Source organism: Tamandua tetradactyla, chromosome 3 (assembly GCF_023851605.1).
Source record: "Tamandua tetradactyla isolate mTamTet1 chromosome 3, mTamTet1.pri, whole genome shotgun sequence".
NCBI classification, from domain to species: Eukaryota; Metazoa; Chordata; class Mammalia; order Pilosa; family Myrmecophagidae; genus Tamandua; species Tamandua tetradactyla.
In genome coordinates this window covers 27,110,471-27,398,828 of record NC_135329.1, presented here as the reverse complement: position 1 = coordinate 27,398,828, position 288,358 = coordinate 27,110,471, and the positions used below count along the sequence as shown (strand labels likewise).

The window sequence follows — 288,358 nt, the reverse complement described above, 5'->3', positions numbered from 1 at the left end:
CTTAAGTGAGTCTCTTGTAAGATAGTATAAAGATAGATCCTGGTTTTTTATCCATTCTGCCAATATATGTCTTTTTATTGGGGAGTTTAAATAACATTTAATGTTATTACTGTAAAGGCAGAATTTTCTTTGACCGTTTTTTTTTGGATTGTACATGTCATATCTTATTTTTTCCTCTCTTTTTATCCAATTAGGTACCTTTACTGATAATTTTCATTTCTACACTCTTCTCCAAACCTCTCGCATATCTTTTCCTATCTGCCTGTAACACTCCCTTTGGTATTTCTTTAGTGCAGGTCTCTTGTTCAGGCACTCTCTCAGTGTCTGTCTATCTGTAAATATTTAAAAGTTTCCCTCCCAGGCAGGCACCAGGAATCGAACCCAGGTCTCCAGCATGGCAGGTGAGAACTTTACCTGATGAGGCACCATAGACCACCCAACTTTCCCTCATTTTTGAAGGGCAGTTTTGCTATATGTAGAATTCTTGGTTGGCAGTTTTTCTCTTTCAGTATCTTAAATATATCATATCATTGCCTTCTTGCCTCCATGATTTCTGCTGAGAAATCCAAACTAGTCTTATGGAGCTTCCCTTGTATGTGATGGATCACTTTTCCCTTTCTGCTTTTAGAATTCTCTCTTTGTCTTTGACATTTGACAATCTAATTAGTAAGTGTGTTAGAGTAGGTCTATTTAGATTTATTCTGTTTGTTGTATGCTGCACTTCTAGGACCTGTAATTTTATGTCTTTCATAACAGATGGGACATTTTCAATGATTATTTCCTCTATTATTCTTTCTGCCCCCTTTCTCATCTCCTTCTGGGACACCCATAACATGTATATTTGTGTGCTTCATATTGTCATTCAGTTCCCTGACACCCTGCTCATATTTTTCCATTCTTCTCCCTATCAGTTCTTTTGTGTGTAAGATTTCAGATGCCCTTTCTTTTAGTTCACTGATCCTTTCTTCTGGCTCTTAAAATCGGCTGCTATCTCTCTCCATTGTTTTTTCATCCCTTCTTTGTGTTTTTCATTTCTATAAGTTCTGCTATTTGTTTTATCAAGCTTTTGAGTTCTTCTGTATGGACACCCTGTGTCTTCTTTATATACTTCATCTCTTTTGCCACATTTTCTTTCAACTCATTGATTTGATTTAGAAGACTTGTTTGAACATCTCTTCATTGTCTTAACTGCTGTATCTCATTTGAGGTGTTAATTTGTTCCTTTGACTGGGCCATGGTACGAGCTGTGACTTTTTTGCTGGTGTCTAGGCATCTGATTTTCTTGATTAATTCGTTCTGGAGGTCATTTTCTCTTTTTTGACTAAGGTTTTCTTGTTGGCTGGCTTTGTTCACTAGATAGTGAACCATATCTCTTGCCAGCCAATTGTCAGATTGGCTCTGTGAAAAACTGAGCACCTGCATTTCCTAATTTAACTTATATGAACAGTTTAATTGAACACCATAAGTACATGAAACCTGGAATAGAGCATGAGATTTTGTTGGTTTGTTCAGATTAGTGTGATGTCCTGATAAATCCCAAAGTGATTTCAACAATGAACAAAGAAGTATTTGCAAAGTCCCCTTGAGGGAATGAAGAGAAAGAGAGAAAAGCTCAGTTTGCCCATTTGGAGAATTCTTGCTATCCTTGCAAGCAGTGAGAACAACCAAATCAAAAGGCCAAGCCCTTGATCTTGGGGTTTGTTCATATGAAATTTATTCCTGCAAAGTATAAGCTAAGCTTACTTGAAATTAGGCCTAAGAGTCATCCTCAGAGATCCTCTTTTCATGCTCAGCTGTGACATCTCTCTTTAAGCCGACACAGCAAGTGAACTCACTGCCTTCCCCCCCTCTACATGGGACATGACTCCTGGGGGTGTAAACCTCCTTGGCAATGTGGAACAGAAATCCTAGGATGAGCTGGGACTCGGCATCAAGGAATTGAGAAATCCTTCCTGACCAAAAAGGAGAAGAGAGAAATGAGTAAACTAAAATGTCAGTGGCTGGGAGATTTCAAACAGAGTTGAGAGGTTATCCTGGAGGTTATTCTTATGTATTATATTAATATCGCCTTTTCAGTTTATGGTGTATTAAAGCAGCTAGAGGGAAGTACCTGAAAATGTAGAGCTGTGTTCCAGTAGCCATGTTTCTTAAAGATGATTATATAATGATAGAGCTTTTACAATGTGACTGTGTGATTGTGAAAACCTTGTGTCTGATGCTCCTTTTATCTACAGTATGGACAGATGAGTAAAAAATATGGAAAAGAAATAAACAAATATTAGGGGGAACAAAAGTTGAGATAAATTGACTAGACTGAAATACTAGTGGTCAATGTATGGCATGTATGAGTTTTTCCTTTTTTTAATTTCTTTTGTTGGAGAGATGTATATGTTCAAAAAAATGATCATGGTGATGAATACACAACTATGTGATGATATTGGGAGCCATCGACGGTAACCATGTTCATGAATATTTGTATGGTTGTTTGTTGTTTACAATAAAAATACAAATAATAAAAATAAATTAAGAATAACCTAAGCACCCTCCTCAGCTGCCCCTTGGAAGTCAGGGTAGTGGTTCCACTGGAGGCTAGGGGTGGGGTTACCATATGATCCTGAAATCCCGTTGCTCAGTATGTACCTGGAGGAACTGAGTGTGGGGACAGGAATGGACATTTGTACACTGGTGTCTGTGGAAGCAGTGTCCGCAACCTACAATGAATGGAGGCGGTCTAAGGGTACAACGACTGAAGAATGGGAGGGGAAACTGTAGTGTATATATACAATGGACCACTGAACTGCTGCAGGAAGGAATGAAGTTAGGCATGCAACTAGGTGAATGAACCTTAAGGACTATCTGTTGAATGAAATGTCAGAAACAAAAAGACAAAACAAAAAGCCTCACTCATATGGAGTAACTATAATACAAAAACTTGTTGAACGAGAGCATGGCTTAACAGGTTGGGGCCTATTGTAACGGGTCCTAGATTATAAGCTCTTACAGCACTCACATATATTCAGGAGTTGTAACTGTTATTTCTAAATTCTAAGATACTGAGCTGTTTGTATATAACATAGTCGTGCCCAGAAAGTTCGGGTATTTATGTGACATCTGAGACTCAAATTAGAGCTCTGAAGCCATGAGAGTCTATAGTACCCCATATAGGAACTGTTGAAAAAGGAATCTGACTTCAAGTAGAGATATGAATGAAGCTGATCTGGATAGGACTAAGGTAAATCAGAATACAGGGTAAAGATGATATGGTTCATACTTTAAAACTTTAACTTCTGTGTGATACCAAAGGGAGAGATGTTGATTGGGTGCAAAATTTAAATGTTGGGTAGTGCATTTCCTAATTTAACTTGTATGGTTAATTTAGTTGAACACCATAAGTACATGGAATCTTGAATAAGGCATGAGACTTTGTTGGTTTGTCCAGGTTAGTATGATGCCCCGATAAATCCCAAAGTAATTTGGGTATAAAGAAGTATTTGCAAGGTCCCCTTGGGAGACTGGGGGAAAAGGCAGAAATATTAAACTTCCCCATTTGGAGAATTTCTGATATTCTCACAAGCAGTGGAGACAATCAGATCAACAGGCCAAGCCTTTGATCTTGGGGTTTATCCCTATGAAACTTATTCCTGCAAAGGATAGGCTAAGCCTACTTAAAATGAGGCCTACGAATCACCCCAGAGAACCTCTTTTGTTGCTCAGATGTGGCTTCTCTCTCTAAGCCGAAATGGCAAGTGAACTCACTGCCTCCCCCCCATGTGGGATACGACTCCCAGGGGAATAAACCTCCCTGGCAACATGGGACAAAAATCCCAGGATGAGCCAGGACCCAGCACTAAGGGATTGAGAAAACCTTCTTGACCAAAAGGGGGAAGAGAGAAATGAGACAAAATAAAGTGTCAGTGGCTGAGAGATTCCAAACAGAGTTGATATGTTATCCTGGAGGTTATTCTTATGCATCATAGAAATATCCCTTCTCAGTGTATGGTGTATTAGAGTGACTAGAGGGAAGTACCTGAAACTGTAGAGCTGGCTCCAGTTCCTTTGTTTCTTGAAGATGATTGTATAATGATATAGCTTTTACAATTTGATTGTGTGATTGAGAAAACCCTGTGTCTGATGCTCCTTTTATCTTCGGCATGGACAAATGAGTTAAAAATATGGATAAAAAATAAACAAATAATAGAGGGGGGAACAAAGGTCAAGATAAATTGGGTAGATTAAAATTCTAGTGGTCAATGAGAGGGAGGGGCAAGGGGTATGGTATGTATGAGTTTTTTCTTTTTTCTTTCTTTATCTGGAGTGATGCAAATGTTCTAAAAAATGATCATGGTGATGAATATACAACTATGGATGATATTGTGAGCCATTGATTGTACACCATGTATGGAATGTTTGTGAGTTAAGAATGTTTGTATGTTTGTATGTTTAGATTTATCAATAAAAATATATTTTTAAAAAATCTAAGCACCCGCAGTGACCTGCCTCAGGGATTGAGGGCAGACACTGGACACGCAGCAAGGTCTCTCTCTGTGTGTAAAACAATTCTGCCGACTACCAGTGGTGTTCTGTGTTTTGCCAGCCAGCAAGACCTGGATTTGTTTTAGTGCACTGCTTTAACAGTTAGGTCGTCCATATTTCCCAGCCAAAACAGGCCCTGGTTTCCAAGCAGGGGGTGTAAACCAGCTCCAGTGGGCCTGAGATGCTTACGGTGTGAAGAGTCTCTGAAAAGCCCTTCAATTCCCTTGCACTTTCTGGTCTGTCCAGCAGATGGCACTATTTGGTGACTTACTCATCCCCAGAAGCTGTTTGCCCCAAGCCCAGGCTGCATCTGACTGGACAGGGTTGAAACTACAGCGCTCCTGTGCCCTCACTTTGCCAGCCAAAATCTGGCTCAATTTCAGATTGTGTCTCCCATTTACCTGTAGCAGAGGACTCCTCCAGCTGTCCCAGTTTCCAGCTATCCCTCAGGCAAGGATCAGGCTGCCTGCTGCTATTTCCCTCGGGCGTAAGGGGAAGGTCTTTTGGACCAGGGCTGGAAATACAGTCTGTGTCCATGCCTTCTCAGACTCTTTGTCCCTTACTGATCTGGGCTTTGAAATGTCCTCCCCTGTCTCCGGGGTCTCCAAGTGGGGGTCTGTCTCAACTGCTGTGGGAGTATTTGTATTCTGTGTCCCCAGTAGGAGGGATCCCACCTGCTGTTTCTGTGCCCTTCCTACACTGTGTGTGCTGAGTAAGGGGGAAGGGAGGGGACCAGCCAGTCCCAGATGGAAGTTTCCTACCTGATATTCTTCTCTCTCTTTGTCATTTGTAGGTCCTTCTCCAGTCTATATCTTGCTCCACAGTTCCCAACAATTCAGAATTGTTCTTTTTTTTTTTTTCATTGGATCTCTGGAGAGGTTTTCGATGACTGTTTACTTTGCCATGTTGATGACGTCACTTCCATTTGTATGTATTTGTGTGCATGAGAAATATAACGTATAAGAAAAGCAATAAGTTTCAAAGTACATTATAACAATCAATTATAGGTTTCAGAGTTTGGTATGGGTTACAGTTCCACAATTTTAGTGTTTTCTTTCTAGCTGCCCTAAGACACTGGAGACTAAAAGAAATGTCAATATAACGATTCAGCAGTCACACTCATTTGTTAAGTCCTGTCTTCTCTGTTGTAATTGCCCCTTCTCCTTTGATCTTTCTCCCATCCTGTAGGGGAATTTGAACTATGCCCATTCAAACTTTTTCATATTGGAAAGGGCTGTCAATAATATGGGATAGGGGGATGGACCTCGCTGATGTTCTAGAGAGGCTAGCCCTCCAGGTTTCGGGACTTATCTGACCTAGGAACCCATCTTGAGGTCATAGGTTCCTGGAAAGCAATCTTAGTGCAATGGAACTTTTGTAGAATCTCGGATAGAGCCCTGGGTCTTCTTTAGGCTTGGAGAAATGGTTTTAGGTGGGATTCGACACACCATTATGAATAGCAATATCTAGCGGAAGCTTGCATAAGAGTAGCCTCCAGGATGGCCTCTCAACTCTATTTAAACTCTTCCAGCCACTGACACCTTATTTTGTTACGACTCTTTTTCCCCATTTGGTCAGGAAGGCACTGTTGTGTATATTTTTGATTAATATGTCATAGAGATTCTCTGTCATTTATCTATAGCACTCTTTTAAATCCTATATAATATTTCATACTATAAATAGACCATAATTTTAGTTATGATAAATATTTAGGTTTTTCCTAATTTTCTCTTATTTCAAACAGTGCTTCAGTGAACTCCTGATATAAGCTCATATGAAAGCATTGCTTTAGAATAGCTAGAAGTGCAACTTCCCCATTTGGAGAATTTCTGATATTCTTGTAAGCAGTGGAGACAACCAAATCAATAGGCCAAGCTCTCAATCTTGGGGTTTGTCCCTGTGAAACTTATTCCTGCCAAGGATGAGCTAAGCCTACTGAGAATTAGGCCTAAAAGTCACCCTCAGAGAACCTCTCTTGTTGCTCAGATGTGGACTCTCTCTAAACCAACTGAGCAGGTGAACTCACTGCCCTCCCCAACACTTGGGACATAACTCCTAAGGGTGTAAATCTCCCTGACAATGTGGGACAGAAATCTCAGGATGAGCCGGGACCCAGCATCAAAAGATTGAGAAAGCCTTCTGGACCAAAAGAGGGGAGAGAGAAATGAGACAAAATAAAGTTTCAGTGGCTGAGAGATTTCAAAGAGTCAAGAGGTTATTCTAGAAGTTATTTTTATTCATTATATAGATATCCCTTTTTAGTTTATGGTGTATTGGAGTGGCTGGAGGGAAGTACCTGAAACTGCTGAACTGTGTTCCAGCAACCTTGATTCTTGAAGACAATTGTATAAAAGATAAAACATTTACAGTGTGATTGTGTGATTGTGAAAACCTTGTATCTGATGCTCCTTTTATCTAGTGTATGGACAGATGAATAAAAAAGTATGGATTAATAAATAAATAGGGGGTGTGTGCTGGTTTGAAAGGATGTATGGACCCTAGAAAAGCCATGTTTTAATCAAAACCCCATTTCGTAAAGGCAGAATAATCACTATTCAATACTGTATGTTTGAAACTGTAATCAGAGCATCTCCCTGGAGATGTGATTTAATCAAGAGTGGTTGTTAAGCTGGATTAGGTGACGACATGTCTCCACCCATTTGGATGGGTCTTGATAAGTTTCTGGAGTCCTATAAAAGAGGAAACATTTTGGAGAAAGAGGAGATTTGGAGAGGGCAGAGAATGCTACAGCACCACGAAGCAGAGAGTCCATCAGCCAGCGCTTTGGAGATGAAGAAGGAAAACGCCTCCCAGAAAGCTTCATGAAACAGGAAGCCAGGAGAGAAAGCTAGCAGATGACGCTATGCTTGCCATGTGCCCTTCCAGCTGAGGGGGAAACCATGACTGTGTTCACCATGTGCCTTCTCAGATGAGAGAGAAACCCTGAACTTCATCGGCCTTCTTGAACCAAGGTATCTTTCCCTGGACGCCTTTGACTGGACATTTCTATAGACTTGTTTTAATGGGGACATTTTCTTGCCTTAGAACTGTAAACTAGCAACTTATAAATTCCTCTTTTTAAAAGCCATCCGTTTCTGGTATATTGCATTCCAGCAGCTAGCAAACTAGAACAGGGGGGCAAAGAGTAAAATAAATTGGGTAGATGGAAATTCTAGTGGTCAATGAGAGGGAGGGGTAAGGTATATGCTATGTATGAGAGTTTTCTTTTTATTTATTTTTTCTGGAGTGATGCACATGTTCTAAAAAATTATCATGGTGATGAATATGCAACTATGGGATGATATTGTGAGCCACTGACTGCACACCGTGTATGGAATGTATGTGTATGAAGATTTCTGAATAAAAATATTTTTAAAAAATTGAAAGGCAGGGTGGGCAACAGTGGCTTCATGGCAGAGTTCTCGCCTGTCATGCCGGAGACCTGGGTTCGATTCCCAGTGCCTGCGCATGCAAAAGAAAAAAAAAATTGAAAGGCAGAAAAAAGACTCAGAACTGTGTAGAGGGAATGATAAAGTCAAAGGTCTGGCTGTGCAGGTGCGGACAGGTGAGGGAGATCCGAGTGTCGTGACAACACGGTGAGTCAGACCTTGCAGCCCCCGGAACATGTAGATGGCATCTCAGTGGCCTGGGTCACATCTGCCTTAGACAGCAGAGGCTCTGTCCAAGGCCTCACGGGGTCCACACCACCCCCTGGATGGGAGGCGTGCAGAAGCACACCTCCGTGACGGAGACCTCGGCAAACTTGTTCTGGCAGAATTTCAGTGTCACTTTGTTCTTGTCTGTGGTGCACTGGGGCTCGTGGCTGAGGGGTATCTCGAAGGTGGGCTGGTCACCAATGGAAAAGGAAAGCAGCTGCGCACCACACGTCACCGTCCCCCAGTTCCAGCTTTTCACACATAGGTCCTTCTCTGTTAGTTCAAGGCAAGAGTGAGTTTGGAAGAAATCAGAGTTTCTCAAACTCCGATTCTTGGAAGTCATCGTACTAGTAGACCTGGTCATTTTTTGTGAGCAGTTTAAGCCTGTGGTGTGGAGAGCCGCCTCCCGGGTCTGGCCTAGTGGACACGCTGCGGCCTGCTCTAGAGTTCCCCCCGCCCATCGAGTGAGTCAAGATGGCGCCCGCATCCTGTTTCCGCGTATGACGCACGCGCCCACCAACCCTGTCTTCCAATCACCTCTGTATACGTGGCACTAACCTATTGGGTTTGGGCACAGTATATAAGAGGTTACCCGGACAGGGTGGGTGGAGACGACCCACAGGGAGCCGTACCTGACGGCCGCATAGAGGTTGTTCCCCCGCGGGGTATCTTGTCCCGCGTGGAACCTGTAACAGAGAATGCAAGCTTAACTCCAGTAAAGGTCTGTGCTCACAACCGTTGCGTGCCTCGAACCCGTGTTTATCACTCGAGTCGGTTTGCCTGCGTCCGTCTCTTTCTCCCCTCCTGTTCCCTTCGCCGGCCGGGGACCAGAAGCTGAGTGAGACGGCGCCGGACAAGTGGTGGCCCGTACGGGGAACCTTCTCTCTCGACACCTCTTCTGCAAGGAGAGCCGTACTGTCTCTTCTTGAACTGAGAAGGACGTGCATCCTGAGCTCGCAGCGGACTTCCCGCGCCTGATCACCGCGAGAAGGTGAGTACTTCTTATTACGTGAGAGTTAAGGCCCGCGGGCTTTCAGGTAGCCCCGGGGACTCGGAAGAGCTCTCCGAGTGATTAAAGTACAGTGCCGACTGCAAGCATGGGGCAGTCAGGAAGTTCACCTTTATTACCCCCTTTAAAAACCCTTTTGAAGCAGCGGGGCATCTCGGTTAGGAAGAGTTCCCTCCTGCGGTTCTTAGACGATGTTGCTGCTTTTGCACCTTGGTTCGCCCACTCCGGGAGCCTTAGTCTGCCTTCTTGGTTAAAACTTGGTAATGACATAGAACGGGCGCGCCAGACGGGCCTTTGTATGGACCCGATCCTGGTCCCTATATGGGAGACCGTTCGTGCTTGTCTTGAGGCGGAGAATGCTACAGGCCTAAGTCCGTCTTCCGCCCTGCTGCAGGCACGGCACGCGCTCCAAGAAACTCAGTCAGTTTCGTCTGCGGACGGCTCCCGTAAAGGCAAGCCGCCAGAGTCAAGCGATAGTTCAGACAGCTCTGACTCAGAGTCAGATGGCGATGAAGACGAGGGGGCGGAAGCGCCTCCGCTAATCGATTGGGAGGGGCTTCCTACCTCACCCACGCGGCCTTCCGCCCCGCCAGCGCCTGCTGCAGGGGCGCGGCGGCTTCCGGTGAATGGTTTTGGTGATCTCGCCAAAAACCCTCACCACGGGCTCCCTCTGGTGGCCGAATCAGGTAATTACAGTGGCCCTCCTTTGCGAGACCCGGAACCCCCTACAGGCTGGTCTAGGGAGGGGCAGTTACAGCTGTGCCCCCCGCCTGCGTACGCAGGCCCTCAGGGCCCCACAGAACCCTTCGTGGATTTTGTAGCCAAAATGCAAACTGCGGCTGAGAGAATTTTCTCAGATCCAGGAGTGGCAGAGACTGTAGTTAAACAAATGATATTTGAGCAGTGCAACAAGGAATGTAAAGTTATCCTAGCACAAAACAGAGGAAAAAACCTGACGGAATGGGTTCGGCTCTGCAGAGATGCTGGTAGCCCGTTAACTAATGCAGGTCTAGCTGCCATGCTAGCCAGCTCCTTACAAGTAGCTGCAAAGAAATCCAAAGACCTAGGAACAAAGCCAAGAGGATGTTATCATTGTGGCCAGTTGGGACACATTAAGAGAAACTGTCCCAATAAAGGCCAACCACCTGCCACTCAACAGTTTGGTAGACCATATGCGGCAACCAGGCTATGTGGCCGTTGCCACAAGGGACCCCATTGCGCAGAAGACTGTAGGTCAGCCTTCAATGCGCAGGGTGTGCGCCTTTCTGGCCGTCCTGAACAGGACCCAAAAAACGGGCAGAGGGGGTCCGCCCTTTCGGTGGACCCCCCTGCATGCCATCCGGCGACACAACACCCGTCCAAATTCGCGCATCCCCTGGATCAGCAGGACTGGACCTCTGTGCCACCTCCAGACTCGTACTGACCCCCTCCATGGGTGTCCAGTTGATAGGGACCTCCTTTAAAGGGCCCTTACCAACGAAGACTGTTGGGCTCATAATAGGGAGGGCATCCACAGCCCTGAAAGGACTAACAGTCATACCAGGCGTTGTAGATTCAGATTTCACAGGTTACGCCCAAGTTATGGTACAATCTCAGCAAGGTACTCTGGTCATTGCAGAGGGTGATAAGCTGGCACAGCTCTTGCTCTTACCCAGCTTACATACATTCTTTCCGAGTAAAGCCAGACAAAGAGGAGATAAGGGATTTGGGTCTACTGGAGAAGTTTTTGAGGGCCTCCATATGTCTCTGGAGTCTCGACCCATGCTAACTATTAAGGTACAAGGCAGATCCTTCCTGGGCCTGCTAGATACCGGGGCCGATCGATCAATTATAAGACAACAAGACTGGCCCTCCACCTGGCCGACGTGCAAGGCGGAGGACACCATTAGAGGAATAGGCCAGGTCTCAGCACCCGTGCTGAGTGCCACTGCCCTCCACTGGGCAGATGAGGAAGGACATCAAGGTAGTTTTCAGCCTTATGTATTAGCCCTGCCCGTTTCCCTGTGGGGAAGAGACATTCTAACCCAGATGGACGTTACCTTGACCAGTGGCTGCTCTCCAACTTCTAAGCGCTTGTTAAAAGGAATGGGATATGTCCCCGGCAAAGGCTTAGGAGCCTCATTGCAGGGGCGCGCAAGGCCTATACAAGCTGTCTCCAATTCTGACAGACGAGGCCTGGGTTTTTCCTAGGGGCCACTGAGGAGAGATTCCCACCCACACCTATAAAACTAAGGTGGAAAACTAAGACTCCAGTCTGGGTGCCTCAGTGGCCATTATCACAGGAAAAACTCTCAGCATTACACACTCTAGTGTCAGATCAGTTAAAAAAGGGCCACATCATTCCCTCCACATAGAGGTCTAGTCCGATGGAAGGATGTCCTGTCAGGACAATGGCAAGGCCCTGACCCAGTGCTCAGCTGGGCCAGAGGCTCTGTTTGTGTTTTTCCCCAGGAGCCAGGACGCCAGCCAGTGTGGGTTCCAGAAAGACTGGTGAGAACCGTGACATCGCCCGAGGAGGCCAAGGAGCTGTTGCCCAAAAAACCAACAAGCCTTCAACCTGAACCATCAGATCAGGCCTCCAACTCTGCTGATGACGGCGGCGACTGACGAGATGGCAACGAAAACGCCGGTCACCCTTCGATTGTTTAGAAGGGGGACCAGTTTTAATACCCCCCGCTCTCCCAACAGGTGGAATCAGACCTTAAAGTGCTTGGGAAGATCAAGTTAACCCCCGTTGCCTTCGACCTTTCCAAACTGGGCGAGACTGTACAAAGTCTGTGGAACCGAGTCACCTCTTGGTTCTCTTGGCCCAATTTGACTACTTGGATTCTCGTAGCGGTGGGACTATTAGTGGGATTAGTCACTGTTAAATGCTTGTTAGAACGCTTGTTCCAGACACAGCAGCAATTACGTGTCACTACCATGTTGGCTATGTCACTCGCCCCTGATGCTCCTGGCAACGACCGTCCCGCTACCCAGTCCTTCCCCTCACCGTATGACCCGTCCCGGCCACTCAGGGCGGGGCGCTCGAAAACAGGATCTGCTGCAAAGCCCATGGCCGTGTCCCGGGTATAAAAGGCGGCGCCAGGAGTCATAATTTTGGTCTTAGGATGATCTCTAAGGCAGAGTCACGGTCCTGGCCAGACTAGACTCCGGCCATTGCACAGAGACGCCTAGTGACACTTTCGACCCTGGTTGCCGCTCTCCTGCCCCCCTCCTAACCCAGTTGCGAGGCGAAGCACTGCAGGGAGAGTCACGTGGTTTCCAGCTCACGGGCTCTCCGGTCTCTATATGAGGTGGCATTCTGGTTGGTGCCTAGCAAGCCTAGTCCAGACTCCCCAAAGCACCAAAACATGTAGTGGGCCACTCAGGCCCACGGGAGCACACTCATCAATGGAGACACTGGGTCAAAATAAAAAAGGGGGAGATGTGGAGAGCCGCCTCCCGGGTCTGGCCTAGTGGACACGCTGCGGCCTGCTCTAGAGTTCCCCCCGCCCATCGAGTGAGTCAAGATGGCGCCCGCATCCTGTTTCCGCGTATGACGCACGCGCCCACCAACCCTGTCTTCCAATCACCTCTGTATACGTGGCACTAACCTATTGGGTTTGGGCACAGTATATAAGAGGTTACCCGGACAGGGTGGGTGGAGACGACCCACAGGGAGCCGTACCTGACGGCCGCATAGAGGTTGTTCCCCCGCGGGGTATCTTGTCCCGCGTGGAACCTGTAACAGAGAATGCAAGCTTAACTCCAGTAAAGGTCTGTGCTCACAACCGTTGCGTGCCTCGAACCCGTGTTTATCACTCGAGTCGGTTTGCCTGCGTCCGTCTCTTTCTCCCCTCCTGTTCCCTTCGCCGGCCGGGGATCAGAAGCCGAACGAGACGGCTGCGGACACTGTGGCCCAGAGCTATCTGGTGCCAGATGCCTTCCATCAACTCCCCAGCCTGGATTTTGTCCACTTTGCCCATCTTCCTGTTCTTAAAGCTGATACCTTGGCAGCTCAACCTCAGTTGGCCATCGTTCATAAAGCCTTTCACCTCCTGATGGATGTTGGATTCCATTGTCTCTGCCATGCTGACCTGGTCCATCGCCCTGGGCACAGAGCCTTAGGCTGCACGAGGAGAAACTGAAAACGGAGCTGGGCCCCAACTCCCTGGTGGGCGGGCAGATGGCCAGCAGGTTGGGAATCTCATCAAGCTGCAGCCTCACAAGGGCCCAGGCATGGGCAGTCAGGGGCAAAGGGGAAGGGGGAGCAGGGATGGGAACCCTGGAGGCTGGAGAGAGGATGCAGGGGAAGCTTTCCCGCATGGGATTCCTTTTTAAATTACCACATGAATTGTGCCATTTTTTTCATTTTGCAATCATTTTTTGTTGTCAATTTCTAGTTTTCTGATATTGTGGACATCTGCATTTTTAGAATTGAGATTTTCTTTGTGACCTGGAGTCCAACTTTTATTAATGTACCTTAACCTTAAGTATTTAAAATAGGCTGATCTCTCTTTGTTGGGCGTAAAATTCTCTATGTAGCTATTTGTAAAACATGTTAATTTACTCAAACTCTCTGTAGCCTCACTTAATTTTTGTTTGCTTTATTTGTCCGTATCTGAGGTGAGTTTTTTAAATCTCCCACTATGATTATGGACTTGTTTGTTTAGTACTTTTGTTTATGCGCTATATTTTTTATTTTAGTTTCTTTTCTTATTGGAGAAGTTGTAGTCCTATTAAAAAAAAAACCACACAGAAAATAGAGTTCCCATATACGCATCTTCCCCACCCCCACACACACATTACAGTTTTCCATGTTTTTAACACTCTGCATTAGTGTGGTATCTTTGCTATAATTTATGAAACAATATCATTATAATTATACTATTACCTGTACTCCATAGTTTACATGATATGTTTTGAAGCTGTGCATGAAGATTCGTGACTAAGATAACTCCTGGGTGAATTGTAATTTTATAAATTAAAAAAAAAACTCTTACAATAATTTTCACTTCAAATTCTATTTTTGTCTGATATGGATACGTCCCTACATTCTTTTTATTGATATTGGCATAAAATATATTTTTTCGCTTTTTGTTTTTCAGCTCTCCTATCACTTTTAATTTCAGGAGGATCTCCTATAAACTGCATATTCCTGGATTTGAGGTTTTGTAACCCAATCTGAGAGTCTTCCAATGAAAGATTTGAACCTAATTTAATTTATTGTGACTACTTATATACTTAGATTTATTCCTGCATTTTTGTGTGTGTGAAATATAACATATATACAAAAAAAGCAACAAATTTCAAAGTACATTGTAACAAGTAGTTACAGAATAGATTTCAGAGTTTGGTATTGGTTACTGTTCCTTCTAGCTGCTCCAAGGCACTGGAGACTGAAAGGAATATCAATATGATTCAGCAGTCACACTCATTTGTTAAATCCCATTTTCTCTGTTGTGACTCCTGTTTCTCCTTTGAGCCTTCTCCCAATCTTTAGGGATATTTGGGATATGCCCATTCTAACTTTTTCATGTTGGAAAGGTGTTCTAGTTTGCTAGCTACTGGAATGCAACACACCAGAAATGGAGTGGCTTTCAATAAAAAGGGTATTTATTTAGTTAAGTATAGTACTTCAGAGGAAAGGCAGCTAACTTTCAATTGAGGTTCCTTCTTATACAGGAAAACACTGGGAGATCTCTGTTGACCTCCTCTCCAGGCCTCTGGGTTCCAACAACTTTCCCTGGGGTGATTCCTTTCTGCATCTCCAAAGGCCTGTGCTAAGCTGCAAGTGCTGAGATGAGGTATGCTGAGCTGAGTGGGCTTTACTACGTTGAGTCTCTATTTAAGCACCAGCCAATTAAATCAAACATCATTCATTGCAGCAAGCATGCCTCCTAGCCAATGGCAGATGTAATGAGCAACAGATGAGATTCACGTACCATTGGCTCATGTCCACAGGAATAGAACCAGGCACCTTCTATCTGGCCAAGTTGATATCTGAATCTACCTACCACAAAAGGGTGTTGATAATATGGGATGGGGGACGGAACTGGTTGATGTTCTTGGAGAGACTGGCCTTTCTGGGTTTCAGGACTTTTCTGGCCTAGGAACTATCTGGAGGTTGTAGTTTTCTGGAAAGTTATCTTAGTGCATGAAACTTTTGTAGAATCTCAGATAGTGTTTTAGGTGTTCTTTAAGGTTAACAGGAGTGGTTTTGATTGGAGTTTGACATACCATGGTGAATAGCAATATCTAGCTGAAGCTTGCGTAAGAGTAGCCTCCAGAATAGCCTCTCAACTCCATTTGAACTCTCTTAGCTATTGATAACTTATTTTGTTACATTTCTTTTCCCATTTTTGGTCTATTCCTGCATATCTTCTATGTCTTCTACTGGCATACATTCTTCATTTCTTTTCTGATTTTTATTGAATTTTCTCTTAATGATTTCAAAATTCTACGGTATGATTCTACTTTTCTATTCGTGTACTTTAACTTTAAATGCATTTTTTTCTAGTAAAATCTATTTTTAATCAGAATATACCTCATTTCCCTGAATACTTTCAGTATGGGGGAGACTAATGACTTTGAACTTGAAGTCATTAGCCTGTTTGAAGACATATTATCTGTCATTTTTATGGATTAAAAATAAACAATAGGGGAAAAAATATTAAAATAAATTGGGTAGAGGGAAATACTAGTGCTCAATGAGAGGGAGGGGTAAGGGGTATGATATGTATGAGTTATTTCTTTTTTCTTTTTATTTCTTTTTCTGGAGTGATGCAAATGTTCTTAGAAATGATCAGGGTGATAAATATACAACTATGTGATGATACTGTGAGCCACTGATTGCACACCAAGTATGGAATGTTCTTTCTTATGTTAAGAATGTTCATGTTTGTATGTTGCTTGGTTTTACAAAAAACAAGACATCGTATCTGTCATTTCATAGGATTTGGGATGAGAGTAGAAATAGATAAATACACTTGGCAAGCCATTTTGATTAATTTATATTCTTTTATCATAAGGGGGAAAGCAACTGAGAAAGATTATTTTAAAACAAAAAGAAGGGAAGAAAGAAGGGGGTGATGTTCAAGAAAAAAGGATGATTTGGTGATGGGAAAATCTGAGGCATCAAAGTACAATTTGGAGGTTTAAGCCTCTCTAGAGCAACTCAAATGATATTGTAAAGGTTAACTTCTGTCCAAAATATATGTTCTGGCTCCTTGTTGTGTCTGACTTAACACTTGGTAGGAGAGAAATAGCCTGAAGGCTCAAATGACAGGGCTGTGAAGAAGCATCTGAGTCTCATTCTGAAAGTCATCAGGAATTCCCAATATTTGAGCAGAAGAGAGACCAAAAGTCTTAGCTCAAAAGTGAGGATCAGAAATCAAGAACAGAGTTAAGATGCTGGCAAATGGGAAGGTAAGAATTTTTTTGTTTTGTAGAGATCTACCGGTTCTCCAAAGAGGATGTTTGGGACACTTTCAAAAGGCTGCCTGCCCACCATGGGTTAACTATAGTCTTCTAGTGTTTTAAAGTCTACACCTGCCATTGGTCAAAAATAGAAATTTGTGTTCCCACTTGGAAGGCCTTGCCTCTCAGTTTCCCTATGGCTCACAACACCAAAATAAGGACAAATGACTGTACAAAGGATTTCTTAAATTAGTAAATTTACATGAAAAAAGACATAAAACAAGTCACATTTAACTGTTACATTTAGCAAATCACCTCTATTCCAAAGAAGAAAATAATGATAATCTAAACTATTCCAGGAAAAGCCAGACCTAAGTCAACCTGCTCCTTTGTCTGCCTGTATGTCTGGTTTCTAGCAGGCAGTGAGTGAATCCGGCCCCCACTGCCAGTGAGCTTCCCAGGAAGAGGCTGGCGAGGAGGGAAGCTGCCAGCTTACAGACCCACGTACACACACAAGATGGCAATGTGCAAACCCACCAAGGTGAAACTACTTAATGAACCTGCCATGTTCCCTGGAATCTCCAACTCGGCCACATCCCGCTGAGACATGAAACAGAGAGCCCCTCAGTGACTGGAAGCCCAGCCAGCCCAGAGCCAATTAAGTCTCCTCTAATTGAAAACTTTTTGGCCAGCAGTACTAGAGGCAACAAGGAAAGTCCACTGAGATGGCTGAGGTAATTCCTCATTCCCTTCCTCTGCAGCCTTGGCAGTGGCATTTGCTCCAACACATAGAAATGCTGAGGAAGCAGGGTAGCTATGACCCAAAGTGTACAGTTCACAGAGGCCAGAGGGAAAAAAAGAGCTTTGTCAATTCTTCAGTTCTGGAGAGAGGCAGTAATGCCAGTGGCTCTGGATTCTCACCCATTTTTATCATGATCATTTATAATGTAGTATTGCCCACTACAAGCAATACACTGGGCTGGGACCATGCACAGACTAAAGCCCAGGCTCTGTCCTTTGAGGGCTTGAAGACTGTGATGGTTAATTTCAGGTGTCAACTTGGCTGAGTTATGGTGTCCGGTTGTTCAGTCACACAAGCACTGGCCTGATTATTACTGTGAGGCTATTTTGTCAATGGATTTGCTTCTATAATCGGTTGATTGAATGCATCTACAGCTGATTGCATTTACAATCAACAAAAGAGATTGTCTGCTACATTGTGGAAAGTCTCCACATCTAATCAGTTGGAGGTTTTAGAAGTCAGAAATGAGGATTTCAGTGGTCAGCAAGCAGAATTTTTGCCCCAGCTTCAATCAGGCACCTTTCTTTTGGGAATACAGACTTACCAGACTTCAGAATCACTTCTATTAGAGTTTCTAGCTAGGCCTGCCCTACAGAATTTTGGACTTGCCAGCCCCTACAGCTCCATGAGCCAATTCCTCATAATAAATATATAGAGATATATCTTCTGTTGGTTCTGTTTCTCTGGAGAACCCTGGCTAATAAAAAGACCAGAAAGGGGTAAGGAAAGCACACAGATCTGACAAGTGGAAAGGAGAGTCAGAAAAGGTCTCATGGAAGAACAAGTTGTCCAGCAAAGCCCACTGCTGGTCAGAAGGTGCTGGGAGTATAAACAAAATGCATAGTCTCTTCCCTCAAGGAATTCAGTCCAGTGGGGTGGGCAAAGGAAAATATGTAAACAAATACTTCCAAGCCAGTATTGTCTGTATAGTAACAGGAGTATGCATTAACTATGGAAACAGCTTAGGGGAGCATTTTAAAGCATAGGAAGAATTTCAACAGAGCAGGATAATGGAAGGGGAAAGCAAGAAGCTGGTGCTTCAGCCAGACTGCGTGCAAAGACAGAGAGGCAGTCATGTTCTGGACATGTTCAGGCAAGGTTAACAGTCGCCTATAGCTAAAAGGAGGATATATAGGGACCAACGGGCAGTCTTAGGTCAAAGAGACCAGGTGTGGGAAGGGTTTAAAAACCAGGCTGAAGACTCCAGATGTGGTTGCGTCATCTGTCTGTCATTTTTGAGTAGGAGTGTGATGAACTCTGAGATCTCTCTTGCAACAGTGATGAGACGGTGTGGTAGTTAGATTCAGATGTCAGCTTAGCAAGGTGAAGGCACCTAGTTCTGTTGCTGTGGCCATGACCCAATGGTACGTGAACCTCATCTGTTGCTGATTTACATCTGCAGTCATCTAGGAAGCCTGCCTGCTGCAATGAATGATGTGTGACTTAATTGGCTGGTGCTTAAATGAGAGAGCTCAACAGAGCACAGCCCAAGCAGCTCAGCATACCTCATCTCAGCACTTGCAGCTCAGCCAAGGCCTTTGGAGATGCAGAAAGAAATCACCCCAGGAAAAGTTGTTGGAACCCAGAGGCCTGGAGAGAAGGCCAACAGAGATCACCCTGTGCCTTCCCATATAAGAAAGAACCTCAGTTGAAAGTTAGCTGTCTTTCCTCTGAAGAACTAATGAAATAGATCCCCTTTTATTAAAAGCCAATCTATCTCTGGTGTGTTGCATTCTGGCAGCTAGCAAACTAGAAACAGATGGGGAGGAAAAGTCAGGAGGCAAGAGATGGCCCAACGCTTTGGCAAGGGTTAGATAGGGTGTAGGGAGTCCTGGCCATAGTGGTGGGGGCCCCAAAAGGAAAGACGTGCCCAGACTTAGGGAAGGAAAGGGGAGGCCAGGAAGAGGGGACAGCTAGAGATGACTCAAGTTTCGAGCACAAGAGTTGGTGAATACAGTGATGCAATGAGAAAAATAGGAAGTCAGGAAGGAGGGTTGCTTGTTGGGAGGTGATAATTTGCCACAGGCACCAGTAGGTGGAAGGCTAGCTGGAAAGGCAGGGCTGGAGCCCCAAAGAGAGATTAGGGCTAAGGGCAATGATGATATTCACTTGTAGAGCAGTTTTATTTACAGGATCCCACTGGATGCTCTTAAATGAACACCTGGTCAATTTCCACCAGCTGAGAGATGAGGAAAAAGAAAATGCAAATGACAGGCCAAGGTCACACACCGCATGTTAGAATCAAAGCCTAGGTGAGCTCCTACATTTGATTCTATTCCAAGGGCCTCTTCTTTCCCTAACTGAGATAAGGAGGTGAGTCTAGGACCATAGGGTAGGTCAGTCGGTGGAAGACACATTCATTCACTCAAAAATATGTTTTGAGTGCCAGGCAGTGTTCTAGGTGCTGGGGATAAACTAGTTAATAAAATAAGCCATGGCGCCTACCTTCTTGTAGGTGGTAGAACAGAGTGAATGGCCTTTTGGCAGTTGGTTGTCTCTAAAAGCCCAGATAATTTCCCTAGAGAAATTACCAAAGGCCAATTTTTGCCTCGCAGATGGAAGCTGTCCTGCTGCACCTGTCATACCAACTGGATTTGGAAGCAAGTGGAGTCTTAGAGCGCATATTCTGTCCAAGAGCAAGGGAGGGCCTTGCCTAGAATAAGTCCTTAAAGCATTCAGGCACAAATGGCACCTCTGGTTGACTTTTAAGGGGAAATTTCATTACTCCCTCTGTTCTCCTTTTATTCAAGTCTCATCAGCAAGTTCATCTTCTTCACCAATTACCAGCAATCGACTCTACAAAGCATGTTTCAGGCTATCAGTAGGAACGATAGCTCTTTCCTCTTTCCCTGCCTGGTCCTCTTTAATAAGAGGGGCTGGACTAGAAACTTCTGGGTCTGCAGTCTCATGTTTCCATGGTAACCACAATAAGCAGATGCCTGAAGGGCAGGATTTCATCATCAAATCAACAGGGTTCACCCTACTGGTCTCCCTCGCATCTACCATTCTCTCTGCTACCACACAGACATCGAAAAAGCAGTGTCTGGTTGTTGAATTTATTAATAAAACAAATCTTGCACCTCTCCCCTTGGCTCTTGCCTTGACCGAGCGACCGAACCTCAGTTCCTCAAGCATGCCATGCTCTGTTTTGTTTCCAGCCAGTCACAGCTGTTCTTCTCTCCACTCTAGAACACCTTCTCCCTCCTCTCGTGCCTCACCCCCTTGCTCCTTTCCTAGCTCTTCCTCCTCCTTTGCATTTTTCTGGGCTTGGTTGAAATGCCCCTTCCTCCAGTAAGCCTTTCTTTCCTGATTGCCTAGATGAAGTTATCATCCTCTGTTAAAGCTCTCACGGCACCTTGCAGCCTCTCAAAGGAAGACAGTGCTGGAACAAACCACTATGAAGATGAGAAATTTCAGGCAGTGGGAGAGGTTCTTCCCTGATGCCTTTTATTGAAATCTGAGACACTCGGAGCATGGCCTTTAGACTCAGCACCAAACCGGCTAGAAAAAACCCTAGCTCATCTGCTCACTAGCTGTATGACTACAAGGAATTTACTTAACTACTCCATGTCCCTGCCTCCCTTTCTATAAAGCTGGGATAAAATTTCTTTACTCTCTAGTTGGTTGTAAAGACAAAGCAAAGTGGCATAGGAAAGGACCATATACAGACAGCTCTTGACTTAGGCCTTTTCCCTGTACTTCCCCCCGAGTTACTGTCTTCACCTCTTCTTACCTAGATGCCTAGAGTCCTGCCTGCACTCTTCTTCCTCTCCAGTTCAACTGACTTGCAAACTGTGATGAGCATGTGATAACTCCCCGTTTTCCTTTAGTCATTCTCCATTGACTTTAGGAGAAAACCCACAGTTATAACCTGTTCCCCCCGCCTCTCTGGCCTCGTGTCTCTTTACTGCCCTCCTGTGCCCTAAATTCCAGCCCTACTGAGTTCCAATCCTAAGCTTTCCCTGCCTTCGTCCTTATTTCTTCCTAACTATGAAAACCAACCCCATCCCATCCTATTTTACCTTTTTTTTAAAATTTTACTGTAGTCACATATATAACAAAAAATTTGGGATTTTAGCCTTTTTTAAGTATACAATTCAGTGGTGTTAATTACATCCACAAGGTTGTGCAACTGTCACCTCCATCCATCACCAAAACGTTCTCATCACGTAAAACAGAAACTCTGAACTCATTAAGCAGCAACTCCTCATTCTGTTCTCTCCCCTGCCTTAGTAACCTCTGATTTCCTGTCTCCATGAATTTGCTTTTTCTAGATGTTTCGTATATGTGCATGCCTATAAAATATGTCTTTTTGTGTCCGGCTGATTTCACATAGCATAATGTTTTCAAGGTCCATCAATACCGTAGTATCAGGACTTCATCCCTTTTGACGGCTGAATAATACTCTACTGGGTGTCTAATATGCCACATTTTGTCTTTCCATTCATCAGTCGATGGACGCTTGGGTTGCTTCCACCTTTGAATATTGTGTAGAACTCTGCCATCTATGAGTGTGGTTGTGCAGATATCTGAGTCTCTGTTTTCAATTCTTTGGTATATATACCTAGAAGCGGAATTGCTGGGTCATAAGGTAATCCTATGTTCAACTTTTTGAGGAAACACCAAACTGTTGTTCACAGCAGCTGCACCACTTGACATTCCCACCAGTAGAGTATGAGGGTTCTGTTTCTTCACATCCTCACCAACTCTTGCTATTTTCCATTTTTTTACTAATAGCCATCCTAGTGGGTGTGGCCTGGGATCTCATTGTGGGCCATCTCTCTTGGCCTGGACACTTACTTGTCCTCAAGACAACTCAGGTCCCTTCCTCTGCGAAGTCCACCTAATGGCCACTGCCACCACCACCACCACCAGGCTGGGTTCTGGGCCCTACTCTGTGCCTGCATAGAACCCGTCTTCCCAACCCTTATTTACTGCTTTTTTCCATTGTTTTTTATTAGAGCAGTTATCGTTTTACAGAAAAATCATATAGACAGTACAGAGTTTCCATACCTGCCCCCACACACATAATTTTCCCTAATATTGACATTTTGCTTTAGTTTGGTATCTTTGTTACAATTGATGCAACAATATTATTATAATTATAACTATAACTACAGCCCATAATCTGCATTAGGGTTACTCATTGTGCTAATACCATTTAATGGTTGTAGCTCATTGTCTATGACAGTGTATGACAGGCATGTAACAACCAAATGAATGAATGAATGAGCAACTCCTAAATTGAATAACAACTCAGAGCTAGAGCTCTATCTTTTGTCCTTTGGATGCCAGTCAAGGTCTCCTGATGGCAGGCTGCTGAGTCAGTTAAGAAATTAATCTCTTTGGATCCTATCCAAGGAATGAGGAAAACACTACCCCCCTGCCTTGGTCTGTCACCCTGGCTGCAGCCTGTTGCCCATGGGAAGCCCAGCTGCCTCTGGGTGAGTCAGAAGATACTAACCCATGGGGAAGCATAGCTGAGGCCACTCAGAGAACAAGGAATTCCTTCCTCTGAGACATCGGAGGAACCACTTACTGCATTCCAGACCTTCCCATAAAATAATTACATTAATAGTTAACATTCCTGTGTGTTCACTCTGTGCCAGGCACCATGCCAGGTGCTTACAAGCAGTATTTCATTTAATTGTTAAATAGCCCTTGCGTTAGGCAGGATATTTAACATTAGACAGAATATTAAATTTGTCCCATTTGACAGAATACAAAATAAAGGCACAGAGACTGTAATGAACATTACCCAGATGGTAAGTGGCAGAGTCAGGTTCGATCCAGGCACTCTGACTCTAGAACCTACTAGAACAGGAGAAGTAAGTACAACCAACTGCTCAGGCCGACAGCAGTTTTCAATGAGTTAGATTGACATTCACCAGGGTCTTTTTTTTTACACCATTTTTTTTTCTAAGTTTGAATAATAAATATTCATGGAGTAAGTTTCGGAAAATGCATAAACATTTCTTAAAAATCACATAATCCCACAAAAAGAGACAGGCGGGCACTGTTAAGATATCAGAGTGTTTCCTTCTGACATCTTTCCAGTCTCTTCTACGTGCTTACCCCTATCAGCTTGGTCAGTGTAAACATGAGTGACTTCATTCTGAGAAAGCGGCGTCGGCCCTCCTATCCTGGTACCTTTTGCTTTTCTCACCCGCCCCTCCTGCACCACTTCTCTAGGTCTCCAGTATGTTCCAATATAAATGGCAGTGTTAGTTTATAATAATAATGAGGACGGTTGGCATTTGAGCGCCCACCATGTGCCCGAAACTGCGCTGTGGACGCTGGTCACATGCATTACCTGGCTTCCTTCTCATGGCAGCTGTATTAGGTGGGAACCGTGGTCACGCTCATTCCCCTGATGAGAACCTGAGACGTGAGATTTCCCGTCGCCTTGCCCTTGCTGCACAGCCCAGTCTGAGAGCCGTGCGGTGAGGCCAAGCACGACCGCGGTCCCCACGGGGCAGGGGGTAAGGGATCGAGCATGGGATGTGGGAGGCCAGGCAGGGTGAAGGCGATGCATGTGTGGGAGGGTAGAAGGGGTGCTCAGTTCAGGGGTGCCCCAGTGTGGGGTGTCAGGATGAGGAAGACACACGGTGGTGTGTGGGGTGTCAGAAGCCAAGCAGAGTGGGGCAGTAAGGGGTATCAGGCCCTGACGGGGCAAGGGGGGTGACGCTATATAGGCGCCCAAGCGCAGTGAGGACGGCATCCGTTTGGGAGAGGGGTGACGGTGACAATGGGAGACGGCTCCCACCCAGAGGGACTGATCAGATAACTGGAAGTATTATTGGAATTGGATGTATTATTGTGAACACGTTGTTTTCAGTAGCACAGAGGTATTGAAGTAAATATATTTGTTTGTATGTTTGTTTGTCAAGATTTACAACAATAGAAGTAAATATATTTGAATAAATGTAAAAATATGAACCTATCTTCATCTTTCCACTGAGACGGCCTGGGAGCAACAACATCCCAACTGTAATAAGTACATCTACAACTCAGATTGTGGTTTCTAAATCTATTCTCTGCTAAAAGGAACCAGTACTCCTAGGACAAATGGCTGGAGCAGGAAAAGAACAAGATGAGCCTCTAATAAGTAAGAAAATGCTCATGATGGGGACATTTCAAAAGGACCCAGAAACCAGTTTAAAGTGGCTCCTGCCGGCCAAATCAAGGACAATTTGAGTATAACAATAAATAATAGTAGTAATGGATTATTATCTATTGAATAAAATAGGAATCCATGATTTCACACTGATAAAAATAAATAAATGAGTAAATTGAAAGTATGACAAGGAATGGGATGTACATTTCAAAAAGCCTCCCCACAGAAAACTTAATTACAAAGGAAAAAGAGTAACTTCACAGTGGAGAAGCCAGACAGACACCAACTGTGGTAGATCGAATTAAGCACCAAATGCTGTTCTTAATCTTAATCTGCCTAATCTGCATGCCCGTGGGTGTGAACCTATTGTATGCAGGAACTCTTGGAGACGTTATTTCTAGTTATGGTGTGGCCAACTGAAGCAGTGTGGGCCTTGATCCAGACTCCTGGGGGCCTTACAAAGAAAAGACACCTGAAGCCACAGGAAGAAGCAGGGACTAGCAGGAACCTGGAAGAGAAAGAAGAGGACATTGTCATGTGACAGGAGAGCCAAGGAACTCCAAGGACTGCCAGCAAGCCCCCAGCCCCAGCACGCCACAGTCTTTAGGGGAAAAGCAAGCCTTGCTGACAGCTATACTTCTGGACTTCTAGCTCCTGAGCCTGTGAGCCAACAAATTCCCATTGTTTAAGACAACCCATTGTGTGGCACTTGTGAGAGCAGCCTGGCACACTAACACACCACCTTAATCGAAAGATGAATGTGAATGTCTTCATAATGGAACAGACTGAAATCATGAGCTGCAGGATAGAATACAATGAAAACGACATGGCATCGCCTCTGTGATGTTCCTGCCAAAGATGCACAACCTGGATGTAATCGTGCAAGAACAGCAAACAGACTTAAACTAAGGGACATGCTACAAAGCAGCTGAACTGTAATTCTCAAGTGTCAAGGTTATGAGAGTCAACAGAGAACTGTTCCAACTGGAAGGAAGTATGAGAACTAAAAGCAGCAAGCGATCCTGGATTGGATCTTTTGCTGGAAAGGAGGTTATTGGGACAACTGATAAGTATTGAAGAGGGCCTGAAGATTAGGTGGTTGTAGGGTGTCAGTTAAGTTCTTGATTTTCATGGTTGCGTTGTACGTACAGAGGAAATATCCTTGTTTGTGGAAAATACATGCTGAAGTATTGGAGCATGACAGGGCATTGGGTCAGCAACTCACTCTCAGATGGTTCGGGGTGGGGGTGGGGGGAGCTATTTTTATTGTCCTTGCATCTCTCCTGTAAGTTTAAAAACATTTTTTAAGAAAGAAAGAAAAAGAACGAAGTAGACTTGACGCTATTAATTCACTCTTCTCTAAGACAATTCACCCAGGCATCGGAGGAAGGTGGGGGGTTGCTGGCGCATCTCAAAACACTGTAACAACAATAATAAACGTAAACCCTAGATATGACATACCATGTTCCAATTCAGCAGTGCCTCAGTTTAGTAGTCTCTGGGGTTAGTGCTAAGCCTGGCTATCTCATTTGCCTTTGTCGTTTGTCAGCCCTGACCTCAATACTGTTCAGGGTGAGCACATATTGTAGTGTCCATGTGGTGGCATGTGGGTAGCATGTAAAATATATGAGGCATGTGCATTATGGAGAGTCCTCAGGGCCAGCTGGTACTCTGTGGTGGCCCGTGGAAAATTGCTTCATCATGGTTTCTGGGGGCCATGCGAGCGGACAGCGGGTCCCACTGCAAAGTGGCAGGAGGACCCACGACCACAACATATGGAGCCTGTTAGCCATGAACAGGAGCCAACTGGCAAATTTGGCTGCCCTGCAGCTTCCCAGGAACGAGAGCAGAAGGAAAAAGTGCTGGCCCTTTCCCATGCCGGTTGGCCGGGCACTGGTTGTTCCTCAGCAAAGGCATGGGGCCCTGCAGACCGTAGGTGGTCAGTACCTGTCGATTCGTGTTTTCACCTTGTGAGTCCCCTGCATTCACATGCCACCTTCAAGTGCCGAAACAGAAATATTGTGCCCTTTGATTCCTGAGTTAGAGAAAAAGTTCTAGCATTCTGTAGTACTACAGCTTCCTGAGCTTCTGCAGAGACAGTTGAGCTTAGTTTGGTGCATTTCGCCCCTGAGATTTCCCTTCCCAGAAGGGGGGCTAAGGACAGAGGGGGCCAGGGCTCATATGGCTGCAGAGCCAAGAGAAGGGCTGAGAATATTGATGGGGTCCCTGAAGGCAGAGATAGGCTGGGAGACTGGATTGGACCCCCCCTCACAGGGGCCCTTCCCACTACAGCTGAGGGGCTTGGAATCTATACACACCAGCGGTGGAAAGCGGCTCCATCTTAATTTAACTTTCTGGTTCTAAGGTGGTCATTATTGTTACTGTTACTGTTATTCTGAGGAAGAGAGCTATTGCTGTTTTTCACTCCTTAAGAGTCTCTGATACCAGGTGGGCCATGGTGGCTCAGTGGCAGAGTTCTCGCCTGCTGTGCCGGAGACCTGGGTTCGATTCTTGGTACCTGCCCATACCAAAAAAAAAGAGTCTCTGGTATCATTTAAATACAGATCTTGTGACAAAAGATTTTCACCTAGGGTGAAATTCTCTTTTTCTGAAAATGGTCTGAGTTATATATATAACATTACTCAGAATCTGCTGTTGTAACCACTTTTGAGTGTACAGTTCAGTGCATTAATCACATTCACAGTATTGTGCAACCATCACTACCATCCTTTACCAAATTTTTTCATCACCCCAAACAGAAACTTGGTACCCATTAAGCAATAACTCCCCATTTCCTCCTCCTCAAACCCTGCTAATCTTTACTCTACTTTCTGTCTTGATGAATGTACCTATTCCAGATATTTCACGTAAGTGGAATCATACAAAATTCGTCCCTACATGTTTGGTTTATTTCCTGCAGCATAATGCTTTCAAAGTCCATCCATGTTGTAGCATGTATTAGACCTGTAGTTCCTTTCATGACTGTGTATATACCCTATTTTGTCTCTCCATTCATCTATGGATGGACTCTTGGGTTGTTTCCATCATTTGGCTATTGTGAATAATACTGCTATGAACACTGATGTACAAATAACTGTTTGAATTCTCTGCTTTCAACTTGGGGGTATATATCTAGCACTAGAATTGCTAAGTCATATAGTAATTATATGTTTGAGTTTTTTGAGGCATCGGAGTGAAATTCTTAACATCTATCAAGGCTTGTTTAATGTGGCAGATGTGCCCCTAATGGATGGAAAGGCAAGACTCTCTTTTCAGAAAGAAAATCACCCTATCCTAATACAGAGACCAGAAATGATACCAAACAGATTTTTACTTTTCCTTTGAAATCACCTACCAGCCCACACCAAACCACTCGATCGGGTGTCAGTTCATCTCACCTCTTCCTCTCCTCCATTCTTCCTCTTGCTCTCCCATGGACGCTTCATCTCTCCACACCTTTGCCTTCAGCACAGAAGCTACCCAGCATCCTGAGCCCCTGACTCAGGTGGTCCATCAGTTCCACCTGCTTTTCAAGCTATGGAGCTGACAGAGATGCAGGTTTGGCAAGTCAGGGGGCAACCGGTTTTATGTAAAGGAAAAATGGACCTTCTTGGGCAATTTCAGAGTGAAATTTCAAAGAGACAAACCAACTTTTCTCTAGATAAAGTAGACAGGTTCCCCAACAGCCACAATCCCTACCTTCTCACACACGTTTTTGCAATGTGACTTTTAGCACTCCTCTCATAAGAGAGGGGCCGTGTCCTTCCATCTCCTGAATCTTGGCTGGCCCTGGGACTTGCTTTACTCAACAAACAGAATGCAGTAGAAGTGACATTATATAACTTCTACTCTTTGGCAATAAAAGGCCTTGCAGCTTCTGTTTTTTGCCCTGTCGGAATCCACATGCTGTGCTGTTAAGAAGCTGTCTAGCCCTCCCAACATGAAAAAGTTAGAATAGCCATAGGCCAAACACCCCTAACGAGAAGACTAGAAAGATCTAAGGTGATGTAGAGTTATACAGAGAAGTTAGGATTTAACAAATGAGTGTGATTGCTGAATCATTAAATTGATATCTTTTTTAGTCTCCAGTATCTTAGAACGGCTAGAAGTAAAAACCTAAAATTGTGGAACTGTAACCCATATCAAACTCTGAAATATGTTCTACAACTAATTGTGGTGTTGTGCTTTGAAATTTATTGCTTTTTTCTATATATGCTGTTTTTCACATAAAAAAAGGAAAAAAGTTGATTATGGTGATAACAAAATATTTAAGCTTTCTAGCCTCCTATATTCTGGAGCAGCTAGAAGGAAAAATCTGAGAGGATCGTATAGTAGCCCATGACAAACTCTGGGATCTGTCCTATAACTACTTGTTGAGGAGTGCTTTGAAAACTATTGCTTTTTTATTTCTTTGCTTTGAACTTATGTTGTACTATACAATAAAAAAAGTAATTTAAAAAAGGCTATTTAGGCTACAAAAAGGATGAGAGGCTCCAGTGAGGAGCCAGCAGCCAGCTCCCACTGCCACTTGTGAGTGAGACCGTCTTTGTGCTTCCAAACCAGCTGAGATGCCATCTGACTTTAACCTCACAGGTGAGCCCAGGAAAGAACAAGCAGAAAAACTGTCAACCGGTGCCCAACACAGATTGCAGATTCATGAGCAAATAAGTTGCTAAACTTCGCAGGGAGGGGTATTGTTAAACACCTGCTATAGCTGACTCCTTTTTATAGCATGACTCCAGTGTGTAAGTATACTAATTCTCTCTGTATCTTTTCTCCATCTTAACAAGAATCTGTCTTATTATCCTAACTTGGTATGAGCCAGGGCCCCAGTAAGGGGTTGAGACAAATGTCCTATCTGAGGAAGAGTGTGAGGGGACAAGAAAATGAATACAACCTTCCATCCCTTATACCCTTCATTATTTGGTGAAGGCCTGAAATATACTCAGCATTGCCCTGGGTGCTGTAGCATCTGGTAGCATGTCGGCCATCAGGAAACTCACATTCCGGTTGAGTTAAGATTCATAAACAAAACAGTATCAGGAAACTCATGATCACATATAAGCATATGAAAAGACGCTGGATGTTATAGATTTCATAGAACAAGGCTGGAGTGTCAGGGAAAGACTTAAAATAGGGAAGTGGGAGTGAGAAGGATTTATTGAGGTGAAACAGAGTACTTCTAGGTGTACATATGGTTGGGGGTGGGAGGTTAGTGTATCCTGACTTTGTGTTATAAATAGAAATATAAAAATAGAGACATATAAATCTCTATATTTAGAGATACAAGTGAGCTTATTGGGGAGGGAGGGATTGGTAGTCCTGAGAAAGGACAGCAAAAACAACAGCCTCGCGTGGAACTGCATAGCTTGGAGCTATGTAACCCAGAAAAACTTGTTTGGTGTTCTGAACCCACTGTTTTGAAAATACTATTTTTACTTAAGGTGTAGCCAACTGAATCAGAATGGGTCTTAATCCAATATGGCTGAGTCCTTATAAGCAAAGGAAATTGGACATGGACAGAAAGCCATGAGGAGAAAACATGGGGAGCAGCAGAGGTTGGAAGAGAAAAGAGAAGAAGCCGCCATGTGTATCACCATGTGACAAAAAAAGTCAAGAAACTCCAAAGGTCTCTGGCCAGCCAGAAGTTACCAACTCCAGGAGAAAGCTAGCTTACTAGCCTCTGAAATGATGAGCCAATACATTCCTGTTGTTTAGCCAACCCATTGTATAGTATTTATTTTAGCAGCTAGGAAACTAAGACAGTTGTTGGTAATGGAAAGTGGGGTGCTATGACAAATACCTAAAAATGTGGAAATGGCTTTGGAATTGGTAATGGGCAGAGGCCGGAAGTACTGTTAGGTGCTTGATAAAAAAGCCTAGATTGCTTTGAAGAGACAACTGGTAGAAATATGGATGTTTAAGGTATTTTGATACGACTCAGAAGGAAATGATGAATGTGTTATTAAAAACTGGAAGAAAAGCTATCTTTGTTTAAAATGGCAGAGAACTTGGAGATACTGTGTTCGGTTGTTGGATAAAAGGCAGGACTTGAAAATGATGAATTTGGTTACTGAGGAGATTTCCAAGCTAAGTGTAGACGGTACAGTCTGGTTTCTCCTTGCAGCTTACAGTAAAATGTGAAAGGAAAGAGACAAACTGAGAATTAAAGCTTAAGCACAAAAGAACCAGAAATTGATGATTTTGAAAATGCTGAGCCTCTCCAGATAGTGTACGCTGAGACTGGGGCCAGAAGTGGCTCTATCAGGGACCACCCTGAGCCTTCAGGAAGGGAATCCCCAGAGGAGAGGGCTCCGTGTCAGGTATTAACAGAACACCTCTTGGCTGAAAAGGGTATGGCTGAGCATAGATCCAATCAGCCATTTCAGAGGAAGTCAGACTTGGAAGTGCGGTTATCCAGGACGGATCTATACAATGTTCTTTTTTCTAATGGTTTGGCCCCCCCCCCTTGAACTGCACACAAGGCCAATACGTTTTTTACAAAATTTGTATGAACAGAATCACTGCCCGAAAGGACAGAATTGAAGGAAGAATGACTCCAAGGGCAGGAAGAATTATGGAAGCCGAGGCCTAGACCAAAGAGATCTCTGAGGGCCCGGGGAGTGTGTCCACCCATGTGTATGGAGGGGCAGGCCATCTGCCTTGGGCCAGGAGGGGGCAGGTCCTGTGCCCCATTGTTCAGGGAGAGTACCACCCACCCAGATGCTCAGAGATGGCCTATCATTCACGTAGAGCCTGGCCACCATTCCAGCACTTGGAGAAGGGGGGTCCTGTACCCCACTGTTCAGGGAAAGCATGACTGCTGCACGAGTGCTTGGGAGGGGTGGGGCTGCTGCTCCATCAGGCCAGACAACAAAACCTTGGTCCACAGATGACCCTCAGAACTTGAAATCTAATGGAGTTTGCCTTGCTTGGTTTTGGACTTGTTTGAAACCCATGACTCCTATTGTCCTTCCAAATTCTCCCTTCTGGAATGGGAATATCTACCCTACACCTGCCCCACCACTGAATACTGGAAACAGATGACTTGCTTTTTAAGTTTCATAAGTCCATCAGACAGAGACGAATTATGCCCCAGGAGTGACTCACATCATAACTGATTTTGATGAGAGCACTGTTCTAAAATGGCTTAAGGCTTTTGGGATGTTATGATGGGATGAATGTATTTTGCGTGTCCTTTGGGAGTCCAGAGGGCAGACTGGAAAAACAAATTCTCAATTTTAATCCATTCCTGCGTGTGTGAACCCAAGAAGGTGCAACCATGTACTGCCATGTGATCGAAAGGCCAGACCAGTGATTGCTGGCAGCCAGTCTCAGAACACCAGTCCTCTGAAAGAACATATTGCTTTGCTGATGCCTGGATTTCAGGCTTCTCCTAGCCCCCAAATCATGAGTCAATACATTCCTGTTACACCAACCCATTGTATGGGTTTAGCAGCCAGGAAACTAAAACAGCTGACTAGAGTGAAGAGGTGGTCTCACAAGTCATTTTGTGCATTCACTGCTGCCTCTAGAGTTCACTGAGATATTTCAACATAAGAATCAACATCAACAGAGCCTGCCCAGGATAGGCTTATGTGAAGCTCTATGAAGACAGTACCTCCAAGGATGTACTTGGAGGGACCCACCTGATACAGAAGGCCAGGGCCAGGTTCAAGAGGGCTTGGCTCACTGTGGCCTGTAGGAGGAAGGAAGGTGTGCACTTGGCATTTAAGGTCACACTCTGTGGCTCAGCCCCAACCATTTCATGAATCAAGCTACTTCCTAAATCATGGTCTCACATTTAGCACAAAGAAGGGTTACCTGCCCTGACTAGTATCTGCGGCATTCAAAGACCCATGCTCTGTTCCCAGAAAACCTCAGTGCCATCATGTCTCTCGCCACACCTTCTCCAGCCTTCTACCTCCCTCAGCAGCTCAGAGGCTGCTGCCCTCCCCGCAGGCTGCCTTTTGGCTCCCTGTTGCTTCAACTGTGCCAGGGCAGTGATCTCACTGGGAGGCTGCACCCACTTCATCCCACAAAAATGGCAGTCTCACCCACAAGCTGCCTCAACTTGGGAGGAGCTACTTAAGACAGCATCTACAGGACCAGAAGTTCTCAGGCAGAATCCTTGCTCCCTATTTGCATAAGAAGAAATTGAGCCCTGGAAATGACTTACCAAGGCATTCTCAACAGCTCAGTGACTCAGGGGGTGTCAAACCCTCACCCAGCACAGTACACCGTGACTTCACGCACGTCTTTCTGGTCTGCGCTGAATCAGTGACTCGGGAACTGGCTGGTGCTGGAGGTTTTGCCTAGGGCTCTGCTATGGCAGGTTGAATTGGGCCTTTTAGACCCTGTTCTGTTTCAGCCATTAAAGCTGGTATCCTGTCAAAGGTGATGGTGGAATTATACATAGAAGATAGGATTTAACAAATGAATGTGAGTGCTGAATCATTCAAGTGATATCTCTTTTAGTCTCCTGTATTTGAGAGCAGCTAGAAGTAAAAACCTAAAATCGTGGAATTATACCCCATGTCAAAGTCTGAAATATGTTCTACAACTAATTGTGGTGCAGTGCTTTGAAATTTATAGCTTTTCTGTATATATGTTATTGCTCACAAAAAAAAATAGAAGGAAACAAAGTTAATTGTGATGATAAAGTATTTAAGCCTACTAGCAGCCTATATTCTGGAGCAGCTAGAAGGAAAAATCTGAGAGGATTGCGTGGTAACCCATGACAAACTCTGGGACCTGTTCTGTAACCACTTGTTGAAGAGTGCTTTGACAACTGTTTCTTTTTTATTTCTTTGCCTTGTATATATGTTATACCATACAATAAAAAACGTTTTTTAAAAAAAAAACCTGGTATCCTGAACCCAACACAGACTTGCAAATCAGGGAATTCTGATTGAGGAAAATCTGAATGTTTATATTCACCTATCAGAGAGACACAAGCATCAAATGGGTACCTCCACGTGTCTGTCCATTCTGATAAAATCAACACTAGTAAATGCCCTCTATTTTGACAGTATGAATCCCTAACAAAGGAAAGACAAGTTGAGTCCTTAATGCTGACCCAATCTGCAAGGAGGTGGGCATCCCAAAGTCAGATGGCCTGCTAGGTTGGGCACTTAGTCTATTTTCCTCTCAGGCTCTTAGCACCATTTGTAAAGAGCCCAGCAAATGCTAAGCCTCATAAATTAACTCCCTTTCCCTTCCAGGAAGCAAAAGGACTAAACTTGTTAAGCAGTGTCATGCCGGGAACGTGCCACAGTTTCACACACAAGTCTCCAGGAGAGTGAAATACAGGTGACAACACGGGAGTTAAGAGAGGTTTCCTTGGTCTAGAGCCAGGGCCGGTGAGGGTAAGGGCCCCCCTCCTTGCGCCCGCAGCCCATGCTGTCCCGCACGCCTGACCGACCAACTCTGACCTCTAAGGACCTTTCCGGCCTCCCTCCCTCCTGCTTCTCCAGTCCTTGATCCCAGCAAACCATGCCCCCCCCCCCCCCCCCGCACGTCTCCATGACCTTATTTCCTGTGCCGGGGCACCCATATCTTCACCAGGCCGGATTCGCCCCATCTTGCAAGGCCCGCGCTTCCCCGGCCCTGCCGCTCCCAAACTTTGTGGACCCCCTACGAGCACCACTACGGTTGCCTCTTCAGTTCGCCTTGTATTCCAGCGTCACCTCCACTCCCCAGGTACAGTTCAGCGCATACAACTTTAGGTCCTAGGCATGGGTTACTGAGTGCTCCGGGGAGACCCGAGATGCGCAGAAGGCGGCGGTGACCCGCCTCCGCGAGGCCACTGCAGGAGGAAAAGCTCTGGGGGCGGCAGTGAAGAGGGTGTTTGTGTGTGAGCTCGCCCTGCACAAACACGCACCCGCGTGCGCCCACACTCGCGTTCGCCCGCACGCCCGCTCGGCCGCAGCCTTTTCCGGGAACCCTGCCACCCCCCCCCCCCGCCCCCCACCCCAGTGGCGCGGGCTCCGTCCTTTCTCCTAATTCACCAGTCAGGGCTCACCCGGGACCCTATGCGCGGGGGGAGGGGGCCGCGGCCGCCCCACGCCAGCACCAAGCCTCCGCCCAGGCGGCACCGGGAGGCGCCCACCCCACCCCACCCCTCCGGCTCGCCCTTCTCCTCCACTACTCCGCCCCTCTCCCCTTCCCCCGCCCCCACCCCTCCTCTCTCTCCCCGTCCACCCCAGCTCTTTCCCTCCGCTCCCTCTCGCCCCCTCCCCTCTTCCGTCCTGCTCAGCGTCCCCGAGCCCTCCACCTCTCCCCTGCCGCCCCGCTCCCACCCCCCACGCGACTCCTCTCCGCTCCTCCACCCGCCCCGCCCGCTGCACCCCGCGCGCCCGGCGGCGTGGACTCGCGCGCGCTCCACGTCACCGCTCAGCCCACCTTGTTCCCAGCCAATCAGCCCTTCCCCGCCTTCGCCCCCTGGGGAAACCTGTGGCCGGAGACGCGTCCCTGAGGACTGGGTGTGTAGTTACGGTGTAGGCTGGCAAGTCCCGGTGCAGAGGAAACCAAAAGACGGAGCAGGGAAGGAGCGGGGGCCAGACTCCGTCATTCAGCTGAAATCAGCGAGTTGTGCCGAACACATAAAATCGCGTGTATTTGGCACTTTATGATTTACAAAATGCTTTCCTATAAATGATCTCATTTAGGCCTCAAAACTAGCCGGTGTGGTACGGTGTTATTATCTATTTTTTTCTTTACACATGAGGCAATTCAAGCTTAGAGAGATGCAGTAACTTGCCCAAGGTCTCCTGGCAGAATGGCAGAGCCAGGGGCAGTCAGTCAAATCCCGGCTTGACTCCGCTGTGCTTCTCAAAGGCTGAGGCACAAGCCCTGTTCTCCATCACCGGAGTTGGATCCACTTGCAGGGACTACCTTTTTAAGAGTTTTGATGGTGCAGGAAAGGAAAAATGGAACACAGCCTGAATGAGAGGTGGAGCTCAGGGAACGAAATTTAAGTTGAAGGCGCCAGGCAAAGGAGTAAATCCAAAGGGTCACCTGGGGTCTTCTGCTAGAAGCCTGGCTGATAGAAGGGGGAACTAGCCAGAAGTAAAAGAAATAAAAAGAAAGCCTTGGGTAGATTGCAATACTAGCGGTCAGTGAGAGGGAGGGATGAAGGGTATGGGATGTATGGGGTTTTCCTGGAATGATGCAAATGTTCTAAAAATGATCATGGTGATGAATACACAACTATGTGATGATATGGTGAGCCACTGATTGCATACTTTGAATGGATTATATGGTGTGTGAAGATATCTCAATTAAAAAAAAAAAACTATCCCAGTTTTAGGAATAAACTACCCAGTTAAAAAAAAGGACAGAAACCCTAGGCTGAGGATGCTTTACTTGTACATACCCCTAAGAAGCCCCAAACGTGGTGCTCCCAGCTTTTTGGGGTCTTGCTATCTTGCACTGCCACTCAAATTGCAGCACTCACTAACTGTGCTGCAAGGACACACCCAAAACAAAAGGTCTAAAATAAAGAGAAGAGTAAAAATGAGTCTGATTCATCAGCTACAACAGTCGCATCCCCTTTCTTAGCTCTCTGTGCTCCTGTCTACCCGGTCCCCTGGCTATGGCTGGAGCTGACAGCTATTGCCTCTGTGCTGGGCCCCAGGGCCTTTGCATTTGCTGCTTTTTCAGTCTGCAGGTATTAGCATAGCTCATACCCTCTTCTGATCTCTACTCTTGGTGAGACTTCCATTGAGTACTCCATTTAAAATAGCAGCCTCCCTCACCTCCCCAGTTCAACACCTCCCTCTGCCACTTCACTGCCTAATTTTTCCTGTGGGATTTCTCAAACTTAAATGTGTATGTGAATCACCTGGGCTCCTTGCTACAAAGCAGATGCTGATTCAGCTAGTCGGAGGTGGGGTTCCAAGTTTCTAGTCAGTTCCCAGGTTCTGCTGAAACTGCATGCCTGTCCATGGATCTGCGGAGGCCACTTTAAGTAGAAAGGATCTAATACATGCAATATTTTTCATATTTGTCTTGTTTTGTTTTCTTTCTTCCTGCATTAGAACGTAGGCTTCACAATGGGTAGAACGGGATCTGTTTCATTTCCTTCTATATCCTCTGCACCTGGAAGGGTACCTGGCCCATAGTAGGTTACTTATTGAATAAATGAAGTAAATTAAATACAAACCAAAAACAGAAAACAGAGGCTATAAATTATACAAAGTGGCATTCAAGGTAAAAACTGCAAATGAAACAAAGGTTTATTTTATTGTATTTTTTTTAAGGCTAAAATACCAGCCACAAACCTTTAGGTCCTGAGTACTATGATACTAAATTACTTAAATAAAAAATATTCAAAGTATAAAGAAAGTTCACAAACGTCACTTTGATTTTAGAAACTTCACCTCCTCCCTCTTGGCTACACTTCATAGCCAAAGAGTGGCATAGGAAGCTTGAACGTTTTAAAAAGGTAAAAATTTTATTTAAGAGCTCTGTATTTACTTTTATAGAGGCTATATATTCTTTTCAAATGTTCATAAAACCTTTCCCTACAAATCTCGATACAGTTCAAAAGGTAGAACTCACACAGGCCACAATATTAAATGTATTAAAACTAGGAATGACAAAAGTTTAACCACTTGGAAATTTTTAAACACTCTAACTCTGGGGTCAAAGAGAAACTCAAAGCTGAAGTGATAGATTATTTAGAAAACAATGAGAACATTTATATATTGACAACAAACTTAAGATAAAACATTTTTATTTCTTTTCTGGAGTAATGAAAGTCTCCTAAAAACTGATCATGGGGTTGTATGCACAACTATGTGATGACACTGTGAGCCAGTGATTGTACACTTCAGATGACTTGTATGAATGTGTCTCAATAAAACTTTATTTAAAAAAAAAACCTGAACAAGAAAAATGAATAAATAAACTTAAGGAAATCAGGAGGAAGCAACTAATGAGGATACGGCAAAAATTAAATATTTGGAAAATTAAAAAATTGTGGCAAACAAAAAAATAAAGCTTCTTTTTTTAATTAAGAAAAATGGACATAAGCGATGGCTAAGAGTTGGGGTAGAGGTACAAATCATGTAAAGAAGAGAAAAAAAGAACCAGAGCAATTTTCAACTGTTTCCATGCTGCTTCCCACCTCCCGAGGCTGCCCGGCTCGGGTTCAAATCAGAGTGTACAAATCTGACAGTCCTATCACCTACTAGGTTTGTGAAGATAGACAGATTACGCAACCTCACTCTGAACTTCAGTATGTTTGTCTACAAGGCAGGGTTAGCACTTACTTTTTGGGTCTGTTGGGAGGAGTAAATGAGCTACTGGTGAGAAAAAAACAAATATAGGACCTGGCACATAGTAAGCACTCAATAAGGGATAACTATTAGATTTTATTGATGATGATGATGATGTTAATGAAAAAATTAATAATATTCTTCACCCCATGAGAGTTTCCAAATGAGAATGTGGGTAGGAGGCCCAGCGCCAACCTGCCCTGCTTCAATCAGGAGCACCCTAAAGCCCCAATACGGTGGTGGGTTCAGGCTTGGGGTGTGACCCCCAGAGGTCAAATGGAGGACAGTCCTGGCACAGGGGTTGTTATGGACTTCAGATTTTTTTTCCCCAAGAGGGCATGGGTTGTAGCATATCCTTGCTACCATAAAGAAGATCCTTCCTGATGAAGAAGCAATGAAGAGGACAGTAAAGTCACTTTCTTGCACATCAACACAAGTCAGTGAGCTCCCTTTTTCCCTCTTAAACTAGAGGGTTTCAGACATGTTTAACTAGAACACCTTAATACTTCTAACAGTGGTGTTGAGTGTGGCAACCTTTCCTACAGGTCTTTATCATGTGGTTTCAGGGCTGCACCGTATTTTACCTGGAGATGAAGTTTTGGCAGCTGTCTTCATCAGCAACCTGGCATCTTGACCCTCCAACCTGACTCCTTCCCAGCAACCATGCTAAAAGAAATCTTAGTATAGACCCTCACCATATTTTGCCTGGGTTGCTATACATGGTCTGTCTTCTTTTTATCGTTTGATCCATTCTCCAATCTGCTATTTGCTCAAACAAATCCGATTTTGTCGTTCTTCAGGTTAAAAATCTCCATTGGTTTCCAAGGGCCTACAGAAAAGTTCCAAACTCTTTAGCTGAGCCAACTGGAACTGCTGTAGCCAACCTGTGACCATGCGTAGAAGGACACAAGAATTCTGGGAACATCAGCCCTGGCAGTGTTAAGCTAATGTAACTGCCTTGACTTTCATATAAATATGTGAGAAACTTATAAATGTGAGAGAAAATAATCTCATATTTCATTAAACATTGTTAGTGAAGCATGTTACTTGCAGCTAAACACATTTCTAAGCGATACACTAGTAAACTGTTCATCCATCTAGATCTTTCAAGTTAGATTAGTTAGATTGTTGCTTCCTATGAGAAATATTCCCAAACTTCCTGGTCAGATTAGGATTTCCTCCTGTAATCATCCATGACACTGTGTACTTACTGTGGTGGTAGGACACATAAAATTACATTAGTTGCTTACTTCCTGCAGTAGGATCTGAGTTTCATCTTATTCTTCCATTTATCTGCTCAAGCACCTACTTGAGAAATTTACACATAAGTATGGGCTCAAAAAATGCATTGCAAATAGAGAATTCCACTCCCAGGAGGAAGTCATACTATATTATAACCCCTGGGTAGGTTTCTCACCCTTTTATATCTAGAGGCCAATGGCTGGCTTACTCACGACCATTTCTATAAGCAGAATGTACTCTGCACGGCGATTCGTCCACCAGATATACCGTGCCCTCTCATACAAGATGTTGTTTTATGCTCTGGGTAGGATAAAAAAAAACTGTACCTTGTATCTTAAGTGAATACATTAAATATGAAAGATAGTATTTTATTTTTGTATTACTTAGAATGACAAAATAGTCAAAGGGATGGAAGGAATCTGCATTTGTTTAGAATAGTGATTCTCAGCCCCCAGCTATACATTAGAATTATCTGGGGAGCTTTTTGAAAATACTGATGTCCAGGCCATATCCCTGGCAAGTCTGCTTAAATTGGTCGGATGTTGTCCTTCCCTGCCCCATCTTTTAAATTTTTCAAAGTTTCTTGGATGATTCTATTATGCAGCCAAGGGTGAGAATTGCTGATTTAAAAGAAGTGTGGCCTAGAGGACATGAACTATGGGCTCAGCCTTAAAGTATAGGGAAACTTAGAGAGACATGGGGAAGTGGGAAAAGTGAGGGCAGTGGCAGTCATGTCTGGCTGACAATCTGTCTAGCTGGAGAAGGTTCTCATAGGTTAATACAAGGAGATGTAGAAGAAGTATAGGCTGAGCCGGTCTGCAAAGGCCCTTGAATGCCAGGCTAGTGAGTTCAGACCATCCTGAAGGCAAGAGTGAATCACTGGCAATTTTTAAGAAAGTAGCATGATCAAAGAGAAATTTAAGAAGAGAGCTCTGTAATCAGTGTGCAGGGATGAATATAGACTATAATATCTGAATATTAAACAATTCATTCTTTAAAGATATTTACACTCATGCAAAAACAGCCACTAATGAGGGTGCCTGTGCACCTGCATACATCTTCCTTCCCACACCCTCAACTTACAGCTCTTGCCCAGCTCGGACATGTTCAGACATAAATGATATTTCTAACAGAACCCCTGTTTCCTCTGAGTTCCTTGATATGAACAGTCATGACTCTTTCATTCTTTTATCCCTAATGCATAGTATCTGGCACCTTTCAGATACGCATGAAAGGTTTAGAAAAAGAAGGAAGGAAGGAAGAACATGACAGCAAAGTAAGGTCAATTCCAAAGTAAAGTAGGCTCAGCTGCAAGGCAGGCTGGGACCTCAGAAACATATCATGGCTGTCAGGCTGACCTCAGGTGTAGATGAAAGGCTATACAATATATAACAACCCAAGGGGTATGGTGAATTATCTGGAACTGATTTAGGCAAGTAACAAAGAAGGCCCAAATACACGCAGCAGGAGGTTCCAGGTGATAGATGTGCTGAAATGCAGGTAGAACCGCATTCTGGCCTATTAGTTGAATAAGGGATCCCAGGAGACATAGACCAGGAGAGGAAGTTGGCAAGAGCTCAGGAGGGATCAGCACCCAACCAGAACTCAAGTGCCAAACAGAGCACTGGGCCAGAAATCCAGTGGGATGGGTGGACAATCACAGGAGACATTAGGGCCAGCTTTTGGCTCTGAGGGCAGATGCGGGAGTAGGCTTGAATCCCACCAAGTGGTGGGTCTTGGGCAGCTAGTAGAACCAGTGCCCTATGCAGGATTGACTCAGGTGTTGCAAGGGCATCACACCTACCATGACTCCAGCTGACTGACAGTGGGAGTGGGTCCAGGTAGCATCTGCTGAAAGATGTCCCATGTTTGAGCTATGAGAAAAAACAGGGGTTATAGGCTCATTTTTAAAACTTAGCATAGATTCCAAATAAATGCAATGGAAATGCAATTTTCTGGCTTTATCTTTTCTCTCTGAAAGAGCCTACATGTCAGCTTTAAGTTGTGACCAATATTCAGTTCCTTTCCTTCACCACTGCAGGATCACCAGTCATCTTACCTTTCCCTTGTTCATCCCAACCTCTTGAGGCCACACTAATGTGCTCTCTCTAGGAGCTCAGCAAAACTAAGGTCCAAGAGGCAGGAGACTATATCAGGAGGCAGCCAATTGTTAGGAAAGAGCCTTGGCTTGGAGTCAGAAGGCTGAGCTCTAGCCCTGATTTCCTCACTAATTCACCATGCACCTTCTGCATGGCACCAACAGCCTCCAGCAGATTCAGTGTTTTCCAAGGTCCCTTCCAGTCCCCATTCTGATTTTTCACATTTGTGTGTCAAACACCAGGTCAGGCATACAAGGAGTTATTATGACAAAAGCACAACAGCCACTTGGAGTGTTTTCTAATGACTGTCTCCTCTCCCGCCCTGCCTGCCCCTTCACCTCCCTGCGGCTTCTACACGTGCAGATTTGGTAAATGCATCCGGTTACACAGAGGGGGTGGAAGAGGAAGGAAGTTGTTGCGAAACACGTGAGTGCCACCAGGAGTTGATGTTGCCTTGTACTATGTAAATGCCGTGCAGCCCTGCCCAGGACCCCTGTCCCAGCCCCTGCGGGTTCTCGGGTTCTCACCTGGAGACTTTCCCTTCCTTGAAGGCTGTGCGGACCGACTGAGTCCGGGCCTCAGCTCCCAGGGTGGTTTAAGGTCCAAAACCTTCCCCTGAGGAGATGAAGCCAAGGCTAAACGGTGCTTGAAGCCACATGCTTGCCCAGCTCCCGCTTTTCTCCATCTGTTTCCCGTTTTCCTCCCTCCCTTACAGGTTTTTCCTAAAAAGCACACTTTTCATAAATCACTTTCACAAGAGTCTCTGTCTCAGACCCTTGCTTCAGGAGTCTGCGATTGATCTGAGTCTGTGCGCTTTCAATAATACAAGTAAAATGCCATTAAGAGGCAAAAATACATGGGAAGCCACCATAAAACAGTAACAGGAGTATACTCCCAGATTAGTTTTTTAAAAAGAAAAAGAAAAAGAAAAGCTGCAAAAGTCAACTTGTGGGGGAGGAAAGCAGCCAAAGACCGGCTTCCTGTTTGTCCCTGGAGAGTAGTAAACCCAGTGCTGGGACCGCATTTTGCCTGATTCATTTCCTAAGCATCACGGGGCAGCTGAGCGCCTGCAAAAATAGGGATGGGCCCCATTTTCCTGAATAGCTTCAGTCAATTAATTCCCTGTCCTGACTAATTCAAGTAGGTAAATCCTCTTTGTAATGTGCCTCTCTTAAAAGCCACATGAAAAGGGGCAGGAGCCTCGGGAAGGCTGAAACTCCAGTTAGTGAATGCGGTCTTTTCATTTTAGGACCAGACTGACCTGATCACGGTCCAATTCAAAGAAGGCTACAGGGGACCAACCTAGCTGACCTCACCTGCCCCTAGAGAGTCAACTGAAATGACCTGGTGAAAGTTATACTCTACAGAGAGTTCTCACGGGCCCCGGGGCTGCTCTTGGATACATCAGTCAGCTTTGCTAGTGTAGTGGTAACAGCCCAGGCTCTGGAACCACCAGCCCCAAGACTGGTTCCATAGTGTCCTGTTGGTCACCCAGGTGGCCCGTGTTTAGTAAACGCATCAATACGTGGATGAGCTTAGAATAAGTCTGGCACATAGAGAAGGCCAAGACATGTTAGCCTTTCATTCTCATAAGTAGTAAGTGCTCATTCACTTGAGTCCACTTGGGTCTTTACCCACTATGGAGTTATGTGAATCTGGGCAAAACACTTAAAGCACTTCAAGCACTTAAATACAAGATTTGGGAGGATGCTCTCTGACGTCCTTTCTGGGTATAAGATTGAATGAGTGAATGGCCTATGAATGTCAACTTTGAACTCAGCACTGTGCCAAGTTCTGAACTGTAATGGTAAACAGGATATTTTTTTCATTTATGTCTATAAGATTATGCATGCCTATTAAAATGGAACAGGGAGTTGATTGAATAAACAATCAAACGAAAAAGTCACGGGTATGATTCATTTAAAAACGACAACCAACAAACAAAAGGAGAAGGAAAAAGGCAGTAGGGAGCAAACTTTGAATAGCTCAAGACATATTGGTGAGATAGCTTTATGGTCTATCTCTCCTTCTGGGGTTTATGTTCTCCCCATGGATGAATTCTCGCCACTTATCTAGTACCCCGGCAGCCAAGCATTCACCAGTGAACTCACCTTTGTTTCAGAAAGGTGAAATGCTCCTGGAGACAGAAGCAACCAGACAGCCCATGGCTGAGCCAGCCTGCCCTCCCTTCAAATCTTAGTTCCATTCCTTGCTGCCTACATGACCTGGGCCACACTACTCAACTTAAGTGAATCCCACTTTCTTCCTGCAAAACAGGATCACAATATCTACTTTTCAGGGATGCTATGAGGTTTAAATGGGAGAATGAATGGGTATTTATTTCCTGTTGCTGCTTGAGCAAATTGCTGCAAACTTATCACAAACACAAGATTTTTACCTTTAAGAAGGTCAAAAGCCTAAAATGCGTTGGCTGGCTCTGCCCTTTTTGGAAGTGCAAGGGGAGAACCCGTTTTCTTGCCTTTCCCAGTGTCTAAGCGCTGCCTGCCTTTCTCGGCTGTGGCCCCACATCACACTGACCTCTGCTTCCATGGTCACATCTCCTCCTCCTCCTGCTTTCTGCATTCCTTTGCAGGGACACTTGTGATTATACTGGGTCCTCTCAGATATTCCTCGACAATCTCCCATCTCAATAATACTTCATTTAATCACAGCTGCCAAGTTCCTTTCACCAGGGCAAGTAACATATTCCACAGGATTAGGGCGTAGAGATCTTCAAGGGGCCATTATTCTGCCTGCCACAGCATGGAAAATACCTGGGACCGTACCTGACACGGAGTAGGTGCTTCATAAACAGCATTTACCTGACAGGGAAAAGGGGAAGGTAATGGTACTATAGCGATTATGAATGTGATAACAAGCAATGGCCAGATGCTGAAATAAGCCAGGGGATTTAGCAATGAGTGGTTCATTGTCTAGGGATGACATGGATACTAGCAACAACACATGGTAAATATCACCCCTGGGATATTTACAAGAGGATCTGAAAGCAACTGACCCAGCACCTGCTGCTGCTGGCACCAACAGTGCAGCTCACGGACACCATCCCAGACTCTCGCCCAAGCACCACTTCCCTCTCAAGGCTCGCTGGGCATCTTAGAATTTGCGTCCTGATAGGAGTTCTGGTTTACCCAACTATCCTCAGAACATAGAATAAATAAGTGACTAAGGTACTTCCAAGTATCATCAGCTGAGTCCTGGCTCGAATTTTATCAACAAGACTGAGTCATTCATAATTGAGGTTAAAAGCTGCTAAAATCAAGTTAACAATCCTGCCCATTTTCCTTTTCTCTAACTGCACCTAAGACTGAGGAGAATGAGAAACATGTCAGAAGTCAATACAGTGGCTACTGGAGGGCCAAATGGCGGTGGTGGGAAAGGAGGGGGGCTCATGTGATCCAGGCTGGAAGCTCTTAGTGACCAGAAAATAAACATGCATATTAAGGTGGATATGTTCAATATAGGAAAAATATTAATTTATTGAGCCCTTGCCACCGCTCTATACTCTTTACAGGTACTCAGTTAATCCTCACAATACACTTATGAAGTAGGTACTATCAGTATCCCTTTTTAAAGAAGAAATCAGGTCACAGAGGTATTATACCACCTAAGGCAATGCAGCCAATTAAGTGTCAGGATCAGAATTTTCCCCAAGCTCCCAAGCTCTTGACCACAGCGCTACCTGGTTCCTCTTCTGTACCTACTATATTCTAACATAACCAACTTGGAAGCGCTACAAAACATGACTGTGCTGGTCAGAGTACGGCATGCCTGGGGTCCCCCTGTGTACCCCCATATTCTCTGACTCCATAGCTTGGCAGCGCCTCTCATGTCATAGGCTTGTAGAGACCTCGAAGTGACGTGAAGTCTCCAGAGCCTGACCCGTCCGTGTTTCCTCTCTATCCATATCCAAAGGTAAGTTAAACTATTTGCTTAGACTTATACTTGAGTGAGACCATTTATTGGGGTCAGCCCATCCAAGGGACTGAAGTATGTTGATGGCAGTGGCCAACCTCCACAGCCAGCTCCCTTGGCTATTTTACAAAGTGTTGAGACATGCAAGAGGCCCAGTCCTAGGCTATCTTCTCTTCTCCACAGTTTCTCCTTAGGTCACCTACCCAGTCCCATAGCTTTACACACAGCTCTAGCCTTGACCTCTGCTCTGACTCCCAAACTTGCATTTCTACCTCCTACTGGGTTGTCTAATAAGTATTCCGAATTTCAAATCGTCAAAAAGAACTTCTGCCTTCCCCTCGCCTGTTTTTGGCACAGGCTTTCTCCCTCAGTAAAGGATGACATTCACTCAGCTGAAAGCCTAGGAGGGATCTTTGATTTCTCCTCTTTCACGTCCTCATTAAATCCATCAGAAAATTCTGTAAATGTTGCCTTATAAGGAAAAAGGTATTTGCAGATGTGATTAAGGATTGGGAGATAAGATTATCTTGGATTACCCACATGAGCCATAAATGCTGCAAGTGTCTTTGTAGGAGAAAGGCTGGGGGAGGTAAGACACCCAAAGAGGAGGGAAGGAAAGGGAAGGGAATATAAAGACGGAGGCAGAGATGGGAGGTCTGCAGCCATAAGCTAAGGAATGCCAGCAGACACCAGCAGCTGGACGAGACAAGGAAGGATTTGCCACCAGTGCTTCTGAAGGAAGTAAAGCCCCACCAGAAACTTGATTTCAGACTTCTGGCTCCAGAACTGTGAGACAATAAATTTCTGTTGTTTAAGCCACCCAGATTGTGTTGATCTTTATATATAGTAGCCACAGGAAACTAAGATACAAGTCAAACTCACTGCTGCCTCAGAAATTTCGACCTGCGTCCTTGATTGGTCTCTGACCTCTACATGTTCCTAGATAAACTTGATTCTGAGGGAAAGCCTTTCTTGAAGGTTTTATAGGCTCTGCAGAGTGTAATACTGTATCCTCAGGGGCTTCCCGAATTCAGCCTCCTCCCTAACCAATACCGTAACCACTTATATACAAATTGGGGGTGGGGGCGTAGCGGAAGGGGACTATCTTAAAAGAAGAGGCAATTTTTCTCTTTGTCATATGTGCCGAAAAACCTTTTCCCAGTTCATCATTTATCTTTAGACTTCGTTTATGTTATTCTTCATTCACATGTTTACATTTTTCTAAGTAATCAAATTTAAGAAATCAAATCATTTCTTTAGGATTTTTGAGGTTAAGCATGGGGCTTCAAATGTTCGATGAAGTCCATTTTTGTCTTCAGGTTCAGCACAAGTTTAGGTTTTTCCTCTTCAGAGAAACCTTCTTTATTCCCCAATCTCTCCTCACACACCTTTATCACTCTATCACATACTCTATTTCATACTATCACTTATCACTATTATTATCATACTTATTTTTTTCACAGCACTTATCATTATCTCCTGTATCTTTATAAAATATATCCTATCTCTTATTTATAATATTTTTATTATGTATTATATATTCACATGCCATGTAATCATCCAAAGTGTACAATCAATGGTTCACAATATCATCATATAGCCACACATTTATCATTACAACAGAATTTTTATTTTTTTGTGAACAATAACACATATACAAAAAAAGCAATACATTTCAAAGCATATCACAACAAATTAGTTGTAGAACAGATTTCAGACTTTGGTATGGGTTACAATTCCACATTTTTAGGGTTATACTACTAGCTGCTCCAAGACACTGGAGAGTAAAAGAAATGTCAATATAATGATTCAGCAATCATACTCATTTGTTAAACCCTATCTTCTCTGTATAACTCCACCATCACCTTAGATCCTTCTCCCAGTCTTTAGAGGTATTGGGCTCCAGTGATTTTTTTTTTTTATTCAGTATTATGTTTGCACTAGAGATATTGTTGAGAATGCAAATCTAGGACACTGGGCCATATTTTAAACACCTCTTGGGGGAAAAAATCTTTCAGGCATCACTGATCAGAAAAGTTATGAAATGCCTTGTTTCTATTTTTTGGCCTGTGAATGATGCATGTGTTCATATTTCCCCCTTTGTTTTGGATGTTGGGATGTGTAGATCCATTTTATTTTTCACCCTTCCTTTAACAAAAAGTTTATCTTCATAAAGCATGTGTCTGATGGATGTAAATTAATGTTATGGCCACTTTAATCAGAATTTTCCTGATTGCTGATAAATTTTATCAATTTTCATTTATTTTCATTTTTATCAATGTTATGCATTCACAAAGTTCAGCAAACACTCATAGGGACTTCTGAGTGAAGAGGGCATATGAAATACATCTACTTTGGGCTCCCTCCAGAAATTCTATTAAAATGATAGTAAAGATGTGTTTCATCCTTAAGCTGGCTTGTGGAATTCATTCTATTATTCTGAATATCTTTTAGTATGTCTATAATATTTTCTTTTAAAGTCTGGGGAGATGAAGGGTGAAGGGAATACAAAAAAAAAAAGAGTGGAGTTATCAGGAGTGCAGAGCTGGTGCTGAGGAGGCTTCATCCTGCCAAGGGAGGGGCTTCAGAACATCCCTTCTCAACCCTGGGCTGGCCTGCAAGAAGAGGCCATGTGCAGACCACTCCACAGTTGGAGTCTGCTGGGTCAGCCACGGCAGACTGCAGAGTGGAAAAGGGAGGAAGTTTCAGGAGGCTCATTTATTTGTCCACTGGAGTTTGGGGAAGCAAATACAGTACAAAAACTGAACATCACCCCAAGTGGTCACCAACAGTGATATGTGCTATGAAAAATAATAAAGCAGGGGATAAGAAATGCAGAGAAGAGCATTCACTATTTTAGGTGGCCCTCTGTGACCACACTCTCTGATAAGAAGATGTTTAGAACAGACTGAAATAATGAAGGAAGGAAGATCATCTGTGAGCCAAGTGATCCAGGGAACTGCAAATGAGAAGGTCCTGAGGTGGGAGCCAGTTTAGCACAATGAACATCAAAAAGATCAGTGTGGCTGGACTGCAGTGAGCAGCTAAGAGGACAGAGTCATGGCAAGATTATTTGGGCCTCCTATGCCATGATAAAAACTTTTAAATTATATCTACCAGGGAATCAGAAGGCATTGACAGATTTGAAGCAGAGCTATGACTGGCTGGAGTGTTGAAGTAGGACGATAGTGGTGAAGATAATGACTGTGGTTAGAGTTGGGATACATTTTGAAGGTAGAGTCTAAGATTTGCTGAGGAATTGGATATAGGGTGTGGCACACACACACACAGAGGATTCAAAATCCATGGATGAACGAAGTTACCATTCAGTAATATGAAAGAAAATGCAGGAGTGAGCAGCTTATGTGCATGTTGGGGGCTGGGGGAAGGGTATATATAGGGAGGGGAAGAGAAGGGTTTTATGGACGTAAGTTTGAAATGCTTATTAGATGTTCAAATGGAGGTGTGAAGTAGACAGATACGTGATTCTGGAGTTCAAGGGACAGGTCTCAGCTGGAGATATAAATTAGGGACTTTCTGTAAATGGAAGCCATTAGATGATAGGAGTTCACTTACAGGGTGTTAGTTCTGGGGACTCGCTAGTATTTAGTGCCTGCAGAGAAGAGGAGGGTCCTCCAAAGAAGCCCAAGAATTAGCAAAAAAAACAGGAGTGTAATATCCTGGAAGTCAAATGAAGACAGTGTTTTAAGAAGAGTGAAATCTAATGTCAGGCTGATGAGAGGTTACAGAGGACAAGAATTGAGAAGGAGCTATTGGATTTGGCAACATGGAGGTCGGTTATCAGTGACCTTGACAAAAGTTCTTGTTGGGGTATGTCACGGTCAGGTTCATGTGTCAACTTGATCGAGTGGTGGTACCTGTTTGGTTGGACAAGTGTTGGCCTGTCTGTTGAGATGAGGACATTTCATAGAGTTAAATCATGATCACATCAGCTACATCCACAGCTGATTCCATTGTAATCAGCCAAGGGGAGTGTCTTCTGCAATGAGTGATGCTTAATCGAATCACTGGAAGCCAGATTCAGAAGAGACAGGCTCTCTTCCTGCTTCGGCTGGTGAGCCTCTCCTGTGAAGTTCATCCAGACCCTCCATTGGAATCGTCAGCTTCACAGCCTGCCCTGTGGATTTTGGACTCTGTGTTCCCATGGTTACGTAACACATTTTTATAAACTTTATATTTGCGAGTGTTTCCTGTTGATTCTGTTTCTCTGGAGAACCCTAACTAATTCAGGGTAATAGAGAAACCTTACTGCAATAAGTTCATGACAGAATGAAAGGAGAGTAAATGGGGGAACTGTTAAACTTTTCCAAGGAGCTTTTCCATAAACCAAAATAATTGAAAAGGGATGTGAAGCTTTTTTTCTTTAAATAGATATCTGAGCATTAAAAAAAGTTCTCTAAGTCTTTTTACTGCATTGTGGTACATACTATAGTAGTATCTTCCAATGTACTAATTCTAGTTTATAGTTTATCCTGTCTTTTTTGTCTTTTAGTGACCATGTAATTCATTTCCAAGTGGTCTGATTTTTTGTTTTTGTTTTTTCCATATCCATTTGATCTTTCATTTCTACATGTTTTGTTTAATAATTCATTTTTAAATGAGTATTATTCCTTCATTTATCTCTTTGGTGATCCTAAATATATGTAATTCAAGGCATAATAATGTGCTGGTTTGAATCTGCTGTGTACCCCAGAAAAGTCAAGTTCTTAAATCCTCATCCAGTATTGCTGGGTGGGAGCTTTATGATTATTTCCATGAAGATGTGACCCACCTAATTGCGGGTGGTAACATTTGATTAAGTGGTTTCCATGGAGATGTGTCTCCACCCATTCAAGGTGGGGTTGCTTACTGGGGCCCTTCAAGAGGGAACCATTTTGGAAAAAGCTTTAGAGCCACCAGAACCAACAGAGCCAACTTAGCCAGAGACCTTTGAAGATGAAGAAGGAAAACGCTCCTGCGGGAGCTCCATGAAACAAGAAGCCAGGAGAGAAAGCTGGCAGACATCGCCATGTGCCTTTCCAGCTGACATAAGTGTTCTGGACCCATAGGTTTCTCTCCCCGGATGGGACATGATGTTGGGACATCTTCACAGCCTTAGAATTGTAAACTTGCAACTTAATAAATTCTTTTTAAAACCCATTCCATTTCTGCTATATTGCATTCAGGCAGCTTACAGACTAAAACAAATAATAGATATTTATATGGCTCCTATGTGCCAAGCACTGTTCTAACCCTTTATGGATATATACAATCTCAGTACTAGTATCTATGGTAGCTACTTAGTGAAGGAACTAACTAAGGTACAGGAAAAGAAGTTAAGTGAACTGACCAAGGACCCACAACTAATATTGTATCAAACCTAAGAGTCTGGCTCCAGAGTCAATAGTTTTTTTAATCACTATTCTATGTTGCTTCTTAAAAAAAAAAAAACTATTATTTTAATTTCATCTGGAAGCAATCATCTTCTGATGGCTAATGGTGGTTGTTTTATTTTTTTGTGGTTGCTTTATTTTAGCATTAAAGAACGTCGTGTTTTACAGGCTTGGTCAGAAGCTCATCTTATGAAGATCTTGGGATGTGTGTGCTCGTGCAAGGCTCTTCCCCTCTCCTTATGGTTTGTGGTGGGGGTCTCCCAGGGCCAGCCCAGAACCAGGCCTTGTAGTGGCACGTGGCTCAGTTGGTTCTTGATGGTGAGGCTGCTGTTCTCCCTAGGCCAGCAGCTTCCCACACTCCAGGACCCTGTGTGGTGGCCAGCAGAAGCTGCTTTCAGTGTGCCCTCCCAAGCAGGAGAACCCCATGCAGACCCCAGGATTCCAATGTTGACACTGGCTCTGGTGCTCCATTCTCATGCGGGATAATTTCAGTCTTCTTAACCTGCAGGATCTGAATTTTCAGCTCCATTGCCTGCTTTTTGAACTAGAGTCCAGAAGACCTTCAGTTTTAATCTCTGTTCACATTTTTATGTTTTTGCTGTTTCTGCTCTTTGGCGTGGTTTATCATGTTTTGCATGTGGCTGTGGCTTTCCCCTCTTAAATTTTTTTTAGTCTATCATTGTTTTGCTTAGAACAGGTTGGAGAGCACTTATTTAACTACCAAATAAAATGACAAATACTGCTTGCAAAGTGATTCTTAAAGGCATATTTGCCACTACATCCAACACTTGCAATTATGACACCACACCCCAGTGTGGTGTGTGCTAAGTTTCTTTACCTGCCCTCTTTCTTTCTTTTTCTTCCTCCTTCCCTCCCTCCCTCCCTCCCTTCCTTCCATGATTTTGTCAGGTGACTGCTATAAGCACTGAAAACTACCATCAGTATGCTCTTTAAAAAACTCCAATCAGTATGTTGCTCTTTAAAATAAAGAAGACAGGAATTTTGGGTGATGAAACTGTTCTATATCTTGAGTGTCATGGTGGTTATACAACTGTATGTATTTGTCAAAACTTGCAGAACTGTACACTAAAAAAAGTAAATTTTATAATATGTAAATTAAACCTGAATATTTAAAAATTGGGGAAAAAATAAGTTATTTGGTAAAAATAGCTTTCTTTTTTTTTTTTTTTTTTTATCAACAGTCCATTCCAACGTGAAAATGTTAGAATGGACATAACCCAAATAACCCTAAAGATTGGGAGAAAGATAAGAGAAGAAGGTGGAGTTATACAGAGAGGGTAGGGCTTACAAATGAGTATGATTGCTGAATCATTATACTGATATTTCTTCTAGTTTCCAGTTTCTTGGAGCAGCTAGAAGTAAAAAACTAAAATTGTGGAATTGTAATCCATACCAAACTCTGAAGTCTATCTTACAACTAATTGTTGTGTTGTCCTTTGAAATGTATTGCTTTTTTGTATACATGTCAAAAAATAGCTTTCTTATACGCTGTCACTGAGTTACAGTTTCGATCCAGTTGTGAAATCCAGTGCCTCTTTGATGGCCCCCCAAATAATCCATTCAGTCTCTGCAATTAACAAGGCAGATATCACTAGAGATTTTCAAAGAGGAGAGATTTGCATTCCAAAGTCCTTCTCAGATACAGAATATTAATTACTTCTTGCCCCAGGAAACTTCCTGGGTCCTTTACTGTCCCCTAGGAACCTGATCTCTAAACTCAATCTTAAATTCCTCTCCCTTGATTAGTCAGCTCCCGTTTGCCTTATATTCTCAAACCTACATAATACTTCACCATGCTCAGAGAGCCGACACCATTTATTTGTCTCCTGGAGCATTCAGTTGCTCACACAAGTTCTTTTCCACCTTAAGAGCATATGGTATTCCTTCTGTTTAAAGTTTTCTTTCCCACCTTTTCCCCTAACAACTAACTGCTCCTCAGCTTCCAGAGGTTGGTGTAAAGGCCACCTCCTCTGATCCCTCACTTTCAAGTTCCCGCGTTAAGGGCTCTTTTCCTTACATCTTTAACACTTATTGTAACAATAATTTGTGTACTTGTGTATCTAATTACTTTCCCCTAGACTGAGAGTTCCATGTCTGCTATGTTCACAAGCATAGATGACACTTGTCTTTCCTCTATGCTAGAGGAATCAACCCCTTCATGAATCCTGATAGAGGAGAAGGAAGGCAAAGCCCACCCTCAACTTCATTCCCTTTCCCAGCCTCTCTTGCAGCGAGGACATAAACGAGCCCTCAATCAGGCACATCCAAAGGGGATTTTGGCTCAAAAACTGATGAGGAGGAAAGGGTTTGGAAACACTCCTCTCCCTTGTGCGGCAGCAGTGGTGGTAGTGGATCCAAGGGTGAATTGCTATAGTAGCTTTGGTGTTGGCAATGCAATGGCCAACGAGTGAGGTCCTGAGGGTAGGAACGGCAGTGAAATGTATGGCAGTGGGGGTTCAGCACTTTCAATCAGCTTTTTGTGGAGTGGTTCTCTAGTCCTCCCAATTATTCTGTTGGCTTTTAATAAACTTGTTAATAAAGCCTTATATGCCTTAGGGTCAGACTATAACAGAACCTATTAGACAGAGTCGAAAGTCTGGGGTCCCAGTAGTGTACCTGGTATGCATGCAATTAATTTTCGCTGGTTAAAGGAATGAATGAAACAAGGGGGTCAAATATGCCTTTGTGGACTGAAGAAGATCTCTTATTCTTACATGGAATAATTTTCAAACACAGACTCGCTTTACATTTAAATGGCAAAAACTGTGAATGTTATAACAAAGTTTGGAAAATACTGTATGAATTGATATCAGAAATTCCTTAAGATTGTACTCATTGCATTAATAAATGATTTCTTTTCCCAGTAGAAAAAAAAATTGCCCCCCATAAAAGTTGGCCCACCAATAATGACTGTGATTAACTATACAAATCTAAGAATGTTCTTTCATGAATTAGAACAAATGTATGGTACTATTACAAGGAGTTAGTAATAGAGGGGTATGGGATGTGTGGTTTTTTTTCCTTTTTTTTCTTTTTCTGGAGTAAGAAACTTCTAAACTTGATCATGGTGATGAATGCACAACCATGTGATGATACTGTGGGCCACTTTGGTTAGACTGTATGGTATGTGAATATATATCAATAAAATTGTATTAAAAAAAAAAAGAAAGTTGGCCCATCAGTCAAGGGTCATGCACTCTGTGAAGGGGATGGAGTACCTAACTAAAGACAAAACAAAGACACTCAAAAGCTGTTCTCTGGAAGAGAATATGGGGTACAGAACTGGTTCATTTATTGAACTGAAAATATCTCTTCTGTGAAACATAATTAGCAACTACCTCAAATAAGTGGTTGTAAGCCTTAAATTAGCTAAAGAATTTGAGCGGTCAAAGTTCAGTGTCTAGCCCACAGTAAGTGCTCCATCAATATTTCCATATTTCTTTCCTCCCTCCCTTCCTTCTGACACCCCACCCCAAAAAGTGATTTATTAAGTCATATGGCTAACATAGCAACGGTTAAGAAACCATTAACACTTACAGATTTTATCATGCTATTCTCACCGTGACTTACACACCCCAAAATATGGACTCTTTGACAGGAACATTACAGCACATATAAAAGCACAGATGATATGAAAATTAACTTCCAGAACAGTTTAAATAGCATGGATTTTCTTTTTCAGATCTATTCATAATGCTGGAACCTACAGATGCCCAAATGGATAGCTTGAAGCTCAAAATCCATCTCCAGGGTGGTGCGATGCTGATTTAGTGGCAGAATTCTCACCTGCCATGCCAGAGACCCAGGTTCGGTTCCTGGTGCCTGCCCATGTCAAAAAAAAAAAAAAAATCTATCTTTGTATAAGGATTATTAATGTTGCCAAATATACAGGGAACAAAATATGCCACACTGACAATACAGCTGAGTGTTTGATTTGTTTCTGTTATTTCCAAGATCCACCATTAGAAGTTTTGACAAGTACTTTTAAGATTTATTAAGTATTGCAGAAGTATAATGCTTTGCTTAAAAGTTATGTTTTTCAGGATATAAATTGAAACTTCAAAATTATTTCAGAAAAATTAAGAAACCACAGGTGCTTGATTTAAAAAAGAGAGACACTGGTGCCCTGCAAGGTATTTTTACTTTGAACCATCATCCCAACTCTATAATTTATTGTGTGTGATGTGGTGAAGTATTTAACACCTCTGAACCCTGGTTCCACATCTATAAAATTACCCATTAGGATAATATTCTAGTTTGCTAGCTGCCAGAATGCAACATACCAGAAACAGAATAGCTTTTAAAAAGGGGAATTTAATAAGTTCCTAGTTTACAGTTCTAAGGCTGAGAAAATGCCCCAATTAAAACAAGTCTATAGAAATGACCAATCAAAGGCATCCAGGGAAAGATACCTTGGTTCAAGAAGGCTGATGAAGTTCAGGGTTTCTCTCTCAAGTGAGAAAGCACATGGTGAACACAGTCAGTTTCTCTCTCATCTGGAAAGGCACATGGTGAACACAGTGTCATCTGCTAGCTTTCTTTCTTGGCTTCCTATTTCATGAAGCTCCCTGGGAGGCATTTTCCTTCTTCATCTCCAAAGGTCGCTGGCTGGTGGACTCTCTGCTTCGTGGTGCTGCAGTATTCTCTGCTCTCTCTGAATCTCCTGTTCTCCAAAATGTTTCCTATTTTATAGGATTCCAGAAACTTACCAAGACCCACCTAAATGAGTGGAGACATGTCATCACCTAATCCAGTTTAACAGTCACTCTTGATTAAAACACATCTCCAGGAAGATGATCTGATTACAGTTTCTGTTCTAGTTTGCTAGCTGATGGAATGTAATATACCAGAAACACAGTGGCTTTTAAAAAGGGGAATTTAACAAGTTGCTAGTTTACAGTTCTAAGGCTGAGAAAATGTCCCAATTAAAATAAGTCTATAGAAATGTCCAATCTAAGGCATTCAGGGAAAGAAACCTTGGTTCAAGAAGGCCAATGAAGTTCAGGGTTTCTCTCTCAAGTGAGAAGGCACATGGCAAACACAGTCAGGGCTTCTCTCTCAGCTGGAAGGGCACATGGCAAACACGGCATCATCTGTTAGCTTTCTCTCCTGGCTTCCGGTTTCATGAAGCTCCCCAGGAGGCATTTTTCTTCTTCATCTCCAAAGGTAGCTGGTCTGCCGACTCTCTGCTTCATGGTGCGGCAGCATTCTCTGCTCTCTCCGAATCTCTTTCATTCTCCAAAATGTTTCCTTTTTTATAGGACTCCAGAAACTAATCAAGATGCACCCAAATGGGTGGAGACATGTTGTCACCTAATCCAGTTTAACAACCACTCTTGATTAAATCACAACCACTCTTGATCAAATCACATCTCCAGGGAGATGATCTGATTACAGTTTCAAATACGCAGTATTGAATAGGGATTATTCTACCTTTATGAAATGGGATTTTGATTAAAACATGGCTTTTCTAGGGTACATACATCCTTTCGGACCAGCACAGATAGCTATTAACTAACAGCCATTACAATGTTTGGCAGAAAGCCTTAAACAAATGCAGTTTTCCTATATATACAGTGGAGTTAACTACTTGTTGGAAACACTGATAAACAAAAAGTCTCAGAGTCCCCAGATCTTTCTCTGTATACTATAATTTTAGTCTAAACACTTATGATGTTGAGCTATCTGATTTTAAGCCATCTAATCCAATCCTAGCTCATAAACAATGTTATTAGCTAAAAATAATTAATTCCATCTTTAATCCCACCCAAAACAAGCCTATAGTCCTCTAATCCCATTATTAAAACAAAATACCCTCTCCCCAAATACCCATATAGTACTGCTCTGCATGTTACAATTATAATACCAAATTTAGTCACAGATGAGACAACTATTTGTAAATTAGGCACTTAGCAAGGTTAGGAAGAGATTTAAATAGAATTTTAAACAATCATTTTGATCCGTATTACTTCAAGAGTGGGGTGGAGGTAAAATTCATTGCTGTCAAGCAGATAAAGGGTTGGGCTTTAGTTTGGTTTTTAGAAACCATTTAAAAGAATGGCAAAAGTGACAGAGGAGAGATATAAGGGGTAACCAAGTAATTTCTGATATGATTTGTAGTTCCTTTTCCCTCCCTGCAAATTTCTAAGCCCAATTCACTGAGGTAAATTTCAAATTTGCATTTCAAAGTCCGAAAAACAGATTAGCAGCTTAACCATCCTATAGCACTTTTCAAAATCCTTTGAAATACAGCTCAGATGTTCTTTTTCATTATTTATAGGACCTGCTATTGTCCATTAAGTTCTGATGGAACTAATGTCCATTAAGTTACTGTTTTCTCATGTGGGGGAAATGAGACTTTTGGCTAAAATGTTGTTTTTCTTGATTCTAATTTATAAACAAATTAAACTAATTTCATGATCTTTATTTTTGTATTTTTTTCCATTGTAAATAAGAAGCAACAGTAAAGGAAGTAAAGGACATAATTTATCGTACAAAGTCTTCTCTCCCATCTACCCCCAAATAAAGATTTCACTAAATCCTATCATTTCTTTACTAAAGTGGTAATACTTTGAACTTCAAGGGCTAAAACACATAAACATTAAAATGTCAAGAATGGAGCCTCCTGATATATTAAAAGTTAAGCATTTGTGACTTCGAATCCAATTCACCTAACCCAGAATTTATTTTTTTTTTAAAGTACATTCTGTTCCATCATCTTGGTAAATTTACAAAGAAGCATAAAAGCAGGCATTTAAACATATTCTTGTTCCACTACTAAATGTAAATATAGAAAATATACATGTGTATATTCCTACTTCAGCCATTCACAATCTTGCTTTTGGGCTGAACCATAACTTAGTAACATAAATTATGGAATTAAAAGGTCCTAAGAAATCTTCTCATCCAATCCTTTGGCTTTGAGACAGTTAAAGCTCTAAAAAAGTCCTGGCTCTTTCAGGCTGGTCAAGTTGACTGATGATTTTGTTTGCCCTGGGGAATGATAGCAAGAGCAATTTACAATGCTTAAAGTTCATCTTTCATTGAGGTTTCCTTTTAGATCAAGAGATATTAATAGAAAATAGCCTCATCCTCCTCAGGTATCTACTATTCTAATCTTAAAAGACCTAGTCTTCATGGAGAATACAGAGCCCATCAGATGTGGATTTCCTCAACTTCCATTCCTTCCCTAGCAGATCTCTTTATCCTCTCTCACCTACTTCTTCATTGCCTATCATAAATGTTCAGGTTTTGCGACTTTTAATGGCTCCAATAATCCCTCTTCTCCCTTTTCAAGGTTTGTTTTCTATCTGTAACTGACAAATTAGGATTTAAGGGATGCTTACAATTGCACTGAATGATTACATTGATATTCTTCCTTTTTGCTTTAGTATATTGGAGTAGACAGAGGGAAATACCTCTGAACTATAATTAAGTTGCCCTGATCTCTGAAATGATTATTAATGCCCTTACTTTGTGCCTTTGTGATTTTAAGAACTGTTACTCCCTTTATCCAGTCATTTCCTTAAAGTAATTTGTAGGGCAAAGACCCTAAAGCTAATGAAGAAGTTGAATCAGCCATTAAATAGTTTCAGCCCTTCACATTTGTAGATTGTCTTGGCTAGACTCCACTATTGAAGTAGTTCTGCCTCCTTCTTGCTTAGACTTGATTATTTGAAATTGTAATAACTTCATCTCCTCTTGCTAGGATCCATAAAAACCTTGAACCCCCTAAACTCAGGGAGACAGATTTGGGGGGCAATAGGCTATCTGCTCTCCTGCTTTGTGCCTAGTAATAAGCTTTTCTCTCTTTGAAACACTGGAGTCTCAGGGATTGGTCATTTGAATAAACCTGCAAAAGAATCCACCACTTTGTCCCATATCATGTCTAAGCTCCTTAATACATCCTACCCACCCCCCACTCCTTTTGGGATCTTAATCCATTTATCTGCTTCCTCGTGTCTTTCTCTTTGCTCTCTCTCTTTAACCTGCAAAGATATTTCTCTTTCTATAGTCCAACCCCAGTGTGGTAGTTAGATTCAGGTGTCAACTTGGCTAGGTGAAGGTGCCTAGTTCTATTGCTGTGGACATGAGCCAATGGCATGTGAACCTCATCTGTTGCTGATTACATCTGCGGTTGGCTAGGAGGTGTGCCTGCTGCAATGAATGATGTTTGACTTAATTGGCTGGTGCTTAAAACGAGAGAGGCTCAACGTAGCACAGCCCAAGCAGCTCAGCATACCTCATCTCAGCACTAGCAGCTCAGCCCAGGCCTTTGGAGGTGCAGAAAGGAATCACCCTGGGGAAAGTTATTGGAACCCAGACGCCTGGAGAGAAGGCCAGCAGAGATTGCCCTGTGCCTTCCTATGTAAGAAAGAACCTCAGTTGAAAGTTAGCTGCCTTTCCTCTGAAGAACTATACATTAACTAAATAAATCTTTTATTGAAAGCCAATTCATCTCTGGTGTGTTGCATTCCAACAGCTAGCAAACTAGAACACCCAGTAAACAATTCTACTATCCTTCCATCAGCAGGATCTTCTCATTTCCTTTTTCACCAAATTTGAGAAAACCCTACATTTTCTTTCTATTCATTCATTGACCCAATGCAGTCTTATCCAGGACCCCTTGTTAACCTTGCAGACAATGTTCTTACAAAGACTGGTAGTGATCCAATTGCCAAATTCAAGCAAAAACCTAAAATTGTGAAACTGTAACCCATGTCAAAGTCTGAATTATGTTCTACAACTAATTGTGGCACTGTGCTTGGAAATTTATAGCTTTTTTGTATATATGATATTGTTCACAAAAAAAAGAAGGAAAAAAGTCAACTGTGATGATAAAAAAGCATTTAAGCCCATAGCCTCCAATATTCTGGAGGAACTAGAAGGAAAAATATTAGAGGATCATATGGTAGCCCATGACAAGCTCTGGGATCTATCCTGTAACCATTTTTTGAATAGCGCATTGAAAACTATTACTTTTTTATTTCTTTGCTTTGTATATATGTTATACATTAAAAAAGTTAAAATAAATTTCAATGTGGTTCAACGCTAACCTACACTTTGTTTCCTCTATCCATACTGGTTTTCTGTCACCCTGAATTTCATGTTATTTCTGGACATCTTTACAGATGTGAGTTCATACCATTTCATTTACCAGGCATGACCTTGAATCCCTTTGCACTTGCTCAATATTTACTAATCTCCTGATGCTATCTGGCAGAATAAATCCTCTGAATCTTATGACCCTATAATATTTTATACATACCTCTACATAGCACTTATAAATTGTATCATGTGGTGACTGAGAGTAGGATACTCATGAGGGTAAGGACGATCACTCACTCTTAATAGTACTTGGTGTATTTTTAGGCACAAGTGTTTGTGGAACTCACCAATGGACAATTTTTTTGTGAACAGGAGAGCCCTCATCACCTCTAAATTCCCGGTAGCACAAATGACATAAAAAGACATACTGACAGAAAAAGTTTTGTGAGAGCTTTAATGGCACAAAATGTTTATAGCTACAAGTTATACATGTATTGTAAACTGTATATAATGATACAAAGTGCCAACTAAATAGATGAAGAATGCATAATCACTTTGGCTCAGTTAATCCCAATAATTTCAACAACTGGTCCATTTAAAAAATCATCTGACTGGCTGAGTCAATTTTCATTTTTTAGATTAGTAAATTATTTTACTGGAATCAAGGTAACATTGCATTTTTAATGTGCAAGTCTGTGCATGTTTGCTCTTGATCTTGATACTTTTTACAAATATTTTAAGCCAGTTTTCTTCAAACATAAATACAAAGCCTGCTTTTTGGACCCAAACTGTAAACAGGTATAAAGCTTTTAAAACATTAATTAAAAAAAAAAATTCAACTGTTAATTATTGACTTCTCCTTTCCAATCATACAATCTGTTTCTGTTCAATGCAAATCTGGGTAGGAACTATAAACATTCAACCCATATATGTTAGAGCTATCAATAAATACTGCATTTCATCTTATAAGTTCTACTGTGATCATGTATTCACGTTTTAAGCAATATTCCATAATATCTCAGATACTTTAGGATAAAGGGCAGAACTAAATTAATTTTTAATATTGAAAAAATAATAGTAAATATACTCAAGCTCTGATCACACTACAGATAGACTCGTTATTGAATTTGGAAAGAGGGCAATGTGATGCCTGTAAAAAGTTGCTATTCCTGCAAGTATAATTTTGTTTTTCCCTCCCATGATGCCAATTGTAATACAGAGTAAGGCATAGTTATGTAGTTCTCTTAACTTTACCAGCTTTTTCAATTTTATCAGGCTTTCAAAATCAGAGGGCATCAGATTTAATTTCTTTCAAAAGAAATTCAAACACAAACACTTGAAATAAATAGGTTATAGAAAGTAAATCAAGTGTTACCAGGCTTAAGATTAAGATAGAAACAAAGTATAATAATAATATGTCTAAAATTATTTAGACATCAAATGTTAAAAAAGAAAAAATAAAAGACAATTTGGAAAATAATTTTGGATATGTCATCTTTCTTAAAGATATCCAGCTACAGTCTTGAAAAGAGAATCAGAAATTAATTTTAGTTTAATCTATATGTTATTTTCTGCTATAACATCAATTTTATAAAATTTGATGTGCGAGAGAATATAGTTTCTGCAAATTGGCAAATCTGACTGTCAATGTTTTTATTCAAGTCAACTTTGACGCACTTTACTTAATGAATAGACTGCTAGTTTTAAAATTAACAATGGTTCTCTATATATTCAATAGTAATGTCTATATCATAAACAGTAATCATTTATATATAAAACATATAGAAGTATCCTTCAGAGTCATGCTATGTATTCTGAAATCCAACAAAATCTACTCGAAATAACTGGTGATCCTGATACTTTCTAACAATTTGGTCCTAATGCTTCACATTTTAGAAGAAAAAAAATATGTCAGTGAAGGAAGAAATGTTGAGTGTTTTGGAACTTCAACAGCATAACATAACTGAAAAGTTGGAAAATCAACAGTGGCTACAGAATCATAGGAATTACTGCAGTAAGACTGTACAGTAAACATTATTAAGTAAGAGATCAAAAGAAAACAAATGGCATCTTTTGAGAACTGTGTCAACCCAAATCTGTTTTTCAAAGTTGGCAAGTCCTTGGAATAACCCTGAAACAATTACTGCAGTTTAAAAAGCTTCAGAGTATAAATGATGCTTCCTTAAACAAAAAGCCCATATTTATACCACAAATTTGAACTCATTCCAAAGCCTATTAGAGAAAAAAAAAAAGAAGAAATAAAATAAATTTAAAGAACATTATGACAAATTCACATGCAGCTAAAAAACATAAAAATCCCCAAAGCAACTTCATACAGTTCTAGGCCTGAGACATTCCTTACCAGAAATAAAGATTTTGCACCATAGAAAAAGACAGCATTACAACGTACTAGTATTAAAATCTGCTGATGATTTTAGTTCTTATTCTATTTTATGTCTATCATTTGTACAGCCTGCCTCCTACAAATTAAAAGGTGCTACTAGGAGGCTCAGATAGAATGTAGCTCCAAAGCTGGTTTAAAATAGTATTTTATTGCCCAGGACATTTTTTTCCTTGTGTTTTGTTTGTTTGTTTGTTTTTCTTGTGTTCTTTTTAAATAACTATTACATTCAAGCTTAGGGAAGCTTATTTTTGTCTTAACAAAAAACAAAAACAAAGCTTTTGAATAATTTGCTAACCTCATCTCATTTTAAGGGAGGGATGGTAGTCTCTTGCAAGAGTAAAATTTTATACCATGAATGATGCAGGTCTAGGTCTGGTGGTACTAAATGGAGACAAAAGCATTGTTGCCAAAATTATAATTTGCTGGTGGCATTGGGGAAAAGAAGCCCTTGCAAATTTCTGAACAACCTAAACTCTGTTAGGAAATTCTAAAGTGTCTTACAGGCCAAAAAGGGAATGAGGTTAGTAAAATGCCTCAATAGAGTCTGAATAAAATACTGAATTTCGAGAGTTACTGGACCTTGGCTATGTAAAAATAGGGCAGTAGATTGGGTCATGCTTACAATGGTCTCAAGTTCAAATAAACTAATTTGACAATAACACCACTTCACAGGTCACGCGCATTTCCAGGGGCTTTCCTTCAGTAGGTGCTGGCGGAAGGTGTGCTCAGTCGTTTTCCAATATAGATGCTGAAAAGAAACAGAGTGCATCATATTTCATCTGTTTCAACAGTTACATACTAGCTTGTTCACATGCTGAACTCGAAAACTAAAAGTTTCAGTCCTTTAAGAGGCTCCAAAGGTGTATATGAACAGTTCCCCATCAACCTAAAATTATTGCTGAAGTACTTAAAACCAGTCACCAGCCAGCCAAACTGGTTTTATATGATTATGTTTACTCATTAGGGCAACTGGAGAGCACAGGGGCAGTGATTAGATGAAGTAAAAAGAGAGAGCAGATCCTTCTCCAAAGAATGCAGCGCAACCTCCCTTGAGATGTTCATTTTTGGTGGACAAAAATGTTCTAATGATATCTCAGATACAAAATATAGTAACATGCCAAATTATTTTAATTTCTGTGTAGGAAAAAAAATTTTAAGTTGCCAGTGCTTTAAAGACGGCTCTGACTAACAGGACTCTTAAGGATTAGGGACTAATATCACTTTTCCATGTTTAATGACAAGTATTTTATCTCTTAACTTAAGCAGAAGGGAAGTAAAAAAAACAGGCAACTTGGCATGTCCACCAGTCCAATAAAAGCAAACAATATTTATTAGCCCTCTTTTCTGTATTCATCTATAGCAACAGTTACACTTACTCCACCAAGTGAAACAGTCTAAAGGTTCATGAAAGGGAGAGAAACTGCAAGGTACAAAAACCAACACCTCCCGGGTGCCAATAAACAAGGATGCAGTCCATAGTGTAGAGGAATTTAAACTCCGATCCCATCTCCACATCAACCCCCACACAACACTCCTTCATAAATGCCCCTTCCTTCACAGAAGGTGATAAAATTTTTCATGAAATACAAAATTTTGTATTTCGTATTTCATGAAAATACAAAATGAAACACCTTTCATTTCAGTTTGTCATTACTATCCCTGCTCTCACAAAAGCAGATCAAGTATCTAATAAAATAAAAGGAGTGTGCAGAAAAAATTGCACATACAGTTTTCATGTTCATGACTGTAAACTTCTCTCTGATATGCTGAGCTCCGTGAAGGGAAGGGATGATGTATCTTTTGCATATTGTATACAGAAAAAGATCCATTGAGCATGTTTAAAGAGTATAACAGATATGTCTTGAAAAAAAATTAAGTTAAACAGACTCCTACAATCTTTCAAAAATGTGCAATTTTTAAAAAAAAGAATAAATTTAAAAGACACATCTGAAAAATTGATGAATTACAGGTAAATACGGGGTCAATTTTAGAAATATAAATGAAAACACTACAAAGTTAAGAGAGTAAAAAATAAAAAACATCCGCAATCAGACTACCAGTTTTACTCAAGAACTATTCAAAGTAATGGTATATTTTCCCATCTACAGAAAAAAAAATGCCCATATCAACCCCTAAATTTACACATTAATGACTTAAAATTTAGCTAATCTTGAGTAACGTATAAATTAGAATGAAACCAAAAACCTAAAAAGAAAACCAATAAAGCATTCACTGAAAAATCAGCATAAGGGACTAATACAAACATCTTATTTTCAAATGAGGGGAAAAGACCTACTATTAAAAATGCTTATTGGTAGATAAATAGAGGATCAACTTTAATGCTTCTTTTAAATTCTCTTCATCTGTACAAAACATTAAAAAGCAAAGTAATAAAAACTATTTTCAAACATATTTTTTGCATCTGGAAATAAAATGTGAGGATAAGATGAATGGAATAAATTTTAGGTATTTACCAGTACTTACCCTAGTCCCAAAGCCAAGACATGAGAAATGAAGAGAGATGGAATGAACACCTTAAGAAATTCTGCAGAGAAAATACCCCCTTTCTTCATGGCTCCACTTTTTCTCATGCTTAAGGAAGCAGAACGTTTAGGGTGCCTGAAGTGGAACTCCCTGGAGAAAGAAATCCAGAGGTAATTGTTAGAAATGCATTTGCTGAAAATTTGGGAATTACCAGTTATCACCTTTAAAAAGTGTGTGAAATAGATCAGCCATGCCCACTAAAAGCATGTAAGAATATAAGAACTTACTTAGGTGGAATATTTTCAGGTCTACTGGACCAGTCGGATACCCAGTCTACACTTTTCTTCAAGCCCTCAACTTCTTTCTCTCCTTCTCCAACTTCTTCTTCCGACTGTCAAGAAGAAGTCAAATTTAAAAAAAAAGAAAAAAAGAAGACCAATTCCTCCTAATACAAAGACAAATCTAGACAGAAACTATACTAAAATCATAAGCTTTGCTAAGTAATTTTTACATAACAAATAATGTCATTTTTCTGAAAAAGGCTTACAAAATGATCTAAGATCAGAGTATTCAATATTTTTAAAATAATTCAAATAAGCTTCACTGTCATTACATCTAAGCACAGTAAATGAAAATTTTGTATTTCATGAAAAATTTTAAGGTGTGGCAAAATCTTAATTTTTCAATCGAGTTATGATTATATGGAGGTCCAATGTACTGCTCTCTTTACTTCTGTATGTATTTGAAATATTCATAAATAAAAATAAAGGGAATATAAGAAAAAAAGCAGTGAAAAATAAAAACAGAAATGTGATGAGAAAATATAAACAGTATTTATTGAGCATTTATTAAGAGACATGCATCTCAATAAATCTTGACTGTATTAACTTTTTACCTTGCAACAAAACTGCAAAAACAGGAACTATTAATATCCTATTCTACAAATGAGGAAACTGATGCATAGGTTAAGTAACTTGCCTAAGGCTATACAATTGGTAAGTAGTAGGACAAGTATTCAAACTTAAATTGTTTTCGTAGCCCCTACTCTTAAGTACTAGGCCTTCCTCTCTGGAAGGAGAAAATACTGTTAGGATAAATTACTGTCCAAACATTTCCTAAGACTTATTCAAAGGACTTAAGCCAAAAGTTTTTTGGAGTAATTTATTTAAAAATGACCAGAATTTGACATCCATTGTATTAAATAAACGAACAGGAAATCCCTTTTCTTTCTAATGATAATTTAAAGATTCACACCAAGAACAATCAAAATACCCAATAGCTTCTTTCTCAATAGAAAAGGAGAAATTCCTAAAAATGACAGTAAAATTATTCATTCATTTTTAAGGAATGTCACACTGACTGCAATGCAAACCAATGAGTCTCAAAGCCAAGAACTCGTATCATTTTTATTTTGTTTGAATAAGGATTCAATCTTTGACCAAAGTTTGATTGTTTACAGTTGGTGTAAAGAAATGCAGACCCTGTTATTTCCAAATGTTTCTTTTTGGACAGGACTGGTTTTCTGTGAAGTAGCTGTTCTGGGAAGGAAGCTTCACAGTCCCTAAAAGATACAAAATCTTTTACTATCAAAAACAAAATATAATCCCTGTGTACTGTTGCTATTCTGGTGGTATCTGTCTAGCTCTGCTGAACTTGGCAAATTCCATTGAATAACACAATGTAGTATTCAGGATTAAGCTTTTTCCACTGGGGATGAGATTACCCAGAATTATGAGCTGGCTCTTTGGAGTAACACTGAAAACATCTTAAATCAAAGGTAACAATTTACTTATGTAATTAAAATCTGACTATATTCAGTACATTGCAGGTCACTTCTGTTTACAGCTTCTAACTTTGCTCTTACATGTCTCCCCCTCTCTGAAAGTGCTCATAGATTAAGGTTTAAATTTTTTAAAAAATTAATATTTAACACTTTCCAACAGAATAAAAATGTAATAAATAAGATTTTATGCTCTATTTTTCCAAGATCATATAATATTCTCTCAGCTGAATGAAGCAAAGTTATCTTTGGACTAGTATTATTAAAAACAAAATTCCCCAGATAAATTTAGGATGTTTGCCTTAAAGCGTAAGTATCGTAAACTCTTCTCATTTATTGCCCTGCATGTCCTTTTATTAATCCTAAATCTGCCAATTTCCAGTTTGAGGTTATCTTCCAACTCTTGGCATTTCAGAATATGGAATAAACTTAATCTAAGCATATAAGAGTTCTGCTTTTAACCAAATAAACAACCCTTTCTCTAAGTTTACCTGAAAAGGAAGGACATTTTCAGTCTGGATTTCAAAACTCCTTCCAATGATACCCAACATCCTGCTGGCCTTTTGTGTGTGAAGACACAAAAATGTCTTCAGAGACAATCTACAGTTCATTTTCTGCTACAAAACTGAGACTCTAGAGGACGATCATCCTAAAGTACAGTTCAATTATCTTTCCTAAATGTATAACTTTAGGCTTTCCCACACCACAGCTCACCAGACACATTTAGTTCCTTCTCATGACCTTGCAAGCTCTCCTCAAAATCATCTCACAGATTTATTTTAGAAGGAGCAGGAGTCATACACCTAGCCACACTTGGTTTCAATCCTTGCTCTCTCACTTGCTTTGTTTTCTAGGGTAACAAAATTAGAATAAACGCTCAGTGTTTCCATTTGTCCATGGGGATATTATCACCATTTTCAATGGACTGAGATCATTAAGGCTGTAAAAAAATAAATATATATAAATTCAGTATCTAGAACATATCCAATAAATTTTAATGCCTTTCCCTTCCTCCTAGAAAAGCTTGAAATGAGTTTTCTTAAAGAGCACATATGAAAATATTGAGAACAAGTACCACCATAATAGCCCTCTGTTACGTGCTTTTGACTATTTCCTATAAGCTTTCTTCTTATTCATGAAAAAAGTCCATCCTCCTAAATCCCAAATTAATTTTTAAATTGTTTTTTCAATTTAAAAAACTAATGTAAAAGCTCACTGAAAGACTAAATAAATTATATCTGCTGATTTCTCCCTTTAAGCCTTACTCTAACAGGAGTTCGACTGCTTTTCCAAAAAACTTAAACCTCATTTAAATTGACTGGTCTGACTGGTAATGGAGCTTAATTCCTGTTTGATGATATTTGAGGTACTTCTTTATGAAGAGGGATCACACTAGCAAGCCTACCACCATCTGTCACATAGACCGGAAGTCTTACACTTTCTCTCCTGAGTTTCTTTGGAATTCTAAGGTGGTTTAAAATTCCACTTAAATTCAAATAGAAATTAAATCTAATTTTACAACTGCCATTTCATGAATCCTTAGGACAGCTAAGTTTCCCACTAGGTTACTAGGTAGATTATTAAGGGGGAACAAATGGGAGGCATTCTAAGGTCAAATGAACTTGGGAAATGCTTCATATAATTACACAGATTTCTTTACTGAAAGAATTCTCAGAACCTTTTGATACACTGTTATGCACTGTGAATCCTGGGGTGGGAGGGTGATCAAGGCCAGGGACTGCATTATTTTTCACTTATTTCTGAGTTCCACTTCAGAACTCATTTATGGAACGTCTCATTTAGCAAATGTTCCTGAGAACAAATTTTGGAAAATGCTAATCTAGACTTTCAACTTGTCTATACACCAGATAATATGGATTGAGGACATTTTCCTCAGGAGAGACTACAGCAAATAATTAATTTCACTTCTCTGTCTTGGATTCCTTAGAACATTTTTTGCCAAGAAGACTTTATATACCTTCTTTTTCATTAGTTATATCTTGATGTATGTGGCAAAAATGATATTACATTAGCCATCAGTTTCAAGAAGACTACTCAGAACATCATAGCACTGGAAGCCTTGCTATGGTAAGCTTCTCTACAGCATAAAACTCCTCAGACTGTAAATTTGCATTCAATCTACAGATACTCTAAGTTTTGGAAAACAGCACAAATACAGCAGAGAGTATGGAGAAATTGTGCAGCCTTTAGAAATATAAAGAATACTGGGCGAATCTATGATAACATGCAAAATACTTCTAGTACAAAGGGATCCAGGACACTATACAGCCAGAACCCTAGACTTTATTACTAGAGTGTTTTTTTGCTAGACTTTATTACTATATGCATACATTCTCAACAATGTAAATGTCAAGTGAACTATATATCTTTTTTAACTTAAGGAACCCTGCATAATTTAGATGAATTTTGCCTACAGCTGCTAAATCAAAAGTTACTGCTTTGATTTCAAAAAGTTTTCATACTTGGGTCTAGAAATAATAACACATTCTGTTTCTAAGCCACTTTCACTGTTATTTATTTTGTGACCCAAATAAGATATGTCTCAGTTTTCCTATTTGTAAACTGAAAATACCAAACTGCAATACTGGAATAATATATTATGTCCAAAAATTTTTCAATTTTTTTAAGGTGATAGGGCCCAAAGTTTTTAGTAGAGAATGAGTACAAACAAGAACTGTATCATCCTAAATAAATTCCAAAATCGGAATTGAAAAACCTAAAATAACTTTAAACTAGTAAAAAAACTTTATTTTAAAATATATTTACCAAATAAATACTTATTTTTCTTAATAGATTTTTCATTTTTCCTACTTATTTATTGTAAATCAGAAAAATAAGTGTGCATATACACACACATTACAAACACTCACCTGAGAGCTATGGTCCCTACTGGTGTGCATTTCCACATCAAACATAATCTGTCCATCTTCTTGTGGAGAAGGGCTAGAAAAGAAAGACTTTAGACATTAGTTTTCATTCTCATTTTGTCAAATTAGCCTTCTACTGGAAATTAGAAAATTAACAAGTCTCAAAACTAAGGCAAATCAGAAAGAGCTGGACATCAAAATCCCATACAAGAGAATTCTATGTGATATTAAGTGGCTAAATGAAACTTACTTCCCAATATGTTTTGAAATTATTCAGTGGTGATAACTTCTTTCATAATGATAAACCTGCAAAGGGAATATTTAGCTGAAGACTACAAACACTCATATTTTATTTTTTCCAATAAAGGTAAAAGGTTCCAATGCTGAAAGTTAATCTGGGGTTCTTTTTCTCAAAGTTCTTTCTCATTAACTCAACACTAGCAGTTCTCAAAGTGTGAAAAGTCATTCTCAAAACAGTTCTCAAAGACTTTAATAGAGTCTTCAAGGTCAAAATTGTTTGCATATTAATACTATTAGGACGTTACTTGCCTTTTTCATTCTCATTCTCTCAGGAGTGTATTAGTGAAGTTTTCCAGAGGCTATATCACAAGAGAATGGATGCAAAAGCAGATGAAAATCTAGGTGTTTTCTATTAAACCAGACATTAAAGAGGTTTTTTAAAAAAGTCAACAACGTTTACTATTTTTGTTTTGGGAAATCATTTTCATTGAAAAAAAGTTAAAATTTAATGGGTTATTATTATTTTTAAATGAATAAATACATATTCAAAAATTTATCAATTTGGGCGGGCAACAGTGGCTCAGTGGCAGAGTTCTTGCCTGCCATGCCGGAGACCTGGGTTCGATACCCAGGTGCCTGTCCATGTAAAAAAAAAAAAAAAAGGATTAGTTTATCATGGTAAATATCTATAACCTATATTAACAAGAGCTCTTTGGCATCTGAGACCAAAAAAGTTTGAGGATCACTATTCTACTCAGTTCAGAAATATTTGATTTGAGATATTTCAGAGTAAATTATGTAAGCTTATATATGAACACATAATATTTAATGAAAAATACAAAATATATTTCCAAAACTATATTTATTTACAGATAAATTTTTACACAAAAACACATGATTGTGATTAAAACTATTAGAGAAGGAGCCAAAATGGCAGATTAGCGAGGTGTGGGATCTAGTTGATCCTCCAGAGCAGTTAGTAAATAGCCAGGAACAGTTACAGAACAACTGCTGGGGCCACATCAGTGATCGGACACGTAGTGTACACCAGACTGGACAAGTTGGACAGCTGCGATCCCACCCAGAACTGTGAGTCCCCCAAGCTGCGCAGACTGGCGCTCCTCCCCCACAGGCTGCTTCCCAGAGGGGATAGGAAAGAGACTTTACTAGCAGCAAGGAGCTGAGCCCAACCAACCAATTTGTGGAATTAAAAATTCTGACTACTAAAAATAGGCCCCCAGCTCAGCTGAAGTAAAAGCTGAGGTTGCTGTTTTTTGCCCCAGCACAGAGGGAGCAGGGCTGATGGAAAAAGAAAGAAAGAAAGAAAAAAAAATCAGAAGGTTTTTTGGATCGGACAGCACAAAATACTTGAAAGGGTCTGGGCCCTGAAGGACAGGAGGGGGTACACAGGACCTGGAGATACACACAGCAACCTACCAACTTCAGCTCTTGTTTGGCAAACCCGAGGAACAGGTGTCCTGCTCTGAAAAGGATTTTTTTATTTCTTTTCTTTTTTGTGGCTGTGTTTCTATGGCTTGACCGCTCTTTGGATACAACTGCAAGGGTTCTCAGGCTCCACTGCCCCAGGCAAGGGTGGAATTAAACTTGTCTGAGAGCTTGTCCACCGGAGGCTGTGCCTTTCCCAGGAGAGGGGTGGTCCTCCCTCAAGGAATTCAAACCCCAAGATTCCGAAAACTGAAGCAATTAAAGTCAGCCTACAACCTCTCTTCTGTCTCAACCCCACCCCCAGCAGGGAGAGTCTGCTGAAGTTAAAGGTACTGACTGTATCACCTTATGCTGGTGGTATCAGCAGGCAGACAAGTGCCACATACTGGACAGGATAAGAAAAACAGAGTCCAGAGACTTCACAGGAAAGTCTTTCAACCTGCTGGGTCTCACTTTCAGGGAAAACTGACGCAGGTGACTCTTTTCATCCTGAGAGGGGGCCAGTTTGGTTTGGGAAAATCTGCCTGAGGTCTATAATACATAAGTAGACCCTCCCAAGGGATAAAAAGGCACCATACAGGCAGGGCAAGAAACAAGAAAATAAGATCTTAAAAATTTTGATCTGTTAAACAAAACCTAAGCTATAGGTCCAGAATAAGCTGAACTGAATATGAAAAAACAGATAGACAACAAAGTTATTCAGCACAAAAATCCTAGGTAAAAAAATGAAAACAATCTCAAGAATAAACTAATTAAGGAAATTAAATACCGAGATGCCAGCAAAAAATAACAAATCATACTAGGAAAAATGAAGATATGGACCAGTCAAAGGAACAAACCAACACTTCAATTGAGATACAGGAGTTAAAACAATTAATTCAGAATGTTCGAACAGACATGGAAAATCTCATCAAAAATCATATCAGTGAATTGAGGGAGGGTATAAAGAAGGCAAGGGACGAACAAAAAGAAGAAATCGAGAGTCTAAAAAAACAAATCACGGAATTTATGGGAATGAAAGGCACAGTAGAATAGATGAAAAAAACAATGGAAACCTACAATGTTAGATTTCAAGAGATTGAAGATAGGATTAGTGAACTGGAGGCTGGGACATCTGAAATCTGACAAACAAAAGAAAATAAAGGGAAAAGAATGGAAAAATAGGAGCAGGGACTCAGGGAATTGAATGACAACATGAGGCACACAAATATATGTGCTGTAGGTGTCCCAGAAGGAGAAGAGAAGGGAAAAGGAGGAGAAAAACTAATGGAGGAAATTATCACTAAAAATTTCCAATTCTTATACAAGACTTAAAATTACAGATCCAAGAAGTGCAGCACACCTCAAACAGAATAGATCCAAATAGATGTACTCCAAGACACTTACTGATCAGAACACCAGATGTCAAAGAGAAAGAGAGAATTTTGAAAGCAACAAGAGAAAAGCAACCCATCACATACAAGGGAAGCCCAATAAGTCTATGCGTAGATTTCTCAGCAGAAACCATGAAGGTGAGAAGACAGTGGTGTGATATATTTAAGGGTACTAAAAGAGAAAAACTGCCAATGAAGAATTCTATATCCAGCAAAACCGCTCTTCAAAAATGAGGGGGAAATTAAAACATTTTCAGACAAAAAAATCACCGAATTTGTGACCAGGAGACCAGCTTGGCAAGAAATACTAAAGGGAGCACTAGAGACAGGAAAAGGCAGGAGAGAGAGGTGTGGAGAAGAGTATAGAAATGAAGACTATCAGTAAAGGGAAAAAGAAGAAAAATTAGATATGACATATAAAATCCAAAAGGCAAAATGATAGAAGAAAGTACTGTCCTTACAGTAATAACACTAAATATTAATAGATTAAACTACCCAATCAAAATAGACTGGCAGAATGGATTAAAAAACAGGACCCATCTATATGCTGTCTACAGAAGATACATTTTAGACCCAAGGATAAATACAGGTTGAAAGTGAAAGGTTGGGAAAAAGATATTTAATGCAAAAAAACAATCAGAAAAGAGCAGAAGTAGCTATACTAATATCCAACAAATTAGACTTCAAATGTAAAACAATTAAAAGAGACAAAGAAGGACACTATGTATTAATAAAAGGAACAATCAACGAGAAGACATAACAATCATAAATATTCATGCACCGAGCCACAGTGTTCTAAAATACACGAGGTAAACATTGAAAGCACTTAAAAGAGAAATAGATACATCTATTATAATAGTTTGAGACTTCAATTACCTGCTCTAATCAAAGGACAGAACACCTAGACACAGGATTAATAAAGAAATAGAGAATTTGAATAATGCAATAAATGAACTAGACAACATTTATAGAACATACACCCTACAACAGCAGGATACACCTTTTTCTCAGGTGCTCATAAATCATTCTCAAGGACAGACCATAGGCTGGGTCATAAAGCAAGTCTCAAATTTAAGAAGATTGAAATCATACAAAACACTTTCTCAGATCATAAAGGAATGAAGTTGGAAAGCAATAACAGGCAGAGGGTCAGTAAATTCACAAATACATGGAGGCTCAACAACACACTCTTAAACAACCAGTGGGTAAAGGAAGAAATTACAAGAGAAATCAGTAAATATCTAAGGCAAATGAAAATGAAAACACAACATATCAAAATTTATGGGATGTAGCAAAGGCAGTGGTAAGAGGGAAATTTATTGCCCTAAATGCCTATATCAAAAAAGAAGAAAGAGCAAAAATCAAGGAATTAACTATTCACTTGGAAGAACTAGAGAAAGAACAGCAAACTAATTCCAAAGCAAGCAAAAGGAAAGAAATAATGAAGATTAGAGTAGAGATCAATGAAATTGAGAACATAAAAACAGTCGAGAAAATCAACAAAACCACAAGTTGATTCTATGAGAAAATCAGTAAGATTGATGGACTTTAGTGAGGCTGACAAAAAGAAGAGAGAGGATGCAAATAAATCAGAAATGGAAGAGGAGACATAACTACTGACCCCACAGAAATAAAAGAGGTAATGAGGATACCATGAACAACTTTGTGATAATAAACTAGATAATGTAGATGAAATGGACAACTTCCTAAAAAGACATGAACAATCAACACTGACTTGAGAAGAAACAGATGACCTCAACAAACCAATCACAAGTAAAGAAACTGAATTAGTCATTAAGAAGCTCCAAAAAAAGAAAAGTCCAGGACCAGATGGCTTCAAATTCTACCAAACATTCAAGAAAGAATTTGTACCAATCCTGCTCAAACTCTTCAAAAAAACTGAAGAGGAGGGAAGACTACCTAACTCATTCTATGAAGCCAACATCACCCTCATACCAAAGCCAGACAAAGATACTACAAGAAAAGAAAATTAAAGACCAATCTCTCTAATGAATATAGATACAAAAATCCTCAACAAAATCCTTGCAAATCAAATCCAGCAGCACATTAAAAGGATTATACACCATGACCAAGCAGGGTTCATCCCAGGTATGTGAGGCTGGTTCAACATAAGAAAATCCATTAATGTAATACACCGTAACAACAAATCAAAGCAGAAAAACCACATGATCATCTCGATTGATGCAGAAAAGGCATTTGACAAAATTTAACATCCTTTCTTGTTGAAAACACTTCAAAGGACAGCAATAGAAGGGAACTTCCTCAACGTGATAGAGGGAATATATGAAAAACCCACAGCTAACATCATCCTCAATGGAGAAGAACTGATAACTTTCCCTCTAAGATCAGGAACAAGACAAGGATGTCCACTATCACAACTGTTATTCAACATTGTGTTGGAAGTTTTAGCCAGAGCAATTACACAAGAAAAAGAAATACAAGGCATCAAAATTGGAAAGGAAGAAGTAAAACTCTTACTGTTTGCAGACGATACACTATATGTCGAAAACCCTGAAAAAATCCACAGCAAAACAACTAGAGCTAGTAAATGAGTATAGCAAAGTGGCAGACTATAAGATCAACACTCAAAAATCTGTAGTGTTTCTATACACTAGTAATGAACAATCTGAGGGGGAATCTAGAAAAAATTCCATTTACAATTGCTACCAAAAGAATAAAATATTTAGGAATAAATTTAACTAAGGACACAAAAGAACTATATAAAGAAAACTACAAGAAATTGCTAAAAGGAATCACAGAAGACCTAAATAAATGGAAGGGCATACCATGTTCATGGATTGAAAGATTAAATATAGTTAAGATGTCAATTCCACCTAAATTGATTTACAGATTCAATGCAGTACCAATTAAAATCCCCAAAATTTACTTTTTAGAAACAAAAAAACCAATAACCAAATTTATCTGAAAGGGCAGGGTGCCCTGAATAGCTAAAAATATCTTGAGAAAGAAAAATGAAGTCAGAGGTCTCACGCTACCTGACTTTAAGGTGTATTCTGAAGCTACAGTGGTCAAAACAGCATGGTACTGGCATAAAGATAGATATATTGACCAATAGAATTGAATAGAGTGTTCGGATATAGACCGTCTCATCTATGGACAACTGATCTTTGACAAGGCAGTTAAACTAACTCACCTGGGACAGAACAGTCTCTTAAATAAATGATGCCTAGAGAACTGGATATCCACATGCAAAAGAACGAAAGAGAATCCATTTTCACACCCTATATAAAAATTAACTCAAAATGGATCAAAGACCTAAACATTAGATCTAAGACCATAAAACTTTTAGAAGAAAATGTAGGGAAATATCTTATAAATCTTTTAATAGGAGGCAGTTTCCTAGATCTTACACCAAAACACAAGCATTGAAGAAAGAAAGAAAGAAATGGGAACTCCTCAAAATTAAACACTTTTGTCCATCAAAGAACTTTGTCAAGAAAGTAAAAAGACAGTCTACACAATGGGAGACAATATTTGGAAATGATATATCAGATAAGGGTCTAGTATACAGAATATATAAAGAGACTGTTCAACTCAACAACAAAAAGACAAACAACCCAATCAAAAAATGAGCAAAAGACATGAACACACACTTCTCAGTAGAGGAAATACAAATGGCCAAAAGTCACATGAAAAGATGCTCAACCTCCCTGGCTATTAGGGAAATGCAAATCAAAACCACAATGAGATATCATCTCACACCCACCAGAATGGCCATTATAAATAAAACAAAACGACAAGTGCTGGAGAGGATGTGGAGAAACAGGCACATTTATCCACTGTTGGTGGGAATATAAAATGGTATAACCACTGCAGAAGGCAGTTTGGTGGTTCCTCGGGTACCTAAGTATAGAACTGCCATAAGATCTGGCAATATCATTGCTTGGTATCTGCTCAGGACATGAGGACAAAGACACAAATGGACATTTGCACGCCAATGTTTATAGCAGCATTATATACAATTGCCAAGAGATGTAAACAGCCCATATGTTCATCAACAGACAAGTGGCTAAACAAGCTGTGGTATATACATACGATGGAATATTATGCAACTGTAAGACAGAATAAAGTTATGAAGTATGTAACAACATGTATGGACCTTGAGGACATTATGCTGAGTGAGATTAGCCAGAAACAAAGGACAAATACTGTTAAGGTCTCACTGATATGAACTAATATTAATGAATGAACTTGAAGAATTTCCGTTAAGAACAGAGACCATCAGGAGATAGAAATAGGGTAGATATTGGGTAATTGGTGCTGAAGGGTTATAGGTTGTGCAACAGTATTGATCGTAAAAATTCAGAAATGGATAGTACAATACTACCTAACTAATACAATAATGTTAGTACACTGAATGAAGCTGAATGTGTGAATGATAGAGGGAGGAGGGATGGGGGCAAAATGAAATCAGAAAGAAAGATAGATAATAAAGACTGAGATGGTATAATCTAGGAATGCCTAGAGTATACAATGATAATGACTAAATATACACATTAAAACATGTTTTTGCATGAGGAAGAACAAAGGAATGTCAGTATTTCAGGGTGTTAAAAATAGATGGTAATTCATATTTTAAAACTTTTAACTTATATGTGAGACTAAAGCAAAAAATGCTTACTTGGTACAAAATCTATATTTTGACTAGTGCATCTCCTAATATAACTTATATGGACAGTTTAATTGAACACCATAAGTACATGGAACCTTGAGTAGGGCATGAGATTTTGTAGGTTTGTCCAGAGTGATGCCCTGATAAATCCCAGAGTGATCTGAACAGTGAATAGAAAAGTATTTGCAAAGTCCCCTTGGGGGAATGGTGAGAAAGGGAAAATTCAACTTTTCCACTTGGGGAAGGCCTGATATTCTCACTGCAAGCAGTGAAGACAAGAAAATCAATAAGTGGAACTCTCAATCTTGGCGTTTGTTCATATGAAACATATCCCTGCAAAGGACAGGCTAAGCCTACTTAAAATTAGGCCTATGAGTCACCCCCAGAGAACCTCTTTTGTTGCTCAGATGTGGCCTATCTCTCAGCCAACACAGCAAGCAAACTCATTGCCCTCCCCTTCTCTACGTGGGATATGACTCCTGGGGGTGTAAACCTCCTTGGCAACATGGGACAGAAATCCTAGAATGATCTGGAACTCAGTATCAAGGGACTGAGAAAACCTTGACTGAAAGGGGGAAGAGAGAAATGAGACAAAATAAAGAGTCAGTGGCTGAGAGATTTCAAATAGAGTCAAGAGGTTATTCTTACGCATTATATAGATAACCCATTTTTAGTTTAAGGTGTATTAGAGAGGCTAGTGGGACGTGCCTGAACCTGTAGAGCTGAGTTCTGGTAGCCATGTTTTTAAGATGATTGTATAATGATAAAGCTTTCGCAAATTGACTGTGTGATTGTGAAAAACTTGTTCTGATGCTCCTTTTATCTACAGTATGGACAGATGAGTAAAAAATATGGATTAAAAATAAATAAATAATAGGGGAAACAAGTGTTAAAATAAATCGTGTAGAGGGAAATACCAGCGGTCAATGAGACATGGGGTAAAGGGTATGGTATGTATGAGTTTTACTGTTTTCTTTTTATTTCTTTCTGGAGTGAAATAAATGTTCTGAGAAATGATCATAATGATGAATATACAACTATTTAATGATATTGTGAGCCACTGATTGTACACCAAGTATGGAATGTTCATATGTTAAGCACGTTTGTGTTATAAGTTGATTGGTTTTATTAATAAAAATTAAAAAAGTTAAAAACACATGATTGCAAACCTTACTTGGTACAACAGATGAATACAACGTGTTAAATTCTATCCTTAGGTTTAGATTCCTTGTAAATCATAAGCAAGTCACTACAAACGTTACCCACTTTGCCCTTCCCACCCCACCATCAAACAGGGATGAAAATTCATGGGGCTCAACTTGCTCAAAGGAACAGCCTATTAACCTTTAAAATTACTAAGAGCATGTGTACAATGTTAATGTGTAGAGATGTTGGTAAAAGATTACAGGTTCCAAAACAAGATCATCACATATTCACCACGTTGATTAGGCCTCGGACTCTTAAGACTATTAAAATCAATACAAACAATTCTTAAGCAGGTACAGGAAAATAAGTTCTATATCAAATACACTGTATGTGTTTAGAAAATTTCTACCTTCACTAGAGAGATCAAGCTAAAGAACAGAATCAACCAGAACGAAGCACTCTTGCTGTCCTCAGTTTACAGTTTTATGCTCAGAATACTGTTCAGTTCGTAGCCAGGGATCAAATTAAGCCTTATATAGCCATGACCAGGTCAAGGTAGTTTGAATGGCAAAGTTCAAGAATCCTACAAAACACTGCTCTAGTTCTAAATTATTTCTTTACTACTGGCACCAATCTGACAAAAACACTAAATTTTTTAACTGGTAAATTGTTACTGTTCTTAGCAATTCAGAATACATACTTCAGAGTGTCAACCCTGGCACATTTAGGATCACTTGGGGTGCTTTTTAAAATATTCTGATGTCTATACCCCACCCGTGACAAGTGAATGAGAAATCCAGGAAGTGGTCTTATGTATCAATATTTTGAAAAGCTCCTTGAGTGAATCTAGTGTGCAGCCAAGGTTAAGCATCCCTATGACAGGATACACCACAGAACAAGACACATAAAGGCTATCTTCTAACAAATAAGTGCAATGTCAAAAATGTATCTATGAAAAAAATGTATCTATGGAATAATTTTTAAATTGAAAAAGATATATAAATCAACTCTAGGACTAATACTCAACAATCTTAAAACTTTTCTTCTCAATAACTTCAAATATAGAGATTCATGGCAATTCAAGTAACATGAATTTTGAAGACACTTTTCAATGCTTAAATTTATACTATATATTATTATATCTTAGGACAGAATTGTTAAGCTAAAATTATATACCTCTTCTGAAAAGTTACCAACAATCCAGAACCTGAAAATTGGTAAGCTGGGGAAAGCGTTTAAAACATTTGTCATATCTCTCTTCACATGTTTAGAAACATAAACTTTAACATGATCATGAGAAAATAAATTCATATTTGATCACATGAGTAGCTGCAGCCATAAATGAAATAAAATGGACAAAAATACAAACAGAGACTTTTTCTCTGCTCAGTGACAGCACCATGTGAACAACTGGCCCAATGGACACACAGGTATCTATGACTGAGGGTGACGTCCTGGAATGTGCAGTAAAAGCCTTATCAGAGACCCATTACAAACAGAAAACTCCAGAAACCAGCATATCAGCAAGTACCATAATATAAATTTTCATTCTGAAAAACAAGCAAATGCTGTAGCTACAGAAATCAATGGCAAGCTGCTCAGAAAACACCCAGCTGCTTTGATTCTGCTTATGATAATAGCTATCCCAGGCTCTAAGAAGCACAGAGAAAAGTCAGAGGGGAGACAAGGTGGAGGAGGTGTGCAGTATACCAGAGAGCCAACAAACCAGTCCTGTGGCTGCCTCAGTAACATTAGTGGATCATAAGCCAAGCAGAAACTTCAAGCATGATTTAACTCCTGTTTTTCCTTAATACTTTTTCTGAGTTTATATGTAATAATAACTGCTATGTACAAAATTTTACAAAGTAAAAAAATATTCAGAAGCAGAAAAATATCCATAATTTCATCCTCCCAGAGACAAATACTGTTATCACTTAAAAATGTTTCTTTAATCTTCTTCCTATGCATTTGTGTTTTCTAAATGGTTAATATCAGTTAACTTTTAATCAACCAGAGGACCATTCAGTACCCAATAATGCTGAGTCTGCCAAACAGTATGGCTATTTACTGTACTATGTTTAAATATATTACAATGCCATTTAAGACCTGATCCCTCTGAAAAAAAGAAAAGATTTACTGAAAAAGATATAAATAACATGTTTTCATTCTACTCATATTCACATATCTCAGTACTCTTATTCTTTGAACATAAGCAGTACTTAATAAGTGAAATTAGTTTCCCAGAATCAAATATAGGAAAATGAGGTCTGAAATAAAATATGTCCTCTAAGGAAACCAAATGGCTTTCAAAATTAACTACCTTTACAGAGCTTACTTGGCATGTCTGTTGTGAAAGTATTACTATAACTTGAATTAACTTGCGTTTACAGGACTGAAACATTTACTGAGTGTCTGCTACATACCAGAACCATTCCTATGAAGGATATGAAAAAGATGAAAATAAGAACCCTGCCTTTTGGAGTCTCACAAGCTAGAAGGGAAGACTGATATAGAGAAGTAATTAATTATTTCATGGCAGACTGTGATCTGCGTAATAAATAGGGGTACAAAGTACAAAGGAAAAAGGGGGAAAGTTAGATTCATTCTACAAGTAAACATTAACGTTAAGGAATTTTAAACTGACAATGTCTAAAAAATTCAATCTGAATAAGAAAACTGATTTACTTTGGGGGAAAACAGTGGGTACTCAAAATACTTCTCAATTAGCTATCTGATAAAATAAGCATGCTGCAAAGAATAAGGACTCATATTTAACAAAAGTAAAATTGAAGTGAACAAATCTTATTCGAATTAAATAAGATTACATTTAAACTAAATTAATTGTTATTGGAAATCTACCTTGTGAAATCAAAACTCATTTGGCTAACCCATTTGTTTTTCCGAATTATACCATAACATGGATCTCACTTACCTGTCACAGTGAGAACTGCCCCTTGAACTACTCTGTCCTGATTCATGTTGTGCATCCAAAAGAATCTTCTCCATGTCTCCATTGTGGATAGAGGATGATGAGGGTACATGTTCAAGCCCCCCATTTTTCCCATTGCCATTATCATTACCATTGCTGCTGTTCATTGGAAGCTCCACCCAGGAACCTGTTGGGCAGGTCAGATAACTTCAGTTAACCGGGCAGAATTGAAACCTGTCATGTGTGCGCAGATGTGAACATGGTGAATAAAGATAAGTACTCTGACTCATCTCAAACCAAACGCAAAAGCATTATGGAGAAAATAAACAAGAAGCAACAGAAATCTAAAATCTATATAGTAGTGTTCCTGATACAGCTCATATAACATTTAATTTAGAAGAAACTGGAACTCTCTAAGAGTAACCTTAGAAAATGCATCTTTCAGATTTTGCTTCTCTGGTTAGAGTTTGGTTTATATACAATGAACACTTTACTGAAAAATTCTTTGAGGCTGCCTTTAAAAAAATAAATAAGTGCTTTATTATAAGACAAGCTACTTGCTTATAATATTTCAGGTTGCTTTATACAAATAAAATCAATAGTCTACCTCAACTATTTAATTGTACCATCCACAAATGAAATAAACATATAGCTTAGAAATATCTCATAAAGGTCATTTCTTAATTAGCAAAGCAACTGAGAAGCACCAAGAGAGGGAACTTAAATCCAATCATAAAAATTTCAATTTCTGCACAAATTTGGAGCATAAAATAAATTCAGCTGGCTCTTAAATAAACCAAGCGATAATGTTAAAAATTACGAAAAAGGCTTTAATTCTATTCCAATCAGTTTCTTCATTTCCTTTACAACTCATTTTTCTGCATACTAAACATACCTTATGAACTTGTCTTTTCTCTCTTCTCTCCCACAAGCTCCTATTTTCTGGGGTTTTCATTAATGCTTGTTTGTTTAGGGGGAGAAACAACTGTGCGTCTGTTACTGGCAGACACTAATGTTTTCTTAGGCAAACAGATGAAGGGGGTGGAGCCACAGAAAAAAAAGGAAGTGGCACTGGTAAATTGGTTAGGTCTTGAAAATATTTATTAGCCCAGTAAGTTTGTGGAACATACTAAAGTGCATTAATTTTAATAAGAATTGATAGCTAACAGTAGTTGAACCCACCATAAAGGGAATAGAGAAGGTAGTAGAGATCCCACATAAACTGCAGAAAAATGAAGATCTGACACTGGATTATGAAGAGTGGAAAAGGAAAATTTTGGAAAATGCAGCTAAAACACAAAAAGCTGTAGCAGAGTGATTTCAGTTTCCAGGCTGGCATATGCTGCAAACCAACACTACATTGGCCACCTCCAGGAAGACTCAAGGACTTGGAAATTTTATTTGGACTTTTATAAAAAGATCCTAAGAAATTGCCTTAACAACAAAGAAGCCGCACTAGGGCTGAGTTCCTGGGCAGCATTCTGACATCTGACATGGGCATCAAATTCATTTGCTTAACCACTTGCCTTGGCTCACAATAGGTCCATACTCTCCTACAAAACGGAAGAGGAACAGTTTTGTTTTTATATCATGGGTTTTGTGTTTTGTGGATTTTGTCTCATATCCTATCCAGAATATAAAACTTGGGCTGTATGAACTCATACGGATTTTATGTAAGTTATTGTATAATTTTCTTGGTTTGACTGAATCAATATACGGTACAGTCTAAGTTAATAAATGTTGTTTTTAAATGCAAAAAAAAAAAAAAAAAGAATTGATAACAATAGCTAATAACCCAACTTTTCAAAAGGAGATATAGGTGCATTTTTTCATGACTATCTTTCTCTACAAAATTTTCTTTTAGAAAATGTGTCATAACCAAGCTGGTTGGCAGAGCTATTCTCTATAACTCCCAGCAGATGAATATTTTAACTAGCCAGAAAGAGAGAGGGACAGGGAGGGAAAGAGAGGAAGAGAAGGAAGGAGGGAGAGTGGGGAAAAGAAAAGAATGGTATAGGATAAACTTTTTTCTACTCCCACTGCTTTGAGGATTTCAAACTCATTTTTAAACCAAGGAACCAGTTCTGGTACAGTAGCACAATATGCAAAATACACAAAACAAAAAACAGAGCTACTCTGGCAGAAGCATATCTAAGGAACCAAGAATTCCAAATGGGTCACTGTGTGTGCTGGTTTGAAAGGATGTATGTTTCCTAGAAAAGAAATGTTTCAATCTAAATCCCATTTCGTAAAGGCAGAAGAATCCTTATTCAATACTGCATGTTTGAATCTGTAATTAGATAACCTCCCTGGAGATGTGATTTAATCAAGAGTGGTTGTTAAACTGGATTAGGTACAGGAATGTCTCCACCCATTTGGGTGGGTCTTGATTAGTTTCTGAAGTCCTATAAAAGAGGAAACATTTTGGAGAATGGGAGATTCAGAGAGAGCAGAGAATGCTGCAGTAAGAAGCAGAGAGTCCACGAGCCAGTGACCTTTGGAGATGAAGAAGGAAAATGCTTCCCAGGGAGCTTCATGAAACCAGAAGCCAGGAGAAGAAGCTAGCAGATGATGCCATGTCCGCCATATGCCCTTCCAGATGAGAAAGGAACCCTGACCGTGTTTACCTTGTGCCTTTCCAGATGAGAGAGAAACTGTGACTGTGTTCGCCATGTGCCTTCTCACTTGAGAGAGACACCCTGAACTTCACCGGCCTTCTTGAACGAAGGTATTTTTCTCTGGATGCCTTTGATTGGACATTTCTATAGACTTGTTTTAATTGGGACATTTTCTCGGCCTTAGAATTGTAAACTAGCAACTTATTAAATTACCCTTTTAAAAAAGCCATTCCCTTTCTGGTATATTGCATTCTGGCAGCTAGCAAACCAGAACACTGTGGAAGCCAGTTTTCCCTAAAATACAATTAATGTTCACCTGAGATATCTGATCAAAGAGAAAAAAGGCTGCAGCAATGCCACATTTCCTAGACCTTCATTTTGTGAAGCACTTCCAAACCAATATCTAAATTCTATTTTCTGTATTAAAAATACGTAAATATCGTAATCTAACACATTTTAGGAACTTGAAGAGACGTACCCAGAAACACGTAATATAAGTGGTAACTGTAATCAACTTAACACTCTGTAGCATAATTAAGATTTCTACTTATGACAGACAATATTTATTTGGCGTAAATTAGTATAGCGGTTAAGAGAATAAATTTCAGCCAGACTCCCACTCTACCATGTATAGCCAGCTACTTCACCATGGACAAGTTACTTAACCTCTTAGTCTATCAATTTCCTCTTCTGTAAAATAGGGATAATAATTGTATCTACCTCATATGATTGATACAAGGATGAAATGAATAAAACACAGTAAAATGGGTGCTATGTGCTAGCTACTATTACAATTATATTCTGCATCTTTAAAAAAAAATACTAAGCTCTATTTTTAGAGCAGTTTTAGATTTATAGAAAGATTGCACAAAAAGTTCCCATACACTCCTGCCACACAGTTCCCCTATAATTCTTGTGTTAGTGTGGTATATTTGTCAAAATTGATGAACCGATATCAATAAATTTTCAGTAACTAAAGTTCATAGTTTACACATTAGGATTCACTCTTTGTGTATACAGTCCTATGGGTTTTTGACAAATGCATAATGTAATGATTCTACCATCACAATACCATACAGAATAGTTCACTGCCCTAAAAATGCCCTGTGTTCCACCTAGTCAAAGCCATCCTGGAGAGTACTTTGACAGTAGGTATTAAGAGCTTTAAAAAGGTAGATTTCTTAGAAGTAAAAACGTAAAACCGTGGAATTATAACCCATACCAAACTCTGAAATCTATTCTACAACTAACTGTTGTGCTGTGCTTTGAAATTTATTGCTTTTTTGTATATATGTTGTTTTTCATTAAGAAAAAGTTGAATGTGATGATTAAAAAATATTTAAGCTTTCTAGCCTCCTATATTTTGGAGCAGCTAGAAGGAAAAATCTGAGATGATGGTATGGTAGCCCATGACAAACTCTGGGATCTGTCCTGTAACTACTTGTTGAAGAGTGCTTTGAAAACTATTGCTTTTTTCTTTCTTTCCTTTGTATATATGTTATATTATACAATTAAAAATTTTTTTAAAGACAGATTTCCTTTAGCATAATAATTACCTTCCAGAAATATCTTCTGTGGAAATAAACATACTACAGAGAAAGCTTTATATACAGGTACTCATCAAGAAGTTATATATTAGATTTATCTTTTGAATAAAATGAAAAATCAAACTTGTCTTTCTCAATAGATGAACTACACATCTTTTCCTCATCACCCAATTTATTTCTGATTTACAGTCTCAGAATTTCTTAATTGCCTAACTCTACCAATCTTCACAAGTCCCTTTTTACTTGGAAAGGAAACAAGATATGAAGATTGTACTATACAATACAAAGTGGGAAAAAATAGCAAAGTAAATTCTTTTCCTAATAATCAAGTTTTGTAATTAAAATATGGAAGCTTGCTCTATTGTATTTAAGATTACTTTTACAAACTGTTCTTTTATGGTAGCTTGTATATATGCACAATAACACATATTTTCTAGTTTAAGTCTTTGGGAAGAGTTAACAGATCAAAGAAGTACATATTTGCATCCTCTATTATACCAGATTCCAAAGGTTACTCAAAAAACTTGACTATATTCATGACTGTATGCTACATATCCTTTATGGTTTTATAATCACCAGTACAATCTTTCTCTTAGGAAGAGGACTAGTGTGGGGAGGGGAAAAAGGAAGAGTAGTTCTTATTTTTTCTCCAACCTTTCAAAGTCCCACATGCAACTCTTATCCTAACCAGGAGTGACACACTTCATTATATTTCATATTCTTTCCTCAAATCTTTATTTTGGTTCAAGTAGCTGATGCCAAATTCTAGACCAAGAACAGTCACTGGCAGTCTTCTCAAAAAAAAAAAAGGCCTTTTACCAGAAGTGACTTAATAATATACAAGTTCGTTATGTATTCTAAGCAGTAATTCAATACTGTGAAATTTTAAATGAAGGCTTGAAAGTTTTCATGCCATAATAGGGGAAACAGGGATATCTTGGATAAAGATTTTGTTTTCCCAATTGTAATTACATTGAAATACATTCATAATACCATACAATCCAAGCAAAGTATTCAATCAATGGTTCACAGTATCATCACATGGTTGTGGATTCATCACCATGATCAATCTTAGAACATGTGCCTTACTCCAGAAAAAGAAATTAAAAAAATCCTCAAATATACCATACCCTTCATCCTCCCCTGCCCCTTACTGAGATCCCTAGAGTATTACATTCTATCCAATTTAAAGACATACAATAAAGGTAAGCTAACTAAGACAGTGTAATAGTGTCAGAGACAGATATACAGATCAGTGGATCAGAATAAAACATTGGATGAAGATGTTAAAAAAAAAAGCTGGGTTTGTTAATTTCCACATTAAACTATAGCAAGAATTATACTACAATCTTGATTTTCCTTATACTACCTTCTAAATCTTATGACATCAAAGTCCTATACAAATATTCTTAACTACCTGGGTATTTTTTCTTAATAAAACTAAGTGGAAAATATCCCCTAAACTTTGGAAGTAGTTCATATATTTGTAATAAAAGTGACTGGTAGATTAAACTAAGTAAATAAAACAAGTCACGGAAAGGTTTCACTATTTCAAATATTTTAATAATTTTCTATTAAAACTCGGCTTTCTGAACTAAACATAAAATCCTACACCAGAGATAACATGCATAGAGACAACCAGTATGTTAAATTTCATCTCCTCCTCTTCACAGTTATGCAACTTTACCCAACAAAAGTACTCAACTTATCTGCAATTTGGATAGTAACAGTTGCCTGAGTAAATTGTTTTGCTCAGTGCTCCCAAATCACTTGAAAGATCAATAAGGCTTGTTTTGTTCAGTCCAGTGTTGTGTAAGGAGCCAAAAAAAGCAAGCAGAGTAAGCCCCAAGAGGGACAGTAATTAAATATGGCATTATCTAGAAAGCTTTTCAGTTACTCTTAAAAGCTAAACCCCATCCCAAGCAAAATCCTATCTAGTAGATTTACCAAAGCAACATTTTGAAACCACATACAGGTTGCGTGTTCTTCCACTTCAATAACAGTGAATATAAACACAGCAACAACTGATTGGCTACAGACATCAAACACATCACAGCTCTGTCAGACACAGAGATAATCACATTACAGCTCAATCCCATTTTTGTTAAACGGCAAAGGAAAATTAAAGCCCCTTTGCTTTTTATAAAATTCATGTGTACCTACACTAACAAATAGCTGACTAAGTATCACAGGAAAATACTGAAGGCAATTAAGAAATGGAATACTGAAAAACGAAAGACAGGCAGACCACCCCTGTACATTAGGTAGGAAAGCATATAGAGAAAATAAACTCAAATAAAGAACAATTCTGGGTCACTGAAACAGAAGTGCTCTGAAAGCAGCACCAAACTGAGTGAAAGTCAGCACCTCTGCTTTAGGTGCCAGCTTCTTGTGAAATTCAAAATTATCTCTTCCTGGTCTAAATTCTCATTCTAAAATTCACGTGCTTCTGAGAGAGTACATTAAAAATGGGTAAGTCATTTAAAAAGCATATTAATATATGATAAAAGTAACATTAAAAGATATATAAATTAATTCTAATATTAAAACCTTATGTTCTAGAACATAAGACATTTAAACGTTTAAGTCACCATTTAAAGAATTAGCCCATCAAAGGATGGAGAAGAAGCAGTCAGTCATGAATACATCTTAGAATACCCCAATTCTATACCATACTTGTGAGAACAAGAACTCTATCCCCCCAAAAAACATTTAAGGCCATGTTGGAAGCACCTCCCTCTTATGATGAAAGACACTGCAACATCTTTAAACCACCTTTAAATCCAAATGGTTGTTAAAGGATTTAATTCACCCATATGCTAAACTATCTCTTACATATGTGATGAATTACAGAAAGCTTAAGCAAAAACTTTACCAAGAAGAGTCTGCCCTCTAAAAACAACTGAAAATAACTTTAGGACAAGATGTCTGAGCATCAGGATGTTATGAGCCAAGTGTACAGTTTGTCTTAACTCAGTATTATGCATTAACTTTCAACTGGTCATGTGTTTGGAAGAGTTTTTAATTTCATTTCTGAAAATTCATTTCCTCATGCTTCATGGATAGCTGGTTTGAATGGTTCAAGAGGTTTTGTATAAGGTTAGTGTGATGCTCTGATACATCCCAGAGTAACCTGGGCAGAGAATAAAAAAAGTATTTGCAAAGTCCCCTTGGGGAGAAAGGAGGAAATATTCAACTTCCCCATCTGGGGAATTCCTGAGATTTGTGCAAACAGTGGGGACAACCAATTCAATAGGCTGAGCCTTCAATCTTGGGAATCGTTCCTATGAAACTTATTCCTGCAAAGGAGAAGCTAAGCCCACTTAAGATTATGCCTAAGAGTCACCCCAGAGAACCTCTTTTGTTGCTCAGATGTGGTCTCGCTCTCTTCAAGCCGACTCTGCAGGTGAACTCACTGCCCTCCCCCTTACATGGAACCTGACTCCCAGGTGTGCAAATCTCCCTGGCAACATGGGACAGGACTCCCAGGGATGAGGTGGGCCCCAGCATCATGAATGAGAAAGCCTTCTTATTCAAAAGGGGGAAGAGACAAATCAGACAAAGTTTCAGTGGCTGGGAGATTTCAGAGTCAAGAGGTTATCCTTGAGGTTCTTCTTATGCATTATATAAATTATCCCTTTTTAGTTTATGGTGTACTGGAGTGGCTAGAAGGAAGTACCTGAAACTGTTGAACTGTATTCCAGTAGCCTCGATTCTTGAAGATGAGTGTATGACTATGTAACATTTACCATGTGACCCCTGATTGGGAAAACATGTGTCTGATACTCCCTTTATTCAGGGTATGGATGGATAAGTTAATATATAAGGACAAAAAATAAATAAATAATGGGGGGGATAAGGGGTAAAAAAAAAAAATGGGTAGATTGCAATACTATGAGAGGGAGGGTAAGGGGTATGGGATGTATTTTTTTTTTCTTTTGTCTTTTTATTTCTTTTTCTGGAGTGATACAAATGTTCTAAACATGATCATGATGACGAATACACAAATGTGAAGATACCGTGAACCAATGATTGCATAGTTTGGTGGACCGATGCACGAATATATCTCAATAAAATTTTTTTTTCCAAAAAGACACTCTGTATAGACAGGTTTACTGGCACACAATCCCGTCGTTTCAAAAAATCTCTTAAAAAATGTTTATTTGGTACAAAATTTATATTTTGACTACTGCATTTCCTAATATAACTTCTGTGGAGAGATTAACTGAACACCATAAATAGATGGAACCTTGAGTAGGGCATGAGATTTTGTAGGTTTGTCCAGAGTGATGCCCCAATAAATCCCAGAGTGATTTGAACAGTGAACAGAAAAGTATTTGCAAAGTCCCCTTGGGGGAATGACAAGAAAAGGGGAAAATTCAACTTCCTCAAGTAGAGAATTCCTGATATTCTCACAAGCAGTGGGGACAATCAAAGCAAAAGGCTGAGCCCCCAGTCTTGGGGTTTGTTCAGATGAAACTTAACCCCACAAAGGATAGGTCAAGACTACTTAAAATTTAGGCCTAAGAGTCACCCCCAAGAGAGCCTCTTTTGTTGCTCAGATGTGGCCTCTCTCTCCAGCCAACACAGCAAGCAAACTCACCATGCTCCCCCTGTCTACCTGGGACTTGACTCCCAGGGGTGTGGACCTTCCTGGCAACATGGGACAGAAATCTTAGAATGAGCTAAGACTCAGCATCCAGGGATTGGGAAAACCTTCTCCACCAAAAGAGGGAAGAGGGAAATGAGACAAAGTATCAATGGCTGAGAGATTCCAAACAGAGTTGAGAGCTTATCCTGGAGGTTATTCTTATGCATTAGGTAGTTATCACCTTGTTAACCAAGATGTAATGGAGAGGCTGGAGGGAACCGCCTGAAAATGCAGAGCTATGTTCCAGTAGCCACTTTTCTTGATGATGACTGAATAATGATATAGCTTCCACAATGTGACTGTGTGATTGTGAAAACCTTGTGTTTGATGCTCCTTTTATCTACCTTGTCAACAAACAAGTAGAACATATGGAATAAAAATAAATAATAGGGGAACAAATGCTAAAATAAATTTAGTTTGAAATGCTAGTGATCAATGAAAGTGAGGAGTAAGGGGTATGGTAGGTAAAATCTTTTTTTTTTCTTTTCTGTTTTTGTTTTATTTCTTTTTCTATTGTCTTTTTGTTTCTTTTTCTGAATTGATGCAAATGTTCTAAGAAATGATGAATATGCAACTAAGTGATGATATTGTGAATTACTGATTATAGATATGTTAACGTTTTATTTGGTCTGTTAAATTTTTTTATAAATAAATTTTTTTTTTTATCAATAAAAAAAAATTAGGCCCAAGAGTCATTCCCAAGAGAACCTCCTTTGTTGCTCAGATGTGGCCTCTCTCTCTCAGCCAACACAACAAGCAAACTCACCACTCTCCCCCTGTCTACGTGGGACATGACTCCCAGGGGTGTGGACCTTCCTGGCAACGAGGGACAGAAATCCTAGAATGAGCTGGGACTTAGCTTGATCAAGGGACTGAGAAAACCTTCTCCACGGAACGGGGGAAGAGGGGAATGAGACAAAATAAAGTGTCAGTGGCTGAGAGACTTCAAACAGACTCAAGAGGTGATCCTGGAGGTTATTCTTACGCATTTTATAGACATCACCTTTTTAGTTAAGGTGTAACGGAGAGGCTGGAAGGAACTGCCTGAAAATGTAGAGCTGTGATTGTATAATGATGTAGATTTCACAATGTGACTGTGTGATTGTGAAAAACCTTGTGTCTGATGCTCCTTTTATCTATCTTATCGACAGACGAGTAAAACATATGGATTAAAAATAAAAAATAATAGGGGGAACAAATGTTTAAAAAAATCGCTTAAGCAACTTTGAGAGAACTCAAAAAAAAAGAAGAAAAAGAAAAGAAAAAAGTAACTTAGCCTCCTCACACCCACACAAGATTCAGGTAACCACTAAATTACCAAATGGATGTTCCTCACTGTGGTAACAAAAGAACGCAACAAGCGATCTCTCGTGCCGAACCTTGGGGAAAGCCCAATTCGGCGACTTTAATTCAGCTGATGCAAAGGCTCGAGGCCCACTGCACACCTGAGCTACCACAGCTCCCTCGGCTCCCCAGCCCCCGTCGTCCTGCCCTCCCACCCGTCCATCCCCCCGCGGCCCCGCTGCACGTCCCAGGTCTCCCTACGGCCCCGCAGCCGCCCGCTCCGCCCACCGTCCCCGCCCCGCCTTTCCGCCCCGCGCCCCGCGCCCCGCCCCCTCCAGGCCTCCATTGGCCCCGCTTCTGCGGCCCCACCCCGGGCGGAATCTTCTCTTCCAGCTACCGGCTCGGAACTCGGACCCCTTCTCTTCCTTCCCACTCGCACAACCCTAACACCGAACCGAAACAGCCCCAACCCAAGATCTAAGAAAAGAGGAGAGAATGGCGAAGAGGAAGACAAGAGCAAGTCTTCCTGACAGGGGATGGGAGCTGTCAGTCACACCAACATCCACCGCCTTGACCAATAGGCTGCCTTCTCTTCCCGCACGCACCTCCCTCGCCCCCCGCGTTAAGCTTGTGGTGGCGGCCCGACCAGCTCCTCCTCCCCCATACCCTTCACCAATCCCACCCGCCCAGCACTCACTGTTGAGGCCGGCTGGCGGTGGCAAAGGCTGTTCACCTTCATCGCAGTTGTTGTTGTTATTATGCAGAGGCGGCGGCTGCTCAACTAAATGAGACGACATCGTCCAACGCCTGTGAGAGCTGCGGTCGCAGCAGGACCGTCTCTGGTTCTCCGGCAGCAACACAACAAGCTGAGTCCCCCGCCCCCTTTTCTGCGCTTGCGCAGACCCGCCCCTGCGCTGACGTCAGAGCCCGCCTAGGCCACGTGATAACAACACAACAAACGACGGGGCGGGACCTGGGCGTTCCCGTGCGAGGCACAGACGTGGAGACGCGAGAGTCAGGATGACGTCCGTGCCAGGAGTGAATTCTTGCACGTAATTCGCACCGACTGGATGGAATGAGTTATACAGATGGCACTGGGATAGAGGATAGGGAGAAGTATATAATGAGGAAGTGTAAGGTGCTACTGTGTGAGCGCTCAAATCTCCCGCACCTGCAGAATCAACGTTGTTTTATCCAGTCTGTGAACATTTATTTTTCCGTATCTGTTACAGACTCTCAGTTCTCTCGTAGGTTTCGTGATGACACAAAGGAAGCAAAAAACTCAGGGACTCCTAGCATATATTAAGATAAATCTGCGGAACATTAAGACCGCAAACAGGGAACAATATGAGACAGCCCAGACTTTGTTAGTTGTCGTTTTAATAACTTTTTAAATTTTAATTATAAATTTAAATTTTTTCTAGTTTTAAATTTAATGACTTTTTAAATTTTAATAATACACGACCATTGTAAGCAATGGGAAAGATTCAGGGAAAACATGGGAAGAAAATAATTACCCCCAATCCCGTCATCTAATTTATCTCTGCGATCTACTTCATAGGAAGCTGTGTGACACTAAACCATTTATGTTCCTAAATACTCCACCTTCTTTATATTTCCATGTCTTCTTCCAGTTTCCATGGTCTGATTTATGTGTGGTATACGTTTTCTCTCAGTCTCTCTTGTCTTTTAACTTTGTTTCACTTTGAAGAAATGTAAAACTTCATATTATCAAATCTATCAGTCATATTGTTTAGGAAGACCTTCACTCTGCGATTATGAATATATTCCCCCATAATGTCTTCTAATCCTTAATAGATGTAATTTTTACATTTTACATTTAATCCATGTGAAATTTAATTTTGATATTTTGTGAATTAGCTTTGTTCTTTCCCAGTCGAATAGTCAGCTGACCCTACAATATTGGTACATTTTGAAGCCAAACATTCCACACTGATTTAAAATTGCCCCTTTGCAATGTTCTAAATTCCCACAATAACGTGGGTCCTTTTCAGGGCCCTTTACAATAACTCTATTAAATAACTGTTAGAGAAAATTTCTTCTCGTTTGTCTTTTAAAAATATTTAATAACTATTTTAACTTAATTACTCCTCAGATGAATTTTAAAATTGATTGGTAGTTATTGAAGGTAGGTGACGGGTACACTAAACTATTCTTCCAACTTTTTAATATATTTGAAATACTTTACGCTGAAAGTTTTTTTTGAATAATTGATTTTATGTCCTATTGCAAGTTCTTTTAAGATTTTGATCAGAAATGTGTTCAATTAATACACTAATTGGGGGGAATGAGTGATTGACACAATTACAACATTGTCTTCCCATTCAGGGTCATGATCTCCCTTCTTATTCTGATTTCTTTTAGGTAATTGACATTTCTTAAACTGTTTTGAGCTTTGTTATACTCTTATGCTCATCTTGTAAAAAAGTAATTTGAAATTCCTCTTCTATGATCTTGAGTAGCTTAAATTGAAAATCACTTTTCTTTAAAGATAAAGTGCAGTTCTTCTATGAAAACATGTTGGGAGTGTTAGTTCCCTTTTTCTACGATCTTAGATTTATTTCTTACTTTGGGTTATTTATCCTTTATTTTTTCTTGATTATGTTAGCAAATAGTTTATCTGTTTTATAATTCTAAAGTAAAAATGTCCTGTAATTTTCGGTTCTGCCCTTTGTTTGTTTTCTGATCCCTGCTTCCTGGTTGTACTATTCTTAATCCTTTTTTAAAACAGCTTAATTGACATATAATTCATATTATACTGTACAATGAATGTATTTAAAGTTTAAAATGTAATGTTTTGTGTATTATTCACAGTTTTGCAAAATTAGCAGAACTTATTTTGGGACATTTTATCATCCCCAAAAGAAAGAAACCCAGTACCAATTAGCAGTCATTCCTTAATTTTCCTAATTTCTTAGGTTTGATGCTTATATAATTCTTTTATTAATTTGAATTTTTAAGTCTAAGAACTTTTGCCTGATCAGAATGTGTCTTTATATCATTTCTAGCTTGGGGAATTTTTTTTAAGTTTTCTTTGAAGCCTAACATATGGTTCTTTTCAGGGAATATTCCATGAGTACTTGAAAAAAACATGTAGTTTCTGTGTTCAGGGTATCAGGTTTGATGTATCTACTGGAACTACTTTAATAGTAATGCCATTTTTTCATAGTTACTTTTTTCTCTCTGTGATGGGATTCCAAGAGATCAGTTAATAACCCCTACTCTTACTGTGTTTCTGTTTATTCTTTTATCTTCTTTAGTTATATTTGATGCTTCATTATTTGATACATTTGTTCATAATTCTTTATCATCATGAAGTGGTATTTTGTCCTCAGTTCAACCTTGTCTGATATTGTGATCATGAGCCTTGTTTTTTAAATTTTTATTCTTTAGTTGCATTGACCTGATGCACCCATTCTTTTAATTTTCAACCTGAGTCACTTGATTACAGCAAAATGTAGCTTTCGCTTTAGGATCCAACCCAAAATTCTTTTAATAGGGTAGTTTAACAAATTTACATTTACTGATAATGTAAATATGTTGGAACTAGTACTGTTATTGTATATCAGGCTTTCCATTTTAATGTCCTGAAAATAGTTTTCACTATGGGGTCTAGAGAAGCAAGGTGTTTAAAGGCATGAAAAGACAGTATCTTTCATTTTAGAAAGCTGGAATAATTCTGACAAAAATAGCTACACACAAATATTAAAAATCAATCTGAATTAGTATACAGAAGTAAAAATCCAATATTAATTCATTTCTTTAATAGTTGAAAACGAAAAGTAAACTCAATTACCAAACGCATTTGATTAAGAAGAAAAAAATAGGGCGAGGTAGATATTTTTTTAACATGATAGAGTATTCATTGAAGGTATTCTTGTTGCTAAAAACTACAAAATACTGAAGACAGAAGCCAAAGAATTATATAATTGGAGCAATATGCTGTATTCATTAATTGGAAGAGAAATGTTAAGATGATGATTCTCCCCGAACTGGTCTATGGATTCAATGCAATTATCACTAAAATCCAAGTGAATTTATTTTGAAACAACCTGATTGATTATACAATGTACATGGTAAAGCAGAGAAACTAGAACAACAAAATTTTGAAGAATGAAAGAGTTGATTTACTCTAAGTATCTGACTTTAAGGCATATATAGACTGGATAGTCTTTTCAACAAATGATGCTAAAACAATTGGATCTCCATTTGCATAACAACCCACATCTATCCATACCTTATACCATATATAAAAATCAACTCAAAATGAGTCATAGGCAAAAATTGAAACTATTAAACTCTAAAATAAAATAGCAAAGCATTGTGACCTTGGACTAGGCAAAGATTTCTTATATATGACCCAAAAAAGCATAATGCATAAAATGAACAAATTTGACTTTATGAAAAATCAAGAACCTCTGCTCTTCAAAAGACACTATTAAAATTTCACAATATGCAAATTGGGTTACCATTTTTTACTTTTCCAAATCAACTAAGATGAAGCATGAGATTTTTGTCCAGCTTCGAAAGTGTGAAAATAAGGTTAATCTCCTATACTTCTGATGGAAACTTCCATTTTTGGAAGGAGAAATTTGGAAGTATGAACCAAATCATAAATACACCCATATCCTTTGAACAAGATTCCACATTCTAAAAGTAAAAATTTCTAAAAGTAAATTCGTAAGAATGCATAGGTTTTCTCACCCAATGAGATTGGCGTTTCTTCCTTTTTCCTGTACTTTCTAAAGTGCATGTATTACTCTTATATGCAAGCTATCTATGAATGAATTTAGACAGTCTAGTCAACTCAGCATTAATGTGCAACATGAAATTCCTGGTCTCCTTATGAAGGAAGATGTAGAATTTGCTCATGTAACAAGAAGGATCTGCCTTTGCACAGGGGTGGGCAGACTAAGTAGCCTGTGAATGAAAAAAATGGCAGCTCAGAACCCTCTGCCTTTTTGCTCCTTCCCCAATGATGTATGAAGGACCATGAAAGATATCAGTTTGCATTTGGGTTGCCCTTTTTTATCACCAGGCCCCTCAAACACTCAAGGAACACACTGAATAGTGGTTTTATCTGGACTTCTCTTTATTTGGACCCTGATCTGGTTTTTAATAATGAGGATCTTCCAGCAAAAAAACAGAAATCCTCTTGTTCATGCATTCTCAAAAAATACCTGGTAAAGGCTGTTAAGACTTAACTGTTGCCCTCTAGTGGAAAAGTCCTCAAATAACTTGGTGCTATTAAAGATGAACATTAAGCTTTTCCCCTACAGCGATTTAATTACCTGTTTGTCAAACTAGACTTTCAGAGGAAACTAAACTTCGTAGTGCCTTCTATTTGATAGGCACTGTGGTAGAGAGAGCCTTTTTTATGTTATTTTAAGACTATAAGGTCGGTATGGTATTTTTACAGAGGTAAGGAGTTACAAACTCTAATACTCTTCCAGTTTTACTGGCATGTCAGAGACAAAACTATTATTAAAACTATATATATTTATAAAAACTATTTATAAACTGTATATATATATATATATATATGTATTTATAAACTATACTCAGCATTTGAGAATACCCCAGGACCTGGGGAATTTACTAAGCATTTGACTAACATTAAAGTGAAAAGTTGCAATTTGCTTTGGCCTCATTAGGATTAAAATGAAGCAGGATCAGTTTACATTTCCAGTAGAGGGATATGAAAAAATGAACATATTTTTGACCGTGGACAAACTTGCAGTTTAAAACGTCAACAATTAGAATTATATAAGATATCTGTCACAGTGATGCTCTCAAATATAAAAGTAAACTGACTTGATACTTATCTTTCCCATTTATTTTTGGAGGAGCTTGTTTTTGCTCTCCCGGGAGTGCATCACCATCTACATTTCAATTTACATGGGGTGGAGAAAAGATGCTAAAGCAAATTGTTCTTCAAGAAGAGAATGGTTTAAATTTCACTAAAAATGCTTTTACCAGTATTGCCTACCTTTCACACATAGACAAACTGTTTAAGTATAATCACATTCTTATAAGGAGTAGGTATCATTAGACACTAAAACAATCAGTTTTCTTATTTCTAGTTTCCTTTAATCTAGGAGTATCTGTAGCCAGAATAATGCTCACATTTAAGGTTAAAAAAAATCCTCACTTTATTTGGAAAAAAAGCACAAGGATGTCATTTTATTTCAAGAGACTAAGGGCTTCACAGAAGACAGCTTAATATCCAGTAATATATAAACATGTGTTTATATAGATACAGATGTTTGTAAAATAACTACTCTTTGTGCCCAGCCACTAGGGAAAGTCAAAGGAGATTAACAAAACGAAAGTTTTTCCTGCCATAATCATTTTTTTTAAAGTTAAGACAGAAGGGACAGAATATGCATATTAGTGGTAAGAAAACAGGAAATGTAAGTAACTTGACAAGACTAAAGTTTATTCTAAGTATAATTTTTATTAATAAAGAGATTAACCATGACCATATAAAATGAGCGGCTGGGCTGATAGTTTACTACACCAAAGAAAGTAAAAATTAATACTTGAGAATATTTTTACAATGATTTATAGTAGCATCCCTTGATAGACGTATTTGACTTTTAGCAATGTTTCTCTTAAGTATAAAAAACTAACCCTTAGAGTCATGGATGAGAATCATCATACCTAATGATGAATCCAAAAAGAATTTCCATGAACTTTCGGTGGTTTTCAAGACATGCATCCAAAGGTTAGGGAAACAACCTCCCAAAGGTATCTCCTGGAAAGTGGCCCAATCAGAAAACAATGTCACCACTGTACTTATGGCTGGGGAACATCCCACTTCTCATTCAAGTCTGTATAAATAACAGATTCCAAATGCTACCCAAGACTCTCAAATAAAATAGGAAAAGTGCCATTATCTCAAGAATGATCAGACAAATATTCAGTGTTTAAATACAAATTCAGACTTGTTGAGTCCAAGATTTTATTTCATAAAACTTCTCCTGTGTGCTAAAAATGTTAATTTACAAGACATAATATTTGCATAAGTGTAGAGGGAATTACGGTTGAACTGTTTAATCATTTTTCATTATTGAAGATAAGAATAGAACAATAGATAGTGGACATATAAGCACTCAGTCCTCTAAAATTCAAGGTTGTTATATTACTGCACAACCAAAATATACTGACATTCTTTAATAATATAAATGCCCACTCAATTTATCTTTTAAAAATAAACTCCATTTTTTTTTCTCCTCAATTAAAGCTCTGCAAGATTGACAAAGGTACAGTCTACCTTCTAAAAATAGGGCTACTCTTCATCTTTGGATAAAGTATCATCACTTATGGACAATGCAGTCATATATAGATTACTAAATCTTTATTTGAGGCAACTGTTGGAGTATATTAAGCACTTTTTGGATACTGTGCCTTTAAAGTTTGTCTTTAATAATAGTTTTGGAAAACCAAAAATAGAAGAAAAACATCTATGGTAAGTACATTTCATTCAGATTTAATAGCAGTAAAATACAAAAAAAAAAAAGTATCTAGTGCAGTGTCAAATTTTATCTATGTAAATCACCCGATACTATTTTATTTTGTTGTATGATTGAATAACAAAAAAAGCTTTAACTTATTAAAAAAGTATTTTAAGTCTTAGACTTATTAGCAAGGCAAAAATGAAATCACTGTAAAATGGTTTTAAAAATGAAGTTCTACAAATTTGGTTCTCATTTACAACAATTTCATTAACAGATAAATAGTTAAGTGTAAATACAATATGTGCCCCATACCCGCGCCTAACTACAGTAAAAAAAAAAAAAGTCTTTAGTAGCATTTTATAAATTGTGCACTCCTTAGTAATACCAATATATATTAAAAGCATGTTCATACAGAACCAATACCTCTCCTCCAATGTAAAAGAACACTTGTTAAAATAATTAACAAAAATAACCAATAAAACAATGGAAACTTATTTCATTTCTCTATGCCCAAGGGTAAGACAATATATTGGTTTGAAGAGGTAGATTAAAAAGAAAAAGAAAACCAGATTCTCCGTTCTTTGTCACTTTTATTCAGTAGTTTTTTCCCCCTTATTTTCAGTGCCAGACATGGCAAGGAGTGATTACAGCCAACTGTTATTAAAAACATTTGTTCGCAACATATACCCCCTTTACCACTGACCCCAAACTGACTACTAATTTTGTGTGCTTTCTTTCTTTTTTTTAATACACCACCACCAAGACTGGGTGGAGGAGGTAAAGGGGAAGAGAGATGAAAGGAAGGAGTCCAGGAGGCCAGAGAGGAGGAATGCTACAAGCCACAGTAAGAATGAGCTGTATTTAATTTAAAATGGGGGGAAGGGGTGTACCCCACAAATGATACAGTAATGAGGATACACAATTAAATCCCATAGCATGACTGAAGGCTTTCACTGTGTTTGACGTCATCACAATGGAAGGCATAAAAAGTGGAGTAAATCAATGTTGATACAGTCCAATCTAGTCCATTAGGCAAGATGGTGCAAGAAGTCATTTAAATTAAAAGTGCCCTACCCTTACCTAAATGGCTAGCAGACATGGAGAACAACACAGTGATGAATCCACAGAGCTTTCTCCATGTAGCTATAAAATGTGTTGTCAAATGGCACATTGTTAAACACTGGAAAGGGGTGCCACAATGGACCTCTCTCTTTTATAGGTACGAATACTAGATTCAACTATCTCAACTAAGCAGGAAGTGGGATCTTCTGCTAGGAACGCCAACCCTAATTCACTTTGTCTTGAAATATATACAGATTGTTTGTAGTTGCTACAGCAATGATATTTTCCTTGGGGTGCCAAGCTGTATGAAGTATTTTCTTGTTGAAGTCTAGGCTGTCAACACTTATTTCATCTTTCTTTCGCTTGCCACTTGCACAAACTTTGCGTGGCTTCAAAACTGTGCGAGGTTTATTATTTTCCCGTGATGCTTCTAGGGTTATGTCTCGCTTTGTGTTCCTGTCAAACATTCTGAAGAAATTATTATAAGATCCAGTCATAACAACACTGTAAAAGGAGAAAGAAGATCCAATCAATCGAGTGAACACGTTATTTTTAGTAAAATCATTCCGTGATTAAATCTAACCTAGAACTCCATAGGTAAGAGTTACTTCATGCAAATTTGAATTAAGGAACAGGGCTGCTGACAGCAACCTAGGGAACCAATCACTGGAATAAACTAGAAATATGGTACTAGTTAACTTGATTTTCTACCAATGACTCCTTTTCATGACTACCAAACCTGTCACCTAAGTTGATAGCAAACTCCAGTAAAACTTCTCAGTAGTAATGAATAGTTTATTGAACAGTTTTGCAACTACAAGGTGGTGCTGGTCAAGAGACCAGTCAACTTCTTAAAGTAGCAACTATCTGTGGAAGCCGCAGCTTCTAAAACAAAACAAACAAATAAACAAACAAAAGCATAATATAGCTGTCCTTAAGAAACCAATGCTTAATATCTTATTTAAATCATGAGCTATTTAATTTGCTTCCTGGAAGCTGTCTGGTTTGCTATAATAAATCTGTGCTTGAATAAAGAATATAGCACACACCATTTTTATTAACAGAAAATCCTAAGTATACCACTAAATACATTTTAAGCAAATATTTCTAAAAGTATCAGTTTAAAGGGATGCTAAATTTTTAGCCTTCCCTAAATAATCTGTCTGCCCTATTTGGCATTACTACTGCTCAACATAGCATTTACTCAAAAAAGCAAAACTTCACAAGTTCAAACCCTTAATAATTTGGAAAGGGAATGGTACTACTATTATATATATCACGTTCTTCCCACATGATCCAAGCTAGTATCATAAAATGAGAACTGTTCTAAATAATGCTTGAAAGTAACTGAATATCTACTTATATTTTTATATTACAAATATTTAACATATTAAATACAAATGATTATCATATATTCAGTACTGTCAATTCTCTCAAAGGACACTTGAAAACAGCATTAGTTGGTGGATGTATCTGAAAGTACTAAAAGTGCATTTTCTTTTAAGATGATTTACATTAAATCATTAAGATGATTTAATTTGGCACACTCAAATTATTTGCATTTGTGAGGTTCTAGTGTGGTTAGTTTTAGTTGATGGACATTTGTAAATTTTAAATGGTATTCTTAGGCCAGCATTTCTGTGGTTTACTTGCCAAAAATACATAACCAGAATCTAATCATGAGGAAACATTCAAACTAAGGATAATTTTATAAATTATCTCTTCTATTTCATCAACATTAATTTTCCTCCTTTAGATGCTGGTACTGTAATTATGTAGGAGAGTGTCTTTGTCTTTTAGGAAATACTCATTAAAGAATTTAGGGGTGATGGGCATCATGTTTGTAATTTACTCCCAAATGGTGCAGGAAAAAAAGCATGTGCATGTATGTGTGAGTGTGTATGTGTCTGTGTGTACACAGATTGATATAGAGATAATGAGAGAGAGAGAGGAATGAGAATGATAAAGAAAATAACTGGAAAACCTGGGTAAGGACTAAATTTAAGAATTCACTGTGTTACTCTGGCAAATTTTCTCTAAGTCTGAAATTATCTAAATTTTTTTTTAAATGTTAAGTGAAAAAAACACTGCCTTCTTATAATGGAGTAAAAATTAAAATTGTTAACAATATGCTTAAATAATATGAAAACAAATTATTTGTAGCAGTATGCCATACCCTATTATATTAATATATTCTTCCTCTTCAAATTTGCTCATTTTCTTTTCTTTTCTACTCCTCACCCCTTCCTCTTCTCTACAGATGCCTGAGGTTTAATGGTGGCATTCAAAGACAAGTCTTACCAACAGTCTTATCAACAGGACTCTAGTCATTCCACAAAAATGGAATCAAGTTTCAGTAATAAAACAACTGGTGAATAAAGTTCCTCTAATTAATTTATAAGCATAAATAATTTCAGAATTACATTTTCTTTTACTAATTTTTGTTCTATTGGAACACAGTAAGTGCTCAATAAGTATTGACAACCAAAACACTGAATGATTAAGCATTATTTATACTGGGAAATAATGGTATGCATTTCAATAGTTTAGTAAAAAGAAATCATGCTACAGCAAAACTGGTAATTGTTTAAGAAAAAAAGTTATGGTAAGATGTTTAAAACAATATATACTAATTGTTCTGCTTCTATGAGGTGATTTTCTGTACATATTAACAATCCAAATGAAATATCTACTGCTCAAATACTTCTAATAAGAACACAGTAGCAGAGTAACAAACTGAAATGTCACCATTTTAATTGTTGGTATAGTAGAAATATGATTTATCAGCTCTAAAGGAAGGAAAAATTTAAGGATATTTAAATCATAATTTAGATATCTAAATTTTGTGTGTGTATTTTCACATATACTAGTAAAAACACAGTGCTTAATGCATTATATGCTAGTAGTACAATGCTATATCTAAGATTACTAAATATATTTCAAAGAAACTCTGGGGGGAAATGAAATTAAGGGCTTGTAATTTATGTTAATCTAAGAAAAGTTGGCAAGGTTTTTAGTAAATGTAGCAACCATATCAGGATGAGTAAATAATTATGTTTATTTTTAAAATTAAGATCAATTACCTGTCAGATCCATTCCAACAACATTCAAATTTGTCAAATATGCAGTCATTTTCATACAGTGAACAAAGTTTACTTCTGAGGTATTCATGAACCTAAGGAAAAACATAAATATATTACATATATATTTAGTTTACCTCAAGATTTACCTATTAGAATTTAGGAAAATACTTTAACAATTCCATATCTTAGGAAAAAAAAGGCACAACTATACAAATATTCCTATATACACACATCTTTTAATCTTTCTCTTTAAAAATCTTCTTGGAAAAAACAAAGGCAATTTTTTCGTTTAGAAAAATACCAGCACTCTTTAAGAAATATATTTTCTGATTGCAAAACAAAAATTTCCTGCTGAGCATGGCACACATGTATCCCTATAAACATCACTTAAATATTTAAACAGATGAACCTGGCAGACAAATGACAAAATAAAAGAACATCATGGAAACATCTGAACATTATTCCTTGGCTTTCACATTCCATTAACTGCTGATAAAAAAAACACAAAATACTATCTTTCTTTTAAAATACTATTTTCTGGGCATAAATAACTGAAGACTACTGTTTTCATTAAATGCATATATCATGTATACATGAGCATATCCCAGTTTGGTGATAAATTATATAATTATCCTAGGTAGGCATTCTTTCCAAGTCTAATAGCATCCACTGGATATTACTTACACGGTAAAAAGCTAATGGAAGTGTACCTCTCCATGTTTTGAAGTATAATTCTATACTTACTCATATTTCAAGCAAACGAATGAAGTAGAGAATAAATTAGGTATTGAAAGTGTTCTTAAAAAAAAGATTTCAACTTAGTATTATATCCAAAAGAAAAATTCCAAAGTATTTGTTGCAACCAAAGGAAACAAAAGGATCCTCTACTTCACCATCCACTATCCTTTTTAAATTAAAGGAAATCTTAAAAAGAAATACTAGAAAAGTGTAGACTCTTGCTAAATGCTTAGAATTCTCTATTCTTTGTGAAACAACCTAAACTCACTTCAAGCACCTATGTTAACTAGGTATAAAGGAATGATTCAGGCCATGTCTATGAGGCATTAATGGAAAATGTATTAACGAGTCGCAGTTCATATGGAGTTAGGACCAAAAGTCAGCATGCAAGGCAAAAAATTAATGATAAAAAAAATCCTTAAGCTTACACACAGCTCAGCAAGATGCTTATTAAATTCAACAAAACAGCTGAAATCTGCATAAGCTAAATTTGAGTATGATGTGACTCTAGTCTCAATCAGTATCTGATTCAGTATAGGCAAAAGCCTGCAAATCAGGTAAAATTAAGTAGATCCTATAATTCAGTAGTTTTAGAATGCACATACAGAGTTTCTCCTCACACAATACAGGAGTATGTAGCTCAAGTTCAAATCAGTTTTTCTCAAAGGGACTGGGATAGGAGATATATCAGAATCTTGAATTATACAAGTGTAATTTGAAAACAATACAGAACACTTCATCCCTGTGTTCGTTTCAACCATGGCATTTAGTCTGACATTTCTAATACCACTGAGGAGATTGTTGATGAGTGTTTTTTGTTAGTCAAGTGAAGAAGTTTGAGAAACACTGCTCTATTTTACTAAGAACACAACATTAACAATGTTGCCTGCCATTCATATATTTTGTGTTCCTAAACCAATGTGAAGGGTTTTCTATACTGTAATCGAGAACCCAACACAGATTTAAGATGAACCCTTCCCCTGTGCTGTGCTGTGCACTTCTTCATTCTGTTTTCTACTTCTGGTGTAGAACATGTGATCGATGACAGTGGCTGAACAAGAAAATCGAGAACAGACATCTTACAACAAATAGGCAACTCCTGAAGCAGTTTGCTGAGCTTTCAAACCCTTCTTCAGCTTAAGGCAGGTTACCAGCCAAAAGGCAGAAAGTCAGTCCAATCAGCATGAAATGCTAAATTTAAGCTCTATTTCAACTACTACTGCACACTCTGCAACCAGTACACCTGTTTACCAGTATACCAACCTCCTGCCCCCTCACACCTAAATGAAGAGGGCTCTTTTCTCCTCAGTTTAAAGGCATATAGTTGCAGGAAAAAAATGTTGCCAATATTCATATTGGTAGCAAAATCATATTTTAGCTACAAAACTGAATAGATAACACAACCTATACAGGAATATGTAAATTTAACAAGAAAAACAGCAACAAACACATTGATCCCTGGAGGAAGGAAAACCTGAATAAACAAACACTGCACTGGTATTAACACATAGTACAAAATTCTTCTCTATTAACTTTTAGAAGTAAACAGAATATATTCTCATTGAAAGAAAAAACTGCAATTACCTGATAGGTTTCCACAGGTCTGTTTTCCATATTTAAGTCCCAAATTTTGACTGACAAATAGTCTCTAGTCATCATATATCGACCACTATGGCTGAATTTTACATCGGAAATAGAGGAGATTATTTCAGAAAAAAATGACCTGTTACTGGGATCTTCAGGTTCTTCAAACACTTAAAAAAAAAAAAAAAAAAAAAAGGCAAGGTGTATAATATTCTGGTTTGGACAAAACATTTCCTGAAACAATTAGTAACAAATTTCCTAAGAGTGATATAAAATGAGAAGCCAACAAAGGACTGAAAAATATTTCTCTGGCTCAAAGAACCTAATTTCCCTGAAAGTTTCTTAAGAAAATGACTTAATAGTAGCTAAATTAAGAAATCCAGACTCACTTAGGACTTCTGATTTCAGTACACTAGGTTCTGTATATTTTGTGTATTTCTGACTTTACCTAAATGTCACAATGGAAAACATACCACCCTAGCCAATGCAAATTCATACCTTCAGTAGGGAGGTAAATGACACATCATTTTCATGAGTTTTAAAAATATTCATCAACCACATAAACACAACAGTACTGTTATCCCTTAATTTTTAAATCAAACGTCTTCAAACTTTTTTTTTAAACATCAAGCCACAGTAACCTCAGAAGAAATCATCCCAGGAAGCTTAAGAGAAAAGATGGGAAGGAGAGAGAGAGGGAGGGAAGAAAAGGAAAAACAAGAGCAGGAAAAAAGAGAAAAAAAGTAAAAGAGAAAGGAACTGATCTACTTGAATACAAGGTTGAGAAGATCCAAAAGTCCAACCAGAAGTTCCTAAATAGCAGTCCACTAAAAACATATCCATGCCAGGTGACAACGCTGTCAGGAGACCCATACTAAGTTCTCCCAGTGTAGTGACCCATAATGCTTCAGGCAGTTTAACAAATCGTGCAAGAGGTCTTGAGCACACAGGTGCAGGACTTGAAATCCTATGTAAATGTAATTAACATGTCCAAGGCTAGTTTCAGATGAACAGAAAATATCACTTTTAAGAAAGATAAAATAAACTTACGTTTAGAATGCCTATCACAGAGGGCAGATGCCCTCATGTCACATAACCGAATAGTTCCTTTACTGCTGCTGTATACAAATGTGTTACAGCTGTTTGGATGGAATTCTGCAGCCGTAATCACCTCTGTTAGTTCTTCCATATTGGCAGGTTTGATATCCACAATATCTGGATAGCATCTTATTAAGGAATTTCCATTTAGGAAAGAAGGCAAATATAATTTTACATTTCTCATACCTAAACATCATTCAAAACCTAAGCACATTCGTTTCCCGACCATGCAGCCAAAAGAAGTACAAAAAGACAAAAAAACCTAAGCACAAGTATTAATTTTGATTGGATTTTACTTAGTCCAAAAATTGATCTTTTCAATTTTATCAAAAAATGTCTTATTTCTTGAAGGTAGCCATCATTCAGCAATCAGTTTATAACTCTTTTAGCAGATTTTTTTTTCATGAAAGGAATTTAGCCCTACCAGATATTAAAATGTATCTAAATCTCTATTAAGTAGAACAGAGTACAGGCAAATTAATGGATCAGAATACAGTACAAACAGACTGTAACATACATGGAATGTCAAAATTATAATTTAAAAGGTGAGGTGGAAAATAATTATTCTTTAACTGGCTGATTAAGGCAACTCGACATTTGGGGGGAAAAAAAAAGCTGGATATCTACACTTTACCCTTTACATAAGAATTAATCTCAAAGGGCTTAAAATATTTAGTGCTAAAAAAAAATCTTAGAAGAAAACATAAGCAAATTTTAAATCATTTTAGAATGCAGAGGTCTCTTTCTAAGTATGATATACATCACAGAAGCCATAAAAAACTGATAAATTTGTCTTCATAAATATTAAGAGAACTTAATGTTGGTTAGGAAACTACTGCAACAAAACAACTAACAACATAAAAAGGACACTTTAAAAATGAATAAAAATATACACATATCCAATGGAAAAATAGGAAGAGAACAAAAAGAAACATAAATGGTTGATACACATGAAAAGATGCCCATACCTACCCATGATAAAAGAAATGCAAATGAAAACAAAAGAACACTTTTTAAAATAAATGGACAGGTAGAAAGTTACAGAGAAATAAGATCTTGGATATCACTGGCGGAGCTCTATTAGTGTAAAAGCTTTGTTAATTTTTTAAATGATACATATTTGGAACTTACACATTAACAACGGCAGCAGTAGCTGCTAACATGAAGACATTTTTTAAAACAAAACACACTTAAAAACTCACATGTATTTATATATTTATATGTATATTACACGTGTGCACAGGCATTCATTTATCTTTATATATCATATGTTTATATATACACAGAACATTCAGAAGGCTAATTTAAACAATGAAATGGGGGTCAGAGAATTATTTCCATTGACTTTATACCATTTCTGACTTGTTTGGATTTCTTTCTCAATCTTCAAGAAAAAAAAATTGGAGAAAGCACACAATACTCCCCAAATTTGTTTTTATACTCAATTATTAAAAAGCAAATTCTTATTTTCATATATTCAACAGAAAAATTCCTAAAGAACTTCAAGAATCCAATTTTTAAATCAATATGTGATTTTCTTTTCTGTATCAAATAACTTTTCTAGTGTTTAATCATTCATATACAAATAAAAAGATGGCATGAAATAAGTCACATATATTAAAAGGTACTACAAAAAGGAAATAGAATACATTAGAAGAGATGGAAATAAATTCAAAATGAGCACAACATGTCTTCTTTACAAAACAGCCAAAAAAAAAAGAAACCAAATGGATACTGAAACTTCTGTCTGTAATTTCCAGATGCCAAAGATTAATCCGCAAATCATCTGCAGATAAATATGTTTCATAATCACTATTTATAGAAATAGAGTTGATGTGATATGTATGAGCATTGGCAAATATTCTTCGTGGACTGGCTTCAACCATTAGATCCATGGGCCTAAAGACTGGTACCTGTCAATAAGACACATGAAAAATATTTATTAAAAAATGCTCACTGTATGCAAGAGCAGTTAAAGTCAGAACACTTGAGGGAACATAAAACAGTACAATATTACCCTTATTTAGTTTTTTTTTTCCCACACACAGGCAGGCACCAGAAATGAACCCAGGTCTCTCCAGCATGGCAAGAATTCTGCCACTGAGCCACCACTGTGTCACTTTACCCTTATTTAATTTTAAAAAGCAATTGATATCTCTCCTTTAAAGTGTTAAAATGGGGAGAAAAATGACAATTTCAACAATTTACCTTATCAGTAAAAGCTAAGTAAAAGTTCTTCCTAGCCCCATCTATTGCTTGAAAATTTTGCTATCATTAATCAGTGTTTATGGTTTAAAATGAAGAGGCTAATCTTTTGTTCCTCCCATGTGGTCTTTCTCTATCTAAGCCCAATTCTGCAACTAAAAGCATTACCCTTCCCCCTATGTGGGACAGCCGTTCAGGGGTGAAAATCTCCCTGGCAATGTGGGACATTTGACTTCCTTGGCCCTGGCACCATGGGATCGACAATGCATTCCTGATCAAAATGGGGAAAAGAAATGTAACAAAATAAGGTATCAGTGGCTAAGAGATTTCAAATAGTCCAGGGGCTATTCTGGAGTTTATTCTTAGGCAAGCTTCAGTTAGATACTGCTAACTACCACAGTTTGCCAAACCCCAACCAACACTAGTCCTATAAACCCTGAAGAATACCCAAGGCTCTATCTGAGACTCTATAATAAAGTTTTTACTCAGTACGTTTATTTTTCAGAAACCTATAACCTCCAGATGGTTCCTCAAGATAAGCCCTGAAACCGAGTTCCCAGTCTCCCCAAAAGCATCAACCAGTTGCGTTCCCCTACCCCAAAATGTCGACACACCTTTTCAACATAAAGAAGTGAGAATGGTCATTGCCCAAATATTCCTTAGAACTGGGAAAAGGATCAAAGGAGAAGGAAGGGTTTTAACAGAGAAGAAAGGATTTAACAAATGAGTATGACTACAGAACCATCCTATCGTTTGGAGGAGTTGAAAGGAAATATATGAAATGGTGGAACTGTAACTCAAACCAGATTTTGAAATTTGCTCTAAAACTACTGGTTAAAATATAGTTAGAAATTTATTGTTTTGTATATATGTTATATTTCACAATAAAAATTTTTTTTACATAAAGAGGCTAAAAAAAAAAAAATTTTAGCCCACAACATCTAATTCTTCGTATTTGTGAGCTTCAACAAAATTTGGTCCATTTCCATCTCTATGATCTCTTAAGAAAATTTAATCCTGATACATAATCTTTTAATAGCTGACATTCAAACCACAAGAGCAAAAATAGTGTGGTATAGTTTACAATAGTCTTGTTTAAGCCTGGGTTCTGCCTCTACCTCAGAGAGACCCCTATGTAGGTGAGATTCCATGTTTAAAATGGGAATTATTAAACATCCTACACCTGTTTACAGAATTGTTGGGAGGAGGGCAGACTGTAATTACTCCTACTCAAGTTCTGCTCAGGATCTAGAATATGTAAGAATTCCAGAACACTACTCATCAGAATTAGAATCATTTTTTCTTATGTACTTACCCGTAGTGTAGTAACTGTAGTAGGATCTCTATACCTTCCATCTTCCTCTTTCAAGTTATATCCTTCTGGTCTTTTGTCCCTTTCACTGATTTTCCATAATTTTATTGTTTTATCTGGGAAGAAAAAGGAAGTGCTCAAAAAAGAAGCTAAAACTGATAGAAAAAGAGTAACATTTTAAGGCTTATTTATGCCTTTTCATAATTTATCTAAAAGGATCCCCAAGAATAAAACCCTTGTCTGACAAAAGGATAAGATACTGTATGATTCCACTTTTATGATCATCGTAAAGGTAAAATCAGAGGCTTATAATATAGAATACAGGGGACCTAGAAATACATGGAAGGTAGAGATGGGTGAATGGTTAGCTAATGAGGCTGAACCCAAATATAAAGGAATAGATAGAGTGAAAGTGGTTCACTATTGGTCTATAAGTAATATTACCATATTGAAGATGAACATAATTGAAAGGGGTTGAATAGAACCATGTGACCCACTGATTAACACTACAAATATAAATAAGTTTTTGCATGAAAGGTATGAATTTTGTAAAAAGAGTGTATTAAGAGGGAAACTGTTATTGCCTGCTATGGCCTATGCTTAATAGGAAAATATCAACAGTACCACAGCCACACCAGGGGTAAATAAGGCGGGGCCAGGGGGGCAGGGAGATAAGAGTTAAGGGGAGGTATAGATTTTCTATTTGATCAGGGTAAATTTATTGGTTATCTTTCTCTCGAGAACAATGAAATTTATCTAAAATTGAGAGTGCTGATGGACTGCTGACTTTGGACATTATACATTATGCCCAATGAATGGTGGTGGCTGTAAGATGCACTGACTGAATAGATTGGTGAAAGATGGTGTATACATATGATCAAATATTGTGCTGCTACAAAAAGGAACAAAGTTGTGAGACATGCAACATTGTAAATGAATCTGTGGGACATATGGTGAGGCAAAATAAGCCAGAAACAAAGAGTATGGTCAACCAAGTATTATATGGCCTCATTTAGAAAATACTTATAAGAAAACGGGCCTAGACTCTAAGCTCTTAAAACAGTCACGTTTAGTCTGAAGTGCTAACTGTTATTTCTGGATTTTGAGAGGCTGTTTTATATATGTACAACCTGGTATTTAGGAATAAGAATGAATCTGATCAGGTCAGGATTAAGGTAATTTAGAGTACAGGGGTAAGGAAGACACTGTCTGTATTTTAGAACCTCGTCTATTCTTTGAGACCAAAGGAAGAAAAGTTTATTTTATCCAGAATCAAAATTTTCTGTGGCACATACTCTAATTCAACTTGTCTGTATATATCATTTAAACAAGCCGAACACAGGGGACCAGAATAAGAATGAGGGCCATTAAGCCTGTATAGCTTAATGTAATGCCTGGATAGGTCCCAGACTACATTAAGCAGATAATCAAAAAGTACTGGCAACGTCCCCTGAGGTATGGGAAAAAAAAAATGAATGTTTACCACCGAGGAAAGCCCGGATACTGTGGCAAACATTAGGAACACCCAAATCAATAGGCCAAACCCTTGATCTTGAGGCTTGCTCTTGTGAAAATTACATATGTAGTGGAGAAGCTTAGCCTACCTATAGATATGCCTAAGAGTTACTTTGGGAGAACCTCTTTTGTTGCTCAGGTGAGGACTCTCTCTCTCTCAGCCCAACTCTGCAAGTGAGATCAATACTCTCCCTGTACGTGGGATATGACATCTGGGGTGAAAGTCTCCCTGGCACTGTGGGAGATGACTCCCAGGGATGAGTCTGATCCTGACACCATGGGATCAACAATGCCATCCTGAGCAAAAGGGGTAAAAATTGTAACAAATAAGCTTATCAGTGGTTTAGAGAGTTCAAATAGAATCAAGTGGCTACTGTGGAGGTCACTCTTAATGCAAGCTTCAGTTGGGCATTATATAAGATTCTACAAAGGTTCCATGCATTGGGTAATTTTCCAAAAACCTACGACCTCCAAATGGGTCCAGATAAGTCCTGAAATGCAGAAGGGCCAGCCTCTCCAGAACATCAACTAGTTTCATCTACATATTCCATACTACTGACAGCCCCTTCCAACATGAAAAAGTTAGAATGGCCATAGCCAAATACCCCTAAAGAGTAGGAGAAAGATCAAAGGTGATGGTGGAATTATACAGAGAACGTAGGGTTTAAGCAATGAGTATGATTGCTTTTAGTCTTCAGTATCTTAGAACAGCTAGAAGTAAAAATCTAAAATTGTGGAATTATAACCCATACCAAACTCTGAAATCTGTTCTACAACTGATTGTTGTGATCTGCTTCAAAATTTGTTTTTGTAAATGTTATTTTTCAAAGAAAAAAGAAAAACAAACAAATACAAAAGGATATTAAAAATAAAATAAATGGGGGGGGATAAAGATAAAAACATTGGGTAGATTGAAACACCTGTGGTCAATGAGAGGGAAGGGTAAGGGGTATGTAATGTATGAATTTTTTCTTTTTACTTCTATTTCTGGAGTGATACGAATGTTCTAAAAATGATTGTGGTAGTGAATATACAAATATGTGTCAACATTGTGCACCACTAGATTGTATACCATGTATGGACTGTATGTGTGTGAAGAGCTCTCCGTTAAAAGAAAAAAAAAAAACAAAAAACCAAAAACCTTGTCTAACTTAATAAAAAATGCATTTCCTATTCCCAGGTGGATAAACACACACACACACACACAAATACAGTATGGAAAAATCACAAGTTTATGTTATAGACAATCATAAAATTCCTTTAAGTCACAGCCAGGTCCTCTATGCTTCAAAAATAATTTAAGGCCAGATGAAAAATATATATATACATACACGTTCAGGATTTAAAGAATACAAAAAAAAAAGTAAGTTAAGATAGCCTAACCATTATTTCAAATCAAAATGGTAAGGAATCTGAATCTGAAAATGGTTCCATTTCCTACTAGATACGTTTTACATTATATGAAGACTCTAAGGATTCCTTTGTTGGCTTGGATGCCTCAGTTTAAACCCATATGGCCACCCTTCAATTTCCCCCCTCCCCAAGCCAATTGCATCAGGAAAAAGTAGGAAACAAGGCTTGAAAAATATTGATTACGCGTTCTTCCCCCTAAAAATTTCAAGACAAAATTTCTAGGTAATGAGGATATGTAACACTTTTTAATTTTGTTGGAATTAAGTTTAGATTTACAGAAAAGCAACAGAGAAAGATAGTATAGAGCACTCTCAAAATACCCTTCACCCAGTTTCCTCTAATGTTAACATCTTATGCTACCCCATGGTACACCTGTCAAAAGAAATTAGCATTGGTACGTTACTATCAACTAAATTATAGACAATTCAGATTTTAGCAGGCTTTCCATTAATGTATTTTTTCTGTTCCAGGGTTCAAACCACACTGCATTTAGTTGTCATGTCTCCTTAGTCTCTTCTGATTTTAACAGCTTCTCATATTTTCCTTGTTTTTCATAACCCTGATGGTTTTAAGGAATACTGATAAGATATTTTGTAGAATGTCTTTTGGTTGGATTTGTCTGACATTTTCTGACGATCAGACCAGGATTATAGGTTTTTTTAACACATACAAAAGGTGAATATCTTGTCATTACATCATATCAGTAGGGTACATGGTATCAACATGACTTGTGGCTAGTGATAATAACTTTGAACTTCTTTAGTGTCTGTCAGGTTTCTTCCCTGCACAGGTATTATTCTTCCCTTCCTATATGCTATTCTTGGGAAGCAAGTCATGAGAAGGAGAATTAAGTTCCATTTTTTAATTCTGGGGGGAGGAGTATATATCCACATATTATATGGAATTCTTCTGCAAGGATGATGAACTCTTCTTCCCCACTTACGTACTTATTTATTTATATCAGTATGACTCTAATATATGCTTATTTAATACCTTGAATCCTAAAATAGCTTTCTTATATAAAAAGGATATTTTTAATGATCTTTCATAAGTGAGTGCAATAAAACAAAAACATGTATAAAGTTCCTATATAAAAGCAGTTCAAAAGAAAAAAAATCTGTCATATAGAGATATACAAGAGACGTGTGGATGTTCTTTTCAAAAACAAGTGTAAAGGGAGAAAAATCCTTAATTTCAGTAATTTGTAATCTAGGATTTCATATAAACCAAGATAATCTTTTTATAGCTATCCTGTCATTAAGTTTTTTGTTTCTTCTATGTTTTCAATGTGCTATTCAATAAGATATTGTATAATTGAGGTAAACAATTACATTATTTTACAACAAATATTCTACTAGTCCCCAAATCTATAATATATATGAATCTATACTAAATGATATAGTTTGGGACAAATAAAAATTGGTTTGAAATCACTGTCTAAAGATAACAAGGGTGGCTATTCTACCCCCCCATCCCCACAGTTGTCTTGTGGCCTGTTTAATTCATAATCTTTACTAAAGATCAAAATAAAGAATTACAACATGCTTACCAAATTTCTAATGAGATGAGGTTAGTTTGTGATTCCTAATGGTATTACAGGAAGAAAACTCTTAAGAATAATGAAAAATTGGGGAAATACATTTTAAACCAAATTAAACATCAAAAGAAAAAAATTTGAATGGTAAAATTTGTCTTACAGAACAGTATAAACACACATAGGACACAGTTTATACAATTTCAGTGCCTTGCTTAGGGACAAGATAGGTAGGAAATAAAATACTTTAATAACTATGGCATAAAAACAAATCCAAAAGCCCTTATACTCACAGAAAGAGGTATGTGAGAAGAATTAAACTCCATAAAACTCCATAAAGATTATGTGGATATATACAATTTTCTGTGAAGGGAAGGATCAGATTCTCACAGAAATTTGTTCCTACTAAAAGGCTAAGAACAACTATTCTGGTGTTTACTTATAGACTGTCAACACTTAGATGTTCTAGAAGACCCAAAGTCCCTGCCCTCTTGACACAAAAGCAAAGGATTAGGGCAGGGAAAACCAAGTTCCCTTTTTGGGACTGCAGCTTTATATTTTAAGATTCAAAAAACTTCTTATTAACAAGTTATTAACCAATTAATCAGTGGACTTTGCATTTTATTGATATATTTAAGATCCTTGGATCAGCAGGTTAATTAGTCTGACTTTTTTACAATGCGCAGGAATCAAGGAGAATTCACAGAAAGGTGACATAAGATTAAAGAGAAAGAGAACAGACTCACTTGAAGCAATGTTCAGTGAACTAAAGTTATAAAGAAGGCAACTATGAAGTTATTTAGATAAAAATTATCTGGGAAACATGAAACAATTTATGATCATCACAGAAACCTAAAGTAAAAAGCAAAGATTAACTCTGGTAGTCAAGCTACAAAGTTTGGTCCTACTTTAATACTATCATCCCCCCACAGTACTTATCTTTTATTTTTTTTAAACGTTTTCTTAATTGTGAAAAATAATGTATATATAAAAAAATCAATAAATTTCCAAGCACAATTTAACAAGTAGCTATTCAACAGATTTTAAAGTTTGGTATAGGTTACAGTTTCATGATTTTTCATTTTTTCTGAAATGAAATGACACTGGAGACCAAAAAAAAAAAAAAAAATCAACACACTGATTCAGCAGTCATATTAATTTGGTAAATCCTATCTTCTCTATTATAATCTTCTTTCTCTCTTCTTTTTTGTGAAAAATGACATATATACAAAAAAGCATTAAATTTCAAAATACATTGCAACAATTAATTGTATGTAGAACTGATTTCAGAGTTTGGTATGGGTTACAATTCCACAATTTTTGGTTTTTATTTCTAGCTGCCCTAAGGTACTTGAAATTGACTAAAAAATATATCAGCATAATGATTCATCACTCATACTCATTTGTTAAAATCCGACCTTCTCTATATGACTCCACCATCACCTTTGATCTTTCTCCCACTCTTAGGGGTATTTGTGCTATGCCCATTCTAACTTTTTCATGTTGGAAGGGGCTGTTGGTAATATGGGATAGAGGTATGGAACTAGCTGATGTTCTGGAAAGGCTGGTCCCTCTGTATTTCAGGACTTATCTGGTCCAGGGACCCATTTGGAGGTCACAGGTTTCTGGAAAGTTACCCTAGTGCATGGAACCTTTGTAGAATCTTATGTAATGTCCTAGATATTCTTTAGGATTGGTAGGAATGGTTTTGGTTGGGGTTTGGCAAGTTATGATAGTAGCATGTCTAACTGAAGCTTGCATAAGAGCGACCTCCAGAGAAGCCTCTTGACTCTTATCTTTTTATGGGTATGAAGATCCACTACTTGGGGGTGGGGGAGTGTCACTTAGCTAAATCTCACTGAGAAAACTATTCAAATAACATAAAGACAATATTCATATTTAACAGATGTTGAAGTTTTACCATAATTGCCTTCTCACTCTCTTCTCTTTTTCTTTTGGCATGTGCAGGCTCCAGGAATTGAACCCGGGTCTCCAGCATAGCTGGTGAGAATTCTGCCACTGAGCCACCATTGCCCACCGCTTTCTCTCTCTTTTAACAGTACAATTTGTTAGCTTTAGCTCAAATTCTCCTCCCCCTCCCATTCTTTTGCCTAATCCACTATTCCCAGGCACAACCACTAACATGACGGTTGTAAAACTCCCATATACTTGTTTTATCCTTCTCACCTTGTACTCCCGAGTTAATATAATCACTATTTTTAACGCAAAAATTATCATAGCTCCCCAGTTATATTTTACTTGGTGTCCATTAATAATAACAAAAAATAAGACAAAAAACTACAATGCACTGTAGTGCCTTTAAAGTAATTTGTATTACTAATCAATGTTTTTCAAATTTATTTCGTGAACATCTTTTAGCGATACTGTTGATTTCGTCTACAGATTAAAAATAAAGAAATTTACATACCTCTTACCCAACCACTAGAATTCAGTGTGTTCTCTCCCTTCACTGAACTTTTGTAATGTTTAGTATCTAGAAAGGCTCATTTGGTGCTCGTACATTGCCTTGATTATGTCAAACTACAGCAGAGCACACAGACACCTACATGGAAGACATACATGGCTATACTCTGAGAATTTAAACATAAATTTCAGATTTAATCTGCAAATAAATTGAAATGGGATTTGCTTCTAAATAATCCTACGAGGGGAGTGGGAAGGAGAAGGAGAAGTATAGGATAAACAGGACTAGTCATGAATTGATAATTGCTGAAGCTGGGTGATGTGAGGCTTCATTATACTAGTTTCTCTACTCCAGTCTAGGTTTTAAAAGTTTCCCCTCATGAAAAGTAAAAAGATTTAGCTTGTAAGAAATAAGTTGCCGTAACTATTACGAACAAATATTCTCATATGTAAAATATACGACAAAAACACCTTGGAAAAATTCACTTTCCAAAGTAAGTGCTACTTGAAGTAACTTAGTTTACTATATAAATTTGAACCAGAACCAAGATTGGAAGCCAACAATCGGTCCGAGGAAATACAGTTCTGCCTATGATGTTTTCAGCTACAGGCTTTGCATAATCATTTCTATTTATTTTTCTTTTTAAGGAAAAGAGAAGGGAACACGGTTTATGTGAAGAGGAGGGCAAAGGACACAAATTTCAATGGGTTGGTTGGAGAGAACTTTGATGATCAGAGAAAATGGGCAAACATTTATGGTTATCAGTTTCATTTGCAGCATCATTTTGTGAACTGCATTTTAAAGAACTCAATACAGTGAGTGATAAGGCATAAATTGTATGGAGTGGGTACTCAATATTTTTCTCCATGTTACCACAGAAGTCATTTGATAAAGTAAAAAGAATTCTAAGGTCTACATGCTAGAATTAGATTTTATTAATAGTGAGAAGCTGAGAAAATCTGAACAGTTATCCAAACCCTTGTGCCAGCCTCAAAAAAATTTAATCTAAATTTTTATAGATTATGGTTTTAGAGATTATAGACTTTGGTTCCTGGAACCTGGAAGCATCCTTCAACCACTCTAATGGCTCTCCTGAAACCCAAGTTCCTAAGGGTAAACCAAGTTACAGTAACTCATAAGAAAAAAAAATTTTTAGAACTGAAAGAAATCACCCAACTTTTAACTTGCCCCAAAGGGCTTCAAATTCTGGTAGACTCATTACAATTCTATTTCTCATTTAAAAACTTTTCCTGAACTGGAAAACCAGTGTAAGAAGAAACTTCTTCCAGTCATAGGGCTTGTGGCTCAGAAGGCAATATGCCAACCCAGTTTGTGTTTAATTGGACAGGGGTTAAGAAAGAGTCCTCTCCAAGAAAATATCCTTGAATGGAAACCATACTTTCACAGAGTATTTTATATTAAATTTTCAGATTTAATCTACAAATAGAAAGTTTAAAACACTTTTTGTAGAGTCTAAGTATATTTAAAAAGGGGAAAGGAAATTAGCATTCATTGAGCACTCATGTGTGCTAGGCATTATAACATTTAGCACCCATAATAATATTATAATATAGATATTACATACCATCTCCACTTCATAGCTAAGAAGAAATTCAACTCAGTGTTAGTAAAATGCCCAAAGTTACAAAGTTAAGAAGTGGGAGAAATAGGATCTGACCTAAATTAAATGGTAAAATCCATATTCTTTTCATTGCATGCTGTATGTGCTAAAAGTTAGCACCTGAAAATCTCTTTAACATAAAAACTGAAGAATAATTTTTAAAAGGATGGTAAACGTTTATATTAAGCATAGAGAAGAAATATTGCCAAACATCTGTCCAGGGATCTCTTAATAACTATTCCTCTTTGAAAGGGGAAAATTTCTTTTATACATAATAAGCACATGAAAATTTATAACAAAAAGTTATACCTACCATTGGTAGACAATAAAAACTGAGCAGCATTTTTCTGGGGCAACCACCTAATTTTGTTGATCTTCTCTTCTATTTCTAAACTTTTCAAGTAGTCAAACTCTGGTTCATGGCTCTGGAAGGTGCTGTAAACATTATATTCTCCTCTGCTATGAGACTGGATTTTGTTCTAAAGTGGAAACAAAAATATTTGCACCATTATTGAGAAATATTTTGAAATCTACCAAACACATAAACAATTCTAACAGATTTTACAAATTGTGATGAACCCATCAGCTGTATCTTATATACAATCATTTTCTGTTTTTTAATAATAAAGACCTTCAAAGGAAATAAATAAGAAAGCTTAAAAATAAAGGGGGAAAAAAAAGAAAGCTAAATAAAGACTAGTAATTTAAGCCCAATTCAACAGGAAAACACTGATATTTAAACATAAATCAATCTGATTATCTGGATCTTACTAATTTACCATTAATTACATATTAAACCATATAGAAACAAACGATAAAAATCTGAGCATCCAAAGTAAGGGAACTTCTCTAAAATGTGAAGATTAGATAAGAAAAACTTGTTCAGAAAAGGCTGGCCAAGGCACACCTTCCTTCTCAGTCTACTTTAGAGGTCAATTCTCAAGCTATTATTTAATATGATGTATTTTCTTCACCCTTTTCCTTCCTAATGTCTGCTTTTTAGTCTTATCACTGCTTAAAAACCCTGAGGAGAGCTCTGACGAATGTAACGATCGCACTTAATGCCGGAATCCAACCCCAGGACCATATCTTTAGGATAAGATTTTTAAAACATTCCATCCCATAAGCCCTTGTTACAAAGCTCTATTACTGATTAAGTCCATATTCAGCATTATCCAGCACTTTCCCCATGTCACGACCATCACCAACTGCTTATTCTTCTCATACTATGAGCCTAGTATGCACTGATGGTTTATTTCCTTTAAGATTGGTGTGAGAGAGTGTAGTTTAAACCACTAAACAAACTACATGTGAACCTCTTCAGCATCATTACTACTTCAGGAAAAGTGAGTTATAACCATGTTCTGACTTTCAAAACCTTTATATTAAAACACTACTGAAGAATGAAGCTGATTTGGGTAGGTCTAAGGTAAATCAGAATACAGGGTAAAAGATAATACAGTCTATCTGTTAAAGTTCAACTTCTGTGGGAGACCAAAGGAAGGGATGTTGATTTGGTGCAAAATTTATATTTTGGGTAGCACATTATCTAATTTAACTTGTGTGGTCAGTGTATTTGAATACCATAATTACACGGAACCTTGAATAGGGTGTGAAATGTTGTTGGTTAGTTCGATACCCCAATACATTCCACAGTAATTTGGACAGAGAATTTAAAATGTATTTGCAAAGTCCCCTTGGGGGATCCCCTTGGGGGACTAGAGAGGAATATTCACCTTCCCCAAAGGGGGAATTCCTGATATTCTCAAAAGCAATAGGGACAACCAATTCAATAGGCTGAGCCCTTGATCTTGAGGCTGGACCCTATGAAACTTATTCCTGCAAAGGAGAAGCTAAGCCTACTTATAATTAGGCCTACGAGTCACCCCCCAGAGAACCTCTTTTGTTGCTCAGATGTGATCTGTCTCTCAGTCAACTCTGCAGGTGAACTCACTGCCCTTCCCACTACGTAAGACAGACTCCCAGGGACGTAACTCTCCTGGCAACATGGGACATAATTTCCAGGAATGGGCTGGGACCCAGCATCACAGGACTGAGAAAGCCTTCATGATCAAAAAGGGGAAGAGAGAAATGAGACAAAATAAAGTGTCAGTGGCTGAGAGATTTCAGAGTCGAGAGATTATCCTGGAGGTTATTCTTATGCATTAATTAAATACCCCTTGTGAGTTTATGGTGTACTGAAGTAGGTGGAGGGAACCATCTGAAATTGTTGAGTTGTATTCCAGTAGCCTTGATTCTTGAAGACGATTGTTATTACTATATAGCTTTTACTATGTGACCATGTGATTATGAAACCCTTGTGGCTGATGCTCCCTTTATCCAGGGTATAGACAAAAAATAAATAATCTAGGGAGTGGGGAATAAGGGGTAAAAAAAAAATTGACAGATTGAAATACTAGATGGTCAATGAGAGGAAGGGGTAAGGGGTATGTGTTGTATGAGTTTTTTTCTTTTTCTGGAGTGATACAAACATTCTAAAAATGATCATGGTGATGAATACACAGATATGTGATAATATCATGAGCCACTGATTGTATAGTCTGGATGGACTGTACGTGCATGAAGATAAACAAGTATTTTTAAAAAACATATTACTAAAATAGTTAACATGAACGATACTATTGGATAGTATTTACAGGACAACTACTTAAGTAAAAATGATCAAATGAAAGCTTTGTTTTGGATTGCTTAATAACAGGAATAACCATTAACTATTATTATTTTCCATATGCTTACTGGATTATCATCTTGAAAGCATATGTTTTGGTTTGTGTTTTTCAATAGCTTGGCTATCTGGGTTGATCAATTCACTGATACAGTCCAGTTAGGACCTGTGATAGCAGTGCCAATTATTAATGAGTAGGTTTGCCAGTGTTAAAAATATAGGACATCCCATAGAACTTAACCCACATTGGGGATATGGTGGGGCTAAAACTCAAACCCAGACAAAAATCAAGCCCAGAACATTGGTCGCTTTACCATATTCTTATCCCAAATGAGATAACCTAATCCATTAAAAAACATACACTCTGATATCACTTTAGAAGAACTTCTACATTATTCCAACTCAGCAGTCTCACAAAGTTTATCTTTATGCTCTCAAAGATAAGATGCACTAAACAGTAATTGAATTTTGAATATGAATACTCTGCTTTAAACTTTTACATGTAAAACTTAAACAAGAGACTCTGGCTCTAGAGGAACAGAGAGACTTAATTGCACAGAACCTCTATCTTTTAACTTGAATGTGAAATACTTTAGTCAAAAGTAGAAACTGATTAAGGTCCATACAATTCGCGCAAGCAACAGAAAGAGCCAAGAGCACATCACACACCTCTATATGCAGCAAGTGGGTCTGAATGGATCATACATTTGATGATTAGTAAAGAAACATACAAACACAAGCCTAAGAAAATACTCTCTGAAACAGAAAAGGAACATCATCCTGAAGACTCAAGAACAACAACATGGGTATAAATATGATCTATTCACACACAATGTGAAATACCACTAAAATTACAGTAAAAGAATTTATAAAGACAAATCTACAAGAACAATTATTAATGGCAGAGATGACAACAGGGTAACAATGGAGAAGACACTATAAGACACACATGAGTGGTAAGTGACTTGCGCACTCGAGAAAGACGAACCTCCAGCAGTGGAGAGTTTCCAAAAACTGGGGGTGGGGTATGTGTTTAAGAGGGGTAGGAGCAATGTTTACAGTATTATTATTATTACCAGTACTGTTTTCCAAAAAGGAATCATAATCCTATGTCCTCAAAATAGTGCCACTCAAGCATGAATCATTTAAGTTAATAAAGTTGTTTTTGTTTTAAAAATCTTCGTAGAATCAGAAAGTTGTGACACTTTGTAGAATGCCTCATATTTGGGATTTCTTGCACATCCTCTCTTTTTTTCTTCACCTCAACTTTATGATCACTAAAGGAATCTATTTATTTCACCACAGAATCTACTGGTGTATAATCCTATAATGGAAATAAACTTAGTAAGATTTATCTCTAACACTGTAATAGTGCACAGCATGTAACAGGCATTCAATAAATATTTTCTACATGAATAACAACAAAAAGAATGAATAAAAGATGGTGCTGGTATGATAAAAGGAGGTTGGAGTTAACTTAGTGGATTTACCTTATGCTAGAAATTAGAATGAGTTAGATGTACACATAGCAACACAGAAAGATCTTGAAAATACAGCTCTTATCGAAAAAAGCAGGAAACAGATTCAGAATGAGATATATTGTTTATATGCATTAAAAACAGTAGACAAAAACAAAAAAAAACATTTTAAACACAGATGCAAACAGAATTCTTAAATACTGAAAGAATACTATATCATTAACAAGTTTAATGTAAAGTAAGATAGTGTTTTGGCAGCATTAAGTGTAGACAAATACATCTGCAGAATCAAAGAGTTGACTCAGAAAAAAGCCTGAATAAGCAATGGAGAAAGGGTGGTCTTTTTACCAAATGGTATTAGGTCAAACTGGCTATTCATATGAAATCATGACCCCTATCTCAAACCATACATGTAAACTGAGCCCAGCTGAATTAGAAATAAAATGTGAAACGTACAACAATTAGGTTCTAGGACAATAACTTTCTACAATAGTGGAAATAATCATTATCTGTGATGTCCAATATGGTAGTCACTAGCCACACACAGTTATTTAGCATTTGAAATGTGGTTACTAAGGAAATGAACTTTCAGTTTTAATTTAAATTTGAACAGCCACATACAGCTAGTGGCTACCACACTGGACAGCAGAATTCTGAAAGGTAACGGTCAGTGTCTTTCTAGACCTTCAGATTGAGAAATATTTCTTACATTGGACCAAAAAAACACAATAATGAGTAATCCTACATCAAGCACTGATAAAACTGGACCACAGAATATCAAACCTCAAAAAAAAAAAATTTAAAAAATGAAAAGACAAGTCACACAGAAGGGAAGATGTTTCCAACAAATGTAACCAAAGGGTTCATATTCACAAAGCATTCAAAAAAAAAAAGCCTACAGGCCAATAGGAAAAACATGAGTCAACTTAACAGAAAAATGTGCAAGAGACCTCAAAATGCACTTCACAAGACGTTAACCAAATGGCCATGAAACACATTTAAAAAAGCAGTCTCAAAGTTAATTAAGAAATACAAATCAAAACCAGCATGAGATACACTCATAAACATCAAAATGTTTCAGGTTTTAAAAAGACTGATAAGACAAAGCATTAGGAAAGATATGAACAATGAGAGCTTTTATATATTGCTTGTAAGAATGTGAATTAGCAGAACCACTTTTTACTGTGGTGTCTACTAAAATTGAACGCATTATTATGTAACACATACATGATACTTCCACAAATAACTATGCACTAAAACACCCATTCAAGAATGTTAATAACAGCATTATTCTTAATAACTCCAAAGTGTAAACAACCAAAATGTCCTCCATCTACAATATAATGGATAAACTGTGGTATTATAATACAGTAAAATATCATATAATAATGCAAACAAGCAAATTATATCTACACAAATATATATTGAGCAAAACAGCTAAGCAGAAAAGAATATTTACCATATGACTGCATTTAGGAAAAAAATGCTTTACAGGCAAAGCTAAGAGTATTGGAAGATAGGACAATAAGGGGAGAAAGGAGAATTTGGTGATTAGGAAGGGGCATGAGAACAATTTATGGAAGGGTGAGAAATTGTATTTCTTGACCTAGCTATCTGCTGCGTGATAATCCACTAATTTGTGCACTTTTCTATACATATTTCAATAAAAAGTTTTCAAAAATACAGTACACAAAATCAGTACAGTTTATAAGAATAAATTTAAATGGTTACCTATGTAGGAAGAGGGGGATGGGAGTATAAGTTATGCAAATAAAAGGGTATCTGTGCGTGCTTGCATGCCTGTGTGCCTATGTTTGTTTATTTTCAAGAGGGAGTAGCTTTGGCATGACACATAATGATCATGAAAGCAAATATGCCTTTGAGGTACAATTAAACCAAAACATAACAACAATGAAACCCATTAGTTAGAACGACCAGCCATTTGTAAAGAGAGGTGGTTGTTTTATTTTATTTCTTTCACAAAAATAAATTCCAGAGGGAATAGTTAAATGCTTTAAAAATAAATTAATTTTTAATATAATTTTGAAGCAAAAGAGATTAAAGAAAGATGGACAGATCTGAGTTAGATAAGTAGTAAAATATTTTGAAGGTCAAAAAAGCAGTATAAGGGAAGAAATTACACCACCTTAAGTAAAAAGATTAATATCTTTCATGAATAAAAGTCCTTGAATCATCATTAGGAAAAATATGAACATCTCCTATTGAAAGATGAGAAAGGTTATAACTAGGTAACACACATGAAAAAAAGCCATAAATACATGAATAATTGTTCATCTTCATTAGTAATCAAAACTAAGCAATGATGACTTCCGGAGAAGATGGCGGCTTAGTAAGACACGCGGGTCTTAGTTCCTCCTCCAGAAAAGCAACTAAAGAAACAAAAACAATACGAAACAGCTACCGGAGTCACGACAGAGACCAAAAAGACAGCGTACCCCATTCTGGAACGGCTGAACGGGCAGGGAGAATCTGCTGCGGTGAGCTACCCAAGGGGCGCGCGTTTTCCCGGCCGGGGCGGCTGGTGACTGGGGTCCCCTCCACGCACGTGGCTCCCCGGTCTGACTGGGAACGTTGGATAGTGGGGCCCTCCCGTCACGCTTGGCGTTTCGGGCCAGCTGGGCAATTAGGACCGGCACTCCCCCAAGCCAGGGCGGCCGGCGACACCCCCCGCCCTCCACGCGTGGTTTCCCGGGCCGACTGCCGTGCAGACAGACGAGCGCCATGAGCTCCACCTACTGGGCAGGAAAAGAAAAACAGAGCCCAGAGATTTCACAGAAAAACCTTTCAACCAGCTGGGTCCCACACCCAGGGAAATCTGATCAAATGCCCAGACACCAGCAGAAAATAATGGATGACGCTCGGAAAATTGAAGATATGGCCCAGTCAAAGGAACAAACCAATAGTTCAAATGAGATACAGGAGCTGAGACAACTAATGCTGAATATACGAACAGAAATGGAAAAATTCTTCAAAAACCAAATCAATAAATTGAGGGAGGACATGAAGAAGACATGGGCTGAACAAAAAGAAGAAATAGAAAATCTGAAAAAACAAATCACAGAACGTATGGGAGTGAAAGACAAAGAAGAAAAAATGGAAAAAACAATGGATACCTACAATGGTAGATCTAAAGAGACAGAAGCTACAATTAGTGAACTGGAGGATGGAACATCTGAATTCCAAAAAGAAACAGAAACCATAGGGAAAAGAATGGAAAAACTTGAGCAGGGGATCAGGGAACTGAATGACAATATGAAGCGTACAAATATACGTGTTGTGGGTGTCCCAGAAGGAGAAGAGAAGGGAAAAGGAGGAGAAAAACTAATGGAAGAAATTATCACTGAAAATTTCCCAACTCTTATGAAAGACCTAAATTTACAGATCCAAGAAGTGCAGCGCACCCCAAAGAGAATAGACCCAAATAGGCGTTCTCCAAGACACTTACTAGTTAGAATGTCAGAGGTCAAAGAGAAAGAGAGGATCTTGAAAGCAGCAAGAGAAAAACAATCTGTCACATACAAGGGAAACCCAATAAGACTATGTGTAGATTTCTCAGCAGAAACCATGGAAGCTAGAAGACAGTGGGATGATATATTTAAATTACTAAAAGAGAAAAACTGCCAACCAAGACTCCTATATCCAGCAAAATTGTCCTTCAAAAATGAAGGAGAAATTAAAACATTTATAGACAAAAAGTCACTGAGAGAATTTGTGACCAAGAGACCAACTCTGCAAGAAATACTAAAGGGAGCATTAGAGTCAGATACGAAAAGACAGAAGAGAGAGGTATGGAGTAAAGTGTAGAAAGAAGGAAAATCAGATATGATATATATAATACAAAAGCCAAAATGGTAGAGGAAAATATTATCCAAACAGTAATAATACTAAAAGTTAATGGACTGAATTTCCCAATCAAAAGACATAGAATGGCAGAATGGATTACGACCCAGCAATACCACTGCTAGGTATCTACTCAAAGGACTTAAGGGCAAAGACACAGACGGACATTTGCACACCAGTGTTTATAGCAGCATTATCTACAATTGCAAAGAGATGGAAACAGCCAAAATGTTCATCAACAGACGAGTGGCTAAACAAACTGTGGCATATACCTACGATGGAATATTATGCAGCTTTAAGACAGACTAAACTTATGAAGCATGTAATAACATGGATGGACCTAGAGAACATTATGCTGAGTGAGTCTAGCCCAAAACTGAAGGACAAATACTGTAAGGTCCCACTGATGTGAACCGATATTTGAGAATCAGCTTGGAATATATCATTGGTAACAGAGACCAGCAGGAGTTAGAAACAGGGTAAGATAATGGGTAATTGGAGCTGAAGGGATACAGACTGTGCAACAGGACTAGATACAAAAACTCAAAAATGGACAGCACAATAATACCTAAGTGTAATGTAACTATGTTGGAACACTGAATGAAGCTGCACCTGAAATATGGTTTTTTGTTTGTTTGTTTGTGTGTTTGTATCTTTTGTTTTTGTTTTTTTTCTTTTTCCTTTTTATATATATATATATTATTAGTATTATTATTTTAATTCTCTTCTCTATATTAACATTCTATATTTTTTTCTGCTGTTTTGCTAGTTCTTTTCCTAAATCGATGCAAATGTACTAAGAAATGATGATCATACATCTATGTGATGATACTAAGAATTACTGAGTGCATTCGTAGAATGGAATGATTTCTAAATGTTGTGTTAATTTCTTTTCTTTTTTTTGATTAATAAAAAAATTAAAAAAAAAAAAAAAACAAAACTAAGCAATGATGTTTCTTCCTGAAATTGACAACCAATTTCTAAAAATGTGATAATGCCCACTATTCTAAGTGATGGAAATACTGGCAGTCATACAAACTTGGAGAAATATAAATTGGTAATTTGGGGGTAAAAGGGGCCATTTGCCAATATGTATTAAAAGCCTTTAAGACTGTAGCTACTCAAAAATTCCACTTCAAAGTCTATCCAAATGTGTGTGTGTGTGTGTGGGGGGGGAATGTGTGCAAAGATATAAACAACTTGATGCATAAACAATTCAAATGCCTATCAGGTCAAATAAGTTATGAAATACGACAGACCAATTAAATCTACAAAGCAGATTATTTCTGAACCATTTTAACCTATATGCAATATTTCTTTCTACTATCTATATATATCCAACTAGCTACAAGTATATTAAACCCATGCTATAAAAAACAGTCAGACTTGATAAACATATCAAACTACACATGCAATCCTTTTCACCCAATGGTTCCAACAGTTATCTTCACCTCCCTGGCTAAGGGATGACAAATATTTTAACCAGGGAAAACATTCATAGTATATAAAATTAAAAGTTACAAAATGACATGTACAGCATGATTCTTACTCTGTAAAAACAAACAAACAAAAAAAAACAGTTGAAAATACATGCAGAATCAATGGTCTTTATTTTGCAATGGTCTTTAATGTCCTTCCCATTGGTAATATTCTGACTAGATGGAAACCTACCCCCCAGCATGAAATGGCTATGGGTGAACTTCACTAGAATATTTTCCTCTGTAAGAGCACAAGTCAAATCGTTCTGAATATCCAAACCCCCAAACTGAGGAAAATACAACCACCTATATTTTAATCAACTATTTACACTGAAGGAGTATAAAGAGCCAGTTAAGAAAGAAACCAGATTTGATAAATTATAAAATATGCCTACATTAACTCAATCACAATATGCAGCAAATAAGCAGAAAAGATTAGTAGTTCAACATCCTTGAAAAAAGTACTGAAAAAGTAAAATACAGTGAACCCTAAAAATAACTCTACAGAAGAATATACAGTTTGATAAAGATGCATTTTAAATAAGTGTGATAAAATTTCCAACAATTAACGTAACAAATTGCCTGGCAATCTGGAGGTGGAGTGGGGAATGGCAGGGGTGGGAGGGATCAACTTATAAAACATAATTCAGGGAAATAAAATCCAACTAAAAATGAATTTAAATGGGGAAAAATGAAATATGGGTAAAATTCGAATAATTTGAGGTACAGAAAATCAACAACAAAAAGTAAACAAAACTTAATGGCAGGCAGGGTTTGGGCAATTAATGATCAAGGAGTACAGAATGTTCAATAAGGGTTATTGTAAAGGTTCCTAGAGTGTAAGCTCATAGAGCAGTCATATATATTCCTGAGTTTTAATTGTTATTTCTAAACTCTGAGATGCTATGCTTTTTGTGTATAACCTGGTAGTTCCTTGGAACTTTAGGTAACTGTGTGACTCTTGGGACTCAGAGTTGGTGTTCTGCAGCTCTGAAAGTTCAGCATTACTCGATACAGCAACTGTTAAGGAAACTGAAAATGAGAGCAGACTTCTATTAGATATATGAGTGAAGGAGGTCCGGTAAACGAATAATGTAAATCAGAATACAGGGTAAAGGATGAGACTGTCTATATTTTAAAACTCCAACTTCTATCTGAGACCAAAGGAAAAGATGTTTATTTTATCCAAGCTTTATATATATTTTGGGTAGTGCCTTATCTAAGTTAACTTGTATGGTCAGTTTATTTGAACACTATTACATGGAACCTTGAATAGGGCGGGAGATCTTGTTGGTTTGTACAGGTTAGTGTGATGCCCCAATATATCCCAGAGTAATTTGGGGCAGAAAATAAAATATTTGCAAAGCCGCTTTGAGGGACTGGAGAAATAAATGTGCAACTATTAAACTTTCCCACCTGGGGAATTGCTGATATCCTCTCAAGAATTAGAAACTCCCTAATAAGCCAAGCCCTTGATCTTGAGACTTGCCCTAATGAAACATTTCTGCAATGGTGAAGTTAAGCAAACTTATAATTATGACTAAGGGTTACCCCAAGAGAACCTCTTCTGTTGCTCAGACATGGCCTCTCTCTCCAAGTCAACTCTGCAAATAAACTCACTACCTTCCCCCATTATGTGGGGCATGACTTCCAGGCATGTAAATCTCCCTGGCAAGCTTCAGCCAGATATTGTAAATTGTCACAGTATGCCAAAACCCAACCAACAGAGTATCCTGGGATTTATCTAAAGTTCTATAAATGTTTTACTTAGTAAATTCATTGTTTCAGAAACTTAAAGCCTGTAGATTGTTCCTATGCCAGATAAGCCCTGAAACGCAGAGGTACCAGTCTCTCCAAAAACAACCAATTTCATTCCTCTACCCCATAAGGTTAATGCCCCTTTCTAGCACAAAAAAAGCTAAAATGGTCATTGTCCAGATTTTCCTGAAGATTGAGAGAATGATCAAATGAGAGGGAGGAGGTATAACAGAGAAATTAAGATTTAACAAATTATTATGACTGACTCATTATATATATTTCTTTTTAGTTTAGTATATCAGAACAGCGAGAAGGAAATACCTGAAACTGCTGAACTGTAATGCAGTAGCCTTGATATCTGATAATGACTGCATAATTACATAGCTTTTATCATATGACCATGTGATTATAAAACCTTATGACTGACACTTCCTTTATCTAGTGAATAGGTAGATGAAAGACAAAATAAAGATTTAAAAAAAAAAAAGCCGAAGGTCAACGGAATCTGGAAGATAAGGGAGAGACTGAAAGAATCTGCCAAGTGCACTGTCATGTAACAGAGAAGTCTAGGACCAAGGATCACCAGCAGCCAGCCCCAGAATGCCTGTCTTTGGGAAGAAAGCATTGTCCTGACGATGCCTTGATCTGAACTCTTCCTAGTTTCAAAACCACAAGCTAATAAATTCCCACTGTTTAAATTCGACAAAATATTTTAAGAGCAGATTCAGGTTTACAATAAATTGCACAGAAAGTACAGGATTCCCAGAGCACTCTCTCCCTTTTCCACCTGGTTCCCCTTTTAATTAGCACCCTTCACTAGCGTAGTACATTGTCAAACAACTTAAAGGCAACTTTAAATACACTTTTAGTAACTAACATCTCGCTCTGTGTATGTGCAGTTCTATAGGGTCTGACAAATATATTTATTTATTTATTTTTTTCCTATATTTAGAAGTTTTGAAAATATCACAGCAGTAACTGAAGGAGAAATAGGCAATTTCAAAGTTTTTGGCTGAAGTATAAACTGGTAAAATTTTCTGGAAAGCGTTTGGCAATACGAATCAAAACATTTAAAGTGTCCACATCCTTTGATCCAGTTCTTTTACTTTTAAGAAGATTGTAAGGAAATAACAGATACTTCAAAGATTCAACTACAAGAATGTTTTCAGAGTGTTATTTATAAACTGAGGTAAGCTGACAAAATTTGTCAGAAACATCCTCTAAAGAAAGGTCTAATTCTCACTTTAATGAGAAAAATAACATTTAAAGGAATCCTACTTTGTCTAACAGCAATATATTTAGTGACATTCATACCAATATGCACAGCAATCAGCACAGGTACTTCATACGAAGTTTAACTTCTAGAAGATATAATACCCACATGAGCTGGAATCTTTACAAGATTAGTAGCTAATAAATATTTGATAGCCAGTTGGATAGAAATCTGGGCAAAAGATGGTTGAACAAGAAATCAATAGAGAAATTCATGAATTAACACAAATGAGCCCCTGAACGCAGATCTCTCAGCCCTGTCGAACCTCTTTCTAATTCCTCCTCTCTTACACCTACAGAGAGGACAATTCTCACTAACAGCTACTATGAAGAAGTCTAAGGATCCATCACCAAGAAGGTAGCTTAAACACTCCTAGGAACGTCTTCCCTTTGAGACAGTTAAATAAAAGAGCAGATTCATCTTGTGTGGAACTCTAGAGGATGATCAAGACTGAAAAAAAATAACACTAAATTGAGGGGTGGGGGAGAGAAGGGAGCACTACAGATTTACCGGCCTGAACTCTGCCCCATGTTCAGTCCATATAGTTTAAGAAAATACAACCACAGCACCATGGAGTAGTGGCTGACCACAGCCCCACCCAAGGTAGTGCTGGAGTCCCATGCATCTTCAGGCACAGGGACTCAAGGCCATACACTGGTTGGTATGTGCATGCATACAAAGTGATCCCCTGGAAACTAAAGGAATTTGTGCTGGAACAATTTTCAAGCTCTGTACACTCCCAGCCTGGTCCCTAACTCATGATGAACCTAAATTTAAAAATTAGGTGTTTTTGAACACTGACCCCACCTGGCTACACGGAGCAGAATCCACTAATGCAAAAGTGAACAGTGGCAGAAAAGCTGCATTAAAAGAACAAACAGAAAGCTAGGACAGGCCCAACGCTGTGAAAGCTGGAGTGAAATGGTGGCCGAGGGCATAGAAGAGGAGTTGAATATATCATACCTCCCGAGGAGGAAAAGTTGTGTAAAAAAAAAGAGAAAAGCCCAGGACCCCTATGCAAAAGTTCATTAAGGAAATGGAGAACAAACAATACTATAAGCAAACCAGGCCTAACAGATATATATGGAACCCTGCACCCAAAAACAGCAGAATATACATTCTTCTCATGAGCACGTGGATCACTGTCCAGAACAGACCACATTAAGTCAAACAAGATTGAAATTAGACAAACCGTCTTCACTGACCACAGTGGAATGTAGCCAGAGATCAACAACAGAGAGGAAATTAGAAAATCCATAGCATATGGATATTAGACAACACACTCGTAATCAATCCATCAAAGGAGAATTCACAAAGGAAACCAAGAAATATCTCAAGACAAAAACACAACTTAACAAAACTTATGAGACGCAGCAAAAGCAATACTCAGAAGGAAATTTATAGCTCTAACTGGTTACATTAAAAAAGAGGAAAGCTACAAAAAATTCACAAAACTAACTTCCCTCCTACAGACTAGAATAAGAAGAGCAAGGTAAGCCCAAAGTTATCAAAAAGAAAGAAAGATTAGACCAGAGAAAAACAAAAACAGGTAAGCAAAAAATACAATCAATGAAACCATACGCTGGTCCTTCGGAAAGATTTGTTTAAAAATCAAGTATCGCTAGAGTAACAAAGAAAAAAGGAGAGAAGATACAAATAACGAAAATGAGGAATGCAAGGGGGATATTACTAATGACCCCATGGAAAATGGGGATTTGATATAACATGAGCAACTATATGCCAAAAATTAATCAACTAGATTAAATGAACACATTCCTAGAAGGAAACAAACAACAAACTGCCTATAGTGAAGGAAGGGGAGGGACTTCGGGGAAGATGGCCAAATAGAGTAGCTTGAGATTAGCCCTGCTCCATGGAAAAGTTAGAGAAGTGACAAGAGGGCAACTAAGGTGGCGATTTGGGAGTGCAGCTGACCTGGGAGAGCCTTCGGTACCACAAAGGGAAGCCCTAGTTGCAGAGGCCAAGGAACTGAGAGGCAGAAAGCGGGACCCTGGCATGGAGGTGCGAAGTGTGCAAGAATGTACGGATGGGAGCTAAGGACTAGGAAGTAAGCTAGGCCACGCTACCCTCACCAGCGCAGCCCTATGACCGGCGACTTACCCCACACACCTGAACCCCGTCACCCACTCCCATTCCCTGTATTCCAGTTGCCCCCACCAAACCAGTCCCCAGGGAACGTATCTGCCCCCCCACCCCCACCCCAAGTACAGCCCAACCTACCTCTCCTGCACCCCTCCCAAGCACTACCTCCCCCTCCTGTTCCCTGCAGGCTGTTGCCAGCACATAGATGCAGGCACTAACCTCCATACCCAGGCTACTCCTGCCCCCATTGCCCATAGTGCCACACAGCCTCACCATGCCCTCCCTGAGCTCTGAGTGTCAATTTATGGTACTCCTAGACCCACGCATGCATATGGGCCCCCAATCAGGTCATTCAGCTCTAGGAACCTCAGTTTACAGCAGTCCTAGAAACACGCATGTGCACAGCCCTCAGCCACACTTCCAGATCTGAGAAAGTGCTGACCTGCGCAGCTGTGTCACATCAGCCCCCAACCCACAAAGGCATAACACTGGCCTACTGCCACAGCTCTACGCATGCGCAAAAAGGGCCCTGTGCCTTAGACCAGCACACACCAGGGTTACACTCCCCAGACCGGTGCACCTGCCCAACTACATCCTCCCGGGCTGTTGGGCACCCACTTTCACAAGCATCAGCAAGACATTCCCAACCTGCGCCTATACCTGCCCTGAAACAAATCACAGCACTGAGTACCCCACCCCGTACCCTGCTTTCTGCTATACAACCATCCAGCAAATACAAGGCCTTAGACTACTAAAAGAAATCAGCTCCCAAAGTAAATCAATCAAGATGTTTACATGCCACAAAGACAGCAGAAGATCACTAAGAATATCACAATGCAGACAGACATAACCCTGCCTAATGACCAAATTAAAACACCAGGACACAGAAGTAGGAACTAATAGAGGATATTTATACAATTCTACTTAATAATAAAACACGTGGGATAGCAAATGACATAAAGGAGAACAAGAAGACAGTAGAAGATATAAAGAGGAATTTGAAAGACTAAATAGGAAAATAGTGGATATCACAGAGATTAAAGATTCTTTGACCAAATAAAAAACATACTAGAGGCACACAACACCAGATTTGAAGAGATAAAGAAGGAATACGTGCTCTAAAGGACAGGATAATTGACTTTGAAGACTCAAAACAGCAAATGGCAAAAAAGATGGGAAAAAATTGAATGGGAACTCAGGGAAATGATAGACAAAACAAAGCACACAAATAAAAGAATGACTGGTGTCCCAGAAGAGAGGAGTAAAGGGCTAGGAAGAGTAGTTGAGGATATAACGGCGGAAAACTTCCTGAATCTCACACAGGACACAAATACACAAGTCAAAGAAGCTCAAAGAACTCCAAACAGAATAAATCCAAATAGGCCTTCCCCAAGACACATACTAATCAGTCAGTCAAATGTTGAAGAGAAGCAGAAAATTCTGAAAGCAGCAAGAGAAAAACAATCTACTATAAACAAGGGAAACCAAATAAGACTGAATTCAGACTACTCAACTAGCACCCTGGAAGTGAGAAGGCAGTGGTATGATATATTAAAGATTCTGAAAGAGAAAGATTTCCAGCCAAGAATTCTGTACCCAAATTAGCCTTCAAAACTGAGTGAAAGATTAAAGTTTTCACCAGCAAATAAGTCATGAAAGAATTTGTCAACAAGAGACTGGCCCTACAAGAAATACTAAATGGAGTTCTGCTGGCTGAAAAAAAAAGACAGGAGAGGGAGGTCTGGAGGAGGGCACAGAATTGAAGAGTACTGCTAAGGATAATTTAAAGAATTACCTTTAAAGAGAAAGAGGGAAAAGAATATATAGATCTGACAAATAAAATAAAAAAGGTAAGATGGTGTAATCAAGAAATGTCTTTTCCGAGAAAGGGGGAAAATTCAACTTCCCCATGTGGAGAATTCCTGATATTCTCACAAGCAGTGGGGACAGCCAAAGCAATAAACCAAGCCCTCGATCTTGGAGTTTGCTCATATGAAACTTACCTCTGCAAAGGATAGGCTAAGCCTTCTTGAAATTAGGCCTAAGAGTCAACCCCAGAGAACCTCTTTTGTTGCTCAGATGTGGCCTCTCTCTCTCAGACAACACAACAAGTAAATTCACTGCCATCTCCCGCTATACATGGGACATGACTCCCAGGGGTGTAAACCTTCCTGGCAACGTGGGACAGAAATCCTAGAAAGAGTTGGGACTCAGCATTAAGGGATTGAGAAAACCATCTCGACCAAAAGGGGAAAGAGAGAAATGAGACAAGATAAAGTGTCAATGGCTGAGAGTTGAAGTTATCCTGGAGGTTATTCTTACGCATTTTATAGGTATCACCTTTTTAGGTAAGGAACATTGGAGAGGCTGGAGAGAAGTGCCTGAAAACGTAGAGTTGTGTTCCAGTAGCCATGTTTCTTAAAGATGATTGTATAATGATACAGCTTTCTCAATGTGACTGTGTGATTGTGAAAATCCTGTCTAATGCTCCTTTTATCTACCTTATCAACAGATGACTAAAGCATATGGATTAAAAATAAATAAATAATAGGGGGAACAAATGTTAAAATAAATTTAGTAGACTGAAATGCTAGTAATCAGTGAAAGGGAGTGGTAAGTGGTCATAGAAAAAAATAGGGGAAACAAAGGCTAAAATATATTGGGTAGGTGGAAATACGAGCAGTCAATGAGAGAGAGGGGTAAGGGGTATAGTATGTATGAGTTTTTTTCTTTTTATTTCTTTTTCTGAATTGTTGCAAATGTTCTAAGAAATGATCATGGTGATGAATATACAACTATGTGATGATATTGTGAGTTACTGATTATATACCAAGAATGGAATGATCATAAGGTAATAATGTTCATGTTTGTTGTTACGTTTAAAAACAAATTTTAAATTAAAAAAAAAGAAACACCTTTTCAGTAATAACTTTGAATGTTAATGGACTAAACTTTGCAATTAAAAGATACAGACTGGCAGAATGGATTAAGAAACATAATCCAGCTATATGCTGCTTAAAAGAGACTCATCTTAGACATAAGAATACAAATATATTAAAAGTGAATGGACAGAAAAAGATTTCCACACATGTTGTAACCAAAAGAAAGCAGAAATAGCTATACTAGTATCAGACAAAATAGACTTAAAAGTAAAGACATCATAAGAGACAAGGAAGGACACTACATACTACTTAAAGGGTCAATTCACCAAGAAGACATAACAATCATAAATGCTTATGCTCCCAATCAAGGAGCTCCAAAGTACCTAAGACAAACACTAGCAAAACTGAGGACAGCAACAGATGTTTCAACAATAATAGTAGGAGATTTCAATACACCGCTCTCCTCTATAGACAGAACAACCAGACAGAAGATCAAGAAAGAGAGAGAGAAGCTGAGCAACCTGATAAATGAATTAGACCTAACAGATATATATAGGACATTTCACCTCAAAGTACAAGGATATACATTCTTTTCCAGTGTTCATGGAACATTCTCCAGGATAGGTCATATGCTGGGATATAAAACAGACCTTTATACATTTAAAAACACTGAAATTATTCAAAGCACTGTCTCTGATCACAATGAGATGAAGCTGGAACTCAATAACCACCAAAGAATGGGAACATTCACAAATATATGGAAATTAAATAACACATTCTTAAACAACCAGTGGGTCAAAGAAGAAATTGCTAGAGAAATCAGTAGTTATCTGGAGATGAATGAAAATGAGAGTACAACTTATCAGAACTTACGGTATGCGGCAAAGGCTGTGATGAAAGGGAAATTTATTGCCCTAAAATATCTATATTAAGAAACAAGAAAGAGCAAAAATTGAAGACTTAGCACACCTGAAGGAACTTGAGAAAGAACAACAAACTAACCCCAAAGCAAACAGAAGAAGAGAAATAACAAAGATGAAAGCAGAGATGAATGAATGGGAGAACAAAAGAATAGAAAGAAGTAAAAACGTGAAATTGTAATCCATGTCAAACTCTGAAATATGTTCTACAACTAATTGTGGTGCTGTGTTTGAAATCTATAGCTTTTTTGTATATATGTTTTTTTCACAAAAAAAGAAGGAAAAAAGTCAATTGTGATGATAAAAACATATTTAAGACCTCTAGCCTCCTATATTATTGAATAGCTAGAAGGAAAAATATGAGAGGGCCGTATGGTAGTCCATGACAAATTCTGGGATCTGTCCTGTAACTACTTGTTAAAGAATGCTTTGAAAACTACTGCTTTGTAATTTCTTTGCTTTGTATATATGTTATACCATACAATAAAAAGTGAAAAAAAATTATTGCTGTGTAAACCTGTGTATGTATATAAAACTGGAGTTTAGTTTTCTTCGTAAAAAATAATGTATATTATTAGTCCACTCTCAACGAAAATTTATAAAAAGTTTTCTTATACATCTGAGTAAAATAAAAACTATACATTATATCAGAAAAACTATACATTATATCAAAAAAAAAAAAAAGAAGGGGAAACCCGATCTCATACGATACAAAAAACTAACTCAAAATGGATCAAAGACCTAAATATAAGAACCAGGACTAAAAAAACTCTTAGAAGAAAACGTAGGGAAACATCTTGAGGATTTTCTGTTAGGCAATGGTTTCTTAGACTTTACACCCAGAGCACAAGGCATGGAAGAAAGGATAAATGGAATCTCATCAAAATTAAAGTCCTTTGCATGGAAGTTTTTATCACAAAAGTGAAAAGACAACCTACTCAATGGGAGTTAATATTTGGAAACCACATATCAAATTAGGGTTTAATATCAGAATATATAAAGTCTATAACTCAACAACAAAAAAAGATAAAACAACCCATTTAAAAAACAGCAAGACTTGAATAGACATTCCTCTAAAGAGAATATACAAATATCCAATAAACACATGAAAAGATGCTCAACATCATTAGCTATCAGGGAAATGCAAATCAAAACCACAAAAGAGATACCATCACACACCCACTAAATTGGCTACTATCCAAAAAAACAAAACAAACAAACAAACAAAAAAGGAAAATAAGTGTTGCAAGAAGATGCACATAAAGGAACCCTTGCACACTGCTGGTGGGAATGTAAAATGGTGCAACCACTGTGCAAGGCAAGTTGGCAACTCCTCAGAAAGCTTAGTATAGAATACTGTATGACCTGGCAATCCCACTTGTAGCTATTTAACCAAAAGAACTAAAAACAGGAACTCAAACACTAGTTCACTGATATTCACAGGTATTATTCACAATGTTCAAAGGATGGAAGCAACCCAGCTGTCCATCAAACGATAAATAGATGAAGAAAATATGGTATATAAATACAATGGAATACTATATGCCCATAAAAAAGAATGACGTTTTAATGCAAGCAACAACACAGATGAACCTTGCAGACATCAAGCTGAGTGAAATAAACTGGAAACAAAAGGACAAATCCTGCATGAAATAGTGTATGAAACACTTATATGAAATAAGTAGAATATGTAAACTCATAAAATCAGAAGTTCCCAGTGGCTGGGTGTGAGGGGAACAGGAAGTTAATGTTTAATTGGTACAGAGTTTCTACTTGAGGAGACAGAAGAGTTTCAGCAACAGAAGATGGTGACAGGACAGAGGCAGAATTTTGTGAATGTAATTAACACCACACTGAACTGCACATTTGAAAAGGAGTATTCTAGGTTGCATATGTTACCAAGCACACAAAAATAAAGCCAAAGAACAGTATGGCAGAGAGTGAACTTAATGTAAATAGGGGGCTGAAGTTAAAGTATAATCATAATAAATACTGTTTAGTCAACAGCAATAAAAATATCACATTAATGTAAAACATTAATAGGGAAAACCGTGTGCGAGGGGTATATGTAGGAACTCTACTTTCTGTAAACCTACAACTGGTCTAATTAAAAAAAGAAAACAAAAATAATAAGTCTGAGGATCAAGGGCTTTCCCTATTCGATATAACTACAGTTTTGAAACTGATTTTCCTGTATAATTTATAATAATTAGGGTCACTGACACATGCAACTCAGCAAAAGAACCTTGAAGATATTATGCTGAGTGAAATAAGCCAGAAACAAAAGGACAAATATCTGTGAAGTTCTCAATAATATGGACTAAATGTAATGAGCAAACTCTGAGAACTGACTTCAAGAGCACAGGTTATCAGGGCATAGAATCAGGGAATAGAAGACAATTAAGGAGTACAGAATGTTCAATAAGGCTTGCTGTAAAGGTTCCTAGATTGTAAATTCTTACAGCAGGCTCATCTACTCCTGAGTTTTAATTGTTATTTCTAAATTCTGAGATGCTGAGCTCTTTGTGTATAACCTGGTATTTCCTGAAACTCTCAGTATCTGTGTGACACCCAAGACTCAGAGTGAGAGTTCTGAAGATCTGCAAGTCAGCATTACTCCGTACAGCAACTGCTAAAGAAGGTGAAAAAGAGATCAGACTTCAAGTAAGAAATACAAATGAAGGAGACTTGGTTAAGACTAAGGTAAATCAGAATAGAACGTAAAAGACAATAATGACTGTATTTTAAAACTTCAACTTCTGTGGAGACCAAAGGAAGAGATATTTGGTAAAAAATTTGTTTTCTGTGGCACTAGCTAATTTAATCTATGTGGTTGGTTTAAACAACATGATTACATGGAACCTAGAATAACGAATGAAATCTTGTTATTCTGTACATGTTAATGCAATACCCCTATACATCTCAGAGTATTTGGGGCAGAAAAAAAAAAATAAGATTTGCAAAGTCCCTTTGAGGAACTGGGGGTAAAAAGTAGAAACATTAAAACTTCCCTACCTGGGGAATTCTTGATATTCTCTCAAATATGAGGGGCTGCTAATTTAATAAACCCCAAACCCTCGATCTTGGGACTTGCCCTTATGAAAATTATTCCTGCAAAGGAGAAGCTAACCCTACTTATAATGATGCTTAAGAGTCACCTCCAGAAACCTCTATGGTTGCTCATATGTGGCCTCTCTCTCTCTCAAAGTCAACTCTGCAAGTAAACTCACTACCCACCCCACCCTCCCACTATGTGGGACATGAGTCCCAGAGATGAGCCTGGCCCTGGCATCATGAGATTGAGAAAGCCTTTTGACCAAAAGGAAGAAAAGAAATGAAGTAAAATTTCAGTAGGTAAGAAAACTAGAATCATGAGGTCATTCTGAAAGTTACTCTTATGCATTAAATAGATATTCCTTTTTAGTTTCTAGTGTATTAGAATAACTAGATGGAAAGACCTGAAACTGTTGAACTGCAATCCAGTAGTCTTGATTCGTGATGATGACTGTGTAACTATATAGCTTTCATCTCTGGGACTCATGTCCCACATAGTGGGAGGATGGAGTGGGTAGTGACCGTGTGATTGTGAAAACTTTGTGATTGGCACTCCTTTATCCAGGATATGGGCAAATGAGTGTTCTTTATTATTTTATTTTTATATATATTGTTGGAGTAATGAAAATATTAAAAAACTTATTATGGTGATGAATGCACAACTATATGATGATACTGTGAGCCACTGATTGTATACTCTGGAAGAATTATATGGTGTGTGAATATATCTCAATAAAATTGCATTTATTAATAATAATAACAATAAGGGACATAACCTTATCAGGTTAGGATCACAGACCCTCTCCCCTATTTGTAACTAACTGGTCAAACAGATCATAGTAGTAGAAAGGGTGAACTAAAGAACCCACTGCCACCATCATCACAGCAATAACAAACAATGAGAGGTGTTAGTCTAGAATCTTGGAGTAAAAAAAGGGAAGTCTAAATATGTGACGTTATGAATGGGATCCATTGTCTATTTTAGGATAGAATGTTCCTTTTTTCATTCAACAATCATTTCTCTTTCAGAATTAAGAGAAGAATTCAATAACTAACTCTCTGCTGACCTAAAATGTTATCGCTTAATAAAGAAAACCATGAATAAGTTCTTCAAATTGGGAGAGTCTAGGATATTTGGTCTCTGGTACCTAGAGATTCTGCTTTAGCCATCTTGAGGAACAGTCTAGAAATCTGCATTTTAAATGTCCCAGGTAATTCTAACATTTTTGCACTCTGAAAAGCACTAAAAGAGACTGAAATGTGAACTAACAGAAGAATCTTACTTCGTAGGAAGTTTAATTTGAAAGAAATCTTCATGATAATTTCTTCAGCTTCTTGTGTGTTTTCTTCTATAATACTTCCGACCGATGAGAATCCAGCTCTTATATTTACAAAACAAACTCATGTCTTCTTCCACACAAGCCTTTAGATGTCAGAATTCTTCTTATTCTCCTCTTCTAGTTATGCAGCTTTAATGCCTTCCACCATTCCTCACTGAAATTTCTAAATTTACTATTCTGACTGGCACCCAGTAGGTACCTTGTAAGTGAAGGCTGCAAAATCACCCAAACAGAGAGCTCTGTTTTCTCATTTAAATAAACATCAAACTAAGTGAACCTTTTTGTATAAATGAGACTGAAATCTGTTAGACTACATCTAGTTGATCTTAATCCCCATTCTAACATCTTTTATGATGAGTATGCATCATACCAATAAAGAATATAGAAAAAATGCAAAAAAGGGAATAACTTCCTTTCTCATCTTTCTCCTGTAGTATCCTATCCCTTAAAAGTCACCCTTCCCAATACATTTTACCTTGGTACGTGTATTAGAAAGTCTCAGAAGAAACTGAAGGTCTAAGCAATCCAAAAGCAGCAGGAAAGTAGCTACATAAACCATTACCAAATGTGAAACCCATGGGAACAAAAGAAATTTCTCTAAAAATGACAGCACATCAACAACCATTCTAATAACTGCTTGAAATCTTCCGAGAGAAATTTTATCAATACCTTCATTAATGAAAAGAATACCCACCATACACTTTTTTGTTGCCAAAAACTATTATAAGCCAGAAAATAAGTTAGAAAGCTGGGTCAATTATTTCAGGACATGCTATAAAGAACACTGGATTAGATAACAGAATTGTTGGTTCTTACTGACCATGTGTTATCTGTGATTCTTCAGTGAAATCATTTTACCTCTCTTTGTGCCTCAATTTCCTTTCATGCCCTGCTTTTATCACATAGACTGTTATTAATAGAAAACCTATACAAATATATCAATTTAAAGACACTATTATATAATACCTAAAAATGTAGGGTTACCAGGTGAATTATACTTAAACTAAACTAAGAACCTCTAAATGACTACTCAGTTTCGTGGTTTTGACTGGGGAATATATGGACAGGAAGCAAGGGGACACAGATAACAGCCAGGATGACAGACAGGGGATCTACTACTTATGAAGGGTAAAGAAGTGAGAAGGAAAGGAGATATTAAAGATATCAAAGTATCAAGTTCACTGCTGCTACTCTCTGGACTTTGCTCTTAATTAAGCAAGGACAATACAAAGAAGGGGCAGAGATATTTAGCAAGGTACCCTGCCACTGGGTAAGAGGATAAAACCACAATGGCAATGTGTTTTGCAAACAAAGCCAGTCCAACACAAACAACTAAGAAAAACCCTCTGGACAGTCACCAGTGTATACTGGAATATAGACACAATAGCTATGGTTGTCAGGAGAGACTGGATGGAAATTAAGAAACCCAAATCCTAATCCCAGGAGCTTTGCTAATGAACTAAGCAATGTAATAATCTTGTTAAATAAACTTATTCTTTCTAGGAATTATCTAAAAATGAGGAAAAGATTACCTCTAAGGTCTCTTCCACTTTTAAATTTTAACACTATTTTACAGTGATACACAGATGAGTTCTTAAGATCTAATGCAAGTATGTTAGTTACTGAAATAAAAGTACTTCTATGAGTAAGGTACCTATATTTATAATCAATGACATAGATCCTGAAGACAACACTACACTAGAAATGCCAGTATAAGGCATGGCTTAAAAATATGGAGGATACTCAATATATATATATATATATATATAATACGGAGGATATAGGGTAAAACACACTAAATTTAGTATGGTAACAAAAGTTTCAGGGGAAAAAGTCAATCATCAGCATCACCATTGTTAATTAATCTGTAACTTTTAAAAACATACTGATATTAAGTAATTCTCACAAGATATATACTAATCTGAGGTTCTAAATGATAAATTCCTCTTTCTTAAATTCTTAAAAACAACTAAGAAGAATGAAGATACATGAAAAAGGTAGTCTTTTCATTTTGTGTCCTTACTCAAGTCACTGTTCATTTTTTCTTATAAAAACGTGTTGGAAATATTCGCTCTTTTAAAATCTTCAGAATTTCAGAAAAGAATTACAGTAAATGAATGTTCTTTGGTTTTATTTTCTAATGCAAGTAAAATGTCAGAACAATTTCCGTAACTACTTGTTAGATCTCCAATTTCAATTTAATACATTACTGACAGCTTTTAGGAAAATATTAAACTATTACTTTGATCTCATCTACTAAACCCACGTTAACGCAAACATTCCCCATTTTCCTTAAATTTCAGCCATTTTTTCCAGATTTGAAAATGACTTAATAAATACTGAAGGGCAGAGAATGTCCATGGGGAAAGCCTGCTCTAGATACTGAATAAAGAAAAACATAACATTCACGTTTTGGCTATATAACATGAAAGGAGCACTGAAAAGATCACATGCAGAAGTTCTCGGTTCTAGTTGGTGGTTCTGCTGCTAGATAATCAAGTGATCTCTTTATGTTGTGACTTTCTCATTTGTAAATAAAGGGAAAATGTAATAATCAGCATGGTTCCATTTCAACTCTTAGAATTTCAATATTCTTACAGTAAAGTTTTCAGATGCCTGAAAATAGGAACAGAAAACTGAATTAGCACCACCCCTCAACCCACAAGACCACTCTTTGTTAAGAAAAGCTTGAGCCTTATTTTCATATTTTCTTCCAACCAAAAAAATAAAACGTAAAAAATAAAAAAGTAAAAGGAGACATATTTAGTGTGTGCATCTTCGAACCAGACACTATTAATCATTTCTTTTAAAATTAAATTACCTACCTCACTGGGGTGCTGTGAGGATTAATTCATTAGTGTTTGTAAAGCACTTTGAGATCCTCAGGTCAAAGGCGCTATAGAAGTGCAAAGTAGTAGTATTATTACTAGATTCTCTGCTTATTTAGGGAATTTCACAATCCTTTAAAACCTAGCTCTGTTTTATAGTTCAGACATCTATCTGTAAAGTCCTGCAATTTATTCACGTTACTTTAAACTCTTTTTGAACATACTGAAAGTCAGGGGCAAGATGTTTCAAAACAAGTGATGATAAGGGTTTAACTTTGATCTGTAAATGGAGTGAGTAAGGGAAAACCCAGTGACATAAAATTGTAGTGAAACATATTGTCAATCAGATTTAGAAGTGTGCCTAAGTTATATTAAAACCAAAGCTAAACAAAAACCTGCTTTTACTGCAGTTTCTGCAATGAGAAATTCCCTTCTTCAAGGAGAAGAAACAATTTTCAATTCAACTCAATTTGAAATCTAAGTTACATGAATATATATGCAAGTGTTACTTAAACCTTTACTTATAAATCGTAGCAATAGTGGTAGTAATGAACTGATATCAAAATAACTGAGCTGACTTTTCTTTAAACTATCCTACTCCCCCCTATTACACAAAGCAATGTAAGCACTGAAAAGATCAAATCAACTTTGCTTTATAGAGTTTTAAGAGAAAAATTACAACTGAGGGAGAAGGCTTCAAAACAAAGCCAAAGTATTGGATTAGTTCACCACTTTCCACCCCTTCCCTAGCCAAATCTTTTTAAAATTAAAGTGCTGTACTTTTAAATCAAAACACACGCACATATACACAAAGATAAGAGAACCAGAGCTATCTTTATATTGGATATTCTGCTTGATAAAGAGATACTTCTTTTTTAAAAGCCAACATCCTCTGGTGTAACTGAGTTGAGATTTTCCAGTGCAACACAAGATCCAACTGAAATTTAGATATTAAACTTCACACTTACCTCCTGCTCCTGTTGAAAGATGACAACTCTACCACCTTTATCTCCTGTTGCCAGTAATTCTCCAGAATGATTGAATTCTACTGTAGAAATTATATCTGCTGTATAATTGAAACAAACAAAAAAAAGACATTAGGTTTTCTTTCCCAACTTATTATAATTTTACAACTTAGCACGTTTCTCCTAATATAATCCAAGTCAGTATAGCAAACTACCATCAGAAACACAGTGAATTGAAAGTTCCTTCAAGAACATTTGGTCCACCAAAAAACATTCCCTGGAGGCAGGAAGGGGGAAACCCAGTAGGAAACTATTTTTTAAATAGGAATACAATGAATAATAATTACTAGTGGTTTATTTTACTAAACTTGTGAATGCCAAGAAATCAACAATTTGTGAAACATTCTATGATAGCTTAAGGGCTACAGAGTAATCCCTTAAATTCTTTGGCTGAGTTCACATGTGAGCATATGTGGAATGAACTCAACAGGGAATGGGAAAGAGCCACCTGGGAGCTTACATAGTACTCAGACTAGTTAGGGTTACCCCCAGCCAAAACAGAGAAACCCCTGATTTAATAAGGTACCAGGTAGAATACTTGGAAGAGTATCACCACAGCAGTGAGGCTAAATCAACCCTAGACTGAAGGCTGCTCTAAACTTGTCCTTGTTTAAAAGCAAAACTATGACATACTCCTAACAACAGAACCCAATATATATATATATGGAAAAATGGAAAGAACTGATGGGAGAAGAACTGATGGGAGAAACAGACAATAATACTTGGGAGAATTCAGCCACCACTTTCAATAATGGATAAACCAAACAGATCAATAAGATAACTAAGAACTTGCACAGTGCTATAAACGAATTTGACCAGATTGATATAAACAGAACACGCCACTCAACAAGAGCAAAATATGCATTCTTATCAGGTACACAGGGATCATTTCCCAGGAGAGAAGCCATGTATGCCACAAAACGGGTCTTAATAAATTTTAAAAGATGTACTATACAAAGTAACTTTTCTGATCACAATGGAATGAAGCCAGAAATTACGAGCAAAAGACAACTGGAAAACTCACAAATATGTGGAAATTAAACAACAAACTTGTAAATAACCAAAGTTATCAATGAAGAAATCAGAAAGGAAATTAGAAAATACCCTGAGATGATTGGGAATAAAAAATACCAAAATTATGAGGTGCAGTGAAAGCAGTAGAATGATAAAAAAGACTACCTATATTAAAAGGAAGTTCTCAAATCAATAACCTAACTAGCACACCTTAAAGGAACTAGAAAGACCAAGAGCATATAAACCCCAAACCAGCTGACGTAATCAGCAACAGACGAGCTTCACGCCATTGGCCCATGTCCATAACTAGGCACCTTCACTTACCAAAGTTGACACCTGAATCTAACTACCACAGCGGGACATGACTCCCAAGGGTGTAAACCTCCCTAGCAATATGGGACAGAAATCCTAGAATGAGCTGGGACTCAGCATCAAGAGATTGAGAAAATCTTCTCGACCGAAAGGCAGAAGAGAGAAATGAGAGAAAATAAAGTGTCAGTGGCTGAGAGATTTCAGAGTTGAGAGGTTATCCTGGAGGTTATTCTTACGCATTTTATAGATATCCTTTTAGTTTAAGGTGTATTAGAGAGGCTAGAGGGAAGTGCCTGAAGGTGTAGAGCTGTGTTCCAGTAACCATGTTTCTTGATGAGGATTGTATAATGATATAACTTTCACAGTGTGACTGTGTGGTTGTGAAAACCTTGTGTCTGGTGCTCCTTTTATCTACGGTATGGACAGATGAGTAAAAAAAAAAGACATGGATTAAAAATAAATAAATAATAGGGGAAACAGATGTTAAAATAAATTGAGCTGAGTAGATGGAATACTAGTGGTCAATGAGAGTGGGGGTAAAGGGGTATGGTATGTATGAGTTTTTTCTTTTTTCTTTTTATTTCTTTTTCTGAAGTGATGCAAATGTTCTAAAAAAGGATCATGGGTTGCATATGTAGAATGGTATAATTTCTAAATGTTGGGTTAATTTCTTTTTTTCTGTTAATTAATAAAAAAAAGGATCATAGTGATGAATATACTACAATGTTATGATGTTGTGAGCCACTGATTGTACACCATACACAGAATGTTTATATGTTAAGAATGGATGTTTGTATGTTGTTTTGGCTTGATAATAATAAATAAATTATTAAGGCAAAATGATCAAAGACCTAAATTTAAGAGTTAAAACTATTAAATTTTTGAAAATATCAACACTATCTATCACAGCAACAGCAGAGGTAAATAACGGGGAGGGACAAGGGTTAGGAGGTTTAGATTTCCTATTTGGCGAGGGTGTATTTATTGGTTTTCTTTCTCTTGGGGACAATGAAATTATCTAAAATTGAGAATGTTGATGGACTGTAGACTTTGGGCACTATACATGAGGCCTGATGAATTCAGGGGGATGAAGGATGCACTGACTGACTGCAGTAGACTGATGAATGATGATGTATACTTGTCAACAAAGATTGTGCTGCTACAACAAGGAACAAAGTCGTGAGGCATGCAATGATGCAAATGAACATGTGGGACATTTGGTGAGGCAAAATAAGCCAGGAACAAAAGTACAATGGTATGGTCACCTTTACAAAATGCTTGTAAGAAAACAAGGGCCTAGATGGTAAGCTTTTAGAGCAGACACATTAAGTCCAGAGTGGTGATTATTATTTATGGACTTCGAGAGGCTGTTTTATATACATATATATAACCTGATATTTAGAGATAAGAACAAAGCTGATCAGGTTGGGGTTAAAGTAATTCACAACACAGAGGTATGGAAGACATTGTCTATATGTTAGAACCATACATGAGACCAAAGGAAGAAAGGTTTATTTGGTCTGGAACTGAAATTTTCAGTAGCATATAATCTAACTTAACCTATCTGTATAGCTCATTTGAACAACTGAAACACAGGGAGCCCAGAACAAGATAAGATAGTGGTCCTTTAATCCTGTGTGGATTATTCTAATGCCTGGATACATTCTGAAGTATATTAAACAGATAATCAAAAAGTATTAGCAAAGTGCCCTTAGGGAGGGGAGGAAAGAATATGGAACTATTAAATCTTACCATCAGGGAATCCTCTGATACTGTGTCAAACTTTAGGGATACCCAAATCAATAAGCCATGTCCTTGATCATGAGACTTACTCTTGTGAAGCTTATGTTGGTAGCGGAGAAGCAGAGACTACCTGTAGGCATGCCTAAGAGTTACTTCTGGAGGACATCTTTTGTTGCTCAGATGTGACCTCACTCTCTCTAAGCCCAACTCTGCAAGTGAAATCACTGCCCTCCCCACTATGGGTGACATGACTCGGGTGAAAGTCTCCCTGGCGACGTGGGATATAACTCCCAGGGATGAATTTGGCCCTGGCACTGTGGGATCAACCATTCATCCTGACCAAAAGGGGGAAAAGAAGTGTAACTAATAAAAGTACCAGTGGCAGAGAGAGTTCAAATAGAGTTGGGAGGCTACTCTAGAGGTCACTCTTACACAAGCTTCAGTTAAACAATGATATCTATCATAACTCACCAAACCCCAACCAAAACCATTCCTGCCAATCCTAAAGAACACCTAGGGCAATATATAAGATTCTACAAAGGTTCCATGCACTAGGGTAACTTTCTAGAAACCTACAACCTCCAGATGGGTCCCTGGACCAGATAAGTCCTGAAACCTAGAGTGGCCAGCCTCTTCAAAACATCAGCTAGTTACATCTCCCAACCCGATAATACTGATAGCCCCTTCCAACATGAAAAAGTTAAAATGGGCATAGCCCAAATCCCCCTACAGAATGGGAGAAAGATTAATGGTGATAGTAGAGTTATACAGAGAAGGTAGGGTTTAACAACTGAACGACTGCTATATCATTATATTGATATTTCTTTTAGTCTCCAGGATCTTTCACCAGTTAGAAGTAAAAACCCAAAATCATGGAATTACAGCCCATACCAAACTCTGAAATCTGTTCTACAACTAATTGTTGTGCTGTGCTTTGAAATTCACTGTTTCTTTTTTTTTTTTTTGGATATATGTTATTTTTCACAAAGAATAAAAAAAGTTTAAAAAGTATTGCTCTAGGCTCCAATATTCGTGAGCAGTTAGAAGGAAAAATCTGAGACGATGGTATGGTAACCCATGACAAACTCTGGGGTCTGTCCTGCAACTACTTGTTGAAGAGTGCCTTGAAAACTACTGCTTTTTTCTTTCTTTGCTTTGTACATATGCTATATTATACAATAAAAAAAAGTTAAAAAAAACGATTAAACTTTTAGGAGAGAATATAGAGGCAATCTTCACGACTATTGACTTTGGCAATGGTTTCTTATGAATGACACTAAAAGCAGAGAAAACAAAACACAAATAAACTAGACTTCATCAAAAGTAAAAGCTCTAAAAAAAATTAAAAACTCTTATGCCTCAAAGGACATTATCAACAGAGTGAAGAGACAGCCCACAGAATAAGAGAAAATATTTGTATATCACATAGCTGATAAAGCATTTAATACCAGATAAAGAATTCCTACAACTCAACATAAAAGATGACCCAATTAAAAACGGGCAAAATGCGTGAACAGACATTTCTTTAAAGATAAACAGGCAGCTGAAACATCTGAAATATGAAAATACAAATGCTAAACAAGCAAATGAAAAATTGCACCACATCATCTCAAAGCAAATCGAAGCTGCAATGAGACACCACTTCAGTTACTAAGATAGCTAGAATTTTTTTTAAATGATAAAAACAAATGCTAGCAAAGATGTGGAGAAATTGGAACCCTGGTACACTGCTGGTGGGAATGTAAAATGGTACAGCTATTGTAGAAAAGTATGGCAGTTCCTCAAAAAATTAAACTAGAATTATTATAGATCCCAGCAATTCAACTTTAATATGTATATCAAAAGATCTAAGAACACAGATTCAATCGGATACTTATCACCAATGTTAATACCAGCAGCATCCACATTAGCCAAAATGTTGAAATAATCCAACTGTTAAATCAACAGGTGAATGGATAAACAAAAGGTGGTATATCTGACGTATCTCTCTCTATGCTCCACAAAGGAAGGAAGAAGGAGGGGAAAAGAAATAGAACCCAAAAATATAATTGATAAATTGATACACAAAGAAAACTTTATACCATATAAAAAATGTATTTTTTCCAAAAAGCTATGCAAGTTTTTAGAAACCCGTACATGAGAAACTTTAAAAATTATAAAGACCATAGACTTTAACCATAATAAAGCTTATTTAACAGCAATAGACTAAAGATTGTTAACAATGGTTTAAATCAACAATTTGGTAGCCTTTAAACTCTTAAGGCAAAAATAAAATTCAACATTGCAATGAAATCTTTAAAAAGATTTACACACACCCAAGCATATAAATATTCAAGACAGCATTGACTGTGTAAAAAAATGATACAATGCTCACTATAAACTAATCAACTTATTAAAAAAAAAAGACCCTAAAAATTCTTCAGACCAAAAGGGAAGAACATGACAGTGGTTCAAAGCAGCATAAAGAACTAAAGAACTCCAGTGAAGGTAACCACTTAGGATAATTATAAATTCTAATAATATTGTTTTGCATTGTTTGGTATGTAACTCCACTTTTCACTTTCCATGGGCACAAAAAGGCAAATGTATAAAAAGTAATGATAAATCTATGGTTTTGGACATACTACATATAAAGATATAAGTGGTAACAAATACAAAACAAGGTGGAGGGATATGGGAAAGGTATATGTGTATACTATTGAAGTTAACCTGTTAAAAACCAAATATGATAGCTCTATATTTAGGATGTCAAATTTTAATCACATGGTAACTAACCAGAAGGAAAATAGATGAAAAACATACCTAGATAGAAAAGTGAAGGCACTCAATATGGTACAACACAAAAAAATCAAATAAATATACAAGTAAGCATTAACATAAGAATTGTGGGGAAGGAAGGGTATAAAGACTTACAAAAGCTAAATAGCCAACTGGCAGAGGAAAGTCTTGCATTATCAGTACTGACTTTGAATGTAAATGGATTAAGCTCTCCTGGCTAAAGGCAGAGACTGGCATAATAGATAAAAAAGTACGACCCAACTATATGCTGTCTGTAACAGACTCACCTTAAATGCAAAGGTACAAGTAAAGTGAATATGAAAGGATGGAAAAAATATACCATGCAAGTAGTAACCATGAGAGAACTGGAGTAGCCATACTAATATAAAACAGAAAAGCAAAAAACACCTACAATGTACAAGGATGGTCATTATATACTGATTTAGGGGTCAATTCAACAAGAAGATTTAACAATTATAAACATATATGCACCTAACAGCAGAGCCCCAAAATACATGAACTACTGATAGATTTGAAGAGAGAAATTAACAGTTCTACATTAACAGAAGACTTTTTAAAATACACTATTTTCAATAACAGAACATTTAGTCAGAAGATCAATAAGGAAATACAGATGCAACAGTGTTGGAGACGATGTGGAGAAATACAAACACTCACTCACTGCTGGTGTGAATATAAGATGGTGAAGCCACTGTGGAAGACAATTTGGCAGTTCCTCAGAAAGCTTAGTGTAAAATAACCATATGATCCGGCAATCCCACTGCTAGCTATATAACCCAAAGAACTGAAAGCAGGAACTCAAACACAATTTGCACACCGATGTTCAGAGACATCATTCATATTGTTCAAAATATGGAAGCAGCTCAAGTATCCATCAGTCGAGGAATAGATAAACAAAATGTGGCATAAAAATAGTATGGAATAATATTCAGCAGCAAAAAGGAATGAAGCTCTGATACATGCAACAACATGGATGAATTTTGAGGATATTGTTGAGTAAAATATTCCAGACACAAAAAAGACCAATATTGTATGATCTCACTGATATAAATTAATAAGAATAAGCAAACGCACAGAATCAGAATCTGGACTTTGTTGCCAGGGGTGGGAATAGGGAATGGGAAGTCAAAGCTTAAAATGTACAGGGTTCCTATTTAGAATGATGGAAATGTTTTGGTAATGGATGGTGGTGATGGTAGCACAATATTGCAAAGTTAATTAACAATACTGAAATACACGTACAAGGGTGGTAAAAAAAGGCTGTATATATGGCAACAGAATAAAAGTTAAAATAAAAATTTATGGAACTGCACTACACAGTGAGCCCAAGTTAAATCAGGGGCTACAGGTAACAGTACAATTATAAAAATGTGCTTTCATCAATTGTAACAAATGTTCCACACCAATGCAAGGTGTTAATAATAGGCTTGTATATGACAATCCTGTATTTTATGCATGATTGTTCTGAAGTCCTGAAATCCCATCACTGAGAGAGAATAACAGGTAATAATTTGTCGAGTAGTTTAGCAAATTCATGCAAATTGCAAAATATATTATATGTATTTATGTATAATGATTTCTATCAAATCACTTCCAAGAATGGAATTATCACATAGATACGAATCTTTAAAGTTGACCTTCTGTGGACTATAGTTAACAGGAATATATTAACACTTTTTCATCAACTGTGACAAATGTACTACACCAATACTAAGAGTGAATAATGGGGGAGATGGAGAGCCTCTTTTGTTGCTCAGATGTGGCCTCTCTCTCTCTTAAGTCAACTCAGCAGGTCAACACACTGCGCTCCCCCTCTGCAAGGGACATGACTCCTAGGGGTGTCAATCTCCCTGGCAATGTGGGACATGAATCCTGGGGATGAGTCAGGACCCAGTATCATCAGAATGAGAAGGTCTTCTTGATGAAAGGGGGAAGAGAGAAATGAAACAAAATAATGTCTCAGTGGCTGAGAGATTTCAAACAGAGTTGGGAGGTTATCCTGGAGGTTATTCTTATGCATTATATAGTTATCCCTTTTTAGTTTAGGGTATACTGAAGTGGCTAGAGGGAAGTACCTGAAACTGTGGAACTGTGTTCCAGTAGCCTTGATTCTTGAAGAACACTGTTTAACTATATAGCTTTTACAGTGTGACTTGTGTAAATGTGAAAACCTTGTGCCTGATACTTCTTTTATCCAGGGTACAGACAGCTAAGTGTTAAAAAAAAAAAAAAAAGTAAATAAAGATTAAAAATTTAATAATAAGGGGAGATAAAGGGTTAAAATTGGGTAGAGTGAAATACTGTGGGTCAATGAGAGGGAGGGATAAGAGGTATGAGACACATGAGTTTTTCTTTTTATTTCTTTTTCTGGAGTGATGCAAATGTTCTAAAAATATTCATAGCAAAGAATATTCAACTATGTGATGATATCATGAGTCACTAATTGTATAATATAGTTGGACTATACATGTATGGATATTTCTCAACAAAAATATTTTAGAAAATAATAATGGGGGAAATAAGGGGTATGGAGGATTTAGGTTTCCTTTTTATTTCTCTTCTGAAGTGCTGAAAATGTTCTAAAATTGGTCATGGGGTTGTACGCACATCTATGTGATGATACTGTGAGCCAGTATACTGCAGACGGTTTATATGGTGTATGAACACAGTATGGTATCCTTTCAAAGTTTGTCCATGTGTACTTGCAAGCGCTCAGTACAAAAACAACAGATCTGTAATAAGAAAGAATGTCTACTGTATACCACTGAGTTTTTTAAAAAAGTTATCTGTATAACACAGACGTGGAAAACTATCAGCGCTTAGATGGGAGATCATGAAACAGACATCTGATTGTCATTAGAATAAAAGTAACAGTGAAAACCTTGATAACATACAAATCTCTGTAAGGTGAAGAAAAGATTAAGATACCAACCCCCAAAATCTAAGGGACTAAATTAAAAAAATACAAACAACAAAAACCCCGACAATACCTAGTACTGGTATGTAACAAACAGAACTCTAACATATTGTTGATGGGAATGCAGCATGGCCCTCACTTTGGAAAAGAAAGTTTGGCAATTTCGTATAAATTTAAACTTTCACCACGAGACCCAGTGATCTCACTACTAATAAAATTAGTCATCTACACTCATGCAAAAATATTTGGAGCAGCTTTATTTATAAATGTCCAAAGCTGGGAACAACCCATATGCCCCTCACCTGGGGGAGTAAACACAATTTGGTATATATCCATACAATGAAATAAAGGAACAAACTACTAATAGGACCAACAGAGATAAAACTCAAAATATGCTATGCTAAATTAAAGAAGCTAGATTTATCTCTCTTTTTTTGTATGCTGTATGGTGGGGGTCAAAATTCAATCCTTATCCATGTGGCTATCTTGTTACTGCAGCATTATTTGTTGAATTAAAAAAAATTTTTTTTGGAAATGCATGGGACAGGAATCAAACCGGGGTCTTCCACATGGCAGACAAGAATTTTATCACTGAACTACACTTGTACCCAAAGAAGTTAGATTTGAAAGACTAAATCCTGTATGATTCCATTTATATGATATTCTAGAAAAGGTAAAAGAATAGGGACAAAAAACAGATCAACGGTTGCTAGGGGTTAGGAGTAGGCAGGGGTTGTCTGTTGACTACAAAGGGGAATGGGAGAACTTTTTAGGGTGATAGAAACATTTTGTGACGGTGGCTATATGATTACATGTTTTTGTCAAAGATTCAAGAACTGAATTTTTTAAATATTCAGGAACCCACAGTACTGGATGTTCTAAGGAGAAAAATCTGGCAAGAAACAGAAGTAAAACTTTCACTATTTCCAAATGACATGATCCAATATATAGAAAGTACTGAAAAACTGACAACAAAGATACTAGAGTTAATAAACAAGTTTAGCAAAGTTACAGGGTAGAAGTGCAACACACAAAAAGAGCAAGGATTCTATACACTAGTAGTGTGAGCAAGCTGAGGAGGAAATCAAGAAAAAAGATTACAATTAAAACAGCCTCTTAAAGAATCAAATATCAATAAATAAATTTAACCAAGGATATAAAAGACCTGTACACAAAAACCTACAAAACATTCCTAACGGAAGTCATAGAAGACCCAAGTAAAAGGAAGGACATTTTGTGTTCATGGATTTGAAGAACTTTTGTATCATGTAAACTATGAGATTGAAAGTTATGAAGATAAAATATGGGACTGTATAACACAGTGAACCTTGTACGTGATGGCTTGGATTAATAGTACAAGTATAAGAATGTTCTTTCATGAAGTGTAATAAATATATGACACTAATCCAACCTGTTAATAATAGGGTGGTATAGTGGAAAAAATACACCTAATGTAACCTATAGACTATTGCTAATAGTGCTATTTTAATGCTCTTTCATCAAGTGAAATAAAGGTACCACATCAAAACAAAGTCTCAAAAATAGGGGGTTGTTTTGGAACACTGCAGCTTTTTAATGACTTTCCTATAAACCTACACTTCTTTATATAAAAATATAAAAATTCTTGCCTTCTTGACCAGAAGTGAGGGGAAAAAAATTGTAACAAATAAGGTATCAGTGGCTGAAGGAGTTTAATTAGAGTCAAAAGGCTACTCTAGAGGCTATTCTTACAATAGCTTCAGTCAGACAGTGCTACTTATGGTTTGCCAAACCCCAACCAAAACCATTCCTGCCAACCCTAAAGAAAACCTAGGGCATTCTCTAGATTCTACAAAGGTTCCATGCACTATGACTACTTTCCAGAAACCTACAACCTCCACATGGGTTCCTAGGCCAGATAAGTCCTGAAATCCAGAGGGGCCAGCCTCTCCAGTACATCAATTAGTTCCACCCCCCTATTCCATATTATCTACAGCCCTTTTCAACATGAAAAAATAAGAATGGGCATAGCTCAAATAACCCTAAACATTGGGAGTAAGATCGAAGGAGAAGGTTGAGTTTTAACAGAGAAGACAGGATTTATCAAATGAGTATGACTGCTGAATCATTATCTTGATATTTCTTTTAGTCTCCAGTGTCTCTGAGCAGTTAGAAGTAAAAACCTAAAATTATGGAATTGTAACCCATACCAAACTCTGTTCTACAACTAACTGTTGTGGTGTGCTTTGAAACTTATGGAATTTTTGTATGCCATTTATCATACACACAAAAAAAGTTAATTAAAAACAAGAGGACTTCTGGGAAGTCTCTTGAGTGGCTCAAGATTAGCCCTGCTCCACACAAAGGTTGGAAAAGGGACAGGAGGGCGACTGAGGCAGTGATTCGAGAGTGTGGCTGACCTGAGACAGCCTTCTGCACCACATATGGTAGCTCTGGTTGTAGAAGCCAAGGAACTGAGAGGCAGAAGGCTGGAGCCTGGTGCGGAGACACGGAGCCCACAGGAGTGCACGGACTGGAGCACAGGACTAGGAAGTAAGCCAGGCCACATTCCTTGGGAGTGCTACCCTCACCAGCACAGCGCTGCAACTGGTGACTCACCCCACACCCCACATACCTGAACCCCATCACCCTCTCTCATTCCCTGTGCTCCAAGCACCCCCACCCCACCAGCCCCCAATGCACATACCTGCTCCCTACCCCACCCCAAGCACAGTCCAACTCACCTCTCCTGCACCCCTCCCTAGCACTACCTCCTCCTCCCTGTTCTCTGCAGGCTGTGGGCAGTGCATAAAGGCTGTGGGCACTAACCTCCATACGTAGGCTACACCCGCCCCCTGCTCATAGTGTCACACAACCTCACTCCACCCTCCCTGAGCTTAGCACATCCCTTTATAGCACTCCCAGGTCCATGCATGCATACAGGCCCCCAATCACTAGGCCACTTTAGGTGAAGTCCTAGAACTATGCAAATGCACAGCCCTCAGCTTCACTTTCCAGCTCTGAGAAAGTGCTGACCTGCACAGCCAGGTCACACCTACCCCTAATTCACAAAGGCATAATGCTGACCTGCTGTCACAGCTCTACGCGTGCGCACAAAGGGCCCTGTGCCTTAGACCAGCACACACCAGGGTTGCACCCCCAGACCGGTGCACCCGCCCAGCTACATCCACCCTGGCCACTGGGCACCCACTTTCATAAGCATCAGCGTAACATACCCAACCTGCACCCATACCTGCCCTGAAACAAATCTCCACATTGAGTGCTCCATCCTGTGCGCTGCTCCTTGCTGTGCAACCATCCTACAAACACAAAGCCTTAGACTACTGAAAAAAATCAGCTCCCAAAGTAAAACAATCAAGATATTTACATGCCACAAGACAGCAAAAGATCACTAAGCATATCACAATGCAGACACATATAGCCCTGCCTAATGACCAAATTAAAACGCCAGAGGAGACAGACATTGGAACAACTAATCAGAGATGTTCATACAACTCTACTTAATAAAGTAAGTGAGATAGCAAATGACATAAAGGAGAACAAGAAGACAGCAGAAGAGCACAAAAAGGAATCTGAAAGAATATATAGAAAAATAGAGGAAATCACAGACTGTGTTGACCAAATAAAAAGATTGTGCTGACCAAATAAAAAAACACACTAGAGACACACAACACCAGATTTGAAGAAACAGAAGAAGGAATAAGTGATATAGAGGACAGGATAATTGACTTTGAAGACTCAAAACAGCACATGGCAAAAAAGATGGAAAAAACGGAATGGGAACTCAGGGAAATGATAGACATAACAAAGCGCACAAATACAAGAATCACTGGTGTCCCAGAGAAGAGAGGAGCAAATGGCTAGGAAGAGTAGTTGAGGACAAGAATGGGGGGAAACTTTCTAACCCTCATAAAGGACATAAATATACAAATCAAAGAAGCCCAAAAACTATAAACAGAATAAGGCCTATTTGGATACTATAGTCAAATATTGAAGAGAAGCAGAAAATCCTGAAAGCGGCAAGAGAAAAATCTACTACATATAAGGGAAATCAAATAAGACTGAGTTCAAACTACTTAACTAGCACCCTGGAGGCAAGAAGGCAGTGGTATGATACATTCAAGATTCCAAAAGAGAAAGATTTCCAGTCAAGAATTCTGTACCCAGCCAAACTGTCCTTCAAAATTGAGGGAAAGATTAAGGTTTCCACCAACAAAGAAGTACTGAAAGAATCTGTCAACGAGAGACCAGCCCTACAAGAAATACTAAAAGGAGTTCTGCCCACTGGGACAAAAAAAAGACAGGAGAGGGAGGTCTGGAATAGGGCAAAGAATTGAAAAGTAACACTAAGGGTAACCTAAAGAATACAAAAAGAAAGAATGAAAAGAATATATAGGTCTGACATCAAGAAATGCCTTTTCAATCATAACTTGAATGTTAACAGACTAAACTTACCAATTAAAAGACACAGATTGGCAGAATGGATTAAGAAACATAATCCAGCTATATGCTGCTTACAAGAGATTCATCGTAGACACAACGATACAAATAGATGGAAAGTGAAATGATGGAAAAAGATTTCCATGCAAGTTGTAACCAAAAGAAAGCAGGAGTAGCTATACTAATATTGGACAAAATAGACTTTAAATGTAAAGACATCATAAGAGACAAAGAAGGGCACTACATTCTTGGTGAATTAAAGGGTCAATTCACCAAGAAGATAAAACAATCATAAATGTTTATGTTTCCAATCAAGCAGCTCCAAAGTACATGAGACAGACATTGGCAAAACTGAAGGGAACAACAGATGTTTCTAATCCTACGAAAGATGGTCTTCTGAAATTTTGAGCGTTGTAGCCCCTAGGGTTGGTGGAGGATGGAAAAAAAGGAACGGTTCTAACCCAGAATGTTCTTGTTTAGAAGTCACTTTCAGATTAACTGGTGTTATACATATGAAGTTTATTCAAGACTGCTCTGTACATAGTGGACAAACTAAATCCTTATTTGAAACATCTAGTTTGTTTCTAGATGTTTTTAAGCGTCCAATGTATGTTAAAAGGAGAAGTAGTAAAATATTAGTTTGTTAATAATGTTTTGCTCACATTCATAAAACATGGTGTCTTTTGGAAATGGGATCGTTAAACCTTATCTGTAAGCAGTATACTGCTGCCTATACACTACTTCAGTGGTTTGAAGGAGGTAGGAGGGAAGCAACTGCAAAAAGTAATGCTAGTGTGTTCAAACTTTTTCTATACGTTCTGTGCACTTTGTTTGGCTGTATGTAGTAGTGTATATATTGGACAAATGAGCCCTAATTTTGCAACATCTAGTCTGTCAAAGTTAAAGAGGTTGCATTGCAAAGTACAGTTAGTAAAATTAGCATGTTTTGCATACTTAGTGTTGAAATTCATTGGAAAGTTTTTCTGTAAATGACTTTTGGATACGAATTTGTTCAACCACCTCTAAGTATTACATTTGTCTGTACTTGTCTGCTGAACTTGTAGTGGAGAAAAAGGAGGAGAGAATGGTTTGAGGCCAAGATGGTCATATTCCGGAGATATCTCAAACTATAACCACTGTTATGTGTGTGCAATTATTTGTTTTTTAACAATACTATGTATGTAGTGGACAAGTAAGTTTTTCTTTTAAATATCTAGTCTTTCTCAATGTTTAGAAGTGCTTGATGTATTTTAAAAGAGACAGTAGGATAACACTGTAAATAGCTTTTAAACACTGACAGGAAATATTGTCTTTGGGAATGGAATTGTTAAACCACCCCTGAACATTGTACTCTTATATCTGTTCATTGGTTTGATGGAGGTGGGAGGGAAGAAATGGCAAAAGATGTTTTGTTAGAGTGTATTAGAAAATTTCTGATCATCCATTGCCTTGTATGTTATGTGAATTCATTTAACTTTGCTGTATTGTATATATTGTGTATATACTGGACAAATGGTTCCTAATTTTAAAATATTTAGTCTCTAGATACTAAAGAGGTTGCCAATGTATGACAAAAGTAGAGTTAGTAAACTAACACACTTTGTACAATTTGTGTTAAAATTCACAGAAAAGCTGTCTTCTGAAACTGACTTTTGGAAATGAAATTGGTAAAACTACATTTAAGTGACACCCATCGCCTGTAACTCATCCACTGGATTTGTGGTGGAGAGAAGGAACTGGGAAAAATGAAGGCCGCTATAGTAGACTGTTTCCATTTAGAAGACACTTTCAGATAAACTACATACATATAACAACGGTTTTATTTAACACTACTGTGTATACAGTGGACAAATTTAAGTCCTTATTTGAAACATTTAGTCTTTCCAGATATTTAGAAGTACACAAAGTATGTTAAAAGTAGAGGTAGTAAAATAACACATTTTTTAGATATGTTTTGTTAAAATTCATATGAAATATCATTTGGAAATGGTCAAACCACCTCCAGAGCAGTACATATTCTGTGCTGTTTCGGGGAGGAGGGAGAAGGAAGTGTCAAGAGCTCTATGCCAGTAAATCTATATAGCTGGGCAAGATAAACCGTCATTCTATATGTTCTGCACAGTTTTACTTTACTCGTAAACAGTTTATATAGTGGACAAATGAGCCCTAATTTTTATCATCTAGTCTTTCTAGATGTTAAAGAAGTTGCTAGTTATGACAGAAGTAGAGTTAGCAAACTATTATATTTTGTGTTAAAATTTATAGGGAAGAAATTGTTCTGAAAATGACGGAATTTTACTTGTGGAAGCAAAATTGTTAAAATACCCACTAAACATTGCAGATGTAACCACTGGGGAAAGGATTCTAGGCCAGAATGTTCCTATTTGGAAGATACTTCCAGATTATTTACTTTGTTAATATGTGTAAAGTTTATTCAATGCTACTGTGTGTACTGTGTATAAATGTAAGGCCTTATTTGAAATACCTAGTCTTTCTAGATGCTTAGATTTATACAACACATGTCAGAGGTAGAGAGTGTAAAATAATACTTCAAATATTTTTTTCTGTTAAAACATGGGGATGGCATTGTTCAACTAGATGCCTTGGAGTAATATGGTTAGGGAGTGGGAGTGGGCGCAGAGAAGGAAGTGCAAGAGTTCTTTGCATGTCAGTTGTTAGACAAATTCAGATTGTCTAACCATTGTTCTATACAGGCACTTTAGTTATTGCTGTGTATTAAAGGATAAATCTTAAGTGTCCAAAATACATTAAAAATAGAGGTAGAACTATAGTCCCTTATAGAAATGTTCTTGTATTAGTTCAGGAAGGACTGCCTCCCGGGAGTGACCTTCGTTCATCCACCCCTTGCAGCCACATGCAGTTCTGTGCTTGGTCACTGAAATGGAGAAAGAGGAAGGAGGGGAAGGGCAAAGGGAAGGGCAAAGGGAAGGGCTCTTGACTAGTATCTTCACATCAAGAAGACAGTTTTGGATTACAACCCATGGCTCTATGTACATTTTTTGTAAAATACTTGTGTTTACTGCAGATAAGATTCTTTATTTCACATTTAAGCATTTTAGGTATCTTGAGGTGACAATGTATGTATAAATGGTGGAGCCAGTGAATTAATAAATTTATAAATATCATCTTAATAATAGAATAGAAACATCTTTGGCACGGAATTGTTAAACCACCTCTGAGCAATATGCAGCAAGGACTTGTTCATTAGGTTGGCTGTGGAGGGGCAAAAGAAAGTGCAGGGAAAGGGATGTATGCAGATGTATTCATATTTTTTTTTTTGTATGCTGAGCAGTAGGGGTCACATTTCATTCTTTTTCCGTGGGAATATTCTGTCATTTGTTGAATTTCGGGGGTGTGGGGGTGTGGCGGGGTGGGGAGTACATGGACTGGGTATCAACCATTGTAGGTGCACATCTCTTGGCTGCACCACAGGAAAATGTTAAATAACTCAATGGAAACATACTTTGCTATTATTCTGATATAGAACTGACAATGAATTCTTAGATGCACTAAAAAAAATAAATAACACACATACAAACGTTAATGTCTTATTATAAAATGTTAGAAAATATTAGAAATATTAAATACTCAGCCAATATCTCACATTTTTCCTGAAATCCTCTCCTTTTTCATCTCTTTTCCTATAAGCCCTGGCTCTTTATTAATCATCAATCAAGAGCAGCAAGGCACTTACTTGGGGTTGTAGCTTCTGCTCTGCTATTAAGTGAGAATATGAGTAAAGCAGTAATGTTTACAGACTTCTCAACTATAAAGAAGCAAGGATAGCCTCTCTCTCCGTGTGAGGATTTCTCTCTCACAGAGCATATACAACACTTTGACACTTAAACTTAATACATGTAGGGGAGGAACAGAATAATGGTTGGAGTAAAATGCTTTTATTAGGAAATTTCTAATATGACAAACCAAAGACTTGAAAGGACAGACATCTGCAAAATCTGTGTATCTCTATCCATGGTCATTCTTCCACTCTTAGAGAACTCTTAATAAAAATAGATTCTGGATTTCTTTTATTACTATTATTATTATTACTATTATTATTTTTGTGCATGGGCAGGCACCAGGAATTGAACCCGGGTCTCAGGCATGGCAGGTGAGACTGCTTGCTGAGCCACGGTGGCCCACCCTGGATTTCTTTTTACCCTGGAATTCATCAATTATAATGAAAAACACGTTCAGTAAGTTACAAGCCAATCAATGGTAAGATCAGAAGGGAATTGACACAATGAAGGATGTTACTGTCTGCTCTGTTTAACTAGCACTACTCCTACAACAGGAAACCATGGTAGTGGAAATTCTCATATCATCTACCCACTAATACACTTTTATGACAAGGGTTTCCCCCATTTTTATATACTAACTAAACTGCAAGTAGTAATGTATATATACACATTTTTATAATTCTCCACTTTTCAAACACCACTTAATGAAAGCTATATAGCAGAAGTCACTGAGCTACAACTTTTTGCTTTCTATAAGCTCACAAAACTTTTAGATTAACAGAAGAGTTACAAAGATAGTAGAGAATCCCATACTCCACTCACCCAGTTTTTCCTATTTATATCTTATATAATACGGCATCTTAGCTACAACCAAGGAAGTAACATTAGCACATTATTACGTAAACTCCTGCTTTATTCAAATTTCACTAGTTTTCCCCTACTGTCCTTTTTGTGTCAGAAAATCCCATCCAGAATACCACATCATGTTTAGTCATCATGTCTCCTTAGCTTCCTCTGGTCTGTGACAACTTCTCAGCCTCTCCTTGTTTTTGATAACCTTGACAGTTTAGAGGACTAGTCAGACACTTTGCAGTATGGCCCTCAATTTGGAACCTGTCAGCAGTTTTCCTGATGGCTACACTGTCGTTACAGTTTTGGGGCATGAAGTCCAGATGTGATGTTCCATTCACATCAGATCATATTAAAAGGTTGGTTCATGCTATCAACATGACATCACTGATAATATCGATTACCTGACCTAGGCAGCATTTGCCAGATTTCCCACTATAAAGTCACTTTCGCCCCGCTTTCCCTTTGAAAGCATGGCCCACATTCAAGGGTGAGAGTTAAGCTCTACCTCTTTGAGTGGGTGTATCTACATAAATTATTTGGAACTTTTCTGTATGGGATTTTGTCTCTTCTTCCCCATTTCTTTATTCACCCAACCAATCATTTATCTATATCAAGGGACTCAATGGTACTCACTTCTTAATATGGGTTATAAACTAATATCACATAATTTATTTTGTTACTCAAATTGTTTCAAATTTGAACACTGAAAGGTCTTTCAGGAGGGCTTCTGTGTCTCTCTGACGTGTTTCCATCCTTTTGCTTTTTGAGCACTTCTGGAACTTTTTTTTTAATGTAATTCTCATATATTCTTAATATTACCACAAAACTAAACATTACTTCTTACCCTTCCATGCTATAGTTATATACTAATTTTTAAGAACTGAGTTCTCTTTGTGAGTTCTGAAGAAGTATAAACATTGAGAACAAAAGGAATAACCACAGTAAAGGCTGTAACCATAACAATTCTGGTCCCTGGAGAGCATGGGACTATGCCTAAGAATTCTGTCCTGGAATAGATTTCTCATTTGAGGTTCTAAAAGTTAAGAAACTGGTTGTGTTAGCTTTCTTAGAAGTTCAACATATGCCCACAACTTGAATTTCATAATATTAATCCTCTGGTACTTGTTCTTTTCTTTCCAGATGTTAGAATAGGGGAAGAGTGGGTGGAATCACAGCAGATGCATTTATTATCTTTATCTGTTAAATTCAAGGTTTTTCTGTCAAAACATTCTGACATTTAATAGGGCACAAATCAAATCTCATTTTGATCTAGTTTTTCTCAACACTTACAGCTCTCATTAAGAAACATGCTATTGTAAGAATGTGTTTGTATGTGGATATGTTTCATAAATTAAAAAAATTAAAAATTAAAAAAAAGAAGCATGCTACTAAATGGAAAATTTAAGTTGTCTATTATATTACCACAATAAAGAAAACATAGAGTTGTATAACAGAAAGAGTGACTCAATGTAAATTATAGACTTAGTTTAATTCCAGTAACAATCAGTTTATCAATAGTAACAAACTTACTACAATAATGCAAAATGTTGATAGAAAAATCACAGAGCGGAGGAAGTATATGGGAACTCCATTTTCTGCATAATTTTTCTGTAAACCTACAACTGCTCTCAAAACTAAAGTCTATTAAAAGAAAAATAAACATGTTATCTTGTTTGGATATATGATCTATTTTCATGATCTTTTTCATCTTTCATTTGTACTATATGCTCTATATAGCAAATAGTGAACTTTAGAATTGGCCCACATAGCTAACTGGAATATGATTAATCCAATTTTCTTCTCAAAGGGTAACTAATTACTCTCCAACATGAGAAAATACATTATGGGACACTTCATCTATAAAAATGCCAATTTCTTCCCCACAGACCAGTATGATGATTTTTTATCACTGTTGACCTCTAGAGGGAGCTCAAAGTACTTGCTATTTGTTCCAAAGTTCAGGCTATTCCTTCCACAAAAGCATGGGTAAATTCAAGATTTAAGAACATCCTATTATGGCACCCTGAAGAACCCGTTAAGTCTTGTTAAGTATGTACCATTCATTTAGGAATCTTTTCCTCCAATGAACTAAATAAAATAAGGTTCGGTCTGATCACCTGCTCCTGGGGAGGAGGCCTCGACCATATCATTTCTTCCTCTTTCCCTTCCATGCTAACAGTATTAAGCCTCCTGTGAAGCTCTCTCCAAACATTCTCTTTCCCACTTGGCATTAACTAGGGCATATTGCTCCAGGCTGAGAGGCTGAAGGAAGGATAGCTGCAAGCATTGGGGCAGCGACTGCTTCTTCTTGCCAACTTGTTACTTTTAGTGCAGCAGACCAGTGCCTTTTTTATGGCATACCATACATAAAACATAGAATATAATATTGGTATAAAGATATGATGAGGCTGATCATGTTTGCCAAGGAACTTTTTAAAGGCCTTACTCAGTCACCTATCCCCAAGAGCTGAGGGATCATTAGCTCTTAGCACATTTGTAACATTCTCAGAGTCACATTCTGTAGGGAACTTCTGTACGATGAACCTGAAGTCAGATGGTCAACCCCCCACTTTTTCACTGTCTGTGTGACCTTGAGGAAGTAACTCAGACCCTTTACTTTGCTTCCTCATCTTTAAATACCTTCATCTCATGGAATTCCTATGAAGGTTAAAAACCATTAAATGGAAAGAAACAAGCCTTGTATCAGATACACATTAAGCACCCTGCTAAGAAGATTTCTGCTGGAGTCTGGGCTTTGCCACAGAAATGAGAAACAAACCTTTAATCTTATTTGTTTCTAGGCTATTCAAATTAATCTAGAGGGTCCTCAATAATCTTAGTTTAGCATAAAACCCAAGCTAGAAACAAAATGTTATACTGCCTCCCTCTGCTTCTTTATATATAAACTCACAGAGGCCTCAGGTAAAAGCATGACTCTCTTGGCCAAAATATTACCTCAATTTCACTATGATTTTCCACAAATGGTTTACAGAGAAATTTCCAAGGAATAAAGTAAGTGCTAACAGCCTGTATAATAATCTTTCTTCAGCCTCAGATTTGGAAAACAGGAATATGTTTTGTTAGGCTCAACAAAGACCACTGGCTACTGATGCTCATAAAGAACCTACATTGCAATGTTGCCATGAAAGTCAGGGTCCATAGGGTAATTTCCAGAGATGTGTTCTGGAACCAGTCTCCCTTCTTTTAAACTTGTTCCTGGATAATCTGATATGTTTGGATAAAATGGAATGGAACCATACCTTCCTGCAACAAAGAACAGAAAGATAAACAGTTGCTAATACATTCAGTGTACAGGTGTGATCTTAACAGACAGCAAGCCTCAGTTGTATAAATGTTAAGTATTGTAATAGGAAAAAGAACTTTAAAATATACTGTTTTAAACCTAAGTTGTCATCTTTGTTGGACATTCAATCAATTTTTAACTATTCATAATTAATGATCCCACAAAGCAAATCACCTCATTCAGCTGCCTTATCAAATATAACGCAAATATGGAAATCATACAAACAAGTAGCACTGCACAAAGCTACTGTATCTATACATGCCTTAAGATATATTTTTTTTGGCATGGGCAGGCTCCGGGAATCGAACCCGGGTCCTCTGGCATGGCAGGTGAGAATTCTGCCACTGAGCTACCATTGTACCACCCACGCTTTAATATATTTTTATAACCAGAATATCATTAATAACTGACTAAAATCTTTTCAAACTATGATTATTATGGCCATGATAAAAGAACCAGAAAGTACTTCACTGCCTATTTGTTTCAGTAGCCACACCCAAATCAAATTTATTTTCTGATAGGATTCTTCCACTTCACCTCCAGAGTCCACAAAGGGGGGAAATATTTAAAAAAAAGCCAAACAGATCTTTAAAGTATGTTAAAAAAAATTATAGGCTGTCTTATATTCTGGGTCAGCTAGAAGGAAAAATCTGAGATGGTATGGAGGTCCATGACAAACTCTAGGATCTGTCCTGTAACTACTTGTTGAAGAGTGCTTTGAAAACTATTGCTTCTTTCTTGGTTTTGTATACATTTTACATTATACAATAAAAAAAAAGTAAAAAAAAAAAAATTATAGGTTCTATTCCAAACACAAAAGGGAGCCACTGAAGAATCTTAAGTAGGAATAATCCAATTAGATGTGCATCTCAGATGACTTGAGCCACAGTAAAGAAGACTGGGAACTGGGCTCTTTTCCTCCCTGGCTGCCTAAGGATCACCCACCATCATGAATGACACGGTAACTACTGGGACAAGGAAATTCAAAACCAACCGACTATTTCAGCAGAAACAAATGGTCACCAATGTCCTTCACCCTGGAAAAGCAATAGTATCTAAAACAGAAATTCAGGAAAAACTAGCCAAAATGTACAAGAGTACACCAGATGTCATTTTTGTATTTGGATTCAGAACCCATCTCAGTGGTGGCAAAACAACTAGCTTTGGCATGATTTATGATTCCTTGGATTATTCAAAGAAAAATGAACCCAAATACGAACTTGCAAGACATGGCCTGTATGAGAAGGAAAAGACCTTAAGAAAATAGCGAAAAGAATGCAGAAATGAAGAAAGTCAGGGGCACTGCAAAGGCCAATGTTCATGCTGGCAAAAAGTGAGCTGGAGACTGGATAACAAAGGGGTAAAGATTTTTCAGTGACTTGATCTGTGATTGTACAGATTTTTAACCAGACGATTAATAAAACTATAAAAATTATAGGCCTAAGAGTCACCCCCAAGAGAGCCTCTTTTGTTGCTCAGATGTGGCCTCTCCCTCCAGACAACATGACGAGCAGTCTCACTACCCTCCCCCTCTCTGCATGGGACATGACTCCCAGGAGTGTGGACCTTCCTGATAACATGGGACAGAAATCCTGGAATGAGCTGAGACTCAGCATCCAGGGACTGAGAAAAACCCTAGAATGAGCTGAGAATTAACATCAAGGGATTGAGAGAACCTTCTCGACCAAAAGGGGGAAGAGTAAAATGAGACTAAGTGTCAATAGCTGAGAGATTCCAAACAGACTCGAGAGGTTACCCTGGAGGTTATTCTTACGCATTAAGTAGATATCACCTTGTTGTTCAAGATGTAGTGGAGAGGCTGGAGGGAACTGCCTGAAAATGTAGAGCTGTGTTCCAGCAGCCATGTTTTTTGATGATGACTGAACAATGATATAGCTTTCACAATGAGACTCTGTGAATGTGAAAACCTTGTGTCTGATGCTCCTTTTACCTACCATATCAACAGAAGAGTAGAACATATGGAATAAAAATAAATAATAGGGGGAACAAATGTTAAAATAAATTCAGTTTGAAATGCTAGTGGTAAATAAAAGCGAGGGGTAAGGGGTATGGTATGTATAACTTTTTTTCTCTATTATCGTTTTATTTCTTTTTCTAAATCGATGCAAATGTTCTAAGAAATGATGAATATGCAACTGTGATATTAAGAATTACTGATTATATATGTAGAATGGAATGATATCTTATTGTTTTGTTTGTTAATTTTTTTTAATTAAAAAAAAAAAACTATAAAAATTAAAAAAGAGGAAAGACTGGAGACCAGGAAGGAGTTTACTTCAGAAACCTCAGTAAGCAATGATAGTGATTCTGAGCTAGTATTACTGTAATACCATTTTAAAGAATTAAAATGCACTTTATACTGCATCAGGTATTTAATCCTCACCATAACCCTATAAAATAGGTTGTATTAATACATCCATTTAGATGAAGAAACTAAAGCATGGAAACAAAAGAGAAGACAGAAGTGTACAGACTTGAAAATATATTTATAATGTATATAAAGCAAGGACTGAGCATTGATAAGGTGTGGAGAGATAAAGATGAAAGCAATAATGATGCCTAACAAGCAAACTCACTGCCCTCCCCCTCTCTACGACATGAGTCCCAGGGGTGTAAACCTCCCTGGCAACGTGGGACAGAAATCCTAGAATGAGCTGGGACTTAGTATCAAGGGATTGAGAAAACCTTCTCAACCAAAAGGGGGAAGAGAGAAATGAGACAAAATAAAGCATCAGTGACTGAGAGATTTCAAACAGAATTGAGAGGTTATCCTGACACATTATAAAGATACCCTCTTTTTAGTTTAAGGTGTAATGGAGAGGCTGGAGGGAACTGTCTGAAAATGTAGAGCTGTGTTCCAGTAGCCATGTTTCTTGAAGATGATTGTATACTGATAAAGCTTTCACGATGTAACTGTGTGATTGTGAAAAACCTTCTTCTGATGCTTTTTTAATTTTTAATTTTTTTTAAACATAACATACAAACACGAACATTCTTACCACATGATCATTCCATTCTCTGTATATAATCAATAACTCACAATAGCATCACATAGCTGTACATTCATCACCATGATGATGCTCCTTTTTATCTACGCTATGGACAGATGAGTAAAAATCATGGATTAAAAATAATTATAGCAGGGGAAATGTTAAGCAAATTGGGTAGAGGGAAATACTGGTGGTCAATGAGAGGGAGGGGTAAGGGGTATAGTACTATGGGTTTCTTCTTTTTATTTATTTTTCTGGAATGATGCAAATGTTCTAAGAAATGATCATGGTGACGAATATTCAACTATGTGATGATATTATGAACCACTGACTGCACATCAAGTATGGAATGTTCATATGTTGAGAATGTTCATGTTTGTATGTTGTTTAATTTTATCAATAAAAATTTTAAAAATAAATAAATTTCTAAACTCTAATAATAATAATAATAATGATGATGATGCCTAGGTTCTCACACTGGCTGAAAGTGTGCAATGTCATTAACAGACTATAGATACATTTACATTAAGTATTATTTAACAGCATCAAATGGTGGGTACAAGTGCAGATTAAAGAAAAAGTTAAAATCCACTGGCTAAATAATCCAAATGTCAGCTTTAAGAATGACTACTAAAACTTAACCAAAAAGAATGCATCACATAATTTTTCAAAAACTAATTTTACTTCAGAATTTTTTTAATACTTTCCTTCTCAGTTTGGGTAGGTTAGTTAGCTCAAGGTGATAATTTCCTGATCTTACATTCAATTGTATTTCAACTGAAATTCACTGTCTCCACTATACTTTAATAATTCTATAATCATGTTTTATATACAACATTAAATATTTTCACATTATTCCATTTTCAAAGATACAATGTCTCTCACGAATCTCACTAAACACCATAATTAAACATTAAAGGTTTTCTCCACTTACTTGGACTAAGTTTACTCCACTGATTCTTAAAACTGGTCTTACTCTTTATAAATTTCATGACTTTATGTTCTTTTGATCATTCTAGAGAGTCACACCTCCAACAAATATTTTAATAAGCATCTACTATGTGCTAGACACTATTCCTAGATGCTAGGGATTCAACAGAATAGAAGATTTCACAAAAATCCCTGCCCTCAAGGGTGGAATTAGGGAATAGGGAGTCCAAGCTTAAAATGTACAGAGCTCCTATTTGGAACAACTGAAGTGTTTTACAAACAGATGGTGGTGATGTTAGCACAACATTGTGAAAACAATTAACAGTACTGAAATATACATCTTATGTGATTAAAAGGAGAAATGTTAGGTTGTGTTTATGGTAATACAAAAAAAATTTAAAAACCAAACCCATGGAACTATACTACATTAACAGTGAAGCCTAAATTAAACCATGGACTATAGTTAAGAGCACAATTATTAAATTGTGCTTTCATCAACTGTGACTAATGTACCATACCAATGCAAGGCGTTAATAACAGGGTGGTATGAGAACCCCGCAATTTAGGTATGATTCTTCTGTAAATTTGTAACTTCTCTAATTAAAAAAAGAAAAATCCCTGCTTCATGGATCTTATTCTAGTGATGGAGACGTATTATAAACAAATGATTAACAGATATAAAATATAACAGGCAAATCTAGGTGCTATAAAAATATAAAGCACAGTAAGATAACTGAAAGTAATTGGGGGGTGGGGAGGACATTTCAGGTAGGGTGGTCAGAAAAAAGGCTGAGGTTGTGACTTTAGGCAGAAGCCAAATGAAGAAACAGGAGCAGGTCATGTAAATTTATAAAGTACTCCAAGCAGAAGACCTGAGTGGGGATGAGCCTGGAAAACTAGATAATAGCAAGAAAGTCCGTAAGACTGCAGAACATTCAAGAGAAGCGGTGCTAGAGAAGACTGAAGCAGTTAGCTGAAGCCGGATCACACAGGGTCTTAGGCACCATGGTAAGTGGACTGTGGACTTTTGTTGTGCTAAGAAGCTACTGGGGAGTTTCTAATTTTTGTTTAAAGTGATTACTATATCATGTGAGAACAATACAAAATCTTAAGAAAGAGATCTGGAAGTTAATGCAGTAGCTGAAGCAAGAGATGAAAACTGTCTGAACATGGGTGCTAGCCATAGAGAAATGGCTGAATTCAGAAAATATCCTAAAGATAATGCTGGCAGAACTTTCTGATGGATGGAAACATCAAAGGATGGTTTTGAACCAAGCCAAATTGGAGAGAATGGCACTGCCATTCAGTGAAAAGAGACACTAAGGAAAGATAGGCTTGGGGTAAGAAGGGAACCACAAATTCCATTTTGGTATCTTTTGGTGTGGATTCTGACTAGTCATCTAAGTAGAAATGCCATATAGGTGTTTAGATGTATCTGACAGGAGTTTGAAGAAAAGGAGATATAAATTAAGGCTCTTCTATTAACTAATAGAAGATACTTAAAGTTATGTGTCTGAAGGAACTACCCGTGCGGTAGGAAAAGTTTTTTCTAGAAGCCAAGCAAATAAAGTATTTCTAAAAGGAAGTGCTGATCAACTGGTACCAAAAGGTGCTTAGAGATCAAGTAAGACTAGGGCTGAGAATTAAGCCTGGAGATTTTTTTAGGTGATTCTGACAAAGGTGATTTCAGTGGATTAGTCTCCCTTAAATGAAAGTTGTTTGCTGTGCCCTGATTTTGGAGTTGACACAGGAGGAACAGAGCTCTGGAGACAAACTGTCTAGGTTGAAATCATTGTTCTGACAATCTGAAATTTGGAAATAATATTTGCCACTGATGAAGATTTTCTCCCCTAGTTGTGTATAGCCTGAGTTATACTGGGAACTGGATGGAGGAATTAAACAAACAGGACTCTGAAGTTGATTCATCATGCTTTTGACTTGCTGACGTAGTTGGTGTACTGAAAGTAGTATTCTTTCAAGAACTGTTCTTCAGTGGTAGAATCAATCACTGAAAACCTTAAAAATGCCATTTTATTGCCCAGCCAATTTGGGATTCTTAGCTTCTAACAGTTTTCTCTTTGGAGTTCGCTAGATACCACTCTACCATTTTCTGGCACTGCCCAACAAAACTGTGATAACAGAAATGCTCCACTCTATATTGTCCAATATGTAGGCACTAACCACATACAGTCATTGAGCACTTAAAATGTGGCTAGTGCAGCTGAGGAACTGATTTATTTTAGTTCATTTTAATTAACTAACATTAAAAAACCACATCGCTAGTGGCTACTACATGGTATATCTTTTTTTTTTTTTTTTTTAGCATAGGTGCTGCCGAAGCAAGCACTTTCTTTTTTTTTTTCTTTTGCATGGGCAGGCACCGGGAATCGAACCTGGGTCTCCAGCATGGCAGGCAAGAACTCTGCCTGCTAGGCCACCATGGCCTGCTACATGGTATATCTTAACATTCAAAAATTTCACTACGATATTCTAGGTACAGATCTCATTTGCTTTGTCTGGTATTCACTTTAGTTAAGTATAAGAGAATATTATCAACAGAATTTACCACCTGAGGGCATTCGAGAATCGTAAATGAATTTAAATGCACCAAATACTTGGCACATAAAAAGTGTTCAATAAATGTTAGCTCTCTGGGCTCTTTTGATCTACTCTCTCTGGTTCAGAACAACTTTAATTTTCTCTGACTTAATCTTTTACCCATTTGTCCTGACCTTTTACTCAACTTGTATTATACCCAGAATCTATTCTCTGTGTTTTGTATATTTTTGTCATAATTTTCACATTATTTCTTTCTTTTGAATTGCTATAACCTTCCTCCAAAAGTCAAGAGTTGAGTCACATTTTTCACTGAAGAACTACTTCTTGCTGATTCTGTTCTTTTCAAATACTCATGAGCCCCTTGAGATTACTAATTAGTTATTCTTTAAATTTCAACATTATCTCATTTCTTGGAGTAAATCTGTTTCACAGGAAATCACTAGCTCACACTGCTCCCCTTCTTTAAGACTACTGAGTGTGTATGTGTCTATCTTTCTGTTTATTCAACTTTAAAGATAAAGGTTTATGTTTACGTAATATTGGGAATTGTGTTGGGTTCGATCAGAAAATGCTTAGATACAAGTTTTAAATTTTTCAGATCCAAAGGGGAAAATATTTACAATGCTACTTCCTGCAGTAGTTCTCTACTGCTGCCTAACACATTACTCCAAAACTTAGCAGCTTAAAATAAACATTTATTATCTCACAGCTTCTGTGGGTCAGGAATCTGGGTACAGCTTAGCCAGAGCCTCTGGCTCCAGGTCTCTGAAAAGGCTGTAGTCAATGTGGCCAGGCCACTGTCATCTCAAAGCCTGAGTTGGGAGAATCCCCTTCTAAGCTCACCCTTATGCTCTCTCTCTTTCACACACACAAACACACACACACACACACACACACACACACACACACACACACAGCTGTTAGCCCGCATCAAGTCTCCGTTGGCTGTTGACCAGAGACACCAATTCTGCCACATGAACTCAATAGGGAAGCTCACAAAATGGCAACTAGTTTCCCTTAGAGTAAGTAAGTGCAAGGAGCCCAACAACGAAGCCCAGACCTTTTTGCAGCTCAACAACGAAGCCCAGACCTTTTGGTAACCTAATCCTAAAAGTGGCATCCCATCACTTTAGTCATACTTCTAGAAGCAAGTCGCTACATCCAGGCACACTCAAGGGGAGAGGATTACATAACGACATGAATATCAGGAAGTGGGGGATCATCTCAGCTTAATACATTACCTTGGTCAATTTATAAATTCAGTAAGTAAGATGTAGTCAGGTAACAGGGTTACAGACCAAATGAAAGCAGTTTTAGGGCAGGGAGTTCCAACTTTGTGCTTCATGAATAATCTCTTCCCTGCCACCAAGGTCAGTCATTCCCTCTCCTGTTGGTCCCTGTCTCCTTGAAAAGAGCCATTCTAAGCAGTACCATTCAGTTTTTTAATTCCTGCTTCAAAATACCACACCAACTAACTGTCCCATGGCCCAGCCCTTCTATTCTAGCTCTGGCTACTCCCCTCAAGGGCTTCTCAACCACATAACTGAACTTCAGTAAATACTTCCTTTACTATATTTCTTATTTGCACTGTTTCCTGTCAAAATTCCTTTTAGTTATGGCACCCTTCCATGGTTTCCAAGGACACTGAACACTCCCCATTATGCATGCTGGTCATTTCAGTGTGTGTTTGTCTGTTTCTTTAACACATGGGATTAGATCACCATCCTCCACGGAAGTCAACACAGCCATTTGTTTAAGTAAGGTACTTCATACATTCTTTAAGATGGTCTTGATAAATATGATAGGAAATGCTTGTTGGTTTTTCTAGCCAAATAATTCAATTCTATTGTCAGATAAAACAAAGATGTTTTAATCTATAACATCAACTCCAGGATATTTTCTATTATGGTAATTTAGGTAACAAAATTTTGATTTTAAAAATAGCAATGTTATATTACGGTGGCGAAGGCATGTCTATTTACTTAGGTTAGACTGTATGATGTGCTAATAAAACTGTTTAAAAATGAACAAAGAGAAACAAGTACTAGAGAAAATATGGAGAAAGAGATGCACCTATTCACTGTTGATAAGGAAGCTGAGAGGTGCAGCCCCTCCAGAGAGCAGTCTGGGGGTTCCACAGGAGCCTAGAAGTGGGGTTGCTATATGATCCTGCAACCCCGCTGCTAGGTATATGCCTGGGAGAACTGAGAGTGGGGACATGAATGGTCATTTGCAGACTGTGGCTTACAGCAGCAGTGTCACAGTTAGTAATAGATGGAGCTAGCCTAAGACTACAAAGACTAAGGGAGGAAGGAGGGGCCAAGATGGCAGCTTAGCAAGGTGCACGTTTTAGTTCGTCCTCCAGAACAACTACTAAATAACCAGAAACAGTACAGAACAGCTCCCAGAGCCACGATAATGACCAGACACACAGCATACCCCAGTCTGGACCAGCTGCGAGTCTCCAGAACCGTGAGTTCCCCAAGCCGCAGCGGCCAGTGCCCACCCCCCACAGGCGGCTTCCCAGAGGGAAAGAAAAGAAACTCTAATAGTAGCAGGGACTGAGTCCAACCAAACACCAACTGTGACATTAATAAACAAAGTCTGACTACTAAAAATAGGCCCCCAGCTCAGGTGAACCTGGTCAAGGTGGAGGTCGCTTATTGGGCTAACCGAAAAAGAGGGAAGGGGACAAAACGGAAGTTTTTGTGGCTGTTTCTACGGAGGCTTGGCTGCCTCTGGATTCAGCTGTGGGACTACTTGGGCTGCAATTGCTCCAGGCATAGGCAGAAACAGACTGCTTTCAGGGCTGTCTCCCACCTGTTCCCCAGGGGAGGGGTGAAGCCCAATTTAGGTGGAATCCCTCTCTCAAGGAATTCAGACCCCAGGGCTAGGCAATTTGAAGCCATTAAAGCCAGCCTACAAACTCTCCTCTGTCTCCACCAAGCCCCCAGCAGGGAGAGACTTCCAAAGTTAAAGGAGCCACAACATCGTTTGCTGGTGGGACCCACAGGCAGACAAGCGTCACATACTGGGCAGGATAAGAAAAACAGAGCCCAGAGACTTCACATGAAAGTCTTTCAACCTGCTGGGTCTCACCCTCAGGGAAAACTGACACAGGTGACTCCTTCCCCCTGGTAGGAGGCCAGTTTAGTCCGGGAAAACCCGGCTGGAGTCTGTAATACCTATTTAGACCCTCCTAAGGGCGGGGAGAGAAAAGGCACCCTTACAAGCAGGGCAAGAAACAAGAAAACAAGAACTGAAAAATTAAACTCTGTTAAACAAAACTTAAGCTAGAGGCCCAGAAAAAGCTGAACTGAAGGTCAAAAAACAGACAGACAACAAACTCATCTAGCAAGAAAACCCTAGGTAGGATAAGTGAAAGCAATCTCCAGAATCAACTAATTAAGGTAATTAAATGTCTAGACGCCAGCAAAAAATAACAAATCACACCAGGAAAACTGAAGATATGGCCCGGTCAAAGGAACAAACCAATAGTTCAAATGAAATACAGGAGCTGAAACAACTAATTCAGAATATACGAACAGAAATGGAAAATCTCATCAAAAACCAAATCAATGAATTGAGGGAGGACATGAAGAAGGCAAGGAATGAACAAAAAGAAGAAATGAAAAGTCTGAAAAAACAAATCACAGAACTTATGGGAATGAAAGACACAGTAGAAGAGATGAAAAATAACAATGGAAACCTACAATGGTAGATTTGAAGAGACAGAGGTTAGGATTAATAAACTGGAGGATGCAACATCTGAAATCCAAAAAGAAACATAAACTATAAGGAAAAGAATGGAAAAATATGAGCAGGGACTCAGGGAACTGAATGACAATATGAAGCCCACAAATATATGTGTTGTGGGTGTCCCGGAAGGAAAAGAGAAGGAAAAAGGAGGAGAAAAACTAATGGAAGAAATTATCACTGAAAATTTCCCAACTCTTATGAAAGACCTAAAATTACAGATCCAAGAAGTGCAGTGCACCCCAAAGAGAATACATCCAAATAGACGTTCTCCAAGACACTTACTAGTCAGAATGTCAGACGTCAAAGAGAAAGAGAAGATCTTGAAAGTAGCAAGAGAAAAGTAATCCATCACATACAAGGGAAACCCAAAAAGACTATGTGTAGATTTCTCAGCAGAAACCATGGAGGCGAGAAAACAGTGGGATGATATATTTAAATTACTAAAAGAGAAAAACTGCCAACCAAGAATTCTATACCCAGCAAAATTGTCCTTCAAAAATGAGGGAGAAATTAAAACATTTTCAGACAAAAAATCACTGAGAGAATTTGTGACCAACAGACCAGTTCTGCAAGAAATACTAAAGGGAGCACTAGAGATTGATACGAAAAGACAGGAGAGGTATGGAGAAGAGTGGTATAGAAAGAAGGAAAATTAGATATGACATACAAAATACAAAAGGCAAAATGGTAGAGGAAAGTACTACCCAAACAGTAATAACACTAAATGTTAATGGATTCAACTCCCCAATCAAAAGACATAGACTGGCAGAATGTATTAAAAAACAGGATCCTTCTATATGCTGTCTACAGGAAACACATCTTAGACCCAAAGATAAACATAGGTTGAAAGTGAAAGGTTGGGAAAAGATATTTCATGCAAATAACAACCAGAAAAGAGCAGGAGTAGCTATACTAATATCTAACAAATTAGACTTCAAACATATAACAGTTAAAAGAGACAAAGAAGGATACTATGTACTAATAAAAGGAACAATTAAACGAGAAGACATAACAATCATAAATATTTAAGCACTGAACCAGAATGTCCCAAAATACGTGAGGCAAACACTGAAAAGGGAAATAGACACATCTACCATAATAATTGGAGACTTCAATTCCCCACTCTCATCAATGGACAGAACATCTAGAAGAGGATCAATAAAGAAACAGAGAAGTTGAATATTACAATAAATGAGCTAGACTTAACAGATATTTATAGAACATTACACCCCACAACAACAGGGTACACCTTTTTCTCAAGTGCTCATGGATCATTCTCAAAGATAGACCATATGCTGGGTCACAAAGTAAGTCTCAACAAATTTAAAAAGATTGAAATCACACACAACACTTTCTCAGATTATAAAGGAATGAAGTTGGAAGTCAATAATAGGCAGAGCGCCAGAAAATTCACAAATACGTGGAGGCTGAACAACACACTCTTAAACAACCAGTGGGTCAAGGAAGAAATTACAAGAGAAATCAGTAAATATCTCAAGGCGAATGAAAATGAAAACAAAACATATCAAAACTTATGGGATGCAGCAAAGGCAGTACTAAGAGGGAAATTTATTGCCCTAAATGCCTATATCAAAAAAGAAGAAAGGGCAAAAATTCGGGAACTAACAGTCCACTTGGAAGAACTAGAGAAAGAACAGCAAACTAACCCCAAAGCAACCAAAAGGAAAGAAATAAAGATTAGAGCAGAAATAAATGAAATTGAGAACATGAAAACAATTGAGAAAATCAATAAAACCAGAAGTTGGTTCTATGAGAAAAGCAGTAAGATTGATGGGCCCTTAGCAAGACTGACAAAAAGAAGAAGAGAGAGGATGCAAATAAATAAGATCAGAAATGGCAGAGGAAACATAACCAATGACCTCACAGAAATAAAAGAGGTAATAACAGGATACTATGAACAACTTTATGCTAATAAATACAACAATGTAGATGAAATGGACAACTTCCTAAAAAGGCATGAACAACCAACTTTGACTCAAGAAGAAATAGATGACCTCAACAAACCAATCACAAGTAAAGAAATTGAATCAGTCATTAAAAAGCTTCCCAAAAAGAAAAGTCCAGGACCAGATGGCTTCACATGTGAATTCTATCAAACATTTCAGTAAGAATTAGTATCAACCCTGCTCAAACTCTTCAAAAAAACTGAAGTGGAGGGAAAGCTACCTAATTTATTCTATGAGGCCAACATCACCCTCATACCAAAACCAGGCAAAGATATTACAAAAAAAGAAAACTATAGACCAATCTCTCTAATAAATATAGATGCAAAAATCCTCAACAAAATTCTAGCAAATCGAATCCAGCAACACATTAAAAGAATTATACATCATGACCAAGGTAGGATTCATCCCAGGTATGCAAGGATGGTTCAACATAAGAAAATCAATTAATGTAATACACCATATCAACAAATCAAAGCAGAAAAATCACATGATCATCTCAATTGATGCAGAGAAGGCATTTGACAAGATTCAACATCCTTTCCTGTTGAAAACACTTCAAGGATAGGAATACAAGGGAACTTCCTTAAAATGATAGAGGGAATATATGAAAAACCCACAGCTAATATCATTCTCAATGGGGAAAAATTGAAAGTTTTTCCCCTAAGATCAGGAACAAGACAAGGATGTCCACTACCACCACTGTTATTCAACATCTTGTTGGAAGTTCTAGCCAGAGCAATTAGACAAGAAAAAGAAATACAAGGCATCAAAATTGGAAAGGAAGAAGTAAAACTATCACTGCTTGCAGATGATATGATACTATACGTCGAAAACCCTGAAAAACTCACAGCAAAACTACCAGAGCTAATAAACGACTACAGCAAAGTGGCAGGGTACAAGATCAACATTCAAAAATCGGTAGTGTTTCTATACACTAGTAATGAACAATCTGAGGGGGAAATCAAGAAACGAATTCCATTTACAATTGCAACTAAAAGAATAAAATACTTAGGAATAAATTTAACTAAAGAGACAAAAGACTTATACAAAGAAAACTACAAGAAACTGTTAAAAGAAATCACAGAAGACCTAAATAGATGGAAGGGCATACCATGTTCATGGACTGGAAGACTAAATATAGTTAAGATATCAATTCTACCTAAATTGATTTACAGATTCAACATACTACCAACCAAAATCCCAACAACTTACTTTTCAGAAATAGAAAAACCAATAAGCAAATTTATCTGGAAGGGCAGGGTGCCCTGAATTGCTAAAAGTATCTTGAGGAAAAAAAATGAAGCTGGAGGTCTCATTTTGCCTGACTTTAAGGCATATTATGAAGCCACAGTGGTCAAAACAGCGTGGTACTGGCATAAAGATAGATATATTGACCAATGGAATCAAATAGAGTGCTCAGATATAGACCCTCTCATCTATAGACATTTGATCTTTGATAAGGCAGTTAAACCAACTCATTCGGGACACAACAGTCTCTTCAATAAATGGTGCCTAGAGAACTGGATATCCATATGCAAAAGAATGAAAGAGGACCCATATCTCACACCCTACAGAAAAGTTAACTCAAAATGGATCAAAGATCTAAACATTAGGTCGAAGACCATTAAACACTTAGAGGAAAATGTAGGGAGATATCTTATAAATCTTATAATTGGAGGCGGGTTTATGGACCTTACACCTAAAGCAAGAGCACTGAAGAAAGAAAGAAAGAAAGAAAGAAAGAAAGAAAGAAAGAAATGGGAGCCCCTCAAAATTAAACACTTTTGTGCGTCAAAGAACTTCCTCAAGAAAGTAAAAAGACAGCCTACACAATAGGAGACAATATTTGGTAATGACATATCAGATAAAGGTCTAGTATCCAGAATTTATAAAGAGATTGTTCAACTCAACAACAAAAAGACAGCCAATCCAATCACAAAATGGGAAAAAGCTTTGAACAGACACTTCTCAGAAGAGGAAATACAAATGGCCAAAAGGCACATGAAGAGATGCTCAATGTCCCTAGCCATTAGAGAAATGCACATCAAAACCACAATGAGATATCATCTCACACCCACCAGAATGGCCATTATCAACAAAACAGAAAATGACAAGTGCTGGAGAGGATGCGGAGAAAGAGGCACACTTATCCACTGTTGGTGGGAATGTCAAATGGTGCAACCACTGTGGAAGGCAGTTTGGCAGTTCCTCAAAAAGTTGAATATAGAATTGCCATTTGACCCAGCAATACCATTGCTGGGTATCTACTCAAAGGACTTAAGGGCAAAGACACAAACGGACACTTGCACACCAATATTTATAGCAGCATTATTTACAATTGCAAAGAGATGGAAACAGCCAAAATGTCCATCAACAGAAGAGTGGCTAAACAAACTGTGGTATATACATATGATGGAATATTATGCAGCTTTAAGACAGACTAAACTTTGAAGTATGTAACAACATGGATGGACCTTGAGAACATTATGCTGAGTGAGACTAGCCAAAAACTAAAGGACAAATACTGTATGGTCTCACTGATATGAACTGACATTAGTGAATAAACTTGGAATATGTCCTTGGTAACAGAGACCATCAGGAGATAGAAATAGGGTAAGATATTGGGTAATTGGAGCTGAACGGATACAGACTGTGCAACAGGACTGAATACAAAAACTTAGAAGTGGACAGCACAATACTACCTAACTGTAATGTAATTATGTTAAAACACTGAATGAAGCTACATGTGAGAATGATTGAGGGAGGAGGGCTGGGGACATAATGAAATCAGAAAGAAAGATAGATGTTAAAGATCGAGACGGTATAATCTAGGAATGCGTAGAGTGTATAATAGTGAAGTGTACAATGTACAAATTTAAAAAATGCTTTTGCATAAGGAAGAACAAAGGAATGTCATTATTGCAGGGTGCTGAAAACAGATGATAATTAACACTTTAAAATGTCACCTTCTATGTGAGACTAAAGCAAAAAATGTTTATTTGTTATAAAACTTATATTTTGACTAGAGCATTTCCTAATATAACTCATGTAGATAGTTTGATTGAATGCCATAAGTACTTGGAATCTCAGGGAGGACATGAGATTTTGTTGGTTTGTCCAGAGTGATGCCCCGATGAATCCCAGAGTGATTTGATCAGTGACCGGAAAAGTATCTGCAAGCCCCCTTCAGGGAATGGTGGGAGCGGGGAGAAATTCAACTTCGAAGTTGAATTTCTTGATATCCTCACAAGCAGTGTGGACAACCAAAGCTATAGGTTGAGCCCCCAGTCTTGGGGTTTGTTCATATGAAACTTAACCCCACAAAGGATAGGTCAAGTCTACTTAAAATTTAGGCCTAAGGATCACCCCCAAGAGAGCCTCTTTTGTTGCTCAGATGTGGCCTCTCTCTCCAGCCAACATGATGAGCAGTCTCACCACCCTCCCCCTCTCTGCATGGGACATGACTCCCAGAGGTGTGGACCTTCCTGGCAACATGGGACAGAAATCCTGGAATGAGCTGAGACCCAGCATCAAGGGACTGAGAAAAACCCTAGAATGAGCTGAGAATTAACATCAAGGGATTGAGAGAACCTTCTCGACCAAAAGCGGGAAGAGTAAAATGAGACTAAGTGTCAATAGCTGAGAGATTCCAAACAGAGTCGAGAGGTTATCCTGGAGGTTATTCTTATGCATTAAGTAGATATCACCTTGTTGTTCAAGATGTAGTGGAGAGGCTGGAGGGAACTGCCTGAAAATGTACAGCTGTGTTCCAGTAGCCATGTTTCTTGATGATGACTGAACAATGATATAGCTTTCACAATGAGACTCTGAATGTGAAAACCTTGTGTCTGATGCTCTTTTTAGCTACTATATCAACAGAACAGAAGAGTAGAACATACGGAAATAAAAATAAATAATAGGGGAAACAAATGTTAAAATAAATTTAGTTTGAAATGCTAGTGGTAAATAAAAGCGAGGGGTAAGGGGTATGGTATGTATAATCTTTTTTTCTCTATTATCGTTTTATTTTTTTCTGTTGTCTTTTTTATTTCTTTTTCTAAATTGATGCAAATGTTCTAAGAAATGATGAATATGCAACTATGTGATGATAAGAATTACTGATTGTATATGTAGAATGGAATGATATCTTAATGTTTTAAGATTGTTAATTTTTTAAATTAATGTTAATTAATGTTAATTAAGATTGTTAATTTTTTTAATTAATAAAAAAAGTTAAAAAAAAAGACTAAGGGAAGGAAGGGGGAACTGGTATACATTCAACTGACTATTGAGCTGCAGCAAGAAGGAATGATGCTGTGAGGCACGCAACCAGATGAATAAAACTTAAGAACAGTGTGTTGAATGAAATGGCAGAAACAAAAACACAAATGTCCTGCCTCACTAAAATGGACTAACTATAATATACAAACTTGGAGAACTGAATTTGAGAACATGGGTTATCAGGTTGGGGCCTACTGTACAGGGTCCTACATTAAAGCTCTTACAGCAGTCATATATATTCAGAAGTTGTAACTGCTATTTCTAAATTCTGAGACGCTAAACTATTTGTATATAACCTAGTAGTTCCCTGAAACATCAGGTATGTATGCGACAATTGAGATTCTGAGTTAGAATACCGAAGCTATGAAAGTCAGTATTAGCCCATACAGCAAATATTTAAAAAGTTGAAAAAGTGATCAGGGAAACAACCAAATCAATAGGCCGAGCCCTCAATCTTGGGGATTGCTGCTATGAAACTCATCCCCACAAAGGATAGGCTAAGCCTACTAAAAATTAGGCCTACGAGTCACCCCCCAGAGAACCTCTTTTGTTGCTTAGATGTGGCCTCTCTCTCTCTCAGCCAACACAGCAAGCAAACTCGCTGCCGTCCCCCTCTCTACATGGGACATGACTCCCAGAGGTGTAAACCTCCTTGGCAATGTGGGACAGAAATCCTGGAATGAGCTGGGACTCAGCATCAAGGGATTGAAAAAACACTCTTAACCAAAAGGGGGAAGAGAGAAATAAGACAAAGTAAAGTGTCAGTGGCTGAGAGATTTCAAACAGAGTTGAGAGGTTATCCTGGAAGTTATTCTTATGCATCATACAGATATCCCCTTTTTAAGTCTATGGTGTATTCGAGTGGAATAAAAGGAAGTGCCTGAACTGCAGAGCTATGTTCCAGTAGCCATGTTTCTTGAAGATGATTGTATAATGATCAAGCTTTCACAATTTGACTGTGTGATTGTGAAAACCTTGTGTCTGATGCACCTTTTATCTACAGCATGGACAAATGAGTAAAAAATATGGATTAAAAAAAACAAAAAAGAATGTATGTCAAGAATGTTTATTCATTGTTTATAATGAAAAAAATTTTTTTAAAGTGATCAGACTTAAACTAGCGATATGAATGAAGCTGATGTGGAGGGGACTAAGGTAAATCAGAATACAGGGTAAAGGGTGATATGGTCCATATTTTAAAACTTCAACTTCTATGTGTAACCAAAAGAAGAAATGTTTATTTGGTGCAAAATTTGCATTTTAGGTAGTGCATTATCTAATTTAACTTGTATGGCTAATTTATTTGAATACCATAATTACATGGAATCTTGAATTGGGCATGAGTTCTTGTTGGTTTGTACAGGTTAGTGTGATGCCCCCATATATCCTAGAGTAATCTGGGCAGAGAACAGAAAAGTATTTGGAAAGTGCCCTTGGGAGATTAGGGAGAAAAGAGGAAATATTCAATTTCCCCATCTGGGGAATTCCTGATATTCTCACAAGCAGGAGGGAGAAGCAACTCAACAGGCTGAGCCCTCAAACTTGTGGCTAGCCCCTATGAAACTTACTCCTGCAAAGAAGACGCCAAGCCTCACTTATAATTATGCCTAAGAATCACCCCCAAAGAACCTCTTTTGTTGCTCAGATTTGGCCTCTCTCTCACTCTCTAAGCCAATTCGGTGGGTGAACTTACTGTCCTCCCCCTCTTGTAGGACATGACTCCCAGGGATGAGCTGTGACTTGGCACCATGGGATTGAGAAAGCCTTCTTGACCAAAAGGGAACAGAGAGGGCGGGCCACGGTGGCTCAGCAGGTAAGAATGCTTGCCTGCCAAGCCCGAGGACCCGGGTTTGATTCCCAGTGCCTGCCCATGTAAAAAAAAAAAAAAAGGGACAGAGAGAAAAGAGACAAAATAAAGTTTCTGTTGCTGAGAGATTTCAGAGTTGAGAGGTTATCCTAGAGGTTATCCTTTTGCATTATACAGATATCCCTTTTTAGTTTCTGGTGTACTAGAGCGGCGGGAGGGAAATACCTGAAACTGTTGAACTGTGTTTCAGTTAGCCTTGATTCTTAAAGATGACTGTATAACTATATAACTTCTAAAATGCAACTGTCGATGTGGAACTCCCAGGGATGAATACAGCCCTGGCACCATGGGATCAATACTTCCAACCTGACTAAAATGGGGAAAATAAGTGTAATAAAGTATCAGTGGCAGAGAGAGTTCAAATAGAGTTGAGAGGTTACTCTGGAGGCTGCTCTTACACAAGCTACAGTAAGACCTTGCTACCTATCACTACCTGCCAACCCCCAACCAGGACCATTCCAATCAATCCTAAAGAACACCTAGGGCAATATAAGATTCCACAAGGGAATCATGCAGTAGAGTAACTTTCCAGATGATCTCCAGATGGGTTCCTGGTCCAGATAAGTCCTGAAACCTAGAGGGCCCAGCCTATCCAGAACATCAGAGAGTTCCATCTCTCTACCCCATATTAGTGACAGACCCTTTCAACATGAAAAAGTTAGAATGGCCATAGCCCAAACAACCCCAAAGAGAGGTATGGAAAGATCAAAGGTAATGGTGGCGTTACATAGTGAAAGTAGGATTTAACAAATGAATATGAATGCTGAGTCATTAAATTGACATCTCTTTTAGTTTCCAGTATCTTACAACAGCTAGAAATAAAAACCTAAAATTGTGGAATTGTAACCCACGTCAAACTCTGAAATATGTTCTACAACTACATGTGGTACTGTGCTTTGAAATTTATTGCTTTTTTGTGTTTATGTTATTTTTCACACACAAAAAAAAAGAAGGAAAAAATCAATTGTGATAATAAAAAAATATTTAAGCCTTCTAGTCACCTATATTCTGGAGCAGCGAGAAGGAAAAATCTGAGAGGATCGTATGGTAGTCCATGACAAACTCTGGGATCTGTCTGGGATCCTGTTGAAGAGTACTTTGAAAACTACTGCTTTTTCATTTCTTTGCTTTGTATATTGCTATGCTACACAACAAAAAAGTTCTTTTAAAAAAGCAGTCAGTTTAAATGCAATAAAGAGCAAAAAAGGCAGCCAGGACTTGAGAGGTTAAAATACAGAAGGGAAGGAAATTGCAGTTCAGTGAGCCCAAAATTCTTTGTCATCTTTTCTCCTCAAGGCATTTAGTGATTAATAATATTCAAGAGATGAGAGTCTCAGAATCCATGCTAAAGCTGTTCAGAGGCTAAAAAGTTAGAATTTTGATAATCTCCTGTTACTAAGGAGGCAAAATTTTGAATTCAGAGTTTATATAGGAGGGCACTGGTAAACATATCAAATTTTAAGCTGAGATCCCCAAAGGGCTACAGTTTAGGAATAAAGGCAATGTAGTAATAGACCTTAAATTACAACAGGATCCCAGACAGATTCCAGAGTTTGTCATGGACTACCATACGATCCTCTCAGATTTTTCCTTCTCGCTGCTCCAGAATATAGGTGACTAGAAGGCTTAAATATTTTTTTATTATCACAATTGATTTTTTCCTTCTTTTTTTTTGTGTGTGAAAAATAACATAAACACAAAAAAGCAATAAATTTCAAAGCACAGTACCACATGTAGTTGTAGAACATATTTCAGAGTTTGACCAAAAGACCTTAAGCCATCCTACACTCATCTCAATCCCTTATCAGATCAAGGTGAATCCCAACTGGAGAAGGTAAAGATCATCCAGTGCCTCTAAAATCTTTCCTATATAATATCTGGTATTAATTTTTTTTTTAATTACTTGGTGTGATTTCAAAGGAGCCAAAATATGACTGAAGAAAGACTTTTCAACTAAGAAAATGGAGGTCATAAGACAATGGAGAAACACTGTTAAAGTAACAGAAGAAAATATCTACCAGCATAAAGTTCTATACACATTGAAAATATCCTTCCCAAATGAAGGTGAAATATAAAATGCTTAAAGAAACATAAATGAGACGTTAGTCACCAGCAAAACCACACTATAAGTAGTACTAAAAGGGAGTTCTTCAGGAAGGAGAATAATCTCAGATGGATTCAAAGAAATGGCAGAAAGAATAAAATCACCAAAAAGACATACTGGTGATAAATCTAAAAAGTACTACTGACTATAGAAAACAATACTCATAAATAAGATTGGATAACAACTTTCCTTTCTTGTAATATTTGTCTTTAAAATTTTTGTTTTGAAACAATTTTTAGGCTTTTAATTATACATTATACACACTCATATATTTTTAGATTAAATGTATTACATAAAACTTTGGATGTAAGGTCAAATATGACTGCATCTGTTTGAGGTATAATCGCATTTCATTAAGTGGGAATGTTTCGTTGTTTTATGTTGTTGTTTGGAAGTTTATGAACATAAGGGAAAATGCTGATGCTTTTGTAACCAGGAAGCCTAACTGCTTCTATACTATTGCAAATGTACTGAATATAGATATTAAATTGAGACAGTGTATTTGAAAAAACTTTTAGCATTCTTGTAAAAAGTGGTGTAGTGGAAGGGAACTGAAACCAGTTACACCTGAGTTCTATCACAGCTCTTCAATTTGCCAGAGATCTGACCTTAGAACAATTACTAAACCTCTCTGGGTCTCAGTTTCCATATGTATAAAATGAGGATAACTACAATATCCTCATTAAATTTTCCTGTGATGATTAAACGACAACTCTGTAAATTGTTTAACTTAATAAGTGGCACATATTAAGTGCTGACACCCCCGCCAAAATACAACTGGGTGATTGTGAAAAACAGACATCTAAAAACTGTCTGATGCTTCTTTTATCCAGGGCATGGACACACGAGCAAAAAAAAAAAAAGACTGACTTCCGGAGAAGATGGCGGCTTAGTAAGACGCGCAGATCTTAGTTTCTTCTCCAGGACAGCTACTATGGGAGTAGAAACGATACAGAACAGCGCCCAAAGCCACAACAGAGATAAAAAAGACAGTGTTCCCCATCCTGGAACAGCTGGCTGGCTGAGAGAAGCCGCTCGGGTGAGATCGCCAAGGCGCGCCGGCTTCACCGGGCGGGGCGGCAAGCGGCCGGAGTAACTCCCTTCCCCCTTCCCGGGCCGGCTGGGAGAATTGGAGAGGCGGTCCCCTGAAACCGCGGCGGCTGGCGCCCACACCAAGCACAGCCCCCCGGACCAACTGAGAGAATTGGATCGGAAACTCCCAGGCCGCGGAGAACGGTGACGGGCGGGGGAGGCCCCTTCCAAACCCGTGACTCCCCGGGAACGTGCACTCTCCCGGGCGGGCCGCTGCCGCTGGCGCCCTCCCGCCACGCTTGTCGCCCGGGCCGACTAGGAAATTCGGACGGGTGCTTTCCCGGGCTGCGGCGGCCAGCAACCCTCCCTGCGTTCGGACCCCGGGCCGGCTAGAACTCTTCCAAGCCGCTTCGGCTAGCGAACCTCCCAGACGGCGAGAGTTTTCCAAAGTTAAAGGTCCCATAGCACCTTTTACTGGTGGGACCCGCAGACAAACGTGTGCCACGAGCACCACCTACTGGGCAGGATAAGAAAAACAGAACCCAGAGATTTCACAGAAAAATTTTCCAAACTTTTGGCTCCAATACACAGGGAAATCTGTCTAAATGCGCAGATGCCAACAGAAGATAACGGATCACGCTCAAATAATTGAAAATATGGCCCAGTCAAAGGAACAAACCAATAGTTGAAATGAGATACAGGAGCTGAGACAACTAATGCTGAATATACGAACAGAAATGGAAAACCTCTTCAAAAACGAAATTGATAAATTGAGGGAGGACATGAAGAAGACATGGGCTGAACATAAAGAAGAAATAGAAAAACTGAAAAAACAAATCACAGAACTTATGGAAGTGAAGGACAAAGTAGAAAAGATAGAAAAAACAATGGATACCTACAATGATAGATTCAAAGAGACAGAAGATAGAATTAGTGATTTGGAGGATGGAACATCTGAATTCCAAAAACAAACAGAAACTATCGGGAAAAGAATGGAAAAATTTGAACAGGGTATCAGGGAACTCAAGGACAATATGAACCGCACAAATATACGTGTTGTGGGTGTCCCAGAAGGAGAAGAGAAGGGAAAAGGAGGAGAAAAACTAATGGAAGCAATTTTCACTGAAAATTTCCCAACTCTTATGAAAGACCTAAAATTACAGATCCAAGAAGTGCAGCGCACCCCAAAGAGATCAGACCCAAATAGGCGTTCTCCAAGACACTTACTAGTTAGAATGTCAGAGGTCAAAGAGAAAGAGAGGATCTTGAAAGCAGCAAGAGAAAAACAATCCATCACATACAAGGGAAACCCAATAAGACTATGTGTAGATCTCTCAGCAGAAACCATGGAGGCTAGAAGACAGTGGGATGATATATTTAAATTACTAAAAGAGAAAAACTGCCAACCAAGACTCCTATATCCAGCAAAATTGTCTTTCAAAAATGAGGGAGAAATTAAAACATTCTCAGACAAAAAGTCACTGAGAGAATTTGTGACCAAGAGACCAGCTCTGCAAGAAATACTAAAGGGAGCACTAGAGTCAGAACCGAAAAGACAGAAGAGAGAGGTATGGAGAAGAGTGTAGAAAGAAGGAAAGTCAGATATGATATATATAATACAAAAGGCAAAATGTTAGAGGAAAATATTATCCAAACAATAATAACACTAAATGTTAATGGACTAAATTCCCCAATCAAAAGACATAGACTGGCAGAATGGATTAAAAAACAGGATCCTTCTATATGCTGTCTACAGGAAACACATCTTAGACCCAAAGATAAACATAGGTTGAAAGTGAAAGGTTGGGAAAAGATATTTCATGCAAATAACAACCAGAAAAGAGCAGGAGTAGCTATACTAATATCCAACAAATTAGACTTCAAATGTAAAACAGTTAAAAGAGACAAAGAAGGACACTATCTACTAATAAAAGGAACAATTAAACAAGAAGACATAACAATCATAAATATTTATGCACCGAACCAGAATGCCCCAAAATACGTGAGGAATACACTGCAAACACTGAAAAGGGAAATAGACACAAATACCATAATAGTTGGAGACTTCAATTCCCCACTCTCATCAATGGACAGAACATCTAGACAGAGGATCAATAAAGAAATAGAGAATCTGAATATTACTATAAAGGAGCTAGACTTAACAGACATTTATAGGACATTACATCCCACAACAGCAGGATACACCTTTTTCTCAAGTGCTCATGGATCATTCTCAAAGATAGACCATATGCTGGGTCACAAAGCAAGTCTCAACAAATTTAAAAAGATTGAAATCATACACAACACTTTCTCGGATCATAAAGGAATGAAGTTGGAAATCAATAATAGGCGGAGTGCCAGAAAATTCACAAATACCTGGAGGCTCAACAACACACTCTTAAACAACGAGTGGGTCAAAGAAGAAATTGCAAGAGAAATTAGTAAATACCTCGAGGCAAATGAAAATGAAAACACAACATATCAAAACTTATGGGATGCAGCAAAGGCAGTGCTAAGAGGGAAATTTATTGCCCTAAATGCCTATATCAGAAAAGAAGAAAAGGCAAAAATGCAGGAATTAACTGTTCACTTGGAAGAACTGGAGAAAGAATAGCAAACTAATCCCAAAGCAAGCAAAAGGAAAGAAATAACAAAGATCAGAGCAGAAATAAATGAAATTGAAAATATGAAAACGGTAGAGAAAATCAATAAGACCAGAAGTTGGTTCTATGAGAAAATCAATAAGATTGATGGGCCCCTATCAAGACTGACAAAAAGAAGGAGAGAGAGGATGCAAATAAATAAGATCAGAAATGGAAGAGGAGACATAACTACTGACCTCACAGAAATAAAGGAGGTAATAACAGGATACTATGAACAACTTTACGCTAATAAATACAACAATTTAGATGAAATGGACGGGTTCCTGGAAAGATATGAACAACCAACTTTGACTCAAGAAGACATAGATGACCTCAACAAACCAATCACAAGTAAAGAAATTGAATTAGTCATTCAAAAGCTTCCTAAAAAGAAAAGTCCAGGACCAGATGGCTTCACATGTGAATTCTACCAAACGTTCCAGAAAGAATTAGTACCAATTCTCCTCAAACTCTTCAAAAAAATCGAAGTGGAGGGAAAACTGCCTAATTCATTCTATGAAGCCAACATCACCCTCATACCAAAACCAGGCAAAGATATTACAAAAAAAGAAAACTACAGACCAATCTCTCTAATGAATATAGATGCAAAAATCCTCAATAAAATTCTAGCAAATCGTATCCAACAACACATTAAAAGAATTATACATCATGACCAAGTAGGATTCATCCCAGGTATGCAAGGATGGTTCAACATAAGAAAATCAATTAATGTAATACACCATATCAACAAATCAAAGCAGAAAAATCACATGATCATCTCAATTGATGCAGAGAAGGCATTCGACAAGATTCAACATCCTTTCCTGTTGAAAACACTTCAAAAGATAGGAATACAAGGGAACTTCCTTAAAATGATAGAGGGAATATATGAAAAACCCACAGCTAATATCATCCTCAATGGGGAAAAATTGAAAACTTTCCCCCTAAGATCAGGAACAAGACAAGGATGTCCACTATCACCACTATTATTCAACATTGTGTTGGAGGTTCTAGCCAGAGCAATTAGACAAGAAAAAGAAATACAAGGCATCAAAATTGGAAAGGAAGAAGTAAAACTATCACTGTTTGCAGACGATATGATACTATACGTCGAAAACCCGGGAAAATCCACAACAAAACTACTAGAGCTAATAAATGAGTACAGCAAAGTAGCAAGTTACAAGATCAACATTCAAAAATCTGTAGCATTTCTATACACTAGTAATGAACAAGCTGAGGGGGAAATCAAGAAACGAATCCCATTTACAATTGCAACTAAAAGAATAAAATACCTAGGAATAAATTTAACCAAAGAGACAAAAAACCTATATAAAGAAAACTACAAAAAAACTGTTAAAAGAAATCACAGAAGACCTAAATAGATGGAAGGGCATACCGTGTTCATGGATTGGAAGACTAAATATAGTTAAGATGTCAATCCTACCTAAACTGATTTACAGATTCAATGCAATACCAATCAAAATCCCAACAACTTATTTTTCAGAAATAAAAACCAATAAGCAAATTTATCTGGAAGGGAAGGGTGCCCCGAATTGCTAAAAGCATCTTGAGGAAAAAAAACGAAGCTGGAGGTCTAGCGATGCCGGACTTTAAGGCATATTATGAAGCCACAGTGGTCAAAACAGCATGGTATTGGCATAAAGATAGATATATTGACCAATGGAATCGAATAGAGTGCTCAGATATAGACCCTCTCATCTATGGACATTTGATCTTTGATAAGGCAGTCAAGCCAACTCACCTGGGACAGAACAGTCTCTTCAATAAATGGTGCCTAGAGAACTGGATAGCCATATGCAAAAGAATGAAAGAAGACCCATCTCTCACACCCTATACAAAAGTTAACTCAAAATGGATCAAAGATCTAAACATTAGGTCTAAGACCATAAAACAGTTAGAGGAAAATGTTGAGAGATATCTTATGGATCTTACAACTGGAGGCGGTTTTATGGACCTTAAACCTAAAGCAAGAGCACTGAAGAAGGAAATAAATAAATGGGAACTCCTCAAAATTAAACACTTTTGTGCATCAAAGAACTTCATCAAGAAAGTAGAAAGACAGCCTTCACAATGGGAGACAATATTTGGAAATGATTTATCAGATAAAGGCCTAGTATCCAGAATTCATAAAGAGATTGTTCATCTCAACAACAAAAAGACAGCCAACCCTATTACAAAATGGGAAAAAGACTTGAACAGACACCTATCAGAAGAGGAAATACAAATGGCCAAAAGGCACATGAAGAGATGCTCAATGTCCCTGGCCATTAGAGAAATGCAAATCAAAACCACAATGAGATATCATCTCACACCCACCAGAATGGCCATTATCAACAAAACAGAAAATGACAAGTGCTGGAGAGGATGCGGAGAAAGAGGCACACTTATCCACTGTTGGTGGGAATGTCAAATGGTGCAACCACTGTGGAAGGCAGTTTGGCAGTTCCTCAAAAAGCTGAATATAGAATTGCCATACGACCCAGCAATACCATTGCTGGGAATATACTCAAAGGACTTAAGGGCAAAGACACAAACGGACATTTGTACAGCAATGTTTATAGCAGCGTTATTTACAATTGCAAAGAGATGGAAACAGCCGAAATCTCCATCAACAGAAGAGTGGCTAAACAAACTGTGGTATATACATACGATGGAATACTATGCAGCTTTAAGACAGGATAAACTTATGAAGCATGTAATAACATGGATGGACCTAGAGAACATTATGCTGAGTGAGTCTAGCCAAAAACTAAAGGACAAATACTGTATGGTCCCACTGATGTGAACAGACATTCGAGAATAAATTTGGAATATGTCATTGGTAACAGAGTCCAGCAGGAGGTAGAAACAGGGTAAGATAATGGGCAATTGGAGTTGAAAGGATACAGACTGTGCAACAGGACTAGATACAAAAACTCAAAAATGGACAGCACAATAATACCTAATTGTAAAGTAATCTTGTTAAAACACTGAATGAAGCTGCATCTGAGCTATTGGTTTTTGTTTTCTTTTGTTTTGTTTTGACTTTACTATTATTACTTTTATTTTTGTCTCTATATTAACATTCTGTATCTTTTTCGGTTATGTTGCTAGTTCTTCTAAACCGATGCAAATGTACTAAGAATTGATGATCATGCATCTATGTGATGATGTTAAGAATTACTGATTGCATATGTAGAATGGTATGATTTCTAAATGTTGGGTTAATTTCTTTTTTTCCGTTAATTAAAAAAAAAAAAAAAGAGAAGGGGTAATTGGAGCTGAAGGGATACAGACTGTACAACGGGACTGGATATAAAAACTCAGAAATGGACAGCACAATACTACCCAATTGTAATGCAATTATGTTAAAACACTGAATGAAGCTGCATGTGAGGTATAGGGGTTTTTTTTTTTCTTTCTATTAATTTTTTAATTCTTATTCAGTTGTCTTTTTATTTCTTTTTCTAAATCGATGCAAATGTACTAAGAAATGATGAATATGCAACTATGTGATGTTATAAGAATTACTGATTGTACATGTAGAATGGAATGATTTCTAATTGTTTTGTTAATTCTTTTTTTAATTAATAAAAAAACTATTAAAAAAAGGATAAAAAATAAATAAATAGGGGGAAATAAAACATAAAAACTGGGTAGATTGAAATACTGTGGGTCAGTGAGGGAAGGGGTAAAAACTCATGGGATACCTGAGTTTTTTCTGTTTATTTCTTTTTCTGGAGTGATGCAAATGTTCTAAAAATGATCATGGTGAATACACAACTATGTGATGACATTATGAGCCACTGGATATTTCTCAATAAAGATATTTTTTTAAGGATAAAAATAAGGGGGATAAAGGGTGAAAAATGGGTAGACAAATACTGGCGGTCAATAAGAGGGGGTAAGGAGTATGGGATGTATGAGTTTTTTTTTCTTTTTATTTCTTGTGTTCTAAAAATGATCACGGTAATGAATACACACCTACATATGTGATAATATTGTGAGCCAATGATTATATACTATGTATGAACCGCACTGTATGAAGATTTCTCAATAAAAATATATTTTTAAAAAAGCAATGTTACCAAACTGGCAATTTAGTAAAATGTGACTAATTATAAAAATTAATAATAAAAAAAATCTTAGTAAGCATACTAACACTTTGAGAATATAGTTACAATCTTAAAAGGTCAGAGACATCCAGCCACTCAGCAGAATGAGCTAATAACACATTTCAAATAAATACCTACAATTAACTATTTGCCCAGCAGTGGGCACCGAGTACTGCAGAATGCTCACAATACTTAATCAAGGGCAAATCTTAAATTAGAATACCAATTTTATTCTAACTCACAAACCAAAATATTCACTTTTGGTTTAACAATTAAAAAATTGACCTATACCATATTACCTCACATACCTCCCTCACTCCCTGGAAATAATTTATTTAATCTATTTCCTGAGACTACTAATTGCAGGAGGTGGGAGAGGGGGTAGGAAGAATCAACAAAAACTGAATCAGGTATCAACAAGTTTTCTGCTACGAAGTGTACAGTTTACTACATAATCAGAATTTAAGCCCTTTGCCCTTGGTGCATAAGAGGGAATCAGAACTAAGAAGGGACTCAACACAAATACCATTAAACAGACACATGGCCACTACCTCTGGTTACAGAGTACTAAGCCTGCATCAGCAGCCATCAGACACAGATAATGCAGGAGTGCCTAAAAGTTCAAGTACTGCTCAAGCCCAGTATCTGATCTCACCAGATTTCCAGGTGATATATTTTTAGTCAAAGAAAAGGATTTCCAAACGTTTCAGCATTATAGATAAAGAATAAAAATATGTATTATCTCATATATGAAGTCCAAAGGTAGGATAAACAAATCCAGGGTTAGCTAACTCACTGGCTTAATGTAATTCAGGTTGCTTTCATCTTTATATTCTGCCAAAAGACAGCTACAGGGTTGGGAACTAGGGTTCCCACCGTGAAAGAAGAAAGATACAAATATACAATGGGGGAGGAAGGAAGAACCTGGTGGCAATCTAAATTGGAGATTTATATTGATATAAACTGATATAAAATATTATTAGATAATTTTAGTTTAGTATCATGAACTCATATGTAACCAGCAACCAACTGTGCAGTTGTTTAAGTACATGTTCAGCTGTACAACTACAAACCCATGGCCAATCTTGTTTTATTTATAAATTCATCCCATACTAACAATGATTTCAGCTATAAATATTTCAGACCATATCTCTAAAAGATTCCCTATTTTTAAAAAAATATTTTTATTCCAAGCAACAAACACACAAACATTCTTGACATGGTTACAATCAATGGCTCACAATATCATCCAATAGTTGTGTATTCATCACTATGATATTTTGAACATTTGCATCTCTCCAGAAAAAGAGAAAAAAGAAAAAACTCATACATGCCATACCCCTTACCTCTCCCTCTCACTGACCACTAGTATTTCAATCTACCCAATTTATTTTAACCTTTGTCCCACCTTTTATTTCTTATCCATATGCTTTACTCATCTGTCCATACCATAGATAAAAGGGAGCATCAGACACAGATTTTCAGAATCAACACAGGCACACTGCAAAAGCTTTATCATTATACAATCATCCTCAACAAACATGGCTACTGGAACACAGCTCTACAGTTTCAGGTATGTCCCTCTAGCCACTCCAATACACCATAAATCAAAAAGGGGATATCTACATAATGCATACGATCCCCCATTTTTAATATAAACTCCACTCCATATATGTAACTAGAATAAAATTACAGTCAGTTGGTTTTTAGAGTCTCTGCTGTTTTTTAAGAGGGATAAGAAACCTTTCACTGGGCCATTCTTAGCTCCTGTCCCCAGCAGACAGCTCTTCATATTTCACTGTATAGATGTAATATTAATGTATTTGACTTCATATTCAGCCTACAACTAAAATCATGAATCCACCTATAATGAAAAAAATGCCAGACTAGCTAAACTTTATTCTCACCGAGCCAGTATGAAAACCAAGATCATGTTGATATGTTCCTCCAAACCACCACTGCATCCAATTATCTCCCCTATTCTAGCCAGACTAGTTCTGGGCACTCCCAATTTGGGTAGGAGGTGTTCATAACTCTTTGAAAAGAAGATGTACACCTAATGCCTTTCCCTCATCAAACAAGGCCCAAAGAAACTAACATTGAAGATTTTTAATGATTACTCCTCTTGAACCTATCCATTCTGCATTAACATTTGATCTCACAATGAAAATTACATTAACATTTTATTTTTTTACTTCCTTAAGAAAATATCTAATCTAAGGAACAGCTGAGATATGAAGAAAAGAACACTGAACTTAGGAGTCGATAGGCCTGAGTCAAAGTTCTGAGAATTACTAGCTGTAACACTTCATTCACTGTCCCTACAGCAGCCACTTCACCCATCTTTCTTTTAGTAACATCCTGGCACATCCCATTCCACCCACACAGTCTTAACAGGAAATCAGACTACCTTTCTGGCCTGTCCAGAGGCCATCTGATCACATTCAGAGTAGAGATCCGAGTGGAAAATGTCCATGGCACATCCTCAAAATGAAGCTTCTTGCCCTTCTCTCTGTCTCCCTCATGAGCAGGAGCACAGATGTAAGCCATGGACCATGCAGACAAGGGCACTATCTTATGGAAGAGTGAATACCCAATTCAGAAGAAATCTGGGATCCTGGATGAGCTCGATGAACAAAAGCAACTTATCTCCTTCGGACTCCTGTCTAGCTCTGGTGGGTTACATCAGAGAAAAATAAGCTTCCGATTTTTTGAGCCACTGTTAATAGATAAACAGTAGTTTATGTGACCCTGAGTACTTCTCTCAACCTTATCTCATTGGTTTACAAAACTGGAAAAAAATTATATGAATGCTATTAATATTAAGTTCTCCTTTTGCTGACTGAATTTCCTATTTTTAAAAACAAGCACACACAGTCAATGAAATAAAGCTTCAAATATTTTAAAATGAAATATGAAAACACACTGCGTAATTTATCCATTTAAAAAATAATTACAGAACACCCATGAAGTGCCAGACATTATTATGTGCCTGAAACAATCCTAAATGTTATGAATAAAGTGATAAGAGATAAACAAATAGGGTTCAGTTCTTCAGGTATGAAACTTACAGCTGAAGAGGAGGAAGTTTACAACAATAAACAGCAAACAAACAATAAAAACGACTTCAAATACTAATAAAGATATTTACAAAGCGAAAAAAGCAAATAGTGAGTGTACATCTCTTTCTGGGATTCAGGGAAATCAATTTGCACAAGGTTGTCAAGGCCATGCAAAAATCTAGGGAAAATATATTCTAAGTTACAAAAAAAAAGCTACTTCAAAGTCCTAGACAAGAAGAATGGTGTATATTCATGAAACACCGAGAAAGTACACGGTTGGAGCTACTACTGAGCCACGGGGAGAATGACAGAAAAGACCTGAGAGGTAGGCAGAGGCAGTCTGGTCTTAGCTTACAAATATCATATTACTAATATCAGGGGATGAATGTTTCTGGTGAAAAACAAAGAAAAAGTACTGTTTCCTTAACTCTATTTCTTAGTTTCAGGAACAAATAATACTCCCAGTAGAAAATTAAGATCTTAGCTGCTCTTCTATCACTAACTGGCTATAATCTTACATTCTACTTTGTAAAGATCTTCTCTCAGACACAAACATTTTAATTAATTAAAAATCATTTTTGGAGTGGAAAAAAAGCTTAAGAACTACATTCATATCTAACAAAGCTAAAGCTTTCTGATATTTTAAACACACAAATTTCACACATGCATCCAGTGAACAACTTTTTAATGAGCACCTAGTATGTATACCAGACACTGGTGTAGGTGCTGAAAATACAGTAGTAAATGAGGACCCAATCCTTGTAGATTTTAACATATCAAAGTACATTTTAAAATTTAAAAATACAATAACTTTTTTTAAAAAACCTCATTGCTCTTGCTGATTCCTGAATGTCTAAACTTTAGGTTTCAAAATGCAGTCTGTCTTAAACATAGGCTATTTTTTAATTTATTTTCTCAATTTTTTTTGCTATGACTGAGGAAAAAATTCCACAATTTTCCAAACAATAGTTTGGAATTTAGATCTAAGAAAACAATTAAAATAAATCTACTTTTATAAAAAATATTGGCAAAGTTCCTTGAGGGACTAGAGAAAAAATATAGAACTATTAAAATTTACCACCAGGGAAACCCCTGATACTGTCTCAAATGTTAAGGACTACCAAGCCATGGATCTTGAGGCATGTTCTTGTGAAGCTTATTTACATAGCGAGGAAGCTAAGCCTACATACAGTTACACCTAAGAGTTCCTTAAAGAAAACCTCTTTTGTTGCTCACATGCAGCCTCTCTCTAAGCCCAACTCTGCAATGAAAATAATTTCCCTCCCCTCTACATGGGACATGACATTCAGAGGTGAAAGTTTCCCTGGCAACGTGGGACTCAACTCCCAGGGATAGGCAAGGCCTGGGATTAGCGTTTTCCTAACCAAAAGGGGAAAGAAATACAACAAAATAAGGATATCAGTGGCTAAGAGAGTTCAAATAGAGTCAAGAGACTATCTGGAGACTATTCTGGAGAAAACTTCAGCTAGGAATTACTAACTGCCACAGTTTACCAAACCCCAACCAAAACCATTCCTGTTAACCCTAAAGAATGCCTAAGACTCTCTCCGAGATTCTACAAAGGTGCACTAACATTAATTTCTAGGAACCTACAACCTCCAGACAGTTCCTAGGCCCAATAAGTCCTGAAACCCAAAGGCTTCTAAGAACATCAACTAGTTCACCCCCTCTGTCATATTACTGACACCCCTTTCCAACATAAAAAAGTTAGAATGGGCATAGGTACCCCTACAGATTGGGAGAAAGATCAAAGGAAAAGGTGTTATAATAGAGAAAATAAGCTTTAACAAATGTATGACTGCTGAATCATTATACTGATATTTCTTTTAGTCCCCAGTGTCTTGGAGCAGCTAGAAGGAAAAACCTAAAATTGTGGAACTGTAATGTACACCAAACTCTGAAACCTGTTCTATAACTACTTATTACAATGTACTTTGAAATTTATTGCTTTTTTGCATTTATTTGATATTTCACAATAAAAAGATATCTAAAAAAAGGAATTAATGAGTTGGATACAAAATTGAGAAACTCTTCAGAAAGTAAAACAGAAAGAAACAGGGTTAGAAAATAAAGGGGAAAGAAGAGAGTCAGTACAGAAAAGTCCAAGATTCATATAAAAGGAGTTTTAGAAAAAGCAAAAAGATAAAACAGCAATGGGGGAAAAAAAGGGGGGGGGGATGAATTTTTAAAAATGGAAAGGACCCAATGAGCACTAGCCCCATTAATAAAAGAGAAAAAAAAAGTAACATATCCAGAAGCACAACATGGATAGAGAAAAAAGGAACAGCCAACAGACAGACATCAAGCTTCTCAAATAATGCCTTCCAAATTCTGAGGAAAAATAAGTTCTGGAGAGGCCCCCTGGAGTCAAGGACCAATGTGGCGAGGGCCCCAATCGGGCCGTGGCCAGACACCCCTGCAGTAGAGCCAGCAGCGCCAGAGCCGCAGCCACGTACAGACTGCACTGCTTCGGGACACGCCTCTATTGGATTTAATATACAGTCTTCATCAACATCTACTTCTCAGCCATGGAATTGCTCTCAGAGCATCTCTGAGCTGTACCACAAGACCAGCAAAGAGAGGTCTGTGATTCTGGCAAGGCACTAGCACCAGCCTCTGTGGTACAGTGCGGGGGTGGTTCAGTACAGAGATTCGAAGTCCGTCGTGGCAAGTCACTTTCAGTAGTAGAAGAGGACAGCACGGTGTGAGCAGGTAGGGTTCAGAGCCAGTCAGATTCTCATCGACCATGTGGGGTGTGAAGGGTCAGGGGTCCATTCCACACAGAATCTGTGAAAAGCTTGAAAAAGCTAGCAGAGCCATCTTCCTCAGACCTCCAAAAATCAGAGGGTTGCAATAAAAGGGTAAGTACCAAATCAAGAACATACTTGAAAATGGAAGGAGAGGCGAGTTGTGCCCCTCCTCCCTGCCTGCCTGGAGCGGTGTGGACCTGGCCTTGCTCTCTTTGTGGGAACCTAGCTCCATATGGAGAGAGCAGAGTAACCCTTATGTGCACACCAGGGCCTGAAAGTCTGTGCCAGCCAATGTGCTGGTGTCCTAAAAGGGCTCGAGAGTGTCCCAGCCTATGTGATGGCATCCTAAAGGGGCCTGAGAGTCTGTGGCAGCCTATGTGGTGGTTCCTAAAGGGCTGTACCAAGACACTCCTCTCTGACTGGCCTCCCTAGCCCTGCCATGCAGGGCAGCTAAAACAGAGAGAGAAACAAAATTCTCTCTCCATGTACTTCCTCCCCCCAAAAAACAAGTAAAAACAAACAAAACCAAACAAAAAATTCAACAAACGGTGGTGCAATAACAGTATACTCACATGGAAAAATAATGAAATATGACCCTGCCATACAGCATACAAAAAAAAAGAAACAAGCATCTCTAAGTGTCCTCCGGCAAGGGACTGCAGGCTTCAAGTCTTCAAATCAAAGTGATAAGTCACACAGCAGAGCACCCAGGAGGGGGGAGCGCCTGCTTCATGGGGAGTGGAGGGGATATTGGGGCTCCTAAGCCACAAGCAAGCTCACATCCAGGACAAGACGCAGGCCCAGAAGAGTCGGACGGGACCCTGTACTTCACATTTGCCTCGGACTAGTCTTCTTGACAGGAGGCCAAACTCTGAAGGGCAATACCAGCTAGCACAGAGCCACTTTGCAAAGACTATGAGAAGTGTTTCTTTAAAACAAAAAACAAAACCCTCTAGGCACTCCATCTCTGACATATCACTAGTTCGATGCAAACTTAAGGGGCAGACAGCTCAGCAACTGAATCTCAGAGTTAACATTCTAAAATATTAAAATGTACAGTGTGTGGCAAATGATACAGGACAAATGAACAAACAGGAAACGAAAGCTTATCCAAAGGAACAAGAAAAAAACAAGAGAACATCATCAACAAAGAGGACCAGACTTCGGCATACCATACAAAACCTTTAAAAAATTATCTTCAGTATGCTCAAGGAAATAAAAGAAAACAGAGAAAGAACTAGAAGATATCGGGAAAATTATGAATGGACAGTATAAGAACCTCAATATAGAGACAGAAAATTTTAAAGGAAGCACACAAAAATACTGGACTTGAAGAACACAATAGTGAAGAATTCCCTAGAGGATTTCAACAGCAGATTGGAGCTGGCAGAAGAAAGATTTAGTGAACTAGAAGATAAGACAACTGTAATGATTTCAGCTGAGAAGCAGAAAGAAAAAAGAGCAAAAGAGAACAAACAAAACCTAAGAGACATGGTGGACCCCATCAAGTGTGCCAATATACATGTCATGGCGGTCCTGGAAGGAGAAAAGAGGGAAAGGGGCAGAGGATTTTCAAAGAAATAATGGTAGAAAAATTTCCAAATTTAAAGAAAGACAAGGATATGAACATCCAAGAATCCCACGAACCCCAAACAGGATAAACCTGAAGAGATTCATGCCCAGATACAACGTAGTCAAACTGCCAAGTACCACGGACAAGGAGAGTCCTGAAAGCTGCAAAGAAAAGCAATGTTCTGTGTATAAGGGAGTTCCAATAAGACTGCATGCCAATTTCTCATTAGAAACCACCGAGGCAGGAGAGAAGTGGGATAGAATATTTAAAGTGTTGAAAGAAAACAATTGCCAACCAAGAATTTAATAGCCGGTGAGGCCATCTTTCAAATATGAGAGGGAGAGAAAACATTTCCGGATAATAAAAGGTGAAGGAGTTTTTGTCACAACTATCGAGTAAGGATAGACCTTAATCAACATGACTGGACTCCCTGTAAGAGGAAGTCTGGACACAGGAGAAAGAGTCAGGTGGCCCTGTGACAAGGGGTCAGCTGACATCTGGCATGTGGCCCAAACCAGGACGGGCAGTTCCCCTGGTTCTTGCTGGCCAGTCCCTGGTGTTCGTTACAGCAGTGCTTCAAGAATAAAACAAAATATTTTTGTATTTAATAAATAGTTTATTTCTAAAAAAAAATAATAATAAGTTCTGTTACCCAGTCAAACCTGGAAACGTGAAAATAAAAACATCTTTTCCAGACCGGTAAAATCTTAAAAATTTCACCTCCATGAAATCTCTGTTGTGAAATTATTAAACGATGAGCACCACCAATGTGAGGCATAAACTAAGAAAGAAAAAGACATGGGATCCAAGAACAAGGAGATATGACCGAGAGAGAATGATGACGACGAGTATGATGATAATAATGAATATCCAAAGACAACAGCTGTGCAACAGACTTAGAAAACACTCAAGTCACACTGAAGCAGAAGTACTGGAAGAACAGCTCAAGATAAAAGAGAAACTGATAAAACACCTAATGTACTTCAATACACTAAGAGGAGATTTAGTCTCCTGTCAGAGGATTTGGGAATGACAATAACATTCACAAAAGATGAAACAAATCAGTAGTCCATACTGAGACAAGATGAATGAAAGCTCCAGGAATAAGGGCTCCTGTTTTTAAAAAAGACAAAAGAAAAGAACTGATAGATTCTTTTGGCCATGTAGAAAAGTAAAGGCTATTTGGACAGTGTAGGAAGAAAAGAGTGATAGAATTTAAAAAATAAATAAAATAAACAAAGGAAAAAATAATATAGCCTCTGGAGGGTACATGTATTCCTTGGCTTGTGCCCCTTTCCTTGCATTACTCCAACCTCTTTGCTTCTGTTTTCACATCTACTTCCTCCTCTCTGACCTCCTTGGCTCCCTCTCATAGGACCTTTGGGATTACATTTAGGGTCAACAGGAATAATACAGGATACAGTACTGTCTGTATTACCAGATCCTTAATTTAATCACATCTGTAAATCCTTTTTGCCATGTAAACTAACATTCATGGGTTCTGGGGACTAGGATGTGGATATCTTTTGGGGGGGCCATAACTGAGCCTACAACAACTCTGAGCATTGGTTTACATAGTAATAATGGTAATTAACATTGAGAAAATAGGTAATGGTGCTGCAAGGGGGCAAAACAGAGCTCAATACTTATCCACCTTTTACATCTGTGGAGGTCTAAAATTGATACAGTAACAAACAGCTGTATGACCATACTGTTTAGAAATATGAAAATAAATACCAGAAGAAATAGCTAGAAGACTCTGGAGAAGGGGACTCAAGGTTCAGGATGTGTAAGAGGTACAGAAAACTTATTTTCCCTCATAAACATCTTGAAATTAGTTAACTTTTTAAACTATGTGCATGAGCTACATGGTTAAAATTTTTAAATCAACTTAAAACAAAACTAAGATTAAAGGGATGAGAAGGGAGAGAAATCCTCATCAGAAATTGAAAAGGTAGCTCAACGCTACCTGAAATAAACAGAAAATCATAAATAAAAATTAAAAGACTACTCTTATTTATACTGATTAAACATCTGAGTTAGACACTTATGAAATAACCCAATTAAGGTATTAGGATTCATTTATTAAATTAATCCTTTTCACAATACTGGGAGGACAATCTACTTAAAAGGCAAATTACTAGCAAAATCAAACTTTTACTAAGTGTACTAAGATTTTGACCTGAGCTAAACTTGAAATACAAATACAAATTTACCCTAACAGTTGGATATAGCTAATGTGTAGTAATACGGAAAAGCTACCCTTTATTAACAGACAGTACAAAACTCCCAGAGAGGTGCTTTATTCATTTACGGAACAAATGTTAACTGATGTGAGAACAGCACAAAGAATGAATCTATTCAATCTGTCAGAAACGCTGAGTAAAATAATTAATATACTACTCTACCTGCTTCCATTTCCCCACCAAAAGGCCTAGTCACTCATAGTGTAGCCTATGGACCACCACGAACAGCAGGAGCATTGGTGCATAACTTGCATTTTAACAAGATTCCCAGGAGATTCGTATGCACATAAAATTTGAAAAGTACTACTCTAAGGCTAATAAAATTCCCTTGCCAAAAAACAAAAACAAATATAACATACCTCTTAATAAGGTATCACAGAAATAAGTTCTGTTCATTGGTACAATAAAAGTTGCTTTCTATTATCTTCAGATGCTTATACATTTAAGAACTCTAACTACATTCCTCAGCCTACTCAAGGTTCTGATAACCAAACAGCTGCGTCGTGAAGGAAAGAGTATAGAGGAGAAAATATATCCAACATAAAAAGAATATTCCATTTAGGGTTGCCTTGACTATTGTATTAGTTTGTTAATGCTGCTGGAATACAATATACCAGAAATGGAACAGCTTTTAAGAAGGAAATGTATTAATTTGCAAGTTTAAATTCTAAGGCTACAAATATGTACAAACTAAGGCATCCAGAGAAAGACACCTTGGCTAAAGGAAGGTTGATCTGGGAAGGCATGTGGATGGCGTCTGTTGGTCTTTGTTCCTGGTTCATTGCTTCCAGCTTCTAATGCCAGTGACTTCCTCTCTAAGTGTCTATAGGCCGTCACTTAGTTTCTTCAGGACACAACTCTGGGTTCCGGCTTGCTTAAACATCTTACGGGAAGGCACATGGCGACACATTCTGGGCTCTGCCCAAGTCCAGGCATCTGCTCTCTCTGTGGGCACTCCAAGCATCTCCAGATATCCCTGTCTCTGCTCAGCTCGGAAGCAACTGTTCTCCAGGCATCTGCACCTCTAATTTCTCCAAAATGCTTCCCTTTTTACAAACTTTAGTAAACTAATCAAGACTCACCTTGAATGAATGGGTGGAGCCACCTCTCCATCTAACCAAAGGCCACATCTACAATTGTGCCCACATCTTCCTGGAGACAACCTAATCAAAATTCATACCCACACAGACTTCCGGAGAAGATGGCAGCTTAGTAAGACGCGCGGATCTTAGTTCCTCCTTCAGAACAGCTACTAGGGGAGTAGAAACGATACAGAACAGCTCCTGGAGCCAGGACAGAGATCAAAAAGGCAGCGTACCCCATCCTGGACCGGCTGACTGGCTGGGAGAACCCGCTCCGGTGAGATTGCCGAGGGGCGCGGGCTTCCCCGGGCAGGGGCGGCAAGCGGCCGGTGTCCCTCCCTTCCTCCTTCCCGGGCCAGCTGGGAGAAGTGGACAGGTGGTCCCCTCAAGCCCGGGCGGCTGGTGCCCTCCCACCACACTTGGCGCCCCGGGCCGACTAGGAGATTCGGACGGGCCATCTCCCGGGCTGCGGCAGCCGGCGACCCTCCCCGCGTTCGGATCCCCGGGCCGGAAGGCACTCTTCCAAGCTGCTTCGGCTGGTGAATCTCCCCCACGGCGAGAGTTTTCCAAAGTTAAAGGACCCACAGACAAACGTGTGCCACAAGCACTACCTACTGGGCAGGATAAAAAAAAGAGAACCCAGAGATTTCACAGAAAAATCTTTCAACCTGTTGGGTCCAACACCGAGGGAAATCTGACTAAATGCCCAACGCCAGCAGAAGATAACGGATCACGCTCAGAAAATTGAAAATATGGCCGAGTCAAAGTCGCAAACCAATAGTTCAAATGAGATACAGGAGCTTAGACGACTAATGCTGAATATACGAACAGAAATGGAAAACCTCTTCAAAAACGAAATCGATAAATTGAGGGAGGACATGAAGAAGACATGGGCTGAACAAATAGAAGAAATAGAAAAACTGAAAAAACAAATCACAGAACTTATGGAAGTGAAGGACAAAGTAGAAAAGATGGAAAAAACAATGGATACCTACAGTGATAGATTTAAAGAAACAGAAGATAGAATTAGTGATTTGGAGGATGGAACATCTGAATTGCAAAAACAAACAGAAACCATCCAGAAAAGAATGGAAAAATTTGAACAGGGTATCAGGGAACTGAAGGACAATATGAACCGCACAAATATACGTGTTGTGGGTGTCCCAGAAGAAGAGAAGGGAAAAGGAGGAGGAAAACTAATGGAAGAAATTATCACTGAAAATTTCCCAACTCTTATGAAAGACCTAAAATTACAGATCCAAGAAGTGCAGCGCACCCCAAAGAGATCAGACCCAAATAGGTGTTCTCCAAGACACTTACTAGTTAGAATGTCACAGGTCAGAAAGAAAGAGAGGATTCTGAAAGCAGCAAGAGAAAAACAATCCATCACATACAAGGGAAACCCAATAAGACTATGTGTAGATTTCTCAGCAGAAACCATGGAAGCTAGAAGACAGCGGGATAATATATTTAAATTACTAAAAGAGAAAAACTGCCAACCAAGACTCCTATATCCAGCAAAATTGTCTTTCAAAAATGAGGGAGAAATTAAAACATTCTCAGACAAAAAGTCACTGAGAGAATTTGTGACCAAGAGACCAGCTCTGCAAGAAATACTAAAGGGAGCACTAGAGTCAGATACGAAAAGACAGAAGAGAGCGGTATGGAGAAGAGTGTAAAAAGAAGGAAAATCAGATATGATATATATAATACAAAAGGCAAAATGGTAGAGGAAAATATTATCCAAACAGTAATAACACTTAAAGTTAATGGACTGAATTCCCCAATCAAAAGACATAGACAGGCAGAATGGATTAAAAAACAGGATCCTTCTATATGCTGTCTACAGGAAACACATCTTAGACCCAAAGATAAACATAGGTTGAAAGTGAAAGGTTGGGAAAAGATATTTCATGCAAATAACAACCAGAAAAGAGCAGGAGTAGCTATACTAATATCCAACAAATTAGACTTCAAATGTAAAACAGTTAAAAGAGACAAAGAAGGACACTATCTACTAATAAAAGGAACAATTAAACAAGAAGACATAACAATCATAAATATTTATGCACCGAACCAGAATGCCCCAAAATACGTGAGGAATACACTGCAAACACTGAAAAGGGAAATAGACACATATACCACAATAGTTGGAGACTTCAATTCACCACTCTCATCAATGGACAGAACATCTAGACAGAGGATCAATAAAGAAATAGAGAATCTGAATATTACTATAAAGGAGCTAGACTTAACAGACATTTATAGGACATTACATTCCACAACAGCAGGATACACCTTTTTCTCAAGTGCTCATGGATCATTCTCAAAGATAGACCATATGCTGGGTCACAAAGCAAGTCTCAACAAATTTAAAAAGATTGAAATCATACACAACACTTTCTCGGATCATAAAGGAATGAAGCTGGAAATCAATAATAGGCGGAGTGCCAGAAAATTCACAAATACCTGGAGGCTCAACAACACACTCTTAAACAACGAGTGGGTCAAAGAAGAAATTGCAAGAGAAATTAGTAAATACCTCGAGGCGAATGAAAACGAAAACACAACATATCAAAACTTATGGGATGCAGCAAAGGCAGTGCTAAGAGGGAAATTTATTGCCCTAAATGCCTATATCAGAAAAGAAGAAAAGGCAAAAATGCAGGAATTAACTGTCCACTTAGAAGAACTGGAGAAAGAACAGCAAACTAATCCCAAAGCAAGCAAAAGGAAAGAAATAACAAAGATCAGAGCAGAAATAAATGAAACTGAAAATATGAAAACAATAGAGAAAATCAATAAGACCAGAAGTTGGTTCTATGAGAAAATCAATAAGATTGATGGGCCCTTAGCAAGATTGACAAAAAGAAGAAGAGAGAGGATGCAAATAAATAAGATCAGAAATGGAAGAGGAGACATAACTACTGACCTCACAGAAATAAAGGAGGTAATAACAGGATACTATGAACAACTTTACGCTAATAAATACAACAATTTAGATGAAATGGAGAGGTTCCTGGAAAGATATGAACAACAAACTTTGACTCAAGAAGAAATAGATGACCTCAACAAACCAATCACAAGTAAAGAAATTGAATTAGTCATTCAAAAACTTCCTAAAAAGAAAAGTCCAGGACCAGACGGCTTCACATCTGAATTCTATCAAACATTCCAGAAAGAATTAGTACCAACTCTCCTCAAACTCTTCAAAAAAATCGAAGTGGAGGGAAAACTACCTAATTCATTCTATGAAGCCAACATCACCCTCATACCAAAACCAGGCAAAGATATTACAAAAAAAGAAAACTACAGACCAATCTCTCTAATGAATATAGATGCAAAAATCCTCAATAAAATTCTAGCAAATCGTATCCAACAACACATTAAAAGAATTATACATCATGACCAAGCAGGATTCATGCCAGGTATGCAAGGATGGTTCAACATAAGAAAATCAATTAATGTAATACACCACATCAACAAATCAAAGCAGAAAAATCACATGATCATCTCAATTGATGCAGAGAAGGCATTTGACAAGATTCAACATCCTTTACACTTCAAAAGATAGGAATACAAGGGAACTTCCTTAAAATGATAGAGGGAATATATGAAAAACCCACAGCTAATATCATCCTCAATGGGGAAAAATTGAAAACTTTCCCCCTAAGATCAGGAACAAGACAAGGATGTCCACTATCACCACTATTATTCAACATTGTGTTGGAGGTTCTAGCCAGAGCAATTAGACAAGAAAAAGAAATACAAGGCATCAAAATTGGAAAGGAAGAAGTAAAACTATCACTGTTTGCAGACGATATGATACTATACGTCGAAAACCCGGAAAAATCCACAACAAAACTACTAGAGCTAATAAATGAGTACAGCAAAGTAGCAGGTTACAAGATCAACATTCAAAAATCTGTAGCATTTCTATACACCAGTAATGAACAAGCTGAGGGGGAAATCAAGAAACGAATCCCATTTACAACTGCAGCTAAAAGAATAAAATACCTAGGAATGAATTTAACTAAAGAGACAATAAACCTATATAAAGAAAACTACAAAAACTGCTAAAAGAAATCACAGAAGACCTAAATAGATGGAAGGACATACCGTGTTCATGGATTCGAAGACTAAATATAGTTAAGATGTCAATCCTACCTAAATTGATTTACAGATTCAATGCAATACCAATCAAAATCCCAACAACTTATTTTTCAGAAATAGAAAAACCAATAAGCAAATTTATCTGGTAGGGCAGGGTGCCCCGAATTGCTAAAAACATCTTGAGGGAAAAAAACGAAACTGAAGGTCTCGCGCTGCCTGACTTTAAGGCATATTATGAAGCCACAGTGGTCAAAACAGCATGGTATTGGCATAAAGATAGATATATCGACCAATGGAATCGAATAGAGTGCTCAGATATAGACTCTCTCATCTATGGACATTTGATCTTTGATAAGGCAGTCAAGCCAATTCACCTGGGACAGAAAGTCTCTTCAATAAATGGTGCCTAGAGAACTGGATATACACATGCAAAAGATTGAAAGAAGACCCGTATCTCACACCCTATACAAAAGTTAACTCAAAATGGATCAAAGATCTAAACATTAGGTCTAAGACCATAAAACAGTTAGAGGAAAATGTTGGGAGATATGTTATGAAACTTACAATTGGAGGCGGTTTTATGGACCTTAAACCTAAAGCAAGAGCACTGAGAAGGAAATAAATAAATATGCTCCTCAAAATTAAACACTTTTGTGCATCAAAGAACTTCATCAAGAAAGTAGAAAGACAGCCTACACAATGGGAGACAATATTTGGAAATGATATATCAGATAAAGGTCTAGTATCCAGAATTTATAAAGAGATTGTACTACTTAACAACAAAAAGACAGCTAACCCAATTACAAAATGGGAAAAAGACTTGAACAGGCACCTCTCAGAAGAGGAAATACAAATGGCCAAAAGGCACATGAAGAGATGCTCAATGTCCCTGGCCATTAGAGAAATGCAAATCAAAACCACAATGAGATATCATCTCACACCCACCAGAATGGCCATTATCAACAAAACAGAAAATGACAAGTGCTGGAGAGGATGCAGAGAAAGAGGAACACTTATCCACTGTTGGTGGGAATGTCAAATGGTGCAACCACTGTGGAAGGCAGTTTGGTGGTTCCTCAAAAAGCTGAATATAGAATTGCCATACGACCCAGCAATACCACTGCTGGGTATCTACTCAAAGGACTTAAGGGCAAAGACACAAACAGACATTTGCATACCAATGTTTATAGCAGCGTTATTTACAATTGCAAAGAGATGGAAACAGCCAAAATGTCCATCAACAGACGAGTGGCTAAACAAACTGTGGTATATACATATGATGGAATAATTTGCAGCTTTAAGCAGAATAAACTTATGAAGCATGTAATAACATGGATGGACCTAGAGAACATTATGCTGAGTGAGTCTAGCCAAAAACTAAAGGACAAATACTGTATGGTCCCACTGATGTGAACCGACATTCAAGAATAAACTTGGAATATGTCATTGGTAACAGAGTCCAGTAGGAGTTAGAAACAGGGTAAGATAATGGGTAATTGGAGCTGAAGGGATACAGACTGTGCAACAGGACTAGATACAAAAACTCAAAAATGGACAGCATAATAATACCGAATTGTAAAGTAATCTTGTTAAAACACTGAATGATGCTGCATCTGAGCTATAGGTTTTTTTTTTGTCTGTTTTTTTGTTTGTTTTTTGTATTATTATTATTATTTTTAATTTTTCTCTATATTAACATTCTATATCTTTTTCTGTTGTTTTGCTAGTTCTTCTAAATCGATGCAAATGTACTAAGAAATGATGATCATGCATCTATGTGATGATGTTAAGAATTACTGATTGCATACGTAGAATGGAATGATTTCTAAATGTTGGGTTAATTTCTTTTTTTTTCTTTAATTAATAAAAAAAAAAAAACAGCACACACACACAAAAAATTCATACCCACAACTGGGAGTGTCACATCTCCCATCTGTGGATGACCTAATCAAAAGGGTTTCTACCCTGCAATATTGAATCAATTCTAAAGGACACGGCTTTTCTGGGGTATACAACACTTTAAAACTAGCACAGGTAACAAGGGAAGTAAAAACAGGACTTTTTTAAGTTGCAGAAGTTAAGGATCAATACTTCCAATATAGATTTTCCTGATAACACACCTTCAGATGCTCACAAACTTCATCCTAACTCCGAGAAGGTGAAACTAATAATATGAAGGACGCTTTGGGCCCTAGTGCATGTTCAACCCCCCCTCACACCACCAACCCAGAAATCATATTACTCTTGAGAAAGAGGTAGATTATATAATCATAAAACAGAACAAAACACTGGAGGAAAATAGAAAAATGAGACAACAAATAGTAAAGAAAAAAGTTTGAACTTCTGTAGCAACACATTAATTTTAAATGAGAACAGTCAAAACATCAGACCTCAGCCTAATCCTAATTTTTAGAAAACCAACCTTCCCACTTCTGTGGTTTTTACAAACTGCTAACCCAACCATGCTAAAGTGATATTCATTAATGCAACATATTATTTATTTAAAAACTGCTAGTTGATCTCGATTTGTGGACTTCTGAATAGGTTTTTAAATTTTTCTGTTAATTGTTAATTTGTTCACTGCTAATCAAAAATAAATAACTGAACCAATTCAATTTTCTGAATGTTTAGACTATATCAAGACTAAGCAATCATGTACGTTTAATCCTTTGAATAAAAGGGGAAGACTATTCTCCCCAATCACAATTCTCAAATGTTAGAAAACACAATTCTCAAATGTTAGTTTTCTCATCCTCTTGCCTTCCTTTGCCTATCAAAAACAAAAACACTTCATTTAGAATTCCTTTCCCATCCACTCTACACCCAAATTATTTCTTCTTTCAGCTTCCATATAACTTTCCTCAGCTAAATATGACTGAAGGAGAAAAAAAGACGAAGGCATAACAAATGAATAAGAAAAAGACACACACAAAAAATAGACAAAGGACATGCATGGAAACTACACACTCAAACAACTGAAAAGATTTTTTCAGAAATGGTTAACAGTGCGCCAAGATTTGTTAAGAGATCAGAAAATGAGCACTCCCATTCACTGCTGGAAGTGAAAACTAGTACAAAATACTGAGGGGGAAATTTTATAATATATACCATAAGCCATAATAAAAAAAGATCATACCCTTTGGCCCAGCAATTATACTTCTAGGAATATATGCTAAGGAAACAGTAAAATTCTCACAAGAATGTTCGTCATATTTACAATAGAAAAATTTTATGTAAACAACCTAAATTAAATATACCAGAAACCCAATTATATATCACTCAACCATTTAATTACTCAAATACGTTAAAAGGAAAAAAAAGCAGAATACAAAACTATAAGAATGTAATGTCGATTTTCAAAATATACCTCTTGAAAAATGTATTCAGAATGGAAAAAAGACTGTACACTGGAAAGAAATAAGCACAAATGAACACAAATTATCTATAATGGTGAGATTCTAAGTGATTTTTCTTCCATGCACTTGTAGTGTATGGCCATTTAGGTCAAAAGAACAAAAGCTCCCCCACTTACTAACTGTGTAACTTCGGGCAAGTCACTTTATCCAAGACTTGGTTTTCTCTTCTATAAAATGAAAATAATAATCTAAGCTGCCAGTTTGAAGCTATTATGTACCCCAGAAAAGTCATGTCCTTTAATTCTCATTCAGTAACATTGGGGGGAATCTTTTTTATTGTTTTCATGGAGATATGACCCACCCAACTGTGAATGGTAATTTTTGATTAGATGGTTTCCACGGAGATGTGTCTCCTCCCATTCAAGGTAGGATTGCTTATTGAAGTCCTTTTAAGAGGGAACCCTCTTTAAAAACCATTAGCGCCACTAGAACCAAAAGAGCCCAGGCAGCCAGAGACCTTGGGAGCAGAAGGAAAACACCCCGGGAAAGCCTTACCAAATGAGAGAGAGTGAGCAGATGCCATATGCCCTCCAAGCTGAGAGAGAAACCCCAGAAGTTCATTGGCCCTTTCTTTGGAGTTAAGGTATCTTTCCCTCAATGCCCTAACTTGGACGGCCTTAGAACTGTAAACATGCAACTTAATAAATTCCCCTTTTTAAAAAGCCATGCTGTTTCTGATATTTTTAATTGGGACATTTTCTCAGCTTTAGAACTGTAAACTAGCAACTTATTAAATTTCCCTTTTTAAAAGCCATTCTATTTCTGGTATATTGCATTCTGGCAGCTAGCAAACTAGAACAGTGCAGAACCACTGCCAAACTGGACTGAAAGGGTCAGAGAAGGGATGAACTTGAAGGAAGAATGACTTCAAGGGTAGAACCATGGAAGTTGAGATCTGGACTGATGAGATATTTTCAGGCCAAGGCAGTGGGCCCATCCAGTGTGTGGATAGGCCAGGTACACCCTGCATTTCAGCAGGCCATCTACCCTACCCTTGGAGGGGGTGGGGCTTGTGCCCCATTGTTCAGGAAGAGTGCTGCTCAGCAATGGTGAGGTCTGTATCCCATCATTTGTGGAGACACTGGCTGTCATCCTGATGCTTGGAGAGGGTGGAACCTGTGTGCCAGTGTTCATAGAGAGACTGGCTGCCACCCCGATGCTTGGTGAGGGTGAAGCCTTTAACCCGTGTTTGGGGAGAGCATGGCCACTCTATGAGCATTTGGAAGAGGGAGGATTGCTGCTCCTTCAGGCCCAGAAGGCAAAACGTTGACCACAGATGACCCTCAGACCCTGAACTCGAATAGAGTTCTGCTCATTCAGAAGTGTTTTTCTTCCAATTTCTTCCATCTGGAATGGGAATGTTTTTCTTATGCCTGTCACTCCACTGTATATTGGAGGCAGATGACTTGTTTTTATGTTTCACAAGTCCACAGATACGAATTGTGCCCCAGGACAGACCACACCCGTAACCAGTTTTGATGAGACTTTATACTTAGCATCATTACCAAAATGACTTAAGGTTTTTTTTTGATGTTGTGATGAAATCTTACATGTGGAAAGAACATGTCTTTTTGGGGTCAGAGGTTGGACTGGATAGGCCTCAAGGTATGTACCCCAGAAAGACATGTTAAATGTAATCTATTCCTGTGAATGTGAATCCTTGTAAATAGCACCTTTTGATGAGGTTATTTCTGTTAAGGTATGGCCCAAATGAATCAGGATGGAACTTTATCCTACTAGTGAAGGCCACAGGGAGGAAACCATAGGGGAGCAGCCAGAAGCTGGAAGTCAATGGAGCTAAGAAGCCACGAAAGGTTTCTATATACATTGCCACATGACAGAAAAGTCAAGGACCAAGGATAATCAACAGCCAGTCCCAGAATGCCATAGTCTTCTAGGAGAAAATATCACCTTGATGATGCTTTAATTTTGTACTTCTCCTAGCCTCAAAACTGTGAGCCAATAAATTCCCACTGTTTAAGCCAAAAAAAAAAAAAGCCATGCTGTTTCTGATATATCGCATTCCAGCAGCTTTAGCAAACTAAAACATTTGGTTTCCTCATCTATAACATGAAAAGAATGGGTGAAAGGATTAAAATGAGAATGCACATAAATCTTAAACTGACATGCAGTTAGCTAAGTTTCTTGAGCAATTATTAGATCAGGCATGTTACTTTTTCATGTGGAAAGTTATTTTTTCTTAAAGAATAAAAATTTTAAGATTAACAAATTACTGTTAAATGATAATTTAATGAAGTTAATTCTCATCCTATTTTGGTAATTAAAAATATTAAAATTCTCAAGAAATAAATTTGAGAAAAATAAATGAACTCACGAACAAAGAGACTTACATCTTTAACGTGTAGTCAAAAAACATACATTAAGGGAAATAAGGGCACATTAGGCTTAACCTACTCTATAATGTCTAATATAATCTTAATTAAACAATCACAAAAAAGACTTAGTCACTTCTGACATGATCAGGATCAATCAGCTTCAAACAAAAAAAATACAAAAGCCTAACACCTAATTTAACACAAGTTATGACACAGACTCCAAGCATCAAAGAATCCATAATCTAAAGGCATTCCCCCAAATTATTTTTTAAAGCCTTGGATATCTTAGACATTTAAATTATTTTGCGTTTTACCTAGATTTATTTAGAATCCACTAATTGTACACCTTCAAGTCTCTACACTTTGTCAACAACTCTTCAGATGGACTCTACAGCCACCACAAGCCAGTTAAAAGAAAACAGGAGCTACTGCCAACTCATCTAATACTACAGACCTTACCCAGTAACTCATGGTTTCTAGAATTTCCTAATTTCCCCACTTTCAAATCTGAACTGATGACCATGCTGTTAAATTAAAAGCATACAAATATAAAATACTAATGGTGGCGATGGAGGCACAACTTTGAGAATGTAATTTACATCACAGAATTGTATGTTTGAAAAGGAATAAAAAGAAATTTTTTAGGTTGTACTATTCACCAGACATACACATACAAATCTACAGACTGCACAACACAAAGAGTGAATCCTAATGTAAACAGTGGGCTGAAGTTAACCGCAGTGTTTCATCAATGGTAACAAAATTAACAAACCAATGCAGAATGTTAACAGGAAAAACTGTTTGAGTGGAGGGTATATGGGAACTCTGTACTTTCTGCATGCCCACAACCGATATAATTTTTAAAAAAGAAAAAAAATTTATAAAATTCTTCTGGAAGGATATCGAAGAAGTTTGTAAGAGTGTCTCTGAGGAGAGGTCATGGAAATGGGGAGAAAAGGGGAAGCGGGAAGCGGGATATATGTTTTCACTGCTTTCAAGCAGTATACTGTTTGAATTTAGCATTATATGTATATGTCCTTTTTTTTCTAAACCTAGTTAATACAATAATTGCCTTGTCAGTGTTTTTGTGCAAACTACATTTGATTAAAATAGTGGAGAAAGTCAGAAGTAGATGTGGTCTGTGTATGAGACCACAAAATGAAGGTTTTTTCTTAAGTAAGTGCAAGTTTTTTATTGGCTCTAGAAACATCTTTATGAGGGAATCCTAACATCTCTCCCATTTATTTTTCTTTTTTATTATTACTGTTTTTTTCAAATGTACAACTCAGTGGTTTTGACTATATTCACAAAATTATGTAACCATTGTGACCATCTAACTCCAGAATATTTTCATCATCTCTAAAAGAAACTCTGTACCCAGGAGGAATCACTTCCTTTATCCACCACACTCCCTGGCAACCACTAGTCTACTTACTTCTCTATAAATTTGTCTGTTCTGGGCATTTCATATAAATGAAATCATACAATATGTGGCCTTTTATGTCTGACTTCTTTCTCTTAGCATAATGTTTTCATTATAATTCGTACAAGTTGTAGCATGTATCAGTACGTTGATCCTTTTATTGGTCAAATAATATTTCATTTTATGAATAAACAATATATTCTTCATTCATTCATCTGTTGAAGGATATTTAGGTTGCTTCTAATTTTTATTTACTACAATTTTGCTGCTATGAACATGAGTGTACAAGTTTTTGTGTAGACATACGTTTTCAATACTCTTGGGTATATACCTAGGTCATATTTAGGTGGGTCATATTTAACTTTTTAAGGAATGCCAATGTTAAGATGAAAGTTTTGAGAGAACACAGAATACAGAAGAAGAGGGAGAAAGGCTTGTAGGCTACCACAAATATTCACTAGTAAATTCCAACTAGTAAATGTCCCATTTGAAAGTACTGAAATTTCCCATTTGAAATGTCCTAGGAAGAATTTGGATATATATGATTCTTTCATTTAATCAAAGGCCAACTAAATATTTATACCACAGCACCACCTCAATCTCAAGCAGCATAATACAGCAACTCAGAAAAGGGAAAATAATTTAGTACTCAATTCCAATATTACCCGTAAAATTCTTATGAGGGATTAGGCAAGGATCTCACCGTACCATAAGCAAATACCCAAAGCCATAAAGTGCTGTGGAAAACACTCATTTCAATAAAAATGATCTTCTTAACTAGCTCACATACCTAAAATTGAAGAATTATGCCTTCTATTTCTTTCATTCTCCACAACACATATACTTGTTGACTTGCGGGTGAATAAACAAGGTCTCAGCTCTAACCAGTTCCCATAAGAACAAGAGATTTAGATACATTATTTTTCTGTTTGTTTTTTTACTGAATGACAGGGGAAGGAATATGGGAGAATTCAAAAGGCAGACAGACTACTAGTGTTTACTAAATTCAGGCTAGCACTGCTCAACTTCTTTACGCTTCAGTGTTCTCATCTATAAAATGACAGCATCATCTACCTCAAAAGGGTACTGTAAAAAATATCACGGAACATGAAATGTTAATTTCCATTTAGTCACCTTGCATTCTTCACTTCCACTCCTTAACTATAACTTCACTACACAAAACTCTATGAAATTATCAAATTTTCCAATTATGCTGAGGACTTTTTAAATAAAATGTACACCAAAAGTATACTAGCTGTCTTTATTATAAACATAATAATAACTAAAGTTTTACCATGAAGGACTGTGATTTGTCCAAATCCATGGAAATCACATTTGGGTAAATTTGTCATTTAAACCAGAAAATGTTCAGCAATGAGTTGAAACACTGATCAAAAATTTGGATTTTGTTATGTGAATATATCGCAATAAAAAACTCCAAAAAATCTGGATTTTGCCTAATCTTATCCTGAAACTATTAATCTGAGATAACATCTGTCTGAGCAGTACCAATCTCTATTCTTTAACATCCCCTGCTCTGTTAGAGGTCTTTTTTATCTACTTCCAATCACTTAGTCAACATACTCACTCTGTTCTTCTCACAGAAGCTCAGACATACATTTTTTTAAAAAACTAGGAGGAATAACTTCTCTACTGCCAATTCCTATAATATCTATTTTTGTATGCTGCATCCCTAGATACTTGGAGATAATGAATTTGAATAGATTTATTACCTACAATGATCCATTTCTCTTGAAAAAGAATTATTCTACCCATGCCTATTAAAAATCTAAAGACTGCTTTCATACTAACTTAGAAACTCATCTACTCCAGGGACCTAAGATACGTACCTTGTGGTAAGCTGGAAAAGATAATCAGATGCAGGGTAGCATCATTAAGGTTCTATTTCTACTTTCAAGCAGAGCAGGCTTGAAACTCTCCCAAGGTTCAGGCTCTAAAAAGTAACACTGAGTAATACAGTCTAATCTTATCCAGATCTTGAGAAAAACTTTAAAATTTCCCCACCAACCTCTTTTGCCTACCTTGGTTTCTTTCTTCCTAATTTTTTATTGTGAAATATAATCAGAAAAGTAATAAATTTTAAAGTATAGTTTAACAAGTAGTTATAAAGCAAATTTCAAAGCAAATTTCAAAGTTTCACAATTTCAGATATTTCCTTCTGGCTGTTCTAAAACACTAGAAATAATAAAGAAATATGTATATATAATGATTCCAGTAGTATCAATCCTTTGTTAAATCCTAACTTCTGTGTTACAATTCCTTCCTCTCATTTGACCATTCTCTCAATCTTCAGGGATATTTGGGCAACGAACATTTTAACTTCTTTCTGTTGAAAAGTGGTGTAGACATTATGGGTTAGGGTAATGCAACTGGTTGATGTTCTGGAAGAGACGTGTACCTCTACGTTTCAGAACTTAACTGGCATAGGAACATCTGGAGGTTTTAAGTTTCTGAAAAATAAACTTAATAAGTAAAACTTAGTCTTAAGATAGAGCCCTGGGTCTTCTTTAGGGTTTTCAGGAATATTGTTGGTTGGGTCTTGGCACACTGTGGCAATCTGTAGTATCTGGCTGAAGCTCCAGGAATGACTTTTCAACCCTATTTGAAATCTCTTAGCCACTGAAACCTTACTTTGTTACATTTCCTATCTCCTTTCGGTCAAGCAGGCATTTTTTATTCCACAATGGTTTCTTTCTTAATGTAGGTTTAATACAGACTCTTGAAGAATTTATATTCCTTATGAATGAAGGAATCTAAATGAGCAACTGGTTCAAATTCAACGTATTCCTCTAACATTTTTACCCATGGTTAAAGAGATTGAGTAGTCTTTAAAAAAAGGGGGGGGGGGGGGGAGAGTGCATGCTAAAACTATGAAGTTCAATATCTTAGAAGATTCATTCTTCTAATACAGTCTCAGGAACAGTAAATAATGAGGACACTTAAGAAAGAATATCCTCTTAACAGCTTAAATCCAGCATTACATACAGAAAATCCTTTATTCTTCTACATTTAGAATTACATAGAAGAGTTTTAGTAGGCACATAACTAAAAAGAAAATTTTAGATTAAAGCAGGGGTTCTTAAAGGGGCTGTTTGTCCATGAACCCCTTGAAGTGGATGGACAAGAAACAAAAGAGAAGATCCCAGCTAACAATATTTTAAACACACACAGAGGAATTAAACAACTAGAAACTAAAATTACAAGAGTATCTTTGGTATAGTAACATACATAGGCATTCAGTAACGATTTGTCAAGGACTCTACAAATGTCAAGGGCAAAGATTTATATGAAATTTTCATTAACCATTGCTATTATTAACTAAAAATATTCATATTAATTTAAAAATTAGCCGTTTCTTTTTTAATAAACCCAGTATCTAATTCTGGATTTAAAATTGGTACAACTATTTTTAAAAGTCCTACATATTTTTGACAAATTTTTTCAAAAGGTAGAAAACTAACCACAAAAAACAGAAAATATTGAGGAAAAAAATTAATAGTATTCTTAGAATAAGAAATTCATCAATTATTTGAAAACAGAACTATGCTGTGTTTTAAAGCAGGATTTGAAGAGAATTACTGCTTCTTATTCCTCTCCTCATTATACTAGCTTGAAGGAATGGGGGAATAGAAAGTTAATTACTATGTCAATTTTATGCCTTTCTTCCAAAACAACATATCCAATTGACACATGTTGGGCTCAAAATAAAACACCTTGTCAAAGTCACCAACCCATTTCTAATGACCCAGTAAATTTGCCAATTCATAAGAGGCTTAAAGCCAAACCAGAAATGGAATTAGAATAGACTGAGGAATTCAGGGATCCTACATTAAGTGTTACTGATCGAAGGACCCAAGCAAAGACATGGTGGGGAAAAAAAAACCCTGCTGACCTAACATTTAGTGCTAATGTACATATTTTGACAAATATGTTTACTGGTATTTAATCTCTGTAAGAGAGAGGTAGGTTTAAAAATAAATACCTAAGGGGTACAAGGGTGGTTCAGCGGTAGAACACCCACTTTCAATGTGCAAGAGCTGGGTTCGATTCCAGGACCATGCACCCCCAAAATTAAATAAATAAATAAATAGTTACAGTGGTCACCAGATCCAAGAGCTTAATGTAAATTAACCTGGTATCTAAAGAACAGTGAGAGCAGACTAAAACAACCTCAAATCACAGTAACAGCGTTTACAGGACAACTTACAGACATTCATGCAAGAAAGCAACACACTATTCGGATCACTTATTTCATGGCTGATGACACTCTTTTAAAGTGTATTAATACAATGAAACCTATTAAAAGATTAAACCTACGGTTCTTAGATTTTGGAGATGCCAAGATCCCTTTACAGTCCTAAAAACTGAGGACTTCAAAGACCTTTGAAAATTCTAAATATTTATTTGAAAATAGAATAAAACCTACATATCAACAAAAAATATTATGAAAAATACTATTAACCGCCCCACCCCCCCAAATTACCAAGAAGAATGGCATTGTTTTACATTGTTACAAATCCATTTAACGTCTGACATAACAGAAGTTGCCTGTATTTTCTTTTTGTTTTGTTTTGTTTTGTTTTTAATAAAAGCTTTATTCAGAGACAATTCACATGCCATACAATTCACCCATTTAAAGTAGGTGGTTCAGTGGTTTTTAGTAAATTCATAGTTGTGCAGACATCACCCCAGAAGAAATTTACACTTACTAGTTGTCACCCTCCTGCCTCCCATCCCTTCCAGCCCTAAGCACCACCAGTGTACTTTTTGTTTCTATGGATTTGCCTATTCTGGACATTTCATATAAATGGAATCATTAATACGTGTTTTTTTTTTTTTGACTGTCTTTTTTCACTGAGCATAGCGTGTTTTTTTAAATTTTTTAAAAAAATATAACAAACATTCTTAAGATCATTCTGTTCTACATATATGAGTAATTCACAATATCATCACATAGTTGCATATTCATTACCATGATCATTTAAGAACATTTGCATCAATTCAGAAAAAGAAATAAAAAGAAAACAAAAAACTACATACCATACCCCTTGCCTCTCCCTTTCATTGATCACTAGCATTTCAATCTAAATTTATTTTAACATTTGTTCCCCCTATTATTTATTTTTATTCCATATGTTTTACTTATCTGTTAATATGGTAGATAAAAGGAGCATCAGACACAAGGTTTTCACAATCACACAGTCACACTGCGAAAAGCTATATCATCATACAATCATCTTCAAGAAACATGGCTCGATGAAAGCGAGGGGTAAGGAGTATGATAGGTATAATCTTTTTTTCTTTTCTGTTTTCGTTTTATTTCTTTTTCTATTGTCTTTTTACTTCTTTTTCTGAATTAATGCAAATGTTCTAAGAAATGATGAATAGGCAACTAAGTGATGATACAGTGAATTACTGATCATATGTTAATGTTTTATTCAGTTTGTTAATTTTTTTTAATAAATTAAAAAAAAAAAGAAACATGGCTATTGGAACACAGCTCTATAGTTGCAGGCACTTCCCTCCAGCCTCTCCATTACATCTTGACTAACAAGGTGATATCTATTTAATACGTAAGACTCTCCAGAATAACCTCTCGCCTGTGTTTGGAATCTCTCAGCCACTGACACTTAATTTTCTCATTTCGCTCTTCCCCGTTTTGGTGGAGACGGTTTTCTCAACTCCTTGATGCTGAGTCCCAGCTCATTCTAAGGGTTTTCTCAATCCCTCGATGCTGAGTCCCAGCTCATTCTAGGATTTCTGTCCCATGTTGCCAGGAAGGTCCACACCCCTGGGAGTCATGTCCCACGTAGACAGGGCGAGGGCAATGAGTTTGCTTGTGCTGCCTGGAGAGAGAGGCCGCATCTGAGCAACAAGAGAGGTTCTCTTGGGGGTGACTTTTAGGCCTAATTTTAAGTAGACTTGACCTATCCTTTGTGGGGTTAAGTTTCATATGAACAAACCCCAAGATTGGGGGGTCAGTCTATTGCTCTGGTTGTCCATAGTGCTTGTGAGAATATCAAGAATTCAACTTGGGGAAGTTGAATTTCGCCCTTTATCACCATTCCCAACAGGGACTTGAGCATAGCATTTTTAAAATTCATCTGTATTGTAGCATGTATCAGTACCTCGTTTCTTGTTATGGCTAAATAGTATTCCAGTATATGGATGTATTATATCTTATTTATCCATTCATCAGTGGATGGACATTTGGGTTGCTTCCACTTTTTGCCTATTGGGAATAATGCCGCTGTGAACATTTGTGTACAAGTTTTTGAGTGAACATATGTTTTCATTTCTCCTGGGTATATACCTGTGAATGGAATTGCAAGGTCATATGGCATTTCTATGTTTAATCTTTTGAGGAACTGCCAGATCATTTTCCGAAGTGGCTGCACCATTTTACGTTTCCATCAGCACTGTATGAGGGTTCCAATTTCTCTACAACCTCATTAAACTTACTATCTGATATTTTGATTTTCATCACCCTACTGGGTGCCTGTATTTTCTTAATTGCCTCTGCATTGAATATGCTGCAATACGTTGTATTGGTTAAATACAACATACATTTGAAGAAAATTAAGCCTCATGCAGATAGGTAATTGGAAAAGAGATGAGTGTTCTATAGCCTTTTCAGGTAGTTGTGGATATTTTTCTTTGACACTACACCAAAACTCAACAAGTGGTAGTTTCTTAAATGTTTGTAGACTCTGAAACCACGTTGGTAATCTCTCATACTAAAACCCAATGCTCGTGTGGGCCACGGTGGCTCAGCAAGCAGAGTTCTCGCCTGCGATGCCGGACACCCGGGTTCAGTTCCTGGTTCCTGCCCAGGCAAAAAAAATAAAAAAATAAAAATCCAATGCTCTACTTTGTGCTTTCATTTATATATGATTTTTTAACATAGTGCACTAGGCATTTGGAAAACAGTGATTTTCACTCAGTTATGCTGCTCTTCCAAATGTTGACACATTTCATTATACAGTACCAAAACTGCATTCGTTATATTACTACTAATCTCACCAGAAAAATCTTTTAAATATTGGGAAACTTGTCAAGACCTGATGACATATGAAGTTTTCCAAAATTCTAATTTTTGCCTGAAAGATGAAAAATTTTTTTTCACAGGCAACAAACACTACCAATTGTTTTCCTTGAGGTGATAAATTCATTGTTCATTTTGAGAAAATGCCAAATGTCCAAGTCTAAATAGACACAGTCTGTCAGTTGTTATTTCAAGTAGAAATGATAGTTCATGAAAATTGTAGTTAATCTGAAACTCAAAAAAAGCACAAATGTTTTTCCTCCAAACAACCACTGTACTTTGGTCTGTCTCACAAGTGTTTTACATGTACTTCCCATTTTGTCATGGAAAATGTTTAAACAGACATGTACCCAAGAGTGGAAAGTTAATACAATTAATAATTTTTATTGCTTCACCAAGGGTATTCTTAAGTAAAATTGGCATATTTTTAGCTGCCAGTAGGTGGCAATGAAGAGTCCCATGACTACTGGTATTTGATATCATTGTCTTTTTTTTTTTGCATGGGCAGGCACCGGGAATCAAACCCAGGTCTTCCGCATGGCAGGTGAGAACTCTGCCTGCTGACCCACCATGACCCGCCCACTATCATTGTCTTTATTCAAGCTAAGGCACCAACAAATTTACCCACATTGCTTTTGCATCACTGAGGCAAATGTCAACATAGCAAAAAGGCAAATATCATCTTAGTATTATGAAAACAGCTTTGACTTCCTTTTTTTGACCTTTTTTGGTGCCTGGTAAACTCGGGTCTCCCGCATGCAAGGCAAGCATTCTACCGCTGAACCACCCTTACAGACTTTTTGAAAGCATTCAGGGGTCACCAGACTGGTACAGTGAACTAAATGATAGATGTTTTAATAATTACAGACTCTCTGACCAGAAAAATGCACATATGTGCAAGCACATACAATACTAATAATTTTACATACAGCTTCAGAAGGTTCACAAATCCTTTCCAGCCCATCTATGTCCTAGCTTAAGAATTCCAATAGTAGAGAATCCAGTAAATCTCCAAACTGGATTTAATTACTCCAAAAACAGCAATAATCTACTAGGTATTATAAATAAATCGTATTAAAAACAAGTTTGTTCCCACATTCTAAAACACTTCCACTTGAATTTGAAAGGAAGGAATTTCAAGTTTTGAAACAAAACTACATCATTAGGCAGTAGAAAATTTTATGAAAAGGTTTGAAGTTAAGAATCCTCACTCCACGATTTCTCCAAAGTTATATGGTTAAGTTGCTTAATTTTCCCAGCCTAGTTTCCTCATATGTAACATTGGGATAAGAACAGTGTCTACTTTATAGAGAGCTGTTGTGAGGATTAATGAATATATAGAGAGCACCTATAACAATGCCTGACACAACCTAACGCCTCAAGGTTAAAGATGGCCATGCCATCTCTTTCTTATATTGACTATATAGCTGTACTAATCAAACTCAATTATTTGCAGGAAATCTAATTTGTAAGTTATCCATGCCTTTACTTCTTTTTCCTTCTACCAAGTAAGCAACTTTTGGTTTTCTCATCAGAATTTTTATCACTAGCTAAGAGAAAAGAGATTATACACAAATCAATTTTACATATTCAATGTCTCCTCAAATCGACTATGAAGCTGAAGATGTTAGCTAAAGCACCTAGTTTCAACTCTTCCATTTTCCTATTTAATATTTAACATAAGGAACTTATGTAAAATGTAGTTAACTTTTTCCTGCAACTCAACTTTAAGATAAAATAGGCAAATATGGCATTAAGAATATAATGTATTAAAAAAGTCACTGCTTTTTAATAAAATAAGCTACTTGCTTCAAATAACCTCTACTCACTCTGCTTATTCCAAAATTTTTAAGAAACTGACCTATTTAAACAAAATTTGTTTGACTAGTAATGCTAGTATTAAGAGAAAGGCCCGTCACATGTCATACCCAGTTAAGGTTAAGTAAGACCATGGGTCATTACATTTTGGAATATAGCTGACATGCCAATATTTTGAAATCTTCAATATAACAGGGCTCTACCATTCTTTCTATTAATTTATCCTAATGCCTAAATTTAACACACATACTACACTAAGAAACACAGAACACCAATAATGTTAAATTATTTATATTGTATATTAAGCACATAATATAGATTTAAAAAAATTAAAGATTTTAATTTTTTAATTGACTTTTAAAAAAAAGTCAATTATTAAGCCAAGGATTACTTGTTTCTCAAAATTTTATTTATGTCCTTATTTGGGTAATACTTCATATTATTTTTTAAAAATTCAAAAAACCAGTGCACAATTCTAGATTTTATTTATGTCCTTATTTGGGTAATACTTTGCATTATTTTTTTAAAAATTCAAAAAACCAGTCCACAATTCTAGATCCTACCAAATAAACTGGAAACTGTATTGAAAAGACGCATTTGGATACAAGTTTCATAAAATCAACCTTTCATTGATGTAATAAAATCAACCTTCCATTCATGTAATAAAATCATATCCTAAAATAGTTTCCTATAAAAGAGTTGAACACCGTCAAATATGGAGATGGAAATATCCTGAATGGTTAATAGCTGCTCCATACTTTTTACCAAACACCATGCATTTCATATATTCACATGCACTTTGAACTAATAATTTATTTCCACAAGTAAAATTTAAACAAATTAGCAGATTATCAGAATTGCTACTGCATTCTCCTTGCTATCTCACTTTAAAATAATGGAACCTGGCTTTCTATTCTGTCAAACTCAGATTATAAAAACAAAATCAATAAGGTTATTGTTAAATAATAAAGGAATGGCAATGGGGAAAAGTAAAAGAATAAATGGTGTCACATTGCTATCAGTTGATGATCTTGGGAGATGGGAGTTCATTATATTATTTCATCTTTCTGCAATGTTTGAAATATCCAGAATGAAAAAGTTTCTAAAATGCAAAAAGATCTAAGCAAATAAAAAAAAAAAAAAAGGCAATTATTAGCCTCAGGAAAATTGAAGGGAAGTCTAAAAAATGAGCAAATCTGCAGACGGCTACTGATTCAGTAGTATTTTGTATGTTCATAACAATGTAAGCACTGACTTCTAATTTAACCATAATACTGGGACAGGATGGGGAGAGTAATAAGGATGATATGTGGGACAGTTAAGTCTTAATCTACTATGGCAGAAAGACCACTGGAAATGTCTACAGTTAACAATCAATAGAAGTATCATCACTTTATTCAACAAAAAAAGGGAATGCAGCTAGAAGAGTTGACTGCAAATGTCTTAAGGGAGATGCAATAGGGATTAGGAAGTAGATTAAATAAGAGATTATCATTTTTTATCCTAACCCTTTAGTATAGGACTGGATTTTTTAAAAACCTTGTTATGGTAAAATATAATAGATATAGAAAAGCTCATAAAACAAAAATGCATTATAAATGCCCATACAACACTAACCAAGTCAGGTCAAGACAGCAAATGCCTCCCTATCCCCCATTCCCCAGCTCTCCAGACCCTTTCCAATCACCACTTCCTTCCACCCACCTAAATGAAAACACTACTAGCTCTTTAGTAATTACTTTGTTGCTTTTCTTCATAGTTTTACCAATTTAAATGTCTCTAAACCTATAACTTAGCTTTGAATTTTTTTAAACTTCATGTTAGTGGAATCAAAGAATATGTAGAAAACATATAAGGTTTTATTTACTTTGGATCAGGAGAAGTTTTTAGTAGCCTTTAAAGATAATTTTCCTATTTAATCATTCTCCGACAATGTCTCTCTTTTACTTGCCACAAACTTTCAAATAGTAATAATAACTAAATCTTTATATGGCTGTTACTAAGTGCCAGGTACTATTCTAAGCATTTTACTTATATTGTCTCATTTAATCATCAAAACAACATTCTAAGGCAGATTCTATTACTATTCCCATTTCAGAAAGGGGAAACAGGTACCAAGAGGTGAATTAACTTGTTCAAGATCACACAGCTAGTAAATGATCACACAGGATTCAAAGCAGACAGTGTACCACCTGAGTCTTACCTACTGCCTCCTGACTGAAAGTTGCCAATGAAACGGAAAATTAAAAGTTAACAGAATTTGGTAAAATGTTATTACTGCTACCATGAAAAGATTAAAATGAAAACTGCGTGACATGAGAATATCCAAGTGAAAGAGATTTTAGTGCCCCACTCCCCTCCCAGACAAGTGGCTACATCAAAGGTAAGTCACTTAAAAGTGCCTCAAGACCTATGTACGGAATAAGTATCACAATATATCCTGTAAATGTCCCACCCAGAAGGGCCTACATAGGCCAGAGGTGAGTATATGGTCAAATGTCAAATTCTGTTTCAGTTCTGCAGTATCGTTTATATACTTAATGTAAAATTACAAGACTTGAATAACTAAGTCCAATAAAGATTTATTTCTAAATTAAGGCTCCTAGAAAGTCAAACATCTCAATTTAACCTACTAGTACAAATAATGTTGGCCTGTTTACTTCTGAGACATCTTTGAGAATTAACAAGATTTGGAGTTTAAGAAACATTCGAGATATTAAGAATTACTGATTGTATATGTAGAATGGAATGATTTCTAAATGTTTTGTTAATTTTTCTTTTAATTAATAAAAAAAAGAAAAAGAAAAAGAAACAGTCGAAATCACTAATCTAATCCTGTTGTTTAAGGCCAAGTAATATTAATATTCCTTCATTCAACAAATATTTATGGGCTACCACTCTGTTCTAGGCATTGTTCTAGGCAGAGTAATTTATACAGGATGTACTGCATAGAGCACAAAGATAAATTAGTTCTGCACTAAAGTGACAGCTTAACAGTAGAGGTTTTGGACACTAGATATGATAAATACAAAATGCCATAAAGGAAGATTACAAAAATAAATGTTTCCAGAAAAGGGAAATAAATAAAAGGGCTACAGGCATGACTTGAAGGATGAGCAGGTTTTAAGATAAGAGAAAAACTGTAGAAGTCCTGTCAGGCACTGCAAAGTGAGAACAACAAAAACAAAGGTCTAGAAGTTAGAGGGTAGAGGACCCGTATGAAGAACAGGTTTGAAGTCCATTTAGCTAGACAGTAAACCATACTGGCAAATAAACTTAAAGCAGTACAGGCCATGTTGGTGAAAGGTCACACTGTGGTCTTACTACATGTTTGAACTTAATTCAAAATTCAGTGGATAACTGAAGATTTCTGAGAAGACCAAATTGGGACAGTACTTAACCCCAGAAGGAAAACATAGGACAAGAATCAGCAAATCATGGAAGAAATTACTGTAATCCAGATGAGATACTGAGAACCTGAGCTAGAATGAAAGTAGGTACAGAAAGAGAATGAAAGCACTGATGGTGTAAAAAAACATAGACTTGGCAGTGGACAGTACATGGATAGAGAGAGACAACTTGGAGCCTTTACCAGGAAAGAAACGGATATAAATCATTAACAGAATATGCAAAAGCTATGCTTAAGGATGAGCTAGACATCAGCTCTTTAAAAATTATAATCTAAACCAATGGGGAAATACGTAGTAATAATCCTACTTATTTCGAAACAGCAAGTATTCCTTTAGTAAAATAAACAACAGACTATGGAATACAAATCATAGTATGCAAAATTACTGCAAATAAAGCAGCATAATTTGAAAACTGGATGCTCTCTATCTTTAATCCACTTGTACAGACATACGTACTAGGACAAATCACTGTTTTGATTAAAACAGACATAACAAGCCTCAGCTTTTTTAGGATGCCAAGAGCGCACTGAATATTAAAATAATACTTAACAAACTCAAAAGAAATTCATTATTTAAAGAATCAGTAGCAAAATACAGCAAGTATAAGAGAACTACGACTGACCCACCATATATATCACAAACCATCATTTGATTCAATTTGGTAAATTTAGAACATCAGTTCCTTCTGATTGAAAATAAAATCCATGTGGTCTTTCTGCCTAATGTTTAAGTAAATTATAACCCCCAAAGGGGAGGGTTTTTGTTCAAGATGCCTTATACTCCCAGGGCTCAGCACTTAGGAGGCCCCCACTAGAACCTGATAATGGAATTGAATGAAGGAATGTCTTTAAGTATACAGCACTTTCTTAACTTGGTGGCTATTACACAATAGCACAGAACTAACGATCCAATATTTGAGCGCCTACTATTCAACAGGTAATGGAGTTACAAAATGAGTAACACATGACTCCTCCCATGAACTTAGGATTTATTTTTCTGAACAAGTCAAACACCACAGACTTAGCCAGAAACACAGTACATATTTGTGGGCCTACTGGTGAGCTTCTCAACTTCTGTAAGCTGCTGGTTTCTCATTTGAAAAACAGGTGAGGATACAACAGGAAAGAAATATGAGGGTGTTCTGTCAAGTCTTACTGGTATAACATATGCCAGTTGACATCCCACAGGTTTCACAAAACTCTGATCAGAAACTTCATTAAAAATTATAGTAACACAAGCAAATACAAAGCTGGCTCAACATAAAGTCATCTACCTACCACCAAACCCAACATGCTAGATTGTGGGTCAGAAATATGATCTTAATTGAGGACAATACAACCAAGACAATGAAGAGGTATAAATTTTCACTAGACAAATTTTTTTAAAGTTAAGTACGTTTCTATTTAACCGAATTTTGTTGGAAAATTCCTACTGTAAGATACTATTTCCAAATACTATTAAGATTCAAACTTTATATAATGGTTCTTGATGATAAAGTAATGCAACTACTTAATGGGAAATAATGTTTCCACTGCCGCTGCCTAAGGCCATCTCCTGATTGAGAGCAAAAACATTAAAATTTTTGAAATACATTAATATACAATTCTGGGGGGTGGGAAAGGGATATGAGACTTAAGTTCTTCAACTGATCAAGCCCAATTTCTAACTGCACAAAAACATAAGTTCCCCAAAAGACCAGATATATATTCATAATGCTATTTTCTTATCCACCTAAATTAATCTCTACAAGACAATAAAATGCATACTGTGAGCCAGAATTTCTTCATAGACTATCCCAACCAACACCACACTGCCAAGTTCAAAAAAACCTAAAAATCTTTCCACAAAAATAAAAGCTGCTGTCAATAATGTTCTGAGCTAACCGGTGAAAGCACCTATTTCAACTTAATTATCTAAAAACAAGGTACAAACATTAAAACCATTTATTTGTATGTAGAATGTATATAGCAAGGAAACCTTTATCCTAGGAACCTTAGATTTTTCTTGTGATGGTTTTACATACATCATCATCTACTGCTCCTTTCATTTATTTATTTATTTTTTGCTCCTTTCATTTAATTCAGGAAAATAATAACAAAACAAGGCATAAAAAAACAAAAAAGGTGTTAAAGAGTCAAGACTATTTTCTCGAAAGGTAACTTTTAAAATTGTTCTCCCATTTCTCAGACAATAAACACGAAATGTTCTTAAACTATTACAGACTCAGCTTCAAGGAAATCCTTCAGTAAACAAGATTTGAAAAAATTCTATACTCAAGTTTTGCATTACTAAACACTTTCTTACCTTCTGCTACATCATCTTCTACTGCTCCTTTCACCTGAGAAAAACACCACTGAATATCATTCCCTCCTCCAGCTCCTGGAAAACAACAACAACAAAAACATACCAATTAAAACAGAATTCTGTTCATGTTTACTCTCATAAACACAGAGATGGTATCCATGATTGGCATGATTCTAATAGCCTAGTACTGCCCACACACATAACCACCACTCCACAGTACTAATTTGGAAAAAGATCAGTCCCCAATAGTTGGTTATAACATTGCTTTCAAAAAAAGGAGGAGGAAAAAAGAGCTTTCGGGTAAGAAATATTTAAAGGCATGTACAAACATTAACATTGTACATGTGTTCCAAACTTCCTTCCATTTTTCCCTTCCCCTAAAATGCAGTAAAAGCTTTACATTTAAGCATGACCTACCAGAAAAAAGTAAATACCAAAAGCTTAATAGTTTTTCTTTAAGAGTACCAAAAGCCTGCAGGAAAGTAAATAAGTTTAAACTACCATGAAACATAGAACGAAGAGAAAACTTCAGGAACATTACCGCCTGGGTGAGAAGTAAATGATTCATATGAACCCTATCACCAAAGCGCACACACAGCAAACACAACACTCACCACCCATTTCTCTGCATTTCATTACCAGCAAATCACTGGCTCCAGACAGAGAGAGGAAAAGAAACCGAAATGAATGCTGTTTTACTTGTCAAAGGAAGTTTGTTTTTCCTCCCCCCTTTAGTTTATCCTTCAAAATCTAAAGGATCTTATGAAGGATTTTATTTTTCTATTTTGTCATCATCTTGTGCAAAACAATTTTAATTTCATTTTACTATTCAACGAAGCCAAAGGGCAACTTGTCTATGGCAAATGCAAGCTGATCCAATATTTTTAAAACTTTTTGAAAGGTTTAACTATCTCACATTGAAAAAAAAGTGTGGAAAAACTGGTTGAGTTCCTGAATAGTTCTATTTCACTTCCAAGCACCGAGAAGAAAATCATGAAAATGTCTTGCATGCATAGAGTAAGAAAATCTAGATCTAGAACTGATTCTATTAGATGAAGTTATTTGGCAGCACAAAAATTTTAAAAAGTACAAAAATAATCCTCCAAGCAATTACCTCTCTCTTCCTTCACTCCCATTCCTCACTAAATATTCCAACCTGGTTTTCCCCATACATTCTTTTTTTCCCCAAGCTTTAACCCAAATATCTTTCCCTTTTGCTATTTATATCACTGAACTCCATCACTATTTTAACTAACTCTATGAAACCCTTTTGGGGAAAGGACATCTGCACAAAAGCTAACAAGCAAAACGGAAAGTTTAAATTACATTTTTCATGCAACCTGCCATATTAAAGGCCTTAAAGGGTTAAGATTCAAAAGGGAGATGGTTCAAGGTAAAAAATTGAGCATTGGTCTCAAAAATTTACGTACCCACAGGAGAAAAACGCACGTATGTTCCCATTGTATTTTGACTTCTAAACCACTCTACCTCTCCTGTGCAAAATATAATTGTATATACACCCAACCAAGAAGGTTTGCAGGGGGAGAAATAGAATTAAATGAAGGAAGAGCCATACAAAAAAAGCCCTGGGGGATGGGGGTGGTGGTGGTGGTGGAGGATACACCGGACACCAAAGCAGTACGGACAAATCTGCACTCGCCCCCACCCCGCCCCACCCCACCCACGCCTTACCCCATTGCTGGCCGAGCGCACCCACCCCCCATGCAAGGGTTCCAGCCCTTATTTTAAAAGCCAGTGTGGTAGCACAGCCACGACTCGCCTCACCAGAACCCTCCCCACCCCCACCCCACCCCAACTTGACCAATTCCCAGAAAACCGAAGAGCACTCCGTGGCTCTATGAAACCCAGGCAGTCGCTAGGGGGTGATGGAGGGAGGAAGGAGGAGGAAGCGGTTGCTTGTCAGTGGGCGAGGGTGATTTCTCCTTTACCTGCCATGTTGCGCTGCAAATGGTGACCCTGCTGGGTTCCTCGGGGTCTCTGCTTCCTGAACTCACCCCCCTCACCTGGGGATGGGGGGGTAGAGAGGGCGGATGGCAGCGGATAGCACCTGTGGGGGAAGGGGCGGGGGTTGGGGGAGAAGGAAGAAGGGGCGGGCAGACCAGCCAGCAGGATGGTGGATTTCACTCTGAAGCTTCCCGGCTCTTGCTCTTTCTCCAGCGGCGGCGGCGGCGGCGGAAGCAGCGGCAGGGGCAGGCGACTCCACTTTCAAAATGGCGCCGGCTGGCCTGGCAAGTGACGTCACTCGGCGGGTGGAGCCCGGGGCTCAGCCCAAGGGGCGGAGCGGGGCGGGGTGAGCACTGGAGAGGAGCGGGGGAGGGGCAGGGGAGCGGCCGGGCTGGCTCCCGGCCACGCCCTCTTGGTCTCCCGGCTCTCTCCCCTGTCCCGCCCCTCAAGCGCCTGGGTCCTTCCCCGCCCGCAGCGTCCCCGCCTGCCCGGCGCCCTGGCACACGCGCTGCTGGTATGGTGGTTCCCTTGCGGCGCTCCCTCCGCCGGCTCTTACCAGTCTCCCGCTCCGGCTGGTTTTGCGTAGACTACTCAAACCGCAGCCCATTGCACACCACCGTTTCCGAAGCCCACGCGACTTTCAGGAATGGATCAGTGAAAGGAGCCTGGGTGCGGGGACTCTGGGGCCGGCTCAGCTGTCCGCTTCACGTGCTCACTCGCAGGGTTTGGAGGGGTTCTTGAGTGTATTATATCTTTTTTGAAAATACTCGTGTTGCTACTTAAGAGAGTAAGACTGTGGCTTAATCCTGAAGTCAGTGAAATAAAGGGACGATGACATAAAGCAGACGCGCTGCACAACCAAGGTGAAAATTCGCGAGTCTGAGAAAGAGGCAACTGGACCGGCTCCATCTGGGTGAATTAAATTACCTTCGCATGGGCCCCAGGAACTAAGGCACGAGTCCTTTTCGGAAGCTGAAAGCTAGAAGAGTAGTTTCTGAGTTTGCTAGTAGCAGAATATGGCCAGAAAAGTGACCCAGGTCTGTACAGCAAAAGTAATAGAATCAATAGTTAAGATAACTGGGCCCTGTAGAGTGGCTGCCTGGGTACAAATACTGACTAGGTGGTATCGGGATAACAATTCTATCATATAATAATGTTTTGGAGACTAAATGGTTTAACTGAGTAAACGGTAAACAATAATGATAGCTGCCATTATTATTAGATTTGTCTTGAAAGCGTCTTCAATATTGTTAAGAGGTAGAAAGGGGAAAAGAACACGCTGGAAAAGTAGCAGGTCATCAGCCAAGAAGGGATGTGCAGTTTGGTCAAAGACACCCTAATGATGCAGTAACCAGCCAGGTACTTTACATATCTCACTTGATCTCTGCAATAATCCTGTAAGAGACAGATCCGCATTTTACATATGAAAAACACCTACAAAAACATTAAAACTCTGACCTTAAGGCTGAATGGAGTGATAAGGCATTCCTAGACAAAGAAAGAGAGGAAGATTAATATATTTACACCTCCTCCCCAGCTTTTCCACCTCCTACCTTATTCTTGGTTTCCTAAAAGGTTCAATTGTAAAACAAGTTTCCAAAAGTCCTTCAGATGGAACATATTATGCCCCCTCCAATTCTACATTATTTCTCACTTTATCAACAAACAAACCCAAAATTGAAATCCACTCTATATCTGTTTACTTCTATAGCGATTGATTTCATAATGTATTTCTCTGGATATGCCAGTACCCTTAGTTTTCCTTTTTGTTTTCTCTGCCTTTGTTTGGTAGTTCAAGCCCAGACTCCTCTAGATCGCCATCTTAACCAGAACTCTCAGGGAGAGAAAGTGTAAGGGAATTGACCACTAAACAGGACTGAGATTCTTGTAATAAAGTCACTTTTCTTCTTTATGCTCCAGTTTTTGCCATGGGTAAGACCCTGAAAATGATTTGGTCAATGTAAATAATTTCTTAGAAACCAATAAATCTTGCCTGGGAAGAGGGCTAATTATAACAAAAATTCATATAGTAACTAACTATATGCTGGCCACTGTTCTAAGAATATTACATAGAATTTCAAGGTTACTATATGAATATGGGATGAATTGAGATGGATCTAATTATCAAGGGTCAGTACACTCTGGCACTCTGATATAAGTGACCTGGCACTTTTTGACACTGAGTAATCCCTATGGAGGACCACAAGCTGCTTCCTTTTCTTCTTAGGAAAAGAGGCCAGAATACCCACTAGCCCAAGGTTAAGGTTTGCTCTTGGCAGTTTCCCCTTACTTATCTACATTCTCTCTTCCATCCTTTGCACTCGGGCTTACATCCCCATCACTTCACTGTCAAGGTCATGATCTCCACGTTACCAAAGCCAATAGTTTTCTGTTTTTTTACCTTTTTCTGTTTTATCTTTTTCTACTTTCCAACAGCATTTGAAATGGTGGATCACTCCTTTCTTACTTGTGACTGTTTTTTTTTCTCTTGATATATTATTGGTTTCCCCCCAGTCTTTCTAGCCACCCCGCTCAGTTTCCTTTGCTGGCCCCTCTTCCCAGCCCATCCTCTAAATATTAGGGTGATTTGTCACCCTGGCCTCTGTCTGGGGTTCCCTTCTCTAAGCACACACTCTCTGGGGGCAATTTTATTTACACCAACTTCATGTACACCAGTAACTGCTAAATCTAGATCTCCTGCCCCATCCTCATCCCAGAACTCTAGACATACCTCTAACTGCCTTCTTGACATTTCCACAGATGTCCAAAAGCATTTCAAATATCTCCTCTCTACCTTGGCTAATGTTGTCCCTTTCCCTGGAACACCACCATCCACTCACCCCAACACTCTGACACACCCATCCCTTTTTCATTTCTCAACTAATAAAACTCATAATTCTTTAAAATCCAATTCAGATATAACTTCCTCCAGGAAGGCTTCTCTTTTATTTTCCCCCATTGCCTACCCACCAAGAGCTGGGTTGGGTGCCCTTCCTAAATATTTTCATAAAATCTAATGCCTGCTCTCTTACAAGATCATATTTTAATTACCTAATTGTGTCTGTGTGCTACTAGACTGAGTTCTTTGAGGGCAAGAAGTATGCTTTAAACATCTCCACATCACCAGCCACATAATTTGATAGATGAACGGATGAATGAATTAATCTCTCAGGCTTGGGAATAAAACCACCGAAATGTTGGATCACTAAAGTTTGCCATGTCATAAATGTTTCACTTAACCCTTCTTTACTCTGGAAGGAAGAGGCATCTTATAAATTATCTTGGTCATTCTACTGTACATTTGCTAGGCAACAGATGGTTAATTATGTGAGTTTATTATAGATAGATTTGTCCCAGCTTCTTCCAATTGACCCTCCATCCACTGAATACACATTATCCAAGGGGATCCCCTAGAACAACATTTCCTCATCCGCATGCTCTATCATGCATGCATTTTCTCTTCTGTGAGTCCCTAGCCAGAGCTTCAACATCTCACCACATGTAATAGTAAAATTACATGCAAAATGAGTTTTCTGCAGAACTGAGCTCAGCTTTGGCATATGAAGAGGAAAACTCCCCCTGAGTTTTTCCTGTGAGGTGTCCTGCTCTAGGTCTGAGCTGAGATGCACGAAGTGTACCCAAAATCTCACAAGCAGAACTGAGCTAACAGGACTCATCCGTGGGTTATTGTAAGATAGCTTTTTAAAGCATGTTACACCATGAGAGGAGAAACACTTGGAAGTTATTCTTTTCCTTGATGAAGCATACTTGGAATGAAGATGAACACAAACCCTCCTCCACAGTAAATAAGAAGTGGCCCTGTTTAGAAGTTTCTCTTGTTTAGACAGTTAGAAATAAGGGTATCTAGGAAAAAGTATGGACTCAAAGGTCAGAGGAGAGATCTTGATTAGGAAATGTTGCAGTTTAAAATTCTGGAAAACCCACCAGAGCCATGCTTTCTGACCTGGACCAAGTTTATGGGCCTTCCAGAGAAAATTTAAGAAGCTGTCAGCTTTTTACATACTTTATTATTATCCACAAATTTGGCCTAGAAGACTGTTTCCTCCAAATCTACAGAGTCAGGAATATAATGAAAATTCACATCACAATGTTCAGGGTGTAGAACGCACTATAAAGTCACCAAAATATTCTACAATAATTGTTTAAGAAAAACTAGGCTGCATCCACTGGGATAGAGTTAGGGTTAGGGTTATTATTTAGTCAAACACTTGTAAAAATAGAGGAAATTGGTTGTGATTTAAAAACAGAATACAAAATGGAGATGCAGTATGATCACAAGTAAATATAACAAACACAAAATATGTAGTGCCAAAAAAGACAGGAAGGAAAGGCACCAGTGTCTCTGGACAGTGGCACAATGGGTAATTTTTTTTTTCCTTTAACATTTGAGTTTCTCCAAATATTCTATAATTAGGATTTAATATTAAAGGGAAAGAATAAACTTAATGAATCTAATGCTGATGTTAGAGCATGATAACACCTAGGTTATAGATTCTCCACGTTAAAGTAAAAGTATTCCATTATAACCATACGCACAAGTGTGATTTAATATGTTTTACTATAAAATAAACACTTTGTCTCTTTTAACACTGTACATATTTAAAGATGAAAGAAGGATCAATAAATTTGTGCATTTACCTTTTGCCTGTAAATTCCAATTAAAAATCTTGTTTTAAACTTTTATGAGAAACACATTCTTATGAAATAATATAATCTGAATATCTCTTTGGTATAGAATGTAAACTTTGTGAAATTAGACATTATCTCTGAAATGCATTTTCAGTGTTGCTTATTAAATGAACACAAATGTCCTGCAATGTGGACAATCGGTTATTCAAATCGCCTGTTTGCTTGAAGTTCAAGTCTGTTTCCATGTTGTAAAATTTCAGTGACATTTGACTTTAGCTGTGACACAATTATGTGTTTTATGTCTATATAACAGAAACATATAGGCTCAAGTTTGGCAGGAACTTTAAGTATTAACTAGGCCAATTCTCACAAAGGATTCTTGAATTCCCTAACAACATGCCTTCCAGTGTACTCTCAGCCTTTGCTTAAAAATTTCCAAGAAACTGAAGCCAAAGAAGATCTATTCTGTTTTTAGACATCTATAATCATGAAGTCATTCTTCTTTACATTGTACAAAAAGGTATTCATTGCGACTTTATTCTTCAGAGTTAGGTCCTATGATGTCAGGTTTGGTATTAACTTGGCCAGGTGATGGTGCCCATTGTTTGGTCAAGCAAGGGCTGGCCTATCTGCTGCTATGAGGACATTTCATGGACTTAAATCATGAGCACACTGGTTGCATCCATGGCTGATTATATCAGCAGTTGGCTAAGTAGAGTACCTTATGCAAGAGTGATGCTTAATCTAATCACCCAAAATGCTTTTAAGGAAAATTCGGAAGAGAGAATTTCTCTCTCCACTTCAGCCATCCAACCTGTCCCAGTGAGTTCGTTGAGGACCTTCATTGGAGCTGCCAGCTCGCAGCCTATCCTACAGATTTTGGACTCCTACCTCCCCATGATTGCATGAGACACTTTTATAAATCTCATATTTACAGATATCTCCTGTTGGTTCTGTTTCTCTAGAGAACCCCAACTAATACAGGTCTCCCACCTGGGACCTCTTCAACGTGAATACAAAGGTCATTTATATATTGAAATACAACTATGTCTCCCAAATTTTCTCTTCTTCACAATAATCAACCCAACTTCTTCAAAGCTTCCCTACTGTACCCAACTTTGACCCCCGAATCCCTACATTGTCTTGGTCAGTATCCTCTGCATATAGTCTAGTTGTTCAAATGTGTCATACAGTGAAGCCCAGAAGTAAATATAATGATGCGAGCGCAACAATTACTCGCTTGAGTAAAACTGTTACCTGCCCTCTTCTGCAAATCACACTTCTGTTATTGTAGCCTGAGAGTCCAATGGATTTGACAGTCACACAGACTATAGCTACTTATACTGCAATCTGAGCGCTTTTCCATGCATAGCTGTTAATACATATCTCCCAACATTCCTCATTTTTTGGATCAATACATAGTCCTTAGAAAAGACAAAGAACTTGATAAATATTTTAGTAAACAAATGCAAGACTTTATCTTATTCTATATGAATTACGTCCTTCCTAATTGAGATTTTATTGGTTATTCTTTGATCAGAACATAGTACATCATGTACAATTTGTACAGAAAATCTAAAACGTTATTGTGGTGGTTGGGAGCTATGTACCCTGGAAAAACATGTTCCTTATCTTAATTCATTCCTGTGGGTGTGAACCCATTGTAAATAAGACCTTTTCAAGTGGTTTCTTCAGTTAAGGTGTGGCCAATCTGAATCAGGATGGGTTTTAATCCTATTCCTGAAGTTTTTAAGAAAGGCAATTCAAAGAAAGACAGAGGGAGCAGCTAGCAGCTGGAAGTCAAGGGAACCTGGAAAAGAAAAGAGAAGCAGGAGAGGCCACCATGGGCATTGCCAGGTAACAGAAAAAACAAGGACTAAAGATTGCTGGCAACCAGCCCCCAAATGCCACATTTTTCTAGGAGAAAGCACTGCCTTGATAATACCTTGATTTCAGGCTTCTCCTAAACTCAAAACTGTGCGCCAATAAATTCTTGTTTGAGCCAACCCTTGCATGGTGTTTGTTTTAGCATCAGGAAACTAAAAGAGCTCTGTAGTTGTAGTCTTTTCTAAACAATTAATCCAGTGATTTTACATCTTGAAATTTGGTGATGAAATGGTTTTGTTGTTGTTGTTATTTTTCTTTTTGACAGCCAGGCTCTAGGAATCAAACCCAGGTCTCCGGCATGGCAGGTGAGAATTCTGCCACTGAGCCACCATAGCACCACCCTGATGAAACGTTTTTAAAAGAGAGTTTCAAATATATTATATTAAAATATTGGTAAGGTCTTAGGTCTAAAATCTTCTGATTTCATGGTTTAATATCATTCATACTACATGTTCCAAAATGTACAATCTGTCACAGCACATTAAATAAAATTATCAGGGAAAGTGACAGTCCAGCTTCAACTATCATTAGTAAGAATTCCACTAAAAAAAACAACATAGGTAGAGAAGATAATTAATTAAAAATCCTTAAGAGGTGCTAAACACATATAAGTCTAAATTGCCATTTAACTGCACATTTAGACCATAAAAGCCTCCTCCCTGCTCCTCAGCCTATGGAATGCTAGGTTGACATACCACAGCCAAAGTTTCACTTAATAATCCACCAATTTCTTATGGTACAGAAAAATAAAGAGCCAGCACATCATTCCACCTCTATAAAAGGCACTTATACTTATTCAAATATGTAAAAATAAACAGAGCAGGAAGATATATTTGAATAAGTAGGACTCCCTTCTTCTTAAAAATATATTTCTAAAGCCAGTAAGAACTTACATTTGCAAAACAGTTGATAAAATCATGCCTCTGTACAAGAAGGGAGATACAGGGACTACCAATAAGACTTGATATTAATTGGATATTAATTAGACTTGGCTTCTTTCTATTCTTCTTCACCAGAAGCTAGGCTTTCCTTGTTTTTAGTTTCTCTATTTTCTGCAAGGTGAGGCTTTTCACTTTCTTGATTAGTCATTTTGATCTATAATTCTTTTGCTCCTCTCCTCTTTGGTTTACATTTTTTCTTTTCGTCAAGATCAATACTTTCCTGCTGCCTCTTTTGGCTTAGTTTCAACTGTTTAGGGGCAGGTTTGGCTAAAAGCCTTGCCAACTTCTCTTAGAGTCTTCCATGCTGCTTGTTTAGCTTCATTGACTTACTGCTCGAGTATGTTGGCTGGTTGTGGTACAGTATGTGGGAGCCTGAATGCCTCACTATGTATTAATTTGTATTAAGTCGTCTTGAGGTGACCACAACTGAAATGATGGGTCATTTTAATTGCTTGAGATGTTTTTTAAGATTACCTTATCTAACTCCGTGATTTCTAAACACTGGTCTTAGGCTGATTATCTTGGAACCACCTTGGAAGATTTTTAAAAAGATAGCTTTTTAGGCTCCACCTCCAAATAATCCAATCTAATAGGTCTTTTAAAACATTTCTAGAGTCAAATCCACAGTAAGCCTGGGCATAATAAGTATCCACAGAGTCATGCATACTTTACCTTGAGGTATGGAGGGTCCTGGGTTGGTTACATATACAACTTTTGGCATTCTGTGTGTAAACTGTGGTCTAATACTCAAATTTTGGATGACTTTGAGCCCCATAAACTTATTGGGCAGGGCCACAGCCATTTGACTTTATTTTTCCCAATTTTTAATGTTTGTGGCATAGGTAGGAGCAATTTATTTTCATTACCTCATTGCAGTTGTAGCATTGCTGGTTCTTTTACCTGAATTCACAAGGCCTGCATTGGCCCCAGCATTACCAGTACAACAGGGTCGGGAGCAGCTGTTCTGGTCATGAATTGAGGTTGGTAAGGGCTGGATACAACCAGCATATCCACTACTGCAGAGATTGCATATCACATTTTAACTGTTCTTTTAAAGGCCCATTCATCCTTTCATTTAACCCGCTGCCGTAGGGTTATAAGGCAAATGAAATATCCATAAGAGGTCATGTTCAATAGCCCAGGCTTGGTTTAGTTGTCCAGTAAAGGGGGCCTTGCTATCACTGTCCACATGTGTGGGAACCCCATAAAATGCACTTAGCCTTTCTAAGCTACATATTGTAGCTCTTTGGTTAGCTTTCCTTATTGGGAAGGCCAGTAACAGTCAAGTATTTTGCACCTTAATTTAAGAGAAGGTGCCCAATAAACTTGGAGAATCTCATTGGTAAAAGACACCATCAAGAGATAGAAATAGGGTAAGCTATTGGTTAATTGGAGCTGAAGGGATACAGCTTGTGCAACAGGACGAATGTAAAAACTCAGAAATGGACAGCACAATACTACCTGACTGTAATATAATTATATTAAAACACTGAATGAAGCTGAATGTGAGAATGATAGAGGGAGGAGGGCTGGGGGCACAAATGAAAGAAAGAAAGTTAGACAATAAAGACTGAGATGGTATAACCTGGGAATGCCTAGAGTGTATAATGATAGTGACTAAATGTACAAATTTAAAAAATGTTTTTGCATGAGGAAGAACAAAGGAATGTCACTACTGCAAGGTGCTGAAAATAGATGATAATTAATATTTAAAATTTTAACTTATGTGTAAGACTAAAGCAAAAAAATGTTTATTTGGTACAAAATTTATATTTTGACAAGTGCATTTCCTAATATAACTTATGTAGACAGCTTAATTGAACACCATAAGTACATGGAACCTTGAGTAGGACATGAGATTTTGTTAGTTTGTCCAGAGTGATGCCCTGATAAATCCCAGAGTGATTTGAATAGTGAATAAAAGAGTATTTGCAAAGTCTCCTTTGGGGAATGGTGAGAAAGGGGGAAAATTCAACTTCCCCAAGTTGAATTCTTGATATTCTTACAAAGCTATAGGCTGAGTCCCCAACCTTGGGGTTTGTTCATATGAAACTTAACCCCACAAAGGATAGGCCAAGCCTACCAAAAATTAGGCCTAAGAGTAACCCCCAAGAGAACCTCTTTTGTTGCTCAGATGTGGCCTCTCTCTCCAGCCAACACAACAAACAAACTCACCACCCTCCCCCTGTCTATGTGAGACATGACTCCCAGGGGTGTGGACCTTCCTGGCAACGTGGGACAGAAATCCTAGAATGAGCTGGGACTCAGCATCGAGGAATTGAGAAAACCCCTAGAATGAGCTGGGACTCAGCATCAAGGGATTGAGAAAACCTTCTCAACCAAAATGGGGAAGAGCGAAATGAGACAAAATTAAGTGTTGATGGCTGAGAGATTCCAACCACAGGCAAGAGGTTATCCTGGAGGTTATTCTTATGCATTAAATAGATATCACCTTGTTTGTCAAGATGTAATGGAGAGACTGGAGGAAAATGCCTGAAAATGTAGAGCTGTGTTCCAGTAGCCATGTTTCTTGAAGATGATTGTATAATGATAATAGCTTTCACAATGTGACTGTGTGGTGGTGAAAACCTTGTGTCTGATGCTCCTTTTATCTACCTTATCAACAGACGAGTAAAACATGTGGAATAAAAATGAATAATAGGGGGAACAAATGTTAAAATAAATTTAGATTGAAATGCTAGTGATCAACAAAAGGGAGGAGTGAAGAGTGTGGTATGTATGAATTTTTTTCTGTTTTCTTTTTATTTCTTTTTCTGAATAGATGCAAATGTTCCAAGAAATGATCATGATGATGAATATGAAACTATGTGATGATATTGTGAATTACTGATTATATATGTAGAACAGAATGATCAAAAGTTAAGAATGTTTGCGTTTGTTAGGTGTTTTTGGTATTTTTTAAAAAAAATTAAAAAGTGAAAAAAAAAAAGAGCAGGTCCCCAATATAATCTACCTGCCACCTGGTGACCAGAATATGGTCATGGCCAATGTAACTAAGCTGATAAAGAAGCATCTTTGAGTGACCCGGTGAGTAGGAAGGGCAGGCATCCACGATTCCTTTCAGTTGTTGTCTGCTGATGGGGCAGCTGGAATTGCTGTTCCAGTCTCCACACATTCTGGTACCTTTGGTGTCCTGTCTTTCCATGCAACCATTCGGCAGCTCCATGTGATATTGGCTCTAGTCTGTAAATTTTTGCTAAAGCATCTGCTTCAATATTGCCAGGTAAAGAATCAATGTTATGGGCAGAGACATAAAACATGATTAGCTTTCACTTGTAACAAGAAGTCCAGATGTCCTCCCACATATCTTTTCCTCATAAGGAGCGGCTGATAACAGTCTATTGCTCTTGCTTCCACATGGCCATCCATACTCTCAGGCCCCAGTACACTGCCCAAGTGTCAGGACACAAAGTTAATGTATCTCCTGGTTCATGAACAATGACCACCCATACAGGTCTTAATTCAGCCCACTGACCACTCTACATTCTTCCAGTTTCCCACCACATGGTGTCAGGACTAAGTTTGACAACCAGGGCTGTCCAGATAGTGGGTTGCCCATGTGCTGATCCATCAGTATTCCACGTGGAGTCAGGTATACTTCCACATCCATCAACGGTGGGCGTAGTGGTGGCCATCTTAGGAGGATCAGCAGGGAAGGGCAAACATTGTTCTTCCGCATAAGAAACTCGCCCTAAAATCTCATGCATTTCTACACTTAGAGAGTTGCTGTTATAGATGCTGCATTAAAGAAGGTAAGCTTCCCATTTTGTCAGCATGCTAAGCTGAGCCCTTCTCAAGTGGGGCTTGTTAGCTGTGCCACATACCCACACCTCTATGGGGATGGCCATTCATAAGGGCAAGGGACATTCCTGAGCCAGCCATTTAACTTGTAACAGGGCGTTATAGACTGCACACAACTGCTCTTCCAGGGGACTGTATCTTAGTTATATCCCTTTCCATAGCCGAGACCAGAAGTCGATAAGTACATGTTTTGCTTGTTGCCTTCAGCCCACCCAAAGCCAATATCAGTACTGGCTACATCCAATTTGCAAGGCACATCTGGGCCTACCCCTCTTAAAGTTTTTGCTTTAGCTCATTTGGGCTTTTCAAAAGCAGGCTGCTTTTGGTATATTTCATTCCCAAGCCTTACCTTTGTGATCAGAGTTTAAAAGGTTTTGAAATTTATGCCAAATGAGGTATAAACAACCTCCAATAGCCCAGTAAACCAAGAAAAGCCATTAACTGCTTAGATGTGTGTGGAGTGGGGTAGTTCTGTACTTTGTCAACAACAGCACAAATAGTTTTAGTCTTACCCAACAAGACAACACCTAGAAATTTGACAAAGCATCCAGGCCCCTGTAATTTGTTTCAATTTGTCACCCATCTGCACCTTTCAAAGTGAGTCACCACTGTACTGTGGCAGTTTTTAGTTCTAAAAGAGAGTTATTGGTTAGCATATGATTGATGTAATGGAAAAGAGTTACATTTTTGGTGTGTGTGGTGGGGGTTCAACGTTTTCAGATCTTAAAGAACTAAGCCATGGCAGATAGTGGGACTATGAAGATGCCCTTGGGGCAACAAGGTAAATGTCCATTGTTTTCCTTCCCATGTGAAGGCAAATGAAGGTTGACTGGAAGGATCTAAAGAAATCTGAAGAGGGTATTAGCAAGGTCTAATACAAAATGAAATGGCCTATGTGAGTGCTTGTAACAAAGTAGTAATGCTTGGCAAAGCTGCAAATAAAGGAATGACTTTATTTAGTTTTCCCTATAGTCAATTGTCATTTGCCAAATTCAATCAGGTTCCTTTACTGGCCAGACAGTGCTATAAAAGGACTGAGTGAGAAAAATAATACCCACTGGGACTACAATTACTAGCAGAATTGTGAAAATGTGCTGTCATCAATTGTGACAAATGTTTCACACCAATGCAAGGAGTAGGTATTACAGTGGTGTATGGGAATCTTGTATTTTATGCATAATTGTGCTGTAAACCCACAACTTCTCTAATAAAGAAAAAAGTAAGGACAAAAGTGTTGAGGGACTGGACTCTTAAAGCGTATTTACAGAACAGTGTTTCTTAATCTCTTTTCCATGGAATACTATTATCCTCTGAGATATTAATTATCCTGTGGGGGAAGAAAAGAGTTTTACAGTCAAAAATGCTAGGGAACACTAGGTTTAAAATAATTCTTTACTGTATGATTTTCTAGTATATATTGTGAATCTGTAGCAGTTACAGTCTAACATGAAGCATATTCCAAACTTATGGGACAAAAGCCACTGCTCCATTAAACAGCATTATTTGGGTATAATTATTCTGTAGTTATGGGTTAAGTTAAATGAAAAATGATCCAACCCGCTGTTTCTCCATCTTTTCTTCATAAATCGCAATCTATTTTGCTGCTTTTTCTTTTCTCTTTTATCTTTACCTAAAGGTGCTCTGGTGTTCTTTCACTCATATTCAGTTTTGGAGCCAGATCATGCTGGCTTGTGAATGGTAATTGTTTAATTTTTTTTTTGCATGGGCAGGTACCAGGAATCGAACCAGGGTCTCCAGCATGGCAGGTGAGAACTCTGCCTGTCGAGCCATCGTGGCCAGCCCTAATTGTTTAATCTTTAGGAAATTTGTAAGCTGGTTGTTAAAAATTGACACTATAAAAATGAAGTTATGTAAACTTAACAATTAAATTATTTATATCACAAACAAAAGTAATCAATATTCAAAACTCATCGCACTGGGGTGGGGTGGTGACCAATTCGCAGCCGAACCATGGGCAGGAGAGCACGGCACACCGTGTCCTGGAACCCCAGAGCAAGCGAGCAGATCCCCTGCACCCTGACTACTCTGACCAACGTCGTGGAGGATTCCCAGTGCCTCTCGGCTCCCGCCTGCCCCAACTTCTGTTGCGCCCGAAAGGAAATTCTCCTGCTTGCTGAGATTATATCTCATCTGCTACAGTGCCTCATGCACCTACCAGGGGTACCCTTTGCTGTCAGTGGTCGAGATGATCCTTGCTGCTACCTTCTTTGCCATCTATATGTGTGATCTGCACACCAACGTACAGTTCAACCGGCCCTGGAATGATTTCTTCCGAGCTCTCATAGCCGCCGATCTTCTACCTGAGCACCTCCATTGTTGTCCTTGCTGAGAAAGGAAACCACTCCAAAATCAGTTCTGGGTTGCTGGGCCTAATGGCTATGGCCCTCTGTGGCTATGATGCCTATATCACCATCTTCTTGCACCAGCAAAGACATGCAGCAGCCTCCACTTAACCCCCCCAGATGGCTGGGTGTAGGCAAACTCCCCTCATTTCTCTCTGTGAGCTGCAAATAATTCCTCCATTGCAATAACTCTTCCCTGCCCCCACCACACTCCCAGACAACTCCCAGCCCCCTAATGAGGTAGAAGTGCCTTTATCAAGAGAATTTGTCTTCAGGCCTGCCAATCAATTATCTTGCTTGTGCCTAGGTCTCCCTTTCATCTGCAGTACACAAAAGAAGGAACCAGCTCTGCCTGGACCATGTCCTTCCACAGCAACAAAATGCGTGGGGAGGATGCCTTGGGTCTCAGACTCCAGGCCCCAAGTTGGGACCTGCTCCAAACAACCTTCTTGGTGTGGGGGTGGTTCTATGGAAGGATAAATAGTAAACAGATGGATAGAAAATTAAAAATTAAAAAATTAATGAAAAAACTCATCACTTCCTTCTAATTTTATTACAATTTAGTATTATCTTTGCTCTTGGGGTGACTTACATCTATTATATCTGTATGATGAAAAAACTATATAATGGTGGGCTGCTGCACATCTCTTCTCATCTCTGAATTCAGTGATGTCAAATTGAAATTGGTTGTGGTGGGATTATGTACACCTTAGAAATTAGCAAATGATATAGATTAGAGCTCCTCCCTTCCCCCCAGAAAGCTGGTTGTAAACCATCACACCATGCCCATGGATTCATTGACTTCCACTTAAGTAAATCCCTGACCTACAGTTATTCTTTGCCTTCCTTCCTAATCAGTGCATTTTCCCCCTAAAGTGCTTCCTCCCCTTGCCAGGTTACAGTTATGCCCCTCACCTCCAGAGGGAATTTGAACTTCTTATTTACTTAAAATTTCAGTGTCAGACTGTTTACTAAAATATGCCTGTATGTTGGTTGTTAACCTTTTTCCTATCAAGAGGGTAAAACAGTGATACTACAATATGTGAAGGCATAAATGAAGACCGACAAACAAATATCAAACAAATGTATGCTTCAAGTAAGTTGCAATGGCGATTTGGACATGCTAGAAACTGTTACTTACTCTTTCTACCCATGCTGTCAAAAGACATTTGCTCCTATATTTCCCCCCAGAAGTCAGTCCACAGCTAATTCCTCTGCTTGATAATGTACTTTAGGACTATTTAAAGTATTATTTCTATGCTATGACCTCATGTTGGACATTCATTGTATTGGGTCTATCATATTTTGCCATTTTTCACACCCCCCTCCCACTCACATCCAGCTCAGGGGATTTGTAGCAAGTCATGAGAAATTCTTCAGGGTTAATAGCTCTTCCAAGACCTCATGGTTGAAGATTCGTTTTATCCTCCATTATCCAATTAGACTCATGGACAACACTGATGAAGTAATACTATCATGAGTGCTTAATATCTTACACACATTTTTAGCCATGGAACCATTCAACCCTAAATACTTGATCCTTTGATGGGCCTCAGTCAGACTTTCATTGATCAGTTTTACAATAGCTAATAGGATAGCACATTCAACCCTAAATACTTGATCCTTGGATAGGCCTCAGTCAGACTCTTATTGGTCAGTTTTACAGTAGCTAATAGTATAGCAATTGCATCTGATAAACTTGGGAACCTATGAGTCCTCTACAGGTGATTCTACCATATCTTAAATCCAGCCCATGTTGTTTCTTGGCCCTGCAGAGAAGGAAACAATTGAGCTGCAATTTCACCATCCAGAAAATAGCCTTTGATATTGGCACACAATTGTCAAAGTCCTTCTTCAATGACAACACTTCTGAATGCAAAGCCGGGTCCAACATTCAGTCTGTCTTGCACTCTGAAAGCCTCTGAAGTATAATGGGGGAAAGGGGATGCCACTGCAAGTCTTCTTGTGTTGAATTTCTACATTTTTGAGCAAACCTCAGCCCTGCTCACATCAGTTTTTACCATAATTCTGGTTTCAAATATATTATTATTCATGACAACAAAATCAACAATAATATCCTGCAATTGAACAATACATTAGCATTCTCATGTATATTATCTCAAAGACTTTCATAAGTTAAATGAGGAAACTGGGGTTCGAAGAAAATAAGGCATTTCTTATTAAATGCTGATGGTGAGCTGAATTTCTTGAGCTCACCCAGCTGGTTAATGGGGAAGCTGGGAACCGAGAGCCAGGCTTTAGCTCTCAATCCAGTCCACCCAATGCTCCATTCATTATCCTTCCAGCTGCTTGTTTTCATAATGTTTATCTTTGCACTGTACTCTAATCAAGGCACTTTCAGAAGATATTTCAGCAAATGCCTTTAAAAATAATCAAAACAATAAGTAGCCTAGTGAGAATTCCTTGGGTATAAAATATGTAAACTCAATTATGAGGTCCCAAAATATGGCCTGGTATGACCGTACCCCTCAGTTACCCTGCTTCCCCCTGCCCCCTGCAAATGAGTTAACAATGCCTCCACAAACACTTGAACATGGGAACATGGCTTTACAGAAAACTGAAAGCTTAATGAATCAAATCCGGCTTATACTTCTGGCACTGTAAAAACCTCTCTGATACAGTATGTTGGTAGATTTGCAATAAAAATTGAAATGTAATAACTTCTTAATTTGGAAGGCAATTAAATAAAGTTTAAAGTTAAACTTTAAAATTGCTTTTGGCAAGGGAAGTTAGATGAGCCACCACTCTGCAAATGCTATTTGAAGCATCCACCTCCACAACCTAACCTCCTCCACCGCGGCAAAGTTCACAATCCCAATCAAATCAAAGGAGGAAAACTGTGTGATTCTTTTGAAGGTCACATGAGAATGCTATTGAGGTCCCACCTATGTTTCCTGCCAGACTTCTTTCCAAACCTAAGAAGATTTCCCTACTGCACAGGCACCTATCCCCACAATCAAACCTCCTTTATTACTACAGAGGTCATAGTCCCAAGGAAGTCATCCAGGGGAAAATACTGCTTGTGTCTTGGGATATAGAACAGAAATCAAGACAATATGATAAGGTAGTAAAAGTTCCAACAAAGTTGGAAGCCTGTGCTGTAGCTAAAGTCCTGACACATGCAAAAATAAATTGGCTTAAGCTACGTCCATATAGCAAAAGCCGACTGTTATAGCAAACTAACATAGCAAAAGTCAACTGTTATAGCAAACTAACTGAGGATTACCAGCAGCACATGGTTGGTAAACCAATAAGAATTAAGGTAACTAAATTAACCAGCTGCTGTGTTGGGAAATCTGAAAATAAGGCCTTCAACAGCTGAGTGAAGATTTGAATATTGATAACTGAAATATATATTCTACAGGGATTATGTAACCTTGACTGAGTCCTTCTCTAGATTGGTCCTGGTCTTGATTAGAAATTGATTTCCAAAACACAACCTTGAGAGTTTTATCATGAGAACTCTGTATCAGTGTAGAGAGGATCAAAAAGCCCAGTAACTTTCTTGAATCCCTTGAGGGAAAAAAAACCAAACAGGTGATGCAAGAAAGATATATAATTAGTCCATTTGGAAACAGCACTCCTCTCACTTAAGGAAACGGCATATCTGTTTTTCACAGCTTCTCCAAAAGTAAATTCTTAATACACAGCAGCACCCAAAGCAGCCCCTCCAGAAAACTGACTATAGGTCTCATTGTTATCTTTGACCACTATATGACAGATAATTAAATCCAACCCTAACTGAACGGGGCCTAGTCTGGAGAGAGTGCAGCTCTGTTTTTAACAAGCAAGAAAGTCACAGAAATCCAAGCAGTGCATTCTCAAGAAGGAAATCTATTTAGGGAAGGAGAAACAGTGCACTCACCTGAGAAGCAGAGCAACATGTCTGGGAAAAAGGAAGATGAATTCAGTGACTCCCCTACGAAGCAGAGGCTTCATACGTAGAAGCTCTCCCTAAGCAAGGAAGTGGAGAGGAAAGTATAGGGACACACATCTCAGGCCTTACTGTACCAACCGTAAGCGTATGGGAAAGCCCTTATGGCAGAGCGCATGGTGTTACCCTGTAGGGACACTGGAATTCAGAGGAAAGGAAGAAAAAAGAGAAGTAACTGGAGTTAGAATCAGAAAACTTTTCTTTTGACAACCCAGAGTTTTCAGTCAGAAGAGGGGGCCGATGAGTTGAAGGTCATTTAAAGGTCATTCTCCACACAGAAATATTTTGGTGGTAGAATTATTAATAATGTGACAGGTAATGTAAAAACAACAACAACACAAAACGTGGCCAACAAGTTTTAGAGAGAGACAAGTCCAAGTGTGCCTGTCATGCCCAAGTGATTATACTAACACCCCTTTTACTCTCAAAAATGTTCAGAGAATAAATTGTATGGTCAAGTTACTAATACGCTATATGAGGTTTCTCTCTGCTCACCTGGTTTCTTTGGGCCATGGTGGTCTCACTCAGCCTGATATCATGGGAAGTGAGAGAGCATCCTGAATTCAGGAGATCCAGCCCTCTGCCTGACCTGGCTACTACCAGCTGAGACCTCCAGCGGGGCACCACTAGCCTGGGGTGCTTTCTCATTTATAAAATTAAAAGAAATAGGACAAGAGCATCTTAGTGGTGTCTTCTAGCTCTAAAATTATGACTCTACAGGAAAAAAAACTTTTTTTTTTTTTGCCTACTCAGTCCCGCCTACTCAGTTTTCGTTTTACTCTTTACCTCCTGCAATTAAATATCCCTAGATCTTTCTGACTCATTTCTCTGGACTTCATCACTCATGTAGAATTAACTGAGTCATATACCTCTCTCTCTTTTTTTTTTTTTTGGTGGTGGTGGTGGGGACCACCACCTCCTGTCTTCTGTACTATTGATGAAAGCATACTCATAGGATTGGATGTTGGAATTTAATAATCCGGAGTAGTGTTTGTTTTCTTTCCTCTTCATCTTCTCCCCTTCATAACCTCTGAGTTAAATGGGGTCTTTCTGAAGTGGGAGTTGAATAGTAAACCTCATAGTGACACACTAAATAACATGAGGTGTAAGTCAAGTATCAGTTTCAGCAGAAAAATGTTATATGCCCCACAGGAAAGAGGCTGAAAGGAAGATACACGGGGTTATAAGGGGCTAGAATGTCCATATAATCTAAATTATTATCTTAATTACTGAGAAGCAGTAGAACAGGGTTTCTCCACCTTGGTGGTTGTTCTAGTTTGCTAGCTACCAGAATGCGATATACCAAAAACAGAATGGCTTTTTAAAAGGGGAATTTATTAAGTTGCTAGTTTACAGTTCTAAGGCCATGAAAATGCCCCAATTAAAGCAAGTCTATAACAATGTCCAAAATAAGGCACCAACAGGAGGTTATCTTCACTCAGGAGAGGCTGATGAAGTTCAGGGTTTCTCTCTCAACTGGAAAGGCATATGGCGAACATGGCGACCTCTGCTAACTCTCTCTCCAGGCTTCTTGTTTCATGAAGCTCCCGGGGGGACATATTCCTTCTTCAGCTCCAAAGGTTTCTGGCGGTGTGAACTCTGCTTCTTGGCACTCTCGTCATTCTAAAAAAGGGACTCGCTCCAAAATATTTCCTCTTTTAAAGGATTCCAGCAAACTAATCCAGACCCATGTGGAATGGGTGGAGTCACATCTCCCTCTATTTGAAAGCTAACACCAACAATTGGGCGAGCCACACCTCCATGGAGGTAGTCTAATCACATTCCCAACGTACAGTGCTGAATCGGGTTTAAGAGAAATAGTTGCTCCCACGAGATTGGATTAGGCTAGAGCACGGCTTTTCTAGGGCACACAAATCCTTTCAAGCCAGTGCGGTGATATATCCACATGATATGGAGAGCTTTAAAGAATACTGATACCTAGTCCCACCCTCTAGAAAGTCTCGTCTAATGGATCTGGGGTGTGGCTTGGACACTAGGATTTTTTTTTTTTACTATTATTATTACTTTTATTTTTTTTCTCTATATTAACATTCTATATCTTTTTCTGTTGTGTTGCTAGTTCTTCTAAACCGATGCAAATGTACTAAGAAACGATGATCATGCATCTATGTGATGATGTTAAGACACTAGGATTTTTAAAAGCTCCACATGATTCTAACATATACCCAAAGTTGAGAATCACTGCAAGAGAAGCTAAAAATAACAGCAAATATAACTGGATCATCCTATGAAGGTGTGGCTCTGGAGCTTGGTATTTGAAATAGTCACCATGGAGATGAGCCTCAAAAGATTTTGGAAGAAGTTCCAATCCAGATACTAAATTTCTAATTTTCCCATGTCTAAAGCAGGGGAATCCTAACTGGAGGTCATGAACTTCCCGGCATTGTATACAATATATTTTATATATATGTGACTGTGCACTGTTCCAAGCAGAAGGTTCATAGCTTTCATCAGAATTTGGATTCCATGACCCCAAATATTAAAAACTACTTGTTTATTGGAAAGGAAAAGATTAGATGAGATGATGTCTATGGAATTGCAAATATCCTCATGCTGGTAGAATGCTGACCGTTTAAGATTAGTGTTATGAATAAATCCTACCTGGTTAAAAAACATCACTTGCAATAAAGCAATTTATTTTCACTAGATTCTAAGCTCTGATTAAATGGGGTTGCTGTGTCCACTCTGTCCCACAGGTGTGTCACGTGAAACATCAGCCTGCTCATATTTTGCTCTTGGTGTGCAGCAAGTGAATTGCATGCCTTACAGAAAAGAATCCCAACAGCAAAGAAGCAATGAATATTCCCCTTGCACCTATACCTTTACCTGTATGAACTCACCTGTGCCTCACGACAATCCTATGGGGTGGTGACTATCACCCTCATTTCTCACGGAAGCAGAGCGAATGCAAGTGACTTGAGTAGGTCCCTGAGCAAATAAGGGACAGAGTTGAGAGTCAAACCCAGCCAGTCTGATTCCAGGGTCTACCCTTACCTGAACTTTACAGAAATGAGATGTTGGACCTGCCAACTAGTACCAAATGTTTTGAAAAAAATTTCACTGCTGCAAGGCAAGTCTCACTTTCACCCTCATCATTACCATTATTACTGGGCTCTACATTAAGGATCACAATAATAAAACCAGATATATTTTGATGACATATGGTTAAGGAAACAAATATGATGCAATAAAATGTGTTATAACCCTATTATTTTCAGAGAGTTTCAACTCATTGAAAAAGGGGCTGCTGAAAACTTCAATTCTCTTCTGAGTGCATAGAAGAGACACATTTTTGAAGAAAGGGCAAACCTTGAAGATGACAGGTAGGCCACTTGTTTGGTTTTACCTGAACGATTCATTCCCAGTCTTCTCTGAGCTGAGACTGAGAACCCTCTGAAGAAAGTCGGAAAGTATAGGCTTGAAAAAAATGGCCATTTCATTACACCCCATTGGCCGGCACTTGAAAAAAATGACTCCATGCCTTTACAAATCCTACATGTGACCAAAGGGAGCGGCTTCTCAAGTTTACCCTTGGACATGTGCTTTGTGGCCTTGTCTCTCAAAGGGTAAAAGCTTGGCTGTCCTGTAGGATGAGCTTCTGATCCTCAAACTCTGCTTCCTGAGAAACAGACTCTGTGGCCAAATCCCAAATGTCTGCTAATCATGTCCTTAAGTCAGCCCAGTTCCTAAAATTTTATGGAAAATACTATGGTATTTGTTTGTCTGTTAAATTTTTTCAGTCAGCCAAAGCTTTGCAATTTAATATTTCACTGTTAAATCCCAAACTTTCCTCTGCAACCCGATGGCAGGCCCTTGCTTTGCCAGTTTCCATTTGGGCAGCAGTACAGAGGGAAATGCCCTCCTCCGCCATCAAACATGACATCCTTGGGGCGTGTGCAGCCCTATTACAGATCTCGTCTGACTGAACTGGCACCAGAAGTGGCATAGTGACATAAACAGGGCATCGGGCGAATAGAAAAGCTGATATATGGCACCCACACTGTCCCAGGGGACCTAAAAATGATTCTGTAAAGCTCAGAAATATAGTAAAACTGTCAAAAGTTTACTGAATTGCCTATATGCTTTGTTTTTCTGTGGTTGTTGTTCAGTGACAATGTAAAACTGTAGAAGTGTTCGCCAAAATAGAAAAGGAAAACAAATAACAGCTCTGGATGTACTAGTATAATTCAGCTGAGGCTCGTAACCCCTTCTTTGTACTGTCAGCACTTGGTGAGCACTGCGCTTGGTGTCTTCTACTTGTTTGTTTATATATCTGCTCACAGGTTTTGCATTTCGTTGTGCACAAGTTTCTGAGTCAGCTTCAGTCCCCCTGCTAAGAGATGCTGAATCCCTAGAAATCTCTAGAAATATTGTCCCTTGGACTCCTTTTCCAGTTACTTGACTTCTTATTCATATGCCCTGACTACTATAGGGAGGAAATTTGATCCAATTCAAAATAGACTAGCCTCTCTCCACTGCCACAAACTTCCTCATCTCCCATCTGCTCTGTTATATAATAGATGAAATCTAAAACATTGACCTGGGAGAGATAGAAAAATATTTATGGGGTCATAGTAGTGACCTTTTGTTGTCTAATTAGCTTGTCTCACAGGCAAAGAGGATTTATGGGCCAGCCGGCCAGGTAGCCTCCTGGGACATTACCCTAAAAGGTATGTTAAAATATCACTAGAGGGTGGGCAGTGGTGCCTCAAGTGGCAGAGTTCTTGCCTGCCATGCCAGAGACCTGGGTTCGATTTCCGGAGCCTGCCCATGCCAAATAAAATAAAATACAATGAATAATAAAATCTCAGCCAGTCAATGCAGGTTTCTCACCTAGCTGGTGAAATAGGAATTGGTCCTACTCGACCAAAACAGAGAGTGCCCTCGAATGAAAAAAAACCCTTGTCCCTGGCACCTTTAGTGTTTTGTGACACTTTACATGTAAGATTCCAGGTGCCACTTCATTTGGATCCTGTCTCCAACCTCTAAAGCAGGCAGCTGACAGTGCCTGAATAATGGATGACATAGTGTTGTTTACCTGTAGCAACTTATTCTTATTTATTTGAAGCATGCTATATGCCTCCTAAGAAGTTACGTGGTTCAGAAATTCAGAAAAAAAAAAGTAATAAATCACTCGTTTTGAACATAAGGAGGTATACAATATGCATTTATTTAAAAAATTGGTTTCTCCCTATTCCCATTAAATACATGTAAAAGTACATCATTTTAAAGGGGATGCATGACAACTGGTCTGCCTATATATTCACATTATAACAACCTAATAAACAACTCTGATGAGCTGGAGTCATTTTGAAGAGTCAAGATGATATATAGAACCATATTACTTCAATGGATGAATAGATGAACAAAGTGTGGTATATTCCATATAACAGAATATTGTTCGGCCATGAGAAGGAATGAAGTTCTGATACATGCTACAGATGTAACATAGATGAACCTTGAAGATACCATGTTGAGTGAAAAAAGCCAGACACAAAAGGACAAACAGTATATGATCTCATTTATATGAAGTAACTAGAATATGCAAATTCATAGAGACAGAAAGTACATTTCAGGTTACCATGGGTGGGAGCTGGGGGCGGTGGTTATAGGGAGTTATTGCTTAGTGGGTACAGAGTTTCTGTTTGGGGTGTTGGAAAAGTTTGATAATGGACAGTGGTGATGACATTGTGAATATAATTAATACCATGAAATGTATGTTTGAAAGTAGTGAAAATGGTAAATTTTGTGGTATAAATGTTACCACAATAAAAATATTTTTAAAAAATCAAATACTTGCGAACTATTAGAAATATCTAATACAGTGAGTCTTAAATTTTACCCTGTGCCAGAATCATCTGGAATGTTTTCCTTTGTTTTTCTTAATTACAGGTTCATTGGCCCTACCCGAGATCTGCTGAATCATTCAGGAATGGACCCAGAAATCTATTTCTTTTACAATCCCCACCTGATTCTGCTGTGGTCCATCAGAGACCACTGACCCTAATGACCCTAATCTTATAGATGAGGAAGGCCAAGGGGCCCATTGAGTGCCTCCAATTTGCCAGGAACTATTCTACATGCAGTGGCTGTATCAGTGAACAAGAGACCAAACTCTCTAGTTCAATGATCTGTGCAAAGTAATTCATTAACATTTACTAACTTCCTACCTGTTATGTATTTTGCTAGGCTAAACTCTGGAGATACAAAAATAAAAGAGGCCTCCAGACTATAAAACTTTAAAGAGCTTATAGTCTAGTGAGAGACATGTATGAAAGCAGGTAATTGCACCACGATAAGATAAATCCTGCAGTAGCAATATACACTGGCATGATCAAAACAGTCATGGAAGTGGAGAACTAGAGGTTATTTTTGCCTATGATGCTTTTAACTTTTACTTTCCATTTTTAGGTAGTATTATCCTGGAAGTATAGTATATAGTTAGTCATTTCAGGAGTTACTAATGAGGTATTAGGCTGAAAATGCTGACTTAAGTTTTCAGTGTTTCGAAGAAACAAGACCTACATGATTAAACTGCAATTCAACCACATAAAATTAAGTGCCAAGCCGGTGACGTACTGATAAAGAGTGTGATACAGGCTGTGATAGGCAAATGGTGTGAATGGAGTAGGAGGGAAGGGGAATATTAAAGCAGGAAGGGGAAGGGGCAGTGACTTCTGTACATATCTACAATAGTCCAGAGACTTCACATACACTACCTTATTAAATCCTTGCTAGAATCTAAAGGTAGTTATTATTACCCATCCTCCTCCTTTTGTAAATGAAGAAACAGAAGGTCAGAGAGGCTGAGTAACTTGTCCAAGGTCACACAGCAAGTAAGTGAGTGAGCTGGCATGCAAATTCATGCCAGCTCACTGGCTACCGACCTTGGGACTGTCCTACTCAGTCTCTCAAGGATCACATACTTTATGAGATGCAGGGGCAAGACTTAGACCAGTTCATTGGTCTAACAAAGCTTTAAGCACTACCCTCTGTGCTTGGTTATCAACAGGAAGTTGTACCTAAGAGGAATTTAAATCACGCACATGTACTCCCAACCTCTAGCACGGCTTTCCTAGGCATTCTAGTCATTAGCCAGGGTTCAGCCAGAGGAAAGCATTGTATGAGGAACCAGGCGCCTGAGATGGCCGGAGTAAGATAAGACTGCTGATGAATGCAGAGAGGCTGCTGCAGGGGCCTGCTCCATTCAAGCAGGAAAATGTGTCACTTCCTTCTCGGCTCCTATATAATTTCTCTGCGGGGGAGTAGGGGGAGGGATCCAAGCCTTGAAAGAATTTAGAATGGGTCCGGATGGGGGTGAGGGGAAGGACAGACAGGTAAAAAGCCAGTTAGGGTAGAAGATTAGGGTTTAAAGGGCTCTGGCTACACCCTATTTAAAAGCCCCAACATATTTTTACTTCTTGGCTCATTCTCAGCCTACCCTTCCAGCTGTGCTATCATCCTTTTCTTAATTCAGTGCTGGAATCTCAGCACATTTACTCCTCCCCCACCTCCTTCTCATATGCAAAATCTCACTCCTCTCTGCTGCTTTCTTTTTCTGCCAAGCTGAAACATCTAAAGCTGGCTGAATGCTTCCCTTCTCTATACAGCAGACTGCTTCCTTGCTCCATAGAACAGAAATGTGTGTGTGCACACACACACACACACACACACACACACATGCACGCGCATGTACACAGATTCCCACAGAATAGATATTTTAGAGTCCCGGTGTTATCTAATAACATAGTTAGCAAAAAGGAATGGAAGCAAAGGAAAAAGTGGTGTTAATGCTAAGCCAGTTTGAGTTTGTAATGGAGCTACTGTATTTAAAAATGGGAGACCTCGTATTCAACACTTTCTCTTTGTAGGTGAGAAAAATGGGATCTGCAGAAATTAAATGACATATCCCAAGTCTCAGAGCTAATAGGGAGCAGAACCAAGAGTAGAACTTGTGTGTCCTCAATGGACTTTCCCCTGCCCTTAGGAGATTGGGCCAGAAGTGGCTTCATCATCCAGAAGTTTCCAATGCACACTGTATTACTTCGGTCTGTAATTCACTAAATATGCGTGACATTATTGGGCTCTAATGGAGTTTAAGGACCTTCCTTGAAACCCACCATGAATCACACTTCTTTCCTCAAACATCCCTGAAAACTGAGCTTGCCCGTTAACTGCATTTTGAGTTACATCCTCTATCTAGCCTCTTGTATTCTGTGGCTACCTACCTAAACACTGGCAACAACCAATTTCCTTATTTGCCCTGTTCCATATTTGGAAGCAGCTGAGCTTTCCTTAAAACATGTTGGGACAATTTTAATTGGCAAGTTGTGTGTCAACAATTCTAAACTCACTGGCCAACTTGTATTGTTCACCTTTCAGAGTGGTTCCATTGGAGAAGCAGGTTCCCAGCCCTCGCTCGATACCACACACACCCAACCCACGGGATCAGAAAGGCTTGTGCAAGGAGAATTTCCTGTTCTGCTGACTCATCTCCTGCAACAAGATGTAAGACAAGTTTATATTTTTTTGTCCAGCTTTTAAAGGGAAATGGAATTTTTACAAGTTTGGATCTCTCTCTCTCTCTCTTTTTTTTTTCTTTTCCTTAGTTTTGTTTTTAAAATAAATTTTATTGAGATATAGTCACATACCATACAAGTCATCCAAAACGTACAATCAGTGGCTTTGGGTATAATCACAGTTGTGCATTCATCACCACAATCAACTTTAGAACATTTTCATCACTCCAAAAAGAAAAGCCCTATACTCCTTAGCAGTCACCTTTTAATCCCTCTATCCTTCCCCAGCTCTACATAAACACTAATGTAATTCTGTCTCTATAATTTATTTTTATTTACATTTTATATTAATGGAACCATAAAATATGTAATACTTTGTGGCCGCTTTCTTTCATTTAGCATAATTAAAAAAATTATTTTGTTCACTTACTTATGTATTCATTTATTTATTTTAATTAGAAAGCTTGTAGGATTACAGAAAAGTCGTGTAAGAAGTACAACATTCTCATATAGCCACCTGTTGCTGGCACTTTGCATTAGTACCAGTGCTATATAGTCCATAGTTTACATTAGGGGTATTTTTCCTCATACATCACCCTATTATTAACACCTTGTAATAGTGTTGTACAGTTTTATAAGTTATGAAAGAACATTCTTATATTTATTCTAGAAACCCCAGTCCATCCTTGACAACAGGGTTCAGTGTATTATATGGTCCCATGTTTTATCTTCTCATTTTCCTTCTAGTAACGTACACAACTCCAAATTTCCCTTTCAACCACATTCACCGACATAATTCAGTGGTGTTATTTATGCTTACAATAATTGCTACTGTCACCATAATCCATCTTCAAACATTTATAAACAATCTAAATAGAAATTCTGCACAAATGAAGCATCAGTTTCCCTTCCTCTACCCCCATTCTATCCTCTGGTAACCTATATTCTAGATTCTAACTTAATGTGTTTGCTTATTATAATTTGTTCATATCAGTGAAATCATACAATATTTGCTCTTTTGTGTCTGACTTATTTCACTCGGCATAATGTCCTCAGGGTTCTTCCATGTTGTTGCATATATCAGGACTTCATTCCTTCTTATAGCTGAATAATATTCCATCATATGTATGCACCACATTTTGTTTATCGTCCACATATTTGTCACTTGAGGGATACTTGGATTGCTTCCATCTTTTGGCAATTGTGAATAATTTCTCTATGAGTATCAGTGTGCAAATGTCTGTTTGAATCTCTGCTTTCAGTTCTTCTGAGTTTATACCCAGTAGTGGGATTGTTACACAATATGGCAATTCTATACTTATTTCTAAGGAACCATTAGAGTCTTCCACAGTGGCTGCACCATCTTATGTTCCCATCAGCAGTGAATGAGTGTTCCAATTTCTCTACATCCTCTCCAACACTTGTAGTTTTCTGTTTGTTTAATAACAGTCATTCTAGTTGTGTAAGATGATATCTCGTGGTTTTGATTTGCATTTCTCTAATAGCTAGTGAAGCTGAGCATCTTTTCTTGTGCTTTTTAGCCATTTGCATTTCCTCTTTGGAAAACTGTTTATTCAAGCCTTTTGCTCATTTTAAAATTGGGTCATTTGTCTTTTTATTGTTGAGTTTTAGGATTTTTAAAATATATTCTGGATATTAAACTCTTGTTGGATGTATGGTTTCCAAATATTTTATCCCATTGAGCAGATTCCCTTTTCACTTTCTTGACAAAGTCCATTGAAGCACAACAGTTTTAATTGTGAGGACATCCCATTTGTCTATTTCTTTTTTCATTGCTTGTGTTTGGGTGTAAAGTCTAAGAAACCATTGCCTATCACAAGATCTTAAAGATGCTTCCCCAAATTTTCTTCTAGGAGTTTTATGGTCCTGGTTCTTATATTTAGGTCTTTGATCCATTTTGAATGAGGTATGAGAAAGGGGTCCTCTTTCATCCTTTTGCATATGGATATCCAATTCTCCCACACCATTTGTTGAAGAGACTATTCTGTTTCAGTTAAGTGGACTTGCCAGCCTTGTTGAAAACCAATTTTCCATAGATATGTGAGGGTCTATTTCTGAACTCTCAATTTTATTCCACTGGATTATGTATCTATCTTTAGGCCAGTACCATGCTGTTTTGAGCACTGCAGCTTGTAATATGCTTTAAAGTCAGGAACTGTGAGTTCTCCAACTTTATTCTTCTTTTTCAAGACATTTTTGGCTATTCAGCACCCCTTAGCCTTCCAAAGAAGTATGGTAATTGACGTTCCCATTTCTGCAAAGTAGGCTGATGGAATTTAGATTGGAATTGCAAATCAAAACTTGGGTAAAATTGACATCTTGAATGATAATTAGTCTTCCAATCCATGAACGTGGAATGTCATTTATTTGGGTCTTCTATTTCTTTGAGCATTGCTCTGTAGTTTTCTGTGTTCAAGTCCTTTATGTGCTGGGTTAAATTTATTCTTAGACATTTAATTCTTTCAGTTGCTATTATAAAAGGATTTTTTTTCTTGATTTCCTCCTCAGATTGCTCGTTACTAGTGTAAAGCAACGTTACTGATTTTTGTGTGTTGATCTTGTATCCCACCATGTTGCTGAACTTGTTTATTAGCTTTCATAGCTTTGTTGTAGATATTTGGGATTTTCTATACATAAGACCATGTCATCTGCAAATAATGAAAATTTTACTTTTTCCTTTCTAATTTGGATATCTTTTATTTCTTTTTTCTTGCCTAATTGCTCTAGATAGAACTTCCAGCATAATGTTGAATAGCAGTGGTGAGAGTGGGCATCCTTGTCTTGTTCCAGATCTTAGAAGGAAAACTTTCAGTCTTTGACCATTGAGTATATCACTTCTGGATTTTTCATATATTCCCTCTATTCTGTTGAGGAAGTTTCCTTATACTCCTACCTTTCAAAGTGTTTTTATCAGAAAGTATGCTGGGTTTTGCCAAACGTCTTTGTTGTGGTAATTGAGATTATCATGTTTTTTTCCCCCTTCAGTTTGTTAATGTAGTGAATTACATTAATTGATTTTCTTGTGTTGAACCACCCTAGCATACATCAGATAAAACCCACTTGATATGTTGTATAATTCTTTTAATGTGCTGTTTGATTTGATTTGCACATGTTTTTGTTGAGGATTTTTGCATTTATGCTCATCAGAGAAATTAGTCTGCAATTTTCTTTTCTTGTAGTATCTTTATCTGATTTTGATATTAGGGTATTTTTGCTTCATACTTAGGTAGTATTCTTTCCTTTTCAGTTTTTTTTAAGAGTTTGACCAGTATTGGCATTAATTCTTCCCGAAACACTTTGTAGAATTCTCTGTGAAGCCATCTAATCCTGGATTTTTTTTATTGGAAGGTTTTTAATGACTGATTCAAACTCTTTACTTTTAATTGGTCAGTGAAGTCTTCCATTTCTTCTAGAATCAGTGTAAGTTGCTTGTATGTTTCTGGGGATTTGTCCATTTGTCTAATTTGTTAGGATATAGTTTTTCATACTATCCTCTCATGATCAGATCTCTTTGAGATGAGATCAAATCTGGCAACTGTTTAGCACATAGTAGGACTAAATAAATGAGAATTAAATTTATTTAAGATGGCCCAAATATCCAATTCAGAGTAGTAAATATTCAGGTCGAGGGTGCAAAGCTGGCTGGCTAGGGGTGGGGTGGGGGGATTGGAACAAAATAGGAGTCTGGGCTTCTGTTTTGGAAGGAGGTACAAGACAAAAGGCTAAGGGGACAGTTTGAAGAAGGCAAGCCTGGTTTTCACTTGTGGGAGGGTAACAATGCTTCAACCAGACTTGATAGCCCATAGGCTTTCTGCCTGAAAACAAAGACATTCTTCTTCTCCAAGCCAAACCTAAATTGAGGGAAAGATGATTCAACTCAGGGTAGGGAACAGCAGGAAATCCGTCAATAGCATTTACATTTGGGAGTCATAAGGTCAGGTTTTTGCCAAACAAGGTTGTTTTTAGTAGACATACTATTATGCATATATATATATATATATACACCCACACATACATTAAGATTTGTGCATATTAAGATGTACACACACACACACATATATATATACAATTGAGTGCAGAGTGGTAAAGGTACAAACGAATATCACTTTACCACTAATGTAATGTAATGTAGTAGAGGTTGGCTACTAATGGGTACCTGAGAATCCTTTACAATATTCTGCTTACTTTGTAAATCTTTGAAGTTTTTCATAATATGTTAAAAAAGAAAACTTGGATCCTATTTTTGGCTGTCGAGTTTTCAGTGTTTTCTATGACCTTTATAACTGTGCCTCAATGTCTTAATCTGTAACATAGGGATAACTGCATGCATCACTATTTGGTTCAAGGATGCTTAGAGTGTTTGTGAAATCACATATATGAAAGCACTTTGTAAATGATAACGTCCTTTTGAAATGTGAAAGTTAGAAAAGACTCCTGATATTTTATTGTTGAGAAGATAATGCATGCATAAAAATAAATTCAAGCAGTACAAAAGGGTATAATATGAAAGTTTCCCTCTTCCAGAAGCAATCACTGCATTCAGTAATTCTATGGGTCTGAATTTCGTATTTTCATATGAAAATTTTTTAAGTGACTTGAAATTTCTAGGCCAGGAGATCTCAAACTTTAGGGAAGATTCCTTGAATTGGTTTGTAATCAGCCTTCCAGGGGCATAGGACTCTCCCAGGGATACTGTTAGGATGCAGATTATGATATAGTAGGTCTGGGGCAGTGCCCGAGATTCTGACAAATTCCCACGTAATGCTGATGCTACTACTGATCCAGGACCACAATTTGAGAAGCAAGGTTTTAGAGGATTCTGCCCGGAAAACTCATTATAAAAATAAGGCTTATTCCAATTAGTCGCAGTGAAGAAGCAAAGCACATAGCATTCTAAGACTCCAAGGCAATATTGAAAAATGCTCTTAAATAGTCAAACTCCTCTCTATACCCCCACCCCCACCCCCGAAAGCAATTTAGACCTGCATCTTCTAGCTGTTTCTGAGAACCCAAGAACATCAAGGGAAGACATGCTTTTATAATTTCTTCTAGGCTGTAGAATCTAAAGCAAAAATAAAGTCTTCTGTGCCATCACAGTCAGTGCCTCCCTGACATAAAATCACATTTTAGTACCAACGTGTAGCCCCAAATTTCTGCAGTTCCTGTTCCTCTCCAATAACAGCTTATGTCAAAAGATTTTTTGAGCTTTCGGTTTCAGTGTTTTGTGGGTTAAGATTGAACTAACAGGCAAAGTCCTCACAAATTTATATTTATATATATATAATTGTTGGCTCCTTCCAGGAGGAAGAGGTTCATTTGGCATATGCATTGATTAAAGTTTTGGGAAATATCACAAAAAACACCTCCTTTAATATTTGGAAGAATACCTAGTACAATAGTTCCTATGTGATAGAAAACTCTTGACGGGGGGCTCTTACCTTTTCTCTCTATTTCAATTTTTAAATAAAATGGGTACTAAATTCATAGAGATATTCCATAGTCGGTGTTCTTTGACACTTTCTATTGTCAGACCCTGCTATTGGTTTTATTTATTTATTTATTTATTTATTGTGTGCTGTATGGCGGGGGTCACATTTCATTATTTTTCCACTTGAGTCTCCCCTTATTGCAGCACCATTTGCCGAAATTTTTGTTTATTTGGTTTTTCATTTGTTCGTTCGCTTGTTATGTTCGTTTGGGAAGTGCTGAGAATTGAACCTGCATGGCGGGCGAGAATTTTACCACTGAACTACCCTTGCACCTCGAAGTTTTATTTTAATAGAGAAGATGTTCATAGGAAGAAGTTTCAGCTTCCATCTGTGTGTATGTGTGTTTGTGTATGTGCATGCCATGTGCCCGTCTGTGTGAGTTAATTTTCTGTCCAGGCTAGTACTTCACTATTGGAAAGGCTTCAGTGAGCCATGTCCCTTTACCTCACATTATTCTTGTTAAGTCATGAAGCTAAAATAAACAAACACTTCAGGAGCTACTAAGTAATTGGTCTCCAGTCCTATTGCAGGGTTGTTCCAGGTTGTGGCTCAGTTGGTGCCAGCGCTGTTCTAGGGGGAGAGAAAGTGCTGGTTGTTATCCCTAAGTGGGTCAGTTAGCTTTCTCATGGCTTGTGCTCTATTGCCACGGCGTCCAGGTCCAGCCTCCACCGCTGTCTGGATGCACACTGGAGTGTGGGATCACGGGAGGGCCAGCTGAAAAATTATTCAAGACCCATGTCCTGTGGACTCTGGGACTGCAGCCCCATCTCTATGAATAAGGACACATTCATGCTCCTGGCTTCCTCCCAAATGTCCTTTCAATGGCTGCCAGAAGGAACTGAGAACAAATGAGCCTCCATCTTCCTGGAAATTGTCTTATTTTTATCACTCTTAATGCTAATCCTCTGAGGCAGTGACGCCAGCATCCCACGGAGAGGAATGTGATGGAGGGTGATGAGAGAGAACAGGACCTGAGTCCAGGTCCTGGCTTTGCCACTCCTTGTCCTGAGTGGAACCCACTGATTGCTGTATCCCGGTGCCTAGTGCAGGCTGGACACCTCGTGAATCCTCAGTAAATATGTGTTAAGAACAGTGAACAAAATTTCCCGCGTGACCTTGGACAAACCAGCTAACCTCCCTAGGCTTCCTTTCCCTTCTCTGTAAAATGAAACAAGAGGCTAGAGTGAACTCTGTTTTTCCACTCATCTTGAGTATTCTTTGATTTGATAAATAACTTTCTAAATTTAACTGCTATCACTTCCATGTCAGCATGTTCTGGGAAGGCATAAATTCCAAGAGAACCATTTTAAAACTTATCCTCCCAGAGAAATAAAATTGTTTTCCTCTTTTGGGTAACACTTGGGAGTTGTGGGTTGGGTGGAGAAGAAGAGCAGAATCTTAGAGATTAGTCATCCACTTAGAATAAGAATCTGTATATGATGGCTTGTCACTGACTCAGGTAACTTTTGTCACATCAAAAATATCTTGGTAGGAAAGAGAGGAAAATGCTCTATTAGAAAATCTCACTGCAAAAGAGAAGAATCAAGCATACAGAAAAAAAAGAGAGAGAGAGAGAGAGGGAAAAGGATCAATAATCAAAAGGTTGCCTTTATCACTAAGGATAACATTTATACAGGTACATTTAAAAGACCATCATGCCTTTAACATTAGCAGTTTACTAAATAAATCAGCTATATAGATTTTGGTCAATTTGTGCTTAAATACCTCCCTACCCCCTCAAAAAGGAAATCTGTGATAGGCAATGTTTTCCTTCTCTGATAAGTCAATTGTTCTCTGAAATGCTGGGTAACTCATAGCTACTGCTGCCTATAAGAGGACAATGAGACAGCCTGTTTTGGTCCTGTTTTACAGCTGGGTAATTTCCGGTATAGGCAGGTTTGGCATAAAATGAAAGTATATTTGTAGTGTTATTCAAAATCATGTTATTTTCACTCCTAGAGAAGGGTACATACTTCTTATTACCGAACTCTAAAAATGATACAACGGAGATAGAAGTAAAAACACCTGGCAACACTGATTTGAGCATTATCCTGTTCTATGGAATTATTAGCACCTTCATTATTTAAAACATATAGAATGACCTTATAAAATTTTGTTGGATGAATACTCAAGATTCTTGTTACAAAGCCACCTTCTGTGGAAACAAGGGACTAGAAGCTTAGAGTCTGGGTCAGGAGATAGATTCTCAGTTTTCATAATATACCTTTTCTTGTTTTACTTTTTAAAAGTAATTTGCATATATTACATTTTCAACTTAAAAAAAAAAAGCTGTAAGTCATTTCTCAAGCTGTCAGGATAAAATTAGGTTTAAAAATATGGACCAAGGGCGGGCAAGGGTGGCTTAGTGGCAGAGTTCTCGCCTACCATGAGACCTGGGTTTGTTTCCCGGTGCCTGCCCATGTTAAAAAAAAATAATAATAATGAATAAATAAATATAAATATATGAGAATTTCAACTAAATAACCTCTATGGGCCTTTTCAAATATGGCTCTCTGAACACACGAAACTGAAAGTGAGTAATTTGAATAAACATCAAGCTGTCTTCCCTCTCTGGGCTTCCCATAACAAGTGGATGTATACTGTGTGGTAATAGGCAAGCTCTGCTTGTATTGGGGTTTTTAATAAACATATCTAAGGGTCTTCTGCCAATAAAGGGGGGATGAGAAAAGTTGGGCTGCCGCGCTCTTAGTTCGGCAAGACAAATAGCAACTAGAGTAATTCAAAGAGCTTAGATTGGACTGCCAGTAAAATGCTTTAAATTAAGTCCTTTTACTCTGGCAGAAGCTTTTATATGTAGGTTTGACCCATCATAATGGCATTCATTTATTTTATGCTCAGAAGAGCTTAAAAATTCTACATAAGCATTTGTAGATAGAGAGTCCTAATTTTAAAAAGCTGATTTGCTCTAAGATACTTATGACACAATCATTTGTGGGCAATGATCCCATGTGCTGGGCTTCTTTTCCTTTCTGGCTAAGCAGGAGCTCTGTTCTTCTCACCTCATTTTCATTCTAAGTACTTCATGAAAAACTTCTAGACTCCAGGGCTAAGGGAGAAAGTGAGAGATGGAAGGGAGATGTCAGGCTACAAAATAAAAAGTAGTACATAAACAATAATAAATCTGAAAACTTACATTGACCTCTGTGCCCTCAAGGGCCTTATAATACAGTTGACAAATCAGAGCATTTTTTATTGAAAGTTAACTAATATTATAAGCCATCATTAAACAGGAGGTGCAGATAATAAGGAATTTAGAAGTGGGAGTGATCCCTGAGATCTGGTGTCAGAGACATTCAAGAATACTGGGGGTGGAAATACCTGCATGTATATAAGGCAGAAAGAAAAGCCAGCTGGAGACTGAAAAGGAACAGAGCAAATTGGGTTAACTCTTCAAGAGAAGTTTAGAATGAAGTTTCTTCTATTAATTCTGGTCCTGCAAGTTGCTGTTTTTGGAACTGCTTCTTTGATTGGTAATATAAGCCCAGAGAAAATGTTGTGATGTTTGCATAAAACCACTTGAGCATCTTTTATGGCCTCCAGATGGAAAGAATTTCAAGGCTCAGAGTGAAAGTTAATAGTGACTTCATAGCTGGCAAGATCTAAGCAATGTAGCAGTTCTTGGGGCTGGATGTGCCTTGGTACCTGGACACATCTACTTGGGCATACACCTCAATATGGGGTGCTCAATGTTCATTGATTCAGAACAATGATAGGGAAGTTCATATGGAGGAAACATTATATCACTCCATAACCAAGATTTACTCTCCTGACATGATGAAGAAGGATGTTGAATATGCCATGTAGAAAATTTTTCAAGTGTGGAGTGATGAGACCCCCTCCAGAAATTCACACAGATTAACCAAGGTGAGGCTGACATCATGATTTATTTTGTGCAAGGAGGTCATGGGGCCTTCAATCTTTTTGACAGTAGAGGTGGGACCATAGCCCATGTATATGGACCTTGCAGGAGACTTGCATTTTGATGTGGCTGAAATGTGGACTAAACACTCCAAAGGCACAAAATTGTTTCTTGTTGCTGTTCATGTGTTTGACCATTCTTTGGGTCTTTGCCTTTTCAAAGACCCTAGGGCTGTGATGTTTCCCCTCTAAAGTGATGTTGACCCCCCCTCTCTAGTGGTGACATTTGTGTCATTCAGTCCCTCTATGCCAGCCCATAAAAGCACCAACCCATATCGCATCCTTACACTAGGAGCCACTATCTGTGACCCCAATTTGAGTTTCGATGCTATCACTACATCTGGAGAAACAAACAAAAAAAAATCTTTTTTCTTTAAAGGCAGTTTCTATTGGTGGAAACTTCTTGAGATATATCAAAGAAGTTTATATTTCATCCTCATGGCCAACCCTATCATTTGGCATTCAAGCTGCCTAGGAAATTGGAAACAGGAATCAAGTTTTTCTTTCTAAAGATGACAAGTACTGGTTAATCAGTGATTTAAAACCACAGTCAAACTTATCCCAAGAACATACATTTTCTGGGCTTTCCTCATCCTGTGAAAAAAATTGATACTCCTGTTTTTAATCCACTTATCTACCAGACCTATTTCTTTGTAAATAAACAGTATTGGGGGAGAGATGAGGGAATACAATTCATAAACCCTAAGTATCCCAAATTAATTGCCAAGAAATTTCCAGGAATTAGACCTAAAATCAAAGTGGTTTTCTACTCCAGAGGATGCTATTATTTCTTTCAAAGCTCTAATCAACTTGAATATGACATGCTATCCAATTGTGTCATCAAAAGGCTAGAAAGCAATAGTGGGTTGGGGTTGTCAGGAGTAATACAACCAATGACATTCATCAGTTCACTTCAGTGTAATGAGTATTTATTGCCTACTTGCCATTTGCCCAACATGCAATCATATAGCTATTGGTATCTTAAAATAAGAAGGTAAAATTTATATACAGGCCATAGATCAATGACTATGAAAAGATAACCTGAATTTTTTATATTACTTTTCAATTTTGAACCCCCCCAGGATCTAATCTCCTCACCTTCAGTTTTTTTTTTTACACTTTCTGTTTTAAATTTATTGATAAATCACCAATAATAACTTATCAGAAAGAGTTTAGGGATTCAAGGAAGAATACAAAAATGTAAATTCCTGAAATACATGCAGGTTTCATCTCAGCCACCTGAGAGCAGAGTTATTCTTGTTAGTTTGGTGTGTTCAGTAAAAAATATGAAGAGGAAAAAACTGTTTATTCGGAGAAACAGTAGTCATGTTTAAATTTTGGATTCCACCTCTGAGCACAAGATCAAAACATGTATCATCTATTTGTTTTTCTGTCTTTTTTTTTCTTAACTTTTTTTATTGTATAGTATAACATATATACAAACCAAAGAAATAAAAAAGCAATAGTTTTCAAAGCACTCTTCAACAAGTGGTTACAGGACAGATCCCAGAGTTTGTCACGGACTACCATACGATCCTCTAAGATTTTTCCTTCTAAGTGCTCCATAATATAAGAGGCTAGATGGCTTAAATATTTTTTTATCATCACAACTGATTTTCCCTTCTTTTTTGTGTGGAAAATAACATATACACAAAAAAGCTATAAATTTCAAAGCACAGAACCACAGTTAGTTGCAGAACATATTTCAGAGTTTGACATGGGTTACAATTCCACAATTTTAGGTTTTTACTTCTAGCTGTTCTAAAACACTGGAAACTAAAAGAGATATCAATTTACTGACTCAATGTGCTGGTTTGAAAGAAAGTATGCCCCCTAAGAAAAGCCATGTTTTAATATAAATCCCATTCCATAAAGGTAGAATAATCCCTATTCAATACTGTATATTTGAAACTGTAATGAGATCATCTCCCTGGTTGATGTGATTTTTTCAAGAATGGTTGTTAAACTGGATTAGGGGATGACATGTCTCCACCCATTTGAGTGGGTCTTGATTAGTTTCTGAAGTCCTATAAAAGAGGAAATATTTTGGAGAATGAGAGATTCCGAGATAGCAGAGAATGCTGCAGCACCACGAAGCAGAGAGTTCACCAGCCAGTGACCTTTGGAGATGAAGTAGTAAACGCCTCCCAGGGAGCTTCATGAAACCAGAAGCCAGGAGAGAAAGCTAGCAGATGATGCTGTGTTCGCCATGTGCCCTTCCAGATGAGAAAGAAGCCCTGACTGTGCTCACCATGTGCCCTTCCACTTGAGAGAGAAACCCTGAACTTCACTGGCCTTCTAGGACCAAGGTATCTTTCCCTAGATGGATGCTTTTGACTGGACATTTCTATAGATTTGTTTTAATTGGACATTTTCTCAGCCTTAGAACTATAAACTTGCAACTCACTAAATTCTCCCTTTTAAAAGCCATTCCGTTTCTTGTATATTGCATTCCAGCGCTAGCAAACTAGAACACTCAGCATTCATACTCATGTGTTAAATCCTATCTTCTCTGGATAACTCCACCATCACCTTTGAGCTTTCCATCCCTCTCTTTAGGGGTGTTTGAGCTATAGCAATTCTAAATTTTTCATCTTGAAGGGTCTGTCATTAAAATTGGGTAGGAAGATGTAACTATCTGATGTTCTGGAGAGGCTGGGCTAGGTTTCAGGACTTATCTGGACCAGGGACCCATCTGCAGGTTGTAGGTTTCTGGAAAGTTACTCTAGTGCATGGAACCCTTGTGGAATCTTATATATTACCCTAGGTGTTCTTTATGATTGGCTGGAATGTACTGGTTGGGGGTTGGCAGGTTATGATAGGTAGCAAGGTCTAACTGAAGCTTGCATAAGAGCAACTTCCAGAGTAGCCTCTCAACTCTATTTGAATTCTCTCTGCCACTGATACTTCATAAATTACACTTCTTTTCCTGCTTTTGGTCAGGATGGAATTGTTGACCCCATGGTGCCAAGTCTGGATTCATCCCTGGGGGTCATCTCCCTTGTCACCAGGGAGACTTTCACCCCTGGATGTCATGTTCCATGTAGGGGGGAGGGCAATAATTTCACTTGCAGAGTTGGGCTTAGAGAGACTGAGACCACATCTGAGCAGCAAAAGAGGTCCTCCAGAAATAAGTTAGGCATACCTATAGGTAGTCTAAGCTTCTCCATTACTTATATATTTTCCCAAGACTATGCCTAATGATCGAGGGCATGGCCTATTGATTTGGGTATCCCTAAAGTTTGACACAGTATCAGGGGATTTCCTGATGGTAAGGTTTAATAGTTCCATAGTCTTTCTCCCTATCCCTCAGGGGACTTTGCCAATACTTTTTGATTATCTGCTTAATATACTTTAGAATGTATCCAGACATTTCAATAATCTACATGGGATTAAAGGACCTCTTTCTTATTCTGGGCTCCTGCGTTTCAGTTGTTCAGTTGTTCAAATGGCTATACATATAGGTTGAATTAGATTATGCAGTACAGAAGATTTTAGCTCCACCTTCAGTTTTTGTCTTTCTTTACTATTAAGTTTGAAAATTGGAAGCCTCAGAGACCAAGAGGTTATCTTTTAGAGAATACTCTGTAAATTGGTTCCTAAAATTCTTGGCCTAAGAAATTATAATTACCTCTCTCTGGATTGCCTAAAAAAAAGAAATTAATAGTTTCTATGACCATTAAAATTTTCCTCAAGGGTACTGTTTTAATTAAGAGTAAAAACTGAATTTAAACTCAAAGAAATATGACAATTATCTAAGTAAACAATATAAATGGTATTCTAATTTTATTCTGTTTCAGGGTTAGATTTCATAAATAAATATATAAATATCAAAAATCAAAACTTTGTAAGAACAAGAAAAAAAAAAAAGGCCAACTGGAGCAGTAATTACACATCTGACAGTATTCTGCTTGGATTCTTAGACCTGTGCCAAAGGCAAGCATGCTTTTGGCTTTGACCTATTTTGGATTTCCAGTTTTCACTTCTCTGTTCAGCCTGGAGTTGTTGTACCCTCAATTATCAGCTTTGCCTTCTGACTGTAGACAACACCCAAAGGAGGCACTCCCAGACCACATCTCAGTAACGGGTCGCACCTCAGAGGAGCGAGAGGAAATGGAAATAGAGCTAGGCCTTAAGAGGAGCATGGGACACAGACAAGTGTAGGAAGCAGAGGAGGGCATTTCCCACAGGAGGAATGATCTAAGGAAAGAAGCAGAATGAAAAATATAAAAGGTGTTTGGGAAGCTATGCAGTGGTTGCTTTGCCTGGAACAAATGGTTTTTGCTGGGGAGAACTGAAGTGAAGCTGGAAAGGGAGCTCAGTGTTCTTTATACTGTAGAGCTTCTGGATGTCAGCCTAATGGATTGAATTCAGTTCCCTTAAGAACCAAGATAGAAAAGAATTGACCCTCAACCTCTAGGTTCTGTAAACGCTCCAAACTCTGGGGAAGGAAAGTAATGTTAACCATTGATAGCCATTTCCTTCTCCTCGTTCCACAGTTTTGTAGTTGGGCTTTTTGGTAGTAAAGGGACAAACGTCTGGTATGTTAATCCAGTTTTCCTAATGCCTGGGGCAGACAACATTAACCAAGTTTATATATCAGAGAATTTTAGGATGAGAAAGATCCTGAAAGTCCTTATATGTTCATGCTCTTATCCAATGTTTAAAAAACATCTGCAACATTTAATAAGAAGATATCCAGCCTTGGCTTGAATACTTCCAGTAGTAGGTGATTTCCTACTTCCTAGAACAAGTCAACCTTCTTCCATTTTACTAATTCAACCTCCTTGGGGTTACACAGAGTAACAAATTCCTCTTCACAATACCACCAGTTCCCACCAGGTTTTCTCTCTTCTTTTCCCCCTCCCCTTTCCAGGTTGAATATCTCCAGGTCCTCAACATTTCTTGCATGGTGTGATTTTGAGTTTCTACCCTATTCTCATCTTTGTCCTCATAATATCTTTCTTTATAAAGAATAATATTTTATGGATGAGGACTGGAGAAATCATTTACATAGTTTTTTTAAACAGCTCATGAGATACAATATACATACCGTAAAATCCACCCATTGTAAGAGTACAGTTCGATGACTTTTCATGATAGTACACAGTTGTGTAACCATTATCACAAACTAGTGTTAGAACATTTTCAATCCCCCCTCCCCCCGAAGTTTCCTTGTGCATGTTTGTAGTCAATCTCCACTCCCACCCTCAGCTCTAGACAGCCACTAATCTTTCTGAGCTATCTGAGAGCCCATGGAAACAGCTTTGCATTATAAAACATTCTTTTAAGCTGGTCTTTTTTTGGATTTTTGCCTTTAGAAGCAGGAAGGGTTAATAAAAATTCATGAGTGATTGCTCCATAATGGTTTATTATATAATTTACTTTCCTAATCTCTGAAGAATCATCCAAGTAGCACAACCAGAGGCTCTCCCAAAATATCCCCTGGGGCTACTGTCCAAATATAGAATACTGAATGGATTATCGATTCAACCCAGCCTGGTGCTTCTTAAGATTGTTATGTCTTGCCTGAGGACATGCTGGAACACACAGGAGTCCTCTGCTCAGCTCTCCTTTATTTGTCTCCCAAATCCTCCAAACTCAGTCCTGCCTTTGTTCACAACCTCCTTGGGGTGGGGGGAGACGGGGAATGCCTTTCCTTTTCTCTCCTTACCTGGATCCCACCCACTCTTGAGATCTTCCCCGGGTCTTCCGCTGTCTTCCCTGACCACACATGGGCCAAGTTTTCCATGCTCAAGCACCACATATTTCAGTCACGCATGACATTGCATATGACCACAAAGGACTTGAGAGTGGAGACCTTGCCATTCACCCCCACCCGCACCCCAGCTCTCCCACAAGGCCAAGATGAACGCGCTGACCTGATTTTTTCCTCCTCTGAGCCCCCATAGGTCTTTGAACTTCTCTTATTATTTTCCGCCTTATTTCATGGCCCTTTGCGTCCTTTATTATATCATAGGTGTCTTGTGGACAGTAGCTTACTCATCTCTAAATCTTCCTGCAGGGCCTGACATAGCACCTTATACATGTGATATCAAAATAACCACCTCCACCACCTGCATATCACTTTACTGTTTCCTACATTCGTCCACATCCTTTATTCCATTTGATCTCACAGCAACACTATGGTAAAGTCATGATTATTTTTTGCCTTTTATAGACAAGAAACCTGTGCCCAGCGTCCCTTGAGCAAAATGCCAGCAAGCACTCTGTTGTACCACTCTGCAGCTCGATAAATCATTGTTGAGTTAACTTCATGCTAGTTGGTGGGTTGCATTGATATGGATGAGGGTAAAAGCAGTAAGCAGCGGGGTTGGGTTGTTATTCTTGTAGCTTTGTTGCTGAGCATGTATTCATTCCATATTAATCCATTTATTCATTCAACAAATGAGTCCTGAGGACCAATTATGTTCCAGTGCCAGGTGCTGGTTAAGCACTGGGAATGCTCAAAATGTTTTAGACACTGCCCTTAAGTCACTCATCTTATTGTGAAGGAGACATACAAGTAAACCAACAATTGAAATATATAAATATATAGTATTTGGACTGTGGGAACCTAGACGAGTCCTTGAAGTCAGACGGGATGTCAACAACGGTTTTTCAGTAAAGGGATCTCCTGAACTGAGTCCTGATGAGCCGGCAGCAGTTAGGCAGGGTTTGCTTGAGGAAAAAAATGGTGTCTTAGCTTTGATGAAAAGCAGCTTTGCATATTATGAGAAAGAGAAGGGGGACAATGCAGAGGTCAGATTCCCTCCAGGTCAGATAAAGGTCTCAGTAGGATAGAAGGTAGTATAGCCCAATGGTTAACGGGCTTTGAAGGCAGACATAACTGAGGTTGAGTCAACTCAGTCTCTAATGAGCTGTGTGACCTTGAGCAAGTCATTTAACCTCTTGGACTTGCAGTTTATTTCTCTGTAAAATAGAAAAAAGTTCTTTGTCATAGGGTGTTGTGAGGATTACAAGCAATGTGAAATGTGAAGTGCTTAGAATGGTGTCTGACACAGAGGAATCACTTGATAATTGATAGAAAATGAAATTTCTTACAAAATTGGGTTTTACTTCTTCCTTTGTGATATCATTAACAGACAGAATTAGGAAGAGAAGCTGAACATACCAGCCACTACTTTTTTCTCTGCTTCATCTGAGAAATACAACTCTCCCACCTCCCAAGGCAGAAGTGAATGGCTCACCAGCTGGTTATGCTTCTTAGAAGTGTCCATGGGAAGGTGGAGTCACAGGAAAGAGAAGAGGAGGAAAAATGAGAGGATGAACAAAACACAGAAATGTTGGCTGAAGCACTAAACCAAAATTGAAAACATAGCATGGAGAGTAGGGATAAAAGGGTGGGAGATTTCAAAGAAAAAAAAAATCCCCCATCAACTTGAAAAGCAAAATATTCCTTTTCATCTGATTTTTGAAAAAGTTTTTCTGAAGTTTCTCTTTAGGCAGTCAGTTGGACCCTGCAGTTATATTGTTTGGGAAATCCACTCTCCTTGTGTATTTTCTTCCCAATGGTTTGTGACTCCCAGTTTGTCTGGATTTACCATCTTATTTAAATCTCACAATGGCCCCTATGAAACTGTGCTGTGATGACTATATTGCTGTCTTTATTCCATAGGTGAAGAAGCAGACTCGGAAAGTCTTAAATGTGCTGGAGCTAGGTATCATCAACTGCTTTGGTTAGAAGTGGATGAAAGAGATCATCTCAATCTAGAGCTTTCTATGGAGATGTTGGTCAACTTGAGACGTTAAAAAGAGCACTCCATCTGGATTCTTTACATGAGGCAAGTTCGTTTAATCAGAACAAGGAGGGCCAGAAGAAGGCAAGCATGTTCCCATCTATTGTTCTAAGTTTATGGATCTTTAAACACACCCACTACCAAAACTCTGCAGTAAAGTAAACACATATGTGTTGGGACGGTTCCAAGGCCAGCATTGGTGAGCACGTGACCACCAATATGTGGGCTTGAGAAGTCTCTCTTGGTCAGGAAGATCTAAAGTTGGATCCACTTTGCCTGGCTTTCAGTGTGCTTTCTAGGCTCTGATTTATTCCTCTTAAGATATTTTTGAAAGAATAATTTTATGGCAAACAGGTTAGGAGATGTCCATGATAAGTTCCTGCAGACTCTCAGAGCAATCTAACAGCAGGAAAGCAGATAAAATAAGAGATTATTAGGTATACACAGGGGCTATTTTTATTTCTGTGTCCAAATCATACATATTATTCAGTACCTACAAAGCACAGTAAATGGTTGTCTTAATTAATCCCCACGGCAAATCTACAAGGTGAGAATTATTACCTCTAATTACAGATAACGAAACCCAGGCCCAGATAGGTTAAGTGACTTATCCAATGTCATAGACCCAGTATGTGACAGTGCAAGGATTTTTTTTAATTATTAAATTTTTTAATTTGAAATAACTTCAGGACATAGAACTTACAGGACAGAGAATCTCTGTAACCTATACAAAGAACTCCAAGACTCCCTGAACTCAGATATCCCAGTCCACCAACTTTTAACATTTTAACATATTTGTCATATCATTCTATTAATGCATGGGTAGGCACTGGGAATCAAACTAAAAAATATTTTTTATTGAGATATATTCACACACCATATAGTCCATTCAAAGTTTGTGATTAGTGGCTCACGATAGCATCACATAGCTGTGTATTCATCACCAGGATCATTTTTAGAACATTTGCATCACTCCAGTAAAAGAAATGAAAAGAAAAAACTCATACATCCTGTACTCTTTCCTCTCATTGAACACTAGTATTGCAATTTACCCATTTTTTTAATGCCCTATTCCACTCCATTATTTATTTTTTGTTCTTATTTTTTCACTCATCTATCCGTACCCTGGATAAAGCGAGCATCAGCCACAAGATTTTCACATTCACATTGTAAAAGCTATATAGTTATACAATTGTCTTCAAGAATCAAAGTTACTGGAATACAGTTCAGCAGTTTCCGGTACTTCCTTCTAGCCACTCCAATAATCAATAAACTGAAAAGGAATATCTATATAATGCATAAAATAACCTCCAGGGTAACCTCTCGACTCTGAAATCTCTCAGCCATTGAAACTTTATTTTGTCTCATTTCTCTCTTCCCCATTTTCCTCAAGAAGCCTTTCTCAATCCCATGAGGCTGGGTTCCAGCTCATCCCTGGGAATCATGCCCCATGTTACCAGGGAAATTTATACCCCTGGGAGAGTACTGAGTTCACCTGCTGAGTTGGCTTAGAGGGAGAGAGGCCTCATCTGAGTAACAAAAGAGGTTCTCTGGGGGTGACTTTTAAGCATAGTTATGAGTAGACTTAGCTTCTCCTTTGTAGAAATAAGTTTCACAGGGGTGAGCCCCAGGATTGAAGGCTCGCCCTATTGAATTGGTTGTTCCCACTGTTTGTGAGACTATCAGGAATTCCTCAGATGGGCAAGTTTAATGTTTTCTCCTTTCTCTCCAGTCCCCCAAGGGAAATTTGCAAATAATTTTTTATTCTCTGCCCAAATTATTCTGGGATATATCGTGGCATCACACTAACTTGTATAAATCAGCAATATCTCATGCTCTATTCAAGATTCCATGGTGTTCAATTAAACTGACCATACAAGTTAAATTAGGTCATGCACTACTCAAAATATAAATTTTGCACCAAATAAACATCCCTTCCTTTGGTATCGCACAGAATTTGAAGTTTTTAAAATATGGACAATATCATCCTGTACCCTGTATTCTGATTTACCTTAGTCCTACCTTAGTCAACTTTCTTCATATCTCTGGTTGAGGTCTGATCACTTTTTCAACTTTTTTGACAGTTGCTATTTTGGGTAATGCTGACGTTCACGGCTGCAGAGCTCTAACTCAGAGGCTCAGGTGTCACATAAATACTGGAAGTTTCAAGGAACGACCAGGTTGAACTCAACTCAGTATCTCAGGATTTAGAAATGAGGGTTACAACTTCTGACTATATGTGACTGCTGTAAGAACTTACAGTCTAGGACTCTTTACCACAGGCCCCAACCTGATGGCCCATGCTCTTGACTTCAATTTTCCGAGTTTGTACGTTATAGTCAATCCACATGAGTGAGGCATGATAATATTTGTCTTTTTGTTTCTGCCACTTCATTCAACATACTGTCCTTAAGGTTCATTCACCTTGTTACATGCTTCTCAACTTCATTCCTTCTTGCAGCCACGCAGTAGTGGTATGTATATACCACAGTTCCCCATTCTCTCTCTCAGTTGTTTTGTCCTTAGGACATCTCTATCCTTTGTGAATCATGAACACTGCCACTCTAAACGCCAGTGTGCAAATGTCCATTCCTGTCCCCACTCTCAGTTTCTCCAGGTACATATCTAGCAATGGGGTTGCAGGACCATACGGCAACCCTGCCTCCACACTTCTTGTGGAACAACCACCCTGCCCTCCAAGGGGCTGCACCTCTCAGTTTCCCTACCTACAGTGAATAGGTACATCTCTTTCCCCTCATTTTCTCTAGCACTTTTTTCTCTCTGCTCATTTTTAAACAGTTGTATTTGCATGTCATATAATCCAACTTACTGAAATAGACATGCCTTCACTACCCTAATGTATATGAAGACATTTCCTTTACTTCTGCAAAGAATCCATACCCCTCTCCCATACCCCACCCACTGCTTGTTGATATTTAGTTTTGGCATAATGCCTTAGTTACATTCAGTGAGCACACATTGTTACTGTTGACTATAGACCCTAGCTTGCATTGATTGTACTTTTTCCTGTATACCATCCCATCTTCAATGCCTTGCAATGTTGACATTCATTTGTTCTCCCTTGTGCAAAAATGTTTCATTGTCCTCTTGAGGCATTCCTAAGTTATACACTCTCAGTCTTTATCCTCTATGTTTCCTTCTGGTTTTGTACGTGCCCCTAGCCCTTCTCCTTTGACCATACTCACACTCCAGCTTCATTCAGCATACTTATATTATTGTGCTACCATCAGATAGTATTGTGCCATCTATTTCTGAATTTTTACAGTCAGTCCTATTGCACAAAGTCTGATCACTTTTACAGTAAAAGGACTTAAAGCCAGGTATGTCGACTCCAGAGCCCGTGCTCTTTCTCCTCTATTCATCATCTCCCAAGGAATTTAGCTCTTGATTAGAAATTTTGTGTTATTATTTTCTTGTTTCTTGACTTCCTGGCTTATGTTCCTCCTTTTTTTCTCCATAAGACAGAATGACTAACTTTGAAATATAAAACAAATTTATATTGAGAGGTTCGTATTTGCCAATTGCTATCCTAGCTGCTTTTTATATGATAATTTATGAGGTTGTTATTATTATTGTTTACTCAGGTCATTGTAAACATTCCAAATGAAAGAAAGGGTATTGAGTACAAATAGAAGCTGTCAATTGCATTCTTCTCTCCCAAAGTAATCATTTCTAATGGTTTTGTTTTTATTCTCCCAAATATTTTTCTTAGCATTTAAAAATACCTATGTAATGGACAAGTATAACTATAAATAATTTTATGTCCATTTTATAGATGAAGAAACTGAGATTCAGAGAGGTTGAGTGATTGCCCAAGATTGCACAGCAGTGATAGAATGGGGACTAGAACTCAGGCCTTAAAATACCTGGGCTACATTTCAACCTAGCACCTCCTTAATTGGTCTTCATTCCTAAAAGATTCTTATATCATTCTCAGAAAAACAAGAACTTGTGTCAATTGTTGGCTTGGATATAACACATATTACTTGCTATCAGATGAACTATGTAAGATACTCTGTGGACATCACCCAACTTAAACCATAGTGGTGCTGTGAGGATGAATTAAATAATGTCTGCAGAACCTGCTGAGCTCCTAGGTAAGAGGTACCATGTGGATGCAGACGGTGTCGAGTGGGAACACACTGTCCCCTCATGCAGATATGCCCATCAGCCTCCTTTGGAGAGGTGCAGTTGTCATTCTAGGGTTTCTTTCCAGCTGACTCATCTTGTGACCTTGAGAAACTTCCCAGCCTCTCTGCACCTTTGTTTCATGTCCCCTGTAAAACAGGGCTAATAATACTTTCTACCTTGTTCATAAAGGTGACAAAATGAAAAGGCAAATCCTTATAATGCATTTCTATGCTTCTGTGACCCAAGTTCTATGCATCTGCAAGAGTCAGGTGAGATGACTGAACCTCTATCTATATCACTTTAGACAAAGAGACTGGAAAATGTGACTGGGGGAAACAAGTGACACATTTTGGCAGAAATATGCATTTATAAGGAAACCGAGTGTTTCTTAGATCCTCACTTTTGCAAAAATTTTTCACCTTGTGTCTGCTAAAATGCTTTGCTTCTCCCTAAAACGTCTCCCCCCACCTTCTTTTGTGAAATTGTGCCTGTCATTCAAGGCCATGCTGAAATACTGCATTACCAGGAAGATTTCCTCTATTCTTTCAATCAAACATTGTTTCTCTGTGCTCTGAACTCTGAACACTTTGCTTATACCACTCAATCTCATATTCTGCCAACCTTTACTCTCCTAGTAGATTGTAAGTATTCTGAAGGTAGGAGTAATATTTTATTTCTACAACTCCTTAAGCTACTAAGACAACTTCTTATATGTAGTAGTCACCTGATAATTAATTGTTGAGTGAACAAATGAATGGATGGAATCCTTGTAGAAAAAAATTTGAAGTAACAATAAAAGTCCAATAAAGACAGACACCACAGGGTATACCAAAGAATCTTTGCTTATGAGTGGTAAACTGTTAAATTCCCATCGCTGTTTGAGCCATTGATTCATTGATCCATAGATCTATTGATCCATCCATCCATCCATCCATCCATCCATCCATCCATCCATCCACCCACCCATCCACCCATCTGTCCTTTGACAAATGTGGCTTGAGTATTTCCCAATGTAAGATGCTATGCAAGGTGCATCAATAAGAAAGTTTGCCAATCTTGAATAGTTTAGGTGAGCCCTTCCTGTTCTCATCCTGGTTCAGGTTTCTGGTTCAGGTTTCTGGTCAGAGTTAGGGAGGCCATTTTTGTGTTGAGACACCAGGGTTCTCATCCTGGTTCTGACCCTTGCCAAATATGTAACCTTGAGCAAGACATCTAATAAATCTCAGTTTCAGTTTGTGTATAAAGAATAGCACCATAGTTTCTACCTTGGAGGCAAAGTGCAATAACAAACTGAAAGCATTTTGCCATCTCTAAAAGCACCTTGAAATATGTACGTACATGCATACATATGCATGCATGCACATATATATGTATTTTTTAAATTAAGGGACACAATCGTGTGTATACAACAAATTATAAACAGCGCCCCTATGTACCTGAGATAGAAAAGCTCGGTATATTTAGTTTATGATACACATTTTGGAAACAATATATGGAAATTATTTGTTGTAGATTTATACAGCAAAACCTAAAAACTTGAAAAAACAAAATTCTTAAATTTCACTATAAACACCCACTTACTGATATGGTTTTATGACATGCCCCCTTCTGGTCTGTATCATTGTGCACACACAATATTGCATAGTTGTGACCAGTGTGCGCATTCTAATTTGGGTTCTGTTTTCATTTTTAGGATTATTTTGAATAGGCCTTTCCATATTTACAATTTTAATGACAAAATAGTATTTCTAGATCTATCAAGCTATCGTTCTATCTATCTAATATCAGAATTTACCTTTATCCATTCATTGGTCATTTGAATAATTTTCAGTTCTTCGTGAGTACACTGGGCACACACATAGCCTATTTTTGATCCCATACAGATTCCTACTCGCTACCTAACATATTCTTGGCTAGGCTCCCTCTACTGTCAGTTGATATATACCCAAGGAATGCCAACTCACTTTATTATTAGCTTGAGCAAAACAGAATTAGGAAGGGACTACAAATGTTTTATTTTTAAAATCAGATTGCACGTTTCCAAGATGGTTTGGGAATGATTTCTTTTCGGAAGAATGGAGTTTTCGGACTTTTGCCCCACAGCTTTACTCTATCAGGGAAGAGGGGAAGAGTGGTCACTATCTACCATATGCCAGGAGTTTTATGCATTTATCGAAAATTTATTGTGACTCTCCAAAATATCAGGAACTGTTTCAGGCGCTAGGGACACAGCAGAGGATACAGCTATAATCCTTACTCTCAAGGAGCTTACAATTTAAAAGGGTCAGGACTAGCAAATAGGCGATTATAATGTAGCATGGTTCAGTGCTAATAGAGCAGCAAAGTCATGGTCCAGAGAGAGCCCAGGAGTAGTGCTAGTCTTTTTGAGGGGCCCTGGGAAGATGTGCTCTGGAAACTGAGGCCTGGGACCAATGGTATTAGTCTAGAAATTATGATGGAGGGAAGAGCAAACCAGGCACATGCAATGGTATGTACAAAAGCCTAAATAAAGAATCTTACTTTTTTTAGGGACTGCTAAGTTCAGCGTAATTGAGGTACATAATTGTGGTGTAGATAGAGATGAAGTTGGTAAAGTGGGCTGTGGCTAGATTAGGAAGGGTCTTGTAAAAACAGACTGTGGACCTAACATATTGGAGGACAATAGGGATGTCACTAGGTTTTCAGCAGAGAAGTGCCACCAGTACACTTGCTCTTTAGAACATTTTCTCTGGAAGCAGTGTGGAGAGTGGTTTGGACAGGGTGAGGCCGAAAAAAGGAGGCTCATTAGGAGGCTGTTATAGTAGTGGGGGAGAGACACAATAATTCCCTGTACTAGGGCTGCAGTGCTACTGACAGAGAGAAGTGGACATATTTGAGAGACATTAAGGAATAAAATTACATGTCTTGGTGATGGTTGCATCTGAGAGATGAAGTTACTACCTTGAACCCTTGGCAAGCTGGAGGGGATGTCTGCTCAGGTGGAAAACCAGGAGGAGTTAGTTTTGGGGGTAAATGCTGAGATCAGTTCTGGACATGATGAGTTGAAGATGCCTGTGGGGCATCCAAATGACATTGGATATATGATTCTGAGCCTAGAAAAGGAATATGTCACATAATCCAGACATGTCACATCATATGCCATTATATTATCTTACTATCACGTAAGGTACCCATTACTCTATGCAACAAGGAGACGGCTGTAGCTCCTGTAGCAGACCTCTAGGCAAGAGTCAGCTCTCAGCCCCCTCTACACTTCCATCAAACTCTAACTTGAAATATAACATTATCAATAATCTTGAGCCCCTTTACTCAGGGTGCAGGGTCAGCTTCTGCTCTTGGCTTATTATAGCCAGTATTTATATAGCCGCAAGGAACATATTTTAAAAAACAAATTAGGGCCCATGTTCTGTCAAAAGCTGAAAAGCCCAGTTTGGATCTGTGGTGGATTCCAGAAAAGCCATGTCCTTTAATCCTCATTCAATATTGCTGGCTGGAAGCTTTTTGATTGTTTCCATGGAGATGTGACCCACCCAATTGTGGGTGGTAACTTTTGATTAGATGGCTTCCATGGAGTTGTGACTCTACCCAATTCAGGTGGGCCTTAACTGGAATCCTTTAAAAGTGGAAACATTTTGGAGAGAGTCCCTTTTAGACCCACAAAGCAGAGAGCCACGCTGCCTGAGACCTTTGGAGATGAAGAAGGAATATGTCCCCAGGGGAGCTTCATGAAACATGAAACCTGGAGAAAAAGCTAGCAGACATCACCATGTTCACCACATGTCTTCCCAGTTAAGAGAGAAACCCTGAACTTTGTTAGCCTTTCATGAGTGAAGGCAACATCTTGTTGGTGCCTTAATTTGGACATTTTAATAGACTTGCTTTAATTGGGACATCTTCATGGCCTTAGAACTGTAAACTTGCAATTTATTAAATTCCCCTTTTTAAAAAGCTATTCCATTTCTGGCATATTGTATTCTGGCAGCTAGCAAACTAGAACAGGGAACAATGCAAAGAAATATTTGAATTCAATAGAAGCTTAAAAATCTGGCCTGTGTGACCATTTCCTGTATTCCACTTCATAGAACAAACTAGAAGCAGCATGTTCCAGTGGACAGATCACAGGCCAGTGACAGGCAGATGGACTAGGTGGCATTTGCCACTTGCTGTGATGCCCTTAGCAAGTTCCCTGATTCTCAGATTTCTCATCTGAAAAATGGGAATATTATGTTGTGGGATTACAGGTAAAATTTTGTAAAGGAACTGAACTGTCACCCAGTAAGCTCTCAATAAATAGTGGCTATTAGTATGAATACTATTATCTTATGATTTTAAAACATGACTGTTTAATGTCATACAGCAAATGGTCTGATTCTCTGTCTTTCCTATCCTCTTATAGTTCCTAGATCTGTTCTAACTACATAAATCAATCCTCTTAGAAAATGCTATTTTAGACTAAGTATGTTTTAAGTTTCCTCTTATTGCATGATTTTAAAAACTGACAGCCCTTTCGTCTAGTCTGCTGGCAGATTATGCAAGAAATAAATATTTTATTGAAATCCAAAAGCTAGTCAGCTCTTGCCTTTCTCTCCTCTCAGTCCTCTCCCTTTCTCCCTGTGTGGGTAATGGGGAGTGAGGAGAGGTGGTAGTCACGGAAGTGGGTAAGGTAGAAGAACAGTTTTCGTTGGTTTTTGACTCAGACCCAGATGGCATGGATCTCTGTGTACTTGTTGACTTTGGCCTCTGTGTCTTTCACCTGTTTCTGCACCAACAGTGACTTCTTTTCCCCTCCAGTGTGTCTGCTACTGTCTGTGCTTTCCAGTAGATCCTATAGGCCAAATGGGAAACTGGTCTACAACTAGATGAACTTAAGGGCAGAAGGAAGTGCCCAAGGAGGGAGGCAGGTGGGGAAGTGTCTAACAATCCCACTGAGAGCTCCAGAGGGACCTGGCTGGCTTGGAGGCATTTCTTTTCTCCAAAATATGCTCCTGGGAGCCAACTAGAAAGCTTTCTCTGTTCATTTTGTATCCTGGGAGCAAACACACAGCCTTGGCAAGAGAACATTAGATCTATAATAATAATACAGTTCTCTGACATTAAAGTGCAAAAACATTTTCCATGACAGCTTAAAATTAATCACCACCACTTGCTGCTATCGATACCTCTCCTTTATGCAGTGCCAGCTTTGGAACAACTGTTAAGGCAGCCACATGGCTTCCAGTGAAAGAACATAAAGTCTACAGAGACAAATCAGCAAGCTGATTTTTCCCAGACTCCTTTTTGTCCTGGTAAGTATGTGCTTTCTGCTAACAGAGTGTAAGATGGGTCTTGTAATTGATCATGGAGAACAAGCCACAATCAGCTCTTATGGGTGAGATTATAAGTGCATCTGGATCTCTTAGTGACATTGATAAACCACCAGAGACTCCTGTTGTGCAACCAAGTGTTCTGTAAATTGTTCCTTATGGTCTTTGAACTCACATCAAGGAAACAGAAAGGAACCTATGCATAGCACTTTCTTTGTCTTGCTGATGGAAATTAGTAATCAAACAAACAAATTCTACGTAGACAAGCTCAAAGCAAAATTGTGCAAAAGATATTTGTATATTTTATCATTCAAATTAAAACAATTAACTCATGCTCATGGTAAAAAAGTTGAAATTGTACTGGAGAATAAATATTGAACAAGAAAATTCTTCTTCCTTTCCCTGGTCCCTCAGTCCCACTTTATAGAGGTAACCAGAATAAACAATTTCCTGTATATTCTTCTAGATATTGTCCTTGCACATACAAGGATGTGCATGTGCATGTGTGTGAGTGCATATGCGTGTGGTGTATTTGCACTATACAGCTGGATTTTGCATTTAACAGTATATATTAGACACCTTTGCATATTAATACCTAGAGATCTACTTCATTCTTTTTAACACTGCATAGTAGTCCTTGGTGCATATTTATTTTCTTACTTTCTTAACTTGGCCTCTAATTTTGAACATTTAAGGTATTTTTCTCATTTGTCATTTTTGTTTTTGTTTAGCTATTATAAACAATACCACAAGCCACATCTTTGTACTTATCTTTCTGCAAATTTGTGCAAGCCTATCTGTAAGATAAATTCTTAGGAGTGGAATGTTTAGATCAATGAGCATGTGCAATTTTTTTATGAAAGAACTGGTGAAATTACTTTCCAAATAGACATAAAGCATATACTGAATGCTCTCTCCATGCCAGGAACTGTGTTGGGTGTTATGGTTAAGAGCTGAAAAGATCACAGTCCTTACCCTTGAGAAGCTCATAGGAGAGACAGACAGCCCAATAAATTATTATAATACAATGTAATAAACACTATATAAAGGTTTGAAAGCTGATCACCTTACTATTTCTGTGTTAGCTATTCATTTTATTCTCCAATTAGCATTACTAATTAGCATTAGTATTCATTTGGATTTTCGAAATGTTCTTCATTCCAAAGTAATATTTTGGATTGTGTTATTTCTTCCCAGGTTAGAAAAACAAAAAACAAAAAAACCAAGGTGGGGTTGGCAGGGCACAGCATAATGAGAATTCAGTCAATATGTGAAAGTCTCTCGGGTCCAAACCCTCTTGTGTACAGTATATCAATGAATCTTTGTAATGTAACAATTATTACAATTCTACCAAGAAGAAAACTGTGGTAAGGAAAGGGTAAGGAATTTGCACAAAGTCATGCCATCCATCGTTGATGTTGTCAGGTTCTGAGCCTAGGTTTCTTTGATGGCAAATCCAGAATCCTTCGTACCTGGCAGTTCTGCCCACCACCCCAAGTAATACTGTCCCCTGGGAACCTAAAGCACAGCCTCAACTCCACCATAACAACCATGTACCTCCCGAGCAGAGGCGCAGTGCTAGGAGCATAGGAACAGGGCCAAGTACTGAGAAAAACAAATGAGATGAAGACCCACTTCTTGCTCTTGGAAAATTTGTAGTTTAAAGGGGAAGAAATAGCTAAGTCAATAACTAAGTCTACACGTATATGAACCATAAACTAATCTTAAAATTTATATTGTTCTAGGCTAATGCTGTGATGCTTTATGGAGAGGATGATTCATTCACGTTGAGAAGCTTGGAGATGGTTGGCTTGAAGAATGTGAGGGTGATGGGGTTGGAGAAGGGGAGGATGGAGCTAGGCTGATGGATGAGCATGAGCAAGGTGGAGGGTGGGAGGGTGTGGTTCAAGTGATCCTGCATCTTGATGTGCATGGAGGGACACGAGGGAGAGAAGGCTGGAAAGTTAACTTGAGGGTATATTATGGAGATGTTCAGAACCTCATCAAGAAGTCTGAATGCTATTTATTAAGTATTCCACAGGATAAGTATTAAAGTTTTTTTGAATCAGAGAGTGACATGAATGACTTTGTTATAGTAAAATAATTCAACAAAACGTAGGAAAAAAAACAGACTGAGTTGAACCTGGAGGAAGGACAATCGATTAGGACATCATTGTGGAAGTCTTGAGTGAAGGCACCGATAGCCCAGTCTGGGGAGATAGATTTAAGAGATGTTGTAGGGTTAATTTGGCATGATTTAATCTAACTGCTTTGTTGAAGGAAGGAGGGGGAAAGTTAAGAGAGGTTAAGTGGTTAGGCCCTGAATGGAGATGGGGCACACGAAGAAAAACATTGGATGGGTGAAGATTATTGAGTTCAGCTCTGGTTACATGGAGTTTGAAACCAGGCAGGACATGCATGTGGGAAGTTTTAGGTAGCAGTTTGAATACAGGACTGGAGATTGGGAGAAATGCTGAAAGTAGACATGTAGATTTAAGAGTCATCTCTAGAGGCCATAGTTGAAAACTACGGGGAAAGGCTTGGTAGCTATAGAAATCAAGAATCAGAATTGTGGGTGTGGTAATTTGAATTATGTATCCCAAATTTAAACATAGTTTTAATCATGATCTGTGTCCCTCTGGGTATAAGCCCACTGTAAATAGGACCTTTTGAAGGTATTAGTTGTAGATAAAGTGTGGCTCAACTAAATCTTAATTTGGATTACTAGAGTCCTTTATAAACAGAAGAAATTCAGACATGGTAGAGAGAAAGCCATAGGGAGGAGCCAGAAGCTGGAAATCAAC

At 38.2% G+C, this 288,358-nt stretch overlaps 2 protein-coding genes, 1 long non-coding RNA gene and 1 pseudogene across 10 annotated transcripts; 2 read left to right on the top strand and 2 right to left on the bottom strand.

The window, feature by feature from the left end:
- Positions 1–59,977: 59,977 nt before the first annotated feature.
- Positions 59,978–91,885, bottom strand: BNIP3L (BCL2 interacting protein 3 like). Of its 3 annotated transcripts, none has more exons than XM_077152840.1 (6): positions 91,715–91,885; positions 80,885–81,068; positions 69,097–69,169; positions 64,713–64,816; positions 64,426–64,575; positions 59,978–62,689 (listed from the first exon to the last, which is right to left on the bottom strand). In XM_077152840.1, the coding sequence occupies exons 1-6, from the start codon at positions 91,776–91,778 to the stop codon at positions 62,641–62,643; spliced, it is 624 nt and encodes a 207-aa protein (XP_077008955.1). In that variant the 5' UTR covers positions 91,779–91,885; the 3' UTR covers positions 59,978–62,640. The 3 variants fall into 3 exon arrangements, with proteins under 3 accessions (XP_077008955.1, XP_077008954.1, XP_077008956.1); XM_077152839.1 differs by having other exon boundaries at positions 91,679–91,884; XM_077152841.1 differs by lacking the exon at positions 91,715–91,885 and adding an exon at positions 81,777–81,910.
- Positions 91,886–92,043: 158 nt separating this feature from the next.
- LOC143677174 (uncharacterized) lies at positions 92,044–101,921 on the top strand. 2 transcript variants are annotated; one of them, XR_013172423.1, is made up of 4 exons: positions 92,044–92,228; positions 98,249–98,473; positions 99,226–99,306; positions 101,785–101,921. It is a non-coding gene; the product is annotated as an uncharacterized LOC143677174 (long non-coding RNA). The 2 variants fall into 2 exon arrangements; XR_013172424.1 differs by having other exon boundaries at positions 99,226–100,121.
- PPP2R2A (protein phosphatase 2 regulatory subunit Balpha) lies at positions 99,033–233,005 on the bottom strand. Of its 5 annotated transcripts, XM_077152837.1 has the most exons (11): positions 231,382–231,416; positions 230,768–230,842; positions 165,705–165,840; positions 144,682–144,779; positions 118,366–118,531; positions 109,548–109,660; positions 107,763–107,940; positions 105,980–106,144; positions 104,930–105,099; positions 102,608–102,699; positions 99,033–100,028 (listed from the first exon to the last, which is right to left on the bottom strand). In XM_077152837.1, the coding sequence occupies exons 3-11, from the start codon at positions 165,718–165,720 to the stop codon at positions 99,749–99,751; spliced, it is 1,278 nt and encodes a 425-aa protein (XP_077008952.1). In that variant the 5' UTR covers positions 165,721–165,840; positions 230,768–230,842; positions 231,382–231,416; the 3' UTR covers positions 99,033–99,748. The 5 variants fall into 5 exon arrangements, with proteins under 5 accessions (XP_077008952.1, XP_077008951.1, XP_077008950.1 ...); XM_077152836.1 differs by lacking the exons at positions 165,705–165,840; positions 231,382–231,416 and adding an exon at positions 232,717–233,005; XM_077152835.1 differs by lacking the exon at positions 165,705–165,840 and having other exon boundaries at positions 231,382–231,419.
- LOC143677173 (small ribosomal subunit protein eS24 pseudogene) lies at positions 166,830–167,147 on the top strand (annotated as a pseudogene).
- Positions 233,006–288,358: the final 55,353 nt, after the last annotated feature.

Coding starts and splice junctions, on each gene's coding strand:
- BNIP3L (XM_077152839.1), bottom strand. CDS start 91,778: ATGTCGTCTCATTTAGTTGAGCAGCCGCCGCCTCTGCATAATAACAAC. Junction 81,069..91,678: donor ACCGCCAGCCGGCCTCAACA/GTGAGTGCTGGG, acceptor CCTGCCCAACAG/GTTCCTGGGTGGAGCTTCCA. Junction 64,576..64,712: donor CCTGAAAATATTCCACCTAA/GTAAGTTCTTAT, acceptor TTCTTTCTCCAG/GGAGTTCCACTTCAGGCACC.
- PPP2R2A (XM_077152834.1), bottom strand. CDS start 231,305: ATGTTCCTGAAGTTTTCTCTTCGTTCTATGTTTCATG. Junction 102,700..104,929: donor GACCTGTGGAAACCTATCAG/GTAATTGCAGTT, acceptor GTTTTTCCTTAG/GTTCATGAATACCTCAGAAG. Junction 100,029..102,607: donor TGTTGGAATGGATCTGACAG/GTAATTGATCTT, acceptor CTCCTTTTACAG/TGTTGTTATGACTGGATCTT.